The following is a 288,358-nucleotide window of genomic DNA, read 5'->3' as shown; positions in this document are numbered from 1 at the left end:
TTCAGTACCTACGCGAAGGGAGGATAAATAGTTTGTAACGCAGATTCCGTTCTCCCATTTCTATGCGTTTGTTGACAGGCTACGTAGCAAACGATGCGCGTTTTTCACGTTTGCTTCGCACACCTTTGCCAGTTGTCAATACTACGAGGTGCTTGATCCCCACGAGACGACATGGCCTTTTGGAGTCGCCACAACTTTCTTTGGAGGAGTAGCACAGAACAATCACGCGTACGGAGCAGTTTGAATAATTTCAGCTTCGGCAAGTGGCACGGCAGCAAAGTACCAGACGTTTCAACTTTGTGCTGAACGCGGGACCGTTTAGTTGGATTCTTTTCTTGTCTGTTTTCAAGCAGGGATTTCACGATGCATCTTCCTGCGATGCATCTTCCCTCACTTAATAAAGCTAACATGCTAAACGTGCAGATTATCGTAATGAATTTTCTATGGCAGGATTAACTCCTTGGCTTGGTTAAACAGCGTCGTCAATTTGGTGTTGAATATTTTACGCACGTTATGTTGCATATCTTCTCTGATGTTGAATCTTTCTTTCCCCTGAACAGTAACCAATAAACCTTGAATATGTTGCGCACTGTGTATCCTTACTGCACCCGTGTTAGCCCTTCTTTTCAACTCTAGTTAACTCTACAGAGAGCATATTATTGATTTGCTATAGTGGCAGTGACAACGCACACTCTTGCACCGTCATGTAAAACTCCTGCAACAATACAAAAAGCAGGCAAACAGCCTTATCTTATGTAGACGAAACAATAGATGACACGTTAAAAACAAGTAAATGAGAACGGTGCAGTGAAGTCAGCCAGGTGCATTCCTTCCTGTGAATCTTTGCATCTGTTAAGCATAACCGGTTATTGCACGTCCACAGCTAGTCAATTGTGCGGAAACAACTATGCCTTACATGTTTCTAATGAGTTTGTGATCACATTTATTAATGTGTACACCCATGTAACGATGTACTCTGTGATTGCTACCTTTATGAGCAATGAAAAATCATTCTATTTGCAAGAATATATCACTCTTGGATTGTAAAAGAAATTTCTGCCTATCAACTGTACACAATATGCAGTTTATTCATTAAATGAACACAAACTGGCTGCACAGGAGAAGAACTATGCCCCCGCTCAAGGTCCCGATTTCGCATCCAAATCTATGCATACACGCACAAATGTTGCAAAGGCCGCTAGCATGAAGCAGCATCAACAGGACAGCACAGGAGATGGACGATGGCTAGCTTACAACTAAGGTTTATGCCCAAACTGAGGAGATTGAGTTATGCAGTTTACCAGAAAGAGAAGACAGGAAGACGGCCAGGCAAGGAATTGCTCCTCGATGCAAACACATACAAATAAAAACGTCTCAAAAAGAAAATGCAAATAAAGATTCCAATTGATTGCAGGAAAAAGAATTGTTAGAATCGCCAACCGTGCATGCCAGCCGCACATTTCAATAAGCAAGTTTTTTTCCCCAAAAGACAGACTGACAACTTGCTTTTGTGAGCACACTCTTCAAGATCCACACCTCTGGCAAGAAAAGTTTCTTGGAAGGTAGTCGCATGGTGCAGTGGGTGATCACATTATTTTCGTTTTCCCGGGACTGGTATATTTCAATTTTCTCTCTTTCCTGTTTTTGATTATGTTTGGTTTCATCGGGCTTTCTTGCTGCGCTTTTTTCTGGTATCCTGTATAGATCACTGCATTTTCACAGTAACCCTTTAAATTAGAAATCAGCGTACCCTAATCTTACTGCTTCACACTATAGCTCTTGCAACATTGCCCAAATAAAAAAAAAAAAATCAAGGTACACAGAAGCATCATGATGGCTAATAAAGTGAGATATTGCAGTCTAAAAGAATAAAAAAATTGTCTGTCTGTAAACGGCGATACAGAAGACAAAGGACGAAAAAGAATATCCAGATGATCTAAAAACCAAAACTGGAATGTACCTGCCGACTAAATGCTAGCTGACAAGCAATAAACCTAATATTCAGAAAAAGGAGAAGCAAAATGTAACGTATGTTTCCTGACAGGAATTGCATCCATGTCTCACGGAGGATATTCTGACACGAGACAATGTGCAGTTTCTCCCTGAATTCATCAGGGTTGCGCATATCGCCCGCTCTATCTCGAAGACCGTTCAAACGAAACACAGCATGCGGTGAAGCCTCTAAATTAAATGCTTTTATTCGGCCGAACCGGCGTTGCAAGCTTTGGTGAACACGGACGATGAGAAGCACGATGGGCCTCAGCAAGAGGTAGCGTAGATGTGTGATGGCCGTCAATTATTCTATAGAGGGGGCAGATGAGTGAAATCTTCCGACGTGGCTCGAGAGACGGAAGTGACGGTTTCGGCTTCATTTCGCTCACGCTTTTGAATGTCGTTTGTAATCACCAACGATGAAACTCTGCACACGGTTTTGTATCGCTTCAACAGACAGGATTAGGTATGCTTTGTGAGGTGACTATATAGGTTATGCAAGGTCAAGTTGAAGACGAGCAAATACTAGGGAGGCTAACCTTCATGTAGTTGACTGTTCACCCCGAAGGTTTCGTGTTTAATAACCAAACCTACGTGATGATGTTGTGATCATTTTTTCGATATGGTTGGACCAAGATAAGTCTGGTGTCGGATGGATACCTCCACATTTATATAAAGATGTTTCATTTACAGAATTATTGTTAAGTATACAGTTAAACCTGGAGGTGGTGCGTTTCCTGCTAAAGGCTAGTTACATTTATCAGTGTCAAGAGTAATCTGCCAAGATAAGCACCAGTTAGTGATCCTATCACGGTCCCCTTCTAGGTTTATGTGGTCCTTATCCGAGCAAATTTTACGATGACCTGCACAGTCATCAGCGAATAACTTAATTTTTGATGAGATCCCTTCGGTAGGACCTCGATGAAGATTAAAAAAAACAAAGAGCCGAAGACATTTTGTTGCGGAACTCTAGATGTGACGCAATTGGGGGTTTTACGTGCCAAAAGCATGATTTGAGTATGAGGCATGCCATGGTGGGACGCTCCGGAGTAAATTTTACCCCCTGAGTTTCTTTAACGTGCACCGAAAGGTAAGTACACGGGTGTTTTCGCACTCAGCCCCCATTGAAATGCAAACGTCGTGACCGTGGTTTGATCCCGCGATCTTGTGCTTAGCACACCAAGACCATAATAACTATAGAACCACGGCGCGTCACCATATGCTTTCGATTACCGGTACAAGCAGAAGGCGCTGTTTTCTCATTCAACATGGGGAATGGCAGTTCATTTTCTTCCATGAAATTTAGAAGCACCTGCAAACAACGCTCGTTTAAGCTTAAGAGCGTTCGACCTGCGCACAGCGCCGCTAGTTGGCCTTTCCACATCGTGCACACAGTTAAATTACACTACAAATAGTTCAATTCGTTTCGAACTCTGTCAGTTTGACTAATAACGCTGACTATGCCAAAACAAACACTCGCTGCATTTGGAAACTTGCTGGATATATATATATATATATATATATATATATATATATATATATATATATATATATATATATATATATATATATATATATATATGTATGTATATCCAGGCGTACACCAACTCAGAAATGGAACTCCCATTTGTTTTTATACGGAGGTACGTTGACCAGATAACTTTACAGTTTTCGGCCTCGTTCTGTCAATGCAGAACACCCGTAAATAGCTTCTTAAAGCACGGCAGACGTTACTGGCTACATATTGTGAAATGCTAAATGTCGTATACTGCAACATCAGTCGCAGTGTTAGGATGTGTCGAAAACAGCCACATATCGTACCTGTAGCAGTGGATATACCCTTCAAACAAGTGCTTGCACCTTTCAGATAGCCGCAAGCCCGTCCTATTCTTAACCTCCGGCTTGCGTGAAAGGCTTTTCTTAAAAAAAGTCTGATCCGGCTCGCTGCGTACGCCGGACGTTTGCACGCACAGCGCAATTGTTAACGCAGTGCCTTCGCTCGAATCGTTGAGACCAAGCACAATATGGTGACCCGCAGCAGGGATCCTTTCGGCTTCCACGATACACCTCGATTAGACGCCACAAAACAGAAACCTGACCACAGCAGCGAGCGAAAGAGCCGCCCTGACCCTGAGTGTCGTAGCCATCTTCTTTGTTTGTTGGACAGTGTTGCCAGCTCAGGCAATATATGTTGGAGTTGCCAATAGCTTCGATACAATAGGGAACGAATTATAATTACTTTTTATATCGTGCACAGAGTATTCGTTAGAACCGATCTATCTCAATAAGGCCGCTCAAGGTCTTAGCACCAAGCACGCGACCATGCATGAGAGTGTAACAGTTGTGACGAAACGAAAAGAGGAAAACGATTTCCCATTTTATCACACCGCGATGCGGTCATAACGTCAAATCTTTGCTCGCAGATAGACGAAAGTTTTAATACTGCGAAGCCACCGGGTTGTGCTAGCGTCACTGTGCCAGAATTCAGATGCGGCACGCAGTCGGCGTTGCTATAGCAGCTCTATTCCCTTTAATCAAGAGGACCGTCCTAAAACAGCAACACACTCTCAGACAAAATGCTTACAGCTAACGTCTTACCACGCAGAAAAGGTTAGGAAAAGAGCTTAGAGCTGCTACCATCCTCCGCTAACCCGCGGATCGCAACAACTCATTGCTTCTGCCGCTCCGTGTTCGAAGACGCAAAATAAAACTTGGATTGGGCACTGCTTAAGCGGGAGCAGTTCAAAGCAAGGCACTATATTATATTGACAAGACGGCATGCAGTTGCAAAAGTCAAAAGCGAAACTCTGGCGCAATCTTGCAGACGATATGCTGGAAGCCGTAAGCATGACATGACCGCTGTCTTTAAGACACCACGTGTTCAAGACTTGGCGCATACCTGCCACAAACGTGGGCGTAAAAGTTGTCGCACGCCGACACGCTCAGATTCATCGAGTCGGTGAACAGTTGCGCGTAGTGGCGGCAAGTCTCGCTCGTGCACGAAGGGAACCGCATACGCCCCGGAGACGCCGGCTGCCGGAAGTCGAGCGAGAGATTGACCACGATCACGAACACGAGCGTGGCCACCGCCCCGACGAGCAGCATGTACTGCGGTGCTTTGGAGCTGGACGATGGGCCGCTGTTTGTCTCCGAAGTGGAATGATGAGCTTGGGATCTGTCGATGAGCCGCTGCTCCGAGCCAGCGTGTCGTCCATACTACGAAGAACGTGCTCAAAGTGAGGAATCGGATTTCACAAGCGGCCACTTGTCGCAAGGTAATTTCCCACTGTGGGGATTCCAGAAGGCAAAAGTCAGATCAAATTAAATTTACAGAAGCTGTCATCCTAAGGTCCATCAATCAAATGACCTATAATTACATAAAAATGAATAACTTATAAACGAATAGTTCAATGACGACGCGCGAGGTTAAAAAAGAATTAAAAGAATTTCTATGAGGCTTTCCGAATTCGACTGCCGAAACTGCCAAGCTCTCCCGGGTTCTCGAACGTTCCTTCACTGTAGGTGCACTCACTAGTCTTCAGAAGGAGAACAGAAATGGTTGTGGTTGCCATCCGTCCTAAATTCTGAGGGATGGTCGCGACTATTGAGTTAATGTCCAGCGACCAAACAAGGACGACCCATTCGGGTCGCCCATATGTCCCGACTTCTGCAGTTTTTGTGCATGATTACAAATGCTAAACCATGTTTCTTGTTTTATAATTCTGATAGCTCGGTTGCACATTCGTTTCGTTTGTCTCCTGTTGCATTGTGATTACCATAGAAGCGGTTTAGTTTTTCTCCAGAATTTAGTTACGCTGGGGGCTCTGACCGTTTACAGTGCTTTAATCTATAAACGTTGCTGTGTTTACCGTAGAAGCGGTTTAGTTTTTCTCCAGAATTTAGTTACGCTGGGGGCTCTCACCGTTTACAGTGCTTTAATCTATAAACGTTGCTGTGTTAGCCAGGGAACTCAGCTCCATTGTTGTTGTACATCGCGCTATGCTAGGATTAAAGCAATTGCAAAACGTTATTAGGTTTCAGGATTGCTTGGCGGCTACTGGCAATGACCAGGACATGGTTGTCGTTGCCAGTGGTTGTCGTCGCCGCCTTTCCGTTCCGCCTTCGTACACTCGAAAGTTCGCAACCGTAGGGCTGGTGTCATCTGAACTAGTCATTTTGTTCTAGTATCTCCTTCCATGCATGTTCGTTAGCAGGATTTTGAACAACGCCTATCAGCATTCGAGCAGCAAACCATGCCTCGCTACAGCCTATACGCACACAAGCACGCATGCACGGAAGTTTTGTGTACAACACTTCTTGGTAGGCTGCTCTGCACTCACCACATTAATACGGAGAAATGGCCGAGGTGCCCCATTGCAGGCAGTCGAAATGCCACATCGCCTCCCTTAATGGTTTGAGCTGAACCGCTTGAAATAAGGGGCTAAGCATATATGTAGGGCTGTGAAAGTTGAGGGCTTTTTCCGGAGCAAATTGCTGTTTTTGGCAGCGCCGAGTGCTCCTTGTGCAAGTGCACTGGGAAGATAAGTGCTAAAAAAACGAAGGTGGTTAAAGAAGGTAGCACACCGCAAAAACAAAATCATGCGCAGTTGCTCACACTTTCCGGCTCCGGTGACGCCGGCGATGACACGTTCGCGAGCGACTTGTATGCATTTGGCCCGGAGCTGAAAGAAAAGTTCAGATGCTTAGGATCAGAACGAACGAAAATAAGGTTTACCACACACATAAGCACGTATAAACATGTCTTTGGCAGGGGCTTTGTGGGCTTTGCTGATATGCCCTTTCGTAAAGCTGCAGCCGACCTCATAGCTCTATCAACGTCGATGGTGTTGTGCAAATTCCGTATAGGAATGGAGGCGCACAGACTTCGGACTTATAGGAGCACCACAGACTTCGCCGGCACACTTAAGTATAGAATACACTCGCTTACCAACACAGTACCGACCACGAGACTGATGTGAAGGAACTTGTCGACTTTACCTGCGTTATCGCTTCATAGGGGGTTCTGGCGCTTCCTATCGCTGTAGCTTGTGCTCGGCACAGTTGGCTACACGGTTAGCGCGCCGCGAATCGAACGGTCTAGAATGCAGCCAGACGCATTCCGGTAAACTAAAATATTTTCGTACTTAAAAAAAAACACCACGCCAATCGTACTGCTAAGTCATCTTATTCCTAATGGCTTGAAAACTCTCGAGAAACCGTTGGAAGCACCGGTAGTACATTTTCTCGCATGGGATATTTTTTCCTGCACACTCTACTGTTGAGACTTCACTTGCCTTCCCGCTACATCAATGGCTTCGGGTTGCGGCGTTGTCGCTGTGTCGTGGTGCATCCTTCCACGCTTTCTGTGGTGCCTGTGGTGCTTTGGCAACGGGACAGCGGCAGTTCCGACAGAGGCTGGTGAAGCAGCCGAACCAACCGACCTGACAGGCACGAACCCCCCAGTATCGGCAGCAGCGTGGTCAGCGTGCATAGCTACCATATTTACCCAGGCACAGCGTGGATGAACTGGGCTCTGATAATCTCAGTAGTTCAAAATATCAAACGTCGAAACAGTGGCAATCCCTGATTTCTAAATTAAGGGGCACATCAGTGGTGGCGTTCTCCCTCTTTTTCTTCTTCAGCTTGAACACGATTTTGTCAACCTGGAGGAGTGAGTACCTTCGCACCTATTACACTTCCAAAAACTGCAGATTATGTAATTATTCTGAGAAACGGTAAGTAAAAGATTACAAAAGTGTAAGTCATCGTTTTATTAAGTTTTTTTCCCACGTAAGTGCGCTAAGGCACGCGAGTTGGCTTGCCACCACTGGGACGCCGCCAATAATTCTCCGAAAAAGAAAAGAAATGAAAATAGAGAACGAAGCAAGAAAGAAGCGAAGAAAAAGGAAAGAAAAGAATGCTATTTGTAACGTACGTAATAATTGACAAAATTATTAAATATGTACTTCATGCAGTAAGAAAATTAGTGTATATTATCAAGCTTGAAAACCAGCACAACGACAAAGCAATACCTGACAAATTTGCACACCCAAATGAAAGACAAGAGTAATTCGGAAGGCGTACACTTTTCAACGAACTTATGGTAGTACAATGTCGCCACCCATTGCAATATGAATATCGAGAAAATCAGGAAAAAAAAGTTATAGAAATGCATATATACTGGCGACATTTGTGTAAAAAATGCTGATATACCCTTCTGGCGATCAATGCCGGGGTTAATACCATGAGCGCTGAAGAAATGTAACAACAGAGATATTTCGGCCGCCGGAAAGCGTCAAACACAACGCATCATGCAGCCGAGCTCCTCCCTCGGGCACCCATCTGGACACATTTCGGCATTTATTAACGTCACCGCGAAGTTCGCGCGTGCGTGAAGATACAGGAAGCTTTATTGCGGTGCCAGTTATTGGCGGCGAGGAGTTACGGAGTCGCCATCTATCGGAAGCGCCTCGCTGGCGTATTATGAGGGATCACGTGGCGCGCTCCTCATAGGTTTTGCTGTCAGCGCTCACTGAAAACACCATGCGCGAGCTCTTCCGGACATTTCTGTAAGTACTTTCGAAACGAGAGAAGTTCATTACTGTCTAAATAATAATCTTGGACAAACTGAAAGCACACAATCGTTTACAGACGCTATTTCTTTACCAAATACGTACAGTGAACGCCACTGCGCGCGGTCGCCGCGATGGAGTCTCCCGAACTGGCTTCTTGCGTGAAAGGTAGGTAAACGCTGAGAGCAAACTATGTGAAATATGTTCTTATAGTGTTTGTATAACTAAATGGAGTTTAATAGAATGAAGCCTCAATGCAGCGATCGCGCAGATTCGCAGCGACCGACTGCGCGTCTGCATGCTTGTCCGCGCACTGTTTCGTTTTCACCGCGCGCGTTTTCGCACCGTGCCATGAGATTTAGGCAGCAGAATATGAGCATTTGACAGTATACAAGCAACCATTGTTGCGTGGGCGCTATCACAGCTGTTCAAAAATAATTTCATTGTAGAGACTTCGACGCCTACGGGGACTGTGATGTGCCGTCGCGACGATTCAATCTTTTTTTTTCTTCTAAATTCTTTGACCTTTCAATAGTATTTCTCGAGTTGCGTAGCACTGTATGTTTATCGGTGTTCTCAGCGTGCAATTTCCCGCTGCTCCTTTTTTGTAATTTAGCGCATTAATTCATAACACAAACATGACCATATGCCATGCTTTCCTTAAATGTGCTTCTTACCGCTGCCTTTCCACTCCACTGAACTTGCCAGTATCTATAGCATCGACAAGTTCATAGACCAAACCGTCACGACATTAGTCGAGCAGCGGACTCGGGCGAGCGTGTCAGTGCACGTTTTCAGAACATCGCAGACCGGGCGCCGTAGCAGAAATCTTCCTCGCGTCTGTGCTTGCTGCATACCCGAGTTGTAGCCGATGACTGTTTGCCGGTTTTATGTTTCGCCAGCCAAGCTTCACGCAGCTTCTTGTCATGCGGCTACGTGTGAATAAGGCTGACATCAGGCTCCGTTGCGTACGTCCGGCCCTGCGGCACCGAGCAGTAGCCTACCATGTTGCGCGCCTTCAAAGGCAGCCACTACCCATTGTAGTGCTTTCAAGCGTTGTAAAGGAGACACTCGAAGCGGGAAAATTTCGCCAATAAATGAGGACCGCAGCGTACGAGGGAATTTAAACTCGTTTTCAGCTCGCTTCGGCGCGACCGAAGCAGCCGACGCGGCCGCTATGTCCACGTGATCCCTCCTAGCACGTCACGCCGACAGTGGCGCCAGCTTTTCCAGTGGTGGAGCTCGAGGCCAATATTGTCACGTGGTGGTGACGTAGAAGAACACAGTAGCAATACTGTGAACGAGAAAACTAACTTTTATTGGGCGAACTTGTGCCCACAAAACAGGCTACACTTATAGCACAACGAAAGCGGCGAACACAGTCGGCGATCGTCGGAAATCTGATCAGCGGGTCAAGCGCGTCGGCTTTTATACAGGATCGTCGAATGTTCCAGACTAATCGTTGGGACCCGCATGCCTTCCACAAAGTTCTACACCATTCGAGTCAGGCGAATAAATCAGATAACAGAAGGTTCGTCGACAACAGACTGTGGATAGAAGCATCGATAACTTTCCAGAAACTTCGGATACATGCAAGCGCGTCCCGCGCTGTGCGATAAGATTTGTTAGGCGGCGAAACGTGGTCGCCCGATAAACATAAGTACACGTGTCAATACCCCCCTCTTAAAAAGCATCGTCCCGATGCTACAAATATAAGAGAGCGACACACAAAAGGACACTTATTAAACATAAGTAACAAAACAACGAAAAGAAATCAAGTCTAAAAGTCAGTTACGCGAAGTCCCAAAGTTCGTCAACGCTGGTGGTACGGCTTGAGTCGCACAACGTGGACAATTTCAGGTCGTGAGCGACGCCGCTGTGACAGCGAAATGCCGTCTGGCACGACCTCATAGTCCAGTACGCCAATACGTCGGATGATCTTGTACGGTCCGAAATAGCGACGCAAGAGCTTCTCGCTCAGTCCTCGTCGGCGTATAGGGGTCCAAACCCAAACACGGTCACCAGGCTGGTACTCGATAAAGCGTCGTCGGAGGTTGTAGCGTCGGCTGTCGGTCCTCTGCTGGCTCTTGATCCGGAGGCGGGCGAGCTGTCGGGCTTCTTCGGCGCGCTGGAGATAGCTAGCGACGTCAAGATTTTCCTCGTCAGTGACGTGCGGCATCATGGCGCCGAGCGTCGTCGTCGGGTTCCTGCCGTAAACCAGCTTAAATGGCGTGATCTGTTTTGTTTCTTGCACAACCGTGTTGTAAGCGAATGTTACGTACGCCAGGACCGCATCCCACGTCTTGTGCTCGACGTCGACGTACATTACTAGCATGTCGGCGAGGGTCTTGTTCCGGCGTTCCGTGAGACCATTCGTCTGCGGATAGTAGGCAGTTTTCCGCCTGTGACCTGTCTGACTGTATTTCAGAATGACTTGGGTGAGCTCCGGTGTAAAGGCCGTTCCTCTATCGGTGATGAGGACTTCTGGGGCGCCATGTCGCAGCAGCATTCTTCGACAAAGAATTTCGCCACTTCGGCTGCGCTACCTTTCGGCAGTACTTTATTTTCAGCAAAGCGGGTGAGGTAGTCCGTCGCCACGACGATCCACTTATTTCCGGTTGTTGACGTCGGAAAGGGTCCCAGCAAGTCCATCCCGATCTGCTGGAATGGTCTGCAAGGAGGCTCGATTGGCTGTAATAATCCGGCTGGCCTTGTCGGCGGTGTCTTCCGTCGCTGACAGTTTCGGCATGTTCTGACATAACGGGCGACGCCGGCGGTCAGGCGCGGCCAATAATACTTTTCTTGTATCCTCGATTGTGACCGGGAAAGTCCGAGGTGCCCAGCGGTCGGATCGTCATGAAGGCGTGCAATACTTCTGGACGAAGTCCTGACGAGACCAAAAGAAGGTAGTTGGCACGGACTGGTGAGAAGTTCTTCTTCATGAGTAGATTGTTTTGAAGCGTGAAGGAAGATAATCCGCGCTTAAATGCCCTGGGGACAACGTCGGTGTGCCCTTCCAAATATTCGGCGAGGCCTTTTAGCTCCGGGTCTGCCCGCTGCTGTTCAGCGAAGTCTTCCGCGCTTATCATTCCAAGGAAGGCATCGCCATTCTCGTCGTCTTGCGGCGGCGGGTCAATTGGGGCGCGTGATAGGCAATCAGCATCGGAGTGTTTTCGTCCGGACTTGTAGGTTACAGTGATGTCGCATTCTTGTAGTCTGAGGCTCCACCGTGCCAGCCGTCCTGAAGGGTCCTTTAAGTTAGCTAACCAACACAACGCGTGATGGTCGCTGACCACTCTGAATGGCCTGCCATATAGGTAGGGGCGAAATTTCGCTGTAGCCCAAACGATGGCGAGGCATTCCTTTTCCGTTGTGGAATAATTGCCTTCCGCTTTTGACAACGACCGGCTAGCGTAAGCTATCACGTGTTCATGTCCATCTTTTCTCTGGACTAGGACGGCACCGAGGCCTAGGCTACTGGCGTCAGTGTGGATTTCGGTATCGGCGAGCTCGTCGAAGTGCGCAAGTACGGGCGGCGACTGCATGCGTCGTTTGAGTTCTTCAAATGCGTCGGCCTGCGGCGTGTCCCACTTGAACTCGATGTCACATTTAGTTAGCGGTGTCAGCGGCTCAGCGATGCGTGAAAAGTCCTTGACAAATCGCCTGTAGTAGGCACACATGCCAAGAAATCTACGCACTGCCTTCTTGTCGGTGGGCTGCGGGAACTTTGCGATGGCAGCTGTCTTCTGCGGGTCGGGGCGGACTCCAGACTTGCTGATGACGTGGCCTAGGAACAGAAGCTCATCGTAGGCGAAGCGGCACTTTTCTGGCTTCAGAGTGAGCCCTGATGACTTGATGGCCTCGAGTACTGTTGCGAGCCGCCTAAGGTGTTCGTCGAAATTTTCGGCGAAGACAACGACGTCATCCAAGTAAACGAGACAGGTCTGCCACTTCAATCCTGCTAAAACCGTGTCCATCACGCGCTAGAACGTTGCAGGCGCCGAGCACAGTCCAAATGGCATAACCTTGAACTCGTAGAGGCCGTCTGGGGTGATGAAGGCGGTCTTTTCGCGATCTCTTTCGTCGACTTCAATTTGCCAATAGCCAGACTTGAGGTCCATCGACGAGAAGTATTTAGCGTTGCAGAGCCGATCTAATGCGTCGTCTATCCGTGGGAGGGGGTATACATCCTTCTTCGTGATCTTGTTCAGTCGACGATAATCGACACAGAAACGTAGGGTTCCGTCCTTTTTCTTTACCAGGACAACAGGGGATGCCCACGGGCTTTTCGACGGCTGGATAATGTCGTCGCGCAGCATTTCGTCGACTTGTTCTCTTATAGCTTCACGTTCCCGCGTCTAAACTCGGTAAGGGCTCTGGCGTAGTGGTCGAGCGCATTCTTCGGTTATTATGCGATGTTTTGCGACTGGTGTTTGTCGAATCCTCGATGACGTCGCAAAGCAGCCTTTGTATCGTCGAAGCAGGCTTCTGAGCTGTTGCTGCTTAATCACGGGGAGACTTGGACTTATGTCGAAGTCTGGCTCGGGAACTACGGTTGTCGGGGTAGAGGCGATAGAATCCGAGAGGACAAAGGCATCGCTGGTTTCCACAATTTCCTCGATGTATGCGATCGTCGTGCCCTTGTTGATGTGCTTGAACTCCTTGCTGAAGTTTGTCAGCAACACTTTCGTGTTTCCTCCGTGCAGTCGAGCGATCCCTCTTGCGACGCAAATTTCACGGTCGAGCAGTAGACGTTGGTCGCCTTCGATGACGCCTTCTACGTCAGCGGGTGTTTCGGTGCCGACCAAAATAACAATGCTGGATCGAGGCGGGATGCTCACTTGATCTTCAAGCACACTCAAGGCGTGGTGACTACGAGGGCTCTCCGGCGGTATTGCATGATCTTCCGACAGCGTTATTGACTTCGACTTCAGGTCGATGACTGCGCCGTGTAGGTTGAGGAAGTCCATGCCGAGAATGACGTCTCGTGAACACTGTTGGAGGATAACGAAGGTGACAGGGTAAGTCCGGTCGTGAATGGTAATTCTTGCCGTGCACATTCCTGTCGGCGTAATCAGGTGTCCTCCAGCGGTCCGAATTTGAGGGCCTTCCCATGCAGTCTTAACCTTCTTCAACTGGACGGCGATGTGTCCACTCATTACGGAGTAATCGGCCCCTGTGTCGACTAAGGCAGTGACTGCGTGGCCGTCGAGAAGCACGTCGAGGTCGGTGGTTCTTTGTCTGGCGTTGCAGTTGGGTCTTGGCGTCGGATCACGGCTGCGTCGTGTTGATCTGAAGCTGGAACGTCGCGTCGTCAAGTCGTCTTTCGTCGGTGTAGTCTTGGCTTCCCGACTTCTTCGGGACGGCGGCGTGTCGTCATGAAGTCGTCGAGATGGTTTCTTCGTCGTCTTCGTCGGCGGCGGAGGATCTTCGTCAGTTCGACGAACAGCAACCGCACCTCCATCGGTTGCTGCTTTTAGTTTTCCGGATATGGGCTGACGGACCGGCCCCGGGCTGGGCCAGTGTATGGTCGGCGCTGCGGCGACAGGTAGCGGCCTGGTGACGGCGAACGGGAAGCTCGTCGAGGGCTCCACTGAGTGGCGGCGAGGTAGTCGGCGATATCGCGAGGTCGTTCGCCAATCTGTGGCCGCGGCGCGTTAACGGCGAAACCTCGCAGTCCCATCTCCCGGTATGGGCATCGGCGGTAGATGTGCCCCGCTTCTCCGCAGTGGTAGCAGAGCGGGCGGTGGTCAGGAGCGCGCCAAATGTCCGTCTTCCTCGCGTAGGTCCGCTGGGCGACGGGTGGTCGTGCTGGCGGTGGCGGCGGCGGACGACGGAACTGCGGCGTGACAGGGCCCTGGCGCGGTCGCGGAGGGGGACCTTGACGGCGTGCGACGGCGGCGTAGGTCATCGCTTGCGGCTCAGGCTGGGGCGATACAGGGGCTACTCCAAGTTGTTGTTGGAGCTCTTCACGCACGGCGTCGGCAATCGAAGCCACTTGAGGCTGTGATGGTGGGAACAGCTTTTGTAGCTCCTCCCGCACGACCGCTCGGATAGCCTCGCGCAGGTCGTCGGTGGCCAGTGATTGAACTCCGGCGTAGTTCGTCGAGTTTGTGCGGCGGTCGAATTGCCGGTTTCGGATCTCGAGTGTCTTCTCGATGCTGGTGGCCTCGCGAAGAAACTCGTCCACGGTCTTCGGTGGGCTTCGTACCATTCCGGCAAAAAGTTCCTCCTTCACACCACGCATCAGCAGGCGGACTTTCTTCTCCTCGAGCATTTCAGGGTCGGCGTGGCGGAAGAGACGGCTCATTTCTTCCGTGTAGATCGCGGTCGTCTCATTAGGTAGCTGCACCCGGGTTTCTAATAGCGCTTGCGCTCGTTCTCGGCGTACGACGCTTGCGAACGTCTGCAGGAAGCCGCTTCGGAAAAGTTCCCAGGTCGTTAAGGTGGCTTCTCGGTTCTCGAACCACGTCCTGGCCGCGTCTTCCAAAGCGAAGAAGACATATCGCAGTTTGTCGTCGCTGTTCCAGTTGTTAAAGGTAGCGACTCTCTCGTACGTCTCGAGCCAGCTTTCCGGGTCCTCGAAAGTTGAACCGCGGAACGTCGGAGGCTCCCTGGGCTGCTGCAGCACGATGGGTGACGCTGGGGCTGCCATTGGGGTTGACGTGGTGGCCATCTTCCTAGTCGTCTCAGGCAAAAGTCCGTGCTCCGGGGGCAGTCCTTGCAGCCTGCGGCTACCTCGCTGGTTCTTGGCGACGTTGGTGTCTTCCGAGTGAGGGCTTGGGTCACGGCTTTGTGGGGGCGTCCGGTACATGAACGCAAAGCACCTCCACCAGATGTCACGTGGTGGTGACGTAGAAGAACACAGTAGCAATACTGTGAACGAGAAAACTAACTTTTATTGGGCGAACTTGTGCCCACAAAACAGGCTACACTTATAGCACAACGAAAGCGGCGAACACAGTCGGCGATCGTCGGAAATCTGATCAGCGGGTCAAGCGCGTCGGCTTTTATACAGGATCGTCGAATGTTCCAGACTAATCGTTGGGACCCGCATGCCTTCCACAAAGTTCTACACCATTCGAGTCAGGCGAATAAATCAGATAACAGAAGGTTCGTCGACAACAGACTGTGGATAGAAGCATCGATAACTTTCCAGAAACTTCGGATACATGCAAGCGCGTCCCGCGCTGTGCGATAAGATTTGTTAGGCGGCGAAACGTGGTCGCCCGATAAACATAAGTACACGTGTCAATATAGACACTACAGGTGCATTTCTGCCGTCACCGTGAGGTTCTGTGGAAAGTCCAAGGGCGATAAAAATCTTCCTTGCACACCATACGCTGTTTGTGCAACTGAAATCGTTCGAACCTGAGCCAGCGATCACGGCTCAATGTCGCACGCACATGGAAGGAAAGCATGGCGGAAGCGGGTAACCTAGCGTCTCCTGCAAGGTGTTTGGGAGAGGGCAGGAAGGGGTGGGGCACGTTTTAGTGCGGGCGGCCCGGGCGGCACCGCACGCCCGCCGGGGCCGATGTATCTTGAAAGCCATCTGTGGCCGGTGCAGAGTCCATCGTGCGTTGTGTCCTCGCGGCTTAGTTTGCGTTCATCGGAGAGGTTGGCGCGCTTCTTCTCTCCAGCGATTCGACAGCAAGTTTACGCGGCCATTGAGTGATATGTGTTAACCTTTGCTTATGCACGCGTGGCACCATTGCTCGTTGGATTAGGTAGCATGGCTATGTTTGCAAGGTTATACGACCGATAAAACTACTTTTCTTACTCTCTACCGATTTAATATCCCAATCGATGCTTCGCCTTTCGGGCAAAACTGCGAGCCTTCTTAGATCATGCAAATTTTTAAAGTTAGGAAGGCATAAGGTCCCCAACATGTTGATTATAGAGAAGCGTGCCTAGGTAAGTCACGCATACTTTGCCGCAAATATCATGATTATGAGAAAACTAATAAAAGATCATTACATTTTAGTGCCTTGGGAGCATCGGCTTAATTGACAAATTAGAAAGCACGATAAGAGAGCGTGTTAACCCAGGAGCCCCATTTTTATTAGTCACATCATGCGTTGGTGCCAAGAAACAATGACACCAACGACAACATAGGGGAAAATACTTGTACTTAATGAATGAAATAAAGAAACAATAAATAATGGAAATGAAGGTGGATGAAAGAACCACTTGCCGCAGGTGGGGAACGATCCCATAACCTCCGCATTTCCCGTGAGATGCTCTACCAACTGAGCTACCGCGGCGCCGTTTGCCCATCCACTTTTTTGGAAATATATTTTTCCTAGTAGAACCCTGGGAGCGTTAGCCAGCGTCACCAGTCATAAACTTTGGCGGTCGACGTAGAACATCCTTTCTGCCGCAGGTGTCACGACAACGTGACGCTTGCGTTTCTAGAGCGTCACGTTCTCGTGGCGCCTGTGGCTCAAAGAAGGTTCTACGTCCGCCGCCAAGGTTTGGGGTTGGTGGCGCTGGCTAACACTCCCAAGGTTCTACTAGGAAAAATATATACCCCTGAAAGTGGATGGGCAAATGGCGCCGCGGTAGCTCAGTTGGTAGAGCATCGCACGCGAAATGCGGAGGTTGTGGGGTCGTTCGCCACCTGCGGCAAGTTTCATTTCATTTTTTTATTTATTATACCCCCCAGGGCCAAGGGCATTACAGAGGGGGAGTGGTAAATACAAAAAGAAGACAGACAGTTGGTTACATGAGTGTTTAAATGGCACCTGTATATACAATATTAGCTAAGGCTTCACGGAACTGTTCATAATTAATAAGGCCTATAACTTCGGCTGGAAGATGGTTCCAGTCACGTGAGGTTCGCGGCAGGAATGATTGTGAAAAACTTTTAGTGTTGCAAGACAAAATACCAACTTTGTACTGATGATCAATGCGACGGGATACATAAATTGGATGGGGGATGAGGTGATCTCGTAGAGTATGGGGATGGTACAACTTGTGGAAGAGGGCAATACGAGACACTTTTCTGCGAGATGCCAGCGATGGGAGGCAAAGATTAGATTTCATGTTAGTTATACTCGCTGTGCGGTTGTAGTTAGCAAGAATAAAGCGTACAGAGTTATTTTGAACCATCTCGAGGTCAGTGATTAGGTTTTCATGAGCAGGGTCCCATACCGGGGTCGCGTATTCGAGTTTGGGTCGTATTAATGTTTTATATAACAAAAGTTTCAAATTAGTAGGTACATTGAAAAAGTTGCGACGCAGGTATACAAGCATGCGATTAGCGTTTTTGATTATGTTCTCAGTATGAAGAGACCAGTTTAGGCTAGAAGTGATGTAAACACCGAGATATTTATATGAAGAAACTGATTCCAACGACATGTTCATGTAGTACGACGGTATCATAGATGTTTTCCTAGAAACACGCATGACTTTGCATTTGTTAATATTGAGCTCCATTAACCATTCATTGCACCAGTTCCCTGTCGTGGTAAGGTCTGACTGAAGTAATTCAATATCGTTAGCATTGGTAACTTCTCTGAAGATGACGCAATCATCAGCGAATAGATGGATATGGGAGTTGATAAGCGAGGGAAGATCATTAATGTAAATTAGGAACAGTAGGGATTTAAGGACGGAACCCTGTGGAACACCTGAACGGACTTCTGTAAAACCGGAGTTAATGCCGTTAGCACAAACAAATTGCGAGCGGTTGAGAAGAAAAAATTCAAGCGATTTCAAAAGGTTACCGTCTATGTTACGTTGTTTTAGTTTATGAAGTAATAGTTTGTGACATACCTTGTCGAATGCTTTTGAAAAATCTAAGAATATACAATCAGCTAGTGATGATTTGTCAAGAATATGGTGTAGTGCATGTGTAAATGATATTAATTGGGTTTCACAGGAGTAAGATTTCCGAAAACCGTGCTGTGCTTACGTAAAAAATGAGTTGAATTCAAGGAAATTAACCAGGTTAGTAAAAATAATATCTTCGAGCATTTTACAGCTTGTACTGGTGAGATAGATGGGACGATAATTATTAGGGGAAGCTTTGGTGCCAGATTTATAGACTGGAATCACTTTGCCTATTTTCCACTCATTAGGTAGCGTGCAATGGTCAAGGGATTGCTGGAAAAGTTTGGATAGTATAATGGAAGAATAATATGAAGTGTTTTTTAAGAATTTCGAGTTAATACAGTCGTATCCGGGAGAAGAATGAATGCTTAGTCCATCAATAAGCATAACGACACCGGATGGAGCAACAGTTATGGAGGGCATGGTAACATAATTACGGTGCTGTGTACTTGGCATATGTATGCTGGATGTGGCTGTGAAATTTTCTGAAAATGTATGGTTTAGTATGGTGGCAGAAAGGTCAGAAGGAATTGGAACACCGGAAGATCTGTTAAGGCAAGGCTGTTGTCAGTCGAAGGAATAATTGCACGCCAAAATTTTTTAACATTAGTGGTAAGCATTGAAGTGAGAACCTGTGATTCGAAGTGCTTTTTGGCGTCTTTGAGCGCTTGCACATATGTGTTTGACGCCGCAGTATACGATGCCCAGCGTTCAATTGGGGCTGAAAGCTTTGCAATGCGGTAGAGACGCTTCTTTTTATTTGATAAACGCTTAATGTAATTATTGTACCAGGGAGAGTTTGTGTGAGTTGTAATGGTGCGTTGAGGAATGTACTGTTCAGTTAGATGGTTCACTATAGCTGTGAGCATGTTCCAATTAGTTTGTACACTACGGTGTTCAAAGCCATTAAGGAAAACTTCAATAAACGAAGATAGTGCATTATTTATGGCCTGATAATTTGCTCTGTAGCAGTCTCGTATTATTTTTTTCTTCTTTTTAGTTTTCGGGTGGTCTAGTTTAATATCGAACTGTAGAAGTAAGTGGTCGCTAATTCCTGGCAGGTACGTTACAGGTGATACTATATCGGGTTGGTTAGTGAAGACTAAATCTAGTGTATTCGCCGTGGTAGCTGTTATTCTAGTTGCCTGAACGCAGATCTGCACGAGTGAGAATACTGAACACACATCTAAATAGTCACGAGCTTGAGGTGAGAGTGGGGATATTAAAGGGGGGTCGGTATTCCATGTGATATTTGGTAAATAAAAATCGCCAATTAGGAACAGCGGTGATGAAGGAAAGCGTGTTGCAACGGTCTTAATAGCGTCATAAAGTTCGTTACTAAAGTTTGGCGACGACGATGGTGGACGGTAGCATACCCCTATTACAGCTTTTTGATGATTAAGTGTTATTGCTCACCATACTAATTCTAGTTCAGTCGGCACGTGTATACATGATGATGGTATATCATTGGAAATTGCGAGCACACCGCCGCCTCTCTGCGTGCTACGATCACAGCGATAGAATGAGAAGCGGTGAGCATTGACGAAGATATCAGCGTCGCAGACATGCGCAGTGAGCCATGTTTCGGTTAGCGCCATTATTTTAGCAGAACATGTATCGATTACTGATGTGACTGAGTTGTACTTGTTAAGGACGCTTCTGATGTTAGTAAAAAGAAGCGATACAGCGATACTGAAGCCGAGGATGTCTGGCCCCTACCCCTCACTCGTCCCTAGGAAGTAGTAGTAGGGATAGTATCAGAGGGTGAACTGGCATGTGCGCTTTTCGTATCAGTGGAAATGACAGTGCCAGTGATAGGGTCGTACATGTAAGATTTCTTGTTGATAAGTAACTTGTTGTGGCGCAACTTATGGGTTGGGGATCCAGGTTGGATTTTCGCAAAGTCGAGCAACTTTTTTCGGGCTAGACGTGTTGCGACCGAGTAATCATCACTAATGGTGACCTTACTTTCCTTCAGGCTGTTGCGTTTGGCGAGTATTAAGTCTTTAATTTTGAAGTTCAAAAATTTTGCAATGATAGGGCGACATTTGTTAGGTGCGTATCTTCCTAAACGGTGTGCGCATTCAATTTCGTGGGGGAAAAGGGGGTCAGTTAGGCACTCTCTAAGGATAGAAGTCAGTTTTTCCTCAGTCGCCTGCCAGGTTTCATCGGAATCTGCGATGCCATAGAAAATTAAATTGTTACGCCGTGACCGGTCGTCAAGATCATTCTACCGTGATTGCAAAGTGGTGGCCAGTGCAGAAAGTTCGTCTGTTTGAGTGTGAATGGTGGCAATATCCTGGCTGAGTTCATCTAACCTTTTATAATTTTCCTCTAGCTCATCTAAAGGGTTTTGAATCGCTGTGATCTTGGTTTCAATTGATTTCTGTCCAGCTTTAATAGCTTTAACGTCAGCTGCCAATTCCGTTTGTGTTTTAGAACTATGCAGCGAACGGATGTGTACGTCCTATATGAAGTGAAAAATAACATTCATCTGTTCAGTGGGATCCGAAGGTAAAGATTCAATGTCTAAAAAAGCTTCCGAGCGGGTGGTTTTGGGCCCGGGGTTGCTCTCAACATCACCCGCGTGCAACAATAAAATGGTCATAGAGAAACATTCATAACAAATTTCGCTGAACACTTGTGGACACGGGAACAGCAATAAGCAGACGTTATTGCTCTTCTTAGCATACAAGGGAAGGCTTGTACGCACCTGCATAGCAAACGGAAAGCAGTTCAGCGCTCTGGCAAGGCTACTGTCCCCGTGTCCACTGAAGCAGCTGTTGAAGGGCCGGGTTCTTAAGTACTGGGCCGAGGATGGTGTTGCTGTCGATCCGAGGGATGTTTTAAGGTCGAGTTGTACCGGGCAGAATGAGTCGACGAAGGGTGCGAAAGCAAGATGCGATGAAGGCACCTCGTCAATCGCGCAGGCGTAGCGATGATCCATGGTTACGGGTGACGGAAGCTGGCATATCAGGTCACATGACGGGGCCGATAGCCAGGGCATGAAGAATGCAAGCAGGGCCTGCATAGCAAACGGAAAGCAGTTCAGCGCTCTGTCAAGGCTACTGTCCCCGTGTCCACACGGGGACAGGAAAGCAGAAGTTGTTCCTTCATCCACTTTCATTTCCATTAATTTATCGCTTCTTTATTTAATTTATTAAGCACAGGTAATTATTAAGCAGTCGCATTTCAGCGCGCACTCAATCTTTTAGGTTTTGCCAATCGCACATATTGCGAGATATTCAGCATTAAATTTCAACGATAAATCCAAACCATATATATTCTGAGCAGGCTGTAGGCCGCAGGAAATGTCTACGCTATCGCATTAAAAGGAAACATGCCGTGACGACAAGGGCGACCTAATTTGAAGCTGAATGCCTCAGCGAGTCGCGGAAAGTAGCGGTACGGCGCGCTTTGCTGAGCTGAGTATGCGCGGCTGAGTGAAACGTATGGATTTGCCGTCACGTGCCATCTTTCAAACACCCCACAGTCATACACGTCTTTACGTTTGCATATCAAGTAGCAGCAGGATGAGCTCGGTTTCGAAACTGCCTCGACTGAGTTTTGAAATTCAACTGCGAATATTTATTAGTAGGGGCGACTTCGAAGATTTTAGAAAAATGGGGCTGCGTAGAATCTGACTGCGTTATAGTGACAAATATGCCCTTTACGCAACTGCCCTAAGTGACTAGGAAAAAAAAAAACTGAATGAACTCTACGAGCCGCAATCACAGCTGAAATTTCGAATGAAACGCCGTGAGCCCTTCTGCTCGCTGGCGCACCACTCCCAGCCGGGAGCGGTAGTTTTGATTTCAATATACAAAATAAAGTCGCGAAATATAACGAGACATACAGACCGCATGTCTGCGTGTCTTTGTTTTAACTATACCGTAGCAAAAGAGATGCAGTTTGATTTAGTCAGCTTGTTCCCACATCGTGGAGTCGCTCGCGTAGATAACGAAACTATACCTCGTTTTCTGGCGATTTCAGCGCAGAATCATGCTCTTCAATCCGCTCGCGTCTAAATCAACGTTCATGGGACATATCATGGGACTTATCATACCACTAGTCTGGTGGCCACAAAGATGTCGCAGCATCCTCTGTGCTCTTATATTGTTTGCATGTCCAGAGGTGAGCGAGGGCGCATGCGGCATAGGCTGCCTGGAGTCGAAGCGCTGTGCCCTGCCTGGCAGCACTATTTAGGCAGCAGCACTCAAGCAAAATGAAACTAGTGCCGCGCACCATATTCAAACAATACCTATACAATTAACGAGAAGAAAGGGGGTTAACCGAGGGGCCCGATTTTTATTAGTCACATCATAAGAAGCCAACAAACATTGACACCAAGGACAACATAGGGGAAATTACTTGTGCTTACGAAGCGCTACGAAGCGCTACATTACGAAGCGCTACATTAAGTCTTGCACAAAAGAGAAAGAAAATCACCGTCCAAGCACTCAGTACAGGTGGTTAACCAACAAAGCATAAACGTACAACCTCGGTGTTCATCACGGGGGTAATCCCAATGGTTCATTGAACGACGGCTTGGTAGGTTGCCGTATCCTCGGTACGCAGTTGCTACTTTCTCTCGGCTGCACGAGCCTGTTCTTGTGCCGGGGCTGCAGATTTCGCACGGCGTAGACGAGCTCGTTCCCGGTTCCACTCGCGGCATTGGAGATCGAAAAGCTGCCTGTTCCTAAGCAGCATGCAGGCCGCGTGGCCTACCCATTTCGGAGACGAAGAGACACTGCTGCCTCCAGTCTATGGCGTCATATTACCTGGCCCGACTGCCATGGAATCTAATGAGGTGCTCCCGAGAAAAAAAGTTATTCTGACGTCACCGTAGTCATCACGTCAGCCTTGTCAGTAGAAATTTCGGGCCTGGTAACTTGACATCATGGATCGGAGTAAACAGGCCTTGTGTTATCTAGGTGGCGTTGGCTAATCACGCGCCTCTCTTTCTCAGTGTATCTTTTTTTTTTTCGCGCATGCGCATTGGGTTGCGCCGGAAGAGCTTTAGGCGTACAGCCGACCGACAAACGGATGGATGAATCGGCTGAATCTACCACATGAATCTACCACAGATCTTCGCTGTAAAAACTTTGAAAAGAAAATACGAAATAACCTAGCGCACGACAAGGACTCTACAGCCACTTTTTAGAGCGGGCTGGGGCGCTATAACGTAAAGCTATTCCCAACTTTTCTATTCCAATTCTGCAATCAGCCCTCCGCGATTCGTCAAAAACTTTTTTGAACCATCCCCACTTCGCCTGTCTATCACGCGGCGCCACGAAATTCGCGATAGCTCCCCATCTGATATAACAAGTACGCACTGATTATGCATCTTTGGACGAAAAAGAAAGCATTGGTATTTCTGATTTGACGCCTTTTAGCCATTAACCCTCGGCTCTTGGTCAAAAATTCTCGGGCTGCACCCACTTCACCTGCCTATCACGCGACGTCACAAAACAGCGACAACTCACTACATAAAAGTGACGTGTAGGCATTAAAGATGCATTAATATGCCGAACAAAAGAGAATTTCTTTTTCTGAATAGCTGCAGGGTGCCCCGTTCCGAAAGGAATAAAAGATGGCTGCCGCCAATCACTCAGGCACTGGCTACTTGCACCTGCCGGAGAGTATGGGTTTATTTGGGTACAATAAACCTTGTTGCGTGGTCGTGTAACGTTTTCAAACACTTTCGGCACATTTACGACCTCGCTCAGGCAACTTTTGTTTGCTGAGAATATTTTTTAGCGGCATTCTTAACGTTCCGTTGCATGCCGCCGCAATTTTCGACCAGCCACCTCAAACCATGTAAGGGAAAGCGGACCAATCGCAAACGCCGGCACGACCCTGTTCATCCGGTTATCGATTTCCGGTGCACTGGCTCTGCCCCATCGAATTTCTCCCCCCTTGAGCGTGCTCCTCGCCTCTTGTCAGCCAATTAATAACACAAGCTGGTCCCTGTAGGCAATGTTATTCGTTTTTGCTGAGTGCTGAGAGTGCTGAATATGTTTTTTTTTTATTCTGTCGCATGAGTGCGCTCTGGCGACCGAATGTTGGTGGTTCCTGCACATGGTACTCACTGCGCATGTTTTTCTAGATTCTGCTCCCTATAAAGGAGTGGCGCAATAAAATGATGTAGCGCCTTGTCCTGGTTGTCTCTCTTGTGATCGTTTTGCGCTAAACAAAGGAATTTTGGATTCGCACCAACTGCCCCGCAACGCATTGTGCAATGGGACGTATTTATCTATTTTCTTTATTAGTAATACTTCAAGAGCCTGGTGACAGACATTACATGAGGGTGGGTTTAATCACAGTGAATACAATAGAGAGTTTTAGAATAGGGCCCCCAAATGCATTGTGTCCCCAAAGAATTACCGTCGAAGCCACTGGGCCTGCGTGAGACGCCAGCGGCATTTGGGTTTTGCGTCGGGCACGCTATTTGACTGATTTTGGCGGAAGCCCCAAAAACTGCCCCAAAAGCTTTGCGCCAACAAACATGGCGGTACCCAACGAAGCGACGGCTCTAACGTAGCACAAAATTGGGCTGAATTCGTGGTAACGCGGGAAGTTCGTCACTCGGAGAAGAGCATGCGGTTATCGCTTTCAAATAACGCGTGTAATGAAGATTTAAAATAAAGTATGAGCTTTTACGTACCAAAACCATTTTCTGATTATGGAGGCACGCCGTAGTGGGGGACTCCGGAAATTTCTACCACCTCATTTTCTTTAACGTGCTCCTAAATCTAAGTACCACGGGCATTTTCGCATTTCGCCACCATCGAAATGCGGCCGGTGTGGCCAGGATTCGATCGCGGGACCGCGTGCTCAAAAGCCCAACACTATAGCCACTGAGCAACCAGGGCGGGTTGCAATGAAGATTTATTGATTAGACGCTCCTGATTCCATATTCGATTGTCTCTTTAAAGGCTCATAGGCCAAACACGGCTTAACTTGGCTGTGAAGGCACGTAAAATTGGTTAGTCTAAACTAAGGGCAACAATTAGCTTGCTGCTGATAGAATAACCTCGAAATTGTAATTAAATGCAAAATAAACCAGTCAAAATTACTCTTGTTATCATAAAATGGTATATTTTACTTGTTTATAATAGCTATCTTTTGACACCGTAATGGCCCTGCAAGTGCAAGAAGCTATCCGCTAACGCATAGCCCTGGTCTAAATCTCTTGATTCCTGCGTGCCCCAACGTAACACCCACTACGATCTTGGAGGACCCAAACATTTGTGGCTCCCATTATAAAGCTTTCTAATAACAATGATGACCACAGTAGTAAACAAAGCCATTACTGTCAGCTATCCCCGATACACAAAATAATTTCTATGGCAGAATTGAAGACAGCAAGGCCGGTAATTGTAGCAGCATGGCTGGCCATATAAATACACTCACGCGTTGTGTGCATAAAGAAAGGAGTGTTGGAATGTTGTGCTACGAGCCCGTGGACACACGACGAGATTGGGGTCGGTGGTGGAGGTGACACGATGGACGGTACAATTGCTTTGTTCTTAGGCGGTAACAAATAAAAAAAAAAGAACTTGCCACAAAAATTCAGTGGCGATATTCTGCGATGATCGGCCAGGGCGAGTAGATAAAACTGCGATTTTAGTGCTGTGATACTAGAGTTACAAGGCAGTTAAAATAATAGTCACCTAGGATGAGTGTAGCAGAAGGGTTCGAGAGTTATTTCAGGGTTTTCATTGCGTTAAATCGGTCAAGTTCGTATAGTGCACTTCCCGACTGCAATGTCGGGCGCGCAAGAGTTTTGCAGGCTAACAGCTTAACAGAGGAGGGCGCATGAGAAAGGTTGCATTGGATGTAGCCTAGGGCACACTTTTCACAATTCCTATTTTGATTAACAAGATTGGTACCGGCTAGTCCTCGGGAAATGTGAAAATCAAGATATTTCATCGAGTCAGCGAGTGTTATAGGATAATTGGTAATGGCGTAGGCGGAGTTTGGAAAGTTGCGACGACGTTGAAATGAAATTCTTAACGTATGTTAAAAAAGGTTGCACTGGGACAGCTCCTGACCATCGGAAATAAATAATAATAATAATAATAATAATAATAATAATAATAATAATAATAATAATAATAATAATATTATTATTTTATAAATTCCAACAATCTTCAAATAATGTAAGCAAAACTTGGTCTTTGGTAAATCATCTCAGAGGAGTGAGTTCCAATAACCGTTCTATTTTCGGTGTTTTTCAACAACCTCCCACGGAAGTGGCTGATGCTTTCAACAGGCACTTTGTTAAAGCGTCCCAAAGGGCCGTCTCTCCATATACAAGCACTACGCCATTAGGACTTTCCGTATCTGCGTCGGCTTTTCTTCCGAAAATTTTGAAGGGTGATCTGGAAGAAATTATTTTCAGTTCCCGTCCTAACAAGCCCACTGGATATGATGGAATTTCTTTACACACCATCAGAAGGAATTTCAATGCGCTGTCAGATATTATCCTGCATATACTGAATGGTTTTTCGGAAGGCGACAAAATTCCAGAATGCTTAAAAACTGCAGTTATTGTACCACTAAACAAGTCAGGGAACAAAGATAGTATTGAAAACTGTCGGCCAATTTCTATATTGCCGATTATTGCTCAGGTCTTAGAAAAATTTATTTTCCACACTATGTCTTCTGTTCTTAACAAATTTTCTATCCTGAACAATCGACAGTTTGGCTTTGTTTCAGGGCGTGGTACTGTGGCACTGCTTGAGGAATTTTCAGATGAACTGTTCTCATAATTTGATCAGAATCTTTTCACATGTGCGCTATTTTTAGATGTAACGAAAGCGTTTGACACACTGAATCATCAAATCTTGTTAAGTAAACTGCATTTTTGGGGATTTCATGGGCCTTTTTATAAAGTTCTCGAAAATTACTTGAGCAACAGATTTCAGGTAGTCTCTACCGATGATAAGGGCATATTTAGTTCCAAGCTGTCGGTAAAAGCTGGAGTTCCTCAGGGGTCCATTTTGTCGCCATTGTTATTTAATATCTTTGTTAACGACTTCCCTTTGGCAATTTCGAAATGTTCAGAATTCCAGTATGCTGACGACACCGTATTATTAGCGAAACACCTTTCTTATAAAACATCCACTGAAATGTTGCAAAATGACGTGTTCAAGGCAATGCTTTGGTTCTCTAATAATGGAATTGTTTTAAATGCCCAAAAAACAACACTGGTTTGTTTTCGCTCCCCACTTAAAACTACTGTTATTAACATGCCTCTCTACTTGCATGAGTCAGACTGTGTTCATTGTAAATGTGCACCTATTCCATACGTGGATTGTGTGAAATATCTCGGAATCCATTTCGATAGTAATTTATCGTGGCAACATCACTTATCACTTATTTGTTCTAAACTGAGGTCAGTAGCCTGGCTGTTATTTATTATCAAAAGTATTGCACCCTTGTCTGTAAAAAAGATTATAGCACAGGCACTAGGTTACAGTGTGTTGAGGTATGGCATTACAGTCTTTGGCTTTTGTTCAGATCGTTGGAGATGCAGGGTCGACAGGATTATAAAAAACATTCTTAAAAATGTTGCGTACAATTCCCTAATATTAACATCTGCAAACATCTTCCGTGAACTTGGGCTACCAAACTTCCATTCATTACTTATAGAAACAGTTGTTGTTAAACATTTCTGGAATTCCGCTTTCAAACAAAAACGTGCCGCCGCAAGGGAGCTTAGAAAACATGTCCGTTATGTAGTTCCGCGTTCAGCCACAAGGTATGGCGCGGCCAGACGCTGTGCTTATGTGCCTGACATATTTAACTATTTACCAGAAGAAATCTTTAACGCGACATCAAAAGGCACGCTCAAACACTTCTTAAAGCAGCAACAGTAAAATTACCCTCTTGTACATTTTTTTTTTTGCATCGCAATATATACTTCTTCAACTTTTGTTCTATGTAGATAACCAAATGTTATCTTGTTCTTTTCAATTTTCTGCCTTTTATTTCTTCTATTTTTTTAATCATCTCTCATCAATTTATGTGTGTTTTTTTTCTTTGTCATTACATTTGTAGGCACGGTCCTACAAGCCAACTGAGGCTTAGACCGGCCTGCTTGCGTTATTTTGTATATTTTGTGGCAATAAACATTATTATTATTATTATTACTATTATTATTATTATTATTATTATTATTATTATTATTATTATTATTATTATTATTATTATTATTACTACTACTACTACTACTGATGCGGTGCGGACGGCTCCGCCGAATACCGCTGACCATCTGCCGCACCCATCTGCACTGGACCGGCCCGCTTCGTCGAACGCTGCCTCTGCTGACCAGTTGCTGTGCCTACCTGCTTCAGTGGACCTGTCACCTGCCAGTCAGCCAACGATGAAGCGAAGATAAACACCCAGTGCTGGCCGCTCTGACACCGCTTGAATTGTTGCTGCTTCTCGCTCTGTGCGCCCTCTCGCTATCTTTGTGACAAAACTTGCGCCTAACCTTCATCCCTTACAGCTCGCCGCCCACCTATCAGCAGTTTTCACAAAGCTTCTGTCTTGCAATCGACTAAAAAACAAGTACAATTCCTTTGCGTCATTTCATGTATCTGTTAATCCGGACTGCTATCAGCGTCAAAGGGATCCTTTACTCTGGCAGCGCTCTTGCTTCTACGAGCCCTTCAGAGGTGTAATCCACTATACTATGATACTGGAAAATGTTCAGCAAAACGGAAATAAGCATCAGTGTGGTGATAGTTTTCTATCAGAATGTTCGCGCATTAGGCACAGAGGTGAGCGAATTATTCTCCAACGTCAATTCATCTTGTTTCCCCATCATTACCTTAACAAAGACCTCGTTGTGCCCTGAAATTTCATCTAGTTCATACTTACCGCCCACTTATCAAGTTTTCCGACGAGACCACGATTCTTCTTGAGCGAAATCAGGGGCGGTGGGGTAGTGATTGCGATTAATCAATCATTGAGATACGTTAGGCGCCCTGATTTAGAATTTGCAACGGGACGTGTGTGGGTGCAGATTTTCTGTGCTGGTAGTAATACTCTACAAGTAGGGAATTTCTGTGTTGCGCCTGATACGTACATGAGTATTGCTGCCATTACTGAGATGGTATATCGGCCCATGCAAACTATAAAATACTTATAATTGGTGATATTAATACGCCTGGCATATCCTGGCAGACTGGTGAAATTTCAACTCGTTATTTTTGCTTATCTGCCAAGTGCAACATCTTGCTTCGTCTTGTATCTTTTGCACCTCTGCGCCAATTTAACGTATTCTGAACTCTTGTGGCAACATACTAGACCTATGCCTTAGTAACGCAGAAGCTGTGAATGTGTCATGTGGTGACTTTCCCATTGCTAAACCCGATAAATATCATCCTCACTTCATATTTCATTACAAATCGCGATACCTAGTAGCAGGGGATTAAAGGAGACTGCAACACCTCGGTCTTTTAAATTTGTCAAGTGGAGATTGCGTTGGTCTTTGCCACCATCCTAATAATTTGGGCTGGCATTCAGTAGTAGAACTAATAGATGTTATTGACCAAGTCACGGCATTCACGAATATTATCCACGATGGAATGAAGAATTTTATACCACTAAAAGATGCTAAACGCTCCAAATTTCCTCTGGATTTTTGTTGAACTGAAAACAACCTTGAGGCTAAAATACCGTGCTCGCAGGAAGGCAAAATGTACAAATCAGGAACACTGGCATATAGGTTTTAGAATGTAGAGGACACCCTCTAAACATCTTTACAAGCGTGATCATTCCATCCATATGGCACATGTTGAAGCTAGCACTTCGAAAAATTCCATCTTTTTGGAGAGAAGGGACGCTATACCGTAAAACTATTCCAAACTTTTCTATTTCAGTTTTGCAGTCAGCCCTCCACGATTGGTCAAAAACTTTTTTGAACCACCCCCACTTCTCCTGTCTGTCACGTGACGTCACGAAAACCGCGATAGCTCCCCATCTGATATGACGTGTACACACTGATTATGCATAATTTGACCGAAAAAAGCAAAAATAGTTATTTCTGATTCGACGCCTTGTTGTCATTGGCCATCGGCTATTGGTCAAAACTTTTCGGGCAGCGCCCACTTCACCTGCCTCACACGCGAAGTCACAAAACCGCAAAAACTTACCGCGTCCAAGTGACCTGTGCGCATTAAAGATGCATTAATATGCCGAACAAAACTGAATTTTCTTCTGAATAGCCGCAGGCTGCCCCGTTCCGAAAGGAATGAAAAATGACTGCCGCCGATCGCTCTGGCACTGGCTACTCGCCCCTGCTGGAGAGCATGGGTTCATTTGCGTCTAATAAAACTTTTTGCTTGGCCGTGTGACGTTTTCGAGAACTTTCGGCACGTTTACGACGTCGTTCTGCCTACTCTTTTTTGCTGAGGATCCGTTTTAGCGTCATTCTTAAGGTTCCGTTGCATGCCGCCGCGATTGCCGACGAGCCACTGCAAGCTAATTAAGAGAAAGTGGACCAATCGCAGACGCGGGCACCACCCTCTTCATCCGGTTATCGATATTCGGAGCAGTGGCTCGGTCCCATCGAATCCCTCTCCACTTGAGCATGCTCCTCGCCTCGTGTGAGCCAATTAGATAAGACAAGCCGCTCAGTGTAGGTAATGTTATTCGTTTTTCAAGCAAACAAAAGTGACCTACTATGAACGGGTAGAGAATTTGATTGGTCTGTTCAGACAACCCTTCGGGGAACCGCCCGACGCAAATTTGACGTCAGGAGATTGGAATAAAAACATATTTCAATAGTCTTACGTTATACGGCCCAAGGTCGTGAACGGTCATCCAAAAATATGAAACTATAAATCTCTCTACTTAGTAGCCACAGCGCAGCTGTCGAGGATGTCGCGGGCGCCTTCGCCCAACACTTCGGGTCTCTGCATCGTGAAGAGTAGAGTGACGAAGTTAGTAAACTTTCCAATCAGCCTTCCCTCGATTCAGGTCTATCGGTCTCAGAGGAACTTGTCTTTAAGAGCACCTTTTTCGTGTGGTCCTGTTGACATTACGTCTACTTTTATTAAAACGTATGGGTCATGCAGTGTTCCAGTGCTTACTTGTACTTTTAATTCTGATTTAAAGACGAAAATATTCCCAAAGGCTTGGAATACAGTGCGGGTCGTTTCCGTTTTTAAGTAAATCTGCTGCAGAGAAATAACAGGCCTACTTCTCTCCTATGCGCAGCATCTAAATTATTCGAGTCAACTCTGCACTGAATAAGTTCATCCTCTATTGAAAATACTATCATTCCACAGCAGCATGGTTTTGATATCGGGACGCCCCACAACTACCAACCTCGTTAGCTTCGCGATGCGCGCCTTTCAAGGAGTGTATAAAAAAGAACAGCTGGGTGTCATTTATTTTGATCTCAGTAAGAAGTTTGATGTCGCCTGCCACAAAATAATCCTTCAAAAGTTGACACAACTTGACCTGCACCACTCTGTCACAGCGCCGACAAGAAGCTACCTACGCGAACGGTACGCCTACGTCAGCTTAAATGGTCAGTCGTCATCGTCCGAACGTTATGCAGCTACAAGCGGAGATCCTCAAAGGTGTGTCCATGGCCGCCTTCTTTTCTCGCTGTTCATTAACGACGTTTCGGGAGTCCCTCGAAACTCTTCAATTTCATTATATGCCAATTACGTGAAACCTTTTAAAGCGGTAAAAATGTTAGAAATTGCGACGCTCTTCCAAAGGACATTGCAAATATTGCGCCATGGTGCCCTGAAAATAAGCTGGTCATAAATGCAGCAAAAACAAAAATTCTAAGCTTCAAGCTGAAGAGTAACAGGACTATTTCCGTATAGCGTTAAAGGAGTTCGGCCAAGAGCTCAGGGAACAAAGGACCTTTCTCGCCTCACGCTTAACACAGGAGGCAGCGTGCACTTCAAACGCTCGGCACAGTATAACGGGTGACGAGAAATTTCAAACAACCTGAGCCATTTGTAACTTTATAGCAGAGCGTATGTTTTTAAGTTCTTAAGCACGTCTGTGTGGTCGGGGGCGTCACTTGTAGGTCAAATTGTGAACTTCTCGAAAATATGGATAAAAGCTCACATCCATATTTAAACATTGATATGTTAAAAGCCTTCTAGAGCTAAAGCAGACATTCACGTCACCTACCCTCACCTGTAGACTCAACAAAACGATGCTGTTTTTTTTTTCACAAATCAATATATGGAAACACCTGCTGCTTGCATTTGGTTTCTAATGTACACTTTTACATTCCCCAGAAAGGCACAGGACAACAGCGCGCCTTGAGTAGCGCTTTCGCGTGCTGTAGGGAAGCTCGCATGCGCAGTCTTCATCAATGACCGCTTCAGGTACGCAGTCCTGGCCCTCGTGTCGTGCACTATCGTCATACAAGAGAAGCTTTAAGACCAAACTGAACAAATAAGAAATCAGAAACGCGTGCGCGCGATCTTCGATCGGTACTCACCTTGCGCCATGACAAAAAAAAAAAAAAAAAGAACAAGAAGAAGAGGCGAATGCTTCGTGCATTGACCGCCTGCTGTAGGAGCCACACGCATCACAGGCTACAACAGCGACAACAACAACGACCGCCTGCTTCATTCCCACACAGAACGACTAAGAATAGTTGCAGAATACGTTACCTAGTTTGCAATGCTCGCGACACAGCGTCAGGCACCGTCACAGAGTATTTACCGAAACAGCGCGAGTGCTGGCAGAAAATTTAATAAACGGAGACACCTGCTTACTTAAATTTACATAGGAACCAGTGAAGGGCTTTCTTCGGCCAACCCTGCTGCTGTTGCTTCGTGGGACCGCAGCGTGATCTTTTGCGAAGGCATGGCGTGTCTCTTCAGCCGCTTTCGTAAGGGCTTCAACTCGTCTTTAAGGCAAAGTTTCACATTCAGCTTGCCACAAAAATCATATGAAATCATTGAGAGCAGCGCAACAGTCGATTACACTCACTAAGGTGGCCCCAAAAGAAGTCGTCTTTGTTGAAATGCTCCCTACCATACGATTTCTTCGCTCATTTTCTTCCCGATGCGGAGCTTGACCGCCCACAGCTTCCTCCGTTCTTTTTTACGCTTTTAGAAAGTGGTGCAGGCTTGCTTTTCCCAATATTGCATGAGTTGTGCATTGTGACACACTGCACATGCGGTTGCTCTTCGCTCGTCGACTGTTTTTTCCCATATCGAAGAGTACAAAACGCCAACACAGCTGCAGAAACACCATGAGCGGAAAATCCACCTCCCCCTTCCGGCTTCCGAAAAAATCCGCGCGGCGGCGCTAGCGTATCTGGAAAGCGCGAATGGGCGACACTGGCCTTGATATACAAGTGCTGGTCTGATGTATGCATTGCCTGGTGCGAAGCAATGAATAAAATTATTATAGAGACAAATGCGTAATTTTGTGACAAGAAGCAAGAAGAGGAAGGATAAGATAATATTTTAGAGTAGATATACTAACGCTACTATATAAATGAACAACTAATAAATTTATTCTAAATGAAGCACAGAGCTTCCGTCCGACAGATTGGCTGAGAGTGCGTTCACATCGTTGTGAAGGTATGGTATGGTATGGTACTCCTTATGCGATGGCGCACACCCACTGTGGGGGATTGGCCAAGATTTGGGTGAAATTAGGCTATCTTTATTAAAAGACTGAAATTGGTAAAGCTAACTGGAGAAAATGAACAAAAATAACATGTTTAAGAATTCAAGACAATCTCTGTAGAACTTATAAAATCCTCCACGGTTGAGCAAATATCCCTGTGGCACTTTCCAAGAGAGGAGGCTCCTAGGGAAAGGATATTTATAATTCAAAAGCTCAAACCAAGCTGTGTAAATCTTGATTCTAGATTTTTTCTTAAAGAAGTGAAACGGCGGCAGAATATGAAAAAATGATCTATTGTTTCATCTTCTCCACAGACTGGGCACAGAGGGGAGGGCACCAGACCAGCCCTGTGACGATATAAGTTTAATTTTGGTATTCGACAACGTAATCGGGTAAAGATGACTTCAGTTTTTCTGGTGTGAAAGGAATTTTTGGGCCAAGGGAATAGGAGGTGTCGATATTCTGAAAAATTAGCTACAGCTGGGTTCAAAAAGTCTTGAGTAATTGTGTATCTCCTGAATCTTGTAGTCGTCAGGTAAGCTATTGTAGGAAGTAATGGTAATACAGGGCCACTGAGGGCCTCTCTCGCGAGACTGTCAGCCATTTCGTTCATGACTAATCCTTTATGTCCAGGCACCCAAAGCAATCTAATTAAATTTATGTGGGCAGGCACTAGAAAATGAAAGGTACGTAAAAGGTTAGTGACACCATTTGTTGTGAGCGAGGAACATAAGGATAAAGACTCTGTTATAATTACTACCGCCGATGCTGAAAAATTTAGTTTGCGTAAGGCTAGGACTATAGCTAGAAATTCAGCCAAAAATACGGAATAGAAGTCCGGAATCCTGATTGCAAATGACCAGTCTAGAGCGGGAGAGAAAATGCCAATTCCAGATTTTTCTTCACACTGTGAGGCATCTGTCGCAATGACCGTACTTATAGATAAACTCAATAAATGGTCGTGTAATAAGCCGTTTAATATATTATAAGGGAGATGTTTTACATTATTTGGGTAGATATCATCATATATAGTCTGTAGGTTCTCTCGCACATCACAAATAGGCGGTACCTCCCAGAGACGTACATTTAAGGGATTTATCAATGTTTGTGCGAAGACCACCTGTGGTGTATGAAAACGATGCCAATGTACTCCGAAGAAAAGTGCAGGCTGGGAAATGAATATGCATTTCAATCTTGTAATAGGGGATTCATACAATTTTAATACTGTTTGCACTGTCAGTAACCGAAATCTACACAATATTGAGGGCAACCTGACTTCTTGGTGTAATACGTTATTGGCAACATATTTCGGTAACCCGCAACACAGTCGTAGGGCTTCCCGCTCAAGTAGAACAAGGGGACGTAATTTATAAGCTGGAGCACCAGAAAATAAAACACATCCAAATTCTAAAATGGGCCGTACATACATTTTGTATATTATTAAAAGTGGATCTCTCCGCATTTCGGACCGACTGTTGCACAGCTTACGTAGCATACCAACTGCTCGCACTCCTTCTTTAACTATATGGTCAATATGGCCGAGCCAGCTCAGGGAACCGTCATATACTACACCTAAGTATTTCACCGACTCCACTTGAGGTATAGTCTCGAGGCGATAGGATATCGATATATTAACGGGATTGTTAAGAGGGAAAACCAATATCGAGCATTTTCTAACGTTAAGTGAAAGGCGAATTTTGTTTAACCAGGTTTCTATGGCGTTGAGGTAGTTTTGTAGTCGATAATATAGAGAGTGAATATCACTGTCTGATGCAAAGAAAGCAATGTCATCCGCGTATACGTATGTTTGTACTTCTTGATGTAGAGGAATGGAACACATCAGAATATTAAATAGTAACGGTGAAGTGACAGCTCCTTGTGGAACACCTCGCGATTGATTATATATACTCGAGGAAACGCCTCTCAGACTGCAGTAAAATGTTCTTCCATTTAAAAATTCACCAATCCAGTTTGAAAAGTAATTTGGAATCTCTAGATTTCACAATATATCTAATAAAATTAAGTGTTCTACACTGTCGTAGGCTTTGGAAATGTCTAATGTCACAAGAGCACCTATTTGCCTCTGTCGCCGTGCTAATTTTATTCTGCTTTCTAGATCCACGTGAGCATGCCAAATTGAACATGATGGTCGGAATCCAATTTGGCAGGGGCTTCAGCTTCAGTAGAAACGGCAAACTCAGAAAAGAGCCTGCTGTTAGGTACTTGGCATTATCCCTCTTCCAGAAAGTGTCGTCTAGATCTTCAAATGCAAAATGGATAAAGCAGATATTATGCAGATCCCACGCACTGTGGGAATCGATGTAAGTGAAGCTTTCTCTGCTGATTGCTTTGATTGATCATAATAAGCGGTGATGTTGATAGCGAATGCATGCTTAATTTCTTTTGCGTTTAGTGTAACGCGGGAGTGCTGCGTTAATATTAAACGTTACCATGCCTGCACCACTGATGATTGTCTGCATAGTACACAGAACAATGAGGGATTGCTCGAGGCGTTGTTGCGCACCATATTTCATAACCTCTGAGAGGGTTGAGCATCGTCGTTGTCTCACATGGCAGATTGTATTGCGGCAGAAGTATTAAACTTGAATCGGATTATGGGGCTGTACGCGGCAAAACCACAATCGGATTATGAGGCACTCCGTAGTGGCGGACTTCAGATTAATTTTCACATCGTGATGTTATCTAGCATGTCCCAAAATCTGAGTGCACGTGCGTTTTCTATTTTGCCGCCATAGAAACGCGGTTGCCGTGGTCTGGATAAAATCGACAACACTCGCAGTGCCATAGCGGCAATGTTCACGTGGCGGCCACAGAAGTGTTGATTTGACTCTCGACCTCCTGCGTAGTGTCGTCTTGACCTTGAGGTGCGCTTTAATTATTGCGGCTCTTTTTGTGCACGCCCTGCGTAACTTTTCCACTGGACATATCTGCATGGTGTTTTTCTTTCAGAAATAGCAGGAACGTATTGTACCATACTTTGAACGTGAGCTCATCCAGTTTGCACGCAACTGCTGTCGTATAGTAGTAGGGTTTTCTGGCCTTCTCACCTCACCCCCCCCTCGCCTGTAAGGGAACAGTCTCTTATCCTCCCTACTCTCTACAGTTCTATCTAGATGTCCCCTCTGGACTCGCACGTTAATGGAACTGGAAGCGCTGCAGAATCTGCATTGCTTTTGGGGGCAGTCACGGAAAATTACAGCTGTCTAGAGGCTAATGTGGTGATGGCCAGGGGCCTCCACATGGCCTTCTGCACATTTGATGCGGTAGCATCCAAACGAGTTTCTCGCGTTGCCTTTTCTCCCTGACTCGCTCCTGTCATGTATACACACGCTCTCAATCACCCTTTGGCACGGTGTGGCCGACAGCAACAGTAGCAGCAGCAGCAACAGTAGCAGTGGGAAAGTCGAAGGGAGAGGCAAAGAAAGCTTCGATTTAAAAGAAGATAGAGAGCCCACACGCTGTAACACTCATAAAATTTGTGAAGAGGAAAGAGTCGCACAAGCGAGGATGAAGAGAGAGAGAGAGAGAAATAGAAGACAGGAAAGGCCGGGAGGTTAACCAGACGCGCGTCCGGTTTGCTACTGTACACTGGGGGAAGGGGGTATGGGGATGAAGAGAAAGAGAGGAGGGAGAGAGCACAGATTCGCACACAGTTGAAGGTTCGCACCGAGTATACACACGGTTCCCAAGAACTGTCGACTTGAGGTATTTCAAGAGCGCTTTCGCGGCCTTCTGGGCCATCGACGCGTAGCGAGGATGAAGGCGAGTGGAAATGAGAATGACCTCGTCAACTAGCGGTACGGTTTCAACCTGGAAACATGGACAATATCTGTCTGCTGAACACGACGGGATCTGCGAGTGGGGTCTTCCGAAAGGACTTCATAATTGACGCCACTGATGCGGCCCAGCATATAAATATGGCCTGAAGTAGTAGCGCAGTAATATTTCTTACCGGCCGCGTTGCCCAATGGGAGTCCATACCCAAAGTTGATCACTTGATAGGTAAGTGAGCTCAGCAGTGTGAGCGCCATACCTCAGGCAGTCTATGCATTGCTTGTACTAAATTTGCTTTTAGGCAATCCTGCGGACTTCGTCTGCGAGCCGGGTAAATTCATCCGCAATATTGGTAATGTGTCGGTCGGGTAGGAACATAGCGTAGGAACATAGGTAGGAACATGTCTCACGGCCCTTTACCGATTGGAAATAGTAAACATTAGTTTCTTGAACAGCATTATTATATGCAACTGTAACCTAAGCTCTAACCGGACAGGCCACCATGGGAATATGAAGCTGGCAATGTTTAACGTTAGAACGTTATCTAGTGAGGCGAGTCTAGCAGTGCTATTGGAAGAATTAGAGATGAGATATAATAGGGCTCAGTGAAGTTAGGAGGCCAAAAGAAGCATATACAGTGCTAAAAAGCGGGCGCGTCCTGTGCTACCGGGGCTTAGCGGAGAGACAAGAACTAGGAGTCGGATTCCTGATTAATAAGAATATAGCTGGTAACATACATGAATTCTATAGCATTAACGAGAGGGTGGCAGGTCTTGTGAAACTTAATGAGAGGTAAAAAATGAAGGTTGTACAGGTCTACGCCCCTACATCCAGTCATGATGACCAGGAAATCGAAAGCTTCTATGAAGACGTGGAATCGGCAATGGGTAGAGTGAAAACAAAATACACTATACTGATGGGCGACTTCAATGCCAAATTAGGCAAGAAGCAGGCTCGAGACAGGGCAGTGGGGGAGTATGGTATAGGCACTAGGAATAGCAGGGGAGAGTTATTAGTAGAGTTCGCGGACCAGAATAATATGCGGATAATGAATACCTTCTTCCGCAAGCAGGATAGCCGAAAGTGGACGTGGAGAAGCCCGAACGGCGAGACTAGAAATGAAATTGACTTCATACTCTGCGCTAACCCTGGCATCATGCAAGATGTGGACGTGTTCAGCAAGGTGCGCTGCATTGATCATACGATGGTAAGAACTCGAATTAGCCTAGACCTGAGGAGGGAACGCAAGAAACTGGTACATAAGAAGCCGATCGATGAGTTAGCGGTAAGAGGAAAAATAGAGGAATTCCAGATCAAGCTACAGAACACGTACTCGGCTTTAACTCAGGAAGAGGACCTTAGTTTTGAAGCAATGAGTGACACTCTTGTGGGCATCATTAAGGAGTGTGCAATAGAAGTCGATGGTAACTCCGTTAGACAGGATACCAGTAAGCGATCGCAGGAGACAAAAGATCTGATCAAGAAACGCCAATGTATGAAAGCCTATAACCATACAGCTCGAATAGAACTGGCAGAACTTTCGAAGTTAATCAACAAGCGTAGGACAGCCGACATAAGGAAGTATAATATGGATGGAATTGAACATGCTCTCAGGAACGGAGGAAGCCTAAAAGCAGTGAAGAAGAAAATAGGAATTGGCAAGAATCAGATGTATGCGTTAAGAGACAAAGCCGGCAATATCATTACTAATATGGATGAGATACTTCAAGTAGCTGCGGAGTTCTATAGAGATTTATGCAGTACCAGTGGCGCCCACGATGATAATCGAAGAGAGAATAGCCTAGAGGAATTCGAAATCCCACAGGTAACGCCGGAAGAAGTAAAGAAAGCCTTGGGAGCTATGCAAAGGGGCAAGGCTGCCGGGGAGGATTAAGTAACATCAGGCTTGTTGAAGGCTGGTGGGCACATTGTTTGAGAGAAACTGGCCACCCTGTATACGCAATGCTTCATGACCTCGAGCGTACCGGAACGTTGGAAGAACGCTAACATAATCCTAATCCATAAGAAAGGGGACGCCAAAGACTTGAAAAATTATAGACCGATCAGCTTACTGTCAGTAGCCTATAAGCTATTTACTAATGTAATCGCAAATAGAATCAGGAACACCTTAGACTTCTGTCAAGCGAAGGACCAGGCAGGCTTCCATAAAGGCTACTCAACAATAGACCATATTAACAATATCAATCAGGCGATAGAGAAATGTGCGGAATATAACCAACCCTTATATATAGCTTTCATTGATTACGAGAAAGCGTTTGATTCTTTCGAAAGCTCAGCAGTCATGGATGCATTACAGAATCAGGGTGTAGACGAGCCGTATGTAAAAATACAGAAACATATCTATAGCGGCACCACAGCCACCGTAGTCCTCCATAACGAAAGCAACAAAATCCCAATAATGAAAGGCGTCAGGCAGGCAGATACGATCTCTCCAATGCTATTCACAACGTGTTTACAGGAGGTATTCAGAGACCTGGATTGGAAAGGATTGGGGATAAAAGTTAATGGAGAATACCTTAGTAACTTGCGATTCGCTGATGATATTACCTTGCTTAGTAACTTAGGGGGCCAATTGCAATGCATGCTCACTGACCTGGATAGGCAAAGCAGAAGAGTGGGTCTAAAAATTATTCTGCAATAAACTAAAGTAATTTTTAACAGTCTTGGAAGAGAACAGCAGTTTACAATAGGTAGCGAGGCACCGGAAGTGGTAAGGGAATACATCTACTTAGGGCAGGTAGTGACGTCGGATCCGGATCATGAGACAGAAATAATAAGAAGAATAAGAATGGGCTGGGTTGCGTTTGGCAGGCATTCGCAGATCATGAACAGCAGGTTGTCATTATCCCTCAAGAGTAAAGTGTATAATAGCTATGTTTTACCCGTACTTACCTACGGAACAGAAACCTGGAGGCTTACGAAAACGGTTCTACTTAAATTGAGGACGACGCAACAAGCTATGCAAAGAAGAATGATGGCTGTAACGTTAAGGGATAAGAAACGAGCCGATTGGGTGAGGGAACAAACGCGATTTAATAACATCTTAGTGGAAATCAAGAGAAAGAAATCGGCATGGGCAGGACATGTAATGAGGAGGGAAGATAACCAACGGTCATGAAGGGTTCCGGACTGGATTCGCAGGGAAGGGAAGCGTAGCAGGGGGCGGCAGAAAGTTAGGTGGGCGGATGAGATTAAGAAGTTTGCAGGGAGTTCATGGCCGCAATTAGTACAAGACTGGGGTTGCTGGAGAAGTATGGGAGAGGCCTTTGCCCTGCAGTGGGTGTAACCAGGCTGATGATGATGATTATTATGAACCTAAGCAAAACGTCATCCCAGTACTTGTGGTCGCTGTCGAGATAATTTGAAACAATGCCAGCCATTGACTTGTTTAATCTATCCGTAATTTCGTTGGCCTGGGGATCGTATTAGCGGCTGGGCGAAGAGGTCTTCCACTTAGCGCCATGACGTCATACAGCATCTGTGCTGTAAAGCTGTACCGCAGTAGTTTAGGAATATTGCTGCGGCAGGATGTCGGAGCATGATGTTCTGGATGAAAAAAGTGCTTAACATCAGTGGGAGTGACTTTCACAATATCACACCAGATAACCAGTCGAAACCCGTATAGAGCGGTTGCTAGCAAATTGCTTAATTAAGGGCCCGAGCAAGCTCATGCCGATTTGTTGAAACGGTGTTGGAGGGGTAACACGCTTCAGGTAACCAGCTGGAGGTGGAGCCTTTTGACGCTGGGACTCGTGGTACCTTTTCCAATAATCCTTGACGGCCTAGGCTAGCTTAGGCGAAGAGTAGCGTTGACGAATTCAGGCCGAGGAAGGCGTGAAATCTTAATGGCCAGAGGATGGCTATTCAATATAGGCGGACATAATATCGGCAGGCAGCGTGGGCGAATGACAAGGAAGTGTCCAGGCACTGTGGTAAGAAGTTCGCTTTGTACAAGACATGGTTATAGAGACAAAACAAAGATGGGGAACGCGGGAGCCTGCGTAAACCATGCGAACTACGACCTTCGAGATAATCGACAGTTTTCTGAATTCTAAATCGTCCTGCTATTGCTAAGCCATATCACAGCCACATTGACATTGCAGAGGAAATGGCGGTCATCCCCAGTATGGCTGGACACCGTGCGAGTGGAGGGCGAGAAAGAGAGTCAGAATCAGTGTGCCTCCGGCCACTCTTGTAGACAATTGCTACGCTAGATTCTTGAAGACGAAGGCTCAACCTGGTGAAACGTCTTGAAAGGTCTTGGAGATCGACTCGCCAGTAAATCGCATGTTGGTCGATACCCACTCTGAACAAACGGTCATGTAATCAATTGCCGGGACTTAGCCATCGCCAAGTCGATACCTAGCCATTCCTTTTGGGTGATAAAGTAGTTTGTTTTTGCATGTGTTAAAGGGCGGCTAGCGTAATCAATAGCACGCTCAGCCAGATGTTGCCACTGCACGAGGACTGCACCAGGGCTGATATTGCTAGCATCAGTGCGGAGTTTATTGTCGGCATCTTCATTAACGTGTCCGCGTAAGGGCGGTCTCTGGAGGCGGCACTGAAGTTCGGAGAAAGTGTGTCTCTGCTTTGAATCCCAAAAAACGTGATCTCCTCCTTTGTTATATGGTTCAAGTGACCAGAGATCTTGGGGAAATTCTTCACAAAACGTCTGTAGTATGCGCAGTGGCGCAAGAAGCCGTGCAGGTCCCGCTTGTTCGCTGGTGGTGGAAATGCGGCAACAGGCATACTTTTTTCGGGGTCTGGCCCAACACCATCGTGACCAACAACGTGCTCGAGGGAATCGAGGTCTCGATCACCGAAATGACATCTCTTGGGTTTTAATGATAGATTTGCGCAGCATACGGCAAGAAAGCCGGACTGAAGTCACAGCAATTTTTGCTCAAATATGTGAACAAGCAACAACGACGTCGTCTAATTGTACGAGACATGGTTCCCACTTAAGACATTACAGCACAACGGTGTACATCATCCTTTGAAAGTTTGCGGGAGCTGAGCATCATCCAAAGGGCATCATCTTGAATTCGGACAGGCGGACAGGAGTCACGAACGCAGTATTTTTGCGATCATGTTCCATATCTTCAATTTACCAGTATCCGCTTCGTAAGTGCCTTGAGGGAGTATCGGGTATGTCGAAGGCGGGCTATAGAGTGATCTATGCGGGGAAGATGGTAGACATATTTATCGTCAGCTCGTTCGGCTTGCAGTAATACACGCAAAATGGAATAGTGCCGTCCGTTTTTCGTCGAGCGTTGAGCATTTGCTTTACTTGAAAAGGGATCGTGTCTTGGTCCTTTTGTGACACACAAAAGGCGTGCTGACGCACGGGTCGTTCCGTCAGGCCTGTCATACTACGCCGAATTCCGATGGGAGTCTACTTTACTTTTGACGTAGATGAAATGCATTCACTGATTATGTAGAAAATACTGGGTATACGCTGTTTTCGTGTGGCGGAAAGCTGAGGATTTACATTGACTTTACTGACAAACGCGGTATCGCATTTGACGCTAATAGAAAGGCAGCAAGCGTAAAACTTAATCTATTTCCTCCGTCTTCAAAGTCAGCAATGGTCATTTGCTTTACCAGGTGTCGGCACTCGATTTTGAAGTTCGTAGCTAAGAGCTCAGTCATCCTGCAGTTAATTTGAGAATTGTCACGTGTGACGCTGACAAGCAGAGCCATGTGCACCGACAGGTTTACTTCAGTGATAACGTTACTGGTATGATCACAGTCGCTTTCAACAGTTATGACCATACTAGTTCGCGGCGGTAGTGTCATAATCTCACGTGGTAGTGACGATGAAGAAAGCAGCAAAACTGTAAGTGACGAAACTAGCGACTTATTGGGCGAACCTGAGCCCTCAAAAGCAGGCTACACTTGAAGAAGAACGACAGCGGCGAAGACAGTCAGCGATCGTCGAAGTCTTATCTGTGGGGCCTGCGCGTCTGCTTTTATACATGAGTCATCGGACCTTCTAGAGTGATCGTTGGTGCCCGCGTGTCTTCTAGAAAGTTCTCCACAATTCTCGTCGCGCCCACAAACAATCAGATTACACAATGTTCACTGACAACAAACAGCGGACAGAACCCTCGATTACATTCGAGAAACTTTCGACGTATGCAGGCGTGTTCTGCGTTGACCGTTGTACATGAGCCATTGAACCTTCTAAACGGACCGTTGGTGCCCACGTGTCTTCAAGAAAATTCTCCACAATTCTCGTCGCGCATACGAACAATCAGATTACACAAGGTTCGGTGACAACAGACAGCGGACAGAACCCTAGATAACATTCGAGAAACTTTCGACGCATGCATGCGCATTTTGCGCTTACCGTTGTACATGAGTCATCGAACCATCTAGACTGATTATTGGTGTCCGCGTGTCCTTGAGAATGTTTTTCACAATTCTCGTCGCGCATACGAACAATCAGATTACACAAAGTTCGGTGACAACAGACAGAACTCTCGATAACATTCGAGAAACTTTCGATGTATGCAGGCGCATTCTGCACTGACCGTTGTACATAAGTCATTGAACCTTCTAGCCTGATTGTTGGTGCCTGCGTGTCGTCGAGAAAGCTCTCCACAATTCTCGTCGCGCATACGAACAATCAGATTACACAAGGTTCGGGACAACATACAGCGGACAGAGCCCTCGATTACATTCGAGAAACTTTCGGCGTATGCAGGCGCGTTCGGCGCTGACCATTAACATTCCTTAGAGGGTGAAACGCAGTCACCCAAGACGACAAACAAGTGCACGTGTCAACAGTGTCACCAGCAACATGCAGTGCTGTTTCGCGCGTATTATTATCGCGCAGTCGGGGGTGTAGATGTTATAAGACGTTATAATGAGCTCCTGAACATGGATAAAAGGCTCGGCGCTCGCGAATAAGATCTACCGTAAGGATAACTATCCTGGAGCATTCGTGCAACAGGATGAAGGAGAAAATGTGCGTCGACTGAGCAGTTCGAGCCCGGCGGTGCATCGTCTAATGAGCGTCAAGAGATGCCCTGCTGTTCGGAGGCGTGGTGCGCTATAAAGCAAAGCTGTTCCAAACTTTTTTATTCCAATTCTGCAATCAGCCCTCCGCAAATGGTAAACAACTTTTTTGGACCACCCCCAATTCTCCTGTCTGTCACGCGACGTCGCGAAAACAGTGATAGCTCCCAATCTGATATGACGTGTACGCACGCACTGATCATGCATAATTTGACCGAACAAAAGAAAAACATAGTTGGTTCTGATTGGATGCCTTTTCGCCGTTAGCCCTGCGCTATTGGTCAGGAGTTTTCGGGCTGCACCCACTTCACCTGCCTGTCACGCGACATCCCAAAACCGCGAAAACTCACCGCGTCAAAGTGACGCGTAAGCGTTAAAGATGCATTCATATGCCGAAAAAAACTCAATTTTCTTCTGAATAGCAGCAGGCTGCCCCGTTCTGAAAGGAATATAATATGGCAGCCGCGGATCACTCAGACACTGGGTACTCGCACCTGCCGGAGAGCATGGGTTTATTTGCGTATAATAAAGCTTTCTGCTTAGCCGTGTAATGTTTTCAGGATCTTTCGGTACGTTTACGACCTCGTTCTTTTAACTGTCCTCTGCTGAGGATCCGTTTTAGCCTCATTCTGAAGCTTCCGTTGCATGCTGCCCCGATTTTCGACCAGGTGGCGCAAGCGAAGTAAGGGAAAGTGGACCAATCGCCGACGCCGGCACCACCCTCTTCATCCGTTTATCGGATTTCAGTGCACTCGCGCAGCCCAATCGAACCCCTCTCCACTTGAGCGTGCTCTTCGCCTCTTGTCAGCCAATTGTCAGTGTAGGCAATGTTAGTCGTCTTTCAAGCAAACAAAAGTGACCTATGATCGAGGAGAGCGCTTGATTGGTCTGTTGAGACACCCTGCAGGTGATCGCCCGATGCTTGCGTCGGCGGTTACGCAAATTTGAAGTCAGGATATTGGAAGAAAAACATATTGGAATAGTTTTACGTTATATGGCCCATGATCTGTGTTATGGCGTCGTGGATTTATGGAGTTCAGCGGCGAATTCAGCAGACATAACGAGCTACTCGGCGGCAGTGTCAACGATGGAGTGACCGGCTAGTGGCTGACCTGAATGGGAATGTAAGCGTAAACAGCTTTGTCGTCGACGCCGTCCGGCTGTGAATGAGAATAATCGGTGGTCAGCGGGCGTATCAAAAGAAGATGATGTTTTGTAGATTGGTTAACGTCGGCATCACCCCCGCATACTCCTAGTTTCTCCGGCGTGGACTTGGGCACCCAGTTTACCTGTCCACCTTCAATGCCATAACAACAGACGCCACAAACAATTTATAGTTTGTGAATAACCGAGTTAGCTGTGTAGTCCATATAGATATTTCTGACACCGGTAAAAAATGCCGACAGCCAGTGGGGTTGTAGTAGTCCACGGGTAACCAAATGAAGAAGGGCCACTAAGCTTCAACAAACACACTTCCTCATAAGAAGAGGAATTGGCCTCCCTGGTGCAGTAATCAGCCACTTCCTTCCTCATGACTCGTGGAATTATCCCATAGCCATCAGTACACAGAGGCCGCGCAGCGCTTGACCAAGGTGGCTGTCAAATCTGCGATGCGACAGAGAGTGCTAAGAATCTCTGTAACCGAACAGACCGCCCGGGAAACATAACCTAGCAACATTTAACACGCCTAACCTCTCGAGTGGGGCTAGATTAGCATCGCTCTTCGAGGAATCATCAAGCATTGCCTTGGATATTATTCATCTTAGTGAGACTAGAAGAGCTTCGGAGGCTTCTACAGAACTCACTAACGGCCACATTTTCTGCTACAGTGGTAATCCAGATAAGCGAGAAAACGGAGTAGGACTTCTAACCTATAACAACGTAGCGGGCTGCATTGATGAAGTCTAAAGCATTAATGAGAGTGCAGCAGTCGTCGTAATAAAGGTAAATGGGAGATTTAAATTAAATGTAGCAGAAGCGTGTGCTCCAACCTCCAATCATGATGTTGAAGAAATTGAACCGGTTTATAAAGTTGTTGAATTAGCAAAGAGAACTGTGCAAACTCAGTATACTGTAATTATGAGCGACTTCAATGTAAATGTGGGCTAAAAGGATGGCGAAGAAGCAATTGGCAATTACGGCATCAATAACGGGAATACTATAAAGAGATTATCGCAGAATTCGCAGAAAGAATACAGTACGGATAAAATACCTTCTTAAGGAAGCGAAGTAACAGTAAGCAGACTTGGAAACGTTCTAATCGAGAAGGAAGACAAGAAATAGATTTCAAACTGTCTGCCGATCCTAGTAGTGTATAGGATCTAGAAGTGTTAGGAAGGGTAAAGGGCGCGGGTACAGTGTTCATTGGTTAGTGTGGTCTCGAATTGCTCTCAATTCGAAGAGAGAAAGAGCAAGATTACTAAGAAACCGGCCACCCCAGGCAAAGTAACGTTAAAAGCAGAGGAATTCACGCTGGTACTCGCAAACAAATATGCAGCTTTAGAACAGGAAGATCAAGACGACACAGTGGTAATGAATAAAACTGTTACTAGGCTGACTTCAGCAGCAGCACTTGAATAGGGAAATAAGGCGCCAAGGCAACCAGCGGGTAATCTCTCCTAAGTAAGAAAAGACTTAACAAAGCAAGGACAAAGCATAAAATGTAACTTAAGAGATCACATAGAACTCGTTGACGGAACATACACCCTGTATTACCGAGTGTTTAGCTCTAGACGCAGCAGACAAACAGCAGCATGAAACATGGAACAGCCGAGGCTAAGCAGCAACGAATTTCTTTTTATATCACAGTAAGTCCTTGAGCGATTTTGCTATTCCACATTTCACCCGTTTCAGGAACTTGTGTGTATCAACGTATTCGGACGCAATGCTCCTCTTGTGCTCCCTGTACTCGATATGTGGGGTAGCGGGGGAAACCGGAGGGACGCGGTCGATGAGTCCTCGCGCCGCCTCGTGTGCGATCTCGTTTAGATTCCGCAGGCCGCCCCCTAAGCTGCCAATATCTGCCGGGAACCTTACGTTGGAGGGATCGGTGATGTTACTTCCACCTTACTATTCACTTACAACGAGCTCACTAAGCACTCTTATCTGTGCGGAAGAGAGTTCCCCTTCGCGAATAAGAAATTAACGCGCAGCCAGTCGGCCACTTTACGCTTGCTCCAAACGAACTCATACTCCAAACCGTGCCGCATGAGGCACATCGGCTCAGACTACGACGGACAACATGTCTGTGTGAACATTGTAGTGAACGTGTAGACTTGAACTATATGCTGTGTGGTTGTGCCTAGAGTGATGCTTACGTCAAGAACAAGGAACATTGGGACAAAGTGCTAAAAAGTGCTTCATTACACGACCAACTTCGGTCTGTTCAGAAGCCCTGCGTAGCGGTGGAGAGCTTAGTGCTCTCGGTGCCCATGTGGGAGGTGCCCTCTACACCTCGCGTCTAGCCGAGTGTCCTTCAGGACCCCTACTTTGTGAAATATAGTTTTACCACCCCCACCACCTCTTGCGCTCCTCCACTACCAGAAAACTTCCAGTGGGAAGTTCGGAGGTCAACGAGAGAAAGTTTTTCACAAACAGCATCCTTCACAAATTTTGACGCAACATTCGTAAAATGTTCTCAGTTTCATTAAAGTTATGAAAATTTCGAAGCGCCACTTGAAATGGGCCGCTCTTGAATTAACCGCTTTGGCGCCAACTCGGACAGCTGAATAAGCGCCTTTGCGTAAGTGCCGCTCTTCATTGGCGAAATATTTTTTTTTTAATTTCATGGGTACTGGCCAGAATAAAACCCTCGAAATATATATCGAAACAATCTTGTCTGAATACGCTTTATTTTCAATCATGCCCAAATATTGCTGCGCCCTAATGGCGCAGCATGTGCTGTGGGAAACGCGAGAGATTAATGTGGCTGCAGACAGCCTCCGACAAAACGTGTTTTGGTGGTGGCATTATGATGTCCGCACATGGCCTAAATGATTATTGCATTACCATCGACATTACCCGTGCGATAGATTCTCCCGCAATTTTCTTTTGCGCATTGACTGCATTAATTTGTGAGATGCAGATCGTACATCCGTGCGCACGTATACCTGTAAAAATAAATTATTTTTCGCCCAAATACCTGTGTGAGTGAGGTTGGAAAACAATGTTTTCTAAGCAATTTATGTATATTTGATTCTGAAACGATATCAATCTGTATTAACCACTTCGAACCTGTATATGTCTGCTCCGGAGCTGAACTGGAAAAATATGCAGAAGCCTAAATCCGAACCCGAACGAAACCAAGAAATATTTCAAATTTTTCAAAGTGTCTCGCATTGAACTTAAGTCGTGACTGATAGATTTTACCGGTCGTTTTGTTATTTCAGTATCTTCATAAAATTATATGCACTAAATGTAGCAGTTACAAGTCACAGTTGTGCTTTACTTCGTCTACTGAATATAAAAGATTGTAGCATGAATGGTACTTTCGTTTTCATGGACGCAGCTAAGCCATTCAAGGCTGACCACAGGAGGCCCGGGACCCCATGGCATAATTTCCGTGCGGTCACTGCACAATCAACACCAGAAATCGGCAGACGATATTGTGGGATTGCTCTATACGGATTTCTGAGACTAATAAATGCGTGGCTCAAACTTCAATCTATCCAATATAGCCGAACGCCAAACAAACACTGCAACCCAAGACAGTAAAGAAACACGGCTGTTGACACATGGCAATGAATTTTGTTGATCGCTAAAACCTTCAGTGCGAAAATTTTGTGTGTTCTTGCCGTTGACTGTTCGTATCGGGTGCTAGCGCAAAGAGGTACAAGGAAGTAAAAGGAAGACGCTTTGCTGTTGTTCCTGGAATTCCTAAAATCTTTTTGTTGAGTAGTGGTAAGAGTAAAAAAAAAGTTTGCTTGGCCTTGGGCTTTCATTATCGTTTCCGACTTGAGGAATGCTCGAATGCTGTGTTCATGATGTAGAACAAATCAATGGAACGACAAAATGTCTGAAAATCGAGCGTTGTTGCTAGAAGGCAGAAGAAGAGGAAGAAGAAGTTCGGCTACATCTGGTCGGTCGCCATCAGGGGCTCAGTCTTCACCCGGAGGCAATTTCCAGTCACACATATTGACGTCGTGGTTCGTCTAATCTTTCTTTTCGTCGCTTAACGGCACACAGGTAAGTGCTTGATCAGTTCTAGAACATGTGCCGTGACTTCTATTGAATAAGAAGCCGACTCCCCCCCCCCCCCCCCCGTCCTCTCTTGCCGGTGTGACCGCGTTCCTGTTTTACGGCTCTTGCTCCCCAGCTGCTTTTGGTTGATGTAGCTCAATGTTTGCTCGTTGCTACAAATTTGCTAAATTTCGGCAGATGGCACGTCAAAAGCTAAAAAAGAAGGCTATTATGGATCAGTTCAAAAAGTAGAAGGCGTGGAGGGCTGCTGCAGTTAGAGCTTCCTGGCAAGCCGAATCCATGAACGAATGCATTCCAGCCGGATATCCATATTGCCTGTGAATAAAGCTGTGCAGGAAAACAGCGCCAGTAGCAAGTACCGTAGAGATTAGCGTAAGCGGCGCACTTTTTTCGCAATCTTGACAAAGTGCGGGCCCCGCCCGGGACCGCGCCATTTGGCCTAGTTTTTCTGACTACTAGTATGAAGTCCCCGGCAATGCCCCGTCATCGACTTGTCTTAGTGTCTAATAGCTGCGAATGAAAATTCACTCATACGCCCGTGTGGCATCGGCACACTGAATGCACATACGTCTCGGATGGAAATTTTTTTCTCCGTATTCTGGGCTGACGATTTCGAGGTATTGTCCTTGTACGGGTTTAAATGATATTTTGGCAGTGATGAGATTATTTTGCAAGTAGATGCACATAGCAAAGACTGGTGATGACATTTACTACTCTTTGCATTTCCTGCAGTGCTTGTGGCACGGCAAAGTTCACTCATTAATGTAATAGAGGATTTTCCTTGGCCTTCCGTAGAAGAACGGTCAAATGCTTGAGTTATGCGGTGTGCAGGTCACGGCGGTTTAGATAAATGGTGAACCTAGGTCAGTGTGGTGTTCGTATTATCATTACTATTGCAACCTTCGTTGTAGGCGTACACTTCAATTAATCGCCCATATCTTGTAACCATCGTGACTTAATTAAATAGTGGTAATAGGAAAATTCGCGTGCACGTAAATACTTGGTAAAGATGGTAGGGGCCCAGTGAAGATATTGTGTATATTATTCAGTATTTATGCTATATTAGGCAACAATACATTTTCGTAACGATAGATGCTGAATGCTGCTGGCTGTTCACTTGTGTGGACACTCTTTGTATGTCTTTCTATGCATCACCTTTGTATGCCACTTTGAGTGCCTTTGTCTACAACATACTTTCTTGATCTTGTATACTGAATAACTGCTGCTCCTTCTAAGTTTTCATCTGAAAGAACATTCTTACACCTAGAAAATCGACATTGATGTACGATGTTCCACTACCTGCCAAGGAATGTAACACTTTGTACGTTCTTTCTGTACTTGTTTCACTCCTGTAATGACCCATTGTGGGTTGACAGTATTAAAAAATAAGTAAACTTCAGTATGAGACACTAGCAAACCCTTGCTTATGTCACTATGATTATTGTGCTGAAACATTCAAGTGTCCATTGCCACAAAGCAAAAACAACTGTGCCATTCAACCATAGTTTAACTTGGATTTACCCTGCTTCGCGTACATGCAAGGAAAATTCCACGGTAACAAAGAGCGAAGTCTTTCTTTCTGCCGGCACTGCCGAAGAATATTACGATCCAGCGTTAAAGGTATGAAGTAAAGGGGCGCCAATTATGAGGACGCATCAGCATAAGCGAGTGATATTTTGCAGCCTTGTGCTTCGCATCTCGTGCTGGGCATCAGCTTTCAGCCTTTCTTGTAGCGCAAACCATGCCGGCAGTACTCATCTACGATGACTATTCAAGTATGCGAATAGCCGAAACACGTCATGTGAGAAGCGCGTATTGCAGCCGGGTTCCTCTCTCGGTCTTCTTTCTGTTCACGGTGGGCTGTATAGCGGCACGCCCGTGACATCTCGGCGTAGCCTCTGAAATGCGTGGCGCACAGCTGCGTCCAAAGACTCAGCATTAATCCTTCCCTCCAGTGCGTTAAAGTGTCGGGCGGCTCTGGATGTCGTAATTTTCCCTTTACCAAGGCTCTTAGGCGCATGTTTTATTTCTTTATGTTGGAGATATGTATGACTATTGTGATTTATTGCATTCATTCCTTTCTTGCTTTTTTGTTTTCGGTACAATGTATTCAATACATGGTCCGCTAGTTTTTCGAGCTTTCCTGTATGTAACTTCTCCTCCCCATTTTGATGCATGGGTAAGAGAGTAAACAAATACGTAAATACGAACAAAGAAGCTATGCAGATCCAACGCAAATGTTTAAACCTACGTGCAGCAAACATTTTGTGCAACACTTCAATTATTGATACGCAACTTAATGCGATGCTGCAGTTCTTCTTTACGTGAACTCAGAAACTTCGCGAAGAGTAGCGCGATTTACAGTGTTTAGAGAGGGAAGAGTGACAATGAACAGAAGTACAGTGCATGGACATACGTAAAACGTATTTGAAGGTTCTATACCGCTTCTGCTATAGTCACAGGTAATCACTCTGGAAGAATGGCCAAGAATAGACGCATGCCTCGTGATGCATATTCAACGACCCAATGCAGCAGGAATGAGTATAGTGAGAACATGCGAAATATGAGAAAATCAGATATGGTATTTCAAGGCATTGAGAGGTCAGTAAGATTTGGATGAACTTATTAGTCGACATACTTGCAGGCTCATATTGTTAATTGAGCGGGACGGCGCACGCAAAGGTCGGCGCCCTGGAAGACGATGAAGCACATGAGCTGCACGTTCTCCTCCTGGCCCGCCATTAAGCAGAATCGTCTCTTTTGTAAGATTCCGTCTTCAATCTACGTTACACCTTTCTGGTGGAGGTACGGGGTACATGCTACCACATGGTACAAGCCCATTAAGAAGTCTGGTCTAGCTGACTCCAGTTCACGTACGGACAAGCAGTCGACTTCAAGGACTGCTGCCTGAGCACGACCCTTTACCCGAGCGAGTCATAAGGATGAGTACCTCAGTTCCGTCTTCTTCCTCAACCGCACCGACCGAGGTCATCCTTAACCAGCCGCGAATCCCCACATCCTTCCATGGGGACACCTTCGAAGATGTTGAAGACTGGCTCGACCACTTTGAGCGCGTCGCAGAATTCAACGGCTGGACTCTAGAGCACAAGCTACGCAACGCCTATTTTGCCCTCGAGCACAATGCGCGGACATGGTTTGAGAACCGCGAGGCGGCCCTATCGACATGGGACGAATTCCGACGGCAGCTAATCAGCACATACGCCAGCCTCAATCGCAAGGAGCGAGCTGAATCTGCAATGCAGGGAGAGTGCAGCGGCCGAACGAAAGCGTCGCAATGTTTGTGGAAGATATGTGCCGACTTTTCCGACGTGCGGATCCATCAATGCCGGAAGAAAAGAAGCTCAGGAACTTGATGCGCGGCATCAAGCAAGAATTATTCAGTGGACTAAGACGCAACCCACCAAAGACTGTTACAGAGCTTCTCGCACAAGCCATATCAATGGAAAAGGCAGTGCAGCAGCGAACAAGGCAGTACAACCGCGATGTGTCGGCCCTAACGCGTGACCCTCTCGCTATATATACCACTGGACAATACCGATGCCTTGCGGGGGCTCATTAGGCTTGTTGTCCGGGAAGAGCTTCAAAAGCTTCATGTGGCTCCGGCATCGGTACCGCGAGTCGCTCTTGCTGAGGTCGTGCGGGAGAAAATCAGGCAGGCAGTACAAGTTCCGGAGCAAAGCGACACACCACAGTACGAGGTACGGCAGCCACAACCTCGCATGTCGTATGCGGAAGCTGCGAGAAGTTCGTTGTCTCCGACTTTTTACGATGTGCGCGACGTCCTGGACTTTCATGGTGTTCGCGCCGTTGAACAAGCAACTGGCGACTTCAGGACACGCCGCACGCCAATCTTGAATGACACGCGACCAGCCCGCAAGAGCGACGTATGGCGCACCGCAGAGCGGAGGCCCTTGTTTCATTGCGGTGAAGCCAATCACCTCTACAGGGCGTGTCCTTACCCCGAGCTGGCCTCCGTGGATTTTCACTGAATGCGCCGGGCCCGCGCAATGGTGAACGACCCCTGGAGATTGAAGCATACCTCGTGGACGCCAGGACCTCGTTTGCCCCACGATTCCGTGTTGCCCGGTCACCGTAATCCGCTCGATACAGGTCTTCCAGCCCCATCTTCACGCCGAGCGTAACAAGGCGTCGCTCACCCAGCCCTGCCTCCCGGGAAAACTGAGTCCAGCGACCTGCAGAGGTGAGGTCGGTGACGTTGCGAACGCTGAAGATCCTCCACTAAGACGATCGCGAGATGACGTAATTGAGACGCAAAGAAAGCAGTGTAGTTCGGTATCAGTATTTTGCGAAGTACCAGTTACCACAGATGACCACGAACTCACGGCGTTAATCGACACGGGTGCGGACACGTCTGTTATGAGCCAGAATCTCGCGCGTATCCTGAACAAAGTTTCGACGCAATGGACCGGAACTCAGATTCGTACCGCAGGAGGGCATCTCCAATGGGCCGGTGCATGGCGCGAGTCAACATTCGGGGCCTCACGTACATCGGCGACTTCGTCATTCTTCCTGAATGTTCGAAGGACCTCATACTCGGCATGGATTTCCTTCAGGCGAACGGTGCCATCATCGACTTGCAAGAGTCTAGAGTCAGCTTCGCTACTACGGAAACCATAGCGAACAGCAATAACAATGACCGTGACATCACGCTCCACGTAGCTGACGACCACGTCACGCTACCACCCAAGAGCAGCGTGCTTACCCTTGTCCGATGCCACATGGAGGACGACGCTGAAGGAATTGCGGAGGCAAACATCCCTCTGCTTTTTGAGCGCCACATTTGCATAGCCAGAGGGCTCTTTCAGGTGTACAACAAATATTCAGTCGTCTTGCTAAGAAACTTAAGCAACGAATATCGGCATGTACCGCGAGGCATGACAATTGCATTTCTTCGCGAAATCATTGATGTTACTGACATTGCCACATTCGAAATCGTATCGTCTCAGCAATCTGAATTACCCAGCCTAAAAGAACGGTTTCCCGTTAACACTGCTCGGCCAGACCATCAGAAAGACCGTCTACTGAGTCTCGTGAATGAATTTGCGGACTGTTTTTAATGCCGTCCAAAGTACGGCGCACGTCCATCACAAAACACTGCATTATAACGGACGAGTCCGCGCTTCCAGTTCGTCAGCATCCTTACAGAGTGTCTCAAGTCGAAAGGGAAGCGATCAAGCATCAGGTAAAAGATATCCTTCAAGACGACGTGATCCAGCCGTCCACAAGCTCGTGGGCCTCCCCTGGAGTGTTAGTCTGAAAGAAAGACAACACACTACGCTTCTGCGTAGATTATAGAAAGTTGAATCGTGTTACCAAGCGCGATCTTTATCCATTGCCACGCATCGATGACGCATTCGATCGTCTACAACATGGCAATTTTTTTTCTTCTTTGGATCTTAAATCAGGGTATTTGCAAATCGAAGTCGACGAAAAGGATCATGAAAAAACAGCGTTTGTGACACCTGACGGGCTTTATGAGTTCAAAGTTCTCCCCTTCGGCCTCTCTTCCGCACCTGCCACCTTTCAGCGGATGATGGATACCGTGCTTGCTGAACTCAAACGGCAAACCTGCCTCGTATACTTGGACGACGTCGTCGTGTTCTCGAGCACGTTTGAAGAACATCTCGCACGACTCGAGAGTGTCCTCGCGGCGATCCGTACTGCCAGCCTCACCATCAAGCCTGAAAAATGCTACTTTGGGTTCCAAAAGCTCAAATTACTTGGCCATGTCGTTTGTCCAAAAGGCGTCCGAGCAGACCCGGACAAGTTAGATACTGTAGCCGAGCTTTCGCCACCCACAGACAAGAAAGCTGTCCAGCGCTTCCTTCGTTTGTGCGCATATTAGAGGCGATTCGTCGAGAAATTCTCGAGAATTACTGAGCCTCTGACACGGCTCACACGCGAAGATGTGCCGTTTATTTGGTCGGACGAGCAGCAGCAGTCGTTCAATCAATTGCGCAATTAAGCGCTTGCAAGCGGCCCCAATACTTGCTCATTTCGACGAAGACGCTAATACTGAAATTCATACTGACACCAGCAATACCGGTCTTGGCGCAGTTCTTGTGCAGTGGCAAGCTGGTGCGGAACGCCCTATTGCTTATGCAAGCCGCAGTCTCACCAAGGCTGAGAAACACTACTCAACCACTGAAAAAGAATGCTTAGTGGTTGTGCGGGCAATCGGAAAATTCCGACCCTACTTGTACGGCAGACCCTTTAAGGCTGTCAGCGATCACCATGCCCTGAGCTGGCTTGCCAACCTCGAAGATCCTTGAGGCAGACTAGCCCTTTGGAGCCTGCGCTTACAAGAGTACGACACTACCGTTGTCTACCGATCTGGAAGGAAGCACAGCGACGCCGACTGTTTGTCACGCGCACCACTCCCTACGACATCCTCGGACCCTGACCATGACTTGCCATTTGTCGGCGTTATCGACGCCATAAAGATGGCTGAGCACCAGTGCGCTCACCCTGAGCTGCTGCCGCTGATCGAGCACCTTCAAGGAACTGAAGGTGTCTTACCTCGGTCGCTCGTGCGCGGCTTATCATCGTACTCTTTGCACAACAACGTCCATTGCAGGAAAAACTGCGGAAGTGGTCCAAATACGTAACTCCTTGTCGTGCCGTTGGCGCTGCGCCAAGACATTTTGCAAGCCTGCCATAATGAGCCATGTGCGGGACACCTGAGATTCGCTAAGACATTCGCAAGGATACGCCAGATGTATTACTGGCCCCGGCTTTTTTCTTCTGTGCAACGGTACGTCAAGACGTGCCGTGATTGTCAGCGCCGCAAGAAACCACCAGTTAAACCAGCTGGCTTTCTCCATCCTGCGGACCCTCCTCAAGCACCGTTCCAACAATTAGGAATGGATCTACTTGCGTCATTCCCAGTGACCTTCTCGTGCAACAAATGGATAGTTGTCGCTACGGACTACTTAACCCGGTACGCCGAAACCGAAGCAATTCCGCAAGCAAACTCGTACGAAGACGCCAAGTTCTTTGTACGCCACATCATCCTACGACATGGGGCACCGTCTGTTCTCATCATCAACCGCGGTGCAGCATTTACAGCCGAACTTATAGAGGACGTTCCCCAGCTGACGCATTGCTCTCACCGCAAAAGCACTGCGTATCACCCTCAAACCAATGGATTAACTGAACGTCTGAGCAGAACGCTGGCTGATATGCTCTCCATGTATATCGACGTAGAGCACAAGACGTGGGATGAGATTTTACCCTATGTAACCTTTGCGTATAACACTGTTGTATTGGCGACTACACAGTTTACGCCGTTGTAACTTGTATACGGGCGCCACGTCACGTCAACACTTCACGCCATGCTACCTCTGGTGGAAAATAGCCCGACCAGCGAACACGCGGAAGAATTTGTACAAAGAGCTGAAGAAGCATGCCAGCTTGCTCGGCATCGTATCCGGAGCCAACAGCATACCGACACCCTTTGATACAACCAAGGTCAACGCGACGTCCATTACAATACCAGTGCATTCGTGTGGGTCTGGACGCTCATCCGTCGCTGTGGACTCTCGGAAAAGTTGCTCCGTCGGGATTTTGGTCCTTAAAAGGTTACACGCCACCTCAGTGACGTGACCTACAAAGTCGTCCCTTGCAGTTCTGATCCCGGTTCGTTCCGTCGTCGTCCTCGCGCGGAAGTTGTTCATGTAGTGCGCATGAAACCCTACTATGCGCGTACGTGAACGCCGAGATGCACCTGGGGAGCTCCATTTCTTGTCGCCGCAAGAACGTTTTGACCCGACCGAGAAGTTTGCTTTTCGCATGAGGGCCATTAACACAAGGATGTGGGGCTCCCGCTGCGCGGGACGGCGCGTGCGAAGGTCGGCGTCCTGAATGACGATGAAGCGCGGGAGCTGCACGTTCTTACCCTGGCCCGCCATTAAACAGAAACGTCTATTTTGTAAGACTCCGTCTTCAATCTACGTTACAATATGAGCAAGGGCAGATTCTGTCACATACTCAGCTGTTCAAGAATGGCGTATGCAAAGTACCGAAAATTAATGCAAATAAGAGAAGCGGTTCAGTATGATTACTTCTTCCAAACTAACATTTTTGTGCTCTTGCAAATTATGTGGCCCTGAAAATCTTGTTACTACGGACTCCAGTACAAAGGGCCTGAACGCTGTCGTGTGCAGCCGTTCATGGCTTAGCCATATCTTTGGAAAACAGAACTCTGGAGGTTGAGTCGATGCTGAGCGTTTGGACCTTTAAGGTGGAAGCAACACACCTATCTGTTCTCGGCTTCATGTAGAAGATACGTCTGTTCTGACCCACCTGGGCACAATCGGGCAGTCACATTTTCCTATACTGCTCTCCTACCTTTTCTTTCTATTTCAGTGTTGCTTCTTTGTTGTTATTATTCACTTCTTTTCACTTCCGAGTTCCCCGGCGGCCAGGCTTAACCTTGCGTGACTAACCAGCCATGGTTACGCTGTATTTGGTCATAGCAGCGATGTACAGCTGGTGTGGGTATGGCTTGTTTAACACATGCTATGGCTATGGCACCTTCCCTCGCCTCAGATCGGCGCCTGAAGGGAGTCAGCACCCATTTAACGTGTCAAGTTTTCTGTAAGAGCCAGGGCAACCAGGTACCATGTAATGTACTGTCGAATACCTGATACTAAAGACATATCAATCACGTCATCTGTTGTTGAAAAATGCCTCAACAAGACCATTGGCGTAGTCTACAAAGCTGCTAACAATCCAGCGGAAATATTGTTCTAGAAGTACGCGACAAAACTCGGTAGAATAAAATAAAGATATTCTGAGCTGTAGTGAACACCTCCGAAGATGAGATCTGGAAGTATACCGAATGAATCCTGGTGATCCCTTACTATCCTTGGAATGGACAGATGAAACCTTCATCGGCTTCCAAAGGATTCACATCACATGAAATGAGCGTGAAATACGCACTGAACACGTGAGATTCACTTTAGGCTGCAGCACACTTCCAGAAACAGTTGCAACAGAATACGTAAATGTCACAGTAAGTTAGCATGTACCGAACCCGATACGCTGCTTTAATGCCAGAAGTATGGTTGCGTGTCCCTGAATTTCTGTCGACTTCTGCAAAGCGTGCTGTAAAAGACTATACTTCCAAGAATTGCAAAGAACTCCGCACTGTCCCAGCTGTGAAGGAAACCAGCTGGCATACGCTCGATCCTGTCCCGCTTAAAGAAAACGAAGAAGCAATCATAAGCGTGGAAGGTGAGAAGACATGCACAAATCTTTCGCTACATTGCCAAGATTGTAACTGCACGCCAGAGTTAGATGAATGCGCAATATTCTACAGGCATAAGAATGAAGATACGCGTCTTATGGTAGAGGCATGGCATATCTATAATGGTGGAAGTGCATGCGTGAGTCAGTCTTCGATTACTTTACATAAGGAAGAGATTAAGTGCCTGAACAGTAGACCGGTGACCGTAGACGTAGACCGGCACATGTACCCGACTGACACGTGGTGATACCGTTCCTGAGCTTGCGCAGATGAGTGTTGTGTCTTCCTTCTTTTTTCGCCTCAGTGCTCCCTTCAGTTGATAGTCGGCGTTCGTGTTGTCTACTTCTCTACTCTTGTGTCCTGTCTGCACGCCTCACCTCTTTTTTGCATAATGAATCCTTACCAACTAGCTCAGCTTTCTGTCGTTCTGAGAAAACATCACATTTCAACAAGTCCTCGAACGTGTGTCGTGCTTTTCGCTCACAAGTTACAGCGATGTTGCGTGTGAGGGGCCTGCGCCACAGATGCTTTTGGCGCCCGTATAGGCCACGCCTATCAGCCGACGGTCGCACCTCCCGCCACCTCGGTGGGTGTAGCGAAAGCTGTCCTGCCCTCCTTGAAGACAGCCCAGCAAGCCTCTGGCCTGCTAGGCCTTGAGGCGCTTGCCCTGGAAGCAAAATCCCACATCCTCACACGTCTGCAGAAACGGCGAACACCCAGCACCTCAAAAGAGGTGATGGACACTAGCTCAAGCACCTCAGTGTTGTAGTGCTGAGGGAAAGGCGTGGCTCTCCTCAACGCGCAGCTAGAATAAAAATCGCGTAACAGGACTGACAGTTGGTCCTGGGACCCTATAACGTAAACCTATTCCAAAATGTTCTTATTCTAATCTCCTGACGTCAAATTTTCCTAACGGCCGACGCAAGCATCGCGCCGTGACCCGCAGCGTTGTCTGAACAGACGAACGAGACGCTCTCCTCGATTATAGGCGGTCACTTTTGTTCGCTTTAAAAAAGAATAACATTGCCTACAGTGAGCCGATTGTCTTATCTAATTGGTTGACAAGAAGCGACGAGCACGCTGAAGTGGAGAGGGATTCGATAGGGCTGAGCCAGTGCACTGAAAATAGATAACCGGATGAAGAGGGTGGTACCGGCGTCTGCGATTGGTCCACATTCCCTTACATAGCTTGCGGGGGCTCGTCGACAATCGCGGCAGCATGCAACGGAAGCCTAAGAATGGCGCTAAAACGGATCCTCAGCAGAGAAGAGTTGCCAGAACACGGTCGTAAACATGCCGAAAGTGCTCGAAAATGTTACACGGCCACGCAAAAAGTTTCATTACACGCAAATAAACCCATGCTCTTCGGCAAGTGCCAGTAGCCAGTGCCTGAGCGATCGGTGGCAGCCATCTTTTACTCCTTTCAGAACGGGCAGCCTTGCGGCTATTCAGAAGAAAATCAAGTTTTCGGCACATTAATGTATCTTTAACGCGTACACGTCACTTTGACGCGGTGAGTTTTTGCGGTTTTGTGACGTCGCGTGACAAGCAGGTGAAGTTGGTGCAGACCAATAACTTTTGACCAATAGCCGAGGGCTAATGACGAAAAGGCGTCGAATCCGAAATAACTATTTTTCTTTGGCTCAATCAAGTCATGCATGATCAGTGTGTACGCGTCATATCAGATGGGGAGCTATCGCGGTTTTCGTGACGTCGCGTGACAGACAGGTGAAGTGGGGGTGGTCCCAAAAAGTTTTTGACCAATCGCGGAGGGCTTATTGGAGAGTCGGAATAGAACATTTTGGAATAGTTTTACGTTAGAGCGCCCATGATTGCAGAATTGGAATAGAAAAGTTTGGAATAGCTTTCTTTATAGCGCCCCTGCTACCTAAAAAGCACAACTCAGTACTTGGACACAGAACACGTTCTCTTTATTAAATGAAATTCTGACGCAGATAAGTAACTTCAATGCTCTTGAAGTATCACAAAATTTAGACATGAGCGACATATTACGAGAATGTAATCCGTGGCTGTTCTGTGTTCAAGAAATGTGAATGAAATCATCTAACGCAATGGTTTTTAACCCTATACGCCGTACACATTTAATTAAATCATGCACTTTAAAACATTGGCCAGGTACGATTGGTCCGCTTGTTTCTAAGACTCAACGCTCAAGCTCCATATAATCTGAATACGTAATTTACTCTTAAGGCCTGTAATCTATCCGCATGTTTTCAACTTCGTTTACACATTACGTATAACCTGCATGCAGTTCAAAAACATATAAACAACCACATTTTGTAGTTCGTCGAGGAACCGTAAAAACCTACCACGAAACTGCTGTACTGAATAAACAAGCGAGAAAATGGAACGTTCAGTAATTATTTCCAACACTTGTAATTCAGGTAAGGAAAGTCCCATTTCTCGAACAATACCACTGAACATGGCCCCCCTCTTTCCAGTAAGGAAAAACTTGGTTCAAAGCAGTCAACTCGGTTTATGAGAAGCAGAGATGAGAACGACAGTATGACACTTTTCAAACATTTGGCTAAATTTGTAAGAAAGACCGTATAACCACGTATTGGCCTATGCACAAATTTGTGCCATAGCCGTCCCCGCATTTTCGCCAAATTTGATCTCCGTGGCACATCTTCTCTCGCTAAACGCTAAACCATCTAATGCACTTGCATATTTAATTTACGGCAAAAGCTGCAATAACCCCCCCCCCCCACTTTGGACCTTTCCTACACATTACCATTACCTGGCTTTTACTTTCACCAAACAGAAATAAGGTGCCCGGTTAAATCCACCGAGGTCAGCAGGCAAACGTTGCATAAGCCATGGAAATGCATAGGAAAACGGGGTTCATGAATTTTTTCTAATCCTTCTAACTATGCACGTAGCAATAATTTTTGGAATACATTGCATGTGAAATCTCCCTAATTTATTTTAAATATGAAGACTATGCAAGGCAGAGTTTTTTCCCGGCACTAGAAACGTAGCTACTAGCGGCAGCGTGACGTTTCGAGTCACTTTTGTCCTAAAGTTTTCCCGAGAGCTTTGTTTGATCGACACGCATTGAACATCGTACACGTATTTTCCTTATTGGTTACCCTGTTGTTGTTCAGTTTGTTAATGATGGGATTTGTAATTAGGTAGTGGCTGCATCGAAATACTGTACCACCCTCTTAATAGTAAATTATATGTGCGTTACCCAATTTATTGCTGAGGACTTAATCAACCGAAACACTGGCAGGTTTTCTTAACGTGTCCGTTATTTTCTTTAAATGTATGTTTTGTGTAACTTAAGTTCCGTCAGGAGCAATGGTAAGCATTGCCTAAAACGCTCGCATAAAGCTTTCGTACACATGTTTAAGAGGTTTTATACATTATTCTATATTTTCCACAGCATTTCACTTCGCACACAAGTTTGTCAGAGTGTCCTCTACATTTTAGCGAAATGTGACTTTGGTGGCGTTTGTAGTGATGCCAGGGCAGTGAGCTTAATTCACGACCGCTTGTTAAATGACCTCATAGTGATGCAGAGCGCTTGAATAAGTAACCTACTTCAAAAGCCACTCTCAGCCCGCCCACTTTCATCTTTTCATACACATCGCTTGCTACGGCCTTATATTAATGAAGCCCTATCGAGGACACCGGGTATACATGGTCTAACGCATGGATATACCGAAAAAAAACAAGCCTTTCAGAATAATTTGTACAGCTCATAATTAAGCTAGTAACATTAAGATTACGGGATGCATATCACTAAAAGTGCGTTTATTTTTCTTCTGTATAAAAATTGTGTAATGCAGAGTTTCTTGCGGGCATTGGGAAACATGCCAGATACACGCAGCGTGAGATATGGAAACATTTTTTTAAGAATTTTTTTTTTTGCAAGAGCTGCATTTGGTGCAAACGCATTTATCTATGCTGAGAGATTTCTCATAGTGGCCCGCTTATTGCTGCCGAGTTCAATCTCGGTGGCATTAGTAGTTATACAATGGCTGTTTGCGAAGTCTTCAGTCGCAAGTAAAAGGCAATCACGTATGCTCCAGAACGCTTTATTACGCAGTTTATTGCAGAGAACGTAACCGAAGTAATATCAAGTTTGTGTACACGTGACCAAAACGTGCGTCTGGCTTTCCCTAAACCTAAACTTTCTCTAGCGTAGAATTCGCTCGAGGATCCGGGAAACGTCGTGAAAAAAGGTGTCGTAACACTTTCGATGACATTCTTAAAAAAAACTGTTAGATGCATATTTAATGCAGAGGCATATCACTCGGCACACTGATTTGGAATAGCTTTTACTACGTCACTGCTATATTGATCTTGGTGGCATGTGTAGCTATTTAAAGACAGGGAGCTAAATAAAGCGCCCGCTCTAAAAGGCACTCATAAGGACACAGGTTGCATTACTTATGAGAAATTACCTACCACTTTAGATACTCAAAAGCTTCAAGAAGACCTTAACAACGTCTTCATGGTGTAAAAAAGGGATCATGCAACTACTAAAAGCAAAATTCGTTGGGCTGCAACATACATATGGGGACGGATTGCCAGCGAAGCTGTTTAGGCTGCATGCATGGGCTGCATGCATTATGAAATCTTACATCTCTTTTCCTACGGAGCCACACTACGCCGACACGAGCGCCGTCGCGGTCACCGCAGCTTCCAAGCATCTGCTGCAACCGCTGCTGCGGCCGTGCCGGCACGCCCCCCCCCCCCCCCCATTGTGCGTGACGTCATAACCACAGAAGCATAGGCCACAGGCGCCGTCACCACGCTGTTTCCCCCTTTCCCCGCAGCTCACCTGAGCCCTGATCACGTCGTAAATGCTCTCGCATTTTGTTGTTCCACCTAGTCTATCCTGTCATAAAATATGTTCTTTTTCTTCTGCCGTGTATGTATCATCTCGCTCGGACAATAACTTCAAAGTTTGCGTACCGTCTCGCTGCACTAGTGCCTGTAGCAATTATTTCATCCATAAGACAACCACTGAATGGAACCGCGTTCCTGCTTCAATCGCCGCCATCAGAGACACTAGGAGCTTGAAGCTTGCCATGAGGCTTTCTACTAATACTGTTTGTTATTGTTGCTAATTGTATTTTTTTCCTATCTCTATACCTGCCTAATGTCTGTATTCTACCTCTCTTTCCTGTAACACCCCTGGGCTTTGGAAGTATGTTAAATAAATAAATAAATAAATAAATAAATAAATAAATAAATAAATAAATAAATAAACATGTACCTTGGCTACAAACTTTGTGAGGAGCTCGCCAGATAAAAAGGCACACAGGGAGCCACTCCTTTGTCTCGTGTTTGGCGCCATACACCATAGTTCTCACGCATGAATTGCCAAAAAGGCCATTATGCAGCCATATTGTGCGCTGGGTCGATGTAAATTACCGTCATGGATTAAGCGCATGTGAACGGACACGTATCGCATAGCAGTGGTCAGCTTGTGGACAATAATACATGATGAACCGTGACACTGTTAGATGGCTTCATAAATAATCAAGAGCTTTCGTCGTCGAAGTATTAGGAGGGTCCACGGGATAGACGAGCGGGAATGTCCGTTCGGGACGCAAACATGCTCACTTCCTATAGCCTACTCCGAAAAGCGCAAGACTGCAAGCTTCACCAGGCGTCCACACCAGTGTGGTCGCCCCCACAGGCTCTTTCGCACGGAGACGCGTACGACTGGCGAAGCTTCCTTACAAAAGCGTTGGCCATTTCGTACATTTCTTATTTATCTGAAATAGCATTAGCAACGCCCGTTCTAGTCCTGTTATTTAGTCAATAGGCCTTAGTGTAGTCTGCAACCAAGAAGCGCTTCGCTTGCGCGTGGACTCTGCTGATATGTTAAAGAAAGTGGCGAGGAAGGGAAAAAAGCGAGACTACAACGAGCTAAGCTGCTTACTTTGTGAGCGCCGTTCTGATTGTCTTCTTTATCCCACAGAGTCCTCAGCCACGTCGGTGTCCGTTAGGCATTCTAACCACGCATGCTTTTCGAAATGTACATAGATTTAAGACGTATAGCATGATTTTGAAGGCGAAAAACGATAACCTCAAAATTTATATGAATAAAAGAAAATATCGAGGAACACCACTAAAGCCTTGTTGAAATCTAGGAGGCCGCATAAACGTTTCTGTAGTTCACTGGTGTACTTGAAGTTGCTTAATAAATTGTCATTTCGAACGAAGCCGCATTTTTATCAAGCAGTGTTTCCTGCACTCAATACATGACTGTACTTTGCAGGGAAGCGGCAATGACTGAGACCGGTAAGCATTCAAAAACATTATTCATCGAGTGTGGTACATTGTAACACGAACTGAATACGTCCCTGTTGGTGCATATTTGCTACGCTTCATAAGTGTTCTAAATAACACTTTATAGCCTTGTTCTCATAATAAACATTGGCGTACTTGAAAAAATCGGGATTGTCCGGGTGAGCACAATCTTTCGCGCGTTTCTTCTGAATAAAGGCACTTACCAGACCTGTCATTAGCGTTTGATACATAAACGCCGCCTTTCGACGCAGCACACGTATTTTACAATGCCTTGATATAGCATCCCACGCTGATCATTAAAGAAACCCTCGCGAAATGTATTTGTGGTTTCGAAATAACCAGATGTTCTGAAGACAAATGAAATAGTCCCTACTGAACAGTTGGTATTGTCTAGAACAAGTAATTTAAAACTGCATATCAGGCTGTTTTAGAAATAACGCGCCCAAGCAAATTTGCCAAAGCAGCAACTCAAAACCTATTGAAGGGCCTTTGAGGGTCTTTTTTTTTTTGGCATTTGACTTGCGGTGTTTTGTAAGCCTTGCGGTTTGCGTCCCGCAACTTTGAGTGCACGGTATCTGTAGCTCCGGATTATCTTCGGCTACTCCTCAGCATCATATACGGTAAATAGCGACCAGACGCGGAAGCTTAGAGGCTGCGGCTTGATGCTGCTGAACCCGAGGGTGCAGATTCGATTACCTGCCCTGCATTTAAGTTTGAACGAACTGCTGAAACGCTCGTGTACTTCGATTTAGTTGCTTCTTAAAATGATTACTTCTTAAATACTTCTTAATATGAGTCACTGGTGTCACAAAAAGAAAACACTATTATCCCTGTTCGAAACATGTAAAGGCTGTCTTCCTTCATCTTTGACTCCCCCGAAGAACTCTACGGTGCTCTGTGTATTTGTCTTTGTCGCCGTGCTTCTAAAGTAGATTTCTTAGCTCGTTAATCAGTTTGTTTCCCTCAGGAGTAATGAGTGCGTGAAATACAGATCACGAAAAAACATCACGAGTATACATCAGGAGGTAGAGTGCTCGTTTGGCATGGGACAGGTACATGGGTTGATACCAAGCAACTCCACTGGAGCACTTCCTTTTTTGCAGCATGGGAAAATGGGATACATGTGGAATTTAATGCCCCCAAATTCGATAGTGGGTGCTGAGACACAGTAGACAGTTCCGGAATAATTTTTACCTGCTGGGGTTCTTGCACTCGACTTCGACTCCCACCAAATGGCGTGGGTTAGAGTGCCTTAGTTAACTCTACCTTTATTAATTAGGGCTGAATTAATTTTGCCTTATCGAACACTGACGGTAATGGGTTCGACTCGTATCACAGATCGTGGGTGCGAGTACATTAATTAACTCGACTTTAACGAACTCTGCTTTAATTAACACAAAACATCCTGAGTTCGAGTTTCACCAAAAGGTCGAAGGTTCGTAGAATTTTTGAACCATGGTGCAGTCACGCCAATGGCGGAATGTGCGCCTCATCAGCCACGTAATGATCTCACACTAAAGGATTCGGTACAAAGGCGATGGTAATGCGTTAATATTGAATCACTTTAGCGACAAAACGCATTGCCATCGTCGGAACAAGTTATGTATGAGGCGCGTAGCGCAGGCGGACTAACTCTCTCGCGTTTCCCTGCAACGGTCGTTGGCATCTAACACAAAGGCCGCCGCCGCAAAACCAGCACGTGGCCTCCGAAGTGCACAAAACAAATAAAGTAACAAGCGTGCACCTGTAATGTACATGAAGCACCCTCAGAATGCAAACGCATTAAAACGAATGGGCGCAGTTGTTAATTTGCCAAACCACCACAACAGACTGAATTTATAACATTTGCGTACAAACTTGGCCTGTGTGTCGCTGGCGGGGCTTGGCAGAACCAGCGAGCCAAATTATTTTGTTCTTGCGTGCTTTTTTTCTCAACAGAGACGTTTGTCTTTTGCGCGGCACTAAACCCTTAACACCTTTTCGCACCCCAAGTCTCTCCTGCCCATATTAATGCCACGCACGTTCTGTCGAGATTCGAGTCTGCAGCCGGAATCAAAGTTACACCAGCGACACACAGGCCAATTAGTGCTTAAACTTTCCGAACCCCGTTTGTTGTGGTGGTTCAGCAAATTGACAGGTGCGCCCATTTGTTTTAATGCGTTTGCATTCTGAGGGTGCTTCATGTACTTTACAGGTGCACGCTTGTTACTTTGTTTGTTGTGTGCACTTCAGAGGCCACGTGCTGGTTTTGCGGCGGCGGCCTTTGTTGCCAACAACCCTTGCAGGGAAACGCGAGAGTTAGTCCCACTGCACTACGCGCCTCATACATAACTTGTTCCGACGACGGCAATGCGTTTTGTCGCTAAAACATTTTAATGTTAACGCACTACCCTCGACGCTCACCGAAGGATGGGTTGCAGCGCATCTTTTAATGTGAGATCATTACGTGGCTCATGAGGTGGAGAATCCGGCCTTGGCGTGGACTACGCCATGATCCAAAAAAGCTACGACCCTTCGACCTTCTTTCTTTTTTTGGTGGAAGTTGAACGACGACTTTTGGTCTTTATTAAGGTACAGTTAAATAAAGTCGAGCTAAATTAAGCAGTCGCACTAACGATCTTTGGTGGGAGTCGAACCTACTACATTTGGTGTTCAATAAGGCGAAGTTAACTGAGGCCCAGTTAATAAAGGTAGTGCTAATAATGGTACTCTAACCCATGCCCTTTGGTGGGAGTCAAATTCGAAAAACCCCCGCAGGTCAAAATTATTCCGGAACTGTTCACTGTCCCTCAGAAACCACTATCAAATTCGGGGTCATTAAACTCCACAACGTACTTCTCCTTTTTTCCCATGCTGCAAAAAATAAATAAATACTGCATTGGAAGTGCTTGGTATTGCTCCCAGTACCTCTCGGATGCTTAGCGAGCGCTCTACCTTCTGTGCTACACTCCTGATTTTTTTCATTATTTTTATTTCAGGTACTCATGACAAACGCGAGCGCTGAATTCGAAGTGCGTTGAGTTCTTCGACTTCATGGTGTGGCGGAGGAGCATGAAAATCTCTGCTGAAAACAGAGAATCAAACAAAATAAATGTAGGCTCTGTGGGTAGGTAATGTGCTATAGGGCTCAATACTCAAATTAACAGCGCGGTACACACACAGTTGCACGCACCCATCGACCCAAAGTGACATCGAAGAGGCTCATGGAAATGGCACACGTGCCCAGTATCATGTGCCCAGCAATACAAGTTGTTATGAAAGAGGTTCATTGAACGGCGGCATGTGAGCTGTAGTACACACCCAGCAACATGAGTTGGCGGTAAAACGGCACATATGCAATATCAGACACCCCTGATCCAAGTTGGTGTGACGATTGCTTTAGAATCCAGTTCCCTCATATCACACAGAAGATGGATGCGGTGAACCACTAGACGATAGACTACCCAGTTAACAAATTCACAACAGGTTTCAGTCTCTCCCGGTATATCTCAGTCGCCGATAGTCCTGACCAGTCCGTCGTGACATTACAGAGTAATACCCAACACCACGACGTGCTCGTGCGGAATACGCGATGTCACAACATGCTCCCGCGGAATCATACTCGGCGTCTCGCGTACCTGCTCCATTTAGTTTCAACCAAGACCTACCCGTCTGGTAGACACCTGCGGTTCACGAGGACATACTGCGCGCTTTTGACGACGCCGCCCGCAGCGAGCGCCACATTTTTCGGCGTACACAGCTCGTGTGCACCAAGACGTGCCCGTGCCATTTGGAGTCGATCCTCTTAGGCAATAGTGTTCGCTCAAATCGCGCGATGAGTCGCCTGTCGCCGAGCGCAGCCTTACACCGCCGCCGACCCGACTGCGTCGTTCGCCATTCCCGCGCCGTCGTCGGTCGCCTTCCCCGCCGCAGCTGGCGAACTAGCTGGTGCGGCCGATGTAGGTGCGGTCACGGGACGGTCCGACTCGCCAATTCCTCCATCTGTTGTTATGCGACTACTGCTCTTGTCGATACGGGTGCCGCTATTTCTGTAATGAGCCTTCGCTTCAAAGGTCGCTGAGGACAGGAAGACATGTTCGCGTGGGATCGGAGATTAACTTTCCGTGGAGTTGGCGGTGAAATGTTGCGCCCTGTTGGTGTTGGTACGGTTTTGATTGCGATCGAAAGACAGATCTTTAGAGCCGAGTTCATTGTATTGGTCCACGCAATTTATGATGTAAATTTAGGCATACATTTACTACGTGGACGTAGCGCCACGCTTGACTATGGCACAGGAAATATTTTACTAAGGGGCACGTTGCCAATCGCCTTACTTGATGATTTGCAGGCCGACCAAGCCGACGTGTTTTCGCTTTCTCAAGATGTGTTACTGCCTGTTGAATGCCGTCACAAAGTAAGACGTGTATCCCTTACCACAGATTGACGACTCTGCTGACTGCCTTCACTCCGCGTCGTACTTTTCGTCGATTGACATCCGGTCCGGGTACTGCCAGATACCGATTCACCCGTCTGACAGAGAAAAGACCGCTTTTATTAGGCCTCACGGTCTCTTATGAGATTAAAGTTATGCCGTTTGGCTTATTTAATGCCCCAGCAACCTTCGAGCGATTTATGGACTCCGTCATCCGTGGTCTCAAATGAGAGTTTTGTATGTGTTATTTAGATGACATGATTATTCTCGGCCGAGCCTTCCACGAGCACAACAAGCAGCTCGGCGTTGTTTTGGGCTGCATCCGACAGGCTCGCTTTAAACTCTAAGAAGTGTCGTCTCGGTGAGCGTCAAGCCCTTGTGTTGGGATATCTGGTCGACAAGGACGGTATACGGCCAGATCCCCAACAATATTCTGCTGCTCGCAACTTTAAGCAGCCGAAGACAGTGAAGGACTTGAGAAGTGTCCTGGGCCTTTGTTCTTATTTTCGCCGGTTTATTAAAGACTTCGCCCAGCTTGCTTGTACGTTGACTGACCTGCTCCGCAAGGACACTCCATACATGCTCAGTGCGAGATTCCTTTCCAGCAGCTGAAGTTTTTGCTCACCTCTGGGCCACTTCTCTGCCATTTCGATCCGGAGGCATTCACCGAACTGCATACTGATGCAAGTGCGCGGGGGGGGGGGGGGGGGGGTGCACCGGTGCTGTGCCCGTCCAGTTTCATGACGGACGCCAACACGTCGTTGCGTGCGCATGTCCTTCTTTGACGAAAGCAAAGAGTAACTATACAGTCACGGAACTCTAGTGTCTTGCTGTTCTTTTCGCCATCCACAAGTTGAGATCTTATTTGTATGGCCGCCATTTCAAGATTGTCAACGACCATTATTCTGTCTGCTGGCTCGTTGGACTGCGTGACCCAGCTAGACAGTTCCGGACAGTTCCGGAATAACTTTGACCAGCTGGGGCAATCGTATTCGACTTCGACTTCCACCAAAGGGCATGGGTTATTAGAGTGCCTTGTTTCACTCTACCTTAATTAACATTGTCTTAATTAACTTCGCCTTATTGAACACCAAAGGTCGTGGGTACCTGGGCTTAAATTAAATCGACTTTAATTACCCATGCTTTAATTAACACCAAAGATCGTGGGTTCCACTTCCACCAAAAGGAAGGTTCGCAGCCTTTTTGGAGCAAAGCGTAGTCACTCCAACGCTGGATTATCCGCATCATGAGCCACATAATGATCTCGCCTTAAACAATGCGGTACAACCCATCCTGCAACGACGGTCGATGGTAATGAATAAACATTGAGATACTTCAAAGACAAAACACATTGCCATCATCGGAACCAGTTATGTATGAGGCGCGTAGTGCAGTGGGACTACTCTATCGCGTTTCCCTAAGAACACTTGGTAGCTTCTAGCACAAACGGTGCCGCCGTGCAACCGGCGCATGGCCTAACCCACAAAAACAGTATGTTCCCCTTCCTAACAGCTTGTATGCATCAATAAAGGAGGATTCTGGAGTACCCCACGGCTCGGTGTTAGGGCCAGTTTTGTTCTTCCTATATATCAAGGATATTGCACGAGATATTCCAGTTGACATTAAACATTTTTACGACAATTGAACTGTGTACTCAGAAATTAATACCCCATCCGAGCAAGTATTGCTGAACAATGCACCTTAGAAGATTACTTTTTGGTGTTTAGAATCGCAGATGGGGGTCAACGCTAAAAAACGGCTTTGATGAGAATAGCACATAAAATAAACATTTACACTTTGATTACAATATTATTAACACTTTCCTCTCCGAAGTTAGTAACTGTAAATATTTAGGACTGTGGATTTCGAACGATCTCGATTGGAATACTCGTAATTATTCTGTCACTGCAAATGCGAACCCTAAGCTCTTTTTCTCCAGGCGAGTGCTTAAGCATTCCTCCCCTTCTGTTCACTGCTTGGCCTACAAATCCTTTGTGCTGCCTATTTTAGATTACGCTGCAGTGATATGAGGCACTTTTACAAAAACTAACACTGCTAAACTAGGACAGGTACGAAGAAGAGCCGTGCGTTTTATTTATAACACATTTACGAGAACTTCAGTTACAGGGCTTTTAGACAGGGCTAAACTTTCTTCTCTGGCACAAAGAAATCGTTGTTCGGGATTGAAATTCTTATATCCACTAATAAACTTGCCCTGCAAAGTTGGCATAATGGAAGTCGTCCAACTCGTCCGGATACGCTACTCGGTAAAGACAGAATCTCACTATACCTCCCTTCTCCTCACGTAGCAACTCGTTCAGGTATTCATTCTTCCCGCGTACAATAGCAGACTGGAGCCAGCTAAAAAATAATGTCATCTCTGCGCAACATTACCTTCATTCTTATCGTGGGTATGGTGACGTTATTTTGTTTGTATCATTTTTCCAGTGACACTGTTTTACTTCTTTGGTGTAGCCTTGTATGTGCCCAACCTGTATGCCTTGTATTAATTCATATAATAGGTTATTAACCTGTGAATTTTCTGTACATACCATTGTATATAAAAAGCTTGTATCACCCTGCTAAAATCATCGCGTGGTGATTGCGGTATTTGTAAAATAAAAATGAAAAGCGATGAATATACCTCTCCAATTCCACGCGTTCTCTGTCGTACCATTTGATAGGTTTATGGTCATTGGAATGCATAGCCTCTGGAAAACAAACATGTTGTATCGAAATACCGAGCATATAATTTCATCAGCAACTCATTCTATTCAAACGATCGTCCAAATGAAACATCTACAAGAACAAATCGAATTCCGTCAAGATGGGTATTCTGTATTGGTAAGGTGCTTATCCTTAGTCTCATCTAAGTGCTGCTGGCGAAGATTTACCGCGACCTGTGCAGCGCATTTCAACAATGAAGCCTCATGAAGTTGGTCGGGATAGTTTTAATGAATTGAAGGTCGCGAGAAAAAAAGTGTTGTTTTTCAACGCATATAGTACAGCATCCATTTACGCAGTAGTACAGGGATTGCTTATGTGAAATGCGGTGTTTTACTGAAGATGTTATCGCCGATTAGACGCGGATATCTAGGAGCCGTACCTGTAGATTTCTTTAAACAAATCAAGAAAATCTATTTGCGAACTTTATGTGTTCTCCTGGTCTACTTTGGTGAAATTTCTTGGGGTTAATGTTTATTTTCAATGCTAGTGCCCGAGTTTTGTGGCTTTTGACGCGGACTTCACTAAAGACGTCTACAATCCCGCTATTGTTTACGTGCTGACAAAAAAAAACAGCAGCTCCATCGGCATAAGCCAGCAGCGGAGTTCCGGAAGGATAGGTGAAAAAATAGTATTCTGTAGGAACTTTGAGCAGGATGATTAGGCAGCGCATGAAAGGCAGCGCTGGCGCCGCCAATGTTTCATGCTCATTACATTCCTAGTCTCATGCGCTTGGTCTCATTTAAATCGATGACTTTATATTCACAAGTACTGTATGCGCACGGTATATTTTTATAATACTGTGAGATTAGCTTTATCGCTTTGTTGACGCGTTTAATTAAGAGCTTCCACTACGGGCTTGTTTAATTTGTTCAGTAATATCAACAGGAAATAGCGCATGCGTTTTGTATGGTCTCTGCGATGTAAGCCAGTTTGTCTGATCAACATTCGTGCAGGTTTCTGGAGCTTATGACACGCCTTTCTTTTTTTTTTTTTGTCATTGTTGTAACAGTGTCAGGTAAGCGCGGTGGCTGTATTTTGGTGAGGGTGATATGCAAAAACGCTCCAGTACCTAAATTTAGATGCATGTGGAAGAGTACCACGTGTTCGAAATTATTTCCCCGTCCCCCGCTACGGGAGGGGGGGGGGGGGCGGTGATAATAAGATTATTGGTATGGCCCGTAATCTTATGTATCTAAGTTCCAACATAATGAACACAACAACAGCCATTTCGAATTACAGCAGATATCTGTTACCGGCGTGGCACTCCCCGAGCATTATTCACAACAGATATAAACAACAAAGAAAATTCTGTAGCTTACGCTGCATTTGATACATCAATTTTATCACCATTTATACATGAAAGCAAGATCCATATTGAAAATGCCACGTTTTTCTTCCTTCCTGACATGCTTTCTTTTTTTTTTCTTCGTGAAATCACCAACTGCGAATTCTATCTCGTTTGGTGAAGTAGCGGTTTTTGAAAGAAAGTTCTAGAAGTGCTCAAAAGGGGCTGTGTGGCCGTTTTCCTCAGAAAATTGCCAGCGTCCCAAGAGAACTGCACGTGTCGCCGAGCTCGCATTAGTTGCACATGCAAGCAGTCCAAGGGATGATGCGTGGGGAAAGAAACATTGTCTAGCTTAATGAGGAACGCCATAAATACTAATAGAACGAAGTGTTTCAAGTGAACTTCTGATCACTAAACATATTTATTGATCAATGCTTCAGAATGTGCTGAAATCAATTTTTTGTTTTTCTTTTATTCGTTTAGGATCGTCGTTTTTCAGTAAGTAGAGCTAAAGTTATTTTTATCTGTCTTAATATCGTGAGACGCTGACGAAGAAGTTTTAATCATCGTGGGAAGAAGACGATGTTCGGGGCTTCGCGCGCTGTCTACCATCTTGTCAGCTGATATAGTTATTGGAAACATTCTGTATATACACGTCTGACTGTTTTTAACCCCGTAACATTTTTGGTGGAGGTTGCGGGATCATTATCGAGACGGATTTACGCAGCGGGTGCTCCTTGGCTGCATCTACAATGCCAGCTCAAGGCGAGGATGCTTCGGGCCCGTCGGCAACCACGCCCACCGTCATTCTAGCATAACCCCGCGACCCAGGAACCTTTTCTGGCACCGACGACACTGATGTTGAAGATTCTGTAGAAAAATATAAAATGTCTTCTTCTAATCTCGTGGCGCAACCACTGTAGCTCATTTATATTTTGTTCAGTAAAATAAAAAGTGAGCCCCATAAAAGACTCGTATCAGTGCTATGGCAGTTTATCTGCCTTTTGTCACCTGCGTTCTCACTACTAGGTGACATCTGTTAGAATCGAGGGCTATGCACGAGGTTATTTCATAAATAGCCGCAGGAAAAACCAGGGGCGCTATAACGTAAAACTATTCCCATAAGTTTTTTTTTCCAATCTCCTGACGTCAAATTTACGTAACTACCGACCGGGCGGTGACCCGCAGCGTTGTGTTAATAGCCCAATCAAGCGCTCTCTTCGTTTGTAGGAAGTCACTTTTCTTTTCTTTTAAAACGAGTAACGTTGCCTGAATTGAGCGGTATTTCTTTTATAATTGGCTATAAAGAGGCGAGGAGCACGCCCAAGTGGAGAGGGATTCGGTGGGGCCGAGCCAGCCCACTGAAAATCGATAACCGGATGAAGAGGATATTGCCGGCGTCTGTGATTGGTCCGCTTTCCCTTACTTAGCCTGTGGTGGTCGGTCGAAAATTGCGGTGGCATGCAATTGAATGTTAAGAATGCCGCTAAAACGGGCTCGATAAAAGAGCTCGATAACATTACACGGCCACGCAAAAAGGTTTATTATACGCAAATAAACCCATGCTCTCCGGCAGGTGCGAGCAGCCAGCGCCTGAGCGATTGAGGAGCTGCGATCTTCTATTCCTCTCGGAACAGGGCCGTGTCAGCTATTCAGAAGAAAAATCATGTTTGCTCGGCATATTAATGCATCTCTAATGCGTACACGCTACTTTGACGTGGTTAGATTTTGCCGTTTTTTGACGTTGTGCGGCAGACAGACGAAATGAGTGCAGCACAAAAACTTTTGACCGGTAGCAGATGGTTATTGGCAAAAAAGCGTCGAATGAGAAATAATATTGTTTCTTTTGTGCGGCCTAACCATGCATAATCAGTGTGCACATGTCATATCAGACGGAGCGTTTCCGCGGTTTCAGTGACATCGCGTGACAGAGAGGCGAAGTGGGGGTGGCCTGAACATTTTTTGACCACTCGTAAAGGGTTGATTGCAGAATTGGAATAGAAAAGTTTCGCATAGCTTTACGTTATAGCGCCTCTGATTACCCACCCCAGCGACGACACTCGAAGCAGCTGCCAGCTTCCAGAGCTGTCGCCTGAGGAAGGAATTTTGCAATAGCGTAATCGAGTGTGCAAAGAAGCTTGGACGTACATTACGACCCCGCCGGCGGTGGCCAAGCACCCCTGTCATGGTGCAGCTGCCTCGGGTACCTGCAACCTTTAACACCTGCCCTGGAGAAAACCCAGAAGAATGGCTGGACCAAGACGTGCCTGTGGATAGATCCAACATGTGGGAGAATGACATGAAGTTTCTTTATGTAATATTTACCCTCGACAGCCCTGCGAAAAGGTGGTATGAAAACCACGAGGCCTCGTTGACGGCGTGGAATCTTTTCAAATCTGAGTTCCCGAAGACATTTACCGATATTCTGGATAAAGAACAACCTGATATTCGCTGCACTCAAGGACCCACACAAGCCAAATAAAAGTGTGTGTAGAACAGATGCTCCTTTTCCGGTGAAGGGACACGAACATGGCAGAAGAAAATAAATACGGGTTTGTAAGGCCAAATATAAATGATTCCGTTTTCGCTGACCCCGTGCGCAGCCCGCGGAAAACAGGCACCTAATTTGAAGGGGGAGCGCCACCATTAAAAGCATGCTAGACGCCAGAATTCGCCCATAGAGCCGCATAGAGGATATGTTTGCTATCATCGTGCACACGAAGAAGGCAACCACCGACCGCTTGCAGGAGATTGTACGTCAGGTTCTCCGGGAAAAACTGCACCGACTGCTGCCATCGCCACTGCAGCCTGAAGAAGCGTCGCTCGCGGACGTCGTCCGTAAATGAGTTTGCACTGTACATCCCTTAGCCGGCGACTCCGGATCGAAACCCTAAAGCCACTACAGTATGCAACGAGAGGCGTCCTGCTAACCCTCGCCGGGAGTGGTATGTGCAGGCCATGCGACAGCAGTAGCTCCCCCAAACAAAACAAACCTCTGGAGGACCACCAACCAGCAGCGCCCACTCTGCTTCCCGTGCGGTCAGCCCGGTCACATTCTGCGACATTGCCCATAAACAAGCATGGCACTTCGGCGTTTCACCCAGGACGAACCCCGACCAAGTCTCGGACAGCGAGCCAGCGAAATAGAGGACTATTTGCGCACCGTCGATTGCTCGCTCTGTAGTTCATCGAGGTCACTGTCATCTTCACGCACACGCTTCGCGTCGCCAAGCCGCAGCTACGCAGCGACAATGCGAGACCGGTTCACCAGTCCTTGTAGGTGAAAGAAAATAAAGCAACCTCTAGAGGTGACAAATTGCTTACCGACAAAGTGACAAAGGTCCTCCTATGATCACGCAACGCGACAATTCTACGGATACTATGATGACGGCGCACGCATAACAGCTCCACTACGCACGCCGATTTCAATATGATGTGGCCACATAGCGCAGTGACAAGGACGTGCCCCGCCACTATCACATCACCAGCCAAAGCCATGATCCAAAACCAAGAATGACATGCAACTCTTCGCCAAGAATCTCTGTCCTGGACGTAGGTATTGACGACCGTAATGCCACATCACTAATCTATAAGGGAGCTTATTATTCCGTAGTAAGCGAAATCTTCACTGCGCGGCTGAAAAACCTGACGACCAAATTGCGCGATGCACAAGTCCGCACAGCCGGAGGCCATCTCGCGTCGCCGATGGGCCAAGGCACCACAAGAGTGACTGTTAACGGAGGTAGCTATCCTGCGAGATTCATGGTCCTGCAGCATTGCGCTCTCAATGTCATCTCTCGCATAGAGTTCCCTAATAAGCATCGAGCGATCATCTACCTTTGATCGAAGCTCAGCACGATTTCCGCAGGAGAGGCCGCACTTTCGAATACAACCCTAGGGAATCAAGCGGCCCTGAGTGTCTTCGATAAAGCAGTAAGCGTATCCTGGGAAATGCCGAGAACGTAGAGTGCGTCATCGAGGGAATCACGCAGTTGCTCATAGACAGAGATCTGGGGATAGGGAAATGCATCGCCGATTCCCGGAATCAAAACGCCGAGGCGTTCGTGATAAATTTCAGCAAAGAATTGCGACACCTTAACAGAGGTACCACAAGTGTTTTATTTGACGAAATAACAGACATTCGAGACGCCTTTTCGCTTTTCGGCCAATCCCCAGATGACTCCCGTAAGCAAAACCACCCACCTGCCTTGTATTCCAGCCCAACATGGCCCGCGGACACACGATACGAGAGCCGCAGTCTCCTATAGAATTGCAGGGACTGTTTTGCGTCCTTGTCAAAGGCCGGCCAATGGCCAATTGCTAAGAATGGCATTGTCACCGATGAACATGCACGAGCTCTCCGCTAGATCTCCTGCCGTGTGTCTCCCCGGGAATTCGAAACCACCCAGGATCAAGGGGACGGCTACTTCGCGGTTACGTCATTCAGTTTTCGAAGAGCCTTTGGGCATCACCAGTCATCCTCACCGAAAATAAAGATCAGAGCATAAAGCTTTACGCTAATTATCGCATAATAAACAGCATAACGACGAAAGATGTCCACCCGCTTCAAGAGACCCCGATACCCTCGACTTTTAGCACTTCGCCAAGTGCTTCGCGTCCACGGACCCCAAACGCGCTTGTATTGGCCGATCGAAATCGACGAGAGAGACAATGAAAAGTCTACTTTTGTCACCCCGACTGGTTATTTGTATTGTAGTTCATGTCGCTCGGGGTTTCTTCCGCACCAGCAACGTTTTAACGAGTAACGGACAAGGTGTCGGCTGACCTCAAGTGGCAAACATGTCTCGTATGTCTGGGCGACGTTGTCTTAGTGGCGAGCTTTGACGAACATCTTCAGCGGCTGAAGGCAGTACTGGGCGCAGTCATGTTTCAGGACTAACTATTCTACTACCGAAAAGTGGCTCGCAGTCATCTGGGCGATATCTACAGTCCATCCGAACCTCTACTGGCAAACATTCACGGTTTCCGGCGACCACCATACCTTGTACTGGCTTGCCAATTCGAAGGATCCATCCGGCCGCCTCGCTCGATGGAGCATGTGTTTCGAATAATTCTGCGTCCCCGTAGTGTACAAGTCTGCGCGGAAGTATTTAGGTGCCCACTGCGTGTCAAGACGATTCCGCCCCCTCCAAGGACGTTGATGATGAGGACGCTTTCCCATGGCCTATCAGTAGTAGCATTTCCGCGCATTAGCAGCGCGGGCGCCCTGATTTAGAATGCCTAATAGAGTGACTGGAAGGCAAGGCTTCTTCAACACTTTCAACGTTCAGACGTGGTTTGTCATCGATCAGTGTGCAAAATGGCATTGCCGCGAAGAAAATCTTTGCCCGCCGCAAAGACTGCATACGCTCTCGTAGTGCCCTCGTAGTGCCCGTAGTGCCCTCGTAGTGCCCTCGTAGTGCCCTCGTAGTGCCCTCGTAGCGCTCTCGTAGCCTTTGAGAAGAAATTACACAGGCTTACCAACGACGAGCCGACAGCTGGCTACCTCGGATATATCCGCACTCTTCGCCGGATCTAACGCATACAAACTGTAAAGGGAATTTTCTTTTAATTAGTCGATTCCGCATTTCAAGTTTTTATACCAGGCTGTATAGCTCCACCCCCTAATGCATGTGACATGGCTCTCCGCAAAAATGTGGGCTGATCCCGGAGTGAGTGCAATAGCGGGACGTGTCACGGCGGAGGACTAGCACGCTTCAACTACTCCGCCAATAACAACAACAACAACAACAACAACAATAATAATATTAATATTAATAGTAACAATAATAAATGAAAGACATCAATCAAATTGCATTGTTTCGACTCCATGGTTGTACTGGAATCGTTTGTGAACAGCACATGGACTCACGAGCAAGAGGTATTGCCATATATGCTAAGGACAAAATGTATGTGCAACCATACACCATTGACTCGCAAAGGGACAACGCCAGCCGCTGTGCCGTAACAACCAAAGAAGGAATTGTGATATCCACTGTTTATATATCGCCAGGCACATCCAAGTGTGATGTCGAGAAGTTCATGACAATGCACTTTGCATGGGTTAGCTGCGATGACACTACGCGTGTGATCACGGTTGGAGACGAACGTGGACGTTTCAAACCCTCACAAAATATGGTTCGCTCAGTTTGTACTAGAAGGCTTTGGTTTCAAGTGAAACACCAATACATATCGCTCAACTACACAACGGCGGTCTTGTATACACTTAACTTTCGCCAAGATTATGTCTAAAGCTGTAACTGGACCATCAAAGTATATCACAGCAATCACAAATCTATCGCCACTACCATTAAGAAATGATAAAAATCAATGCATGTACCCTTGTCTAACCCTTCTGATGTCCCACAGCTTCGGTGGCTATCCGCCCTCACAGAGTGGAATGGCTCCTACATTTCCTTTCATGCAAGTAATGTCCGCCTATTTGAGCAGACCAGCTCATGGACTAGAATTGCGCTGTCTCCAGTAGGCAATTTTTAAGAAGAATGTATGAAAGTGTTCCCTGAAACAACCAGTATATAAAACGGTTTATTTGGTGAACAAGTGTCTAGAATTATTCAACTTATAACGTGTCTTGTTTATATTCGGTTTTTGTCAGTGCTGTAATACAGACGTGGCAGCGCAGAGGCTGTATTTAGATGGGAAGGAAATGAAAAGCTTACCTGTAGTTGGAATTAGGTATACAGCAATGAATCCCAGGTGGCCAAGATTGTTTGAGAGCCTCCCTCTACAGCGTGCCTCATAAGGTTGTGGTTTTGGCACGAGAATTTACCTTTCAAATAACTGAGAGAACAGAAGCACACTCGCAATATTGCATGTACCAGTTTTCATATGCGCAGGCGCCTATGGAGACCAGGATTCAAGATAGAAAACCAAGACGTGCCACAAAGCTAACTAGTTCCTGTAAGCTTCTCTGGAACCTGTTTGTTCCCGAGGTCGGATCTTAACAAAATAATGGATGGATCATTACAAATTAACGAGCCACATGTATTAAACTCGGATTTGACTAGGTTTTCCTGGTATACATGAATCCACCTTGAATGCTTATTTGAGAAAAGGGTAATAGGGTGATCTATTCAGGTCAGCGTTTTCGTATATGTGGCGATCTCGCAGAAATACTGAGGAAAGTTGTCAATACCAAAGGAAGTTGTGTAGTTTATGCCGCATTTGATACCTCGATTTTATTAACTTTACCATGCCAAATAAAGAGCCATTTTGCGTAAGGCAAGTTTTTTTATCTGCATGGTATGATTATTTTTTTGCAGCGCAGGGAACAACATCTGAAAGCGGTAAGCAATCACAAAACCTTACCTGGTCGATCTTATTTACTCGCTCTTATTTTAATATTTTCCAGCGATACCGTACAAATGCTCTCACGGTCTCCTGGAATAGCGTGATCATTAACTGAGCTTATATTCAGAGAAAATACCATGGAAATTCCAGCTGTTCACTGACGCAGCTGGAAAAGAGTAAATGTATAACTGATATGACGCATAAACTTGGAAGAAGCCCACTATTGAGTAGCTATCTTTAGATGAATACTTTAACGTACATACTTGAAACGTTTCATATGCACCAAGAATGGAGCGTTGCTAAATTTGTGCAAACATGACGTTCCTTTCGTATTCGGTCCTTTCAGAGGATTGTGAAAACTTTGTAAGCTTTTCATGTAACGCCTTTAAACTGACCAAAAGCAAATATTCAGCCATTTTATTTAAAACTCAAATTTACACACACCTCATCATTTGCCTGCATATTGCCTGCAATACTGCCCACATTTACTCAAAATAGAAATTTCTATAGGGATGCTTTTCTTCATTACCACGTTTTTCAGCGCTGGTCGCTTGTGTAATGGCTTGTTTCGCCCACAGAAAGTGACATCATAGTTTGCATCTGCGCATGACCTCCTTACGTGGTATTCAATCAATATGCGGATGGCGCAACAGAGCGCACCAGCCAACTAGTGATGCTCAGCTGGGTCAGCGCAGCGACAGGTGCCAGGCTTGGGGCAGTCATGAAGACGGACGCCGCGGGCGAAATTAAAGGCTTTGCATGTGTTTGTGTACCTTACGGCAAACTGTCGGTGTTTTTCACCGCACAACGAAATGATCACGCGTATTGAGCCTTACATTTATTTTTCATACCGCCCCGGCCAATCTATACCAGAGGTGTGGTACGCACATCACTCCTCAGCACGAACGCTAATGCGTGTGCCCACAACAGTCGTGCCATCAGCGGAATCCAGAGTGCGGCCTTGGGGGCGCAAGTTATTCTTCAAGTGTCCACCTAGATGTTGATTTCGTCTGGTGCTAAAATGCTGATTGGCTGGGAGCGCCTGTCTCCTTCTGACGCGTACGCCGGCGCAGCCAGTCATAACTCCAGCGACAGACGACATGGACATGTCCACTAGATACAAGTGGTTCTTGTGGGGGAAGGAGAAAAGGCTAGCGCTATTTTCTGCAACCCGTGCGGGAGCACGGCTCAGCGCCAGCAGGGTGGAGAGGATGGGGTTAAAAGAGAGAGAGGGTAGGAGGGAGAAAGGTAGAGGGTCGTAGAGATGGAAGCGAAGTAGTGGCCGATCAGGAAGCCCGAGGTGGTGGGATGGCCGTTAGGCCATCCGTCTTTGTAGAAATGTCCTATAGTCTCGCCGAGAGCCCCGACGAGTCGAGGTACTCGACGACACTTAGGAAGGCTGGTAGCTGATTACGACAGCGGAAGAGCATATCTTCCTGTCATGAACATGGGAGCCCCAGGCGGTGGAACTCTTGCAGAAGTCGACCGCGGTGCTGCAGGTGAGCAGGGCAGGATAGGTGCAATCTTACAGAATAGTCCTCCCCCTCCCACCCTGGTCCGCCTATTGTCGGCAGAGCAGACAGTGACTGTGCGCCCGCGCGGCTTCGTCATTTTTGAAGCCAAACGCACTTCGCGTCTGTGGAGGCCGTACTCTGCACGCGCATGCTGCGCATGCGCACTAGAAGCCTGGAAAGCAGGATGGCGCAGTTTAGGGAGATTAAGTGCAAGTCCATTTTTTAGAGTGGTGACACTCTTTGCAGGCTTACCGCCGCCAGCTAAGTATAAGGGTGAAACTTTCCGATCAGTTATGCGACAGAGGCCACAAAATGGCAAAAGACTGGCTAGTCAGATCAGGTTGTTCGCAACTCTTGGTGATGTGAACGTAATCCATCTTTCTTTTCATTAAACTTTGGCCTCATGCAGCAAACACGCACGGGGTGTTCATAATGAAGCTTTCCAGATCATGAAACAATTGCCTGTGCCAGATAACATAATTCTGGTCCGTCAGCTAGATTATTCGAAGGGGCGGACATTACTCTCACGAGATTTTTAAACACTTCTTTAACTAATTACCAAAAGTCACCAATTAAATTAATTACTTACTTTACGGCACATATTTCAATCTATGAATTGTGGCCGCTAATTTGGCAAGGCGTATCTACCTGGAACGAACTCTCAGGGTGACACTACTTTCGTGGTACTAATTTTCGAAGTGCTGGATGAAATGCATGAGCGTTACAGATACGCTTGTATTTCAAGGTATAGAAGAAAGTTTTCTAAAACAAGTTGAACAACAGTCAATTTTTACGGCGAGTTTGGTGGCACACGTCTCCTAACAAGTGCATTTCTGGAAATTATTTTCAAGTGGATAGGCATTGCATAAATTGCATAAATTGCAATTTTTTACCGTAAAGTAAATAATAGACATAGACATTTTTTAATAGAAATTTTTAATAACCTAAATATGTGTTTTGATTGGTCGTGCACCTAATGTCGCCTGTATGTAGGATTCCGCCTAAAGACTATAATATTGTTACCTGCTACAGGCAAATAAAAAAGAATCACGAGGAAATTCCTATAGGAGTTGTCCAAGAATGCGTAGGCATTGTCCACCTGCTCATGTCCACGCAGGCTTGTGTCAGTATCAATCTTATGAACCTTGATCCAGCCTGTATAAGTGACAGCGCTGCGGCGACACAAACTGCTGCGGACGGCGCCGCAACGTGAATGGATGACGCGAGCAAAGCAATATAGGAGGTGGCGCCAGGAGCGTTGATTATGTACAGGTCACTTCAAGGCATCATCGCTCATTAGCCCATTATGCGTTCGCGTCGAACCATCATGAATCGTGATCAACCGTACTCCACCGGTGGCTGCGTATGGCATGACCGCGCGGGCCGTACCTTGAGAGCGATCTGCGATCGGTACAGTGAGCATTGACTGCTGATAGCTTGACGCGATGTGTTCCTTTCTTGTCGTAGAATAGAGACGCGCGGGACCCCATCTTGACAGCGGTGTGCGATGTTGGTAGACTGCGAAGAGAGCTGATAGCTTCGTGAGTGCTGTGTTCTCGCCATGCTAAGTTCGGCTTGAAAGGAGAGTCAGCACGAAGACGAATTCGCTTGCTGTTGCTGGAGTCATTTTGAAAGCGATCGCCTTAAGGGACGGAAGAGTGTACGGAAGCTTTTCCTCCTCGGGTAAGCATAGAAATGCTTGTGCATTTAAAAGACCGGAAACCTTTAATATGCTCAGCCCGTATAGCTTATGTGAGCTCAGTACTAGACACCATTGCCTGATATTTTAACAGGCCAGTACGCACCGTATTTATTAACGCACACTTCCAAAAATACGCTTGATGTTGCATACTTGTAAATTGCCAGGGCATTATACACTTTGCATTCATAGTCGTGATGCGAGATAACGCTTCTAAAAGCATGCCACACTGCTTTCTTATGTTTCGCGCGATATAGAACTGAAAAGAAATAAACTTGACGCGTTAACAGAAAAATGCAGCATACCTATTGAAGGTGTATGCAGGTTTCTTGCAAGCATTGTATAAAACTAGCATAAATGAATTTAATAAATCGTGTACGCACACCGGTACTCGTCAGAGGAGGGTGAAGAAAGGCAGGAATGCGTCGCGACTGCCAGAAGTATTGGAATGCAAAGTTGTTCGTGCCAAGCGTGCTGGCAAGCAGCGGTTTATGTTGATGTTCTCAACATCCGAAGATCCATGCAGGCGAGCGTAACTCGAGTTTCCGCAAAAGAAAAATCAGGAATTTCTCAAATTGTGATAACGCTACTGTCTGCTGTTTACCAGAGTCTCGAAAAAACTCAGCCTGACCGAATTGTCATTGGTGAAAGCGGGGGGCATGTTACGTGTATCTTATGTCAAAATTTTTACTTTTTTGAATTAACTAGACATGGAGATGATTACTAACCCTCGTATTCACCCCAGCGTTATGTGTGTTCAGAGTCACTTGTTGTGCGGCATTATTTATGTTAACGCTATAGCGTTAAAGGCCGCCTGTCGCATAAAACCCGGCGTCCAGCGTGCAGCGTCGACCATCGTATCGGCAAAAAAATATTCCGTGCAGTGCATAGCCAATTACACAGTTGCTCCGTGTAGCGCAAAGAATATATTGCACTATTCTAATTTCTCAACGTAAAATACGTAAAAAAAATCATAAAATGTGACTTACACACAGCCTACAGACATGATAGCGTTGGATTGCAATTTGAATACACAGTAAAACATAATTATGTTACGCGGAAACTAAAACACAAACCCCTTTTCCAGCGCGTCTAGCATTTATAGACCGGCCGTGGCTTCCTTGCAACACCGCCAGATAGCGCTCGCCTCCGCCACATGGCTGGCCGCACAAGAGGCTGCATTTTTTCCACAAAGCTCGCCTTCGTGCTGTGGGGATGCGCGACTCTCACGCGTCCCCTGATATGTTGTTTTCCCGCACGGCGTGTCTCCTGTAATCCGGCTTCGCCGCGTGGCCTGGCGCCTGCGGCGGTCGGAATGGTTGAGGCGCAGTACGAGAGAGGGCTCGAGTGTTGCGCTGCTAACGCCGCGATAGCCGGCTTGGGCGCCGGCAGACAAGGCACTTGCTCTTTGGTTCGAGTTCGTCAAGCGGCGCGGACACCCGCGCGGGTGCCGATCCATGCTTCTGCGAGACCGCCTCGCGTGGCCTGCCTTCGAACGCGCCACCGTTCGCGTGACCGTGCGCGCGAACGACCAGGCGTTGGGATCCAGCATGGGACGAACATACTCGCTCGCTATCCGGTCGCGGTGAGTCGGACTTCATGATTTGTCACGCGCCCATCGGCATGTTTTGTGGATAGCAACTCGGCTAGCAGGCATAGATCTATGAAAGGTGCAATAAATGCCATTGTTATTGTTTGCACTACAGTGTTTGTCGTTCCTTTGTCCCAAGAGCACGGGAGGAGAACCCCACATCTGGCGCCGAACGCGGGGCTCTTGGGACATCGGACGATAGATTTAAGTTTTGCTTCGTTCGAGACCTTTGTTTGAACCGAAGCGTAGGCCTAGCGTGGATTTTGATCGCTAGCGTTGGCGGCGTGCTTTCTTGGGCGAGGCGACGGTGGCTGAACTGTGTTTGAACAAGTCAACATGCTAAGCCTTTTCGCAACTTTTTTTAATGGCATTCGTCGGTACGAGAGCCTTAGCGCCCGCGGAGCATTCGCAAGCCTGAAGCGAGTGAGTACGGAAGCCTCGTAGCTGGTCCGAATTTCTTATGTAAATAGCTTCTTCTATCTCTTTGACTCTAATGAAGTCGTGGCTCTGGGAGCCGGGTGGCCTAGGGCCACGGGTGCCACTACGGGCTGACTGGTACTGCGGCCTGGAACCGGGCGCTCCGACACCGTCTGGGACGGTGGGCGCCGTCAACTCGGATGCTGTGTGCACCGAGCGGAGTAGGACCACCTCACAGAGCTGACGTCTTCTTGCGGCTGCCTGTTTTGCGCTCATTTTGGGTGTTGTTTTTGGATGCCGGTTGTTGTCAGGGTAGCGACGCTTTAGGCCTAAGGCTTTGCGAAGCTGCCTGCCGCACGTGGAGGGGCACAAACTGGTGGACTGTGGCGTTGAGGTGTTGCAATTTGCTTCCCTCATTCTCTTTAGCCTCGCACGAATTGAAATTACTCGTTCGACTCAAGGAAGCGAGCTTCGTTCACATGAACTTAGCATCTGAGTAGCTGCCCGATCTCTTGCTAGCCGAGTTGAACATTGTACCGCGTGGGCTATGCGCATGCAGAATTCCTCTCCCTTGCACTACTTTAGTGTTTGCCGAGTGTGTTGAGAGTACGCAGCGTGATTGGAGTCACCCCTGGCTTGCTGACACCTGCACATCGTCTGCGCTGCTGCCCCGGACTACGATCGAGCCACCCCGGGCGATGGTGATGCTGTGGCCAGTTCCGCGCAGCGACTTCGGTGGCCTCCTGTATCCAGCTCACAACCCTCGGCGGCGGACAAAAGAGCCGGCGGTCACTGACAGCTACGGCGGCTCTTGCCAGCAGGGTGCATCAGCCCGAGCGACGATTGCTTGTACCGACTACTGCGTCGTCGTTTCCGGTGTCCTGGCCTGGAATCGTGCCGTCGAGTCTGCAAAGCTGCTGCTGTGGCCGGCGAACGCGAGCGGTGTACCCAGGGACAATGCGGCTCGCATGTTATGGACAGCGTGTGGACATTCAGTCGGTGCGGCCAATGTTGCATGTACTACCTTGTTCGCGAAGCACGCGTTGGTGTTAGAGCGTGTGACATGTTTCGCCGGAATATGTAGTGATTTAAGGTTGGAGGGATGTGGGGATGCGCGACTCTCACGCGTCCCCTGATATGTTGTTTTACCGCACGGCGCGTCTCCTGTAACCGGCTTTGCCGCGTGGTCTGGCGCCCGCGGCGGTCGGAGTGGTTGAGGCGCAGTACGAGAGAGGGCCCGAGTGTTGCGCTGCTAACGCCGCCGACAGCCGTGGTTACTTGGGCGCAAAAAGACAAGGCGCTTCCTCTTTGGTTCGAAATCGTCAAGCGGCGCGGACGTCCCGCGCGGGCGCCGATCCATGCTTCTGCGAGACCGCCTCGCGTAGCCTGCCTTAGAACGTGCCACCGTTCGCGTGACCGTACGCGCGAACGACCACGCGTTGGGACCCAGCATAGTGCGAACATATTCGCTCGCTATCCGGTCGCGGGGAGTCGGACTTCTTGATTTGTCGCTCGCCCATCGGCACGTTTTGTGGATAGCAACTCGGCTAGCAGGCATTGATCTATGAAAGGTGCAATAAATGCCCTTGTGATTGTTTGCACTACAGTGTTTGTCGTGCCTTTGTCTCAAGAGTACGGGAGGAGAACCCCACAGTGCATAGCGTTCGCCATCAGCGTTTTCCGGTAAACATTACGGTTACATAAGCGGCTGTTGCAGGGAAGCGCGAAAAGCAGTCAGAGATCTTAGAATTCTATCGCGTTCGACTCTTAAAGGCGAAACTTAAGCGCACTACAAACTTTCATGGGAAATTAAGAGGCAGAATATTGTTAAATGATAGGCACAGTTTAAGATGTCTTTACTGATTGCAGTCATTGATATATATTGTGTATTGAAGTGCTCCGGAGCGCTACAAATGTATTTTGCGAACTGAGAGAAAATATTCGAGCTCTCCTGACAGAACTATTTTCTCACCAAGTTCAAAAATGCAGAGAACATTATGGCCAATGTGAGTGCGAAGCATATTGTGTATAGTGGATTTGTAGTTTCTGGCAAAAAAATTCTGTAACAAGTGCTTGAAAGGGTTGTGCGGCAATTTTCCACACTATTTACCAGTATTCCAATAGAACTGTATGTGACATTGATTCGCCTTCATTGCATATTGCAGCTATTATTGAGTCATGTGCGGGGAAGCACATCGTTTCTGGCTTAAAGGAAAGCTGAAACGGTTTTCAATTTCCATGAATTTCTGGCGTTCGGAAGAACAAACCTATTAATTTACGGTTCAGAAATTTTTTTCTTCGTTTTGTTAATATAAGGGGCAGAAATCGCTTTCGAAATCCCCCCGCGGACACGCCCCCGCCGCTTCCCGGAGCACCGGGTGAGGAGGCAGCCGGAGGAGAGAACCGGCGAGAGTGACGTCATTCCCGGGGACCACACTGCCGGACCGGCGTGCTGGCATGTGCTGCCCTGTTTCCTTCCGTTCTGCGCTTTACTAAACGACGCTACGAGAGATCTGCCGCCGCTCACGCTTGTTTTTTTTTGCGATTTTCGTGAACTGTGCTTCCTTTTTGTGCTGCGTGAGTGCCTACAGCCAAGGGCGCCCAACATGCCCTCGTTCTGCGCAGCATTCGGCTGTGCGAACAGAGGCGGGTGAGACGATGCGGTGTTTCACATGTTCCCGAAGTACAAGAAACTTGCAACGCAGTGGGTTCGTGCGGTGAGGAGAGATAATTTCTTGCCGACGAAATCAACCGTGCTGGGTTCGGACCATTTCTCTGACAGTGATTATCATCGGAGCTTGACAACGATGCGGGCAATCGGTATTGCAATTAAATCGGCACGACTGAAGCCGGCGTTGTTCCGTCTATATTCTCCCACAAGAGAAACACCTCGCCACTTCCAAGAGCGGCCTTCGCCAAGACGAGCAAGGGTAAGAACAGGGTTTTAATGTGCACACGGCAATTTTTTTTAAATAGATGATCACCTGAGTGTCGAATAAACGGCCTTACAGCGGCCTATGACGAAGCGAGGTGGAGCCACAGCCGCGAATATGCACATGCGTGAAAAGAGCTTGCCGTTTTCATCCTGTCTTTCCACTCCGCTTTTTCATGGAACACTTTACAACGGCTGTTTGTTCAGCGCTGTTTTTATACGGTGAAATAACTGCCGGGGGTACGCTTGCCCGTTCAGCGATATTTGTTATTCGTCCTACCCCGCGGTGCGGCCAGGTTTAGCTGTTAAGCAGTGGTGTTAAATCGCACCACATGAGGCGTTACGGTAATACTTTCATGCTCGCGTTACAATAGTTAAACTAGGCGTGTAAAAACTTCGTTCAGTAGATTTCGCACTTACAGCTTGCTACCAGCAGCGAAATGCCGCAACAACGAGCATCGGCACAGCCGCGCCCGTGGCAAGGCGAACGGGCTGAAATAAAGAAGTAACGTTGTGAGGTATTGAACTTGTCAGCGTTCGACGTGGTCTAGCCCAATACAGGCATCGCTGCTGGACAAAAAATGTTTTCTTGCCTTTAGCTAGCTATGCATCACACATGGCAAAATTACTATTTTAAAGTAAATATAATACATTACTCATGACTTTCTTATTACGCTAACTGATTTCAATTACATTGTCTATTACCGCTTTCAAAAAAGTAATGGTGTAATGGTATTACTTTACGATTGCTTCCAAAAAATTTTCATGCATACAAGAAGGAAAATGCAAAGTATAAAGGGACGCCAACCTTTCTTCAAGGTGACATAAACTTGCCAACATTTCACGCCCTCTCCCCCATGTTCCTCCACGACACCTCACGACACTACCAACGTTCTGGCACCGTACACAGCTTACTGGTGCATACTTAACGCAATTAATTAATTACTTTAGCCATGAAGTTACAGACGCCAAATAATTTGCATTACTAAATCACTAGACAACTAATCCATCACATAAATTAATGCAAAAGTATTTCAATAACTGTAAGTAATCCAACTGTTGTCATTTATGCTGATATGCATGATATGCTGAAATTCATGACATCCATACCTTGCACTCTTTCAGCTTCTAGCAGAGCAGCTTGAGAACCGAGCCCCTGAGGAACCTGTTCCACTACCATCACCAACCGAAGAGTTTGAAGCAGCCAGTGTGACACAGGCAGATAATGTTGAAGAGTTTGAAGTAGCCAAATGCGGCACTTATGTTTGCGATCGTGTATCAACACGCAAAAACCCCTGCTGCGGCAAGGTGCTTGACATCGCGGAATCGCACCCGTGTTTACAATCTAATTAGATGTTAGTGCTTCGGCATTCTTCCAGCAGCAAGTTCCCAGTGACACTTTAGCGCGTTTTTTCTCCCGTCATTGAAAGGTGCAGCTACATGAAAAGACATATGTACCAGCTAACATTTCCAACGCGCGAGAAGGTGCACACACATCGCTCTCGCTGTTGGCACACTCAACATCGTCGCTGTCCCCGTTGCCGCCATCATTTTCTGTGAAGCCAGAACAGAACAGCGTGCTACGCTCTGAAACGGCGGCGCCGACCGGCGGTCCCCGTGAATGACGTCACAGCGGTCCCGACCAATCCCGGGCAACAGCGGCGTTCTCGCGATGCCCTGAGGCGCTTGTGCGCGTTTTCTTGGAAAAAACAGCCGCTTGCGTTTGTTTCCGCCCTTTTTGAAGCAGATATTCGTGTTCAGTGGACTCAATACTGTAGAATGCCGCAGGGAACTCATTTTTTTTCGAAAAGTGTTTCAGCTTCCCTTTGATAACGAACGCTGCAATAATTAATTTAACTGTGTGGTCGAACTGGGCATAATCTCAACGAAACATGTTTGATGCTAAGGTGATTGGAATGTACAATTTTCCATTTCCTTCGTTTATAAATTCGTTTAGCGACGGCGCTGTTCGGTAAGTATACATATGGCTATATTTTTGAGTGTGGTAAGAAACAACGTAATCCAAAATATAATCTTGTTTCTGTCTTCTCGCTAAATTATCGTGTTTTCTTTATCACGTGATTTTATTTCTTAACTGAATATATTTCATGCTCTTTGTGGAATGAAACCCTTTATAAGCCCGCGGATGTAATCGCATGCATGTTTAGCCCTCTGTGCCATGTGATTTACCAAGTAGACTTCTACTCAGCTGGCTCACAAGATATATGCAGATTTTCCATGCTAGCATTGAATCAAATTAAAAGAAGAGCGGCTGTGGAATAAGAAGAAGGTACCAACGGTGTTTGTTGAGCGCGAGTTTACCGCTTCTTGCTACATTTGTTATACTTAAATACATAATAACCAAAAAATTACGCAATTCCATGCTTACGGGTTCAATGGCGAAATTGCGAATGCCAAATTTTGTTACATATTCGAAAACATCAAGTTCCAGTCGGATAGAATTTTCTTATTTAGTTTTTGCTCGTTTCAAAGGTGTAGACATAAATACGGAAGAAGTAAAGGACCGCTCATGCCTGTTGCGTGTGCGACAGCAAAATTCTGAAAGAAGGTTTCGTGTAACTAAGACAAATAATTACTGACTTGACGACGCTACTGAAAGTAAGGAATCAGCGTAACTGTTTAATGCCTCTCAACGAACGCTGCTTCGTCTGGCTCTCCTAAGTGGTAAGCCGACGAACACTCCTCGTGCTCACCGTTTCACTGAAGTACTTTGTCAGCGCACCAGCGGACCGTTAGTTCGATGTCTTGTCCCGTTTACGCGATCGCCAAGCCGGCCAATAAAAAATGCCAATTTTGAAAACATATGACACCCGTGAGAAACGCGGGCTCGGGCTTATTTGCAAACTGAAGAAAAATTCGCACCGACGCTGTAGCGCTGCATGAAATTGCCACAGGTTCTATTCGTTCGATACGATTAAACTTCTTGCAGCCTTTCTAGCGATGGCGGTGCAATTACTGATAGTAAACTCAATAAACGGGATGAGCAATGGTATACAAGCATTTACCACAGTTACGGCTGATGACAATTTCAGAATACACAACAGAGCACAATAAAGAAAACAGCACAGTAGATTACCAATACAAAACGTAGTAAAATAAATTATTACTGCACCAGAGAAACAGGAATAATAACAAACTTGCAACTACAATACGTTGCTAAACTGATGAAGCAGGGAACTAAGTAAGCAGCAGGCCCACTGATTATTTCCAGCATTTTTGGTGCCACCAAGTTTTGTATGTGAGGGACAACTTCGAATAATCATCACGTGAAATATTGATCTGGAGTTCGGACCATCTTCAGCGTACCTGATTTAGTGGCTTCTGGACATAGGAGTTGTAAGGGTTGGGGGTTATTTTATTGCGAAAGCATTATATGCCCCTGTACGCGAAAATCCGGCGTTGTAGTGGGCGGCGTGACCGAATGATGGTGCCGGAAATGGCCGGCGGCATAGAGTAGAACCACAAAAAAAATACCCGACTTGACGTGAAATTTCTCATGGAGATTGCTACAAAAAATGTAAAAAAATTATTTCAAAAAGAATATTAGGTACATTTCGGTCAAGGTGGGAATCAAACCCGGGGCTCCGGGGTGTGAGACGCGCACCCTTGCCTGGCGCCCTGGCGGCTCCACGGTTCTGGTTGACTACATGTGTGCCTAGTGCCTGCGTCAATGCGCACGTAACATCGCAGCCATCTGGATGACTAAAATGCGGCCTAAAGCCCGCATCGTCACGCACGTGACGGTGTAGCCAAAGGTTGGGGGGGGGGGGGGCGACGTCATGTGCATAAATTGAGTGCACAGAATAAAAAGCATTAATGCCCAATTGAAGGACGATGATTGGTGCTTCTCGCGGGCAAGCGAGCATGGTTAGACGCTTGGCGCGTTTTCATTTGTTCTTTCAGAGGAGCAGTTATAACGCTGGCGAGAGCTTTCGCGGACAAGAAACACGCAGAAAAACACATAATTAATAAAGGGAGGATCGGACATCCACCCGTTCATACCAATTGCTACAACACATATCACCAAAGCAACTACACTGCTTTCATATTCCTACAGGTAAGCAGTCTTATGTGCCGACCTTAGTTTTCTTTAAGAAAGGAATGTAGCCCAGAAATAACGAGCCTTTCTCAGGCACATTATCCACGTTTATAACTTTCATACCATACACGCAAAAAAAAATGTTTAGCGCCAACTCAGACGAAAAGTCGCCCAATTTCATTAATAGTAGCACGATCTGGTAACGCTGCTTCCAAGTATTGCAACGACAATTGAAGTTTTAGGCGAATATCCGACTTAACTTGCGTAAAAAATAACTGCTGTCATTTTTGCCATCGCATCCTACTAGCGGAAGTTTCTAGATAAATTCTAATCAACGGCAGCTTCCCTGACGCAGCTTCTCAGGTAAGGCGCAGTGTTTTCCTGTGGCAAGCGTAAGGAATGTGCGTGGATTTTAAGTAGTGACGCTGACTAACGGCCTGGTGTGAGTAACTTCAAAGAGGAATGGGCAACACATGTCCATATCGAGAGCAGACAGATATGCCCTGAGACCGCACCTTTGATGTGGAAGTGTCGCTGGTCATAATGCTACGTTTTCTAGGCCACCCGGAAGCCTCGCAGGCTGATCATTCTACCACTCTAACGAGCTCGAGTATTTCGTGGTTGCGGAGGATAATTAAGCGATTTGCTGGGTGTTTTTCATGGAACACAAGAACTGCCATTTCTTACTACCGATCGCTCATCTTCGAGTATCCTTGGCGTATTGCATACCACGGAAAGAAAGACAGCGTGATATCATTGAGATAGCAATTATATGGACAACCCAGGCGCATTTCTGCCGTTGCCGTGAGGTTCCTTATCAAGTCCAAGGGCGATAAAGTCGTCGCCGCGCGCCATATGCTGTATGTGGGAGTGAAAGTGTGTGAGGGTGAGCCAGTGAAAGCGGCTCATTTTCGCGTGTGCGAGTGAGCTAGGCGGGGCGGAAGCATGCCATCTCCTGTCGCGCGCGTGGTACGGATGACGCAAGGGAGTGGGGGGGAGGGGAGGACGTTTTTCTCCGGTGGCTGCTACTGATGACGCGCCTGCTCGGGCCTCATAACAAAGCGATCTGCAATGCTTGCAGAGTGTGCGTAGTGTCAGTAGCTTCGTATGCGCTGTACTTTCGACTTTTCGTTCGCGTTGAAGCGATAAGTGCACGAAGGTCATTTCGTTCGCTGCTGTTGCCACGAGTCCTCACTCCAGCGTTTTGACAGCGAGCTTCCGCGGTCGCCGAGCGAGACGTGTTCATGTTTACCTGTGCGCTTGACACCGTGCTTGCTAATTTATTGAGGGAGCGAACGTCTACATGTCTGTATGGCCAGTAAAACTACTATCCTGACTTCGTTTGCCATCTACTATTTTGCTATCGCAATCGATCCATCACCATCGGGACGAAATTGCGGCATCTTTTTCGCGATAAGATGGGGCTAGCCCAGAACAAGGAATACAAAAAAAAAATGGGCTGCAATCGTCATTTCTCCGACGCCAACATCGAATAATTTGATGAATATGATGTACAAAAACACATTGTTTCGTATTCACTAGAAGAAGATTCCGCAAGTCAAACAATCAGATCATTTCTTAATTTCGGCACATTCGGCCCTGAAGTATTACGCGTGATTGATGATACACTTGACAAAGGACACGGTGGCCGAGGGAACAGCCTCAGAAATGATTTCAAGCTTTGTTTCGCAAGGAGGGTTCAATAAGTGCTTTGCGCTTATTGAACCCTCCTTGTCAGTCCTTGTCAGTCAGTCGTTGAATAAGTGCTTTGCACTTATTGAACGACTGACTTGATGCAAACGTAGTCTCCCCATGCACATCCGATTTCCCACACCATCTTCGATTCCTTTGAAATTGATCACATTAGCCTACTCGCAAGGGCAACGGCTGGATAGTGATGCAACCCAGTCTGGCCATCTACTATTTGTCGAAGTTCCTAGACGTTGCGGCCGTGGCTTGTCTAGGCTGATTTAACTGGTAGCATGGTCGACCTCAGCAGCTGGTCTTCATTAGAGCGATGACTTTTCGAATCCATGGACTCCAGACCTATTTCTCTTCTGAAAGATTTGTGCTGCTTCTAGCAGCGGACTACGATCCAGAACCAGCCTAGGATGGATGGAAACAACTTTATTTTAAATCCGGCACAGTTTATTGATCCGGGCTCCGGTCTCTCATGAGGGGACTTCGAGGCCTTGCCTCGTCGCCGCCTATGCCCTACAAAAAGATGAAATCATTAGGCAAGAGCAGTTGCCCCTGCATAATTGACGTCGATCAGAATCTACAACACGCCGTACATACCATCAACATTGATTCATTTCATAGAATATTTGTGAACACTCGAATTGAGAGCAAACGTGACGAGTATACTGAACAATTATGAATGCTGTTGAAGGCGTTTTAAAGGACCTCAAAAACGTTTTCGTTTTCTCTCTCGTGCCTCTTTTATTTATTTCCTGGGGCTCACAGAAACCACCGGGACAGGTAAGACAACCGTACTGTTCGCACGATGCTTTCACATATTGGAAACGGCATTAGATTTTCTCTCTTGCTCAGTTTATTGCAACGAAAATCTGAAGCGCGCACCTATTCGAACATCTCAAATATCAGAAATAAAAAGCACAGGATCATGAGAAAGTTTATAACTTTACCTTGATTTCTGGTTGATGTGAGAGGTTTATCCCCTGCCTTGTTTTCTTGCAACATAGAGATTTTTTTCCGCACTAACATTGCTCGCCAGCTTCAGGACCCGACATTAGGTTGAAACCATTAATTGTTGTATTTTAGAAATTAAAGCCGCAATGTTATTAAAAGAAAAGGAGCTCACGCACTACTTGTTATTAGACCCCTGCTTTTCCGTTGGTTTATTGCAATAACTCTGGCATTCACGTGCATACAATGCAGCTCTGTATATCCATGATTATACAATGACAACATTTAAAACTCTTTTATAAAATCAAAGCAATTTTACCCCACGCAGGTGTTTGCACATTAGAGTGTTTCATTTTAAATATGTTTGTGTCACGTTCTTACCCACTATACATCAGACGCCTTCAGCGCACTTAACTGCATGCAAGCAGGATCTCACAGGCTCATTACTTGCTTATCTTTCTTACTAAATTGCCCGAAGCTAGTTTGAGAAACTTACTTTGTGCTACTTTACAGATTTTAGGCTGTCACGGCTGTCACGGCTGTCCTTTTAGTCATGGGCGGGAGCTCAAGACATGCAATATTTAAAAAAAAAGCTCTGCAGATCCAACGCAATTTGTAAACCTTAATGACGCTAAGCTTGTTTGATTCAACGAGGCTATAGCAGTAGTCGGTGACACTCACATGGCCTTGGCACCTGTTGCTCCTAGCTCTCTGTGTTACAGTGACAAAGTGTGTGTATAGTGTTTTCGAGGGCAAAATGTTGGTGAGCGGTGCATGGTCAGATAAGTTGGAATCACAGGGAAATGCACGTAACTCTTAAACAAGACTTCTGTCCGAAGGCCACAAACACATTCTGGAGAATTAACAAAGAATAAACACATACCGAGTGGCCGAAGCACTTTGCTTTTGGCAACACAGCAATCGTAAAATTGAATTCAGAGAGAAATAAATGAGACGCTTTCACAATCTAGGCCAGACTTGTGCGACCTGAAAGAATCGCAACGCGATCAATATATACAGTGAAACCTGCAGTGTCAAAGCACCTTCGTTGCCTCTAGTTTGCTCCCTTTCTTCTAACAGACAAACGTACGTTGATGCTAAATACTAAGTCACCATGAAGGATTAGCGTTCTGAATCGACATTACCTGCACTTTTGAAAGGAACAAAAACCAAAAAGATACATACCTTTGCTTTAGAAACGGTACATGGATCATCGCTTACGTGCCATGCTGCGTTCACATTTCCAGTTCACGTGGCTCATAATGACAAGGGAAATTGAAAGTTTCAGCTAATATGTTATTAAACATAATAAAAATTGGGGCATACACTTGGGGATGAGCAAAGAAGGTTGTTAAGAAGGTAAGGACTGCGCAACGAGCGTCGGAACGAAAAATGTTAGATGTAATGGTGACAGGAAGGCTGCGCTGTGGATTAGAGATCAAATATGGTATTCGACAAAACGAAAAAGAGAAGCTGCGCAAACACTGCAATGCACGGAGCAAATAGGCGGGGGCCTTCCAGAGTTACAGAATGGGTCCTAAGGGAGAGGAAGAGCAATCGAGGACGCAGAGAATGAGGTGGTGTGTTGAAATGAGGAAATTCGGAGGCATAACTTGGAATCGGCTAGCGCAGAATAGGGGAAGTTGGTGACCGCTCGAAGATGCATTCGCCCGGCAGTCTATATAAATATAGGACGACGATGATGATATATAGACGACGATATGAAATGCGCTTGCGCTGTAGAGCACAACATAGAAAGCAGGAAGGAATCATGTACTTCGGTACATGATTTCCGAAAGAAAAATTTATTGATGCCTGCTGCTGGCGTCGCTGGCAGCGTTAGAAGTGAACCGACTTGACAATATATGATGCCGTTTAGTAAATTTGCATTGCATTCCTGGAAGGTGGCACATGGTGACCAAACGAGACTTTGCGCTTTGTCAGCCATAGGCAGGTGACGGATATTGTGGGTTTTCAATAACTCATTTTCTAAAGATATTTTTTATCTCATTTGTGATTCCCTCCGCCTCTAAGCCTAAACTGCGCAGGGGAGAAATGGTGATAGTAACTTTTAAGACCAAATCCACCAGTTAGGCTCGGCAAACTTTTCGTCATTAGTGCACCATAACCTCTTGCACAACCAAACGAATTAGAAAATTCTGCGTCATATTTCATTTCTGAGTTCATAAAAAATTACCATCTTTGAAAATGACTAAAGTCAGTGCTGAAAACCAATAAAGGCACGGACAACCGCTGCACATAATGCATTCTCCGGTACGTTTTGTTACAAAGGTGCAAGTTTCTCTGACGCAAATAAAATGAAGTAGGTCAAATGACCGGCCCACAAAGTGCACTAGCGGTGCGGGTCGATTGAAGCCGTTAACAAGCGACAGCATTTTCAATCAAGTTTAGTGACCCTATACGTTCTCTCTACTCAATTTAATTACCTGTTGACTTTGGCTACCTGCGCTGTTTTACACAATAAACAAGGACCCAATGAAGTTTACAAAATAAAATACTCTTTTATCTGCGCATTCCAAATTTTAACATGCTGTTTGGCACACTAAATTCCAAAAGCTAGTTTTTACTCTCCGTAACGGAGCACGAGTCCAGATGTTTTGGCGTCAAGTTATTTAAATCATATTATTGCCTTCTATTCCCGTGGTCAGAGCAAACAGTAAGTATGCACAGTGCTGGTCATTCGTATGGTTCTGACGATTGATTCAGCACTGCTCATAGTGTACCTCTAAAGAGCGCCAGTAATTTTTGACGTAAAGAATAAACTCCGCACATCCCTTGCGCAAAATGAACGGCCAGGGAGGTGCGCCGTATACTTGTTAATCCAGTGCTCGCTCTTCTCAGCGGGACATTGCGGCGAATGCGAAAGTTATTGTACGCGTCAGCACTCTGCGTAACTGAAGAGATCGAGTTGCAAAACATTTTCTTTTGCACTATTGTGCAATGCCGGTTTAAGCTATACATGTTTCTGGGGCATATTTCACAGCGCTCGCTTGTTCTGCTGCAGGTCGTGGAAATTGTTGAATACTCTTCAACTACAGAGTCGTTCATTGTGCAGTTTTGGCACGTTACAGTTCTTTATTACGTTGGCTTTACAATCGATAGGACGCCTTTTATTGTGCAATAACCGAATAAAAATTTTTCGAGAGCGGCAAACGCTGCGTGCGGCCCCGCTTTAAAACTCATATTTAGAAACGGGCGATGGTATTACTCACAGGCACTTTTTACAGATCATGTCGGTTGCCAAATTTCTAGCAAATAAAAAGATTTGTCACGGACGCAAGAAATCGTGAGACATGTGCAAAAACGTGGGAAGGTCTTTTTCCCGGTGAACATCATGTGGTGATAGTTAAAATTCACAATGTCAAATGAAATATCAAAATATCAGTTGAAATGTTGCAGTGAACAATTCGTCATTACACCTATGGCACGGCAGTAGAAAGCTGCTCTATGGGTAGCATACCAAACAATATAACTACTACTGCAGTTCCCACTTTTGTTGAGGTTTTTCGAGTAAAATAGTGAACACTTTGTGAATAGCATTACTGAAGCTTTTTTAAAGACTGCATAAAAGAAAACAAGACAGACTTCACAGGTATGGTTCCAGAAAATTGCCCTCTCTTTAACACTGCAGTACCACAGACGCTCCAACACGGCAGCAGATGCGTACAGCTGCAGCGTTTCTGAAAGGCATTTATTGAATCAAATCCCACCAAAGGTTATTACACTTTATAGTGCACGCAGTTAACGCACATCTTCTCATCAGGGCACTGCGACAGGAGATAATCGCGGTCACTCGCAAAACCGTCCTGTTTTCGTCAGACAGCCCGTGGCTGAATCACATGTGGTTTCGTTATGTGTACACGTCTTTGGAATTTGGTTTGCGGTTCTCCGGCGCTCAGCTCTCCTGTTGACATTATGTGCTTGAGCTCAGCTTCTGGAACTCAAGGTTTGCACGGTAGCTTCCATTTTTTCACAGTGATTCATGCCTGAACTACTCAGCAGTGTAGTCCTAAATTCACATCAGCATGCGAACACTAAAGAAGTGCGAAAAAAAAGCAGTATATACGAACGCGATGGTAGTACGAGAGAGGGGCTTCCTCCCATATTCTTAACATACCAAAAAGGCTTTAGCTTCAATTGGTAGATTCGTGGCAGTAAGTTTGACGTCAGGAGATTAGAATAAAACATATTGGGAAAGTTTTACATAATAGGGCCTCTGGTCTGCTTTTTTTGACGACGTAGAGAAGCATTTTGCCTTGAACTATACGCCTTGCTCAGAAAAAGTATTAGAAACTGCAAGTGTCGAGCGCGCAATTCGTCAATATCGTGCCCCAACAATCTATTTAATTTTATTGTTGGATTGTGCTTCAAGCATATAAAGAAAGGCGTGGCAACCACAGTCGATGGGAAACAGAAAAGGCCGACGTACGTCGTTTATGTGTTTATACGTAGTGATATTGGTGGCATTAAAAATAATGCAATGCTGCGAGCTTGCTGCAATACATCTCATTATTTGCACTATTTCCATAGCTCCCTTGTAAAACACTGAATTCGATTCCCGGATGCGGCATTTTTCATTCATGATGAGTATTGTCATTCTTTCTTTTTTTAAACCCAGTGATACTGCAATTTATTGTGCAAAGTTCCTAATTTCTCACTGTAATGGCAATAATTGCGCCCGTACTGATAATTTCACAGTCTCAGTGACTGATACTGACCTCTTGTATCGTTGTGACCTACATTTTTATACTTCATAAATAGCTAAATCGCAGATACACTAATCTCGACTGAGCTGAGCAATAAAGACCTTATGTTCGAAAAACATTTGGCGCCATTTTATACAAATCAAGGGGTCGCTGCGAGGTTCGAATACAGCGTTTTAGCGACGGCTTGTCGCCGTAGTTTGGTCATTCCACAATCTACCAGGAAAGACGACCGAGGTGACGCGAACAAAATACAGCGGTAGGAAAAAGATTCCTCAGCCTTGACATGATGTCACAGGATACACTTGTTCTTGGGTGCAGGATTGCATGAGCGTCGCTTCGTGGCTACGCGTCCTTCCTTTACTGTTCTTGACGGGCACATTTATTTTATGGACAGTCCTACTATACACAAATAATTTTTTGAATCAGCAAAACTTTCCGTGCTTTAATGCTTTGAGTTTTTTCTACAAGATGTAAGAGGAATTTTAAAGTATTACAAGACGATCATGTGTGACATTGCAGACGCTAGAAGAAGGATGTCATAACAATGAAGAGCATTTTTTTTTTATAATGGGCGCTTCAACGTAGCGTTGTTAGCTTGAAGGAGGGTAGCTGCCAATGAAAGCGTATGTAAGGAAACCGACGTAATTTGCTTGGATGCTAGAAAAACAGATTTTTTTTTTTCGCATAACTTTTATGCGCGAAATCATGCAAGCAGTGCTTTCCGCTTCAGCTGCTACGACGTTAAAAAGAAATGCATGCGAAGCCAAATGGCAATCCTATTAGCATTCTTTCACTCAAATTGGCGCACTTCGTGCAGCACAACTTAGTACCCACATTTTATTTGCCAGGGAATTGGTAAAAAGTCACTTATATTTAAGAGTACAAGCGGTACCCACCCTACTGACCTAATTGCTATCGTGCTGCCCTGCTAAGTCCGATTTCGAGGCACCGAATTGCGGCAGTGGTCTCCACATTTCTATTGGGACGAAATGCAACAACACTCATCAATCATGCATTGGATATCCATCGGCTCCAGGCTTGCTGCAGGCTTTCAAAATTATCCCTAAGTCCGCCACTATGGCCTTCCTCATAATGGTATCGTAGTTCTTGCACGTAAATCCGAGTTTCTTGCCAGAGAACAAGCAGGGTAGTGTGGTACACAATAATTTACTACTGTAGCTTGCTTGTACATGAAGAATATTATTTTTATAACCAGAGAAAGAATAGCAGAAACTTGAGTTCCGCATTAGAGTGCCACAAAAAAACGCAGAACGCAAGTCGGGCACGCACACAAAGAGTGAACGAAATACCGGAACCAAAACAGTTTGCGTTTCTATCATATACAGTAAGAGAATTGTATGCATTTCGTAAAAAATGCAGCATCGAAACGCGAGATACTGTCAGTTCACAGCCGTCAAAGTGTTTCATTAGTACACAATCGGCACAGCTAGGTCAAAACGAAGCGCCGTTGTGTATGTTCCAGTGTGTACATTGATATCCACATTCACATAGCGAACTTGGTGCCACCTATAGCTTGAACTCGCAACCAAAGCATATAAATAGCCCCCGCAAAAATTTTTTTTCTTGTGAAGAGTGCTAATCAGCCATCTGCTATATGTCCAGTTTTTTAAACGCTGCTGCATCAACAATACGTTATTGTGGAGGAAAAAAAAAGTTTCCAATATCGTCGCTAACAACTAATTTCAATATAATGAACAAACAAGATATAAACCCGCAAACGGTTAAGTTACTGCAGATAAGTTAGATCAAAGACAAACATCTTCACTCTATAACTAGGAAATTGGGTGCCAGGAAGTATGCCATGCAACCTTTATCAGCCGCCTTTAGTACATGAGGCTTGTACAAGAGTTCCCCTGTTGTTTAAATAGAAACTTCCTACTGGGAGTGAAGCCGTAAGTTTTTCACATCATCGTTTTACAAATTTTGCTAACGTTTACGTGAAGTTTGCTACGCCCAAGCTTTTTTCAGAACTGAAAGCTATAGGTATATTGTAGTGAGAGACCGCGTAGATATTTTGATCACCGGCATACCATAGAGCGTTACAAATGAAGCATAGGCTGAAATATTCTAGCTATGGACAAAATTGTAGTAATCATCGTCATCATTCTGTATTTAGGGACATTTGTAAAACATGTTGCTGCCTCCGGTTTTTTTACATGATCTAGCGCAGTTACGGTTAACAGTCGAATAGGCATTCCTTTGCTGAAATCAGCCGGAAAATTGTATATACAGAGTAATGCTGCTTCCTCATATATTTGCTTCGGGTGAACAACATTCTAACTTTGCGATCATCTTTCCGAAAGTTGCTTTCTACAGCAAAAACACAACTGCTACCTCTGAGGCCTACCGTAATAATACCAGATGCCATACTAGACAAAAGGCATTGCTGTCGGTGCATTTATAGAAAGCCAACATTGTAGATGCCCTCCCAAACATAGTTAACATGGATCTCCAGAAACCTGTGTCGTTGCTGAGTGGCTGTGTCGCTGGGAAGGTGTTTAGCGTCCTTGAGTTGCCCGAAGAAAGGACAACTTGAGTGGGTTGGCGTCATACTTGTACGTACCGAACGACATGTGAATTTGTTGACGCTCCACCGGATGGTGACTAACGAGTTCAACCAGCGCTGCAAAGGTTCGATGGGGAGGGAGTCCATGGACTGTGATGTCAGAAATTTTCCTGTGGGCAATTTTTCCAGAATTTCATCGGCTATAACCTAAGCACCTTCTAGCAGCCCCAGCGACAATGAAGCACTGCATTTCCGAAGGGAACCTTAGGCGATCATCGCGGTAATCAATAACTGTAGTCTTGTGTACAAGATGTACTGGTGGAGAAGGTGTACCGGCTTTGCCCTGAGCTTGCACATCGAATTAACTTTCAGTGTCTCCATGTCTTCAAAAAGAGACGAGAGAATCTTACGATACAAAATTTTTAACAGTTTCTGATAGCGAATATATACAGCACTTTAAGGCGGGAAAGCATGAAATGAACAAGGAAAGCCAGCTTGTTTTGTTTTCTGTATTTGCATAACGTCAATAAACGTTGCAAGGAAAGTAACGTAAAAGTAATCATTAAGTTTCAATAATTGCACGACCACTTCTGTCGGGCACTGATCTGTAACAGTAATTATTTATATCTTAACACGGTAATTATAATGGTAATCGGTTACTTCTTTCTGTAACGTGTACAAATCTGGTTGCTTTCGGCAACACCACTTCTGTTCTGCGACTAAATTATCTTACAAGCTCTCATATACAAGCTCAAAAGACGCGCGATCCGGTGGTGAGTGCCACATGACAAGGTGTATGATGAGTTTAAGCTATTTTACCTGTTTTGGAAGAAATACTGATTCCATGAGTTGACAACTCAAAAGACAAGGTTCGCGAAAGTAATTTTATGTCATATGGCCCGCTGACCGAAGCTTCGAAATAGGATACAATATCTTTATGAATACTACAATATTATTTGCTCTTGCCTAACTAGAATTTTTCTGGCTAGAGTGTTGAACTTTTTTTCTGATAATGAAGGATCAGTATCAAAATTCTACTCACTTGATGAAAATATTTTACGGCAGGCTGCGTCAACCACTACAAGCGGCTTTACCGGGACTGCCGCGACGGGAACGGAGTCGTCGATGACGGTTTTCCAGCCGTCGGGCAGGCGTAGAGCGGAAGCCATCGCCGCTACCCGTGTTGTGGTGCCTGGCGCACGGGAAGAGGATCGCGAAGAAGGGTGAGACGCCGAAATGGCTGGGACGTTGCAGCTGCAGTAAGCAGGTCACAGGCGGTTGTCGCATAAAGCTCGAAGTAATGCTAAAGTTGACTGCCCTAACAAAATATTTGCATGGAAAATCAGAGGTGTTATGAAGCTCAAGGGATATTGTTGTACCGTATATTGAGTTCCAAAAAAAGGAAGTCATAGAAAAAAAGACAACCATTCCACTTTGTGCGGATGAAACGGCAGCTAAAGCGGACGACATTCAAAGATCTCAAAAGAAAAGCAAAGTCCTTTCTCTGCCATTCCATCTTCACAGAGTGGTATGGTTGTCATTTTTTGCATTGCGAGTCTGGCGTCGTTGTGCATTTGGAAGTTTCCGGGATCGCGATTGTCGTTTTCGTTCACAATCGCGGGAACGTTCTGGTTCGATGGTCGTTTCACGCCGGTGCCATTTACATTACTGTTGCTGTTCCCTCCGACGCTGCTAGTATACATGCTGATCTTCGGTTGTATAAAGTATACGTGTCCGCCCCATTGATAACGCAGCTGCTTTTAGCGCCAATACCTCTCCTGCTTATATACTGCGATAACCTTGACGTCACGCTAGTGTTCACAGCGAGCGTTCTAATTCGTTCCGCATTTTGACATCTGCGACGCCGCACTGCACTCGTTGGGTTACTAGAAATCGCTCAGTCAGTTTCTGTTGCCGAACGGCGCTAAATCTAGAGAACGTTAGTCATATAAAGCTTTGGCTATAAAATGCGTTTCATGACAATGCCCAGAAATCCTGTTGTCTTAGTAGTGGATTAGAACCTCGGCTTGGCTGCATGTTGAAAATGTATCAAGAATTCCGACAAACGAAGTGTACGCGACATTAGTGACAGAAACCACACACTTCTGCCTCATTGCAAATATTATCATTGAAAGACGCAGATTTTGAAGCCCTTGTGAAAGGAAGGTGCGAGTAGAATGCAGAACTGTGTATTGAGCAAGAACCCAGTAAGGGACACAGACCTAGTCAGGACGATTAAAAAAAAAAAAAACTTGCCGCAGGTGGGAACCGAACCCACAACCTTCGAATTTCGCGTGCGATGCTCTACCAATTGAGCTCCCGCGGCGCTGTTGCTCCATCCACTTTCTTGGATATTTATGTGTCCTAGCAGAACCCAGGGAGTGTTAGCCAGCGCCAAAACTCACAGACCTTGGCGGCGGACGGGGCACGTCCTTTTTGCCGCAGGCGTCACGAGAACTTGATCTTTTTGGGTGAAGGCAACTGGTCAATAAACCCACATATGCTACCTGATACCTGACACACACACACACACACACACACACACACACACACACACACACACACACACACACACACACACACACACACACACACACACACACACACACACACACACACACACACACACACACACACACACACACACACACACACACACACACACACACACACACACACACACACACACACACACACACACACACACACACACACACACACACACACACACACACACACACACACACACACACACACACACACACACACACACACACACACACACACACACACACACACACACACACACACACACACACACACACACACACACACACACACACACACACACACACACACACACACACACACACACACACACACACACACACACATATATATATATATTGTACTGAAGCCACTGCACAGTGGGCATGGTGCTGGTGAAAGAATAGAAGACGACGAGAAGGGCTTGCTTCCCCGTTTCGATTTAGCGCCGACCTGTTTAAGCCTACCGCTACAACTTAGACCTAGTGCTTCTAGGCGAACACCCCCGTTGTATTTGATGCAGCTGCTAGGTTTCTCTTCGACATCCTGGAACACTGCAGTCGGACGCTACCACCAGCTGTTGCAATGGATGAACCGGGACCGTCCCAGGCTGCTGCTCCCGTTCCCCCGGCCATCGTCTGATCTAGCGTCATCCGCCAGCGCGATCTGGCTATATTTAGCGGCACAGACGACCACGACGTGGAAGACTGGCTTGCCGAATATGACGCTGTAAGCGCCCATAATAAGTGGGACAACCGCGCCAAGCTCACAAATGTAATCTTTTACTTGACTGACGTGGCAAACCTATGGTTCCGCAATCATGAAGCTGATTATACCATCTGGTCGGCTTTCACAACTTTGGCTGAGGTCTTCGGTCGTCCCGCCAGTAGACGGCTTGGCGCTGAGCAGCGCTTGCGTGGTCGAGCTCAACGCCAGGACGAGACCTTCACCAGTTCTACTGAAAACGTGCTCTCGTTCTGCAAGCGCGTCAACTTATCTGTGGTCGAAGCTTGAGAAGATCAAGCACGTCATGAAAGGCATTGATGACCATGCCTTCCAGATTCTCGTCGCGAAGAGTCCCCGGACGATTAATTGCCGAGGTCAGTCAGCTTTGTTAGGAGTACGACGAGCTTCGCAAGCAGCGTGCATCAGCACGCGCTGCTCAGCGGGACACCGCGGATCTACCCCGTTGGATTTCGACCGCGGCGCTGCCGACATCTCTGTTTTAATGCCGGAGATAAAGCAGTTCATCCGTCAGGAAGTTGTACGCCAACTCTCTCTGGCGAATATCACACCCGAGTCGTCGACAACCTTGGCTCCATCGCTTCGTCACGTCATTCAGACGCAAGTTGCCGCGGCGCTGCCATCTGACCCTATTCCGCAGCCAGCAGCTGGACCGCTTACTTACGCTGACGCTTACGCCCGGCTCCTCCGGCTGCTGATGCCTACCGAGCCACCGCCACACCTTCCATGTGCCGCCGCCACCTTCGCGTCCCATTGTCGTCCTTTACTCTGTCGCTGGAGCCCCTGTCGTCAACCTGTGGCGTACATGTGATAACCGGTAGATATGCTATTCCTACCATTTTCCGGGCCACGTAGCACGATTCAGCCGCCGTCCCAGCTCCCGTTTACCTGACAGCGGAGGCGCCTCAACCTACAGGCCTACTCAACTTCCGCGTCAGGACCCATCTAACCTCCCTGCCGACTCGTCTTACAGTCGTCTCCCCTTCGATTCACGCCGGTCGCCTTCCCCACGTCACCGATCCATTTCTCCTATGGTTCGCCGACCCAGCCCAGCCCGAGAGGAAGACTAATAGTCGCAGTTACAGAGGCAAGAACTTCTATAAGGCCGAACATTTCAAGGCCACACTCTGCACCAGCGAACAACATTTAACTGTCCGTAGACGGCGTCACCGTACACGCACTTATCGACACCGGAGCCACCATTTCTATAACTATAGAGAAACACTGCCGCAATTTGAACAAAGTGAATATCCCCCTTTCCTCTCTTTCTCTGCGCACGGCAACCTCGCATCGCATTCAGCCTTAAGCGTCGTGCACAGCCCGGGTCGTCATTCAAATCGTAATGTATGTTAACAAATTTGTCGTCCTACCTCGCTCCTCCCACGACGTTATTCTTGGATGGAAAATTCCTACCTGTCAATCAAGCTGTTATCGACTGGGCTCGTGCCAAACTGACGTTATCAGTGCCGTGTTTTGAGCCTAACGACCATTATTCTCCTAAAGCTTTTGCTGCCTCTGACATCGATATCGCACCTTTCTCCGCCACTCTGGTTCCTGTGTCATGTAACTCTGCTTCAAACTCATATGTTCTGTTGACGCCGTGGGCCACTTGTGCGCGCCGCGGGAACTCTCTGCTTCCGTTTACTGTCGTCACTTTATGCCACGGTTCTGCTGCCCTTTACGTGAAAAATCCATCCGCCTGCCCATCATCCTTACTCCGCGGCGAGTGCCTGGGTAACTCTGAAGCGTGCGATTGCGTTCTCCCGGCCACCATGGGCGCTATAACGTAAAACTATTCCACATTTTTCTGTTCCATTTCTGCACTCAGCCCTCTGCGATTGGTCAAGAACTTTTTTGGGCCAGTCCCACTTCCCCTGTCTGTCACGCGATGTCACGAAAACCGCGATAGCTCCCCATCTGATACGACGGGTACACACTGATTATGCATGATTTCACCGAACAAAAAAAAGTTCTTTCTGATGCGACACCTTTTCGCGATTAGCCCTTGGCTATTCGTCAAAAGTTTTCGGGTTGCACCCACTTCACCTGCCTGTAACGATACGTCACAAAATCGCGAAAACTCACCGTGTCAGAGTGAGGTGTATTCGTTAAAGATGCATTAATATGCCGAACAAAACTGGACATTCTTCTGAATAGCCTCAGGCTGCCCCACTCCGAAAGGAATAAAAGATGGCTGCTGCCAATCGCTCAGGCACTGGCTACTCGCACTAGCCGGGAAGCATGGGTTTATTTGCGTAATATGAAACTTTTTGCGTGGCCATGTAACGTTTTCGAGCCCTTTCGGCACGTTTACGACCTTGTTTTTATAACTCTTCCTTGCAGAGGATCCGTTTTACCGTCATTTTAAGCTTCCGTTGCATGCCGCCGCGATTTTCGACCAGCCACCTCAAGCTAAGTAAAGGCAAGCAGACCAATCTCAGACGCCGGCACCACCCTTTTCATCCGGTTATCGATTTTCAGTGCACTGGCTCGGCCCCTATCAAATCCCTCTCCACTTGAGGGTGCACCTCGCCTATTTTCAGCCAATTAGATAAGACAAGCCGCTCATTGTAGGAAATGTTATTCATTTTTCAAGCAAACAAAAGCGAACTCCTATGATCAAGGAGAGCGTTTGATTGGTCCGTTCAGACAACCCTGTGGGAGACCGCCCGATGGTTACGTTAGCGGTTACGCAAATTCGATGTCAGAAGATTGGAATAAAAACATATTGGAATAGTTTTACGTTATAGAGCCCCATGTTTGGTGATACGACATCACTTCCGATTTGGGCCGTCACTCCTCCCGCTGCGGCCGATGCCACTGTAGACGTCTTCGCTCGTGACGTCGACGGAGAACTTACACTTGCGCAGCACACAGCAATCAAGCTCCTCCATCGTTTTCGTGCCTCATTTCACACTCGCCACCTATCCTTGGGCCGAGCGTCCGCAGTCGTTCACCGTATCGACACCGGTCAAGAAACACCACTGCACCAGCGTCCGTATCGTCTGTCGGCGGCTGAACGCCGTATCATCGACCAGCACGTTGACGACATGCTGGAGCATGGCATCATCCAGCCCTCTAACAGTCCCAGGGCATCTCCGGTTGTGCTCGCTAAAAAAAGTTGACTTCATTCGGTTCTGCGTCGACGATCGCCGCCTTAACCGAATAACGAGCAAAGATGTTTATTACCTGCCACGCTTCGACGATGCCTTCTACCATCTGCAGGGAGCTGAATTATTTTCCTCGCTGGATCTACGCTCCGGATACTGGCAAGTGCCAATGGCAGAGGCCGATCGCCAAAAGAGAGCCTTTGTAACTACTGATGGGCTATATGAATTTACCGTCACGCCGTTCGGCCTCTGCAACGCGCCTGCCGATTTCGAGCGAATGATGGACATCATTCGTCGAGGGCTGAAGTGGAAAACGGACCTCGGTTATTCAGATGACATTGTGCTTTTTCCACTGACTGTGGATCGCACCTCAGCCGCCTCGAACAAGTGCTTGCGTGTCTCTCCACTGCAGGGCTGCAATTAAACTTGAAGAAATGCCACTTTGGCGCTCGCACGCTTACTATTCTCGGCAATGTAGCTTCAAAAGACGGTATCCTCCCGGACCCCACGAAACTTAGCGCCGTATCCGAGTTTCCTAAACCAACCACCATGAAAGAGCTCCGCAGCTTTATTGGCCTGTGGTCATATTCCGACTATTCATTCGTAACTTTGCCTCTATCATCGCCCCCTTGACGCGGCTTCGCACCGGCAGTTCTGACCTCTCAGCCTGGTCCCCGGCGTGCGACGACGCACTCCAAGAACTGCGACGCGTTCTCACCTCTCCTCCAGCACTGCGACAGTTCGATCCCTCTGCTCCAACGGAGATCCATACGGACGCTTGTGGTGTCGGGCTCGGCGCGGTTCTTGCACAACGGAAGGATGGCTTCAAAGAGTACGTCGTCGCGTGTGCCAGCCGCACCCTTACCAAAGCCGAGGCGAACTATTCGGTTACTGAGAAGGAATGTCTGGCCATCATTTGGGCTAACGGAAAATTTCGTCCTTATGTGTACGGGCGTCTATTTGACATCGTGACCGACCATCATGCCCTTTGCTGGTTATCTTCACTAAAAGATTCAACTGGTCTGCTTGCCCGTTGTGTATTGCGCCTACAAGAGTACGACATCCGCGTTGTTTGTCGCTCAAGCCGAAAGCATTCAGACGCAGACCCTCTATCCCGGTTACCCTTCGCCTATGGTCCTGTCCCCTTGTATATTTCCACCTACGGAGCCTTCACTCTCAACATTTCCGACATGCCATCAGAGCAGCGCAACGACCCATTGATCTCTTCGCTTATTGACTTCCTGTCTAGCCAGTCGCCAGCGCCGATCTCTCGAACGCTACGTCGTCAAGCCACGCACTTCATCATTCGGGATAACCAACAGTACCGCCGCAACTACAATTCGAGCGGCCGCAAGTGGTTGCTTCTTATACCCCGACACCACCGCTCCGACATCTGCGCCACGATGCACGACGACCCACAATGCGGCCACGCTGGTCTATTAAAGACATACTCTCTCGCTTCCAGCTTCGGTACTACAGGCGCGGTATGTACCGTTTCGTTCGTCAGTATGTCCGGTCATCTCCCATATGCGAACGAAGCAAGACGCCACCTCAACATGCCACCGGCCCCTTGCAACCTTTACCATGCCCCGCGCGTGCGTTCGACCGCGTCGGCATTGATCTATACGGTCCCCTTCCCAACACCTCAAGTGACAACCGCTGGGTTGTTGTTGCTATCGACCACCTCACGCAGTACGCTGAAACTTCAGTCCTAGCATCTGCCGCAGCAAATAGACGTATCGACTTTTATCCTTCAAAACCTGATTTTACGCCATGGAGCACCTCGAGAATTACTGAGCGGCCGCGTTTTTCCTGTCAGGCGTCATTTCACAATTGCCAGAGAAGTGTGGCATCATTCACCGCACTACCACGGCATATTATCCTCAAACTAATGGGATGACAGAATGTTTCAACCGCACCATTGGCGACGTGTTGGCCATGTATATTTCATCTGACCGCTCCGACTGGGATCGAATTTGGCCTTTCGTCCCCTACGCCTAATATACCGCCACGCAAAGCACCATTGGGTTCTCCCCTTTCTTACTCATTTACGGAAACGAACCTTCATGCACTATGGACATGATTCTACCTTACCGGCCAGATGCTTCGGGGTGGACGACTGTTTCTAGAGTGGCTGCTTACGCCGAAGAATGTCGCCAGCTCACTCGTTCGTTCACATCCCAGCACCAGTGACACCAAAAGCATCACCACGGTTCATCTACTACGGCTACGTGATTTCCTCCTGGCTCGCTGGTCTGGCTGTGGGTGCCGTCTACTCCTCCAGGTCTTTCCTCTAAGCTGCTCTCCATATAGCGCGGTCCTTATCGGGTACTGAAACAAACATCCGCGGTCAACTACCTCATCAAACCAATGAAAGCGCCTTCCGACCAGCGTCGTAGCGGCCAGGAAATTGTCCACGTCTGCCGGCTCAAGCAGGGCCATGAACCCCCTGTGGTTTCCTGTCCTTAGGTCGCCAGGATAGCTATTCTTTCGGTGGCGAGTGATTGTACTGAAGGCACTGGGCTTTGGGCATGGTGCTGGTGAAAGAGAAGACGACGACGAGAAGTGCTTGCTTCCCCGTTTCGATATAGTGCCGACCTGTTTAAGGCTATCGCTACAACTTAAAGCCAGTGCGGCTAGGCGAGCGCCCCCCGTGCATTATAAATATATATATATATATATATATATATATATTGACACGTGTGCTTATTTTTATCCGGCGACCATGGTCGCCGCCTAACAAATGTTATCGAACAGCGCGGGACGCGCCTGCATGCATCCGAAGTTTCTCTGGAAACTTATCGATGCTTCTACCCGGCTGTCTGTTGTCGCCGAACCTTGTGTTATCAGATTTCATCGCGTGACGCGAATGGTGTAGAACTTCGTGGCAGGCACGCGGGTCCCAACGGTTAGTCTGGAACATTTGATGACTGCTGTTTAAAAGCCGACGCGCTTGGCCCGCTGATCAGATTTTCGACGATCGCCGACCATGTTCGCCGCCATCCTTGTGCTATAAGTGTAGCCTGTCTTTGTGGGCACAGGTTCGCCCAATAAATGTTAGTTTTGTCTTTCACAGTATTGCTACTGTGTTCTTCAACTTCAGCACCACGTGACATCTGGTGGAGGTGCTAGTGCGTTCATGTACCGAATGCCCCAGCAAAGCCGCGGTCCAAGCCCGAAGCCCGAGGAAAAAACCACCATCGCCCAAGAGTAGCCTGCTAGCCGCAGACGGCAAGGACAGCCCCCAAAGCACGGACTTCAACCCGAGTCGACAAAGAAGATCGTGGTCAAAACAACAATGGCTGCCCCAGCGTCCCCCGTTATCCTACAACAACCTCGGGACCCACCGACCTTCCATGGAGCAGCGACTGAAGACCCAGAATCCTGGCTGAAGACGTACGAGCGAATCGCGACATTTAACAACTGGGACTCCGACGAAAAGCTGCGGCATGTATACTTTGCCTTAGAAGATGCCGCCAGAACGTGGTTTGAGAACCGGGAGTCGACCTTGACGACATGGGACCTCTTCCGTAGCGGCTTCCTGCGCACCTTTACGAGCGTCGTGCACTAGGAAAGGGCCGAAGCCATGCTGGACGCCCGAGTGCAGCTACCTAACGAGAAAGTTGCCATCTTCACGGAAGAAATGAACCATCTGTTCCGCCACGCCGACCCGGATATGCCCGAGGAGAAGAAAGTCCACCTTCTCATGCGTGGTGTGAAGGAAGAACTTTTCGGCGCAATGATACGAAGCCCACCGAAGACCGTAGAAGAGTTCCTTCGCGAAGCCACCAGCATCGAGAAGACACTCGAAATGCGGAACCGCCAATTCAACCGCCGTACAAGCTCTACCTACTACGGAGGAATTCAATCACTGGCCACGCACGATCTGCTCGAGACCACCAGGGCCATTGTGCGCGAAGAACTGCGCAAGGTCTTGCCTTCGTCGCAGCCTCAAGTGGCATCGATCACCGACATCGTGAAAGAAGAGGTGCACCGATCGCTTGGAGTTCCTGAGGTGTAATCAGAATCACCACAGCCCAAGCCGGAAGCAATGACCTACGCCGCCGTCGCACGCCGTCAAGGCACCCCTCCGCGACCGCGCCAGGGCCCTGTAACTTCGCAATCCCGTCGTCCGCCGCCGCCGCCACCAGCACGCCCACCCGTCGCCCACCGCACCTACGCGAGGAAGACGGACATTTGACGAGCCCCCAACCGCCGCCCGCTCTGCTATCACTGCGGAGAAGCCGGCCATGTGTACCGCCGATGCCCATACCACGACTTGGGACTGAGAGGGTTCGCCGTCAACGCGCCGCGTCCACAGCTTAGTGAGCGCCCACATGACATCGCCGATTACCTCACCGCTACTCAGTGGAGCCCTCGACGGCCGTCTCGTTCGCCGTCACCAGGCCGCTACCTGTCGCCGCAGCGCCGACCATAAACCGGCACAGCGCGGGGCCTCTCTACGAGCCCATATCCGGAAAACTAAAAGCACCAACCGATGGAGGTGCGGTTGCTGTTCGTCGAACTGACGAAGATCCTCCGCCGCTGACGAAGACGACGAAGAGACCACCTCGACGACATAATAACGACCAGCCGCCATCCCGACGAAGTCAGGAAGCCAAGACTATACCGACGAAAGACGACTTGACGACGCGATGTTCCAGCTTATGTTCAACACGACGCAGCCGTGTTGCGATGCCGAGACCTAACTGCAACGCCAGACAAAGAACCACCGACCTCGACGTGCTTCTCGACGGCCACGCAGTTACCGCCTTAGTGGACACAGGTGCTGATTACTCCGTCATGAGTGGACACATCGCCGCCCAGTGGAAGAAGGTTAAGACTGCATGGGAAGGCCCTCAAATTCGCACGGCTGGAGGACACCTGATCACGCCGACTGGAATGTGCACGGCAAGAATCACCATTCATGACCGGACTTACCCTGCCACCTTCGTTATCCTCCAACAGTGTTCACGGGACGTCATTCTCGGTATGGATTTCCCGAACCAACACGGCGCAATCATCGACCTGAAGTCAAACTCAATAACGCTGTCGGAAGATAAAGCGATACTGCCGGAGAGCCCTTGTAGTCACCACGCCTTGAGTGTGCTCGAAGATCAAGTAAGCATCCCGCCTCGCTCCAGCATTGTTATTTCTGTCGGCACCGAAATACCCGCTGACGTAGTAGGTGTCATCGAAGGCGACCAATGTCTACTGCTAGACCGTGAAACTTGCGTCGCTCGACTGCATCGAGGGAAAACTGAACTGTTGCTGACAAACTTCAGCCAGGAGTTCAAGCACTTCAACAAGGGCACGACGATCGCGTACATCGAGGAAATTCAGGAAACCAGTAATGCGTTTGTCCTCTCGGATTCCGCCGCATCTACACCCCGACGACCATAATTGCCGAAGAAGACTACGACATTATTCCAAGTCTCCCCGTGATTAAGCAACAGCAGCTCAGAAGTCTGCTCCGACGATACAAAGGCTGCTTTTCGACGTCATCGAGGATTCGACAAACACCAGTCCCCAAGCATCGCGTAATCACCGCGGAGTACGCTCGACGACTCCGCCAGAGCCCTTACGGAGTTTCGCCGCGAGAACGCGAAGCTATAAGAGAACAAGTCGACGAAATGCTGCGCGACACCATCCAGCCATCGAAAAGCCCGTGGGCATCCCCTGTTGTCCTGGTGAAGAAAAATGACATAACCCTACGTTTCTGCGTCGATTATCGTCGTCTGAACAAGATCACGAAGAAGGACGTATACCCCCTCCCACGGAAGACGACGCATTAGATCGGCTCTGCAACGCTAAATACTTCTCCTCAATGGACCTCAAGTCTGGCTGTTGGCAAATAGAAGTCGACGAAAGAGATCGCGAAAAGACCGCCTTCATCACCCCAGACGGCCTCTACGAGTTCAAAGTTATGCCATTTGGACTGTGCTCGGCGCCTGCAACGTTCCAGCGCGTGATGGACACGGTTTTAGCAGGATTGAAGTGGCAGACCTGTCTCGTTTACTTGGATGACGTTGTTGTATTCGCCGGAAATTTCGACGATCACCTTAGGCGGCTTGCCACAGTACTAGAGGCCATCAAGTCATCAGGGCTCACTCTGAAACCATAAAAGTGCCGCTTCGCTTACGATGAATTTCTGTTTCTAGGCCACGTCATCAGCAAGTCTGGAGTCCGCCCTGACCCGCAGAAGACAGCGGCCATCGCGAAGTTCCCGCAGCCCACCGACAAGAAGGCAGTGCGTAGATTTCTTGGCATGTGTGCCTACTACAGGCGATTTGTTATGGACTTTTCACCCATCGCTGAGCCATTGACACAGCTAACTAAATGTGACGTTGAGTTCAAATGGGAAACGCCGCAGGCCGACGCATTTCAAGAACTAAAACGATGCATGCAGTCGCCGCCCGTACTTGCGCACTTCGACGAGCACGCCGATACCGAAATACACACTGACGCCAGTAGCCTAGGCCTCGGTGCCGTCCTTGTCCAGAGAAAAGATGGACATGAACACGTGATAGCTTACGCTGGCCGGTCGTTGTCAAAAGCGGAAGGCAATTATTCTACAACCGAAAAGGAATGCCCCGCCATCGTTTGGGCTACAGCGATATTTCGCCCTTACCTATATGGCAGGCCATTCAAAGTGGTCACCGACCATCACGCGTTGTGTTGGCTAGCTAACTTAAAGGACCCTTCAGGACGGCTGGCGCGGTGGAGCCTCAGACTAAAAGAATATGACGTCACGGTAATATACAAGTCCGGAAGAAAACACTCCGACGCCGACTGCTTATCACGCGCCCCCATCGATCCCCCGCCGCAAGACGACGAGCACGACGACGCCTTCCTTGGGATAATAAGCGCGGAAGACTTCACTAAACAGCAACGAGCAGACCCGGAGCTAAAAGGCCTCGTCGAGTATTTGGAAGGGAACACCGACGTTGTCCATAGGGTATTTAAGCGTGGGTTGTCTTCGTTCACGCTACAAATCAACCTGCTCGTGAAGAAGAACTTCTCACCAGTCCGCGCCACCTATCTTCTTGTTGTACCCTCAGCGATGCGTCCAGAAATACTGCACGCCCTACACGACGATCCAACCGCTGCGCACCTAGGGTTCTCCCGGACGCTGTCGAGAATACAGGAAAGGTATTACTGGCCGCGTCTGACCGCCGACGTCGCCCGTTACGTCAAGACATGCCAAGAGTGTCAGCGACGCAAGACACCGCCGACAAGGCCAGCAGGATTACTACAGCCGATCGAACCTCCTCGCCGACCATTCCAGCAGATTGGGATAGATTTTTTGGGGCCGTTTCCGATGTCAACATCCGGGAATAAGTCGATCGTCGTGGCGATGGACTATCTCACCCGCTTTGCTGAAACTAAAGCTCTACCAAAAGGCGGCGCAGCCGAAGTGGCGAAATTTTTCGTCGAGAACATCCTGCTCCGACATGGTGCCCCAGAAGTCCTCATCACCGACAGAAGAACGGCTTTCACAACAGAGCTCGTCCAAGACATTCTGCAGTACAGCCAGACAAGCCACAGCAGGACAACTGCCTACCATCCGCCGACCAATGGTCTCACGGAACGCCTGAACAAGACCCTCGCCGACATGCTAGCAATGTACGTCGACGTCGAGCACAAGGCGTGGGACGCCGTCCTGCCGTATGTAATCTCGCTTACAACACGGCAGTGCAAGAAACAACAGAGATCACGCCGTTTAAGCTGGTTTACAGCAGGAACCCGACGACGACGCTCGACGCCATGCTGCCCCACGTCACTGACGAAGAGAATGTTGACGTCACTAGCTATCTCCAGCGCGCCGATGAAGCCCGACAGCTCGCCCGCCTACGGATCAAGAACCAACAGAGGACCGACAGTCGACACTACAACCTGCTACGACGCTTCGTCGAGTACCAGCCCGGCGACCGGGTTTGGACCCCGATACGCCGACGAGGACTGAGTGAGAAACTATTGCGCCGCTATTTCGGACCCTACAAGGTCATTCGACGTATTGGCACACTGGACTAGGAGGTCGTGCGAGACGGAATTTCGCATTCACAGCGGCGCCGCGCACGGTCTGAAGTGGTCCACGTGGTGCGTCTGAAACCCTTTTACGCACGCTGACGAACTTCCTTATTTTGCTTTCTTTGCTACGGGTGTTTTCTTTATTACTTTCGTACCCGCCGTGGTTGCTCAGTGGCTATGGTAATAGGCTGCTGAGCACGAGGTCGCGGGATCGAATCTCGGCCACGGCGGCCGCATTTCGATGGGGGCGAAATGCAAAAACACCCGTGTATTTAGACTTAGGTGCACGTTAAGAACCCCAGGTGGTCAAAATTTCCGTAGTCCTCCACTACGGCGTGCCTCATAATCAGAAAGTGGTTTTGGCACGTAAAGCCCCATAATTTAATTTTTAATCTTTAATTACTTTCGTTTGTATGCAGCATCGGGTCGATGCTTTTTAAAAGGGGGGTATTGACACGTGTAGTTATCTTTATCGGGCGACCACGTTTCGCCGCTTAACAAATGTTATCGCACAGAGCTGGACGCGCCTATATGCACCGGAAGTTTCTGGAAAGTTATCGATGCTTCTACCCGGCTGTCTGTTGTCGCCGAACCTTGTGTTCTCAGATTTCATCGCGTGACGCGAATGGTGTAGAACTTCGTGGCAGGCACGCGGGTCCCAACGATTAGTCTGGAACATTCGATGACTGCTGTATAAAAGCCGACGCGCTTGGCCCGCTGATCAGATTTTCGACGATCGCCGACCATGTTCGCCGCCATCGTTGTGCTATAAGTGTAGCCTGTTTTTGTGGGCACAGGTTCGCCCAATAAAAGTTAGTGTTGTCTTTCACAGTATTGCTACTGTGTTCTTCAACGTCACCACCACGTGACAATATATATATATATATATATATATATATATATATATATTATGACCGCATCAAAGGTCGCTTCTACTGGCCTGGCTTGTCCGCCATTGTAGCGAGGTATGTGGCTTCATGCGCCCTAGGGCAGCGTCGAAAGCTCCCTACATCAGCTCCAAGCGGACAACTGCAACCGGTCCCGTGTCCGTCGCAACCATTTGAAGTCGTTGGCATTGATCTGTATGGTTCTCTTCCTGTGACTCTCACCGGTAAACGATGGATTGTGACAGCCGTTGACCATTTGACACGCTACGCCGAAACAGCTTGTGTGAGTTCTGCCTCAGCGTCTGAAGTTCCTGCATTCGTACTTCAAGCCTCAATACTGCGTCACGGTGCTCCTCGCGTCCTCCTGAGCGACCGTGGAAAAGCATTCCTCTCGCAACTAGTAGACGAAGTACTCAGAGCCTCCGGAACCACCCACAAGACTACCTCCAGTTACCATCCGGAAACCAACGGCCTAACAGAGCGATTTCATCGCACGCTGTCAGACATGCTAGCCGTGTACAGTACGGTCCACTGTTAAAGGGAACCTCGCGCAGCGTGGCCGCCGCGCTCCGCTAAGCGCCGCTGTTGAGAAGCGGCGATAATCGGCGACACCAGGCGCATGCGCAGTAACCGCGGAAGGTGGAGCCAGCCCCGCGTCGTATGCTACGGCGCTCTTCTGGCGCTTGGTTTGCTCAGGCAGAAACTCTGGAACGTGACTGGAGAACTAAACATAAAAACCAGATTTTCCTCGGAGCTACATAATAAGCATGCGTTTCTGCTATATATATATATTTTTTTAATTTACGATTCTTCTGAGCCACTTTTTCCGCGATGCAATAGTTCTGCAGGAGAGACATTCCTAGTTCTCGTCCACTTTCTGTTCTGAACCCACGCAAGCCACCTCCTCTAGCTGCGGCGGGGCTATTACTGCATTTGGTCTGTCGCCCAACATCAATGGCCGACATGGTTACGGTATTCATACTCCAGAACGACAAACGGTGCAGCTGCAGGCAACGAGACAGGTTAATGATGCAGAAATACACGAAAACCTTGATAATTCGACCGCCGTTTATTCGGATAATTCCGACTGCCTTCGAGGACCCGCCAAACACCTATGCAAGTGTACGGCCTCAAAAACTCGTTTATTCGGACGCGCTGCGGCTGGATTCTCTTTATTAGACGGACTCGCGATGTGGTACGTGCCGAGGTATTAACCTGGTGGGCTCAAATATTGGTTCTCTGCCCTGAACTGCCCTATCACTTCGCGCAGTTGCAGGTGTGTTGGCAAATTTTGAGACCACCGTTGATAGGCCGAGAAAGAATTCGGCCGCACAATTTCGTTTTCGGAGCATCGCTGTCATGCAGCACGCGGCGGCGGCGACTACCGCCCGCGCATATCAGACACCAAGCGAAGCGTGTAGCTGCAAGCCGTTTAGAACAATTATTGCCTGGTCACTGATCCTTCTTCATCAAGTTTTTAGAAGGCGTCTTGTCCCTTCACAGCCAATGCGCGCTTCCCTTCCTTCGGTCAGCGCTGCATTTCAGTTCCGACGAGTCGAAACTCCAGGATTTCTACGTGCTCTTCGCCGTTTAAGCGGTAAAGCTGCCTCCAGTGCGAAACCAATTGCAAAAAAGCTCCTCCTGGAGCACCTACCATATAGTGAAAGTAGCCGCAGAAGCCTTTACCACGATGGATCAATTCTGCTTCCGACACTGTGGATAGTGTGCACAAATTGAAGAATTCGAAGAAATTGCAAAAAATTGTCATTGTCGCGCAGTTTTTGACCTCAGAGGAAATGGCCATTGCGCAGTTTTTTACGAAAAAATCGCGGCACTGAATTCGCCCCCTCTCAACTTTCTGATCCATACTGCAACCGCATTATCCATCGCCTGTGTGGAATTTCTCCTGCACCAAATGCCAGATTACGTCGACAACTACGACTATTTAGACTCGAAAACAATGTGCTGCAATGCTACATTTACGACACCGACGGACACCGCTGGTTACCTGTTTTACGTGCTCTGTGCACACAAGTTCTTGAAACCTTTCATGACGACCCATCGGCTCGCCACTTAGGTTTTCACAAAACATACAACCGCGTTAGGAGTAATTTTTTTCTTTACCAGGCATAATTACATTTGTTGCCAAGCACGTCAGCTCGAGTCCAGTGTCAACGACGGAAACGAGCCACTTTGCCTTCTACTGGCCATACACAGTCCATCCCATGTCCCAAGGCACCTTTTGCCATCGTTGGAATACACCTGCTCGGACATCTGCCCATAGCAGGTCATCGATGGATCGTGACTCCTGTCTACCACCTCACACGGTAGACAAAGACCGCTCTCCTGCGTTCTAGTTGGGCCTAAAACGTGGTCATGTTCTTTCTGGACGCCATTGTGCTGCGTCGTGGTGCACTTACTGTACTGTTGAGTGATCGTGGCAAGACTTTCATGTCAACCATGATTGAGGAAGTACTGAGAGCTCGTGGCGCAGTTGATAAGTGTGATGAACATAAGTATTATGAGTTAAATGAGAAGTCTGAGGGCCTAAACTTGGTCGCACGATATATATATATATATATATATATATATATTGTCACATAGTAGTGACGGTGGACGGTGAAGAAGGCAGCAAAGCTGTGATTGACGAAACTGGCGTTTTATTCGGTGCTTCATTATTGCGTGACATACTACGCACAGTCTTTATTACATACGCTAGTTACACAGACGAAGCCGGTACAAAGAATATGCACCGAGAGAGGCGCACACGCATATACAGGTGAAACGACAACAAAATATTATGCATTGCACACACAACGCTAAACATTCCGCAAAAGGGACAATTTGGCAACATTGAACAGCCTACACACTGTTACAAATGAGCATCAGCATTAGCACTTCACCTTTATGTTAGTGGCATTATATAAATCAGAAGAAAAGCGCTATATGTGACAGCTATGTCTATTTTTTTCTGCCAGCTGTATCTTTGATGGGGGTTAGAAAAATACAAAATCATTTTGAAGCCGTGACGATTCGCCATGTTTCTTCATAAACGTCGAAATAATTTCCTCTACGTTAACTGGCGTCCAATAAATTGACATGAGTGCTAACGCATTAGGGCCATCCTGAGCGGTTTGGTTTTCTTGGTACGTGCTAACCGTCTTTAATCTGGAGAAACTGCGTTCTGCGGTGGCGGTTGTCACTGGTAGCGTTGCCAAAAGCTTAAGGAATGTGCGAACGCTCGGAAATAGGCTCAGGTCACATTTTAGTATAGCGTCAGTGGCATAGCGCGGCGCCTCTTCTACTTGTGTTGCTTCCCCACTTCTGTTTCCACTATTTATCACTGTCCCCTTAGTGAAGGGATGTGCCTTGTCTTTGAAAAAAGCATGGGGTTTTACACACCAAAACCGCGAGCTGATAATAATCGTGGGGAACTCTGGAAATTAGAATCACCTGGGGCTCTTTAACGTGCACCTAAATCTAACTTCACGGGAGTTTTTTTTCACCCCCATTAATATACGGCCGACGTTTCCGTGACTCGATCCCTCTACTTCGTGCTTAGCAGCCGAACACCCTAGCCACTAAGCAGCCATGGCGGGTAAGTGTGCGTTGTGTATGTAGAATTGGAATGCCGGCTGCACGGAGTTTCATTTAGAGGCGTGTTTTGGTAGAAAAAACGGCAAACTACCCGATGTTGCTCTGCGGCTCGCAAATCAGCGCTGCAGAGAAGCTCTAAGATTGTCCATGTAGGGAATAAACGTCACTTGCTTATAGTATCCTTCAGTTGAAAAGGAGTTAGCCCGATGTTGCTGCGTGCGAAGTTCTCACGGCATTTTACAGTTTACGCCGAAATCATCCGCTGCCTTTTGACATTGTGAAAATATGCAAAACTATGCCTCTAAATTAGGAGCCATTTCTTCTAGCTTATGCAACACAAGCTCTACGTAGTCTAAAGCGACGTTCATGTCAGCAGACGTGTTCTGTAAGTACTGACACAAATGGCATGTTAAGCTTAAGAAAGTGTCACAAAAAGTAAGACCTGAGGAAGATAAAGGAGCATACTTGATGGTGGAGGGCAGACGCGGTGGAAGAACTTGTTTCGTAGTGGGAGGCATCCTTGAGCTCTTCTAGTGGGGCGAATACTTGGGGAATGCCTTACTAAATATCGAGACCGTATCTTGTAGTTCCACCCACCTAGTTGCACAACACCGTCGTAAGCGGCAGGATTTCGAGGCAATGGGAAGGTGCCTTTTCAGGACCGCAGTTCTTTGAGGTGATCCCCTGAAGAAAGTGCAAACGTTTTTAATTGTGCCGAAGGCGCGTTCAATGTCTTCGGCATTCAAGGCGGCGCTCAAGTAGAGACCGAAGGAGTGCGATGAGCAATTCGTGTGCAACGCAGTTGGACACTCTGCGAATGATTCCCTGTACGCCACACAACGCGCCACTTATCGCTGCGGCGCCATCGAAGCCTTGGCCTCTCATATGTTCCATGTTCACCTAGTTTAAAAAGCTCACTTTTGAGCGTGTGAGCCAAGCTAGAAACACTGGTGTCTTCCACAGGTGCAAAGAAGAAGAAATCCTCTCGAATGTACGAAGTGCTGGGGTCATCATATCGCATGAACAATGAAATTGTTCTGTTTGCGATGAGTCCAGTGTTTCGTATGCCAGCACGGTAACAAACCCACTCTGGTTTGTTAACTTCTATGACTACGTTGTCTTGGAATAAGTTTCCCGATAATAGAATAACTTCCCCATTTCGGAGGGCGGTGTGTACGTACGTGCCCCTGGGTGGGCACCTGCCATGCGGTCAATGATGAAATTGTAGGAAATTGGAAGAAACCTAAAGCTCACATGTTTTTATCCAGGTACGTTGTGCCCGTTTATTTTTTTCGGAATATAAAGAAATTGCGCGAAGCTTGAAGAACATCACGTGACTAATCGCCTGCTCGCATCAAACAGTCAGCCTCCTCAAACAAGTTCTATAACTTTTAATTGCACGGCTCGCGCATTATCTAGCCTATCCGGCCGTCACCGCCTTAGTGTTGATAAGGAAATAGTGCGCACAACTGGTGGTTGATGTGTCATGGCGAGAATGCACTCACTGAGTCTAGTGTAGCCTGTTCGAGCGCGTCATCTGCTTTATGATGCGAGCGTGCGGTTATTCGCGTGATATTTTTTTTTTTTCATTTTCGGTGGGCTTTCTTTATCACCCGCAAAGAATAAACGGGCAGAAAGTACCTGGCTTAGAACATGGAAGCTTTATTTAGGTTCCTTAAATTTTCGACAAATTCTTCCTTGACAGTACAGCATTCAGAGCCGTAATTACAAATTAACTAATTGCTAATAATTAATAACTATAATGGCCGCAAAAAGATTGTGGTGGCTGCTCTACTCAACTGTGAAAAATATGCACTTGTCATCCTTGCGTAGAATGGCCCCCTTTTTGGTGAAATTCTATGCATGGCAAACGAAACACCCTCAGTATATTTTCTTTGCCAAGGCGACCAAGATGAATAAAACTCCATCCGTACATTTTTGATGGTAGGATGCTTCTATATTGAGAATATGAATAATTGTCGATTGACTTAGCTTTCCGCCGCTCTCTTTAATTAAGCACCAGTCGTGATTTTAAAAATGTTATAACTATAGCTTTTAAAGACAACAAATGACGCAGTATACTTAAATCGTGCCACTCACTTGCAGAGCCCGATGTCCTACCTGCCTGTGCTGCTGCGTGACTATTGTGCTTGTGCTAACACAGCTGGTCTTGGCTTTAGCTTTGTTCTACCTGACCACCACAGGTGAGCCTCTGAACAACTTGTGTCTATATTATAAGCAAATTAAGATTATATACTGATACTTACTGGACGATTTGGAGGAGTACTCTCTATGGAAGAAACATACAATTGTTACAAAAAAAAATATTGGTAAACCAACGCTATTTATGTGCTATTATTGCTACAGTGAACGCTAGAACATATCGAGAGCCTAACTGAACGCTGCAATAGTTCCTTTAGGCATTGGGAAGAGTAGAGGCTTGGGCTGGTTGGTAATACATTACAACTTTAGGCATGTTTGTACGCCAAATATGTAAGCGTTATCTGACTGCATTCTCTTAATTTCATAAAATGCATCCTACGTTTCCTCTACATCAGCGCAGCGCAGTATAGGAGAACATGATGTCTTGTTGATCTCCTTGCCTTTCCGTTACCACCAATCTCTTATCTGATTATATTTGTCCTGAGGCAGGTGGCATGTGCCAAATATACAAAAATAACTTGACAGGAAACATTATAGCTTATAGGCAAGTTCATTATGTCTTATCACAGTCGTTAATTTAAAGGTCTGTATATATTTGACGTCAGGAGGCTTCTGGCGCGGAATTCACTAAGCAAACTTGCGAAGAAATCTTGGCGTAAGAAAAGTCCGAAGAAACAAATCGTGTTCACGGCACTAAAACTGTTCGTAAGATAAACAAGCTTTTGACGCCCAGCGCTGCAAAGACGAGCGCTGCAGTAAAAAAAAAAAAAAAAAAGGCGTGTACGCAAAGGTAGCACATGTGTAAACCTTAGTACTTGCGTGAGAACTAATTTTAAGTCATTCACGAAACCTAAATAGCCCTCGCAACTGCTGACGTAAGAAGAAATTGCCACGATATTGGGGCAGCAGTTAAACGAACATAATTATGCCTACTTGTGCCGCTCGATCTGACGCGGTAAGCGCAGCAACGCGCTGTTGCAGCCGATTGGCCAGAACCGACAGCCGAGCACGGCGCATGGTTATATCTTTCTGGCGTGCACTGATTTGTTATGTCAAAGCGCATTGAGCAGTTTCAGCGCATAATTTTATAGGGAATGCGTTGCTGCAGAAGGCAGTATTGTTAATTCTGTGCTGCCAAGTTGTAATCATTTTCTGATAGCCTCTATTATTTTATGCGCACAATGGCCTGAATGTTCGTACTCATTGTGATACTGTTTTGGGTGTCACGTCAAGATTGTCGTTGGTGTCTTTTAGAACATCATTGTTTTTTTTTTCTAGTTTGATCTATAGCTCACTCATCGTGCTGCGGATGATGATCTTTTCCAGCGCTTTTGAGGCTATAATTCCCCATTGGCGACGTATCAGCGAAAAAAGCACCCAGACGTTTCTATGAAAACTTGTTGCTGTTGCGCAATTTGCTCTCGTTTGCTCTGTTGTTACCCTCAGTCGACTGTTATATAGCTCAGAGATTCAACTCAGCATTAAGTCGAAGCGATGTAGCGCCTGTGCCCACGGTTTTGCTCATCCTGTGGCCTACGGTGTGAGTGAACGTATGTGCGCTATAGGCAGCAATGCTATATATTGACACGTGTACTTATATTTATCGGGCGACCACGTTTCGCCGCCTAACAAATCTTATCGCACAGCGCGGGACGCGCTTGCATGTATCCGAAGTTTCTGGAAAGTTATCGATGCTTCTATCCACAGTCTGTTGTCGACGAACCTTCTGTTATCTGATTTATTCGCCTGACTCGAATGGTGTAGAACTTTGTGGAAGGCACGCGGGTCCCAACGATTAGTGTGGAACATTCGACGATCCTGTATAAAAGCCGACGCGCTTGACCCGCTGATCAGATTTCCGACGATCGCCGACTGTGTTCGCCGCTTTCGTTGTGCTATAAGTGTAGCCTGTTTTGTGGGCACAAGTTCGCCCAATAAAAGTTAGTTTTCTCGTTCACAGTATTGCTACTGTGTTCTTCTACGTCACCACCACGTGACATCTGGTGGAGGTGCGGGGTAGAACACAGTAGCAATACTGTGAACGAGAAAACTGGCAGCTGTCTTCTGCGGGTCGGGTCGGACTTGTTGGGACCGTTTCCGACATCAGCTTCCGGAAATAGGTGGATTGTCGTGGCGACGGACTATCTCACCCGCTTCGCTGAAACTAAAGCTCTACCGAAAGGCAGCGCAGCCGAAGTGGCTAAATTTTTCGTCGAGAACATCCTGTTGCGACATGGTGCTCCAGAAGTCCTCATCATCGACAGAGGAACGGCCTTTACAGCGGAGCTCACTCAAGCCATTCTGAACTACAGTCAGACAAGGCACAGGAGGACAACGGCCTACCATCCGCAGACGAATGGTCTTACGGAACGGCTGAATAAGACCCTCGCCGACATGCTAGCGATGTACGTCGACGTCGAGCACAAGACGTGGGACACGGTCCTGCCGTATGTAACCTTCGCTTACAACACGGCGGTGCAAGAAACAACACAGATCACGCCGTTTAAGCTGGTTTACGGCAGGAACCCGACGACGACGCTCGACGCCATGCTGCCCCACGTCATTGACGAAGAGAATGTTGACGTCGCTAGCTATCTCCAGCGCGCCGAAGAAGCCCGACAGCTCGCCCGCCTCCGGATCAAGAGCCAGCAGAGGACCAACAGCCGACGCTACAATCTCCGACGACGCTTTATCGAGTACCAGCCCGGTGACCGTGTTTGGGTTTGGACCCCTATACGCCGACGAGGACTGAGCGAGAAGCTCTTGCGTCGCTATTTCGGACCGTACAAGATCATCCGACGTATTGGCGTACTGGACTATGAGGTCGTGCCAGACGGCATTTCGCTGTCACAGCGGCGTCGCTCACGACCTGAAATTGTCCACGTTGTGCGACTCAAGCCGTACCACCAGCGTTGACGAACTTTGGCACTTCGCGTAACTGACTTTTAGACTTGATTTCTTTTCGTTGTTTTGTTACTTATGTTTAATAGGTGTCCTTTTGTGTGTCGCTCTCTTATATTTGTAGCATCGGGACGATGCTTTTTAAGAGGGGGGTATTGACACGTGTACTTATATTTATCGGGCGACCACGTTTCGCCGCCTAACAAATCTTATCGCACAGCGCGGGACGCGCTTGCATGTATCCGAAGTTTCTGGAAAGTTATCGATGCTTCTATCCACAGTCTGTTGTCGACGAACCTTCTGTTATCTGATTTATTCGCCTGACTCGAATGGTGTAGAACTTTGTGGAAGGCACGCGGGTCCCAACGATTAGTCTGGAACATTCGACGATCCTGTATAAAAGCCGACGCGCTTAACCCGCTGATCAGATTTCCGACGATCGCCGACTGTGTTCGCCGCTTTCGTTGTGCTATAAGTGTAGCCTGTTTTGTGGGCACAAGTTCGCCCAATAAAAGTTAGTTTTCTCGTTCACAGTATTGCTACTGTGTTCTTCTACGTCACCACCACGTGACAATATAATATGAAACGGGACATGATTACGACGACATATAAAAAAATACGCGGCGCATAACAGCACGTACCAGCAATTGTGGGAAAATTATAAGGACTGCTCGAACAAAAGTGATGCTATGAAATAAGATATCCCTCCTCAGCGAAGCGAATAATTGTCGGCTGGTCCCCCATCCCCCCCCCCTACCTCCACACTCATGCACACTTACGCTTATCACTGGAGACACTTCGTTTTCAGTTTGTTTCGCATGCGCAATGCCAGTAATAGGCAACAGGCCGTGCGAAGACCATGCGACAAAAAAAAAAAAAAAAAACCGACAGCGCACAACACCCATCGTCGTAATATGCTTGGGCGGATATGCTTATTCGAAACTCCGGACTGACTTCAGTCCTGGCCAAAAGGACGCGAGTCACATCTTCAAGCCACTTCATGCGATGTTCTTTCTACATTGTCCTCCTCCACTAAAAAACTCTTGATGTGCGTTTGGGAATTCCAGCGCTACAAATTTCTTCCAGCCGGTGACAGTCTTACGGTGCTCGATATTGGAATGCATCACGTAACCGCGCAAACGACAAGGGACAAAGAAGGAAACGCACAGGACAGGCGCGGTACTTGAACGTTGAAGTTCCCCGCTGTCCTGTGTGTTTCCTTCTTTCTCCCTTGTTGTTTTCACAGTTACATGATGCATTCCTATATCGACCAACAGCTAGCCTGCCTATCCCGGTTAATTGCAGTGCTGCACGCCTGCTGCGCATTAGTCAGGTCAATATGACGGCAAGAAAATCAGGCAAACAACGCAAGTGAACTAAAACGCGTCGCGTCAGCAGGAACAGCATTTATGTCACTCGAATTATACCGACTTATGTGATGTACTGGCGGCGCACAGTTTGATCCCTTAATTCAGCGCGTTTCGACGAAGCTACGACGTTTGTGTGTAATGAGCAGTGTAAGTGCATGTCGCACGGGTTGTACAGAAGGGCAGAACGAACTTCACATCAAGACCATTGTGCTTGCAGTATTCGGCTGACAGCTCAAGAATGCTTTCATTCATGTGCAATTTCGATATTTACGTTCAAGCCACAGCGCACCTATCCACAAATCCTCAGGCTTCGACTCTGCCTCGGAGATTCTTCTGGCTTCACATGTTTTAATGATCGGCAAGGTAATCGAAAAAATACTTATCGAGAATGCGGTCAGGCATGGAGGCACTATCTGCCAAATGATATTCACTGCATGCTTATCACATATATTCAAGCTAATAGACTGGGAAGGATTAGGAGCGACAATCAGCGGCTAATACGTGACCAGCCTTCAGCTTGGCGATCGCAACACCCTGTTCAGCAACGCTGGTGACACACTGCCACAGTCACTAGAGAACCTAAAGCGACTAAGTGTGCGAGTAGGTTGAAGAATAATATGCAGAGGACAAATGCCATGTTCAAGAACCTGCCAAGCGAACAAGAACTCATGAGGGGTAAGTTAATATAAGTGAATTACTCACATGGAAATATGATCATCAGAACGGAATTCACAGAAGAATGAAAGTGGGTGAGATCACCTACGGCCGGCATTTCAATATGATGAGCAGGAGCTCAACGCTGTGAATTAAGTGTGTAATCCTTCATGCTTGAAGTGCTATTATAGGAGCAGAAACATGCAGATTAATACCAAGTTAACGACTGCATCAACAACCGACGGAATGAAGACTGTGAGGCCTAACGCAAAGAGAAGGCTAGAGCGGTGGGGATCACAGAGGGAACGGGGTAGAGGTAGTTCAAACTAACAGGACAAATTGGAGGTCGACAGGATGCGTAGTTGGTAGCGCAAATAATTGGTGGGGCATTAGAAAGCCACATTTGATGCTAGAGCAAAGAAAATATCCACGACGGCAGAAAATTATGTGGCGTAACGAATCAGGAAAATCCGCAGGCATTACTTGGAATCAGCTAATACATGTCAGGGCTAATTAGCGATTGGTGGGAAAGGCCTTAGTCTTGCAGTGAACAAAGATAGGCTGATGATGTTTTCCAACGTCCAAAATCCGCTCACAATTCTAACGGACTCGCGCTCTTGAGCAGCAGTTTGCTTCGTACGCCGAGGCCGTATTCCAATGTATACAGAACGGCGTCGGTGCCGCTTGGATACCACCACTCCAGCTTTGGGCTCTTTCCAGATGTGCATCTAGCGTCAATGTCGCAAGATTGACTACTAGAACCAAATTTACCTGAAGCCACGTAGATTGTTGAAACCGTATGTGCTTCGTTTACGGCGGTGTGTAGTATTGTGACGGGCCCTTTAACGTGTGTTATTATGAGGCTGGCAAATTTATGCAAACGTTGGCGCTGATCACTCTGGTGATGTTGACTGATTAGCTTTGACTTCTGTCGCACTACTTGGGCTTATGACAGCCAGCGTATTAGGAGCTTCAGGCTGCGAGGTCGCCAACCTATGATTTATTGCCTGTCTCCAAAACTAATGTATACGCGCCATTGTGCATTTTCCCACTGGAAGAATCCCGCCAACTGAACCTGCAAAACAAACTCTTGACCTGGTGCAAAACATCATCGCGTTTTATCAGCTGAGGAAAAGCCAAGAAAAAGCGATGAACGTTGTTACAACGGCAGAACGTGTTGTGTAACTAACTTTGCTCGTGTGGTTGTTACGAAGTCATTTGTGCCACAATTTGGCAGTGTCGGTAGCCACGGCCTTATTCTGCATTTATTTTTAAGGCTGCATTTGTAGCTCTCTGTGCCCTCTACAGGGATCCTGTCCGAAGGGATCCTATTGTTGGTAGGCGCCCGAGGACGTCCTCGACCATACCCTTAGACGGAACCAGCTACCGAGGCAGCTGATGAGCCTATCGAACGTGCTACCGCGTGCTGCGCATTCACATGCCATAGCAGTGAACGTATGAATGCTGGGTCCCTTGTCTTGAAACCGCATGAGCAATGTATTATGCAGCTTTTACAGTGAAGCTGTATACCTCTACCCTCCAACCGCCCCCCCCCCCTCCAATACATTTGGAATTTGTCGTGTCCGCGGGTAAAAACTCAACCAATCAGCGAGAAGCCAGCGCCGCGTACGCAGTTGGATTCCTTCAGCACCACAAGATGGCACCTGTCTTCGCGTATCGGCGGCGGCAGCGGCCGTGCGGGGGAGAGTACACGTATTGACGAGCCATTTCACCCTGAATGTGGACGACCAGCGAAGCTGTAGCACATCGCACAAGGTTAGACAAGAGTACATCTATTTATTTTTATCATTTAGTAATAGCAGTGACGATAGCTTTACGATTGTTGTGATAGACGCTGATTGGTGCGGTTACAACCTTAGCCAGAATCTTCACCAAAAGTAAATATATACACCACAGGTGTTGAGTAGTTTAGCGATTTCAACTATTTTGACACATCAAACCAAACTCTTCTGTCACAAAATGAGTAAACCATTCCTTGTCTGGTTTTCAAATATCCAGATTGAATATGCAGCGTTGATCACAGTGGTAGTGTCGTCGCAGCTAATCCATGCAAAGTGCGTGGTTGTAAAGGTGCGTGTGCCTGAAGTCATAGACACAGTGAATATCACTATTCCGTACTTCGTTTGTACCTCACAGCCAATCACCACAGTCGGGGGCATTGTCCTTTTGCGAGTCAGGGGTGTACGGATGTACATACACTTGTTCCTTTACGCAATGCCTGCTGCTCGTGAGTCCACCTGCTGTTCACAAAAGATTCTGATATACTCACTAATTTGAAACAAAGAATCCTGAACAATTTCATTTATTACTATCGTTCACATTATTGTTAAGAGCGGAGTGTTTCAAATCTGCCGCGGGTCGTCCCAGTATTCCACTACCTCCGTGACCGGCCTACATTTTTGCCTGCGAAAACGACAAATGCATGGGGGGGGGGGCTGAGTGTACGGTTATACAGCTTCGCCAAGAAAAAACGAGGAACTAGGAATCTCGCCTTCCCCCGTAGCGTTTCCCGCAAGGGTTTCCCGGCAATGTTTATGGTTGCATAAGCTGCAGTTGCCGTAAAGCGGCAACAGTAGCATACAAAGAGTGTGTCGCAGCTGCACTTTCGTATGTTAAATAAGAACCCGCCTAGCAATTTATTTGTATTGTGACAGTGTTATGGGAAGATCACATATAGTGAGCACTTGTCTAGAGCAGCGTGGATACGAGGCGCGGCAAAACTGTGGTTAAGCGTAATTCTCTTGTGTCTGGTACAATCTTTGTAGGTGCACGAAGTCGCGGCACAAGCCAAGTAGCAGACCGTTGAGACATCTTAGCCTAATAATTACCTAAAGTGCATCTGAATGTCGCAATGTATATGATTTGAAGCTACGCCACAATGGGTAATTGTTGTAGTTGTCGTGTATGGCTTCGTTTTCACCGCGTGGATCGGAGACAAAGTTTTTTTAACTTTCCGTAACTTTCCGAACACAATTGACAGCGCTTTCTTTTTAATTTTTGAGAAGTGTCCCTCAGCTTCTGATAGTACTCTGGAGGCGTAATCTACCGGGCGCCAGCCGTCATTATGCTCTTGCAGTGAAATTAACCCCCTACCGTGCGATGATGCATCAGCTGACAACATTGTATCTTTTGATCCGTCAAAAGTGGTCAGGAGTGGTGCTTTATTCAGAAGTTCCTTGAGTTTTCGCCGTTCTTGCTCGAGCGGATTAGACCACTCAAAGATACTGTGACCCTTATTCAGTGAAAGCAGTAATGTATTCCTAGGTGAAAATTTCGGGATGTACATCCCAAAGTAACTTATCAAGCCTAGAAACCTTAAGACAGCTGTTTTGTCTTCTGGTAGGGGAAAAGGTCTCTCCACCGTCACGAGCACGTCACATTGCCTTATGCCACTTTTACTGATAACGACACACAGGAATGCAGTTTCTGAGAGCTCAGACTGACACTTTTCGAGATTGAGTGTGACATTGTCGCGCTTCAGGCGAGCTAAGACAATAGGCAGTTGCTATATCACGCTTTTGTATGGCACGTTGACAGAATAGGCTGTAATTCATATTTACTATATTTCCCTGTAGGGTTTTCGAACTTTACATTCATCGTTTTCTGAAACACCTCAGACTAGGAACCAATTCCGAAGGATAACCGCAAGTACAGGTACCGACCGGATGGCGTTGGAACTGTGCATATCTTTGGTGTGGTGGTTATCCAGCGGAATTTGACGCAACCAAGAGTTTCCGTCGAGTTTCGAAAAGTATCATGCGCCAGCCAGTTGCGCCTGGCTTTCCTCTCGTTTGAGCAGTTGGAAATGCTCACATTTGAATTGAGCGTTGATGTGTCACTGATCGTTTCTGAACGCATCGCATAATCCCTGCCGCAAGTAAGCAGTCCAGTTCCTTCCCTAATCGATGTCTCTGTACAAGAGGTGCGTGTCTGGCTGGCTGCACTACGGGTTGCACTCCCTCAGCTAGCACAATCTTGTACGGTCGTTTCACACATCCAACACCATGAAACACGTCGAGAAATCCTCCTAAGACAGCTGCCTTTAGAGATAACTCTGTCGAAACCTGCCATACCCTGTTGATGATACCGAGTTGTTCACAGGTGTGAAGGCCAAGTATTGCACCGTTGCATTTCTTGACGACGAAGAATTTGAGCAGTGCGTTTGCATCCTTCTAAATAATGCTCACTGCTACGGTACCCCCGTGTCCAATGACGCTACCACTATAAGCCCGCAGGATTACGTTGCTTGAGTTAATCTTCGCAACTTGGAGTAGATTCGCTTAAGCTCATGTAGCGACATTGACATGCGCCAATTCGCCTTCGAGCTGCACAGGTTAAGTCCAGCGCCGACAATCCTCTGTTCGTGTTTTGACAAGCAGTATTTCAAGCCGCTCGACGACGGCTAAGATGCGCGTTCTCTTTTTTGGAAAATTCTCGCACTCGCCGACAACAGGTCGCGCAATGATTTTTCTTGTCACAGCTCCAACATGTATTTCCATATGCTGGACATGCGTTGTTGCGGAGCTTGAAACTCTTGCATGACGAGCTGGCGCTCTTGCCTAGAGGCGAACTCTACAGTCCCTTGCAAATCCCACTCGACGCGCTGAACTTACCTTGAGGCGCATTTCGGCGGCTCTGCTGAATCCTCGCGACTGTCTTGCGCGTTTCCACGAGCGTCTCTTGCTTCATTTTGGCCACACTTTTCTGCATTTCCTCGAGCATGTCATTCTCTTTCTGGACCACCTTTTCCGCTCGACACATGCCAACCGCTTGTGCCAGCGAATGATAGATCGTGCTCCCGGAGCATTCATTCGCTCACGCCGTTCGTGGTCGGCGATGCCCTAGATAATCTCGTCCCGCAGGAGTGAGTAGTTCACGAGGGAGAACTGGCACGTTTCGATGTTTAGCTGCAAGTCTCCCAAGAACTGCTCGAACGGTTCGCCTTCCTCTTGAACGGGTATGCGGAAAACGTGGCGTTCGTAGGTTTCATTCTTTTTCGACATACAGTAATCATCAAACGTTTTACCGATTGCGTCATAAGTAGCTTTCAACGTGTCTTCAAATGTGTTATACACGTCCTGCGCCTCCTTGCCAGCAACATCGAGAAGCAGAGCTATTTTCTCAGCGTCTGTGCTTCCATCCGCATTTTCTGTCGCTTTGTGCACCAACTCGAATCATTGGCGAAAGCTCTTCCAGTTATCCGCGACTTTACTCGACAGTATGAGCTCCGTGGGCGCCTTAAGAAACTCCATTGCGCGGACTTGTTTGCCGACTGCCGAAAATAATCACCGAACCACTTCTGACAACTTTCAACTCACGCAAGATGACGAATGATATTATTGCATAGGTCTTCATACAGTAATTGCCAGAGGTGAACTGTGGCGCTAATTTTTACGGGCGCTACAATGTCAGCGATTGTACCAGCCTGGGGATTAGGGGAAGTACACGGATTTGCCTAAACTTCGTTCTCCTGGTTTCAAACGGCTTTGTGACCTTGTAAACTCGTCATTTTCAAGAATGTATTCCCTGATAAATGATTAAATAAACATTCAAATTGTCCGACCGCACGATTCGAGCACAGGGCCTCTAGCACAGGAGCATCATATTGACAACATTAGGCAGCGCATGCGTCGACAAGTGATGCGGAAAGCCCTTATGATTTTATCGCCTGCATGCCAGTGCATTGACGCACGGCGCGTTTCGATTTCACCATCTCGGCAAGCTCAGTTGTTGCGATTAGTAGCAATTGTGCGTGCTCGTAGCGTCTTCTGCACTTCGAATAATATAGATTGCTCTAAAATTTACAACAATTAAGGCATAACAAGCGTCATAAACAAAGCCACAAGAACGCCTGAATCGACAAGCACAAAGGTCAGACCAATCCGTGTATTTCTTCTGATTCTCATGGGGGTCACCGACTGCTCCGCCAGAGTTCCCTCTAGTACATTGTAAGGAAATCTTATATTATATTGCCTTCAACACACGGGCTCGCTGCAAACCAGGTTTGCCAGCAGGGAGCCTTGGATGCGGCTATGTCCAACTATATGCACACGATGCCGTATGCGTCTAGCTGTTTGGTACAGTTGAAGTAGTGAGGCATTGCATATAAAGGGCGGCAAGCTTTTACGGAACGGTATCTCCTCCAGCTGTCTCCAACTGTTAGTATATCTTCAGCCACTTCTCCCCGGGCCGTGTCTTGCAAGGTCCTTCTAACTTCATCGCTAGTTATTGAAACAGCCACTGTGTCCTGTTCATCTCTACTTCGAGTGAAAGTACCTTGGCTTTTCTGGGTATTGCATAGGTCACTATAAGCGTCTTTTTGCGCTGTTAGTACATCACCCGATTTCTGCTGTGATTGCGCTGCTTATCTTTCAGTGAATACATCTTGGCTAATCCTATGCCATGTTTACTTCTGACTGATTTTATGCTGCACTCATCTTTTACTGCTTTATCAATCTGTGCCACGTTATAATTGCGAATATCGCTTTCTTTCTCTTGCTGATCAGTATTTACATTTCGGCGACTTTCCTCGAATATCTTGAGTTAGACTGTCTCAGGCTTTGTCGATTCTTTATTAGGTTCTTCCTTACTTAGTAGGGCTTACCTTCTTCTTGCCTGGGTACATTACCTCCCACTTCAATTGCTCCTTCAGAAACCAGCCTAGTTATTTTTCCATTCATTATCTCTATTTGACCTTCATCTTCCTCTTCTAAAGCTGCATATTTGTTTGGGAGCACCAACCTTAATTAGTTTGCTTTTACCCTTACTGTTACTTTTTGTCTCTTCAAATTGACAGAAATCCTATGCCTCACAATCCTATGGTCAATTCCGTTTACCCTATCTCACAATTCTTCAGCCGGCATTATGCTTGGATCGGCAGATGGCATGAAATCTATTTAATTTTTAATTTCTCCGTTACGCGTTTTCCAGGTCCACTTTCTGTTGTACGCATTATTTGTAGTACCTTTCCTTCCGCAAATTCTACCAATATATCTTCTCTAGTATTGTTAGAATCGATGCCGTAATAGCCAAATGTGTGTTACCCAGTATGCAGAGAGTATGAAATATTGTTACACTAAAGCTACAGGAAGAACAGAGGAAGAGAACGAAATGCGCTTGCCTTTGCAGCGGCTTGGTGTCGGCGCGGCCTTCTTTTATCAATTCATATTGAAATAAACGCACCCCATCGTAACAGGTTGGTGGAGGGGCCGGGTAAAACAGCGCCCCCGAACAATGTTGACGAACCGCCCGCAGAAGCGCAATTCTTGGAGCTTCGCCGAAGTCGCCAAATAGCCGGTCTGCCACCACAGATGGCTTCCGACGGCGACATCCCGCCACCTTGCTCCAGCTACCCATGGCAGCCATACATCGAACCACGTACCTAAGCCGGAAAAGCCGGGAAAGATGTGGAAGGATGGCTCAGCTTTTACCAACGCGCAAGTGGGATCAATGGGTGGAATGCCATTGCCCTGCTTAACAACGTTACCTTCCTCCTCAAGGGTAAATTGTCTGCTTGGCTTGAAAGCCAAGAAGAAAGCATGACGACGTGGGAAAAGTTCGCAGACAAAATCAGGAAGTGCTTCGGAGATCACGCAGCTAAAAAGAAGCGTGCAGAGCAAACCCTAATGCATGCAGCCCGATTTCCCAGAGAAACCTGCACAACATAGATCGAGGAAGTGCTGAAGTTTTGCAAGGCCCTGCACTCTCCGATGAGTCATGTATTAAAAGGGATCGCCTAGGACGTGCACTAGTTTCTCATCGGAAAAGACAGTCTGAACTCCGTAAGTGACGTCATTCGGCGGTGCCGTGCATTTGAAACCTTTAAAGCTCGGCGTATCACGCCGAAGTTCGGCCGCCTGGCCAACGTAACTAACGTAGCCAGTGTTGACGTGGTGGCAGCTCCATCTGACCTTACGTCAGTTATTCGGCAAGTGGTGCGCAAAAAGCTTGACCGGCGTGAGGCGGCTTCCCTCTCGACTCCGCGAGCTCGAGAGACCTTTTCTCACTGCGACTTCCGTGATACGGCCATCAACGCCGCCTCCGTAGACGCCTACAACATCGCTCCTCGTTCAAGAGCACTAAACCGTACTATGAACGCACATCCCAGTTATCAGTTCCACGACGGTGACTCAGCCAGTCCCGCTGCAGTTTCTCAAGAGTGAGACGGCCGGGTCAGTTATCGTGCTACTGACAATTTCGGTGCGTCCTGTGTGCGCCTCGTCTGCTACCAATGCAGTATTCGTGGTCGTGTCGCCAGATTTTGGCCTCATCGCCGTTGGACGTCACCACCGTTCCATTAGCGACCGCGCTCTGTTTATCGGCGTAGCAATCGGCACGGCAACGGGACACGCTGGGCTTCTCACTCCAATAGCAGGACCATCCACCAGGCGAGTTACCGTAGCGACTCACCAGCTTCTTTGCAGAGCTTGACACCGCGGCCTTCACGCCAGCGCAGGTCTCCATCTCCACGACGACATCTCACGTCGTGCCGTCTGGAAACTAGGCGGCACGACTAATGGGGGTGAAGTCACCCGTCATTATTGACTACGCGCCCTATGCCTCCAGCAGTCACCATGTGTCATAACAAGATTCGTGTTTTAGTGGACAATGTTGCTACGTTGGCCTTAGTGCACACAGGAACGAGTGCCTCCGTTATTAGCCTGGATTTCAAAATCCGACTAGGCCGTAAAGTGATGTTTCGCAGGGATAACGCTAATGCATTTCGTGCTTTGAGTGTAGAGTTGCTCCGACCTATTGGAGTGTGCACCGTGAACGTTTGTTTCTCCGATAACGTGTATCAAGCCGAATTTGGAGTGCTTGCTCAATCCACTCCCAACGTAATTTTTGGCCTCGATTTCATACAACAGTGCGGTGCCACTGTGGACTGCGATAGTGGCGAGCTTTTCTTCTCTCTTCTTTCCGACCAACCTGCTACCTGTTCACGCGATCTCGACGTCATTCAACATGCTGTTTTAGCGGCACGTCCCTAATGGAAAGTTCGGGTTGCTGCTGGCAGTGTCGACGCCGATACATTTGATGCAATTGTTGAGCCTGTGCCTTCGATGGCTGTGAAAAAATGTGTGCTCGTACTTCGATGCGTCCTCTCTGTGGCATGCGGAGCAAGTGCACTGTGGGCGACAAATTTAGCCTCTCAGTCTGTTGTGCTACCCAGTGGTATGCGACTTGTCTCTTTATAAGTGGGTACCAGTCTCAGCATACGCGCTTCAACTCATGACACGTCACACGAATCCCGAGAGCACGGGGCTGACCACTGTGGCTCTGAAGAGTCGTCGCCTTCTTTAAAAATGATCAGCAAGTCCATGTCTTCAGAGAAGCGTCAAGTCTAGGTCAGCCTCTTTAGCAAGCCTGCGACATTCTTTGATTTCGCGCGGAATGCTAACAAAGTTCACGTTCCAACTACGCGGGCTCACCACAGGATCGACACGGGGTCCGCGCATCCCATCAGGCAGAAGCTTCACCGCCTGTCTGCGTCAGAGCGCAAGGTCATCGCTCAACATGACGACGACATGGTAGCCAAGGGCATCATCCAAGATTCCTCTAGGCCTTGGGCTGTGCCACTCACACTCCTGGAGAAGAAAGATGGGCACTAGATGTTTTGTGTCGACTACCGGCGTCTCAATGCTGTGATGAAAAATGACGTATATCGACTTCCCCGGATCGATTACTTTATCGACTGCCTTCGTTCCGCATCCTGCTTTTCATCTGTAGAGCTCCGATCGGGCTACTGGCAGATACCCATCCACTCCGCTGACAAGGAGAAAACCGCTTTTGCGACCCTGGACGGCTTGTTTGAATTCAACTTCATGCCGTTTGCTTTATGCAACGCGCCTGCAACATTTGAAAGGTTTATAGACTCGGTACTGCGCGGCCTGAAATGAGAGGTTTATTTGTGTTATCTAGATGACGTCGTCATTTTTGGTCGCACTTTTACAGAGCACAACCATCGACTGGACGTTGTTCTAACGTGCCTTGAACAAGCTTCCCTTATGCTCAACTATAAGAAATGTCACTTTGGCCAGCGAGATGCGCTAGTACGTGGACATCTAGAGGGCAACCAGGGGATGCGACCTGGCCCACAGAAAGTCGCTGCAGTCAGCTGCTTTAACTGCTTACTGCATGAGTATTATTTCTCACGTGAAAGAACTACAGCAGCCTTGATTTGTAATGCAAGCACCCAAACTAAACTTAGTTTTTAACAATGATGCGCGGTTTAGATTTATTAGATCTTTTTCTTCGCGTATCACATATAATACCCCATGCAGTTAGGGGTAATTTTTTTGGTCGTCTAGAAAAACATGGGATATGAAGAGAAAAGAAAGCGGAATTGAAAAACGAATAGAAAGTTGGTGAAATAACATTTATTGCACAAAGGTATTGCAGCTTCCCTGAAATTTTATCATGAAAGCAAGGGTAATGATATCCCTTGCTTGCGTGATTAGTACATCTTGCCCTCTTAGTGAAACGATACGAAGCAGTTTCGCTCCCTCTTGAAACAAAGGGCTGATCGCATGATACATTTGTGAGGTGGTTGCAAGAGGGCAGCCTGCAGCGCACACCCTTGTGAAGCCCATTAGGCATGTGATCCATTTTGTCGAGGCGAACATCAGCAGTTGGCAGAGGCGCCAACGTGGTCATCTTCTTTGCTTAGATAAGTGACTCGATTTCAGTACTCTGTCTCCCTGCGCGCTTTCTTTCGTGTAACTTTCCTGCCCTGCAGAGTCCTTCTGCGACAAAAAACTTGAACTCAAGCGGGGGAGTGTTCGTACCTTTTTGCCTTCGCCAGAGAAGCCAGGCATTCACACAGTGAGATCCTTGAGGTGAAAAAATATGCGGTGGTACCATTTCTTTGATCGAATCTTGATTCGGTAATAGCCCCGCATCAGTTCGAGGAGGTCTACACCGCCCATATGTGTGGGCAGGTAACCATGTTGTGCGCTTTTTCTTTTGAAAAGTACCGTTTTACTTCGCCCGCTGTTTCACTACCGGCGAACGCGGAGAACAACGTGACTGTTTTATTGTTGCGCCACGCTACTGCAGACAGCTTGGTCCCCGACACTTCGCATACCCTTTCTTCATATGTTCCTCTCTCGTTATTTTCCCTTTCTCTCGGGAGCGTTCAGCCAGGTAGACGGTATCATCGCACAGTGCCAAGGCAGTCAATCTCTGCGTTCTCTAAAAATACTTGCAGAAGACTAGTAGTAAACCAGTTGTCAAAAAACAACTGGTGACTGTTTTGCCTGGTAGTGGTGCGAGACAACCTCACGACAAGATTGCTGCTTGCGCCTAGGTCAGGCTCACCTGGTAGCTTCTTGTTTTCCGCGGCCCCACTGAAGACCTCGAAATCGTAGCAGAAACCAGACACCCCACACAGAGCAAAAACTTTGTAGCCCCAGCGATGTGATTCCTTGGGACGGTATTGCGTCAGTGAGCTTCCTCCCTGGAATGGAACAATTTGCTCGTCGATGCACTGTTTCTTTTCTCGCGGAATTGTCCTCAGCTGCTCAAGCAATTTGTTCAAGAAGGCTTCACCTTGTGCAGCTTGTCATGGCCAATTTCTGCACGGGCAATAAAAGTCTCATTATCATTGAAGTGGAGAAATCGATTTAGTTCGTCCCAGCGGTTCAGGCACATCACGTCTGCAACTTTGTGGTGTCCGATGCTGGGGCTCAAGTAGTTTCGGGTGCTTCGCAGCTGAGTGATCGGCATGCAAAGAGCCATTCCGACGAACCTTTCGAGTTGCTCAACACTCACCGTGAGAGGCTTCTCAGCACGATACTGAATTGAGTAGCGCAACGATTCCTCGCGAATCATCTTGAAGACCTCAACGGGACATAGGAATTTGAAAAACTGGAAGTGAGTGTCAAGGTATTTCGTAGTCCATGGCCTCACGGGGCTCCCAGTGAACTCAATGTCTCTTGGGTCCCTTTCAAGGCATAAGTTTGTAACTTTGGTGCACATTTTGCAGGTCCTTTCTTGCCTCTAGAAGTCGATGCTGGAGGAGGAGCTTTATCTTCACTATCATCCTCACTTTCACGTGACCCCTATGCTAGTGTAGATGGAGCCGGGCAGGGTGGCAGTTTCTGCGCATCGTCGTTCGAGAGCTCGCTATCGCTGCTTCTGTCACTATGACCAGGAATGGGCCGAACTCCCCGTCTTGTTCCGCCATAAAAAGTGCCGACATCCATTGCCTAGGACAAAAAAAGGATACTTCACTTTCCCTCAACAAGAAAGCATGCAAATTTGCTCCATTACATTGCAAATGTAATGTTTCTGTGAAGACGCCACCGACGCGCTTCAGAACACAAAAATTACCCCGAACTGCATAGTGTATCACATGGGATACGGGTCTAAATGTAGTCCTCGCGGCGTATCGCAAAGGTGTTGGGCGCCCAAATTGTCACAAGATGAATACAATGAGCTATATAACACGCTAATAATTTTCTTGAAACGATAGTACACATCAAAGGTACAAAAGCAATTGCATTCGCTTACCAGTTCGATGCTTTGAGAACGCGACGCTGCGTCCACTTGTTGTGGCATAAAAATGGGGTTCAAAAAAGCTTTAGAAGATGGAGCCACGGCGGGTGTAGCTGTCAGATAGGATATAAATTCAAGCTTAATGTGGCAGAATATTTTTCATTTCAATTGCACTCCGCGAGAAGAAGTTTGATGCGCATCATATACTAGAGATTTCTTCGGTCTTTGCTCGTACTTCCGATGTTTGGTGCCAAACTTTTCCGATACTACCCTCCCTCTGACTTCATTACTGCGCAAAGATAACCCTTTCACCTGGACAGCAGATTGCGATTCCTCGTTTTGCCAACTGAAGTTCCTGTTCTCTTCCGGAACCATACTTCGCCATTTTGACCCCACTGCCGCAACAGAATTGCACACCGATGAAAGTGGAATCGGCCTCGGCGCCGTCCTCGTTCAGCGTTTTGGTGACGCCGAGCATGCCATTTCCTATGCCAGCTTTTCGTTGAGAAAGGCCGAACACAATGACACTGAGCGAGAGTGTCTCGCTGTCGTCCTTGCAGTCCGTTGCAAGAGAGGCCGACATCATGCAGACGACCACTGTTTTTCGAGGACCCCTCTACCAACTAGTGCATGTGACGCCGACAATTTCGATGAGTTTCTGGCCGCCATCGACTACATCCTTTTCCCCGACCTGACCACTTTCCGGGGAGAGCAGCGTGACGACCGCAGTCTGGATGCCCTCTTGGCCTCAGCTGCTCAACCAACAGGTAAAATTGCCTTTGTCATCCAAGATGACCTGCTCTACAAGAAAAATTATGCGGCTGATGGGGCACCCGCCTCCTGTTAGTGTTCCCTAAGAATTTGAGAACCCAAGTGCTTCATGCTATGCACCACGACTCGACCGCTGGGCACCTAGGTTTCACAAGAACATACCACCGCATTCAGGGCCGATTCTACTGGAAGAGTATGTGAAGGAATATAGAAAAGTATGTGGCCAGTTGTAAGAAGTGCCAGCAATTTAGGCGCCCTAATACTGCCCAAGTCGGACTCCTTCACCCTGTGGCGCCACCATCATCTCCTTTCTAAATGGTTGCAGAGGACCTTATCGGCGCAATTTCGCGCTCAACATATGACAACCGCTGGATTACAGTCTGTGTCTACCATCTGACGCGTTATGCGCAAACCACAGCGATGCCAACGGCCACGGCTCTTGATGTTTCGAGCTTCCTCCAGTCCTCCGTTATACTGTGGCATAGACCCCATCCTGTTATTGTGAGCGATCGTCGTCACCAGTTCGTGGCTGAAGTAGTCGAAGAGCTGTTGCATCCCTGTGCTTGCTAGTTTCGCAATATGAACCTGTATCACCCGCAGACAAATGGTCTCGTCGAGCGCACCAACAGACCTTTGACCAACTGCTTTCGATCTACGTTGATTCCAGGCACAAAAATTGTGATGATATTGTTACGATATCATCGAGCGATGCTCAAGAAACGAGCCGCCGCGAGAACGACAAAGTTGGTTGGGGCGCTTGGCGCGAGCGAGTGTCGGCTAGGCTGCCTGACTCCAGTGTATGTAGCCCGTAAATAGCCTCTTCTATCTGTGTCTTTCCACACGCAACATTCTGGTGAAGGTCAGCGATCCCCGTCCTCACCACGGAACTCAGAAGTGGTCGGCACATTGAGCTTGCCATTATGCCTCTCGGTGACGTGCCCACCTCTGCAACGGCTTCGGCTTGTCCCATTGCTCCAATCGTCACGGTCGCCTGACATCGCGACCCAGGTGTGTTCTCTGGCCTGGAGGGCCAGGATGTTGACGACTGGATCAAACTCTATGAACACGCCAGCGCTAATAACAGGTGGGACCCAACGATTATGCTCGCCAATGTCATAATTTATCACGGTAGCACCCCACGCATGTGGCACCAAACGCATGACGACGAGATAACCAGTTGGCACAATTTCAAAGAGAAGGTACGGGAATTGTTCGACGACCCCAAGAGGCGCAAGGCTGCCGCGAGAAGGGCTCTTGCTTCTTGTGTTCAGTCATCTACGGAGCCGTACGTTTCTTACATTCTCGACGTCTTAGCTCTGTGGCGCAAAGCTGACGATGCTATGTCGGAAGTCGATAAAGTGTCACATAATCTAAAAGGCATTGCCGACGACGCTTTCAATTTGCTTGTTTTCGGCAACGTCTCGACTATCAACGCCATCATCAAAGAAAGCCGTCGCCTTGCACTAGCTAAGAGCGGCCATATGACACACCACATCACGCGGCTACCCAACAGTGCTGCTACGCCGACATGTGAGGGTCGACCACGTCACACCACCACCTGTGACCACGTCACCCGTATTGTTCGCCGCGAACTCGAGGCCACCTATTCGCCACCATTCTCCACGACGCCTCCCGATCCGCCAGCAACCACCATTGCGAGATCATGGGTCTGAACTCCGTGTGTTCCACGGCTCAACCCAGCGTTCCCCAGTTCTCTAGTGGCCCTTCTTGTCCTCGGCAGTCCTTTTCCGCCACATCTCACCGCAGCCCGTCCGATTGGCGTACCCCTGATGACCGGCCGATCTGCTTCCATTGCTGTCGCATCGGCCACGTCGCTCATCCCTACCGCAACCGATGGCCATCACCTCCTCGGACATACAGCGCCGCTTGTTGCCGCACCTTTGGGCATTCCGTTCCTTATACCACCCGCCAGAAATCCACTGCCGCTAATGCTCCTGCTCCGAACCTTCGGTACAGCCGCTCGCTCTCACCTCGACGCCGTGAGTCTCGTTCGCCCCAACCCCGCAGCTTCTCTTCACCGTCTATCGCCTCCCGGATCCAGCCGGAAAAGAAGGCACTGCAGCTTCTGGAGGTGAAGCTGCGTTGTCAACCTTGCCCTGAAATACTCTGCTCACGTTTCCCACGAACCGAAACCTTCTTGACGTTGACGCTGACGGCTATCCTGTCACGGCACTCATCGATACAGGAGCACATCTTTCAATTATGAGTGCTGCCTTCCGACGATCACTGAACGAGCTCCTCACCCCAGCGTCGGCACGCGTCGCCCGCGTTGCGGATGGCGGTACTGTGCATATCATCCGCATTTGTACGGCACGCGTCAGCATCTCGGGCCGCCACACTCCTGTCCTCTTCACGGTAATTGCTCAATGCCCCCACGGCCTCATTCTCGGCCTCGATTTTCTCTCCGCACATTCTGCTCTTATTTACTGCTCTTCCAGTACCCTTCGCCTTGAATTGCCGATGGTCGCAGAACCTTCTGACGCACCCCACTGCCGCTTACGTCCCACCGGCTTTCTTCGCCTGCAGTCAAAGTCAATAGCCTACATTGAACTGGTGTCTTTCCCACCAGTTCCTGATGGCGAATACTTTGTCACTCCTCTGCCCGACATTCCAATAAGGTATGACGTTACAGTGCCTCACAGTATACTTAATATTACTGGGAACCACACTCGCATGCCTGTCTGTAACTTTGGATTGGCAAAGCAAATTCTACAGCAAGGTATTTGCCTTGCCACCGTTGATTGTCTCGGCGACCAATACGTGGCAGCGTTATGGACCAATGGTTCTCGCGAGCTTAGCAGGCCCCTCGCGCCAGCCTCGGGTGCCGATGGTTGCGACGGACCTGTTCTCGGGGCAGGCTGCAGAGCTTTGCAAGGTATTATTGTCCTACCGAGATATTTTCGACATCGACGAACTCCCTTTAGGCCAGACGCTCGCAGTCAAGCATCGGATTCTTAGTGGCGATGCTATGCCTGTTCACCGGCGACCGTATCGAGCTTCTGCGTCAGAACGCCGAGTAATTCAAAACGAAGTCAACAAAATGCTCGACAAAAACATCATTGAGCCTTGTTCGAGTCCCTGGGTGTCACCTGTGGTGTTGGTTAAGAAGAAAGACGGCACGGGGAGGTTTTGTGTAGACTACCGTCATCTGAACAACATTAGTAGGAAGGACGTCTACCCGCTTCCACGTATACACGACACCCTTGACTGCCTGCATGGTTCCAGCTATTTCTCGTCTATTGATCTTCGTTCGGGATACTGGCAGATTGCTGTTGACGATATGGACAGAGAAAAAAAACTGCGTTCCTCACACCTGATGGCCTATACCAATTTAAAGTAATGCCGTTAAGATTATGCAATGCCCCTGCCACCTTCAAGCGTGTGATGGACTGCTTGCTCCAAGGTTTCAAATGGTCCACATGCCTCTACTACCTCGACGACGTCATCGTCTTCTCGCCAACGTTGGACACTCACCTTGAACGTCTCACAACTATACTTGATGTATTTCGAAAGGCGAAGTTGCAACTGAATTCGTCCAAATGTAGTTTTGGCCACCGGCAAATTACTCTTCTGGGCCACCTCGTCGGCGCTTCCGGAGTACAGCCTGATCCCGACAAAACTCGCGCTATCAGAGAGTTTCCGGTTTTTGTAGGGCTATGCTCGTACTTTCGACGTTTTGTTCCAGATTTTGCGACAATTGCTAGACCGCTAACTAATCTTTTGAAGAAAGGCGTACCATTTTCGTGGGGCACTGTAGAGGCCGCCGTCTTCTCTCGTCACTCTTCTCACCTCCCCACCCATTCTCGCCCACTTCGACCCTGATGCCCCTACAGAATTGCGTACAGACGCCAGCCGATATGGAGTAGGTGCCATCTTATTCCAGCGTCAGCGTGGCCAGGATCGCGTTATTGCTTATGCGAGCCGCCTCCTCAACCCATCGGAACGCAACTATTTCATTACGGAACGCGAATGCCTTGCTGTTGTCTGGGCGGTTGCGAAGTGCCGTCCTTACCTTTAAGGTCGCCCCTTTTTCAGTAGTTAGTGACCATCATGCTCTCTGCTGGCTCTCATCGCTAAAATATCCTATAGGCCGGCTTGGTCGATGGGCTTTGAGGCTACAAAAATTTTCATATTCCGTAGTGTACAAGTCTGGGCGCCTGCACCAATACGTTGACAGCTTGTCGCGTTACCCTGTCGACGACTCTGACTCCCCTAATATTGCCAGTGCTTCTTGCCTATTCTCTGTATCACAGCTGCTTCATTTCGCCGACGAGCAACGCCGTGACGCCTACATCAGAGCACTCATCGGCCGTTTTGAGCACCCTCCGGCCGATGCTACTCTACGGCTCTTGGTCCTTCGCAACAGTACTCTGTAGCGTCATAACCTTCATCCGGACGGCTCTGAGTTCCTACTTGTAATACCTAAACACCTTCGCTCCACCGTTATAGAAGGCCTCCACGACGCACCAACGGCGGGACATCTCGGTGTATCATGAACCTATGACCATGTACGTCGCCGTTTCTTCTGGCCGGGTCTTGCCCGTTCCGTACGACGTTACGTCGCCGCTAGTGAAGTTTGTCAACGACGCAAGAAGCCTTCCCAGCTCCTCGCTGGTTACCTGCAGCCGCTCGACATTCTTGCCCAGCCCTTTCCTCGAGTCGGCTTAGACCTTCTACGCCATTTCCGGAATCTACATCAGGAAACAAGTTGGTTGCAGTCGCGGTGGACTACGCTACCCGCTACGCCGTAACCCGTGCTCTTCCGACCAGTTGCGCAACTGATGTTGCGGACTTTCTCCTACATGATATTATTTTGATGCATGGTGTTCCGCGTCAATTGCTAACAGACCGTGGCCGTACGTTTTTGGCCAAAGTCATCGACGACATCTGCGTGCCTGCTCAATACGGCATAAATTTATCACCTCCTACCATCCCCAAACGAACGGCCTCACTGAGCGCTTGAACCGCATCCCCACAGACATGCTATCGAAATACGTTTCCGACAACCACCGTGACTTGGACCTGGCTCTACCTTACATTACTTTTGCATACAACTCTTCCCGTCTCGAAACTGCTGGCTTTTCCACGTTTTACCTCTTGTATGCCCACGAACCAACACTAGTTCTCATGGTTAAACAAAACATGTTTTTGTGTAATAATAAAGCTAAAACAGCTTTTTTGCGCGCAGTTTAAGTAGAAAATGAGTCATTGTTCCACCGGAACAGGGCTTTGCTCGATGTCCGAGAACAATTCCGATCCGAAGTCACAATATACCACCATTCCTATACATACCACCGCGCAGCAGCGCCAGATTTCTCTCTAGGTAATATAGTGAGAAACTCTATGCCTCGTCTAGCCTTCACAGGCGAAAAACCAAAAAAGGAAATGGTAGAAGTGCTTAAAAATCACTATTGACAAGCTTGCCAGTTGTTAGGAATGGCTGCCACACACCCGTTTGCTGCGGCGACCCAACACACTGCCATGACAAGTATGAAAATTCAGGCCGCGCACAAACACAGCCTATCATGTAGTAGACAGAAGGCGGCAGCACAACTAGCGATATTGCGCGGGATGCAATCGCCAATGCTGACAACGCTCGCCAACTTGCGCGCGCTCGTCTACACGTATCTCAAGACGAGCAGCAGCAACGCTACGACCTCATTCACCGTGATGTCCATTTTGTGCCCGGCAGGCTCGCGTTGCTTTGGTCACATTCGCGTAAAGTTGGCCTATATGAAAAACTCCTTTCTTGTTACACAGGTCCATATCGCGTGCTCCGTAAAGTGACCGATGTCACCTATGAAATGGTTCTAGCCACGCCCACTACGTCCTCCGCTGTGACAAGCGGTGACATTGTCCACGTCGCCCGACTCAAGCCCTACAACTCTCCATGCGCCTTGGATATTTAACAGCACCGTGACGGTGCTATTTCTGCAGGGGGGGGGGGGGGGGGGGTAGTATTACCATGTCAGCGAGCGATGCTCAGGAAACGAGCCGTCGCGAGAACGACGATGAAGTTGGTTCGGTGCGCTTGGCGCGAGCGAGTGTAGGCCTGGCTGCCTGACTCCAGTGTAAATAGTCTGTAAATAGCCGCCTCTGTCTGTGTCTTTCCACACGCAACAATATCTAGCCTTTTATCACATACGCCTACTACACTGCAAAGCATGAGACTACCGGCTACAGTCCTTTTAATCTTCTTTATTTCAGGCCACCCCGCAGCTTGCTTGACACCATTCTACCTTTTAATCCTAATGCGGACTCTTCTATTGCCCAGACTCTCTGCCGCGCTGAGGAAGGACGTCACATAGCTCTGATCCGTACGTTGGCATCCCAGGACCGCTACAAGATCGGCTACGATTCACGGTATAAGAATGTGTCGTACGACAAAGGGGACACGATATGGCTTTGGATACCACTTCGCAAGCGCGATCTCTGCCAGAAGTTTCTGGGTCGTTACACCGGGCCTTTCGTCATCACCAATCGCCTAACTGAAGTGACCTATTCGCCTGCTCGTCTCGTTTCTAATGGATACCGGTGTAAGAATACGCAGCTTGTTCACGTCGCCCGCCTGAAATGCTGTCATCCACTTGACTCCGAGTGGACGTTACAGTTACTTGCCCAGCGGGCTTCGTCTGTGAAGGGAGGAGTGTTAGGCTAAAGGTACAGAAAGAACGGGGGAAGAGGAGAACGAAGTTCGCTTGTCTTTGCAGAGGCTCGGTGTCAGCTCGTAAGAATATATTTCACTTATCGTTTCTTCATTAGGGTTTTTCCAGATCCACTTTCTCTTTCCGCGCTTGCTGAAGAAGGTATTCATTATTTGGAGTGTATTTCTTTCCGCAGATTCTATCATAAGTTTTTGTAGAACCGATGCCATAGCTGCTATTAGCTTGTTCCCCAGCTTGCTTCTGCCCCACTTGAAGTCGCCCATGACTACAGTATGCTATGTTTGCACCTTCCTCATTGCTAAATCAACATCTTCATAAAACTTTCTTTTCTTCATTAACATGACACGAGATTCGCGCATAGGCTTTGATTACCCTTAATCTATATTTATTATTTATCTTTATTGCGACGACTGCTACCCTTTATCTAATCCCGCAGAATTCCCGCAAATCCCGCAATCTTACCCGCTATGTCCTTGTGGGTTTGAAATGGTGCAGCGTATGGCACCTTTTCTGGAAGGAATCTGTAGCAGAGGACGTGGCCGTTAGTCAGTCCAGATAAATCATAACCAGTTCTTGTAAGCTCACCAGGGCCAGTAATATCCGAAAGAATGCATGATAATACCTCAAGAAAGTCCGCGTAACATAGCTTCGCTCGAGAGGGTTCGTGAATTAAGCGTTGCCAGGTTCAGTTTCCAGTGGCGGCCTGTCCAGATCTAGGAATTCTTGGCACCCTCTGCAACGTCGCATGCCTGAATTCCGGCTTCGCCAGGCCAAGGCGACATTCATTCGAGACATTAGAGCCCGCAGAGACTGAATCGTGGCGTCGAGGAGAGGTAGAATAGCGAGTTTGTAATCTGAAACTCAGAAGTTTGAAGCGTCGTCCAGTCCAATTCATTTTTAGAAATACACCGGCACCTGACACTGGCAAAAAATTTGCCGAGTGCCAGTAGGGCTATACTAGTTCTGGTGCAACAAAATTAGGAATGCCCACTAAACTCCAATAAGCCGCGCACTCTCTCTAGAACAGGAATTAGCTTCCCTAGTGCAGTATTTCGTCACTACAGCTCTCATGACACTGGCAATTAACAATATCTTACGTTCACTAAAAATCTGATATCTGAAAATTCTAGCTGTAATTTTACGCTTTCAGTCACAGCAAAATTTAGACACGTCGTGCATTTACGCGTATCGTGAGGCAGAAAACATCGATAAATTGCTAAACATTCCGCACACTTCTTTTTAACATAGCAGTTGCGTTCTGAACGTCTTCGTTTGTTGCTCTGGAGGCAATGAGAAGTAGTTAATCATTTTGCATGTAACTCGCACTCAGCTAGTTAAGGACGCCTGTTTCGTTAACTGCCTTCAGATTCTGGCCCATTATCCAAAACTCTTTCGTTGCTTGCAACTTGCAAGTCAGATGTGGTTCGGCATGGTGTTTGCCTTCTCGGTACAAATGAGTCATTTGGTTATCTTAAGTTAATATCTCTACTAGTAATGAACTGTAGACAATATCAGTTGACTCTTAGCCTATTTGGACTGACTCTCTTTCAGTTGAGGAGGATTAAGTGAAATTTATGAGCTTCCACTGAACATTTGGCCGAGTAAAAATTATGCGTTGCTTAGCATTTGCACAATAGCAAGCTTAACTCGATGAACTATGGAATCGCTACATGTACATTTCTGTTTTCCGTCGAGAAAAAATTCAGCATGGCCAAGCTCGATACCAGTTTTCATGTGTGTAGCCTGGGAGACACAAAAAAGGCAACGCTGCTGCAAACGAGGATGATTTCTTATGCATCACATATGTAATGTTCTTCTCGACTGTGTCTCTTGTAAGATGTTCTTCCTTTCCCAGTAAATAGTTAGTGCCAGAGAAGCCACCCAAACCTGCTGATTTATTTTCTGGCTGCAGTAGCAAACGTTTTAATAAGCCAATTTCTCTGTGTCATCAGAAAGAAACGCCTTCAGTTGTCAAATTATAGCCTTTAACGCAGGAGGGAACTCATACCGATATGCAGTTATAGGCAGAGCCCCCGATTGCGAGATCGCTCGATTTAAGCGCCATCTCAATAAAGGAGCAACCTCTTTGAATTTACAACAGTGCCCGTCTCACCGCCTGTTTCATTCACTTTCAGTTTGAGGATATTCCAAAGCCTGACATATTTCATTTAGGAGCTAGGTTTATTAGTTGTTATTCAGTGCTAAACCTATATTAATACGCACAATGAGCCATGATATTAAGGCAGAGCTAAACGAGGATTTTTTGAAATACAGTTGCGAAATTTTTGTTAGATCTAGCTTGAAAATAGAAGTGAATTACCGTTATGAGGACCTGTGCCTACGGAGATGGCTACTTATTTTCTTTATGCATTTCACTTATTTTATTCAGACACTTTATCTTACATACCGGTACCATTCTAGAGGTGCGTTAGACACAGATGATAGTTGCTAGAGAAGGTGGGTCCATTCTATGTGGCCTACTTTCGCAACTTTCTTCTAAGATATAGTGGGATCTTTGAGCTCTCAGTAACCATACGTTAGTCATTTCAACAAGGACACGAGACCTCGTGTGGACCTATTGTTAATTGTATCGCAGTGTGCGGTTAGCGTTCTGAATTTATTCTCCATATCCAGTGATCAAGGACGAGGGGAAGTTATGTTGAAATCAACGTAACAAATATTCAGAAATGACTAAAGAGTAGAATTGTGTCACTAGTAAAAATCAGTAGAAGTTTTTCTTATAACAGATGGATGTAAGACTTTGCTGCCGTGTCGTTCAACTCAATCAATAAGAATGTACGGAATAGCCGTGGAAAACGAAGTGAAGAATTATATGCATAGGATGAGAAAATTAGGCAACGTCACCAAGACTCGCGAACAGAATATATTTTTCCTCAAGGCACTTCCGGACTCAAACTCACCAAAATTCTTCTGAGGCGGGCGACCTGATACTCACGACGACCAAACTAGGCGGGGCTCGCTTGCAATCAAACGCACAAGAATCACGGTAACATACAAAGCTCGGTGCTCACCCGTGCTTTCAGAAATGAATCTTAACTTGAAGTGCATGCTTCACGTAATCTAGACGCCGCCTAACGCGAACGCGCACAACAAAGCGCAATGAGCGTCTTGAGCACGCTCACGCCAGGCGTCATCAAGATCAAATCAAGCATGGGTTTTAACTTAAAGGGCCCCTCACCAGGCCCCATAGCAAATTATGGTTATACACTGAAAGTTGTTACGTGCCCTCTAGGGAGCGTGCTGCCGCAATGATTTTTCAAATCCGCTCAGCAATAACCGAGATATAAATATTTAGGTGCCGCAAATCATGATTTCAGCAGGCGGGCTCCTCTGCCAAGCCAGACGCTCTCTCCACTCGCCCCGTGTCATAGAGTTTCTCACTATAACAAGTAGTGGGAAATTTGGCGCTACCTTCGTTGGAGTTTCCTAAGGGGCGCTGTGCCGTATGGGAATGGCGGTATATGTGTCTGCGAGGCTTGTCTTGGCTGTTGTTGTAAGAGGCTTCGTCTAAAAGGGGGATCATCATCAGCCTAGTTACGCCCACTGCAGGGCAAAGGCCTCTCCCTTACTTCTCCAACTACCCCGGTCATGTACTAATTGTGGCAGTGTTGTCCCTGCAAACGTCTTAATGTCATGCGCCCCCCTAACTTTCTGCCGCCCCCTACTACGCTTCCCTTCCCTTGGAATTGAGTCCGTAACCCTTAATGACCATCGGTTATCTTCCCTCCTCCTTACATGTCCGGCCCATGCCCATTTCTTTTTCTTGATTTCAACTAAGATGTCATTTACCCGCGTTTGTTCCCTCACCCAATCTGCTCTTTTCTTATCCCTTAACGTTACACCTATCATTCTTCTTTCCATAGCTCGTTGCGTTGTCCTCAATTTCAGCAGAACCCTTTTCGTAAGCCTCCAGGTTTCTGCCCCGTAGGTGAGCACTGGTAAGACACAGCTGTTGTACACTTTCCTCTTGAGGGATAGTGGCAACCTGCTGTCCATGATTTGAGAATGCCCGCCAAACGCACCACATCCCATTCTTATTCTGGTTATTTCAGTCTCATGATGGGGATCTGTGGTCACTACCTGCCCTAAGTAGATGTAGTCCCTTACCACTTCCAGTGCCTCGCTACCTATCGTAAACTGATGTTCTCTTCCGAGACTGTTAAACATTACTTTAGTTTTCTGTAGATTAATTTTCAGACCCACCCTTCTGCTTTGCCTCTACAGGTCAGTGAGCATGCATTGCAATTGGTCTCCTGAGTTACTAAGCAAGGCAATATCATCAGCGAATCGCAAGTGGCTAAGGTATTCTCCATCGACTTTTATCCCCAATTCTTTCCACTCCAGGTCTCTGAATACTTCCTGCAAACATGCTGTGAATAGCATTGGAGATATCGTATCTCCCTGTCTGGCGCCTTTCTTTATTGGGATTTTGTTGCTTTCTTTGTGGGGGATTACGGTGGCTGTGGCACCGCTATAGATATCTTCCAGTATCTTTACATATGGCTCATCTACACCCTGATTCCGTAGTGCCTTCATGACTGCTGAGGTTTCGACTGAATCAAATGCTTTTTCGGAATCAATGAAGGCTATATATAAGGGTTGGTTATATTCCGCACATTTCTCTATCACCTGATTGATAGTGTGAATATGATCTATTGTTAAGTAGCCTTTACGGAATCCTGCCTGGTCCTTTGGTTGACAGAAGTCTAAGGTATTCCTAATTTTATTTGCGATTACCTTAGTAAATACTTTGTAGGCAACGGACAGCAAGCTCATCGGTCTATAATTTTTCAAGTCTTTGGAGTCTCCTTTCTTATGGATTAGGATTATGTTAGCGTTCTTCCAAGATTCCGGTACGTTCGAGGTCATGAGGCATTGTGTATACAGGGCGGCCAATCTTTCTAGGACAGTGTTCCCACCATCCTTCAACAAATCTGCTGTTACCTGATCCTCCCCAGCTGTCTTCCCCCTTTGCATAGCTCCCAAGGCGTTCTTTACCTCTTCCGGTGTTACTTGTGGGATTTCAAGTTCCTCTAGACTATTCTCTCTCACCTTATCGTCGTGGGTGTTACTGGTACTGTATGAATCTGTATAAAACTCTTCAGCCACTTGAACTATCTCGTCCATATTAGTAACGATATTGCCTGCTTTGTCTCTTAACGCACACATCTGATTCTTGCCTATTCCTAGTTTCTTCTTCACTGCTTTTAGGCTTCCTCCGTTCCTGAGAGCCTATTCAATTCTATCCATATTATAGTTCCTTATGTCCGCTGTCTTACGCTTGTTGATTAACTTAGAAAGTTCTGCCAGTTCTATTCTAGCTGTAGGGTTAGAGGCTTTCATACATTGGCGTTTCTTGATCAGATCTTTCGTCTCCGGCGTTAGCTTATTGGATTCCTGTTTAAGGGCGCTACCACCGACTTCTATTGCGCACTCCTTAATGATGCCCATAAGATTGTCGTTCATTGCTTCAACACTATGGTCCTCATCCTGGGTTAAAGCCGAATACCTGTTCTGTAGGTTGATCCTGAATTCCTCTAGTTTCCCTCTTACCGCTAACTCATTGATTGGCTTCTTATGTACCAGTTTCTTCCGTTCCCTTCTCAAGTCAAGGCTTATTCGAGTTCTTACCATCCTATGGTCACTGCAGCGCACCTTGCCGAGCACGTCTACATCTTGTATGACGCCAGGGTTCGCGCAGAGTATGAAGTCGATTTCATTTCTAGTCTCACCATTCGGGCTCCTCCACGTCCACTTTCGGCTAACCCGCTTGCGGAAAAAGGTATTCATTATCCGCGTATTATTCTGTTCTGCAAACTCTACTAATAACTCTCCTCTGCTATTCCTAGAGCCTATGCCATATTCCCCCACTGACTTGTCTCCGGCCTGCTTCTTGCCTACCCTGGCATTGAAATCGCCCATCAGTATACTGTATTTTGTTTTCACTTTACCCATCGCCGATTCCACGTCTTCATAGAAGCTTTCGACTTCCTGGTCATCATGACTAGATGTAGAGGCGTAGACCTGTACAACCTTCATTTTGTACCTCTTATTATGTTTCTCAACAAGACATGACACCCTCTCGTTAATGCTATAGAATTCCTGTATGTTACCAGCTCTGTTCTTATTAATCAGGAATCCGACTCCTAGTTCTCGTCTCTCTGCTAAGCCCCAGTAGCACAGGACGTGCCCACTTTTTAGCAGTGAATATGATTCTTTTGGCCTCGTAACTTCACTGAGCCCTATTATATCCATTTACTGCCCTCTAATTCATCCCATAGCACTGCTAGAGTCGCCTCACTAGATAACGTTCTAGCGTTAGACGTTGCCAGGTTCATATTCCAATGGCGGCCTGTCCGTCATATGGCTACACAAATAACGGGTTCCTAAAGTAAAACCTTCATAAAAGGTTTCCATTGACGCAAATTGCATCTTTACACACCTGCAGTGAGTGACGAAGGGAAGAAAAGAAAGGACAGACGACAAATGTTTCAAAGGGAGTGTGGTTCTTGTCGTCTGTCCTCCAAACTTAGCGGCCCGCTGATACTTTTTTACGTATCACATAATTGTACATGCAACAACAAGTTCTCATGGTTAAACAAAACATGTTTTTGTGTAATAATAAAGCTAAAACAGCTTTTTCGCGCGCAGTTTAAGTAGAAAATGAGTCATTGTTCCACCGGAACAGGGCTTTGCTCGATGTCCGAGAACAATTCCGATCCGAAGTCACAATATACCAGCATTCCTATACATACCACCACGCAGCAGCGCCAGATTTCCCTCTAGGTAATATAGTGAGAAACACTATGCCTCGTCTAGCCTTCACAAGCGAAAAACCAAAAAAGGAAATGGTAGAAGTGCCTAAAAATCACTATTGACAAGCTTGCCAGTTGTTAGGAATGGCTGCCACACACCCGTTTGCTGTGGCGACCCAACACACTGCCATGACAAGTATGAAAATTCAGGCCGCGCACAAACACGGCCTATCATGTAGTAGACAGAAGGCGGCAGCACAGCGATGTTATAACTGCTTCCCACAACAACGCACCCCGAGTACAATTACGAACCAATGGACTTTGTCCAATGCAATGAATTATGTCCAATGCACTTTGACATGACAGTTCAGAGCACCCCGCGAAGATGACTGCATGCGCCATCCTGGGCTATCAGTTGTGGCTTCTGGCCAATCAGCCGCAACAGCAAATTACAACGTTCAGCCGGGTCAGGTCGTGTGGCGCAGATATACATTTTACGGAGAGATAAACGTATCTGCTATAGACAAGCCACATCTCTACAAAGAAAACTTAGGACGTCATTATGTTCGCAATGCTTCTCATTGGAGAAATTCCTTTTTACGTCGGCAGTTGTGAAAGCAGTGTAAGTTTTGTAAATCGACATACCCCTACTACTGGCTGTCATCTGTGCTGTCATTACAGACACGTCGTTTGTCGACTACAGGGCGAGTGTTTGCAGCGGCGGGCATGCAAGCTTCGTTATCCTATCAATCGTTTAAGCTTGGTGATTACACTATGCGTAATAATTTTTTTGCGGCAAAATTTGTTCAAAGGTTTGCATTGTGCATCACGCCCCTACGCGACACAGGCTCATCTGTCACATTCCTCACATGTATCGTTGTCTCTCCCTTGTGACCCCAGTGAGTGGTTTTATCCCTTACATAACATAAAGGAACAAATATCCAACATCAAATAGTGATCGCTCGATTCGAAAGCGAACCAAATAGCAGTTACTACTCCAGTCGTATTCTGAATGCCTAATATTCCTAAACTCAGTGAGCTAAGGAAGTTTTGATAAGGGTTCGATTATGAGAGCCCGCGTTTACGTGAACGTCTTATTCATCGGAATAGGGAAAGTGCCCTGCAGATTAAACAATAAATAGAAAACGTATATGTAAAAGTTATTGTCAGAATTATTTTTGACAGAATCGCCTGCCTCACTATTTTCCTTAAGAGTAATTTTTTATTTCCAGGCACAGCGACCATGACTACGACCGCAACTACTGTGAAGAGTACCATGACGAGGACCACTACTACGACGACGACCGCTACTACGATGAGGAACATTGCCAAGCCGACGACGCCGACACCGACGATTACGACGACCGCTACCACGACGACAACTACTACGACGACTACTACGACGACCACTACCACGACAACTACTACTGCGACAACTACGACCACAACCACGACGACTACTACGACGACCACTACCACGACAACTACTACAACGACAACTACGACCACCACCACGACGACTACTACGACGACCACTACGACGACGACTACTACGACGACCACTACGACGACAACTACTACTACGACAACTACGACCACCACCACGTCGACTACTACGACGACCACTACGACGACAACTACTACTACGACAACTACAACCACCACCACGACGACTACTACGACGACCACTACCACGACAACTACTACTACGACAACTACGACCACCACCACGACGACTACTACAACAACGACAACCACTACCACGACGACGACCCCGTCTACTAACAGGCCAAGAAAGGCCTATCGAACACCAGTCATCTGCGTTTCAAAACCACCCATTCCATGTAAGTCACGCTGCCTACGGATGCGTATACGGTAGTAAGCAACGCTATGGTTGCTTACTACCGTTTTTAGCCATCGTCGCGGCAGTTAACAATTTGAAACACCTTTTGGGTAGATAGCAGTTGTAATGTTTAAATGTATCCGCAACAGCATACGTTGCAGCCGCAGCACCACTTAACTAGGGGCGAACACATAGAAGTGCTGCTTTATATGAGCTTAGTGAACACTGTCTTGTTTCCTGTTTCTATAGATCTTGACAATTATATATGGCCCCAACTTCAGAAGGCAAGAGACAAACATTTTCCAGTGACGTTGACTAAGACACGCTCTCTATTAAACTTGCCGAATGCCGGCGAAGAAACAATTTATAATGAATGAGCACGCAAGTGTGCCTGATGAGAAAAGAGGCCTAATGGCGCAGCAGAAGCAGCGCATATTTGCAGCAGAACTCAAGGCAATTTTCTTTCGTTCGCATCCTCTCAATTAAATGAACAATCGTAGGATGGTAATTTCTCCACCTTCTAATTGTAACAAAAGAGCACCTTGTCCTAGTTTGAAAATACTGCCGCAGACAGCTAAATTTCTGTCCGGAACTTCGTGTCGTTAACTTTCATATTGGCTAGAAAATTGCTAAAATATTTTTGATTAGCCTATACTCATTGTACTATTCTACGAAAATACTCAATAGGTTGTACAACTGACAGGTTCTTACGCACATTTAGAACGTTGGTAGCATTCTTAAGATTTGAACACGCTTTTTTTTTACATTCAGACCACTAGAATGTTACTAATCATTCAACATACAAAATTGCGATTAATACATAGGTGCAACACCATTAATAGGTGGACTCCAATTTCTAGTTTTAACAAGTGGAGCATGTGTGTAGTTCATTAAAATGAAACCGAAAATTTCATACCATGGTAAATCGTTGCCAAATCAAGGCTTGGAAGTCTGAGAAAAGCGTCAGTTTCCTGACGGCCGTCTTGTAAACAGAAACCTAGGCACTTCCGTGGCAGAGAAGGCGTCTTACGCCATTGTTGCCACACAACGTCAATACACATACACACACCATACATACATACACACATACATACATACGTACATACATACATACATACATACATACATACATACATACATACATACATACATACATACATACATACATACATACATACATACATACATACATACATACATACATACATACATACATACATTGACGTCAATACACATATCTTACAAGATAAGTAAAAAAACACGCCCAATGGTTCCTGTATTTACAGTGAGTTAGGAATTATAGGTGATGCTACGTGGTGGTGTTAAGGCGCTCATGTCTCAAAGATGAAGTATAGGCGGCGTGACACACTAAGTATACAAACAGTTTTCCTGCTCTCCCTATGCACGGTTTTTATTAATCGTGCATGAAGCGCTCAAACGCAGGGGTAATTACCTATTAATCATTCCTCATGAATGTAAGATTGTTGACACCGTCATCAAGGATGGGAGGCCATGATGTCGCACACCGTTTTGCCAGGCCTAACTGCCTACTGCGAACGACCCACAATGACAAGCTCCTCTTACGCAGTCTATGACGTGTGCATAGACGGTGCCAAGAATTCCCCAATTGAAGAACAGCCCCCTCGTCAAAAGCTCATAAATGTGAGCGTAGTGACGGCGTTGGATACTAAAAAAAGAACGCTCCTTGTACGGAGTGCTTAATTGCCGGTGCGCGTAACACCAATGTTATTCTATGAGGCTGGGCCTACGGACAAATTCTGCAGAAACGTGTTGACAGAATTCGGAGGCGCCCATGTAGCTACGCATGGCTAAGAGTGTGCGAACAGGAGAGACAGCGAGCCATGATGGGGAGACTGCCAAACGCCTGTCTAAAACCTAACAACTGTGCCAACGAGACTAGACACAACCCAGTAGCTGGTTTACCCTCAATTCTAAATGCATTGGTTAAAAAAATGTTGAAGCGGGTGAGCAGTGCTCACCTCCACTACTTAGTGTTGCCTCCAACACTGTCTGTGATCCATTCCTTTCAGTCGAGGCTATAATGACTAAACTGATACTTGAGTAAGACGCCGTACGATGGAAACCTAGTCTGGGACATAAACTCTTGAAGGAACAGGGGGATCGGTTGGCTGTGTGTAGAGACAGTTGTCCTAGTTGTCCTAGTAAGGCGCTGTTTACTTTTGTGTTTATTATCAGTGCTCTGCAAACTTTGCACTTGAGTGTGTAAATATTCTCGCTATGCAGCTCAAGACGTGCAGAGAAAAGACGATGACGAAATGTTGTTGTCGTTGGGGCGCGTCGGCTGCCATGTTATAGTGTCAGCTGGGGCCTTCTGCATTCGCCTTGCGTATACAACATTCGGGCTTGTCTCTGCCTCGCAACATTTTGGCGGAGGTGTGGGGTAACAATACGGAGCGCCGCAGCAGTGGCTGCGTGAGCCCTCACGCGACGATCGGCAGCCAAAGCGCCACAATGACTGATCGCCTACATCCTGCGCCGCAGACTCTGACCTCAGTCGTGTTGTCCCAGCCACCAGATCCAGAGACCTTCAATATAGAATCGATGGTACGGACGTTGAAGACGGGATGGTCTGGCATGAGCGTGTGAGCGAAAGTAATCAGTGCGACCCAACGGTAGTGCTAGCGAACGTAATATTCTACCTCCGAGAAACGGCGCTAGCATTGTATGAGACCCACGAACATGACTTAACGAGTTGGAACGTCTCTAAGTAGGTGCTTCTATATCTCTTCAGAAAGCCATTTGGCCTTCAGCTGGCAGCCAAAAAGGAGCTACCAACCCGTGCTCAGACGTTGAGTCTTACGTGGAATATATTCAAAATGTCCTCGAGCTCTGTCGTAAAACTGACAAAGACATGAACGAGACCGACAAGATTGGCCACCTACTGAAGGGCATTGCAGATGACGCATTCAACCTGCTTATTTGCAAGAACTATGACTCAATGGACGCGATCATCAAAGTGTGCCGCAATTTCGAACTGATGAAAAGTTGCCGCATTACGCAGCAGTTCAGCACGCTACCAAATAATGTTTCGACATGTTCGTGGGAAGAACAGCTACCTGGAACTCCTGTGTCTGGACAAGAAAATTTCATGCGGTTAATTTGTCGTGAGCTCGAAGTAATGTTTCCCGTCGTTCCTCATCAGCATTGCCCAGCCAACTAATTTTGTGTATCGGTTATACAGGCCGTTGTCAGGCAAGATATAGCAAATTTTTGCATCCTGTCTCTCTGCCCATTCGTAATGCCGCTGTCAGCCAGGACCGGCCCCGACCAACCAACGCTTCCCCGTTTTCAGCGGTTCGAACTCGCCGTCGTAACCCGCCCGGCTGGAGAACACCGGACGATAAGCCGATTTGTTTCAATTGGGCGCGTGTGGGACATATGTGCGTTTGGGAATTCAGCGCAACAAATTTCTTCCAGCCAGCGACAGTCTTACGGTGCTCGATATTGGAATGCATCACGTAACCACGCAAACAACAAGGGACAAAGAAGGAAACACACAGGACAGGCGCGGAACTTGAACGTTTAAGTTCCCCGCTGTCCTGTGTGTTTCCTTCTTTCTCCCTTGTTGTTTTCGCAGTTACATGATGCATTGCTATATCGACCAACAACTAGCCCGTTTATCCCGGTTAATTGCGGTGCTGCACGCTTCCTGCGCATTATTCAGGTAAATATGATGGCAAGAAAATCAGGCAAACAACGCAAGTGAACTAAAACGCGTCGTGTCAGCAGGAACAGCATTTATGTCACTCGAATTGTACCGACTTATGTGATGTCCTGGCGGCGCATAGTTTGATCCCTTAATTCAGCGCGTTTGGAGGAAGCTACGACGTTTGTGTGTAATGAGCAGTGTAAGTGCATGTCGTACGGGTTGTACTGAAGGGCAGAACGAACTTCACATCAAGACCCTTGTGCTTGCAGTATTCGGCTGACAGCTCAAGGATGCTTTCATTCATGTGCAATTTTCATATTTACGTTCAAGCCACAGCGCACCTATCCACAAATCCTCAGGCTTCGACTCTGCCTCGGAGATTCTTCTGGCTTCACATGTTTTAATGATCGGCAAGGTAATCGAAAAAATACTTATCGAGAATGCGGTCAGGCATGGAGACACTATCTGCCAAAATATATTCACTGCATGCTTATCACTTATATTCAAGCTAATAGACTGGGAAGGATTAGGAGTGACAACCATCGGCTAATACATGACCAGCCTTCAGCTCGCCGATCGCAACACCCTGTTCAACGACGCTGGTGATACACTGGCACAGTCACTTCAGATCCTAAACTAATTAAGTGTGCGAGTAGGTTGAATAATAATATGAAGAGCACAAATGCAATGTTCAAGAGCCTGCCAAGCGAACAAGAATTCATGAGGGGGAAGTTAATGAAAGTGAATAACTCACATGGAAACCTGATCATGAGAACGGAATTCAAAAGTGTAAAAAAGCCAGAAAGCCATGGATAAATGCCGACCTTCTAAAAAGAATTAGGGAACGTGACAGACTATTTGCCTCTTTCATCAGAACGAAAAATATGGACTGTTTGACTGAATACAAACAAATTCGTAATAAATTAAGCTCGGATATTAAAAAAGCCAGGACTAGTTATTACGAACATAAGTTTGCTGATATCTGCAACAACCCTAAACAAGTATGGAATACAGTAAACCAGCTAATGTCCAACAACAAAAGAGACGGCATCTCTGAACTCGTTATAAATGGAGTGCCTTACACAGGGGCGTCGCTTGCTGACAAACTTAATGAGCACTTTCTTATATCAGGGGCTTCAAGTAAACCTCAGGCAAGTAATTGTGATTTTACAACGTATATCACGTCCAACATCCAAAACTCAATCTTCATGTTTCCCACTACAGAATTAGAAATCTGCACAGTAATCAAAAACCTAAAAAATAACAGTGCATGTGGTGCTGATGATATTAAAGTTCAACCTATAAAATCCATCAGTCACATGATTAATCAGCCACTTATGCATATATGCAACCTGATTTTGAGTACCGGAATATTTCCAGATAAATTAAAAATTGCAAAAATCTCTGTCATACACAAGGGAGGTGATAGAAATGACATAAATAATTATAGGCCAATTTCAGTCCTACCAATCCTCTCGAAAGTAGTTGAACAAGTTATAAACATCAGGCTACTAAACTTCTGCAAGCGAAACGATATCATCGCCGAGCAGCAATACGGATTCCAGAAAGAGAAATCTACTGAAATGGCGCTAATAAAAATTAAGGATAAGATAATAGACAACTTTGAGCAGAAAATATATACAATAGGTGTTTTCCTAGACTTTAAAAAGGCATTCGACTCCATTAAGCACCCTGTTTTACTGTACAAGTTATATAAATATGGCATTAGAGGAACGGCTCTCACATTAATAAAGAATTACCTCTTAAATCGTCACCAGTACACGAATATTACGAATGCAAAATCCAGCTTAGGTCAGATACATTATGGAGTTCCACAAGGATCAATCCTTGGGCCGCTGTTATTTCTGCTCTATATAAATGATATAATTAACGTGCCCTCTACACCAGAAATAATAATGTACGCTGATGATACCAATGTATTCTTCTGCGGACAAGACCTAAAAGTCCTCAAAGTAGAAACCAATGTATGGCTGGAAAATTTGTCCACGTGGCTCTACGGTAATGAATTAGAGTTAAACACTAAAAAAACTAAGTACATTATATTCCGCGCTCGTAACAAGTGTATAAAACAAGAAATAGTTATCCAATTTCGTGATGAATTTATCGAACGTGTACCAACACATAAATTTCTTGGTGTCATATTTCACAAGCATCTTGACTGGTCACCTCACATTGAAAAAGTTCGCACTGGTATATCTAGGTCCATTGGTATCATGTATAAAATAAAGAGCCTTTTGCCCATCTGGCTAAAGAAACAACTATACTACACATTGGTACATTCGCGTTTCCACTATTGTCTTCTTGTCTGGGGCACAGCACCTAAAACAAGCATAGAAAACATATATTTATTACAAAAGAAATTTTTGCGCCTAATAGATAATGCACCATACCTTAGCCACACTGCCCCACTGTTTAGAAAACATCAACTGCTTACACTGTGGAATGTTATAAACAAAAAGATAGCGTTAGCTAGTTACCTACAAATGCATTCCGATCCTACGGCTTTTTTTCAACAATATCTAACGAAAACACACACCTACAACACCCGGCACATATGTTACAATAAGGAAAAAATACGTACAAACTACGGCACCCAGAAACTTAGCTACAGAATTTCCAGTTTTTTAAACGATCACCATCCTGCTGTAAACATTATCCAAGAAAGTAAATCATTCAAAGCTTTAAAAAATAACATCACTATGTATCTATTGTCACTGCAGGCATAACCCCTCCTTTTGTTTTGTTTTTTTCTGTTATCTCTTACATCAATTTTCCCAATTGTACATAAATATTCAATATGAAATAACTCTCGTCTCAATGTTACCAACCACTCTGTATTTCCATCTTGTTTAGTGTTGATTTTATGCGCTGAATGTCTTGTGCTCTCGAATGGGAGCAAGGGCACAGACTCCTTGTCAGGCAACCACTTGCCTTTTGGTCTGCGCCCTAGGCAACTGTACCACGTTGTCTGAATAAACTCTTTGACTTTGACAGAAGACTGAAAGTGGGTGAGATCACCCACGGCCTGCATTTCGATATGATGAGCAGGAGCTCAACGCTGTGATTTAAGTGTGTAATCCTTCCATGTTTCAAGTGCTATTATAGGGGCAGAAATATGGAGATTAATAGCAAGTTAAGGACAGCTCCAACAACCGATGGAATGAGAACTGTGAGGCCTAACGCTAAGAGAGGACCAGAGTGGTGGGGATCACAGAGGGAACGGGGTAGTGGTAGTTCAAACTAACAGGACGAATTGGAGATCAACAGGATGCGTAATTTGTAGCGCAAATAATTGGTGGTGCATTAGAAAGACAGATTCGATGCTTGAGCAAAGAAAATGTTCACGACGGCAGAAAATTGTGGCGTAACGAATCAGGAAAATCCGCAGGCATTACTTGGAATCAGCTAATGCATGTGAGGGCTAATTAGCGATTGGTGGGAAAGGCCTTAGTCTTACAGTGAACAAAGATAGGCTGATGATGTTTTACAACGTCCAAAATCCGCTCACAATTCTAACGGACTCGCGCTCTTGAGCAGCAGTTCGCTTCATACGCCGAGGCCGTATTCCAATGTATACAGAACGGCGTCGGTGCCGCTTGGATACCACCACTCCAGCTTTGGGCTCTTTCCAGATGTGCACCTAGCGTCAATGTCGCAAGATTGACTACTAGAACCAAATTTATCTGAGGCCACGTAGATTGTTGAAACCATATGTGCTTCGTTTACGGCGGTGTGTAGTATTGTGACGGGCCCTTTAACGTGTGTTATTATGAGGCTGGCGAATTTATGCAGGAGTTGGCGCTGATCACTCTGGTGATGTTGACTGATTAGCTTTGACTTCTGTCGCACTACTTGGGCTTATGACAGCCAGCGTATTAGGAGCTTCAGGCTCCGATGTCGCCAACCTATTATTTATTGCCTGTCTCTAAAGCTAATGTATACGCGCCATTGCGCATTTTCCCTCTGGCAGAATCCAGCGACCTGAACCTTCAAAACAAACTCTTGACCTGTTGCAAAACCTCATCGTGTTTTATCAGCTGAGGACAAGCCAAGAAAAAGCGATGAACGTTGTTACAACGGCAAAACGTGTTGTGTAGCTAAATTTGCACGTGTGGTTGTTACGTAGTCATTTGTGCCATAATTTGGCAGTGTCGGTAGCCACGGCCTTATTCTGCATTTATTTTTCTCTGTGCCCTCAGCTCTCTCTGCTCTCTACAGGGATCCTGTCCGAAGGGATACTATTGTTGGTACGCGCCCGACGACGTCCTCGACCATACCCTTAGGCGGAACCAGCTACCGAGGCAGCTGATGAGCCTATCGAACGTGCTACCGCGTGCTACGCATTCACATACCATAGCAGTGAACGTGTGAATGCTGGGTCCCTTATCTTGAAACCGCATGAGCAACATATTATGTAGCTTTTACAGTGAAGCTGTATACCTCTACCTTTCCCCCCCCCCCCTCCAATGCATTTGGAATTTGTCGTGTCCGCGGGCAAAAACTCAACCAATCAGCGAGAAGCCAGCGCCGCGTACGCAGTTGGATTCCTTCAGCACCACAAGATGACACATGTCTTCGCGTATCGGCGGCGGCAGCGGCCGTGCGGGGGAGAGTACACGTATTGACGAGCCATTTCACCCTGAATGTGGACGACCAGCGAAGCTGTAGCACATCGCACAAGGTTAGACAAGAGTACATGTATTTATTTTTATCATTTAGTAATAGCAGTGGCGATAGCTTTATGATTGTTGTGATAGACACTGATTGGTTCGGTTACAACCTTAGCCAGAAGTGTCAAGCAATGACCACAGAGGTAGTGTCATCACAGCTAATCCATGCAAAGTGCGTGGTTGTAAACGTGCGTGTGCGTGAAGTCATAGACACAGTGAATATCACGATTCCGTACTTCGTTTGTACCTCACAGCCAATCACCACTGTCGGGGGCATTGTCCTTTCGCGAGTCAGGGGTGTATGGATGTACATACACTCGGTCCTTTGCGCAATGCCTGCTGCTCGTGATTCCACCTGCTGTTCACAAAAGATTGTGATATACTCACTAATTGGAAACAAAGAATCCTGACCAATTTCATTTATTACTAACGTTCATAGTATTGTTAAGAGCGGAGTGTTTCACCTCTTCCGCGGGTCCTCCCGGTACTCCACTACCTCCGTGATTGGCCCACATTTTTGCCTGTGAACACGACAAATGCATAGGGGGGGGGGGGGGGGGGGGGTGAGTGCACAGTTATACAGCTTCGCCAAGAAAAAACGAGGAACTAGGACTCTCGCCTGCCCCCATAGCGTTTGCCGCATGAGTTTCCCGGCAATCATTATGGTTGCATAAGCTGCAGCTGCCATAAAGCGGCAACAGTAGCATACAAAGGGTGTGACGAAGCTAAATTTTCGTATGTTAAATAAGAACCCGCTGAGCAATTTATTTGTGTTGTGACAGTGTTATGGGAAGATCACATATAGTCAGCACATCTCTAGAGCAGCGTGGATACGAGGCGGGGCGAAACTGTGGTTAAGTGTATTTCTCTTGTGCCTGGTACAATCTTTGTAGGTGCACGAAGTCGCGGCACAAGCCAAGTAGCAGACCTTTGAGACATCTTAGCCTAATAATTACCTAAAGTGCATCTGAATGTCGCAATGTAAATAATTTGAAGCTACGTCACAATGGGTAATTGTTGTAGTTGTCGTATATGACTTCGCTTTCACAGCGTGGATCGGAGGCAAAATTTTTTTAACTTTCCGTATCTTTACGAACACAATTGACAGCGCTTTCTTTTTCATTTTTGAGAAGTGTCCCTCACTTTCTGATAGTACTCTGGAGGCGTAATCTACCGCGCGCAAGCCGTCATTATGCTCTTGCAGTAAAATTAACCCCCTACCGTGCGATGATGCATCATCACCATCATCATCATCATCATTATTATTATCATCATCATAAGCCTGGTTACGCCCACTGCAGGGCAAAGGCCTCTCCCATACTTCTCCAACTGCCCGTGCCCATTTCTTTTTCTTGATTTTAACTAAGATGTCATTAACTCGCGTTTGTCGCCTCACCCAATCTGCTCTTTTCTTATCCTTTAACGTTACACCTATCATTCTTCTTTCCATAGCTCGTTGCGTCGTCCTCAATTTAAGTAGAATACTTTTCGTAAGCCTCCAGGTTTCTGCCCCGTACGTGAGTACTGGTAAGACACAGTTGTTATAAACTTTTCTCTTGAGGGATAATGGCAACCTTCTGTTCATGATCTGCGAAAGCCTGCCAAACGCAGCGCAGCCCATTCTTATTCTTCTGATTTCAGTCTCATGATCCGGATCCGCAGTCACTACCTGTCCTAAGTAGATGTATTCCCTTACCACTTCCAGGGCCTCACTACCTATCGTAAACTGCTGTTCTCTTCCGAGAGTGCTAAACATTACTTTAATTTTTAGACCCACCCTCCGGCTTTACCTCTCCAGGTCAGTGAGCATGCATTGCAGTTGGTCCCCTGAGTTACTAAGCAAGGCAATTTCATCAGCGAATCGCAAGTTACTAAGGTATTCTCCATTAACTCTTATCCCCAATTCTTCCCAATCCAGGTCTCTGAATACCTCCTGTAAACACGCTGTGAATAGCATTAGAGATATCGTATCTCCCTCCCTGACGCCTTTCTTTATTGGGATTTTGTTGCTTTCATTATGGAGGACTACGGTGGCTGTGGAGCCGCTATAGATATCTTTCAGCATTTTTACATACGGTTCGTCTACACCATGATTCCGCAATCCTTCCATGGCTGCTGAGGTTTCGACTGAATCAAACGCTTTCTCGTAATCAATGAAAGCTATATATAAATGTTGGCTATATTCCGCACATTTTTCTATCACCTGATTGATAGTGTGAATATGGTCTATTGTTGAGTAGCCTTTACGGAATCCTGCCTGGTCCTTTGGTTGACGGAAGTCTAAGGTGTTCCTGATTCTATTTGCAATTGCCTTAGTAGATACTTTGTAGGCAACGGACATTAAGCTGATCGGTCTATAACTTTTCAAGTCTTTGGTGTCCCCTTTCTTATGGATTAGGGCTATGTTTGCGTTTTTTCAAGATTCCGGAACGCTCAAAGTCATGAGGCATTGCGTATACAGGGTGGCCAGTTTCTCTTGAACAATCAGCCCACCATCCTTCAACAAATCTGCTGTTACCTGATCCTCCCCAGCTGCCTTCCCCCTTTGCATAGCTCCCAAGGCTTTCTTTACTTCTTCCAGCGTTACCTGAGGGATTTCGAGTTCCTCTAGGTTATTCGCTCTTCCATTATCGTCGTGGGTGCCACCAGTACTGTATAAACCTCTATAGAACACCTCAGCCACTTGAACTATCTCATCCATGTTAGTAATGATATTGCCGGCTTTGTCTCTTAACGCATACATCTGATTCTTGCCTATTGTCAGCGATGATGCATCAGCTGACAACTTTGTATTTTTTGATCCATCAAAAGTGGTCAGGAGTGGTGCTTTATTCAAAAGATCCTTGAGTTTTCGACATTCTTGCTCGAGCGGATTTGACCACTCAAAGATACTGTCACTCTTAACCAGTGAACGCAGTAATGTATTTCTACGTGACAAGTTCGGGATGTACATCCCAAAGTAATTTATCAAGCCTAGCAACCTTAGGACAGCTGTTTTGTCTTTTGGTTGGGGAAAATGTCTTGCCACCATCACGAGCTCGTCACATTGCCTTATTCCACCTTTACTGATAACGACACACAGGGATACAGTTTCTGAGAGCTCAGACTGACACTTTTCGAGATTGAGTGTGACATTCTCGCGCTTCAGGCGAGCTAAGACAGTAGGCAGTTGCTATATCACGCTCTTGTATGGTACGTTCACAGAATAGGGTGTAATTCATATGTACTGTTGTTCTCTGTAGGGGTTTCGAACTTCTCACTCATCGTTTTCTGAAACACCTCAGACGAGGAACCAATTCCGAAGGATAACCGCAAGTGCAGGTACCGACCGGATGACGTTGAGACTGTACAGATGTTTGGTGTGGTGCTTATACAGCGGAAATTGATGCAACCCGGAATTTCCGTCGAGTTTCGGAAAGTAACATGCGCCAGCCAGTTGCGCCTGGCTTTCCTCTCGTTTGAGCAGCGTTCATGTGTCACTGATCATTTTCGAACGCATCGCATAATCCCTGACGCAAGTAAGCAGTCCAGTTCCTTCCCTAATCGATGTCTCTGTACAAGAGGTGCGTGTCTGGCTGGCTGCACAACGGTTTGCACTCCCTCAGCTAGCACAAACTTGTACGGTCGTTTCACACATCCAACACCATGAAACACGTCGAGAAATCCTGCTAAGACTGCTGCCTTTAGAGATAACTCTGTCGAAACCTGCCATACCCTGTTGATGATACCGAGTTGTTCACAGGTGTGAAGGCCAAGTATTGCGCCGTTGCATTTCTTGACGACGAAGAATTTGAGCAGTGCGTTGCGTTCCTTCTAAATATTGCTCACTGCTACGGTACCCACGTGTTCAATGACGCTACCACTATAACCCCGCAGGATTACGTTGCTTGAGTTAATCTTCGCAACTTGGAGTAGATTCGCTTAAGCTCCTGTAGAGAATTTGACATGGGCCACTTCGCCTTGGAGCTGCACAGGTTGAGTACAGGGCCGACAATCCCTGTTCGTGTTTTGACAAGCAGAATTTCAAGCCGCTCGACGACGGGTAAGATGCGCGTTCTCTTTTTTGGAAAATTCTCGCACTCGCCGACAACAGGTCACGCATTATTTTTCTTGTCACAGCTCCAACATGTATTTCCATATGCTGCACATGCGTTGTTGCGGAGCTTGAAACTCTTGCATGACGAGCTGACGCTCTTGCCTAGAGGCGAACTCTACAGTCACTGGCTAATCCCACTCGACGCGCTGAAGTTACCTCGAGGCGCACTTCGGCGGTTCTGCTGAATCCTCGCGACTGTCTTGCGTGTTTCCACGCGCGTCTCTTGCTTCACTTTGGCCACACTTTTCTGCATTTCCTCGAACATTTCATTCTCTTTCTGGACCACTTTTTCCGCTCGACACATGCCAACCGCTTGTGCCTGCCAATGATAGATCTTGCTCCCGGAGCATTCGCTCACGCCGTTCGTGGTCGGCGATGCCCTAGATAATCTCGTCCCGCAGGAGTGAATAGTTCACGAGGGAGAACTGGCACGCTTCGATGTTTGGCTTCAAGTCTCCCAAGAACTGCTCGAACGGTTCGCCTTCCTCTTGAACGGGTATGCGGAAAACGTGGCGTTCCTAGGTTTTGTTCTTTTTCGACATACAGTAATCATCAAACGTTTTACCGATTGCGTCATAAGTAGCTTTCAACGTGTATTCAAATGTGTTGTACAGGTCCTGCGCCTCCTTGCCACCAACATCGAGAAGCAGAGCTATTTTCTCAGCGTCTGTGCTTCCATCCGCATTTTCTGTCGCTTTGTGGACCAACTCGAATCATTGGCGAAAGCTCTTCCAGTTATCCGCGACTTTGCTCGACAGTATGAGCTCCGTGGGCGGCTTAAGAAACTTCATTGCGCGGACTTGTTTGCCGACTGCCGAAAATAATCACCGAACTACTTCTGACAACTTTCAACTCACGCAAGATGACGAATGATATTGTTGCATAGGTCTTCATACAGTAATTGCCAGAGGTGAACTGTGGCGCTAATGTTTACGGGCGCTGCAATGTCAGCGATTGTACCAGCCTGGGGATTAGGGGAAGTACACGGATTTGCCTAAACTTCGTTCTCCTTGTTTCAAACGGCTTTGTGACCTTGTAAACTCGTCATTTTCAAGAACGTACTCCCTGATAAATGATTAAATAAACATTCACATTGTCCGACCGCACGATTCGAGCACAGGGCCTCTAGCACAGGAGCATCTTATTGACAACATTAGGCAGCGCATGCGTCGACAAGTGATGCGGAAAGCCCTTATGATTTTATCGCCTGCATGCCAGTGCCTTGACGCACGGCGCGTTTCGGTTTCACCATCTCGGCAAGCTCAGTTGTTGCGATTAGTAGCAATTGTGCGTGCTCGTAGCGTCTTCTGCACTTCGAAGAATATAGATTGCTCTAAAATTTACAACAATTAAGGCATAACAAGCGTCATAAACAAAGCCACAAGAACGCCTGAATCGACAAGCACAAAGATCAGACCAATCCATGTATTTCTTCTGATTCTCATGGGGGGTCACCGACTGCTCCGCCAGAGTTCCCTCTAGTACATTGTAAGAAAATCTTATATTTTATTGCCTTCAACACACGGGCTCGCTGCAAACCAGGGTTGCCAGCAGGGAGCCTTGGATGCGGCTATGTCCAACTATATGCACACGATGCCGTATGCTTGTAGCTGTTTGGTACAGTTGAGGTAGTGAGGCATTGCATATAAAGGGCGGCAAGCTTTTACGGAATGGTATCTCCTCCAGCTGTCTCCAACTGTTAGTATATCTTCAGCCACTTCTCCCCGGGCCGTGTCTTGCAAGGTCCTTCTAACTTCATCGCTAGTTATTGAAACAGCCACTGTGTCCTGTTCATCTCTACTTCGAGTGAAAGTACCTTGGCTTTTCTGGGTATTGCATAGGTCACTATAAGCGTCTTTTTGCGCTGTTAGTATATCACCCGATTTCTGCTGTGATTGCGCTGCTTATCTTTCAGTGAATACATCTTGGCTAATCCTATGCCATGTTTACTTCTCACTGATCTTATGCTGCAGGCATCTTTTACTGCTATCTCAATCTGTGCCACGTTATAATTTCGAATATAGCTTTCTTTCTCTTGCTGATCAGTATTTACATTTCGGCGACTTTCCTCGAATATCTTGAGTTAGACTGTCTCAGGCTTTGTCGATTCTTTATTAGGTTCTTCCTTACTTAGTAGGGCTTACCTTCTTCTTGCGTGGGTACATTACCTCCCACTTCAATTGCTCCTTCAGAAACCAGCCTAGTTATTTTTCCATTCATTATCTCTATTTGACCTTCATCTCCCTCTTCTAAAGCTGCATATTGCCCGTCTGCCACCACAGATGGCTTCCGACGGCGACATCCCGCCACCTTGCTCCAGCTACCCATGGCAGCCATACATCGAACCGAGTACCTAAGCCGGAAAAGCCGGGAAAGATGTGGAAAGATGGCTCAGCTTTTACCAACGCGCAAGTGGGAACAATGGGTGGAATGCCATCGCCGAGCTTAACAACGTTACCTTCCTCCTCAAAGGTAAATTGTCTGCTTGGCTTGAAAGCCAAGAAGAAAGCATGACGACGTGGGAAAAGTTCGCAGACAAAATCAGGAAGCGCTTCGGAGATCGCGCAGCTAAAAAGAAGCGTGCAGAGGAAACCCTAATGCATGCAGCCCAATTTCCCAGAGAAACCTGCACAACATAGATCGAGGAAGTGCTGAAGTTGAGCAAGGCCCTGCACTCTCCGATGAGTCATGTATTAAAAGGGATCGCCTAGGACGTGCACTAGTTTCTCATCGGTAAAGACAGTCTGAACTCCGTAAGTGACGTCATTCGGCGGTGCCGTGCATTTGAAACCTTAAAAGCTCGGCGTATCACGCCGAAGTTCGGCCGCCTGGCCACCGTAACTAATGTAGCCAGTGTTGACGTGGTGGCAGCTCCATCTGACCTTACGTCAGTTATTCGCCAAGTGGAGCGCGAAAAGCTTGACCGGCGTGAGGCGGCTTCCCTCTCGACTCCGCGGGCTCGAGAGAGTTTTCTCACTGCGACTTCCGTGAGACGTCCATCAACGCCGCCTCCGTAGGCGCCTACAACATCGCTCCTCGTTCAAGAGCACTAAACCGTACTATGAACGCACATCCTAGTTACCAGTTCCACGACGGTGACTTAGCCAGTCCCGCTGCACTTTCTCAAGAGTGAGACGGCCGGGCCAGTTATCGTGCTACTGACAATTTCGGTGCGTCCTGTGTGCGCCTCGTCTGCTACCAATGCGGTATTCGTGGTCGTGTCGCCAGATTTTGGCCTCATCGCCGTTGGACGTCACCACCGTTCCATTAGCGACCGCGCTCTGTTTACCGGCGTAGCAATCGGCACCGCAACGGGACACGCTGGGCTTCTCACTCCAATAGCAGGACCAACCACCAGGCGAGTTACCGTATCGACTCACCAGCTTCTGTGCAGGGCTTGACACCGCGGCCTTCACGCCAGCGCTGGTCTCCATCTCCACGATGACATCTCACGTCGTGCCGTCTGGAAACTAGGCGGCACGACTAATGGGGGTGAAGTCACCCGTCATTATTGACTACGCGCCCTATGCCTCCACCAGTCACCATGTGTCATAACAAGATTCGTGTTTTAGTGGACAATGTTGCTACGTTGGCCTTAGTGCACACAGGAACGAGTGTCTCCTTTATTAGCCTGGATTTCAAAATCCGACTAGGCCGTAAAGTGATGTTTCACAGGGATAACGCTAATGCATTTCGTGCTTTGAGTGTAGAGTTGCTCCGACCTATTGGAGTTTGCACCGCGAACGTTTATTTCTCCGATAACGTGTATCAAGCCGAATTTGGAGTGCTCGCTCAATCCACTCTCAACGTAATTTTTGGCCTCGATTTCATACAACAGTGCGGTGCCACTATGGACTGCGATAGTGGCGAGCTTTTCTTCTCTCTTCTTTCCGACCAACCTGCTACCTGTTCACGCGATCTCGACGTCATTCAACATGCTGCTTTAGCGGCACGTCCCTAATGGAAAGTTCGGGTTGCTGCTGGCGGTGTCGACGCCGATACATTTGATGCAATTGTTGAGCCTGTGCCTTCGATGGCTGTGAAAAAATGTGTGCTCGTACTTCGATGCGTCCTCTCTGCGGCATGCGGAGCAAGTGCACTGTGGGCGACAAATTTAGCCTCCCAGTCTGTTGTGCTACCCAGTGGTATGCGACTTGTCTCTCTATAAGTGGGTACCAGTCTCAGCATACGCGCTTTAACTCATGACACGTCACACGAATCCCGAGAGCACGGGGCTGACCACAGTGTCTCTGAAGACTCGTCGCCTTTTTTTAAGAATGATCAGCAAGTCACTCTCTTCAGAGAAGCGTCAAGTCTAGGTCAGCGTCTTTAGCAAGCCTGCGATACTATTTAATTTCGCGCGGTATGCTAACAAAGTTCGCGTTCCAACTACGCGGTCTCACCACACGATCGACACGGCGTCCGCGCATCCCATCAGGCAGAAGCCTCACCGCGTGTCTGCGTCAGAGCGCAAGGTCATCGCTCAACATGACGATGACATGGTAGCCAAGGGCGTCATCCAAGATTCCTCTAGCCCTTGGGCTGTGCCAGTCACCCACCTGAAAAAGAAAGATGGGCACTGGAGGTTTTGTGTCGACTACCGGCGTCTCAATGCTGTGATGAAGAACGACGTATATCGACTTCCCCGGATCGATGACTTTATCGACTGCCTTCGTTCCGCATCCTACTTTTCATCTGTAGAGCTCCGATCGGCCTACTGGCAGATACCCATCCATTCAGCTGACAAGGAGAAAACCGCTTTTGCGACCCTGGACGGCTTGTTTGAATTCAACGTAATGCCGTTTGGTTTGGGCAACGCGCCTGCAACATTTGAAAGGTTTATAGACTCGGTACTGCGCAGTCTGAAATGATAGGGTTGTTTGTGTTATATAGATGACGTCGTCATTTTTGGTCGCACTTTTATAGAACACAACCATCGACAGGACGATCTTCTAACGTGCCTTGAACAAGCTACCCTTATCCTAAACTCTAAGAAATGTCACTTTGGCCAGCGAGATGCGCTAGAGCTTGGACATCTAGGGGACAACCAGGGGATGCGACCTGACCCACAGAAAGTAGCTGCAGTCAGCTGCTTTAACTCCTTACTGCATGAGTATTATTTTTCACGTGAAAGAACTACAGCAGCATTGATTTGTAATGCAAACACCGAAACTAAACTTAGTTTTTAAAAATATAGCGCGGTTTAGATTTATTAGAGCTTTTTCTTCGCGCATCACATATGATACACCATGCCGTTAGGGGTAATATTTTTGGTCGTCTAGAATAACATGGGATATGAAGAGAAAAGAAAACGGGATTGAAAAACGAATAGAAAGTTGGTGAAATAACATTTATTCCACAAAGATATTGCAGCTTCCCTGAAATTTCCTCATGAAAGCAAGGGTGATGATATCCCTTGCTTGCGCGATTAGTACATCTTGCCCTCTTAGTGAAACGAGGCGAAGCAGTTTCGCTCCCTGTTGAAACAAAGGGCTGATCGCATGATACATTTATGAGGTGGTTGCAAGAGGGCAGCCTGCAGCGCACTCCCTTGTCAAGCCAATTGGGCATGTGGTCCATTTTGTCGAAGCGAACATCAGCAGTTGCAGAGGCGCCAACGTGGTCATCTTCTTTGCTTAGATAAGTGACTCGATTTCAGTGCTCGGTCTCCCTGCGGGCTTCCTTTCGTGTAACTTTCCTGCCCTGCAGAGTCCTTCTGCGACAGAAGACTTGAACTCAAGCGGGGGAGTCTTCGTACTTTTTTGCCTTCGCCAGAGAAGCCAGGCATTCACATGGTGAGATCCATCAGGTGAAAAAATATGTGGTGGTACCATTTCTTTGATGGAATCTTGATTCGGTAATAGCCCAGCATCAGGTCGAGGAGGTCTACACCGCCCATATTTGTTTAATAGATCAACACAACCATTGGGCAGGTAGCCACTTTGCGCGCTTTTTCTTTTGAAAAGTACCGTTTTACTACGTCCGCTGTTTCACTACCGGCGAACGCGGAGAACAACGTGACTGTTTTATTGTTGCGCCACGCTACTGCAGACAGCTTGGTCCCCGACACTTCGCATGCCCTTTCTTCATATGTTCCTCTCTCGTTATTTTCCCTTTCTCTCGGGAGCGTTCAGCCAGATAGACGGTATCATCGCACAGTGCCAAGGCAGTCAATCTCTGCGTTCTCTAAAAATACTTCCAGAAGACTAGTAGTAAACCAGTTGTCAAAAAACAACTGGTGACTGTTTTGCCTGGTAGTGGTGCGAGACAACCTCACGACAAGATTGCTGCTTGCGCCTAGGTCAGGCTCACCTGATAGCTTCTTGTTTTCCGCGGCCCCACTGAAGACCTCGAAATCGTAGCAGAAACCAGACACCCGACTCAGAGCAAAACTTTGTATCCCCAGCGATGTGGTTCCTTTGGATGGTATTGCTTCAGTGAGCTTCGTCCCTTGAATGGAACAATTTGCTCGTCGATGCACAGTTTCTCTTCTCGCGGAATTGTCCTCAGCTGCTCAAGCAATTTGTTCAAGAGGGTCTCACCTTGTGCAGCTTGTCATGATCAATAAAAGTCTCATAATCATTGAAGTGGAGAAATCGTTTTAGTTCGTCCCAGCGGTTCAGGCACATCACGTCTGACCTTGTGGTGTCCGATGCTGGAGCTCAAGTAGTTTCGGGTGCTTGGCAGCTGAATGATCGACATGCAAAGAGCCATTCCGACGAAGCTTTCGAGTTCCTCTACACTCACGGTGAGAGGCTTTTCTGGACGATACTGAATTGAGTAGCGCAACGATTCCTCGCGAATCATCTTTAAGACCTCAACGGGACATAGGAATTTGAAGAAGTGGAAGGGAGTGTCAAGGTATTTCGTAGTCCATGGCATCACGGTGTTCCCAGTGAACTCAATTTCTCTTGGGTCCCTTTCAAGGCATAAGTTTGTCCACTTTGGTGCACATTTTGCAAGTCCTTTCTTGACTCTAGAAGTCGATGCTAGAGGAGGAGCTTTATCTTCACTATCATACTCATACCTTCTCTGCTAGCGTAGATGGAGCCGGGCAGGGTGGCAGTTTCTGCGCATCGTCGTGCGAGAGCTCGCTATCGCTGCTTCTGTCACCATCACCAGGAATGGGCCGAACTCCCCGTCTTGTTCCGCCATAAAAAGTGCCGACATCCATTGCCTAGGACACAAAAAAAGGATGCTTCACTTTCCCTCAACAAGAAAGCATGCAAATATGCTCCATTACATTGCAAATGTAATGTTTCTGCGAAGACGCCACCGATGCGCTTCAGAATACAAAAATTACACCGAACTACATAGTGTATCATATGGGATACGGGTCTAAATGTAGTCTTCTCGGCGTATGGCAAAGGTGTTGGGCGCCCCTATTGTCACAAGAGGGCTGCAATGAGCTATATAACACGCTAATAATTTTCTTGAAACGATAGTACACATCAAAGGTACAAAAACAATTGCATTCGCTTACCAGCTCGAAGCTTAGAGAACGCGACGCTGCGTCCACTTATTGTGGCATAAAATGGGGTTCAAGATAGCTTTAGAAGATGGAGCCACGGCGGGTGTAGTTGGCAGATAGGATATAGATTCAAGCTAAATGTGGCAGAATATTTTTCATATCAATCGCGCTCCGCGAGAAGAAGAAGTTTGATGCGTATCAAATACTAGAGATTTCTTGGGTCGTTGCTCGTACTTCCGACGTTTGGTGCCAAACTTTTCTGATACTACCCACCCTCTGACTTCATTACTGCGCATAGATAACCCTTTCACCTGGACAGCAGATTGCGATCCCTCGTTTTGTCAAATGAAGTTCCTGCTCTCTTCCGGAACCATACTTCAACATTTTGACCCCACTGCCGCAACAGGATTGCACCCCGATGAAAGTGGAATCGGCCTCGGCGCCGTCCTCGTCCAGCGTTTTGGTGGCGCCGAGCATGCCATTTCCTATGCGAGCTTTCCGTTGAGAAAGGCCGAACACAATGACACTGAGCGAGAGTGTCTCGCTGTCGTCTATGCAGTCCGTTACAAGAGTGGCCGACATCATGCAACGCCCACTGTTTTTCGAGGATCCCCCTACCAACTAGTGCATGTGACGCCGACGATTTCGATGAGTTTCTGGCCGCCTCCGACGACATCTTTTTCCGCGACCTGACCACTTTCCGGGGAGAGCAGCGTGACGACCGCAGTCTGGATGCCCTCTTCGCCTCAGCTGCTCAACCAACAGGTAAAATTGGCTTTGTCATCCAAGATGACCTGCTCTACAAGAAGAATTATGCGGCTGATGGGGCGCCCGCCTCCTCTTAGTGTTCCCTAAGAATTTGAGAACCCATGTGCTTCATGCTATGCACGACGACTCGACCGCTCGGCACCTAGGTTCCACACGAACACACCACCGCATTCAGGGCCGATTCTACTGGAATAGTATGTGAAGGGATATAGAAAAGTATGTGGCCAGTTGTAAGAAGTGCCAGCAATTTAAGCGCCCTAATACTGCTCCAGTCTGACTCCTTCACCCTGTGGCGCCACGATCATCTCCTTTCTAAACGGTTGGAGTGGACCTTCTCGGCCCATTCCCGCGCTCAACAAATGACAACCGCTGGATTACAGTCCGCGTCTACCATCTGTCGCGTTATGCCCTAACCGCAGCGATGCCAATGGCCACGGCTCTTGATGTTTCGAGCTTCCTCCAGTCCTCCCTTATACTGTGGCATGGACCCCCTCCTGTTACTGTGAGCGATCGTTGTCACCATTTCGTGGCCGAGGTAGTCGAAGAGCTGTTGCATCCCTGTGCTTGCTAGTTTCGCCGCACGACCCTGTGTCACCCGCAGGCAAATGGTCTCGTCGAGCGCACTAACAGATCTTTGACCAACAGGCTTTCGATCTACGTTGATTCCAGGAACAAAAATTGCGATGATATTGTTACGATATCATCGAGCGATGCTCAGGAAACGAGCCGCCGCGAGAACGACGCTGAAGTTAGTCGGTGCGCTTGGCGCGAGCGAGTGTCAGCCAGGTTACCTCGCTCTGGTGTAAATAGCCTGTAAATAGCCTCTTCTGTCTGTGTCTTTCCACGCGCAACATTCTGGTGAAGGTCAGCGATCCCCGTCCTCACCACGGAACTCAGAAGTGGTCGGCACATCGAGCTTGCCACCATGCCTCCCGGTGACGCGCCCACCTCTGCAACGGCTTCGGCTTGTCCCACTGCTCCAATCGTCACGGTCGCCTCACATCGCAACCCAGGTGTGTTCTCTGGCCTGGAGGGACAGGATTTCCATGACTGGATCAAACTCTATGAACACGCCAGCGCTAATAACAGGTGGGACCCAACGATTATGCTTGCCAACGTCATCTTTTATCTCGGCGGCATCCCTCGCATGTGGCGCCAAACACATGACGACGAGATAATCAGTTGGGACAACTTCAAAGAGAAGCTACGGGAACTGTTCGACGACCCCATTGGGCGCAAGGCTGCCGCGAGAAAGGCTCTTGCGTATTGTGTTCAGTCATCTACGGAGCCGTACGTTTCCTACATCCTCGACGTCTTAGATCTATGCCGCAAAGCTGACGATGCTATGTCGGAAGCCGATAAAGTGTCACATATTCTAAAAGGCATCACCGACGACGTTTTCAATTTGCTTGTTTTCGGCAACGTCTCGACTATCAACCCCATCATCAAAAAATGCCGTCGCCTTGAACAAGCTAAGAGCGGCCGTATCACACACCACATCACGCGGCTACCCAACGCTGCTGCTACGCCGACATGTGAGAGTCGACTACGTCAGACCACCACCTGTGACGAGGTCACCCGAATTGTTCGCCGCGAACTCGAGGCCACTTATTCGCCAGCTTTCTCCACGACGCCTCCCGATCCGCCAGCAACCACCATTGCGATGATCCAGGACATCGTCCTACAGGAATTTGAGATCATGTGTCTGAACTCCGTGTGTTCCACGTCTCAACCCAGCGTTCCCCAGTTCTCTAGTGGCCCTCCTTGTCCTCGGCAGTTCTTTTCCCCCACATCTCACCGCAACCCGTCCGATTGGCATACCCCTGATGACCGGCCGATCTGCTTCCATTGCTGTCGCATCGGCCACGCCACTCGTCCCTACCGCAACCGATGGCCATCACCTCCTCGGACATACAGCGCCGCTTATTGCCGCACCTTTGGGCCTTCCGTTCCCTATACCACCCGCCAGGAATCCACTGCCGCTAATGCTCCTGTTCCGAACCTTCGGTACAGCCGCTCGCTCTCACCTCGACGCCATGAGTCTCGTTCGCCTCAACCCCGTCGCTTCTCTTCACCGCCTATCGCCTCCCGGATCCAGCCGGAAAACTAGGCAGTGCAGCTTCTGGAGGTGAAGCTGCGTTGTCGACCCTGCCCTCAAATACTCTGCTCACCTTACCCACGAACCGAAACTTTCTTGACGTTGACGTTGACGGCTATCCTGTCACCGCGCTCATCGATACAGGAGCACATCTTTCAATTATGAGTGCTGCCTTCCGACGATGACTGAACGAGCTCCTCACCCCAGCGTCGGCACGCGTCGTCCGCGTTGCGGATGGTGGTACAGTGCCTATCATCGGCATGTGTACGGCACGCGTCAGCATCTCCTGCCGCCACACTCCTGTCCTCTTCACCGTAATTGCTCATTCCCCCCCCGACCTCATTCTCGGCCTCGATTTTCCCTCCGCACATTCTGCTCTTATTTACTGCCCTTCCAGTGCCCTTCGCCTTGAATTGCCGATGCTCGCAGAAACTTCTGACGCACCCCACTGCCGCTCACGTCCCACCGGCTTTCTTCGCCTGCAGTTAAAGTCAATAGCCTACATTGAATTGTTGTCTTTCCCACCAGTTCCTGATGGCGAGTACCTCGTCACTCCTCTGCCCGACATTCCAATAAGGTATGACGTTACAGTGCCTCACAGTATACCTAATATTACTGGGAACCGCACTCGCATGCCTGTCTGTAACTTTGGATTGGCAAAGCAAATTCTACCGCAAGGTATTTGCCTTGCCACCGTTGATTGCCTCGGCGACCAATACGTGGCAGCGTTATCGACCAATGATTCTCGCGAGCTTAGCAGGCCCCTCGCGCCAGCCTCGGGTGCCGATGGTAGCGACGGACCTGTCCTCGGGGCAGGCTGAAGAGCTTTGCCAAGTATTATCGTCCTACCGAGATATTTTCGACATAGACGATCGCCCTTTAGGCCAGACGCTCGCCGTCAAGCATCGGATTCTTAGTGGCGATGCTATGCCTACTCACCGACGACCGTATCAAGTTTCTGCGTCGGAACGCCGAGCAATTCAAAACGAAGTCAACAAAATGCTCGACAAAAACATCACTGAGCCTTGTCGAGTCCCTGGGCGTCACCTGTGGTGTTGGTTAAGAAGTAGGACGGCACGTGGGGGTTCTGTGTAGACTACCCTCATCTCAACAACACTAGTAAGAAAGACGTCTACCCGCTTCCACGTATAGACCCTTGACTGCCTGCACGGTTCCAGCTATTTCTCGTCTATTGATCTTCGTTCCGGATACTAGCAGATTGCTGTTGGCGATATGGACAGAGAAAAAACTGCGTTCCTCAAACATGATGGCCTATACCAATATAAGGTAATGCCGTTTGGATTATGCAATGCCCCTGCCACCTTCAAGCGTATGATGGACTCCTTGCTCCAAGGTTTCAAATGATCCACATGCCTCTGCTTCCTCGACGACGTCATCGTCTTCTCGCCAACGTTCGACACTCACCTTGAACGTCTCACAACTATACTTGATGTATTTCGAAAGGCGAAGTTGCAACTTCATTCGTCCAAATGTCGTTTAGGCCACTGGCAAATTACTCTTCTGGGCCACCTCGTCGACGCTTCCGGAGTACAGCCCGATCCCGGCAAAACTCGCGCTGTCAGAGAGTTTCCCGTTCCGAAGACAGCCGCCGACGTTCAAAGTTTTGTAGGGCTATGCTCGTACTTCCGTCGTTTTGTTCCAGATTTTGCGACAATTGCTAGAGCGCTAACAAATCTTTTGAAGAAGGGCGTACAATTTTCGTGGGGCTCTGTAGAGGCCGCCGTCTTCTCTCGTCTAGTCACTCTTCTCACCTCCCCATCCATTCTCGCCCACTTCGACCCTGATGCCCCCACAGAATTGCGTACAGATGCCAGCCGATATGGAGTAGGTGCCGTCTTAGCCCAGTGTCAGCGTGGCCAGGATCGCTTTATTGCATATGCGAGCCGCCTCCTCACACCATCGGAACGCAACTATTCCATTACGGAACGCGAATGCCTTGGTGTTGTCTGGGCGGTTGCGAAGTTGCGTCCTTGCCTTTAAGGTCACCCTTCATCCGTAGTCACTGAACATCAAGCTCTCTGCTGGCTCTCATCGATAAAATATCCTACAGGCCGGCTTGGTCGATGGACTTTGAGGCTACAAGAATTTTAATATTCCGTGGTGTACAAGTCTGGCCGCCTGCACCAATACGCTGACAGCTTGTCGCGTTACCCTGTCGACGACTCTGACTCCTCCAATATTGCCAGTGCTTCTTGCGTATTGTCTGTATCACAGCTGCTTCATTTCGCTGACGAGCAACGCCGTGACGCCTACATCAGAGCACTCATAGGCGGTTTTGAGCACTCTCCGGCCAACGCTACTCTACGCCTCTTGGTCATCCGCGACAGTACTCTGTAGAGTCGTAGCCTTCATCCGGACGGCTCTGAGTTCCTACTTGTAATAACTAAACACCTCCGCTCCACCATTATAGAAGACCTCCACGACGCACCAACGGCGGGACATCTTGGCGTATCTTGAACCTATGACCGTGTACGTCGCCGTTTTTTTCTGGCCGGGTCTTGCCCGTTCCGTACGACGTTACATCGCCGCTTGTGAAGTTTGCCAACGACGCAAGAAGCCTTCGCAGCTCCCCGCTGGTTACCTGCAGCCACTCGACATTCCTGCCGAGCCCCTTCGTCGTGTCGGCTTAGACCTTCTAGGCCATTTCCGGAATCTACATCAGGAAACAAGTTGGCTGCAGTCACGGTGGACTACGCGACCCGCTACGTCGTAACCCGTGCTCTTCCGACCAGTTGCGCAACTGATGTTGCGGACATTCTCCTACATGATATTATTATTATGCATGGTGCTCCGCGTCAATTACTAACAGACCGTGGCCGTACGTTCTTGGCCAAAGTGATCGACGACATCTGCGTGCCTGCTCAATACGGCATAAATTTATCACCTAATACCATCCCCAAACGAACGGCCTCACTGAGCGCTTGAACCGCATCCTTACAGACATGCTATCGAAATATGTTTACGACAACCACCGTGACTGGGACCTGGCACTACCTTACATTACCTTTGCGTACAACTCTTCCCGTCTCGAAACTGCTGGCTTTTCCCCGTTTTACCTCTTGTATGGTCACGAACCAACACTACCACTGGACACTGTGCTTCCGTCCGCCACAGCTCAACTAGCGATTATGCCCGTGATGCAATCGCCGATGCTGACCACGCTCGCCAACTTGCGCGCGCTGGTCTACACTTGTCTCAAGACAAGCAGAAGCAACGCTACGACCTCCGCCACCGTGATGCCCATTTTGTGCCCGGCAGGCTCGCCTTGCAATGGTCACCTTCGCGTAAAGTTGGCCTATGTGAAAAACTCCTGTCTTGTTACACAGGTCCATATCGCGTGCTCTGTAAAGTGACCGATGTCACCTATGAAATGGTTCTAGGCACGCCCGCTACGTCCTCCGCTGTGAGAAGCAGTGACGTTGTCCACGTCGCCCGACTCAAGCCCTACAACTCTCCATGCGCCTTGGATATTTAACAGCACCGTGACGGTGCTTTGGCCGCAGGAGGGGGGGGGGGGTAGTATTACGATAGCATCGAGCGATGCTCAAGAAACGAGCCGTCGCGAGAACGACGATGAAGTTGGTCGGTACGCTTGGCGCGAGCGAGTGTCGCCCTAGCTGCCTGATTCCAGTTCAAATAGCCTGTAAATACCCGCTTCTGTCTGTGTCTTTCCACACGCAACAATATCTAGCCTTTTATCACATACGCCTACTACACTACAAAGCATGAGACTACCGGCTACAGTCCTTTTAATCTTCTTTATTTCAGGCCACCCCGCAGCTTCCTTGACACCATTCTACCTTTTAATCCTAATGCGGACTCTTCTATTGCCCAGACTCTCTGCCGCGCTGAGGAAGGATGTCACATAGCTCAGATCCGTACGTTGGCATCCCCGGACCGCTGCAAGATCAGCTACGATTCACGGTATAAGAATGTGTCGTACGACAGAGGAGACACAATATGGCTTTGGACACCACTTCGCAAGTGCGATCTGTGCCAGAAGTTTCTGGCTTGTTAGACCGGGCCTTTCGTCATGACCAATCGCCTAACTGAAGTGACCTATTCGCCTGCTCGTCTCGTTTCTAATGAATACCGGTGTAAGAATACGCAGCTTGTTCACGTCGCCCACCTGAAACGCTGTCATCCACGTGACTCCAAGTGGACGTTACAGTTACTTGCCCAGCGGGCTTCGTCTGTGAAGGGAGGAGTGTTAGGCTAAAGCTACAGAAAGAACGGGGGAAGAGGAGAACGAAGTTCGCTTGTCTTTGCAGAGGCTCGGTGTCAGCTCGTAAGAATATATTTCACTTATCGTTTCTTCATTAGGATTTTTCCAGATCCACTTTCTCTTTCCGCGCTTGCTGAAGAAGGTATTCATTATTTGGAGTGTATTTCTTTCCGCAGATTCTATCATAAGTTTTTGTAGAACCGATGCCATAGCTGCTATTAGCTTGTTCCCCAGCTTGCTTCTGCCCCACTTTTGCATTGAAGTCGCCCATGACTACAGTACGCTATGTTTGCACCTTTCTCATTGCTAAATCAACATCTTCATAAAACTTTCTTTTCTTCATTAGCATGACACGAGATTGGCGCATAGGCTTTGATTACCCTGAATCTATATTTATTATGTAGCTTTATTGCGACGACTGCTACCCTTTACCTAATCCCGCAGAATTCCCGCAAATCCCGCAATCAAACCCGCTATGTCCTTGTGGGTTTGAAATCGTGCCCCGTATGGCCCCTTTTCTGGAAGGCATCTGTAGCAGAGGACGTGGCCGTTAGTCAGTCCAGTTAAATCGTAACCAGTACTTGTAAGCTCACTACGGCCAGTAATATCCCAAACAATGCATGATAATACCTCAAGAAAGTCCGCGTAACATAGCTTCGCTCGAGAGGGTTTGTAAATTAAGCGTTGCCAGGTCCAGTTTCCAGTAGCTGCCTGTCCAGATCTGGGGATTCTCGGCACCCTCTGCCACGTCGCAGGCCTGAATGCCGGCTTGGCCAGGCCAAGGCGACATCCATTAGAGACATTAGAGCCCTCAGAGACTGAATGGTGGCGTCGAGGCGAGGTAGAATAGCAAGTTTGTAATCTGAAACTCAGAAGTTTGAAGCGTCGTCCAGTCCAATTCATTTTTAGGAATACACCGGCACCTGACACTGGCAAAAAATTTGCCGAGTGCCAGTAGGGCTATACTAGTTCTGTTGCAACAAAATTAGGAATGCCCACTAAGCTTGAATAAGCCGCGCACTCTCTCTAGAACAGGAATTAGCCTCCCTAGTGCAGTATTTCGTCACTACAGCTCTTATGACTCTTGCAATTAACAATATCTTATGCTCACTAAAAATCTTATATCTGAAACTTTTAGCTGTAATTTTACGCTTTCAGTCACAGCAAAATTTAGACACGTCGTGCATTTACGGTGTCTGTGCGCATTCAGCGTTTCGTGAGGCAGAAAACATCGATAAATCGCTAAACATTCCGCACACTTCTTTTTAAGATAGCAGTTGCGTTCTATTCGTCTTCGTTTGTTGCTCTGGAGGCAATGCGAAGTAGTTGATCATTTTACATGTACCTCGCACTCAGCTAGTTAAGGATACCTGTTTTGTTAACTGCCTTCAGATTCTGGCTCATTATCCAAAACTCTTTGGTTGCTTGCAACTTCCGATCATGGTTACGGGATTAAAGATAGATGTGGTTCGGCACGGTGTTTGCCTTCTCGGTACAAATAAGTCATTTGGTTATCTCAAGTTAATATCTCTACTAGTAATGAACTGTAGGCAATATCAGTGAACTCTTAGCCTATTTGGACTGACTCTCTTTCAGTTGAGGAGGATTAAGTGAAATTTATGAGCTTCCACTGAACATTTGACCGAGTAAGAATTATGCGTTGCTTAGCAGTTGCACAATAGCAAGCTTAACTCGATGAACTATGGAATAGCTACCTGTACATTTCCGTTTTCCGTCGAGAAAAAATTCAGCATGGCCAAGCTCGATACCAGTTTTCGTGTGTGTAGCCTGGGAGACACAAAAAAGGCAACGCTGCTGCAAACGAGGATGATTTCTTATGCATCACATATGTAATGTTCTTCTCGACTGTGTCTCTTGTAAGATGTTCTTCCTTTCACAGTAAATAGTTAGTGTCAGAGAAGCCACCCAAACCTGCTGATTTATTTTCTGGCTGCAGTAGCAAACGTTTTAATAAGCCAATTTCTCTGTGTCATCAGAAAGAAACGCCTTCAGTTGTCAAATTATAGCCTTTAACGCAGGAGGCAACTCATACCGATATGTAGTTATAGGCAGAGCCCCCGATTGCGAGATCGCTCGATTTAAGCGCCATCTCAATAAAGGAGCAACCTCTTTGAATTTGCAACAGTGCCCGTCTCACCGCCTGTTTCATTCACTTTCAGTTTGAGGATATTGCAAAGCCTGACATATTTCATTTAGGAGCTAGGTTTATTAGTTGTTATTCAGTGCTAAACCTATATTAATATGCACTATGAGCCATGATATTAAGGCAGAGCTAAACGAGAATTTTTTTAAATACAGTTGCGAAATTTTTGTTAGATCTAGCTTGAAAATAGAAGTGAATTACCGTTATAAGGACCTGTGCCTACGGAGATGGCTACTTATTTTCTTTATGCATTTTACTTATTTTATTCAAACACCTAATCTTACATACCGCTAACATTCTAGAGGTGCGTTAGACACAGATGATAGTTGCTAGAGAAGGTGGGTCCATTCTATGTGGCCTACTTTCGCAACTTTCTTCTAAGATATAGTGGGATCTTTGAGCTCTCAGTAACCATACGTTAGTCATTTCAACAAGGACACGAGACCTCGTGTGGACCTATTGTTAATTGTATCGCAGTGTGCGGTTAGCGTTCTGAATTTATTCTCCATACCCAGTGATCAAGGACGAGGGGAAGTTATGTTGAAATCAACGTAACAAAAATTCAGAAATGACTAAAGAGTAGAATTGTGTCACTAGTAAAAATCAGTAGAATTTTTTTTTATAACAGATGGATGTAAAACTTTGCTGCCGTGTCGTTCAACTCAATCAATAAGAATGTACGGAATAGCCGTGGAAAACGAAGAGAAGAATTATATGCATAGGATTAGAAAATTAGACAACGTCACCAAGACTCGCGAACAGAATATATTTTTCCTTAAGGCACTTTCGGACTCAAACTCACCAAAATTATTCTGAGGCGGGCAACCTGATATTCACGACGACCAAACTAGGCGGGGCTCGCTTGTAATCAAACGCACAAGAATCACGGTAACATACAAAGCTCGGTGCTCACCCGTGCTTTCAGAAATGAATCTTAACTTGAAGTGCATGATTCACGTAATCTAGACGCCACCTAACGCGAACGCGCACAACAAAGCGCAATGAGCGTCTTGAGCACGCTCACGCCAGGCGTCATCAAGATCAAATCAAGCATGGGTTTTAACTTAAAGGGCCCCTCACCAGGCGCCATAGCAAATTATGGTTATACACTGAAAGTTGTTACGTGCCCTCTAGGGAGCGTGCTGCCGCAATGATTTTTCAAATCGGCTCAGCAATAACCGAGATAGAAATATTTCAGTGCCGCAAATCATGATTTCAGCAGGCGGGCTCCTCTGCCAAGCCAGACGCTCTCTCCACTCGCCCCGTGTCATAGAGTTTCTCACTATAACAAGTAGTGCGAAATTTGGCGCTACCGTCTTTGGAGTTTCTTAAGGGGCGCTGTGCCATATGGGAATGGCGGTATATGTGTCTGCGAGGCTTGTCTTGGCTGTTGTTGTAAGAGGCTTCGTCTAAAAGGTGGATCATCATCAGCCTAATTACGCCCACTGCAGGGCAAAGGCCTCTCCCATACTTCTCCAACTACCCCGGTAATGTACTAATTGTGGCAGTGTTGTCCTTGCAAACGTCTTAATGTCATGCGCCCCCCTAACTTTCTGCCGCCCCCTACTACGCTTCCCTTCCCTTGGAATGGAGTCCGTAACCCTTAATGACCATCGGTTATCTTCCCTCCTCATTACATGTCCGGCCCATGCCCATTTCTTTTTCTTGATTTCAACTAAGATGTCATTTACCCGCGTTTGTTCCCTCACCCAATCTGCTCTTTTCTTATCCCTTAACGTTACACCTATCATTCTTCTTTCCATAGCACGTTGCGTTGTCCTCAATTTCAGCAGAACCCTTTTCGTAAGCCTCCAGGTTTCTGCCCCGTAGGTGAGTACTGGTAAGACACAGCTGTTGTACACTTTCCTCTCGAGGGATAGTGGCAACCTGCTGTCCATGATTTGAGAATGCCCGCCAAACGCACCCCATCCCATTCTTATTCTTCTGGTTATTTCAGTCGCATGATGCGGATCTGTGGTCACTACCTGCCCTAAGTAGATGTATTCCCTTACCACTTCCAGTGCCTCGCTACCTATCGTAAACTGCTGTTCTCTTCCGAGACTGTTAAACATTACTTTAGTTTTCTGTAGAATAATTCTCAGACCCACCCTCCTGCTTTGCCTCTACTAGTCAGTGAGCATGCATATTGCAATTGGTCTCTTGAGTTACTAAGCAAGGCAATATCATCAGCGAATCGCAAGTTGCTAAGGTATTCTCCATCGAATTTTATCCCCAATTCTTTCCACTAGAGGTCTCTGAATACTTCCTGCAAACATGCTGTGAATAGCATTGGAGATATCGCATCTCCCTGTCTGGCGCCTTTCTTTATTGGGATTTTGTTGCTTTCTTTGTGGAGGATTACGGTGGCTGTGGCACCGCTATAGATATCTTGCAGTGTCTTTACATATGGCTCATCTACACCTTGATTCCGTAGTGCCTTCATGACTGCTGAGGTTTCGACTGAATCAAATGCTTTTTCGTAATAAATGAAGGCTATATATAAGGGTTGGTTATATTCCGCACATTTCTCTATCACCTGATTGATAGTGTGAATATGATCTATTGTTAAGTAGCCTTTACGGAATCCTGCCTGGTCCTTTGGTTGACAGAAGTCTAAGGTATTCCTAATTTTATTTGCGATTACCTTAGTAAATACTTTGTAGGCAACGGACAGTAAACTGATCGGTCTATAATTTTTCAAGTCTTTGGAGTCTCCTTTGTTATGGATTAGGATTATGTTAGCGTTCTTCCAAGATTCCGGTACGTTCGAGGTCATGAGGCATTGTGTATACAGGGCGGCCAATCTTTCTAGGACAGTGTTCCCACCATCCTTCAACAAATCTGCTGTTACCTGATCGTCCCCAGCTGCCTTCCCCCTTTGCATAGCTCCGAAGGCGTTCTTTACCTCTTCCGGTGTTACTTGTGGGATTTCAAGTTCCTCTAGACTATTCTCTCTCACCTTATCGTCGTGGGTGTTACTGGTACTGTATGAATCTGTATAAACCTCTTCAGCCACTTGAACTATCTCGTGCATATTAGTAACGATATTGCCGGCTTTGTCTCTTAACGCGCACATCTGATTCTTGCCTATTCCTAGTTTCTTCTTCACTGCTTTTAGGCTTCCTCCGTTCCTGAGAGCCTATTCAATTCTATCCATATTATAGTTCCTTATGTCCGCTGTCTTACGCTTGTTGATTAAGTTAGAAAGTTCTGCCAGTTCTATTCTAGCTGTAGGGTTAGAGGCTTTCATACATTGGCGTTTCTTGATCAGATCTTTCGTCTCCTGCGATAGCTTATTGGTTTCCTGTTTAAGGGCGCTACCACCGACTTCTATTGCGCACTCCTTAATGATGGCCATAAGATTGTCGTTCATTGCTTCAACACTATGGTACTCATCCTGGGTTAAAGCCGAATACCTGTTCTGTAGGTTGATCCTGAATTCCTCTAGTTTCCCTCTTACCGCTAACTCATTGATTGGCTTCTTATGTACCAGTTTCTTCCGTTCCCTTCTCAAGTCAAGGCTTATTCGAGTTCTTACCATCCTATGGTCACTGCAGCGCACCTTGCCGAGCACGTCTACATCTTGAATGACGCCAGGGTTCGCGCAGAGTATGAAGTCGATTTCATTTCTAGTCTCACCATTCGGGCTCCTCCACGTCCACTTTCGGCTAACCCGCTTGCGGAAAAAGGTATTCATTATCCGCATATTATTCTGTTCTGCAAACTCTACTAATAACTCTCCTCTGCTATTCCTAGAGCCTATGCCATATTCCCCCACTGACTTGTCTCCGGCCTGCTTCTTGCCTGCCCTGGCATTGAAATCGCCCATCAGTATACTGTATTTTGTTTTCACTTTACCCATCGCCGATTCCACGTCTTCATAGAAGCTTTCGACTTCCTGGTCATCATGACTAGATGTAGAGGCGTAGACCTGTACAACCTTCATTTTGTACCTCTTATTAAGTTTCACAACAAGACATGCCACCCTCTCGTTAATGCTATAGAATTCCTGTATGTTACCAGCTCTGTTATTATTAATCAGGAATCCGACTCCTAGTTCTCGTCGCTCTGCTAAGCCCCGGTAGCACAGGACGTGCCCACTTTTTAGCAGTGTATATGCTTCTTTTGGCCTCGTAACTTCACTGAGCCCTATTATATCCCATTTACTGCCCTCTAATTCCTCCAATAGCACTGCTAGACTCGCCTCACTAGATTACGTTCTAGCCTTAAACGTTGCCAGGTTCATATTCCAATGGCGGCCTGTCCGTCATATGGCTACACAAATAACGGGTTCCTAAAGTACAATCTTCATAAAAGGTTTGCATTGACGCAAATTGCATCTTTACACACCTACAATGCGTGACGAAGGGAAGAAAAGAAAGGACAGACGACAAATGTTTCAAAGGGAGTGTGGTTCTTGTCGTCTGTCCTCAAAACTTAGCGGCCCGCTGATACTTTTTTACGTATCACATAATTGTACATGCAACAACAAGTTCTCATGGTTAAACAAAACACGTTTTTGTGTAATAATAAAGCTAAAACAGCTTTTTTGAGCGCAGTTTAAGTAGAAAATGAGTCATTGTTCCACCGGAACAGGACTTTGCTCGATGTCCGAGAACAATTCCGATCCGAAGTCACAATATACCAGCATTCCTATACATACCACAGCGCAGCAGCGCCAGATTTCCCTCTAGGTAATATAGTGAGAAACACTATGCCTCGTCTAGCCTTCACAAGCGAAAACCCAAAAAAGGAAATGCTAGAAGTGCTTAAAAATCACTATTAACAAGCTTGCCAGTTGTTAGGAATGGCTGCCACACACCCGTTTGCTGTGGCGACCCAACACACTGCCATGACAAGTATGAAAATTCAGGCCACGCACAAACACGGCCTATCATGTAGTAGACAGAAGGCGGCAGCACAGCGATGTTATAACTGCTTCCCACAACAACGCACCCCGAGTACAATTATGAACCAATGCACTTTGTCCAATGCAATGAATTATGTGCAATGCACTTTGACATGACAGTTCAGAGCGCCCCGCGAAGATGATTGCATGCGCCATCCTGGGCTATCAGTTGTGGCTTCTGGCCAATCAGCCGCCACAGCAAATTACAACGTTCAGCCGGGTCAGGTCGTGTGGCGCAGATATACATTTTTACGGAGAGATAAACCTATCTGCTATAGACAAGCCACATCTCTACAAAGAAACCTTAGGACGTCATTATGTTCGCAATGCTTCTCATTGGAGAAATTCCTTTTTACGTCGGCAGTTGTGACAGCAGTGTAAGTTTTGTAAATCGACATACCCCTACTACTGGCTGTCATCTGTGCTGTCATTACAGACACGTCGTTTGTCGACTACAGCGCGAGTGTTTGCAGCGGCGGGCATGCAAGCTTCCTTATCCTATCAATCGTTTAAGCTTGGTGATTACACTATGCGTAATAATTTTTTTGCGGCAAAATTTGTTCAAAGGTTTGCATTGTGCATCACGCTCCTACGCGACACAGGCTCATCTGTCACATTCCTCACATGTATCGTTGTCTCTCCCTTGTTACCCCATTGAGTGGTTCTATCCCTTACATAACATAAAGGAACAAATATCCAACATCAAATAGTGCTCGCTCGATTCGAAAGCGAACCAAATAGCAGTTACTACTCCAGTCGTATTCTGAATGCCTAATATTCCTAAACTCAGTGAGCATAGGAAGTTTTGATAAGGGTTCGATTATGAAAGCCCGCGTTTACGTGAACGTCTTATTCATCGGAATAGGGAAAGTGCCCTGCAGATTAAACAATAAATAGAAAACGTATATGTAAAAGTTATTGTCAGAATTATTTTTAACAGAATCGCCTGCCTCACTATTTTCCTTAAGAGTAATTTTTTATTTCCAGGCGCAGCGACCATGAATACGACCGCAACTACTGTGAAGAGTACCACGACGAGGACCACTACTACGACGACGACCACTACCACGACAACTACTACTACGACAACTACGACCACCACCACGACGACTACTACGACGACCACTACCACGACAACTACTACTACGACAACTACGACCACCACCACGACGACTACTACGACGACCACTACGACGACGACTACTACGACGACCACTACAACCACCACCACGACGACTACTACGACGACCACTACCACGACAACTACTACTACGACAACTACGACTACCACCACGACGACGACTACCACAACGACAACCACTACCACGACGACGACCCCGTCTACTAACAAGCCAAGAAAGGCCTATCGAACACCAGTCATCTGCGTTTCAAAACCACCCATTCCATGTAAGTCACGCTGTCTACGGATGCGTATACGGTAGTAAGCAACGCTATGGTTGCTTACTACCGTTTTTAGCTATCGTCGCGGCAGTTAACAATTTGAAACACCTTTTGGGTAGATAGCAGTTGTAATGTTAAAATGTATCCGCAACAGCATACGTTGCAGCCGCAGCACCACTCAACTAGGAGCGAACACATAGAAGTGCTGCTTAATATGAGCTTAGTGAACACTGTCTTGTTTCTTGTTTCTATAGAACTTGACAATTATATATGGCCCCAACTTCAGAAGGCAAGAGACAAACATTTTCCAGTGACGTTGACTAAGACACGCTCTCTATTAAACTTGCCGAATGCCGGCGAAGTAACAATTTATAATGAATGAGCACGCAAGTGTGCCTGCTGAGAGAAGAGGCCTAATGGCGCAGCAGAAGCAGCGCATATTTGCAGCAGAACTCAAGGCAATTTTCTTTCGTTCGCACTCTCTCAATTAAATGAACAATCGCAGGATGGTAATTTCTCCACCTTCTAATTGTAACAAAAGAGCACCTTGTCCTAGTTTGAAAATACTGGCGCAGACAGCTAAATTTCTGTCCGGAACTTCGTGTCGTTAACTTTCATATTGGCTAGAAAATTGCTAAAATATCTTTGATTAGCCTATGCTCATTGTACTATTCTATGAAAATACTCAATAGGTTGTACAACTGACAGGTTCTTACGCACATTTGGAACGTTGGTAGCATTCTTAAGATTTGAACACGCTTTTTTTTTTACATTCAGACCACTAGAATGTTACTAATCATTCAACATACAAAATTGCGACTAACACATAGGTCATCATCATCATCATCATCAGCCTAGTTACGCCCACTGCAGGGCAAAGGCCTCTCCCATACTTCTCCAACTGCCCCGGTCATGTACTAATTGTGGCCATGTTGTCCCTGCAAACGTCTTAATGTCATCTGCCCACCTAACTTTCTGCCGCCCCCTGCTACGCTTCCCTTCTCTTGGAATCCAGTCCGTAGCTCTTAGTGACCATCGGTTATCTTCCCTCCTCATTACATGTCCGGCCCATGCCCATTTCTTTTTCTTGATTTCAACTAAGATGTCGTTTACCCGCGTTTGTTGCCTCACCCAATCTGCTCTTTTCTTATCCCTTAACGTTACACCCATCATTCTTCTTTCCATAGCTCGTTGCGTCGTTCTCAATTTCAGCAGAACCCTTTTCGTAAGCCTCCAGGTTTCTGCCCCATATGTGAGTACTGGTAACACACAGCTGTTGTACACTTTCCTTTTGAGGGATAGTGGCAACCTACTGTTCATGATTTGAGAATGCCTGCCAAACGCACCCCAACCCATTCTTATTCTTCTGGTTATTTCAGTCTCATGATCCGGATCCGTGGTCACTACCTGCCCTAAGTAGATGTATTCCCTTACCACTTCCAGTGTTTCGCTACCTATCGTAAACTGTTGTTCTCTTCCGAGACTGTTAAACAGTACTTTAGTTTTCTGCAGATTAATTTTCAGACCCACCCTTCTGCTTTGCCTCTCCAGGTCAGTGAGCATGCATTGCAATTGGTCTCCTGAGTTACTAAGCAAGGCAATATCATCAGCGAATCGCAAGTTGCTAAGGTATTCTCCATCAACTTTTATCCCCAATTCTTCCCACTCCAGGCCTCTGAATACCTCTTGTAAACATGCTGTGAATAGCATTGGAGATATCGTATCTCCCTGTCTGACGCCTTTCTTTATAGGGATTTTGTTGCTTTCTTTGTGGAGGACTACGGTGGCTGTGTAGCCGCTATAGATATCTTCCAGTATTTTTACATATGGCTCATCTACACCCTGATTCCGTAATGCCTCCATGACTGCTGAGGTTTCGACTGAATCAAACGCTTTCTCGTAATCAATGAAAGCTATATATAAGGGTTGGTTATATTCTGCACATTTCTCTATCACTTGATTGATAGTGTGAATATGGTCTATTGTTGAGTAGCCTTTACGGATTCCTGCCTGGTCCTTTGGTTGACAGAAGTCTAAGGTGTTCCTGATTCTATTTGCGATTACCTTAGTAAATACTTTGTAGGCAACGGACAGTAAGCTGATCGGTCTATAATTTTTCAAGTCTTTGGCGTCCCCTTTCTTATGGATTAGGATTATGTTAGCGTTCTTCCAAGATTCCGGTACGCTCGAGGTTATGAGGCATTGCGTATACAGGGTGGCCAGTTTCTCTAGAACAATCTGACCACCATCCTTCAACAAATCTGCTGTTACCTGATCCTCCCCAGCTGCCTTCCCCCTTTGCATAGCTCCTAAGGCTTTCTTCACTTCTTCTGGCGTTACCTGTGGGATTTCGAATTCCTCTAGGCTATTCTCTCTTCCACTATCGTCGTGGGTGCCACTGGTACTGTATAAATCTCTATAGAACTCCTCAGCCACTTGAACTATCTCGTCCATATTAGTAACGATATTGCCGGCTTTGTCTCTTAACGCACACATCTGATTCTTGCCTATTCCTAGTTTCTTCTTCACTGTTTTTAGGCTTCCTCCTTTCCTGAGAGCCTGTTCAATTCTATCCATATTATAGTTCCTGATGTCCGCTGTCTTACGCTTGTTGATTAACTTAGAAAGTTCTGCCAGTTCTATTCTAGCTGTAGGATTAGAGGCTTTCATACATTGGCGTTTCTTGATCAGATCTTTCGTCTCCTGCGATAGCTTACTGGTTTCCTGTCTAACGGCGTTACCACCGACTTCTATTGCGCACTCCTTGATGATGCCCATGAGATTGTCGTTCATTGCTTCAACACTAAGGTCCTCTTCCTGAGTTAAAGCCGAATACCTGTTCTGTAGTTTGATCCGGAATTCCTCTAGTTTCCCTCTTACCGCTAACTCATTGATTGGCTTCTTGTGTACCAGTTTCTTTCGTTCCCTCCTCAAGTCTAGGCTAATTCGAGTTCTTACCATCCTGTGGTCACTGCAGCGTACCTTGCCGAGCACGTCTACATCTTGAATGATGCCAGGGTTCGCGCAGAGTATGAAGTCGATTTCATTTCTAGTCTCACCATTCGGGCTCCTCCACGTCCACTTTCGGCTAACCCGCTTGCGGAAAAAGGTATTCATTATACGCATATTATTCTGTTCTGCAAACTCTACTAATAATTCTCCTCTGCTATTCCTAGAGCCTATGCCATATTCCCCCACTGACTTGTCTCCAGCCTGCTTCTTGCCTACCCTGGCATTGAAGTCGCCCATCAGTATAGTGTATTTTGTTTTGACTTTACCCATCGCCGATTCTACGTCTTCATAAAAGCTTTCGACTTCCTGGTCATCATGACTAGATGTAGGAGCGTAGACCTGTACAACCTTCATTTTGCACCTCTTATTAAGTTTCACAACAAGACATGCCACCCTCTCGTTAATGCTATAGAATTCCTGTATGTTACCAGCTATTTCCTTATTAATCAGGAATCCGACTCCTAGTTCTCGTCTCTCCGCTAAGCCCCGGTAACACAGTACATGCCTGCTTTTTAGCACTGTATATGCTTCTTTTGTCCTCCTAACCTCACTGAGTCCTATTATATCCCATTTACTACCCTCTAATTCCTCCAATAACACTGCTAGACTCGCCTCACTAGATAGCGTTCTAACGTTAAACGTTGCCAGGTTCAGATTCCAATGGCGGCCTGTATCCGTAGAGTATCCGTCTCCAGTGCAAGAGGACCGTGATTCAAATCCCGGTGCCGCGCTATTCTCCACCGGAAAATACAAAAAAAAAAAAAAACCGTGTGTTGAGAAAATTGCACAAACAGGCCTGGAGTGCGGCCTGATCCCGGTGACCAGAACCGGTAACGCACTCTCTCACCAGAGCAGGATTGGCCACCCTGGTGCAGTACTTGGCCACAACCTCCTATATGAATACAACAATCGAACCCCGGCCCTCAGTCCCCAGCAGCCGCGAAGCAACTGACCACGGCGGCGGTCAGATCTGTGACGCTGCAGAGGGTGCTAAGAATACCTGGCTCCGGACAGGCCGCCATCGGACACATAGGTGCAACACCATTAATAGGTGGACTCCAATTTCTAGTTTTAACAAGTGGAGCATGTGTGTAGTTCATTAAAATGAAACCGAAAATTTCATACCATGGTAAATCGTTGCCAAATCGAGGCTTGGAAGTCTGAGAAAAGCGTCAGTTTCCTGACGGCCGTCTTGTAAACAGAAACCTAGGCACTTCCGTGGCAGAGATGGAGTCTTACGCCATTGTTGCCACACAACGTCAATAAACATACACACACCACACATACATACATACATACATACATACATACATACATACATACATACATACATACATACATACATACATACATACATACATACATACATACATACATACATACATACATACATACATACATACATACGTACATTGACGTCAATACACATATCTTACAAGATAAGTAAAAAAACACGCCCAATGGTTCCTGTATTTACAGTGAGTTAGGAATTATAGGTGATGCTACGTGGTGGTGTTAAGGCGCTCATGTCTCAAACATGAAGAATAGGCGGCGTGACACACTAAGTATACAAACAGTTTTCCTGCTCTCCCTATGCACGGTTTTTATTAATCGTGCATGAAGCGCTCAAACGCAGGGGTAATTACCTATTAATCATTCCTCATGAATGTAAGATTGTTGACACCGTCATCAAGGATGGGAGGCCATGATGTCGCACACCGTTTTGCCAGGCCTAACTGCCTACTGCAAACGACCCACAATGACAAGCTCCTCTTACGCAGTCTATGAATTGTGCATAGACGGTGCCGAGAATTCCCCAATTGAAGAACAGCCCACTCGTCAAAAGCTCATAAATGTGAGCGTAGTGACGGCGTGGGATACTAAAAAAAGAACGCTCCTTGTACGGAGTGCTTAATTGCCGGTGCGCGTAACACCACTGTTATTCTATGAGGCTGGGCCTACGGACAAATTCTGCAGAAACGTGTTGACAGAATTCGGAGGCGCCCATGTAGCTACGCATGGCTAAGAGTGTGCGAACAGGAGAGACAGCGAGCCATGATGGGGAGACTGCCAAACGCCTGTCTAAAACCTAACAACTGTGCCAACGAGACTAGACACAACCCAGTAGCTGGTTTACCTTCAATTCTAAATGCATTGGTTAAAAAAATGTTGAAGCGGGTGAGCAGTGGTCAGCTCCACTACTTAGAGTTGCCTCCAACACTGTCTGTGATCCATTCCTTTCAGTCGAGGCTATAATCACTACACTGATACTTGAGTAGGACGCCGTACGATGGAACCCTAGTCTGGGACATAAACTCTTGAAGGAACTGGGGGATCGGTTGGCTGTGTGTAGAGACAGTTGTCCTAGTTGTCCTAGTAAGGCGCTGTTTACTTTTGTGTTTATTATCAGTGCTCTGGAAACTTTGCACTTGAGTGTGTAAATATTCTCGCTATGCAGCTCAAGACGTGCAGAGAAAAGACGATGACGAAATGTTGTTGTCGTTGGGGCGCGTCGGCTGCCATGGTATAGTGTCAGCTGGGGCCTTCTGCATTCGCCTTGCGTATACAACATTCGGGCTTGTCTCTGCCTCGCAACATTTTGGCGGAGGTGTGGGGTAACAACACGGAGCGCCACAGCAGTGGCTGCGTGAGCACTCACGCGACGATCGGCAGCCCAAGCGCCACAATGACCGATCGCCTACATCCTGCGCCGCAGACTCTGACCTCACTCGTGTTGTCCCAGCCACCAGATCCAGAGACCTTCAATATAGAATCGATGGTACGGACGTTGAAGACGGGATGGTCTGGCATGTGCGTGTGAGCGAAAGTAATCAGTGCGACCCAACGGTAATGCTAGCGAACGTAATATTCTACCTCCGAGAAACGGCGCTAGCATTGTATGAGACCCAGGAACACGACTTAACGAGTTGCAACGTCTCTAAGCAGGTGCTTCTGTATCTCTTCAGAAAGCCGTTTGGCCGTCACCTGGCAGCCAAAAAGGAGCTACCAACCCGTGCTCAGACGTTGAGTCTTACGTGGAATATATTCAAAATGTCCTCGAGCTCTGTCGTAAAACTGACAAAGACATGAACGAGACCGACAAGATTGGCCGCCTACTGAAGGGCATTGCAGATGACGCATTCAACCTGCTTATTTGCAAGAACTATGACTCAATGGACGCGATCATCAAAGTGTGCCGCAATTTCGAACTGATGAAAAGTTGCCGTATTACGCAGCAGTTCAGCAGGCTACCAAATACAGTTTCGACATGTTCGTGGGAAGAACAGCTACCTGGAACTCCTGTGTCTGCACAAGAAAATTTCATGCGGTTAAATTGTCGTGAGCTCGAAGTAATGTTTCCCGTCGTTTCTCATCAGCATTGCCCAGCCAACTAATGTTGTGTATCGGTTATACAGGCCGTTGTCAGGCAAGATATAGCAAATTTTTGCATCCTGTCTCTCTGCCCATTCGTAATGCCGCTGTCAGCCAGGACCGGCCCCGCCCAACCAACGCTTCCCCGTTTTCAGCGGTTCGAACTCGCCGTCGTAACCCGGCCGACTGGAGAACACCGGACGATAAGCCGATTTGTTTCAATTGGGCGCGTGTGGGACATATGTGCGTTTGGGAATTCAGCGCAACAAATTTCTTCCAGCCAGCGACAGTCTTACGGTGCTCGATATTGGAATGCATCACGTAACCACGCAAACAACAAGGGACAAAGAAGGAAACACACAGGACAGGCGCTGAACTTGAACGTTTAAGTTCCCCGCTGTCCTGTGTGTTTCCTTCTTTCTCCCTTGTTGTTTTCGCAGTTACATGATGCATTCCTATATCGACCAACAACTAGCCCGTTTATCCCGGTTAATTGCGGTGCTGCACGCTTCCTGCGCATTATTCAGGTAAATATGATGGCAAGAAAATCAGGCAAACAACGCAAGTGCACTAAAACGCGTCGTGTCAGCAGGAACAGCATTTATGTCACTCGAATTGTACCGACTTATGTGATGTCTTGGCGGCGCATAGTTTGATCCCTTAATTCAGCGCGTTTGGAGGAAGCTACGACGTTTTTGTGTAATGAGCAGTGTAAGTGCATGTCGTACGGGTTGTACTGAAAGGCAGAACGAACTTCACATCAAGACCCTTGTGCTTGCAGTATTCGGCTGACAGCTCAAGAATGCTTTCATTCATGTGCAATTTTCATATTTACGTTCAAGCCACAGCGCACCTATCCACAAATCCTCAGGCTTCGACTCTGCCTCGGAGATTCTTCGGGCTTCACATGTTTTAATGATCGGCAAGGTAATCGAAAAAATACTTATCGAGAATGCGGTCAGGCATGGAGACACTATCTGCCAAAATATATTCACTGCATGCTTATCACTTATATTCAAGCTAATAGACTGGGAAGGATTAGGAGTGACAACCAACGGCTAATACATGACCAGCCTTCAGCTCGCCGATCGCAACACCCTGTTCAACGACGCTGGTGATACACTGGCACAGTCACTTCAGATCCTAAACTAATTAAGTGTGCGAGTAGGTTGAATAATAATATGAAGAGCACAAATGCAATGTTCAAGAGCCTGCCAAGCGAACAAGAATTCATGAAATGAAAGTGAATTACTCACATGGAAACCTGATCATGAGAACGGAATTCACAGAAGAATGAAAGTGGGTGAGATCACCCACGGCCTGCATTTCGATATGATGAGCAGGAGCTCAACGCTGTGATTTAGGTGTGTAATCCTTCCATGTTTCAAGCGCTATTATAGGGGCAGAAACATGGAGATTAATAGCAAGTTAAGGACAGCTCCAACAACCGATGGAATGAGAACTGTGAGGCCTAACGCTAAGACAGGACCAGAGTGGTGGGGATCAGAGAGGGAACGGGGTAGTGGTAGTTCAAACTAAGAGGACGAATTGGAGATCAACAGGAGGCGTAATTTGTAGCGCAAATAATTGGTGGTGCATTAGAAAGACAGATTCGATGCTTGAGCAAAGAAAATGTCCACGACGGCAGAAAATTATGTGGCGTAACGAATCAGGAAAATCCGCAGGCATTACTTGGAATCAGCTAATACATGTGAGGGCTAATTAGCGATTGGTGGGAAAGGCCTTAGTCTTGCAGTGAACAAAGATAGGCTGATGATGTTTTACAACGTCCAAAATCCGCTCACAATTCTAACGGACTCGTGCTCTTGAGCAGCAGTTTGCTTCGTACGCCGAGGCCGTATTCCAATGTATACAGAACGGCGTCGGTGCCGCTTGGATACCACCACTCCAGCTTTGGGCTCTTTCCAGATGTGCATCCAGCGTCAATGTCGCAAGATTGACTACTAGAACCAAATTTACCTGAGGCCACGTAGATTGTTGAAACCATATGTGCTTCGTTTACGGCGGTGTGTAGTATTGTGACGGGCCCTTTAACGTGTGTTATTATGAGGCTGGCAAATTTATGCAAACGTTGGCGCTGATCACTCTGGTGATGTTGACTGATTAGCTTCGACTTCTGTCGCACTACTTGGGCTTATGACAGCCAGCGTATTAGGAGCTTCAGGCTCCGATGTCGACAACCTATTATTTATTGCCTGTCTCTAAAGCTAATGTATACGCGCCATTGTGCAGTTTCCCTCTGGCAGAATCCAGCGACCTGATCCTTCAAAACAAACTCTTGACCTGTTGCAAAACCTCATCGTGTTTTATCAGCTGAGGACAAGCCAAGAAAAAGCGATGAACGTTGTTACAACGGCAAAACGTGTTGTGTAGCTAAATTTGCACGTGTGGTTGTTACGTAGTCATTTGTGCCATAATTTGGCAGTGTCGGTAGCCACGGCCTTATTCTGCATTTATTTTTCTCTGTGCCCTCAGCTCTCTGTGCCCTCTACAGAGATCCTGTCCGAAGGGATACTATTTTGGTACACGCCCGACGACGTCCTCGACCATACCCTTAGACGGAACCAGCTACCGAGGCAGCTGATGAGCCTATCGAACGTGCTACCGCGTGCTACGCATTCACATACCATAGCAGTGAACGTATGAATGCTGGGTCCCTTGTCTTGAAACCGCATGAGCAATATATTATGCAGCTTTTACAGTGAAGCTGTATACCTCTACCTTCCCCCCCCCCCCCCCCCGCCTCCAATGCATTTGGAATTTGTCGTGTCCGCGGGCAAAAACTCAACCAATCAGCGAGAAGCCAGCGCCGCGGACGCAGTTGGATTCCTTCAGCACCACAAGATGGCACATGCCTTCGCGTATCGGCGGCGGCACCGGCCGTGCGGGGGAGAGTACACGTATTGACGAGCCATTTCACCCTGAATGTGGACGACCAGCAAAGGTGTAGCACATCGCACAAGGTTAGACAAGAGTACATGTATTTATTTTTATCATTTAGTAATAGCAGTGACGATAGCTTTACGATTGTTGTGATAGACGCTGATTGGTGCGGTTACAACCTTAGCCAGAAGTATCAAGCGATGATCACAGAGGTAGTGTCATCACAGCTAATCCATGCAAAGTGCGTGGTTGTAAACGTGCGTGTGCGTGAAGTCATAGACACAGTGAATATCACAATTCCGTACTTCGTTTGTACCTCACAGCCAATCACCACTGTCGGGGGCATTCTCCTTTTGCGAGTCAGGGGTGTATGGATGTACATACACTCGGTCCTTTGCGCAATGCCTGCTGCTCGTGATTCCAACTGCTGTTCACAAAAGATTGTGATATACTCACTAATTTGAAACAAAGAATCCTGAACAATTTCATTTTTTACTAACGTTCATATTATTGTTAAGAGCGGAGTGTTTCACCTCTTCCGCGGGTCCTCCCGGTATTCCACTACCTCCGTGATTGGCCCACATTTTTGCCTGTGAACACGACAAATGCATAGGGGGGGGGGGGGGGGGGGGTGAGTGTACAGTTATGCAGCTTCGCCAAGAAAAAACGAGGAACTAGGACTCTCGCCGTCCCCCATAGCATTTGCCGCATGAGTTTCCCGGCAATGATTATGGTTGCATAAGCTGCAGCTGCCGTAAAGCGGCAACAGTAGCATACAAAGGGTGTGACGAAGCTAAATTTTCGTATGTTAAATAAGAACCCGCCTTGCAATTTATTTGTGTTGGAACAGTGTTACGGGAAGATCACATATAGTCAGCACTTCTCTAGAGCAGCGTGGATACGAGGCGGGGCGAAACTGTGGTTAAGTGTATTTCTCTTGTGCCTGGCACAATATTTGTAGGTGCACGAAGTCGCGGCGCAAACCAAGTAGCAGACCGTTGAGACATCTTAGCCTAATAATTACCTAAAGTGCATCTGAATGTCGCAATGTAAATAACTTGAAGCTACGTCACAATGGGTAATTGTTGTAGTTGTCGTATATGACTTCGCTTTCACAGCGTGGATCGGAGACAACATTTTTTTAACTTTCCGTAACTTTACGAACGCAATTGACAGCGCTTTCTTTTTCATTTTTGAGAAGTGTCCCTCACCTTCTTATAGTACTCTGGAGGCGTAATCTACCGGGCGCAAGCCGTCATTATGCTCTTGCAGTAAAATTAACCCCCTACCGTGCGATGATGCATCATCATCATCATCATCATTATTATCATCATCATAAGCCTGGTTACGCCCACTGCAGGGCAAAGGCCTCTCCCATACTTCTCCAACTACCCCGGTCATGTACTAATTGTGGCCATGTTGTCCCTGCAAACCTCTTAATCTCATCCGCCCACCTAACATTCTGCCGCCTCTGCTACGCTTGCCTTCCCTTGGAGTCCATTTCGTAACTCTTAACGACCATCGGTTATCTTCTCTCCTCATTACATGTCCTTCCCGTGCCCATTTCTTTTTCTTGACTTTAACTAAGATTTCATTAACTCGCGTTTGTCACCTCACCCAATCTGCTCTTTTCTTATCCTTTAACGTTACACCTATCATTCTTCTTTCCATAGCTCGTTGAGTCGTCCTCAATTTAAGTAGAATCCTTTTAATAAGCCTCCAGGTTTCTGCCCCGTACGTGAGCACTGGTAAGACACAGTTGTTATAAACTTTTCTCTTGAGGGATAATGGCAACCTTGTGTTCATGATCTGCGAAAGCCTGCCAAAGGCAGCGCAGCCCATTCTTATTCTTCTGATTTCAGTCTCATAATCCGGATCCGCAGTCACTACCTGTCCTAAGTAGATGTATTTCCTTATCACTTCCAGTGCCTCACTACCTATCGTAAACTGCTGTTCTCTTCCGAGTGCTAAACATTACTTTAATTTTTAGACCCACCCTCCGGCTTTACCTCTCCAGGTCAGTGAGCATGCATTGCAGTTGGTCACCTGAGTTACTAAGCAAGGCAATTTCATCAACGAATCGCAAGTTACTAAGGTATTCTCCATTAACTCTTATCCCAAATTCTTCCCAATCCAGGTCTCTGAATACCTCCTGTAAACACAGTATTTTTACATAAGGTTCGTCTACACCATGATTCCGCAATCCGTCCATGGCTGCTGAGGTTTCGACTGAATCAAACGCTTTCTCGTAATCAATGAAAGCTATATATAAAGGTTGGGTATATTCCGCACATTTTTCTATCACCTGACTGATAGTGTGAATATGGCCTATTGTTGAGTAGCCTTTACGGAATCCTGCCTGGTCCTTTGGTTGACGGAAGTCTAAGGTGTTCCTGATTCTATTTGCAATTCCCTTAGTAGATACTTTGTAGGCAACGGACATTAAGCTGATCGGTCTATAACTTTTCAAGTCTTTGGTGTCCCCTTTCTTATGGATTAGGACTATGTTTGCGTTTTTTCAAGATTCCGGTACGCTCAAAGTCATGAGGCATTGCGTATACAGGGTGGCCAGTTTCTCTTGAACAATCAGCCCACCATCCTTCAACAAATCTGCTGTTACTTGATCCTCCCCAGCTGCCTTCCCCCTTTGCATAGCTCCCAAGGCTTTCTTTACTTCTTCCAGCGTTACCTGAGGGATTTCGAATTCCTCAAGGTTATTCGCTCTTCCGTTATCGTCGTGGGTGCCACCGGTACTGTATAAACCTCTACAGAACACCTCAGCCACTTGAACTATCTCATCCATGTTAGTAATGATATTGCCGGCTTTGTCTCTTAACGCATACATCTGATTCTTGCCTATTGTCAGCGATGATGCATCAGCTGGCAACTTTGTATTTTTTGATCCATCAAAAGTGGTCAGGAGTGGTGCTTTATTCAGAAGATCCTTGAGTTTTCGCCATTCTTGCTCGAGCGGATTTGACCACTCAAAGATACTGTCACTCTTAACCAGTGAACGCAGTAATGTATTCGTAGGTGTCAAATTCGGGATGTACATCCCAAAGTAATTTATCAAGCCTAGCAACCTTAGGACAGCTGTTTTGTCTTTTGGTTGGGGAAAATGTCTCGCCACCGTCACGAGCTCGTCACATTGCCTTATGCCACCTTTACTCATAAAGACACACAGGGATACAGTTTCTGAGAGCTCAGACTGACACTTTTCGAGATTGAGTGTGACATTCTCGCGCTTCAGGCGAGCTAAGACAGTAGGCAGTTGCTATATCACGCTCTTGTATGGTACGTTCACAGAATAGGGTGTAAGTCATATGTACTATTGTTTCCTGTAGGGTTTTCAAACTTCTCACTCATCGTTTTCTGAAACACCTCAGACGAGGAACCAATTCCGAAGGATAACCGCAAGTGCAGGTACCGACCGGATGGCGTTGAGACTGTACAGATGTTTGGTGTGGGGCTTATCCAGCGGAATTCGATGCAACCCGGGATTTCCGTCGAGTTTCGGAAAGTAACATGCGCCAGCCAGTTGCGCCTGGCTTTCCTCTCGTTTGAGCAGCGTTGATGTGTCACTGATCATTTTCGAACGCATCGCATAATCCCTGCCGCAAGTAAGCAGTCCAGTTCCTTCCCTAATCGATGTCTCTGTACAAGAGGAGGGCGTCTGGCTGGCTGCACTACGGTTTGCACTCCCTCAGCTAGCACAAACTTGTACGGTCGTTTCACACATCCAACACCATGAAACACGTCGAGAAATCCTGTTAAGACTGCTGCCTTTAGAGATAACTCTGTCGAAACCTGCCATAGCCTGTTGATGATACCGAGTTGTTCACAGATGTGAAGGCCAAGTATTGCACCGTTGCATTCCTTGACGAAGAATTTGAGCAGTGCGTTGCGTTCCTTCTAAATAGTGCTCACTGCTACGGTACCCTCGTGTTCAGTGACGCTACCACTATAAGCCCGCAGGATTACGTTGCTTGAGTTAATCCTCGCAACTTGGAGTAGATTCGCTTAAGCTCCTGTAGCGAATTTGACATGGGCCACTTCGCCTTGGAGCTGCACAGGTTCAGTACAGGGCCGACAATCCCTGTTCGTGTTTTGACAAGCGGTATTTCAAGCCGCTCCACGACGGCTAAGATGCGCGTTCTCTTTTTTGGAAACTTCTCGCACTCGCCGACAACAGGTCGCGCAATAATTTTTCTTGTCACAGCTCCAACATATATTTCCATATGCTGGACATGCGTTGTTGCGGAGCTTGAAACTCTTGCATGACGAGCTGACGCTCTTGCCTAGAGGCGAACTCTACAGTCCCTTGCTAATCCCCCTCGACGCGCAGAAGTTACCTTGAGGCGCATTTCGGCGGCTCTGCTGAATCCTCGCGACTGTCTTGCGCGTTTCCACGAGCGTCTCTTGCTTCACTTTGGCCACACTTTTCTGCATTTCCTCGAACATTTCATTCGCTTTCTGGACCACCTTTTCCGCTCGACATATGCCAATGGCTTGTGCCAGCGAATGATAGATCTTGCTCCCGGAGCATTCACTCACGCAGTTCGTGGTCGGCGATGCCCTAGATAATCTCGTCCCGCAGGAGTGAATAGTTCACCAGCGAGAACTGGCACTTTTGGATGTTTAGTTGCAAGTCTCTCAAGAACTGCTCGAACGGTTCGCCTTCCTCTTGAACGGGTATGCGGAAAACGTGACGTTCGTAGGTTTTGTTCTTTTTCGACATACAGTAATCATCAAACGTTTTACCGATTGCGTTATAAGTAGCTTTCAACGTGTCTTCAAGTGTATTATACACGTCCTGCGCCTCCTTGCCAGCAACATGGAGAAGCAGAGCTATTTTCTCAGCGTCTGTGCTTCCATCCGCATTTTCTGTCGCTTTGTGGACCAACTGGAATAATTGGCGAAAGTTCTTCCAGTTATCCGCGACTTTGTTCGACAGTGTGAGCTCCGTGGGCGGCTTAAGAAACTCCATTGCGCGGACTTGTTTGCCGACTGCCGAAAATAATCACCGAACTACTTCTGACAACTTTCTACTCACGCAAGATGACGAATGATATTATTGCATAGGTCTTCATACAGTAATTGCCAGAGGTGAACTGTGGCGCTAATGTTTACGGGCGCTGCAATGCCAGCGATTGTACCAGCCTGGGGATTACGGGAAGTACACGGATTTGCCTAAACTTCGTTCTCCTGGCTTCAAACGGCTTTGTGACCTTGTAAACTCGTCATTTTCAAGAATGTACTCCCTGATAAATGATTAAATAAACATTCAAATTATCCAACCGCACGATTCGAGCACAGGACCTCTAGAACAGGAGCGTCATATTGAGAGCATTAGGCCGCGCATGCGTCGACGAGTAATGCGGAAAGCCCTTATGATTTTATCGCCTGCATGCCAGTGCCTTGACGCACGGCGCGTTTCGATTTGGCCATCTGGACAAGCTCAGTTGTTGCAATTAGTAGCAATTGTGCGTGCTCGTAGCGTCTTCTGCACTTCGAAGAATACAGATTGCTCTAAAATTTACAACAATTAAAGCATAACAAGCGTCATAAACAAAGCCACAAGAACGCCTGAATCGACAAGCACAAAGATCAGACCAATCCATGTACTTCTTCTGATTCTTATGGGTGCTCACCGACTGCTCTGCCAGAGTTCCCTCTAGTACATTGTAAGAAAATCTTATATTTTATTGCCTTCAACACACGGGCTCGCTGCAAACCAGGGTTGCCAGCCGGGAGTGTTGGATGCAGCTATGTCCAACTATATGCAGACGATGCCGTATGCTTGTAGCTGTATGGTACAGTTGAAGTAGTGAGGCATTGCATATAAAGGGCGGCAAGCTTTTACGGAACGGTATCTCCTCCAGCTGTCTCCAACTGTTAGTATATCTTCAGCCACTTCTCCCCGGGCCGTGTCTTGCAAGGTCCTTCTAACTTCATCGCTAGTTATTGAAACAGCCACTGTGTCCTGTTCATCTCTACTTCGAGTGAAAGTACCTTGGCTTTTCTGGGTATTGCATAGGTCACTATAAGCGTCTTTTTGCGCTGTTAGTACATCACCCGATTTCTGCTGTGATTGCGCTGCTTATCTTTCAGTGAATACATCTTGGCTAATCCTATGCCATGTTTACTTCTGACTGATTTTATGCTGCACTCATCTTTTACTGCTTTATCAATCTGTGCCACGTTATAATTGCGAATATCGCTTTCTTTCTCTTGCTGATCAGTATTTACATTTCGGCGACTTTCCTCGAATATCTTGAGTTAGACTGTCTCAGGCTTTGTCGATTCTTTATTAGGTTCTTCCTTACTTAGTAGGGCTTACCTTATTCTTGCCTGGGTACATTACCTCCCACTTCAATTGCTCATTCAGAAATCAGCCTAATTACTTTTCGATTCATTATCTCTCTTTGACCTTCACCTTCCTCTTATAAATCTGCATATTTGTTTGGGAGCACCAACCTGAATTAGTTTGCTTTTACCCTTACTGTTACTTTTTGTCTCTTCAAATCGACAGAAATCCTAGGCCTCACTATCCTATGGTCAATTCCGTTTACCCTATCTCACAATTCTTCAGCCGGCATAATGCTTGGACCGGCAGATGGCATGAAATCTATTTAATTTTTAATTACTCCGTTACGCGTTTTCCAGGTCCACTTTCTGTTGTACGCATTATTTGTAGTACCTTTCCTTCCGCAATTTCTACCAATATATCTCCTCTAGTATTGTTAGAATCGACGCCATAATAGCCAATTGCTTGTTACCCAGTATGGGGAGAGTATGAAATATCGTTGCGCTAAAACTACAGGAAGAACAGACGAAGAGAACGAAATGCGCTTGCCTTTGTAGCGGCTTGGTGTCGGCGCGGCCTTTTTTTATCAATTCATATTGAAATAAACGCACCCCATCGTAACAGTTTTGGTGGAGGGGCCGGGTAAAACAGCGCCCCCGAACAATGATGACGAACCGCCCGGTGAAGCGCAATTCTTGGAGCTTCGCCGAAGTCGCCAAATTGCCGGTCTGCCACCACAGATGGCTTCCGACGGCGACATCCCGCCACCTTGCTCCAGCTACCCATGGCAGCCATACATCGAACCACGAACCTAAGCCGAAAAAAGCCGCGATAGACGTGGAAGGATGGCTCAGCTTTTACCAACGCGAAAGTGGGATCAATGGGTGGAATGCCATCGCCCAGCTTAACAACGTTGCCTTCTTCCTCAAGGGTAACTTGTCTGCTTGCCTTGAAGGCCAAGAAGAAAGCATGACGACGTGGTAAAAGTTCGCAGACAAAATCAGGAAGTACTTCGGAGATCACGCAGGTAAAAAGAAGCGTGCAGAGCAAACCCGAATGCATGCAGCCCAATTTCCCAGAGAAACCTGCAACACATACATCGAGCAAGTGCTGAAGCTGTGCGAGGCCCTGCACTCTACGATGGGTCATCTATGAAAAGGGATCGCCGAGGACGTGCACTAGTTTCTCATTGGAAAAGACAGTCTGAGCTCCGTAAGTGACGTCATTCGGCGGTGCCGTGCATTTGAAACCTTAAACGCTTGGCTTATCACACTGAAGTTCGGCCGCCTGGCCAACGTAACTAACGTAGTCATTGTTGACGTGGTGGCAGGTCCATCTGACCTTACGTCAGTTATTCGGCAAGTGGTGCGCGAAAGGCTTCACCGGCGTGAGGCGGCTTCCCTCTCGACTCCGCGAGCTCGAGAGACCTTTTCGCACTGCGATTTCCGTGAGACGTCCATCAACGCCGCCTCCGTAGACGCCTACAACATCGCTCCTCGTTAAAGAGCACTAAACCGTACTATGAACGCACATCCCAGTTATCAGTTCCACGACGGTGACTCAGCCAGTCCCGCTGCAGTTTCTCAAGAGTGAGACGGCCGGGCCAGTTCTCGTGCTACTGACAATTTCGGTGCGTCCTGTATGCGCCTCGTCTGCTACCAATGCGGTATTCGTGGTCGTGTCGCCAGATTTTGGCCTCATCGCCGCTGGACGTCACCACCGTTCCATTAGCGACCGCGCTCTGTTTATCGGCGTAGCAATCGGCACGGCAACGGGACACGCTGGGCTTCTCACTCCAATAGCAGGACCAACCACCAGGCGAGTTACCGTAGCGACTCACCAGCTTCTGTGCAGAGCTTGACACCGCGGCCTTCACGCCAGCGCAGGTCTCCATCTCCACGACGACATCTCACGTCCTGCCGTCTGGAAACTAGGCGGCACGACTAATGGGGGTGAAATCACCCGTCATTATTGACTACGCGCCCTATGCCTCCACCAGTCACCATGTGTCATAACAAGATTCGTGTTTTAGGGGACAATGTTACTACGTTGGCCTTAGTGGACAAAGGAACGAGTGTCTCCGTTATTAGCCTGGATTTATTAATCCGACTAGGCCGTGAAGTGATGTTTCGCTGGGATAACGCTAATGCACTTCGTGCTGTGAGTGGAGAGTTGCTCCGACCTATTGGATTGTGCACCGTGAACGTTTATTTCTCCGATAACGTGTATCAAGCCGAATTTGGAGTGCTTGCTCAATCCACTCCCAACGTAATTTTTGGCCTCGATTTCATACAACAGTGTGGTGCTACTGTTGACTGCGATAGTGCCGAGCTTTTCTCTCCTCTTGCCGACCAACCTGCTACCTGTTCACGCGATCTCGCCGTCATTAAACATGCTGTGTTACCGGCACGTCCCTAATGGAGAGTTAGGGTTGCTGCTGGCGGTGTCTACGCCGATACATTTGATGCAATTGTTGAGCCTGTGCCTTCGATGGCTGTGAAAAAATGTGTGCTCGTACTTCGATGCGTCCTCTCTGTGGCATGCGGAGCAAGTGCACTGTGGGCGACAAATTTAGCCTCCCAGTCTGTTGTGCTACCCAGTGGTATGCGACTTGTCTCTTTATAAGTGGGTACCAGTCTCAGCATACGCGCTTTAACTCATGACACGTCACACGAATCCCGAGAGCACGGGGCTGACCACAGTGTCTCTGAAGACTCGTCGCCTTTTTTTTAAAAATGATCAGCAAGTCGCTGTCTTCAGAGAAGCGTCAAGTCTAGGTCAGCCTCTTTAGCAAGCCTGCGACATTCTTTGATTTGGCGCCGAATGCTAACAAAGTTCGCGTTCCAACTACGCGGGCTCACCACAGGATCGACACGGGGTCCGCGCATCCCGTCAGGCAGAAGCCTCACCGCCTGTCTGCGTCAGAGCGCAAGGTCATCGCTCAACATGACGACGACATGGTAGCCAAGGGCATCATGCAAGATTCCTCTAGGCCTTGGGCTGTGCCACTCACACTCCTGGCGAAGAAACATGGGCACTAGATGTTTTGTGTCGACTACCGGCGTCTCAATGCTGTGATGAAAAACGACGTATATCGACTTCCCCGGATCGATTACTTTATCGACTGCCTTCGTTCCGCATCCTGCTTTTCATCTGTAGAGCTCCGATCGGGCTACTGGCAGATACCCATCCACTCCGCTGACAAGGAGAAAACCGCTTTTGCGACCCTGGACGGCTTGTTTGAAGTCAACGTCATGCCGTTTGGTTTGTGCAACGCGCCAGCAACATTTTAAAGGTTTATAGACTCGGTACTGCGCGGCCTTAAATGAGAGGGTTATTTGTGTTATCTAGATGACGTCGTCATTTTTGGTCGCACTTTTACAGAACACAACCATCGACTGGACGTTGTTCTAACGTGCCTTGAACAAGCTTCCCTTATCCTCAACTTTAAGAAATGTCACTTTGGCCAGCGAGATGCGCTAGTACTTGGACATCTAGGGGACAACCAGGGGATGCGACCTGACCCACAGAAAGTCGCTGCAGTCAGCTGCTTTAACTTCTTACTGCATGAGTATCATTTTTCACGTGAAAGAACTACAGCAGCCTTGATTTGTAATGCAAACACCCAAACTAAACTTAGTTTTTGAAAAAATAGGGCGTGGTTTAGATTTATTAGAGCTTTTTCTTCGCGTATCACATATGATACACCATGCAGTAAGGGGTAATTTTTTTGGCCGTCTAGAATAACATGGGATATGAAAAGAAAAGAAAGCGTGATTGAAAAACGAATAGAAAGCTGGTGAAATAACATTTATTGCACAAAGGTATTGCAGCTTCCCTGAAATTTCATCATGAAAGCAAGGGTGATGATATCCCTTGCTTGCGTGACTAATACATCTTGCCCTCCTAGTGAAACGATGCGAAGCAGTCTCGCTCCCAGTTGAAACAAAGGGCTGCATTGCACTTTTCGCATGATACATTTGTGAGGTGGTTGCAAGAGGGCAGCCTGCAGCGCACTCGCTGGTCAAGCCAATCGGGCATGTGGTCCATTTTGTCGAGGCGAACATCAGCAGTTGCCAGAGGCGCCAGCGTGGTCATCTTCTTTGCTTAGATAAGTGACTCGACTTCAGTACTCGGTCACCCTGCGCGCTTCCTTTCCTGCCCTGCAGAGTCCTTCTGCGACAGAAGCCTTGAACTCAAGCGGGGGAGTCTTCGTACTTTTTTGCCTTCGCCAGAGTAGACAAGCATTCACCACAGTGAGATCCATGAGGTGAAAAAATTTGCGGTGGTACCATTTTTTTGATCGAATCTTGATTCGGTAATAGCCCCGCATCAGTTCGAGGAGGTCTACACCGCCCATATGTGTGGGCAGGTAACCATGTTGTGCGCTTTTTCTTTTGAAAAGTACCGTTTTACTTCGCCCGCTGTTTCACTACCGGCGAACGCGGAGAACAACGTGACTGTTTTATTGTTGCGCCACGCTACTGCAGACAGCTTGGTCCCCGACACTTCGCATACCCTTTCTTCATATGTTCCTCTCTTTATTTTCCCTTTCTCTCAGGAGCGTTCAGCCAGGTAGACGGTATCACCGCACAGTGCCAAGGCAGTGAATCCCTTCGTTCTCTAAAAATACTTGCAAAAGAGTAGAAGTAAACCAGTTGTCAAAAAACAACTGGTGACTGTTTTGCCTGGTAGTGGTGCGAGACAACCTCACGACAAGATTGCTGCTTGCGCCTAGGTCAGGCTCACCTGGAAGCTTCTTGTTTTCCGCGGCACCACTGAAGACCTCGAAATCGTAGCAGAAAGCAGACACCGTAATGCCGGTTGGATTATGCAATGTCCATGCCACCTTCAAGCGTATGATGGACTCCTTGCTCCAAGGTTTCAAATGGTCCACATGCCTCTGCTACTTCGACGACGTCATCGTCTTCTCGCCAACGTTTGAAACTGACCTTGAAAGTCTCACAAGTATGCTTGACGTATAAAGTTTGTAAACAGGGATAAGGTTCCCCAGAAAGACTTGATGTATTGCGAAAGGCGAAGTTGCAAGTTAATTCCGCCAAATGTCGTTTTGGCCACCGGCCAATTACTCTTCTGGGCCATCTCGTCGACGCTTCCGGAGTACAGCCTGATCCCGACAAAACTCGCGCTGTCAGAGTTTCCGGTTCCGAAGACTGCCGCAGACGTTCGAAGTTTTGTAGGGCTATGCTCGTCCTTTCGTAGTTTTGTTCCAGATTTCGCGACAATTGCTAGACCGCTAACTAATCTTTTGAAGAAAGGCGTACAATTTTCGTGGGGCACTGCAGAGGTCGCCGCCATCTCTCGTCTCGTCACTCTTCTCACCTCCCCACCCATTGTCGCACACTTCAACCCTGATGCCCCTACAGAATTGCGTGCAGATGCCAGCGGTCATGGCGTAGGTGCCGTCTTAGCCCAGCGTCAGCTTGGCCAGGATCGCGTTATTGCTTATGCAAGCCGCCTCCTAGCACCATCCGAGTGCAACTATTCCATTACGGAACGAGAATGCCTTGCTGTTGTGTGTGCGGTTGCGAAGTGCCGTCCTTACCTTTACGGTCCCCCCTTTTTCCGTAGTTAGTGACCATCATGCTCTCTACTGGCTCTCTTCGCTAAAGGATCCTACAGGCCGGCTTAGTCGATGGGCTTTGAGGCTACAGGAGTTTTCATATTCCGTTGTGTACAAGTCTGGCCGCCTGCACCAATACGCTAACAGCTTGTCGCGTTACCCTGTCGACGACTCTGACTCCTCCAATATTGCCAGTGCTTCTTGCGTATTCTCTGTATCAGAGCTGCTTCATTTCGCCGACAAGCAACGCCGTGACGCCTACATCAGAGCACTCATCGGCCGTTTTGAGCCCTCTCCGGCCGATGCTACTCTACGCCTCTTGGTCCTCCGCGACAGTACTCTGTAGTGTCGTAACCTTCATCCGGACTGCTCTGAGTTCCTACTTGTAATAAGTAAACACCTCCGCTCCACCGTTATAGAAGACCTCCACGACGCACCAACGGCGGGACATCTCGGCGTATCTTGAACCGTGTACGTCGCCGTTTTTTCTGGCCGGGTCTTGCCCGTTCCGTACGACGTTACGTCGCCGCTTGTGAAGTTTGCCAACGACGCAATAAGCCTTCCCAGCTCCCCGCTGGTTACCTGCAGCCCCTCGACATTCCTGCCGAGCCCTTTCATCGTGTCGGCTTAGACCTTCTAGGCCATTTCCGGAATCTACATGAGGAAACAAGTTGGTTGCAGCCGCGGTGGACTACGCGACCCGCTACGCCGTAACCCATGCTCTTCCGACCAGTTGCAAAACTGGTGTTGCGGACTTTCACCTACTTGATATTATTTTGATGCATGGTGCTCCGCGTCAATTGCTAACAGACCGTGGCCGTACGTTTTTGGCCAAAGTGATCGACGGATTCTGCGTGCCTTCTTAATACGGCATAAATTTATCACATCCTACCATCCCCAAACGAACGGCCTCACTGAGCGCTTGAACCGCATCCTTACAGAGATGCTATCGAAATACCTTTCCGACAACCACCGTGACTGGGACCTGGCTCTACCTTACATTACCTTCGCATACAAGTCTTCCCGTCTCGAGACTGCTGGCTTTTCCCCGTCTTACCTCTTGTATGGCCACGAACCAACACTACCACTGGACACTGTGCTTCCGTCCGCCACAGCTTCAACTAGCGATTATGCGCGTGATGCAATCGCCGATGCTGACCACGCTCGCCAACTTGCGCGCGCTCGTCTACAAGTGTCTCAAGACAAGCAGAAGCAACGCTACGACCTCCGTCACCGTGATGTCCATTCTGTGCCCGGCAGGCTCGCGTTGCTTTGGTCACCTTCGCGTAAAGTTGGCCTATGTGAAAAACTCATTTCTTGTTACACAGGTTCATATCGCGTGCTCCGTAAAGTGGCCGATATCACCTATGAAATGGTTCTAGCCACGCCCACTACATCCTCCGCTGTGACAAGCAGTGACATTGTCCACGTCGCACGACTCAAGCCCTACAACTCTCCATGCGCCTTGGATAGTTAACAGCACCGTGACGGTGCTTCTGTCGCAGGGGGGGGGGTTGTATTACGATATCATCGAGCGATGCTCAAGAAACAAGCCGTCGCGACAACGACAATGAAGTGGGTCGGTCTGGCTGCCTGACTCCAGTGTAAATAGCCTGTAAATAGCCGCTTCTGTCTGTGTCTTTCCACACGCAACAATATCTAGCCTTTTATCACATACGCCTACTACACTGCAAAGCATGAGACTACCGGCTACAGTCCTTTTATTCTTCTTTATTTCAAGCCACCCCGCAGCTTCCTTGACACCATTCTGCCTTTTAATCCTCATGCGGACTCTTCTATTGCCTAGACTCTCTGCCGCGCTGAGGAAGGACCTCCCATAGCTCAGCTTTTTACGCGCAGTTTTAGTAAAAAATGAATCATTGTTACACCGGAATAGTGCTTTGCTCGCTGTCCGAGAACAATTCCAGTCCGAAGTCACAATATACCAGCATTCCTATACATACCATAGCGCGCCAGCGCCAGATTTCCCTATAGGTAATATAGTGATAAACACTGTGCCTCGTCTAGCCTACACAAGCGAAATTCCTTCCCTGCGTTCTCCCACACCGTACCTCGAGCATCACGTGACGCATACGTTACAGGCCCGCTTTTATTTTATTTTTTTGCTCCTGGCTTTTTTTTTTCGAGGCTACGCACTTCCGCCCACGGCGTCGCGCGCGAGCTGTTGTCTCGTTAGCGTAGCGCGCGATTTTGCTTGGTGTGCTGACGGAAACGTAACTAGCGGTATAATTCAGTGCTACACGAATAGCGAGGCAGAACAAGCGGATCGCAGAGCGTGATCATGCGCTGGAACCCGGTAGAAAATAACGTAGTTTCGGTACTTGCGCAGGTGGCCGCACGACTGTGAGAAGACGCAGACGAAGCAGAACTACATCTATCTTGCTTCAGTGCGAAGTAAAACACAAAACATGCAGATATTCCGTTTGTGTGTTTAATTATTTTTCTAAACTTGAATTCGTCAATTCAGGCAACAGGTCGCACAGATAACAGATGTCTTGAATAATTCTCCAAGTCTTGAGTCACCACGAGCAACGTCACACTGGGGACACGATTACGTTACCGTCCGGCTTGGAGAGCGGCGGTCGCGAGTGAAAAGAGAAAAGGCGTTCGGATTGAAATTTTAGATCCTTCCGCGGCGCGTAGCGATGTAACACTTTGCAGACACGATTGTTACCGCCGAATGTATGCTCTGCTTTTGCCAGCTCAAAATGGCCAGACCAGGTGAGGGGCCCTTTATAAGGCGCATTTCCGTAAACGGGGTTAGCCTAAGCTTAAAGGGGTGCCCGACACGAATGTTGTTATTTCACCAGAACGAAACTTAGGCAGTATTAGACTCGCAGCATTATACCCACTGGGCTCACTTATATTCAGGGAACGATGTACACGCTGAGATTTAAGCAATGTTTGCCTCGGATTGTATTCCAACATATATATGTCCACATTGGCGCGCTATGTTTCTGTCCCTCCGTGCTCACGTATAGAAAGGAAAAGCTAGGACTACAGCTCACACGGACGGCGTGGGCTGCAGGGCACTTCTGAGTGCGCGTGCGCACGCACGCACGCACGCACACACACACACACACACAGCATAAGCTTAAAGCGGTGGCCGACACGAATGTTGTTACTTCTCCCGAACGAAAATTAGGCAGTATTAGACTCGCAGCGGCCACCTGCACACACACACACACACACACACACACAACACACACACACACACACACACGCACACGCACACGCACACGCATACGCACACGCACACGCACACACACACGAAAAGCTCTGTAGCTGTCAAGCATGCAGAGCTAGGAGGAAGATGGCTGATGAAGGTCACCAGAGGCTATGATTCACTGCCCCACCTTACGACCATGGTGCAGGTGGCCGACGTGGTCACCTGGACGTGTCCTAGAGCCTGCATGGCCAGTAAGCGCTCGCAAAGGGATCCTGATATCAGTATAAATTTCAGATCAGATTCAGAAAGTACTTCGATGCGTTATTCCACTTCCAGGTTCTTGGGCACTTCTGACAGTTGCTGTAATTCCAAAAGGGGGACCTTAGACACGAGGCACGTTCATGTGCTGGAGCGTAACAAACATCCTGAACAGTTACTTTCTGTTTTCGTTTGAATATATTATGATGGAACGTACACACTCACAGGACAGCAACCTGTTCAATATTTCGAGAGTAGAGCGGTTTCTGCCTATCAGCAATTTTCGTGCAAGCAGTTAGGGATGGTGGGGGCAACGTAGCAACCATCCATGATAAATACGTGTACAACGGTCACCAAACAAATATTAATATAGAAACTAGATATGAACTAAAGTAACCGATCGGGCTATAAGTACTTATTCTATTAGAAATATGTTAGTCGGTGGATGTTAAAGTTGGAATTCACATCAAACTATTTTCGAGTAGCAGATACCCTAAGCATCTGTGGCCTGTAGGCTTGGACTTTCGCGATGTAACTTTTGGCAGGTGCCGGTAGTTTCGAGCGAATAGAAAGAGAGGAATGTCATCTTTTTTGGATAATTGAAACTTTCAACGTGAATTCTTATGAAACTGTGATGAAAACATAAGATGCATCTTTTACCAGATCAAAGGTATTGCTTCCAGTGTGCCTAAAAACAGAGGAGTGCAGGGGCGCCATAAAGTAAAACTGGGGCGCTATAACGTAAAACTATTCCAAACTTTTCAAATCCAATTCTGCAATCAACCCTCCGCGATCGGTGAAACACTTTTTTGGACCACCTCCACTTCACCTGTCTGTCACGCGAAGTCACGAAAACCGCGATAGCTACCCATCTGATATGACCTGTACACACTGATTATGTATGATTTCACTGATAAAAGAAAAATATAGGTATGATAGTTATTTCCGATTCGACGCCTTTTCGCCATTACACCCCCGGCTATTGGTGAAAAGCTTTCGGGCTGCACCCACTTCACCTGCCTGTCACGTAACGTAACAAAACCGCGAGAGCTCACCGCGTCAAAGTGACGCGTAAGCATTTACGATGCAATAAAATGCCGAACAAAACTCAATTTTCTTCAGAATAGCCTCAGGCTGCGCCCTTCCGAAAGGAATAAAAGATGGCTGTCGCCGATCGCTAAGGCGCGGGCTACTCGCCCCTGCCGGACAGCAGGGGTTCATTTGCGTATAATAAAACTTCTGGCGTGGCTGTGTAACCTTTTCGAGCACTTTCGGCACGTTTACGACCTCATTCTGCCAACTCTTCATTGCTGAGGATCTGCTCTAGCGTCATTCTTAAGCTTCCGTTGCATGCAGCCGCGATCGCCTCCTGTCAGCCAATTAGATCAGACAGGCCGCTCAGTGTAGGCAACGTTACTCGTTTTTCAAGCAAAGAATAGTGACCTCCTATGAACGAGGAGAGCGTTTGATTGGTCTGTTCAGACAACTCTGCGGGTCACCGCCCGGTGCTTTCGTCGCCGGTTACGCAAATTTGCCGTCATGAGATTAGAATAAAGACATAATGAAATAGTCTAACGTTATAGCCACAGGACTTCGTTTTATGCTAAATAGTGCAGCGACGTTGTTCATTTAAGTGGTATGCACAGAAGTATGCCGCGATTGTATGTGCCAGGGGAAATATACGAAAAGAGAATTTGTAGTTTAAAACCATCGGGCGCTCTTTTTTTGCGTGGGAGAGAAAATAAAGCGACATTTACTTGCGCACATCTGTGGTCCCCCTTTACTCTTTGTTTTATTTACTTATTTATTTAGCGTACCCTCAGGGAAATCACGACGTCATACAGGGGAGTGGTTGTAAGCAAAATCTGTAAATTCATCAAGCTAGAGCTAATAAAGCAAAACAATATATTGACCTTTCGCACGGAGCAGTTTGTTCCGTGAAATGGCGCGTTCGGTGGCATGCCGCCCGTTCCCTCAACGACAACGCACGAACACGAAACCATTAGCACTCCCACGTTGATTCTGTGCGACCAGCTGTCGGAAATTCAGCCGAGTGTTCGCTAATGCACTTTACTCCAATCATGCCGGACTGAATTGTGAGCATTGAAGACGGGTGCAGGAGTTCGTCGCAGAAATCGTAACTGATTTATTAAGGAATTGAATGATTCTGTGTAGCGAAATTGGTGCAACTGTCCGTACGTGTGACCGGCACTTCGAAATGTAAGGCCTTCTTCGATGATGCTTGATGTAAGGCCTTCTTCGAAAGTGCTTCAGCCGCGAACGACGGCAAGAGTGGGTACCGCTCGTTAGAGGGAGTAGTACCGCTTCCTCTCATATTATGTTTTGAGCACAGTATCTACGCACATCTATCCCAGTTGGCACGCAATTTTACGCCCACTCTATCGCGAACGTGTCAATAAGTGAATGGGCGCACACTTGAAACCTCGTGATACCCAGCGTACAATATACTGCACACTCGGTCTCAGCGTCAAGGCCCTGCCAGAACTGCAGTTGCTGCCAACTCCTCCGGCTCAAGGGAATGCACAGACATGTGCTGCCATCTGGCCAAGAATGAGAGAAGTCAATTGCGCGGAGGGCTTGGTGGGCGCGTTTGAATATGGCGTCCAACCCGACCAAGTCGTGTATTCCCCGCGGCCAAGTAAGCTGCCCCTATTTACTTACCACTTTGCTAAATGTTATAAATCTTGCAATGAATGGAATCAGGAAAGTACATGGATAATTTTGAGCATGGTTTCTCTTGAGGCAAGAGCGTATTTAGTCCGTGGCAGTGGTGAAGTCCGTGGCAGTGGTGAATATTTGCTTCTGTATGCATATATTTTGATTTGTATTTGACAATTTTCGACTCGATTTGCAATAGCCTTTATCATTTTTCTTTTTCGAAGATATTTTTTTGCTGGGCATCTTATTATCCCCTCCCTTCAGTTTTCTATTTTGTCTAAAATAAACACTACTGCTTACTATTCACACTAAATTAAGATTTTTTTTCTTAATGCTTACTTGAGAGTGACAGCATCGGGCAATTTGGTGTCCCAGCCCTGTGTTCACATAAAATAAAGTTCTGTGTCACTCAGGGAAAACCTGGAAAACTAAGGGAATTCGAAAATATCAACTTGTTAGACACCCTGACACGGGCGCGTATGTTTCGCGGTGTCAGGTGGTTTACTATAGGCTGCAGTTCTTTTTTAAAGAAAGAACGTTAACAATTTGGAGCAATAAAAGGTGGGCTTCGTGTCACGTTCTGTAAGGCTGTCCCTTTGTCTGTGTCGTTATAAAACCTTATAAAACATCGTAACTGCTCTGACGAGCGAACGCGCCGCCTTCTTTAATCTCTTTTTTCGTCGAACAGCTGGGCTAAAGCTACCTGGGACACCTTACATATCAAATCGCAGGCCGCTTTATGCCGGCGCTCTGATGCCTCATAAAACGGTGCGGCTTGCTGGCATGGATATTTGTAGTCGATAATAATTTATAGGTATGGACCAACCCGACAGGTGTTGTCCGCTCAAAAGTTGTTACGCACATAGAATATTCATGCGGTTTCCTGTAACACTAATGGCTACGAGAGCACTCAAGCAAAGAATATTCGCTCCGTCCATGCGGTGTATATTATTTCACAGCCTCACGCTTGTGCGAACAGTCTACATGATTTTCGTATCAACCATGATACGTGAGGTTATTCGCATTTTCTTTTTTTTATATTTCATGGCATTGACGTCCCGCTTCGCTTCATAGACAGGATTGCTGTCCGTCGTTCTCGTACGTTCGCTCACACAGTAAGCCGCAAGTGGGCGGGGACAATAAGCCGCTTCGACTTAGGGCTGAATTGAGTCTGTGAGCAATATTGTAAGATACTGATAATAACAGCAGGGAAGACGACAACGAATTGCCCACCAGCAATCAGTTTTGAAAATTAGAAACTCTTAGGCTTGTTCGTTTCTGTTGTTTCAATTCGCACAGAGAATTATAGCCTCAAAAGCGCTGGGAAAAAAATAAACCCGCAGCTCTATGAGCAAGGGAAATCTTAACCAAGAAAGGAAATGGTAGAAGTGCTTATAAATTATGGGGTTTTACGTGCCAAAACCACTTTCCGATTATGGGGCACGCCATAGTGGAGGATCCCGAAATTTCGACCACCTGGGGTTCTTTAACGTGCACTTAAATCTAAGTACACGGGTGTTTTCGCATTTCGCCCCCATCGAAATGCGGCCGCCGTGGCCGGGATTCGATCTCGCGACCTCGTGCTCAGCAGCCTAACACCATAGCCACTGAGCAACCACGGCGGGTAGAAGTGCTTGAAGATCACCATTGACAAGCTTGCCAGTTGTTAGGAATGGCTGCCACACACCCGTTTGCTGCGACCCAACACATTGCCATGACGAGTATGAAAAGTCAGGCCGCGCACAAACACAGCCTATCATATTGACACGTGTATTTATCTTTATCGGGCAACCACCTTTCGCCGCCTAAGAAATGTAATCGCACAGCGTGGGGCGCGCCTGCATATATCCGAAGTTTCCGGAAAGTTATCGATGCTTCTATCTGCTGTCTGTTGTCGCTGTGTGCTATCTGATTTCATCACCTGACGCGAATGGTGTAGAACTTTGTGGAAGGCACGCGGGTCCGAACGATTAGTCTGGAACATTCGACGACTGTTCTTTAAAAGGCGGTGCGCTTGACCCGCTGATCATATTTCCGACGATCGCCGACCGTGTTCGCCGCTATCGTTGTGCTATAAGTGGAGCCCGTTTTTGTGGACACAGGTTCGCCCAATAAAAGCTAGTGTTGTATTCCACCGTATTGCTGCTTTCTTCACCGTCACTGCCACGTGACAATATAGTTGACAGAAGGCGGCAGCACAGCGATGTTATTACTGCTTCCCACAACAACGCACCCCGAATACAATTATGAACCAATGCACTTTGTCCAATGCAATGAATTATGTTCAATGCACTTTGACATGACAGTTCAGAGCGCCCCGCGAAGATGACTGCAAGCGCTATCCTGGGCTATCAGTGTTGGCTTCTGGCCAATGAGCCGCAACAGCAAATTACAACTTTCAGCCGTGTCAGGTCATGTGGCGCAGATATACGTATCTACGGAGAGATAAACCTATCTGCTATAGACAAGCCACATCTCTACAAAGAAACCTTAGGACATCATTATGTTCGCAATGCTTCTCATCGTAGAAATTCCTTCTTACGTCGACTGTTGTGACAGCTGTATTAGTTTTGTAAATCGACATGCCCTTACTACTGGCTCTCATCTGTGCTGTCATTACAGACACGTCGTTTGTCGACTACAGCGCGAGTGTTTGCAGCGGCGGGCATGCAAGCTTCCTTATCCTATCAGTCGTTTAAGCTTCGTGATTACACTATGCGTAATAATTTTATTTCGGCAATATTTGTTCAAAGGTTTGCATTGTGCATCACGCACCTACGCGGCACAGGCTCATCTGTCATATTCCTCACATGTATCGTTATTTCTCCCTTGTGACCCCAGTAAGTGGTTTTAACCTTTACATAACATAAAGGAACAAATATCCAACATCAAATAGTGCTCGCTCGAATCGAAAACGAACCAAATAGGAGTGACTACTCGAGTCGTATTCTAAATGCCTAATATTCCTAAACTCTAAATATCGGCCTTTCGCCTCAGTGAGCTAAGGAAGTTTTGATAAGGGTTCGATTATGAAAGCCCGCGTTTACGTGAGCGTCTTATTCATCGGAATAGGGAAAGTGCCCTGCAGATTAAATAATAAATAGAAAACGTTTATGTAAAAGTTATTGTCATAATTATTTTTGACAGAATCGCCTGCCTCACTATTTTCCTTAATAGGATTTCTTTATTTCTAGGCGCAGCGACCATGACTACGAGCACGACAACTACTGTGAAGAGTACCACGACGAGGACCACTACTGCGACGACGACCGCTACTACGATGAGGAACATTGCCAAGCCGGCGACAACGACACCGACGATTACGACGACCACTAGCACGACGATAACTACTACGACGACTACTACGACGACTACTACGACGACCACTACCAGGACAACTACTACTACGACAACTACGACCACCACCACGACGACTACTACGACGACCACTACCACGACAACTACTACTACGACAACTACGACCACCACCACGACGACTACTACGACAACGACAACCACTACCACGACGACGACCCCGTCTCCTAACAGGCCACCGAAGGCCTATCGAACACCGGCCCTCTGCATTCCAAAACCACCCATTCCATGTAAGTCACGCTGCCTACGGATGCGTATACGGTAGTAAGCAACGCTATGGTTGCTTACTTCCGTTTTTAGCTATCGTCGGGGCAGTTAACAATTTGAAACATCTTTTGGGTAGATAGCAGTTGTAATGTTTAAATGGATCCGCTACAGCATACGTTGCAACCGCAGCACCACTGAACCAGGAGCGAACACGTAGAAGTGCTGCTTTATATCAGCTTAGTGAACACTGTCTTGTTTCCTGTTTCTATAGAACTTGACAATTATATATGCCCCAACTTCAGAAGGCAAGAGAGAAGCATACGGTACGACAAAGTTTATCTCCCTTAAAAACAAATACACACAGAGACAAACATTTTCCAGTGATGCTGACTAAGACGCGCTCTCCATTAAACTTGCCGAATGCCGGAGAAGAAACAATTTATAATGAATGAGCACGCAAGTGTGCTTGCTGAGAGAAGAGGCCTAATGGCGCTGCAGAAGCAGCGCATATTTGCAGCAGAACTCAAGGCAGTTATCTTTTGTTCGCAGCCTCTCAATTGAATGAACAATCGCAGGATGGTAATTTCTCCACCTTCTAATTGTAACTAAAGGGCACCTTGTTCTAGTTTGGAAATACTGGCACAGACAGCTAAATTTCTGTCCGAAACTTCGTGTCGTTAACTTTCATATTGGCTAGAAAATTGCTAAAATATTTTTTATTAGCCTATACGCATTGTACTATACCATGAAGATACTCAATAGGTTGTACAACTGACAGGTTCTTACGCACATTTGGAACGTTGGTAGCATTCTTAAGATTTGAACACGCTTTTTTTTTACATTCAGGCCACTAGAATGTTACTAATCATTCAACATGCAAAATCGCGATTAATACATACGTGCAACGCCATTAATAGGTGGACTCCAATTTCTAGTTTTAACAAGTGGAGCATGTGTGTAGTTCATTAAAATGCAACCGAAAATCGCATACCATGGTAAGTCGTTGCAAACTCAAGGCTTGGAAGTCTGAGAAAAGCGTCAATTTCCTGACGGCCGTCTTGTAAACAGAAACCTAGGCACTTCCGTGGCAGAGATGGCGTCTCACGCCATCGTTGCCACAGAACGTTAATGCACATACACACGCAATACATACATATATACATACATACATACATACATACATACATACATACATACATACATACATACATACATACATACATACATACATACATACATACATACATTGACGTCAATACACATATCTTACAAAATAAGTAAAAAACACGCCCAATGGTTCCTGTATTTACAGACAGTTAGGAATTATAGTTGATGCTACGTGGTGGTGTTAAGGCGCTCATGTCTCAAACATGAAGAATAGGCGGCGCTACGCACTAAGTATACAAACAGTTTTCCTGCTCTCCCTATGCACGGTTTTTATTAATCGTGCATGAAGGGCTCAAACGCAGGGGTAATTACCTATTAATCCTTCCTCATGAATGTAAGCTTGTGGACACCGTCATCAAGGATGGGAGGCCATGATGTCGCACACCATTTAGCCAGGCCTAACTGCCTACTGCAAACGACCCACAATGACAAGCTCCTTTTACGCAGTCTATGAAGTGTGCATAGACGGTGCCAAGAATTCCCCAATTGAAGAACAGCCCACTCGTCAAAAGCTCATAAATGTGAGCGTAGTGACGGCGTGGGATACTAAAAAAAAGAACGCTCCTTGTACGGAGTGCTTAATTGCCGGTGCGCGTAACACTACTGTTAGTCTATGTGGCTGGGCCTACGGACAAATTCTGCAGAAACGTGTTGACAGAATTCGGAGGCACCCATGTAGCTATGAATAGCTAAGAGTGTGCGAACAGGAGAGACAGCGAGCCATGATGGGGAGACTGCGAAACGCCTGTCTATAGTCTAACAACTGTGCCAACGAGACTAGACACAACCCTGTAGCTGGTTTACCCTCAATTCTAGATGCATTGGTTAAAAAAATGTTGAGGCGGGCGAGCAGTGGTCACCTCCACTTTTTAGTGTAGCCTCCAACACTGTCTGTAACCCATTCCTTTCAGTCGAGGCTATAAACACTAAAGTGATACTTGAGTAAGACGCCGTACGATGGAACGCTGGTCTGGGATATAAACACTTGGTGAAGGAACTGGGAGGATCGGTTGGCTGTGTGTAGAGATAGTTGTCCTGGTTGTCCTAGTAAGGCGCTGTTTACTTTTGTGTTTATTATCAGTGTTCTGCAAACTTTGCACTTGAGTGTGTCAATATTCTCGCTATGCAGCTAAAGACGTGCAGAGAAAGGACGATGACGAAATGTTGTTGTCGTTGTGCCGCGTCGGCTGCCTTGTTATAGTGTCAGCTGGGGCCTTCTGCATTCGCTTTGCGTATACAACATTCGGGCTTGTCTCCGCTACGCAACATTTTGGCGGAGGTGTAGGGTAACAACACGGAGCGCCGCAGCGGTGACCGCGTGAGCCTTCACGCGACGATCGGCAGCCAAAGCACCACAATGACCGATCGCCTACACCCTGTGCCGCAGACTCTGACCTCAGTCGTGTTGTCCCAGCCACCAGATCCAGAGACCTCCAATATAGAATCGATGATACGGACGTTGAAGACGGGATTGTCTGGCGTGATCGTGTGGGCGAAAATAATAGGTGGGACCCAACGGTAATGCTAGCGAACGTGATATTCTACCTCCGAGAAACGGCGCTAGCATTGTATGAGACCCACGAACACGACTTAACGAGTTGGAACGTCTCTAAGCAGATGCTTCTATATCTCTTCGGAAAGCCATTTGGCCGTCAGCTGGCAGTCAAAAAGGAGCTATCAACCCGTGCTCAGACGTTGAGTCTTACGTGGCATATATTCAACATGTCCTCGAGCTCTGTCGTAAAATTGACAAAGACCTGAACGAGACCGATAAGATTGGCCACCTGGCATTGCAGACGACGCATTCAACCTGCTTATTTGCAAGAACTATGACTTAATGGACGCCATCATCAAAGTGTGCCGCAATTTCGAACTGATGAGGAGTTGCCGCATTACGCAGCAGTTCAGCAGGCTACCAAATACAGTTTCGACATGTTCGTGGGAAGAACAGCTACCTGGAACTCCTGTGTCTGGACAAGAAAATTTCTGGCGGTCAATTCGTCGCGAGCTCGAAGTAATGTTTCCCGTCGTTCCTCATCAGCATTGCCCAGCCAACTCATGTTCTGTATCGGTTATACAGGCCATTGTCAGGCAAGATATTGACACGTGTACTTATCTTTATAGGGCAACCACGTTTCGCCGCCTAATAAATGTAATCGCACAGCGTGGGACGCGCCTGCATGTATCCGAAGTTTCTGGAAAGTTATCGATGCTTCTATCCACTGTCTGTTGTCGCTGAACCTTATGTTATCTGATTTCATCACCTGACGCGAATGGCGTAGAAGTTTGTCGAAGGCACGCGGGTCCGAACGATTAGTCTGGTACATTCGACGACTGCTCTTCAAAAGTCGACGCTCTTGACCCGCTGATCAGATTTTCGACCATCGCCGACCGTGTTCTACGCTATCGTTGTGCTATAAGTGTAGCCTCTTTTGTGGGCACAGGTTCGCCCAATAAAAGTTACTTTTGTGTTTCACGGTATTGCTACTGTGTTCTTCTACGTCACCAACACGTGACATCTGGTGGAGGTGCTTTGCCTTCATGTACCGGACGCCCCCACAAAGCTGTGACCCAAGCCCTCACGCGGAAGACACCAACGTCGCCAAGAACCAGCGAGGTAGCCGCAGGCTGCAAGGACTGCCCCCGGAGCACGGACTTTTGCCTGAGACGACTAGGAAGATCGCCACCAAGCCCACCCCAATGGCAGCCCCAGCGTCCCCCGTCGTGCTGCAACAGCCCAGGGAGCCTCCGACGTTCCGCGGTTCAACTTTCGAGGACGCGGAAAGCTGGCTTGTGACGTATGAGAGAGTCGCTGCGTTTAACAACTGGACCAGCGATGACAAACTGCGACATGTCTTCTTCGCTTTGGAAGACGCGGCCAGGACATGGTTCGAGAACCGAGAAGCCACCTTAACGACCTGGGAACTTTTCCGTAGCGGCTTCCTGCAGACATTCGCAAGCGTCGTGCGCCGAGAACGAGCCCAAGCGCTATTAAAAACCCGGGTGCAGCTACCTAATGAGACAACTTCGACCTTCACGGAGCAAATGAGCCGTCTCTTCCGCCACGCCGACCCTGAAATGCCCGAGGAGAAGAAAGTGCGCCTACTCATGCGTGGTGTGAAGGAGGAACTTTTTGCCGGAATGGTACGAAGCCCACTGAAGACCGTCGACGAGTTTCTTCGCGAGGCCACCAGCATTGAGAAGACACTGGAGATGCGAAACCGGCAATTCGACCGCCGCACGAACTCGACAAACTACGCCGGAGTTCAGTCACTGGCCACCGACGACCTACGCGAGACTATCCGAGCTGTCGTGCGGGAGGAGCTACAGAAGCTGTTCCCACCATCACAGCCTCAAGTGGCTTCGATTGCCGACGGCGTACGTGAGCAGCTCCAACAACAACTCGGAGTAGCCCCTGAATCGCCGCAGCCTCAGCCGCAAGCGATGACCTACGCCGCCGTCGCCCGCCGTCAGGGTCCCCCTCCACGACCGCACCAGGGCCCCGTAACGCCGCGATTCCGTCGACCACCACCGCCGCCGCCAGCCCGCACACCCGTCGCCCAGCGCAGCTACCCGAGGAAGACAGACGTTTGGCGCGCTCCTGACCACCGCCCGCTCTGCTACCACTGCGGAGAAGCGGGTCATGTCTACCGACGATGCCCATACCAGGAGATGGGACTGCGAGGTTTCGCCGTGAACGCTCCGCGCCCGCAGCAAGGTGAACGCCCTCGCGATATCGCCGACTACCTTGCCGCTACTCAGTGGAGCTCTCGACGACCGTCGCGTTCACCATCACCAGGCCGCTACCTGTCGCCGCAGCGCCGACCATACACTGGCCCAGCCCGGGGCCGGTCAGTGAGCCCGTATCCCGAAAACTAAAAGCAGCAACCGATGGAGGTGCGGTTGCTGTTCGTCGAACTGACGAAGATCCCCCGCCGCCGACGAAGACACCGAAGAAACTACTTCGACGACATAATGACAAGCCGCCGTCCCGGCGAAGTCTGGAAGCAAAGGCTACGACGACGAAAGACGACCTGACGACGCGACGTTCCAGCTTCAGTTCAACACGACGCAGCCGTGATCCGACGCCGAGACCTAACTGCAACGCCAGACAAAGAACCACCTACCTCGACGTGCTTCTCGACGGCCACGCAGTTACCGCCTTAGTGGACACAGGAGCCGATTACTCCGTCATCGCCGCCCAGTTGAAGAAAGTTAAAACTGCATGGGAAGGCCCTCAAATTCGAACCGCTGGAGGACACCTCATCACGCCGACTGTATTCTGCACGTCAAGAATAACCATTCATGACAGGACCTACCCTGCCACCTTGGTTATCCTCCAACAGTGTTCACGAGACGTCATTCTCGGTATGGACTTCCTGAACCAACACTGCGCAATCATCGACCTGAAGTCGAAGTCAATAACGCTGTCGGAAGATATGGCGATACCGCCGGAGAGCCCTCGTAGTCACCACGCCTTGAGTGTGCTCGAAGATCAAATAAGCATCCCGCCTCGCTCCAGCACTGTTATTTCGGTCGGCACCGAAGTACCCGCTGACGTAGAAGGTGTCATCGAAGGCGACCAACGTCTACTGCTAGACCGTGAAATTTTCGTCGCAAGAGGGATCGCTCGACTGCATGAAGGGAAAACTGAAGTGTTGCTGACAAGCTTCAGCCCCGAGTTCAAGCACATCAACAAGGGCACGACGATCGCGTACATAGAGGAAATTCTGGAAACCAGTAATGCGTTTGTCCTCTCGGATTCCGCCGCATCTACCCCGACGACGATGGTTCCCGAACCAGACTACGACATTAATCCAAGTCTCCCCGTCATTAAACAACAGCAGCTCAGAAGTCTGCTCCGACGATACAAAGGCTGCTTTTCGACGTCATCGAGGATTCGACAAACACCAGTCGCCAAGCATCGCATAATCACCGAGGAGTGCGCTCGACCACTCCGCCAGAGCCCTTACCGAATTTCGCCGCGAGAACGTGCAGCTATAATTGAACAAGTCGACGAAATGCTGTGCAACGACATCGTCCAGCCGTCGAAAAGCCCGTGGGCATCCCCTGTTGTCCTGGTAAAGAAAAAGGACGGAACCTTACGTTTCTGCGTCGATTATCGTCGTCTGAACAAGATCACGAAGAAGGACGTATACCCCCTCCCACGAATAGACGACGCATTGGATGGGCTCTGCAACGCTAAATATTTCTCGTCGATGGACCTCAAGTCAGGCTATTGGCAAATAGAAGTCGACGAAAGAGATCGCGAAAAGACGGCCTTCAGCACCCCAGACGCCCTTTACGAGATAAAGGTTATGCCATTCGGACTGTGCTCGGCGCCTGCAATGTTCCAGCGCGTGATGGACACGGTTTTAGCAGGATTGAAGTGGCAGACCTGTCTCGTTTACTTGGATGACGTCGTCATCTTCGCCGGAAATTTCGACGATCACCTCAAGCCTCTTGCGACAGTACTAGAGGCCATCAAGTCATCAGGGCTTACTCTGAAGCCAGGAAAATGCCGCTTCGCTTACAATGAGCTTCTGTTCCTAGGCCACGTAATCAGCAAATCTGGTATCCGTCCAGACCCGCAAAAGACAGCTGCAATCACACAGTTCCCGCCACCCAACAACAAGAAGGCAGTGCGTATATTCCTTGGCGTGTGTGCCTACTACAGGAGCTTTGTCAAGGACTTTTCACTCATCGCCGAGCCGTTGACACGTCTAACTAAATGTGATGTTGAGTTCAAGTGGGAAACGCCGCAGGCCGACGCATTTGAAGAACTCAAACGACGCATGCAGTCGCCGCCGGTACTTGCGCACTTCGACGAGTACGCCGATACAGAAATCCATACTCACGCCAGTAGCCTAGGCCTAGGTGCCGTTCTAGTCCCGACGAGAAACGGAGTCGAACAGGTGATAGCTTACGCTAGCCGGTCGCTGTCAAAAACGGAAGGCAACTATTCTACGACCGAAAAGGAATGCCTCGCCATCGTTTGGGCTACAGCTAAATTTCGCCCTTATCTTTATGGAAGGCCATTCAAAGTCGTCAGTGACCATCACACGTTGTGTTGGCTAGCGAATATAAGGGATCCTTCAGGGCGACTGGCGCGGTGGAGCCTCAGACTACAAGAATACGATATCACTGTAACCTACAAGTCCGGACGAAAACACTCCGATGCCGATTGCCTATCACGCGCCCCAATTGACCCGCCGCCGCAAGACGACGAGAATGGCGATGCCTTCCTTGGAATGATAAGCGCGGAAGACTTCGCTGAACAGCAGCGGGCAGACCCGGAGCTAAAAGGCCTCGCCGAATATTTGGAAGGGCACACCGACGTTGTCCCCAGGGCATTTAAGCGCGGATTATCTTCCTTCACGCTTCAAAACAATCTACTCGTGAAGAAGAACTTCTTACCAGTCCGTGCCAACTACCTTCCTTTGGTCTCGTCAGGAATTCGTCCAGAAGTATTGCACGCCTTCATGACGCTCCGACCGCTGGACACCTCGGATTTTCCCGGTCACAATCGAGGATACAAGAAAAGTATTATTGGCCGCGCCTGACCGACGACGTCGCCCGTTATGTCAGAACATGCCGAAACTGTCAGCGACGGAAGACACCGCCGACGAGGCCAGCCGGATTATTACAGCCAATCGAGCCTCCTTGCAGACCATTCCAGCAGATCGGGATGGACTTGCTGGGACCCTTTCCGACGTCAACACCCGGAAATAAGTGGATCGTCGTGGCGACGGACTACCTCACCCGCTTTGCTGAAACTAAAGTACTGCCGAAAGGTAGCGCAGCCGAAGTGGCGAAATTCTTTGTCGAAGAATGCTGCTGCGACATGGCGCCCCAGAAGTCCTCATCACCGATAGAGGAACGGCCTTTACACCGGAGCTCACCCAAATCATTCTGAAATACAGTCAGACAAGTCACAGGTGGAAAACTGCCTACCATCCGCAGACGAATGGTCTCACGGAACGTTTGAACAAGACCCTCGCCGACATGCTAGTAATGTACGTCGACGTCGAGCACAAGACGTGGGATGCGGTCCTGCCGTACGTAACATTCGCTTACAACACGGCGGTGCAAGAAACAAAACAGATCACGCCATTTAAGCTGGTTTACGGCAGGAACCCGACGACGACGCTCGACGCCATGATGCCGCACGTCACTGACGAGGAAAATCTTGACGTCGCTACCTATCTCCAGCGCGCCGAAGAAGTCCGACAGCTCGCCCGCCTGCGAATCAAGAGCCAGCAGAGGACCGACAGCCGACACTACAACCTCCGAAGACGCTTCGTCGAGTACCAGCCCGGTGACCGTGTTTGGGTTTGGACTCCTATACGCCGACGACGACTGAGCGAGGCGCTTTTGCGTCGCTATTTCGGACCGTACAAGATCATACGACGTATTGGCGCACTGCACTATGAGGTCGTGCCAGACGGCATTTCGCTATCACAGCGGCGCCGCTCACGACCTGAAATAGTCCATGTTGTGCGACTCAAGCCGTCCTACCAGCGTTCGGCTTCGCGTAACTGACCTTGGACTTTGTTTGTTTTCGTTGTTGTGTTACTTATGTTTAATAAGTGTCCTTTTGTGTTTCACTCTCCTATATTTGTAGCATCGGGACGATGCTTTTTAGAGGGGGGTAGTGACACGTGTACTTATCTTTATCGGGCAACCACGTTTCGCCGCCTAACAAATGTAATCGCACAGCGTGGAACGCGCCTGCATGTATCCGAAGTTTCTGGAAAGTTATCGATGCTTCTATCCACTGTCTGTTGTCGCCGAATCTTATGTTATCTGATTTCATCACCTGACGCGAATGGTGCAGAACTTTGTGGAAGGCACGCGGGTCCGAACGATTAGTCTGGAACATTGGACAACTGTTCTTTAAGAGCCGACGCGCTTCACCCGCTGATCAGATTTTCGACGATCGCCGACCGTGTTCGCCGCTATCGTTGTGCTATAAGTGTAGCCTCTTTTGAGGGCACAGGTTCGCCCAATAAAAGTTAGTCTTGTGTTTCACAGCATTGCTACTGTGTTCTTCTACGTCACCACCACGTGACAATGTAGCAAATTTAGGCATCCTGTCTCTCTTCCCATTCGTAATGCCGCTGTCAGCCAGGACCGGCCCCGCCCAACCACCGCTTCCCCGTTTTCAGAGGTTCGAACTCGCCGTCGTAACCCGGCCGACTGGAGAACACCGGACGATAAGCCGATTTGTTTCAATTGGTCGCGTGTGGGACATATCGCTCGTTATAGCCGCAGTCGTGGATCATCGTGCCCTAGGTGGAGCTCCCCGCCCAACCGCCCAGATCAAGGTTACCCCAGTTTACCCTTTCATCTACAAATACCGACAAAGTGCATACAACCTTCCGAACCAGCCGGTCATCATCGCCTCTCAGTCGTTCGACTCGTTCTTCGCAGTCCCGCCGCTCTTCCTCCCCTGCGCTCGTGCCACAAGAAGATTAGTCGGTGCAGCTCCCCTAGGTGACGCTACATCAACGACCGGGCCTGCAAATCCGTCGATCACATTGCCTAAGCTTGGAAATATATTAGACGTTGAGGTGGATGGAGTCCCATTCAAGTCCGTCGTCGACACCGCTGTTCCGATGCCTGTAATGAGTGCCGCCCTTCGCTAAACACTCAAAAACGTCCTCAAGCATGTCGTACTGTGCACAGTACGCGTTGTCGACGGCAGTACGCCACTGGTTGCCGGCATGTGTGCAGCACGAGTAACGATTCCCCGCCATCAAACCACCACCTTATTTATTGTGTTAGAGCACTGTCCACATAAACTGATTTTGGGGCTGGGCTTTCGACTCATTCTGCCCTAACATACTGCGCTACAAGTGTCGTGCAGCTGGGTCTTTCTTCTGTCAGCTGCTTTGTTTCTTATGCTCATCATCCTCCTCCGTCTGGTCTACAGAATTTGCCCCTTTGCCGCCTCAAGGCGCTAGTACTGTGCATGTTAACGCTTGACGACATGTTCCTGATGGCAACAACATCGTCATCGTCTCTCCGCTTGTTGACGTTATTCTCCACCATGGCGTCGCGCTCCCAAGTGCTGCTATCACCATTGTTCCGTTCTCTACTTTGGGTCTGTTGCACATGTTCTTCCCGGTAACATGACAGTGGCCCGTCTGACACCTTTGCACGAGTACGAGATATTTGCGGTCGCGTCCACTATTTCTGCCTCTGTCAGCCCTATCGCCGCGTGTTCTCGTTCGGCTTCGTCGCCCTACCCCGACGTCTTTAAAATGATCCCTTACCGACCCCTCTCCAGCTGTAACTGAAATCCTTAGGCGCATTCTGTTTAGCTACCGGGATATTTCCATTTCGATGACCGCCCGCTCGGCCAGACAGCCGTATTCACTCATCAGATTCACAGCGGCGACGCAAGTGACATTCATCGCCACCTCTACCGTGTGTCTGCAGTAGACCGCACCATCAATCAAAGCGAAGTCGCGAAGATGCTCAAAAAGAACATCGTCGAGCCTCCCGCTAGCCCGCGGGCCTCACCGGTAGTCCTGGTCAAGAAAAAAGACAACACCTGGAGATTTTCTATTAATTATCGCCATCTGAACAGGATCACCAAGAAGGACGTGTATCCATTGCCTCGCATAGATGGTGCACTGGACTGTGCATCGGGCGAAATATTTTCCATCGATTGATCTCCGATCGGGCTACCGACAGGTCACTGTTGATAACAAGGATCGCGAGAAGACAGCCTATATTACGCCTGCGGACAGTTTGAATTCAGAGTCATGACTTTCGGGCTTTGCAATGGCCCAGCGACCTTCGAGAGAATGATGGACACCCTTCTGCGAGGCTTGAAGTGGACCGTCTGTTTGAGTTATCTCCACGACCTAATCGTTTTTGCTCCAACCTTTGAAACCCGCACTGAGCGTCTCGCGACTGTCCTTGCTGTGTTTCGCGTTGCGTTTCGCTGGCTATTTCGGGTGTCCAGGCTTCATTTTGAGTTGTTTTCGTGCTATGCGGCCAGAAATGTATCCGCATTCGCTAGGGGTAGCCTGAGTCTTGGTAGGTTGAGGAGGCGCACGTCGTCTTTTGAAATGAACGAAAAATAAATTCTGGTGTTTTATTTGAAATGTTACTGTACTGTTCGGAGGTACGCCAGGAGTTCGGAGGTCAGGACTTATTTTGGCAACAAACTAATCGTTCTTGAACGCGTACGTGTATATAGGTACACGAGCGTTTTGGCGGTTTGCCATAACGAAAAACGACCACTGCGGCCAGTATCGGATGAGCGATATATGTCTCAGCAGCGCAAAAGCCTCAGCCACTAAGCGCCCGTACCGAGTGCGTGGTACCGAGTGCGTGGTGCGTGGTGCGTGGTAACCGTTCCACGGATAAATTTGTACAGAAAATACCAAGGGGCATCAAGAGATGCTTCAACTGTAGCCTAAATGGCAATGTACAACAGGCGTAATCCAGGAGTCGTGGCCTAATGAAGCGGCTTACAGGCCGCTTCATCATCATTGGATTTTGCATTTTGCATATTGCATCATTCATATATTAGCGCAGTGCAGACACGCACCTTAGAGACCCAGAAGAGCCGCCAGTGATTGAGAATTATGTTTGGGAAGGGTGCAACAGAGCTTAGTCGGAAAGAAAGGGAGGCCGAATCGGAATGCTGAGCCATCAGGAAGCCAAGTGGAAAAGAGTAAATTCAATATGTCAAGAGCATCTTTGGTTATCAGGTACAATGAGTGGAAAGAAAACTTGGCTGGGTGTAACGTATTTGTAAACCGGAAATATATGCACAGAGAAGAATCAAGAGTTCGTGGAATACCTAAGTGCTCATATTAAGGGTTTCGGGATTGATGCCGTTATGATTCTATTAGGTGACATGAATGTCCATATTCAGGATCTAGATGGCTATATGAACAACAACGATAAGGCAATGCTAGATCGTTGTGAGCAACATAACCTCAATATCGTGAATACAGGGCCTAAGTGTGAAGGGCGGATTACGTGGGAAGTGGGAAACCGACAATCGACCGTTGATTACTGTCGGACGACAGAAGGAATACATGATAATTTGAGAGATATGGTCATTGGCGAAGAAGGGTTTAGCAGCCTAAAGGGCGACCATAAACGACAAATGCTGCGCCTGCAAAGCACTCTGGCCGAGTTATTCCACGGAAAGTGATTTTGCTGCAGAGCTACAGAGAAGGGCGTGAAAACATTATGCGTGGCTCTAAAAAGATAATTGTCAAAATTACGGCGATCGAAGAATTGCGCCATGGCCTTTCACGCTATTTAAGCAATCTCACTGGGCGTGGACAGAGAAACTTAGGCGCGCCATGTACAGATCGCAACTGTCGGAAATTAGGCGTTTGTCGAAGGAGCATCATCGCTCACTTATTAATGGCAGCCAGTTTGTACACGTAGCAGTGCCTGCCAGACAATCGACAACGATGCTAAATACCTTGCAGTTGATTCAGCTATCTTATAAGACATCTTTATAATAGTGTTTGTGTCCTTTTGTACGCTAAACGAAGTCACCTTTGTCAGACTTTCAGACGTGGGTCCCCGAAGAACTTGTATTTAAGGGTGCGAGTACGTCAACGTTAACGTGATGATGAAAAAGATGATGATTCCCTGGCATCCTCTTTGAAACAAGGCGGTGACATAAAGTCACCTAGCCAACTTGAGATAATCAGGGAATCTAACAGATTTATGAGTCTAGCATTTTGCCTACATTTTCTTACTCTTGCGACGAGGTGTATTGTCGTTCACAACGTTGTGGAACGCTAGGTAAAGGCACTGCAAGCACTGCCCGTAGCACGGGGCTCGCTGGCGATCACGGCACGGTCCTTTTTCTTCCTCGTCAGTCGGCATATACACAGGGGCGCGTCTGCTTCATTACAATGCCCCGGGATCGAAGCGTAGCCATCCTGGCGACTCAGGGCGCGGAGAAGTTGAGTGGGTCGTAATACGGTTTCAGGCGGCTGACATATACTGTCTCTCGTCCACGACGATGCAGGTCTGGTGACACTGTGAGCGGCTGGACGACATAGTTGACCGGTGAAGTGTCCTCGATGATACGGTACGGACCGTCAAACGCACCATGAGTTTAGAAGAAATGCCAGGAACGTGGGCTGGTGTCCAAAGCCACACAAGCGAACCAGGAGCAAAGTTGTCCGGTAGTGGATGAGCACGGTCATGTCTTCTCTTTTGACATTCTTTTGTTTACCTAATTAGGGCACGTGCCAGGTAACGGCAATCTTCAGCATATTTGGCGACTTCGAAAGCGGAGTATACTCTTCAGCGTCAGGTTGGTACGGCAGTATGGTGTCCTATGGGCATGAATGTTCACGGCCATACACAAGGAAAAAGGGGAAAAGCCGGTGGTCGCTTGCGTCGTGGTGTTGTATGTGAACGTTACAAAAGAGAGTACGGTATCCCAGTTGGAGTGATCGGATGACATGAACATCCGCAACATGTCACCAAATGTGTGATTGAACCGCTCGGTCAGACCATTGGTTTGGGGATGGTACGCGGTCGATTTGCGGTGAATTACCCTGCACTCAGCGAGGAGGGCTTGGACGCCCTCCGAAGGAAGATACAGCCTCTTATCATTCAGTAGTTCTCGGGGAGCGCCGTGGCGAAGAACGAAATTGCGAAGGATGAAGAAACCAACGTCACGGGCGGTCGCTGCTGGCAGAGCTGCAGTCTCAGCGTAGCGAGTATGTTGGTCAAGGCCGATAATGATCCACCGATTTCCACACCCGCTACATGGAAGCGGGCCGTAGAGGTCGATGCCGACGGGGTGGGCACGGTAGGCGGGCACGGTAGCTGCTGCAAAGGACCTCTTAAACGCTGGGTAGGTGTCTTGCCGTGTTGGCATGTAGTACAAGACTGAATGTACATTTACACAAAGTTGTACACGCCTCGCCAATAATAGCGCTGACGCAACCTTGTGTAAGTTTTGATGACGCCGGCATGAGCGCTTAGGGGTTGAGCGTGAAAAGACGCGCAGATATGAGAGAGCATATGACGAGGTATAACAGGGAGCAATTTCCGATCGTTGGGCATGTAGTTGCGGCGCTATAGAATGTGTCCCGCACGGAAACGTAGGTTGCTTGGCGACGCAGTGCTCGTGTCGGAGGGACATCAGACGGAGCGGCAAGGTAGTCAAGTAACATTACAAGTGTTGGGACCTTGCGCTGCTCTGTCAGCATGTAAGTGATGGTCAACGGTGAGATTGGACGAGGAAGGTGACAAAGACGCGAAATCAGGCGTCAGTGGGGAGCGAGAGAGCGCGTCAGCGTCAGAGTGCTTGCGACTGGTGCGGTACATGACGCGGATGTCGCACTCTTGCAAGCGAAGCGCCCAACGTCCCAAGCGTCCCGATGGGTCTTTCAAGGAAGAAAGCCAACAAAAGGCATGGTGGTCAGTAAATATGGCGAAAGAACGGCCGTAAAGGTATGGATGAAAGTTGCTTAGCGCCCATATGATCGCTACACACTCCTTTTCTGTGACGGAGTAATTTATTTCTGCTTTCTTTAGGGTACGGCTCGCATAAGCGACGACGTATTCATCATAGCCAGCTTTCCGTTGCGCTAAGAAGGCGCCAAGGCCAACTCCGCTGGCGTCAGTATTAACTTCCGTGGGAGCATCAGGATCGTAGAGGCGAAGAATCGGTGGTGAAGTCAAGAAGTGGCACAACTGCTGAAATGCGGCATCACCTTCAGGTGACCACGCTGCTATGTCGTTACTGGCGGAAAGTAAACTTGTCAAGGGCGCCATGATGGATGAGAAATTGCGTACGAAGCGACGAAAGTAGGAACATAAGCCAAGAAAAATTCGCAGGGTTTTGATAGAGGTGGACTTTGGGAAGTCTGCAACGGCGCCGAGCTTGTCTGAATCCGGGAGGACGCCGTCTTTTGAGATAACGTGACTCAAGATGGTTAGCTTGCTCGAGCAAAACAGCACTTTTTGAGGTTAAGCTGTAGGCCAGCATATGCGAGACAGGTCAGAATCTCATGCAGGCGAGCGAGGTGTGTCGTAAAATCGGTTGAGAAGACGATGATGTCGTCGAAGTAACATAAACAGGTCTTCCATTTGTGGTCGCGAAGGATGGTGTCGATCACACGCTGAAGAGTAGCAGGCGCGTTGCACAGCCCGAAGGGCATGACGTTAAGCTCGTAGAGGCCATCGGGCGTAACGAATGCGGTTTTCGGATGGTCAGGTTCGGCCATTATTACTTGCGAGTACCTGGTGCGCAGATCCAACGAACTCAAATATTCTGCGCCTTGTAAACACTCGAGAGCGTGATCGATCGGAGGCAGTGGATAAACATCTTTTCTCTTTATCTTGTTTAGGCGTCTCTAGTCGACACAAAAGCGAATGGAGCCATCTTTTTTTTCTTACCAATACGACAGGTGAAGAGCAAGGACTTTGACCAGGGACGGATGATTCTAAGTTTGAGCATGTCGTCCACTTGCTCTGAGATGATTCGGCCTTCCTCAGCGGAGACACGATACGGGCGCTGTCGCAAGGGGGAGTGGGAACCGGTGTCGAAGGTGTGAGAAACACCAGTGGCACGGCCCAATGACGTCTGATGACAGCCGAAAAAGAGAGTAACTTGTGGAGGGGAGCGAGAAGTTGGCGGTGATGAGATGGGGAAGAGCAGGGTCGATGGCGTAGTCAAAACCCACTGAAGGTGATGAGTCTGAGACTGAAGCGGTGGCGTCAACTTGACAGAGGGAGTCGGTAGGAACATCGAGATCGTCAACGCAGTCGACCGTCTGGAAGTATACTACGGTGTCTCCATGCAGTAGGCTGATCGGGTACTGGTAGTACTTGGTCACCAGAATCACAGTTCACCCAGATGTTATAGTAAACACTGCAAACGGAAGAACAATGCCTTTGCGCTGAGCAAACAAATCGGACGGCGTGAACACTACAGTAGCGTCAGATGCGGCCTCAGACGACAGGACAACAGCCATGGACGACTCACGGGGTATGGTTCTGTCGGCATCAACAGTGAGTTTGTCGGCGAAGTGATGAGAGCTGGTCAGCAGTGATAACCATCGTGGTAAAAGCGACACTTCTGCACGCGAACAGTCGATGACAGCATGATGACGTGACAGGAAATCCCAGCCAAAGATGAGGTCGTGAGAGCATGATGGTAGCACAAAACAGTCGATTATGTCGAGAACGTCCTAGATGGCGACACGGGCCGTGCATACAGCTGAAGAGTCAATTCGCTGCGCGCTGGGAGTAGCGAGCACCAGGCCAGAGGGAGCTGTAGTTACTTTTCGTAATTTGCGACAAAGGTTCTCGTGAAGGGCGGAAACGGCTGCTCCGGTGTGGACTAGTGCCACTGCGGGTACTCCCTCTACAAAAACGGTAATAACAATTTTGCGGCGAAGAATGAAGTCTTCAAAACGTCGATGTACTTGCAGTTCTTGCCTCGGGAACTGGACTAGTCAGTTTCCGTTTTCAGTGTTTGCTCGACGACGCAGGGGCGAAATCGAACGCCGACGAGGGCAATTTTTTTTTTTCGTAAAGCCTTGGTGTCTACCTAATACCAATAACGATGCCTGTAATAGATGCGCACATATTAATCACCGTCCTGCTTTTCTTTCGCTACCACTGCTAAAACGTCTGCTAATCTAGAGTGCTGATCGGTTGCTGCTATCCTTCGCTTTCCATCTCAGCGCTGCACAAAAGTGGACGCACAAACGAGACTCGCTCAGTGAATTCGTTCGCAGTCCATAAGTATGTGCAGAGTAGTTTCAGAATTTTTGGTGCAGTAGACACATGCCTCATCCTATATTTGCCGTTGTACATTTTTTACCCTAGGCTGAAAGCTCGGGCCTCAAAATAGCAATGCACTGCACAGTGCGGTTTCGTACCGATTTTGCTATCTAATTTCTTTATTAACATACTTGCACATTTGTATTATGCTTCTTTCCCATCCTTTGCATCCAATTCACTGTCTCTGCTTCTATTAGTTTATTACTGATGATTGGTTCTAGTATATTTACATTTACTAATACATTTACGGCTACTTGGTTTCCAACTTCTTGACGCCTTCCTTCATTCTGTGCCCACGCGTTTCAGGTACAAGTATTTGTGCCCTTTTACTTTCGTCCGTGCCTCCGAGTCAATATTCATAGATAGAATAAACTTTAATATCCAACGGAAAAGGTGATCTACTCACCCCCCGACCCGCAGGTCAGGGGGCGAGTGCCGCCGCCTCAGATGCAGGCTGGGAGGTCTTGGGTCCCAGCAGCCTCTTCAGCCAGGTGGACGAGCCGGAGCTGGAGCTCAGAGTCCGAGCTGCGCAGCAGGGTCTCCCAGGTGTCTCTACTACCTATTTTATACGTTCCCCCGGGAGAGTACGGACATTCCCATATTATGTGGTCGAGGGTCCCTCTCGCCCCACAAAGATTACATTTATCGCTCCTGGCCTCGGGGAACATGTGGTTCGCCATAAGCGGGTGCGGATATGTATAAGTTTGCAGTCGTCTCCACGCGACTGCTTGTCTGTTGTTTAATTTTGGGTCTGGCGGGGATACCAGTCTACGAGCCAATCTATAATGCTCCGTGATCTCCCCATATTTTAGCATGCTCCCTCCGCTCCCTCGGTCATCGAGGGGCCCCGTAGCGGCTCGGTGGTAGAGATCCCGAGCCAGCTCGTGGGCCGCCTCGTTGCCGGGGACGGCTTCGTGCGCCGGAGTCCAAGTTATTTGAATTTTTCTATCTAGCTTTCTCTGGCCTAGGATTCTGGCCGCTAAGGGCGAGATCCTTCCCTTGCTAAAATTATATATATGCTATATATTCTACATTCTATATATTCTAAATTTCATATATTCTAAGTCTATATTCAAAACTAAGTCTGGTGAGTGCTTCTCTGACTTCTCTGACTCTTATTCTATATATTCGAAATTCATTATATTCTAAGTCTATATTCAAAACTAAGTCTGGTGAGTGGTTCTCTGACTTCAAAACAAGCCCGTCCCTTGTCACGCGGCACTGCCTGATTTGTGGTTTTACTTTGGGCTCTCAAAGCCAACAGGCCTACCGATGTTTGGTTATTGTCAAAACCCGAAAAAATTGCTTCTTCTAAGCAACGAGTAGCATTTTCAAGTGCTAGCGCTTGGACTTTACTGCTTCCCGAATTCCTCGCACCACCTCATATTTATTGGTGTGCTAAAGTTCTCTATATTTAATTACTGTTCATTCCGCTTCCCCTTCGTTTTTAGATTCTCGTGGTACATGCTTGATTACGTTGGTCTTTGGTTTAGGTAGACACCAAGTATTTATTTTGCTTGAGTATGACTACAACTTGCCAATGATTTGATACCAAGCTGTTACTCGCCTCTTGAATAAGTGCCAAAATTCTCTATTTTCAGACTTTAAGCTTGAGGCCTAGCTTTGTCCCTGCATTTCCACAAGTTCGCCAGTCTCCACAAATGCCTTGTATTGCTAGCGCTAGTGCAACTATGCCGCCCGCATATATCAGCCTGAGGACCTCCTGTTGCGCCCATTAGGGGTGTGAGGCAATCCGAACCTACTTTACTGATTTCGAAACGTCTTTCTCTGCCTTCAGCATCAAACGCTTTCTCGTAATCAATGAAAGGTATATATAAGGGTTGGTTATATTCAGCACATTTCTCTATCACCTGATTGATAGTGTGAATATGGTAAATTGTTGAGTAGCGTCTACGGAATCCTGCCTGGTCCTTAGGTTGACAGAAGTCTAAGGTGTTCCTGATTCTATTTGCGATTACCTTTGTAAATACTTTGTAGGCAACGGATAGTAAGCTGATCGGTCTATAATATTTCAAGCCTTTGTAGTCCCCTTTCTTATGGATTAGGATTATGTTAGTGTCCTTCGAAGATTCCGGTACACTCGATGGCATGAGGCATTGCGTACACAGGGTGGCCAGTTTCCCTAGAACAACCTGCCCACCATGCTTCAACAAATCTGTTACCTGAACCTCCCCAGCTGCCTTCCCCCTTTGCATTGCTCCCAAGGCTTTCTTTACTTCTTCCGGCGTTACTTGTGGGATTTGAAATTCCTCTAGACTATTCTCTCTTCCATTATCGTCGTGAGTGCCGCTGGTACTGTATAAATCTCTATAGAACTCCTCAGACACTTGAACTATCTCATTCATATTAGTAATGATATTGCTGGCTTTGTCTCCTAACTCATACATCTGATTCTTGCCTATTCCTATCCCTAGGCTTCCTCCGTTCCTGAGAGCGTGTTCAATTCTATCCATATTATACTTCCTTATGTCAGCTGTCTTACGCTTGTTGATTAACTTGGAAAGTTCTGTCAGTTCTATTCTAGCTGTAGGGTTAGAGACTTTAATACATTGGCGTTTCGTGATCAGATCTTTCGTCTCCTGCGATAGCTTACTGGTATGCTGTCTTACGAAGTTACCACCGACTACTACTGCACAATCCTTAATGATGCCCATCAGGTTGTCGTTCAGTGCTTCAACACTAAGGTCCTCTTCCTGAGTTGAAGCCGAATACCTGTTTTGTAGCTGGATCCGGAAGTCCTCCATTTTCCCTCTTACCGCTAGCTCATTGATCGGCTTGTTATGCACCAGTTTCTTTCGTTCCCTCCACAAGTCTAGGCTAATTCTAGTTCTTACCCTCCTATGGCCAGTGTAGTGCACCTTGCCGAGCACGCCCACATCTCGTATGATGTCAGGGTTAGCGCAGAGTGCAAAATCTATTTCATTTCTAGTCTCGCCATTCGGGCTCCTCCACGTCCACTTTCGGCTATCCCACTTGTGGAAGAAGGTATTCATAATCCGCATATTATTCTGTTCTGCAAACTCTACTAATAACTCTCCCCTGCTATTTCTAGAGCCTATGCCTTATTTCCCCTCTGACTTGTCTTCAGCCTACTTCTTGCCTAACCCGCCGTGGTTGCTCAGTGGCTATGGTGTTAGGCTGCTGAGCACGAGGTCGCGGGATCGAATCCCGGCCACGGCGGCCGCATTTCGATGGGGGCGAAATGCGAAAACACCCGTGTACTTAGATTTAGGTGCACGTTAAAGAACCCCAGGTGGTCGAAATTCCCGGAGTCCTCCACTACGGCGTGCCTCATAATCAGAAAGTGGTTTTGGCACGTAAAACCCCATAATTTAATTTTTACTTCTTTCCTACCCTGGCATTGAAGTCGCCCATTAGTATAGTGTATTTTGTTTTGACTGTACCTATCGCCGCTTCCACGCCTTCATAGAAGCTTTCGACTTCCTTGTCATCATGACTTGATGTAGGGGCATAGACCTGTACGACCTTCAATTTGTACCTCTTATTATATTTCGCAAGACCTGCCACCTTCTCTTTAATGCTGTAGAATTCCTGTATGTTACCAGCTATATCCTTATTAATCAGGAATCCGATTCCTAGTTCTCATCTCTCAGCTAAGCCCCGGTAGCACAGGACGTGCCCGCTTTTTAGCACTGTATATGCTTTTTGTGTGCTCCTAACTTCACTGAGCCCGATTATATCCAGTTTACTGCCCTCTACTTCCTCCAATAGCACTCCTAGACTCTGCTCACTAGATAACGTTCTAGTGTTAAACGTTGCCAGGTTCAGATTCCAATGGTGGCCTCTGAACCATACTGAGAACCATTGTATCGTAAACAATTTCTTTATAATATAATAAATTAAGAATATAACAAACTGAACAATTTACCAAGAATCCTGTCTGTTCTACCTTATCAGGATTCTAAGAAGCGTCTTAGTAAAAGGAACACTGCTGAAGTCGCGGCGATGGTGGAAACGCAAGAAGTTAAGTGCAGAAAGTAGCGTACCTTAAAAAAAAAGCAAAGGACCTTGCACGCGATCGCGTGGCCCCTGTTGACGTTGTCCCTATCACAACGCTCTGCTTCAGGCTGTGCTTTCATGGTCACTGCATTTTTATTATATTAACATCGATTTAGTATAATATTGATAGGCAGCCTTGTTTATGCTTGTGGTCCCTTGCCAACAAATATTACATTTTATCGCCAGGGCATGCCCGCATGTATGAGAGCATTCTCGATTGCTGTAGCCGATTATTTCTGTTGTCTATGTTGTCGGCTTGCCTTGCATAATCAGACCGCATGCGTGAGGCGAAAGGTTTTCTACATTCGGGAAAGCAAGCGAGCACCAGCGATCGCATTGGAATCTTCCACGAGTAATGTATGAATGCCTGACGCTCTGGACCCACAGGTGATATTTTCGGCGACCGCGGGCTGTGCCCGCCGCGATCGTTGGGTTTTGGGTGTAACTTGTTTTTCTGGGCACAGGCTCACCCAGTGAACAGGTAGTTTCGTAACTAACAATGTTTCTTCGTGTCTGGTTATTCACTGTCTCCACAACGTGACAGTATCTCTTCCATCTTTGAATAAATCTGCTCACCCGTCTTTACTCGCTACTTTTTCCCAGGACATGTGGTCCAGAACACTTTGAACCTGATCGCTAGGTACACAAGAAACCTCGGTATTCTGTTCGTCACTACTTGAAGCTACTACTACTAAATGAAGCTTCCGTGGTCGTTCTGATTACCGCACATATTTGTGGAGATCTCTGCTGCATTTACTATTTCATCGAAATTACCGATGAGCTTACCTTGCTTATCTCTCATGGCTTACGTCTTCTTTTTGCTACGCAGTTTCTTTCTCGCTGAGTAATTGCTGCTCCCTTTTGTTACGGCTTCAATACAATTCTGGATGTTCTAATTTAGAACATATCACACGCTTTTTCTCTATCAACTTTGATGTTCCAGCGAAATCCATCTGATCTGTCGAGTTAGACACTGGAATTATTTGTAATTTCTTTATTAAGTCGTTTGTTACTTGGGATAGCTTTATATACTTAGTGTCCTCCCTGTGAAATTAACTACAGCTTGTGAAATTAGTTTGCTTATGCTTTCATACGTTACCTCCTTTCTTATCTTAATCTTGCTTTCCTAAAGCCCCGTTTTCGAGCAGTAGGATGAATTCATCTGCTTTTACCCTAGCAGCGTCTAGGCTGGCCTGTGTTCTCGAATAATTCGATTGTAATTTTATTTTCCCTTCACGCTGACAGCAATCCTACACGTCACTAACCTATGATCACTTACCACTAGCCTGCTTAACAATTTTACAGCCTACAGTACGCTGGAGTTGGCAAAAAGCATGAAAGCTTTTTAATTTCTTCTTTGATTATTGCGGCGTTTCCAGGATTGCAGTTTAGAAAGAATGCATTAGTTATCCGGAATTGATTTGTTTCCGCGAGCAGTAAACTTAATAGACAGTGTTTAATTGCGGGTTTGAACGAAGAACAATTTTTTTGCCGAGTTCCACCAATGATTATCGAGCACCAATTTATCGGGAAACGACCAACCGAGAATACATCCGAAATTCCAAAGAAAGCTGTTCTCGTCTAAAGAGGCATAATGCTTGTGTAACGTTGCGGAACTGCAAGCTAATTTCCAGGGAAGCTGTTTATATTCAGGAGCACAGTAGAGTGTGAATGTAGGCCAGCTAGTGAATTATGATTTTGGGAAGTTAACGCAAGCAAAACACGACACTGGAAGAAAGGGACAGCACCGCTTCGTGTTGTCCCTTCCTGCAAGTCTCGTGTTTTGCTTGCGGGAACTTCCCAAAATCATACTCATTAGAAATTTCGAGTGCCGGTAAATGTTTCACATTCTTTAAAACGTTACCCCTGGATTAGTGTACCGCTTGAAACCTTGTCGGCAGATAAGGCCTTTGAGGGCTTGTCATTTTTTTCTTTACAAAGTCAGCAATTACTCCTCAGATATTTTCCTTCACCCAAACATTGATCATAGTGTCAACGCCCAATTCTGATGACCTTGATATCAGTTGCGTTCATAGCTCTCCCAGCAGGGCACTGGCACAGATTCTGCGTTGGTCATAGACACACATACACTGCACTGAACCGCTTGTATCTGCGATTTACTGCAAAGACCGTAATTAGCGCACAAAAGTTAATCTTTGACCACATGTTACCTCTAACTTTGCCCAATAAATTATGTAGTCAAAATGCCCTTTTCAGCTTACGAAGGGCACTGGGTAGACTTAACAGAAACTTTGCATAAAGCCTAAAAAGACATCGACAAAAGGGACATTTTGGCGGGTTGGTTTAGCGTCACCTTGTCTAAGCAGCGCAACAAAGACACGCACAAACGGTAAACAATTGGCGGAAACATCTCAGCGCCCATTACATCACTTCTTTAGCGCTTGTATCGCGTAGCGCTGTTTACCCAAGTTGGAACAAAAAAAAAAGGATTTAGCAATTACTTGGAACACCTCCAATCAAGCCAGGATAGTGACAGTTTTGCTAGAGGTTGTATTTAGCACACTTATTATTTCCAAAGCACATATCAAGTAGGTGTCAGGCGGAGATATTTCGGGAAATTGGAAAGCCAATAGCAGTACTATGACATTTTCGAAAACCTAATGAGTAGGAAATTGTTTGAAAAGACACCATGTACATTTACCAGCGCACAGAAGCTTGCCGCAGAAATTTCTTAATTTTTATCTACATTCGATCTTGATGGCCTTCGTACGTCTTCCGCACCAGCGGTCTAAATCTTTCGACGCTCATAAAGCTCACTCTTAACGTTTCGGGTTGCTTATACACCTAATTAACTGTAACTGACGGAATTAAGCCCCTACCTTGAACATTGCGTGCGCAGCACCGATTACGTGGCACTCATTTTTAATAGACACAAACAAGGTGCCTCATTTAGTTCACAAATACACCAAGCTTACCTCATAATGAAGGAGCATTAAAGCGAGTGCTTAATATTTATATTTATTGCTCCGAAACAGGCCAGAAACGTAAAAAATGTAATGAAAGATTTCACTTAAGAATAATGTACACTCTGAAAACAAAGAGAGTTCCGGGCCCTCTCTTTGAGGGAGTAGCTGCTTGTCCCATATTTCACTCTCTCTTTTCGAGAGTAGATCGACCCTCTTTGAGAGAGAGTAGGTCAACTCCTCCTGACAGAGTTTTGTTACTCCACCGCAAGGGATTGCTAGTAATCTTCCGCAGAGTGATAATACTCTTCCCACAGGGAGTGCTAGTACTCTTCCGCAGAGTGCTAATACTCTCCCCGCAGGTGTAATAGCACTCCGCCAGACCGAGTACTTCTACTCCCCCAAACAGAGTGCTTGTACTCCTTCAAAACAGAGTGCTTGTACTCTTCCCAATACCCTCTTAGCCAAGTCCTGGTCACGCATGCAGGCAGGAAATCAGATCAAATTAGGGCCGCTGATATACTGTTCCCTAGGCGGCTCCTCAGAGACACTGGCCCGATTCCAAGCGGCCTTCAGAATAGGCGTGAGCAAAGTTATGCAGGATTTTAAACTCATTTTTTCCTGGCTATTTGCTGCCTACCGTGAGGCGTAACTGCTCTGAAGCGGCCTATGCGTATGCGTCACGAACGCCACTGAGGAGAAAAAAAAAGCGAATTAACACTTATGCTGCAAATATCTTCGCAAATTTCACAATCAGGAGTCACATATTCTAATTAGAATACAATTGTCAAGGGAATCACATACTTATGGAGAATCACAATGCTCTACACATCACGTGGATTCGAACCCGCCTACATTCGCATTTACACAATTCAAAGCACACATCCTAACCATTACACCACATCGCCGCCACGCCCTGTCGTGTTTGTTTAGAGGTTATATATATACCAAATGTATTTGAGGAATTGGCGGCTGCGGTAGGGGGGGGGGGGGTTTCTCTGCAGTGTGCTGTGCTGTTGTGTACTGAAATACGTTTGCGTTTGCATCGTTTCCATTCCTTGCTACGACTAACGAAGGAAGACAACGTAGACGACAACGTGAGAACTATTCCCGGCTTGTCGTCACCGCAGGAAAATAACAAATGTGCCGTTCAGCTCATGATCGAGTGCTTCTCCAGTCCATGTTCTCCGAAAATACGCGGATACAAAGTATTGCCCCAACCATCCACGTATGTGAATTTAATTCGCGCGTATAGTGGTGAGCATTTCTGTATATTCCATTCGTATATGATCAACTGCGACGCCAGTACTAGGCATTTTGACGTGCCTCACACTGCGGTGTAGGCGTTCTTTTCAAGTGCATTAGTTTAGAGTTTGGTTCAGTCGGCTGTGAGCTGTTGTCCTGCATTAGCAGCGGATCGTTAGCGTTTTGAAGCGCATACATTCCAGCATTTGCAGACTGCTTATGCCGATAGCCGCGTCAAATGCATTGGCACGCATGTTTAAATGACTAATGTGTCCACTTGTTACGCGTGCATTGCTCGTATCCGGCGGCAGTGCTCGTTTCAAAAGCTTCGAAGACCATCTACACTCATGCCTGTGTTCAATATATATTTGCACAGGATGGACTTGCCGGCTAGTTGGTTGAGCATTTTAGAAGAAACAGCGCAACACAAGGACGACGCAAAAACATGGACCAGACTACGAAGCGCTGGTGTGGTTGATGCTTTTTTTCGTCCTTGTGTTTGCGCTGTTTCTTGTTCCACGATACACGCACACCACAGGTACGCGAAAATTTAGGAGCATAAGTGGTTAACTCCGTTTTCCCCGTTTCCTCTCAGTGTCAATGGCACAGTGCCTTGCCCGGAATTGTGCACGCTTACCCCCATATGCAGAAATGCATCATAACTTGAAGCCCATGCTTGACTTGATCTAAACGACGCAAGTCGTGAACGCACCAAAAGAAAGGCAGTGAGCTTCTTGGGGGACGTTCGCACCAGGCGTCGTTTATATGAAGTTAAGCATGAGCTTTGTATTCAGATACATTTCTGAATACGGGGGTTAGTCGTCTGCTTCTCACAGAAAATTTCGAAGAAACGCCCACCAAAACCAGGCACATTCGTAAACTTAACTAGGCAATACGAAGCTCCATAGAAAAAAAGAAGAGCGGTATTAAAAGCTTTCAGTATTTTTCTTTACTCCAAAATGGTTGCGCTCTCGTGGCTTCAATGTACAGGGATAGTGCAGAGTTAGCTAAAAAGCATGAATTTCCGAACTCCATGACAAAATAAGCTTGTAAAATTATTTATTAAGCGATCCTTGAAAATCCTTTATTTCTAAAATGCCATTTTCAAGGCATTGAAAACCCTTCAATTTTTAGAAGTACTGGAAAGTTCTTAAACTTGTACACTTGGCTAGACTTAGCAGACATTGCCAAGCGCTTTTTTTCCCTTCTGTGACACTCTCTCGCATGTCACAGAAAATTGTCTCTGGAGGTAATAGAAGGAAAGCGACATCCTCAAAGTTGAAATTAAAAAGGAGCTGCAGATACCAGTTTTATACACATGGAACCGGCGACAAATGTGCTTGGAGGAGCAGAAGCAGGAAGCTGAAACAGTTGAGGCAAGAAACAGTTGAGGAATTCGAAGAGAAGCCGTGAAGAGTAAATCGAGAGCTACAGACACAATAAAAAGAAATTAGAAATGACTATTGCTTATTTGATGGTGAAAAGCTGAGGCAACAGATGACATCAAATACACTGTCAAACCAAACAGTATTCAAAAACTGCAAATGTTGCAGGTCCAAGTAGTTAATTGTGCGCTTACAGAAAAACTTTGTGCGCTTTCTTGAAATGCTTCCTTGTGTTCGTTTAGTGGTGGGCGGTGAAAGGCAAATTAGCAGTCTTTCAAATGTTTGAAATCAGTGAAATGCGATTTGTTTTGTTTTCTTTTGCTTGCATTAAAGTTAACGATGTTGTTGAACAAGTTATTGCCTGTCCTAACTACTACACACATAGCACGAGGTCCTTGAAGTTACTGTGTCGGGGCCTCGAAAGTCCTTGAAAACTATTGAACTTCTTTCTTCAATGTTGCTACGAACCCAGTAGAACAACTGTCATGGAGTAAAAACCTTGGCTGAACAGGGCCTTATACGCAGAGCCCAGGAAGACTAGAAATGCAGCAGTAGGCATGGAGGGCCCTGAAAGAAATGTGCGACATCTGCTCGTCTGCCTTATGTTTCTGCACCGACTGTCGCATTTTTATTAGAAGTGCACTTTCTGTTCTACTCCAATAAACCCAACATTACCAACTCCAGTGTGGGGCAGTCCTTCAGCCAGTGCAGAACTCTTTCTGTACATCCCAGTCAGCTCTGTCCTTTTTCCAGCATTGTAGTACAAGATTTGTTAAACTGGTTTAGCAGAATATGAGCAGTATACTCTTAAATTAGGTGTTTATATGTATGCACAAGTTCAGGTCCTCAGTTTGGTTGCATGACAAATTGCCATACCTCAATAGATACAAGAAACAATTTTATTACAGTTTAATAAAATCCAAACAGTAATTATCACAACAATATAATGACATACATTTCTTTTGGTACGTATACAGCCCATGTCTTGGCACTGTATAAATTCAACTATACATCGCAAGTACTGTGTCCTGACCACTATTATTCACATGTGTAAAACCATCACAGCAATTCTTCAACAAATATCACAGTGATTAGTGACATACACTTTGTAACTGCTTTACATGAGCATAATGTATACAAATGGTCCCTGTGTACCTACACATGACTAGTGCCACCCCAGTTCTATTACTCACAGGTGTAAAACCAACAAAGCAGTACTTTAAAAAAATATCACAGCGCTTAGTGACGTACATGCTGTACCTCCCTTGTAGAAACTTAATAGAAACACGCGAGGACACAGAAAGCTAGCAGAGGGCCTACATGGGAATACAACCGCCTCAATACTAATTCACAAGTGTAAAACTAACCAAGCAGTTCTTTAAAGAATATCACAATGCTGAGTGACATACATTTTCTAACTAGCTAATCGAAGCTTTATACAAACATGAGAACATACACAAAGCTAGCGGTGCACCTACATTGAAGTGCGGCCATCTGAACACGATTATTTGCAGGTGTAAGCTCAACAGAACAGTTCGTTATAGAGACCCACATTTTGTAACTACCTTATACAAGCTTAGTGCAAGCACAAGAATGCAGAAAAATATAAATTAAAAACTTGCTCTGTGCATACACAAACAGATCAAAACAAATGGTAAACACCATTTTGAACACACATGTGACTGTGGCAAAGCGCAGTGCTGTGCCGGTTGAAACTGCCATCCACAAAAGCATTGAGCAATGCTTAAACCACAGGCAATAAAGTGCTGAAAGACTGCGTCTCTAACGTAACTATTTTCATTCAAATTTCTTGAATATAGGGCTCTCTTGCAAATAAGGCATCTGATCCAACTGACCTGATTTTACACCTGCTACTTGCGTAAAATGCACTCAGATATAACTGGTAATAATAATTATAAAAGGCATTTAAAAACGTGATAGTATGATGAAGATGCATGACTAGAAAGGTTCTGTCCCCCTCGTACTTGTTAAAAAGGTGTAAGTACGACACATGTTCTTTTTTTCCTCAATTTTTGCATTAATGGACACCCGGGAACCTCGAACCGACAAAAAAAAAAGAAGATACTGCTATGTTAATACTGTTATGAATAATGTTTTGTGAAAGCTTTTTTACAGACAAGTTGCAGTCTCGTTTCTGGAGGTTGAGCTGTATCTTGCAAAATAACTTGAAAAGTGATCACATGGGAGCATGACACTATGTCATAATGTTAGGTCCAGTTTACTCTCTTGCCCTACAAGTCGCTGCTCACTGTGGCCAGTGATGCAACAGCAGTGTCTGTGTGATTTTCATCACACTTCTGTCCTATGCCATCCTTACAAGAGTTGACGGCACATAGATACCCAAATTTCGATAGTGTTGCTTTCTCAGGTGGTTGCTTTTGATTTGCTCCATATCAGTTGGCACTTCAGCTGCATCAAACTTTTTTTACCTCTTCAACAACAACATCAACAACAATCTTATGACACCTGTGTTGTCCTTCTAGTTGCCTACAAAGACCAGTCAATCTAGCAATAACACTGACAGTCTCTACTATGTTCTAATGGGGGAGAGGTGTGTCCCACCATGTGTTCCACATTGTTGTCACTATGTGGGCTGGCTGGGGAGGCAACAACTGTAATATGTTTGCAGTTGCATATCCTAAAGTGATGCTTGTATTGTGTTACAACACCTAACTTAGTCTTCCACTTGATGCACAAGAATACTGGCTCACAGATGTGGTGAAAAGCTTTTGTATGTTGAGCAAATGAGTTGTATGCACTACAAAAAACGTCACAGTGATAGCGCACATGTTGCTCTACCAGGCTTGGTGTGGTTCCTTCTGACACTGCTGCTGATGCTGACGCGCTGCTGCTTGCCTCGTACACTATTGCAGCTGCAGTAGACAGGCAGTCTCTGTATCTATTGCTGCCGTGTCATCTGTCATGGTAACTTCAAGTGGTATCGGGCTCAGTTCTGCAACAGAGATGTCGTTTGCCCCTTGAGGGCTCTCGTCATCAGGGCCAATGATTTCGTAGGCATTGTCTCCTGCATCGAAGAACCAAAAAGAACAGCCTGAATTAATAAACATAGCTCTAAAAAGTACGGACATCAAAACTTAACCACAAGTTTTGCACATCAGTGACCGGGCTTAATGAATAATACTTGCAGGAGGAGTTACACAATTGTGTGTGTATATTACAGTAAAGTCTCATTAGAAGAGATACTCAAGAGGCACGGGAAACATGTCTCTCGAAACCAAAAATTTTAAAACACTGAGGAGCCAGACTAGATCACTTTATTATGCATCATCACTAAAGTATGTTTAGATATATCTGAAGGAATAATTGGTCAGGGTGGCTTAAAGGGCCCCTCAACCACTTCTCGACATTTTTTGAACATTTCAAGTAAATACGCGTATCGAAATCAGAATGCCGTCACAATCGACGAAGCCAAACGACCCCGTGCGCCTCTCTGGACCTATCCTGCACCCCCCAGTTTGTCCTGACGTCACCAGGTTGTCTCTGATGATGTCACCAGTTTCCGGTGCTGTCGATTGGTCGAACGAAAGTGCACGACTGCCGGCAAGGCCTGCAAGCAAATAAACACACTCCTTCTTCCTCGTCGCGTTGCTCGCGATGCCATTGTGGGCAGCCAATGGGGGCAAAGAACAGAAACGCCAACAGAAGGGTCTCCCTATGAGGCTCTTCAACACGAGTCACCATACAGTTCCATTGTATTGGCGAGGTCATTAGCGCCACCCCTCGCAAGACGACGGGCCAGCGTGGCAGCAACAGAGCTCGTTGGTGATGGCCTGTCCCGTAACATTGGGAGGTGTACTAGGCGACGAAAGAACGATACTGTCCAGATGGCGTGTACCAGACGAAACAGTAAAATGAGTGGGGACTGCTTTTCGATAATCGAACACACGTAGCTACACTATTACTGCACCGTGTCGAAAAATTCTCATGGCTACCTGTTCGTTGCCTTATCGTGTACAACTGCAACACTGCAACTAAATTTCAACCTCTGTGGTTTACGGGCCCTTTAAAGGGAAGCTGAAACGGTTTTAGATTTCCATGAATTGCTGGGATTGGGAAGAACGGACGTAATTATTTACGGCTCCGTAATTTTTTTCTTCGTTTTATTATTATAAGGGGCGGAAATCGCTTTCTAAATCACCCCCGCGGACACGCCCCCATCGCTTCCCGGAGCGCCGGGCGAGGTGGTTGCCAGAGGAGAGAACCGGCGAGAGTGGCGTCACTGGCGGGGACCGAGCTGCCGGACCGGCGTGCTGGCATGTGCTGGCATGCCTCTTTCCGTCCCGCGCTTCACTGAACGACGCTATGAGAAATCTGCCGCCGCCGCCGCCGCTCACGTTTGTTTTCTTTTGCGATTTTCGTAAACTGTTCTTTCCTTCTGTGCTGCGTGAGTGCCTACAGCCAAGGGCGCCCAACATGCCCTCGTTCTGTGCAGCATTCGGCTTCGCGAACGCAGGCGGGCGAGACGATGTGTTTCACAGGTTCCCGAAGGAGAAGAAGCTTGCAACGCAGTGGGTCCGTGCGGTGAGGAGAGATAAGTTCGTGCCGATGAAATCAACTGTGCTGTGCTCTTCATCTTCCATCAATACGCAGCAAGTGCAGGTGCACCTTGTTTAATGAAAGCCTGATTAGGCCCACATTGATGCACTCGAGAAACGCGAACATTCGCAGCCATTAACGTCTGGTAACAGAGCTTTAGCGTAGCCGGATAGCCTTACGACAAATGCGGAAACGCGTTGTTGCTAGCGTTGCTATACTCCGTTTCATACATCAGGTGCAACGCTGTGGAGGCTTGAGATACTTCTTGCAGTGACTGCGTTCGCACTTAGAAAGGTGTTGCTTGACCCGATTTTTGAGAAAATTTTCCATATATAAGCTCAGTTCTGAATGTAAAAAAGAATTTACCCATACAAACAATCCGTGTACTTATACGGCTGCTAACACGTTCTTTTAAAGCAATTTTCTTTTCGGTATTATTTAAGTGCAGCCCGTCGCGGCAGCTGCACGTGCATGCTCGCGCGAGCAAACGCCCCTCTCACGCTGCGAAGCATAGACGGAAACGCGCGCAGTAATAAATTTTGGTGACCGGACTTCGTGCGTAGCTTCCACAGCGTTGCACCTGAGGTATGAAATGGAGTATAGGCTTGCCTAGTGACATTCAACGTACGGTTGCAGTTATCGTGCTTACCACACGGCGGTGCTAAAACTGCCTAATATCTTTATGTCAACACTAGCATGGAGTACTCATACCGATTCTTGACCTAGCCACAAACGCAAAGTCGTCGACCCATAGTGTGAATATTGCACATATAATACCTCTGGCCATCTCTGGATTTGTATGATAAGCAACTTCCATGACTGTACCCCGCAGCACTGCATGTGCGCGCTTTGAAACGCGGCACTTATGTTCGCGATCGTGCATCAACACTCAAAAAACCACGGGACTACTTTAGACAAGCAGCGGCGAGGTGCTTGTCATCGCGGAATTGCACCCGTGTTAACAATCTAATGAGAAGTTAGTGCTTCGGCATTCTTCCAGCAGCAAGTTCCCAGTGACACTTTAGCGCATTTTTTCTCCCGGCATTGGAACCTGCAGCTACATGAAAAAAAAAAAAAAACATAAGTACCAGCTAAGATTTCCAACGCGCGAGAAGGTGCTCACATCGCTCTCGCTGTTGGCACACTCTACATCGTCGTTGCCGCCGCTGCCGCCGTTGCCGCCATCGTTTTCCGTATCGGCTGTCGGTTCGAACATGTACGGCGAAAATACAAGCTGTCCGAGACAGCGAGAACGTTCCATAATGCTTGCAACTCAGCTATGAAGCCAGAACAGAACAGCGTGCTACGCTCTGAAACGGCGGCGCCGACCGGAGACTGCCGCGAAAGACGTCACAGCGGCCCCGACCAATCACGGGCAACAGCGGCGTTCGCGCGATGCCCTGAGGCGCTGGTGCGCGTTTTCTTGGAAAAACAGCCGCTTGCGTTTGTTTCCGCCCTTTTTGAACCAGAAATTCGTGTTCAGTGAACTCAAAACTGTAGAATGCCGCAGAGAACTCATATTTTTGGAAAAGTGTTTCAGCTTCCCTTTAAAGAACATTCACAGCTTTTTAGTGACTGTAAATTGTGTTAGCTTCCTTCCCAACTTCTGGAATTTAAACACTTCACTTTGCAAGCCTTGTTCCTCGAAGTACCTTTGAGGTGCTCTTAGACGCTCGTCAGCTTCAACTGCCGACACTTTCTGCCCTGCACTGTCCTCATTGCCCTCCTTTCCTAGTTCATGCTAAAAGAGACATGCGCAATTGACTTGTGTGAGGATTGCGTGATCTTTACGCCCTTCGGAGCACACAAGGTGCACGAAGTAAATGTGTCTGGGTTGTGTCCCTTCGAAGTATTGAATACTTAAAAATCATCCTTAGTAACAAAGGTGTCTCTTGTATACAGTATTGTTAACGTGGCAAACATAGGAAAACCAACCAAACCATTTTCACATGTCTCTTACGACCATGTGTATCTTGTAATGAGATTCTACTGTACTGAATATTTTTCATCTATGTATCATCTGCATCTACATATAGTCACAGAGACATGTTGTGTGGAATGGCGAATCAGGAAAAAGCTCGTACTCTTACTTTTTGTCCCGAACATAAGCAGCTGATAATAATATGATAAAAAAGCAGGCAATGAGGCTAGCATAGAACATAATCCTTCAGCTCTAAACAGTTTTTTGCGCCCACATCGTTCCCTCATATGACATAAGGAAACAACTTGATTGCAGTAATGGCTGCATGTGATCTGAGTTGATTGAAACAAACTTTACGTAAGGTTGTCCTGTATGTAGTTTTATCAGAGTGCGTTTTAGATGTTCTGCTGGCGATCCTGGCTGCACGATGCTTCTCATGCTTTTTGGCATGATTCCTTTCTTTTCCACTCAACTCTTTTTTCTGGTTTTCTCCCCTTTGCCTTTTGTAAAATAGCACACCTGAAGCATCAAATCTGTTGAACTAACGAGTGTATCAAGCCTGTTAACATGTGTGCCTCTCTGTGGTCTGTGTTGTATTTTTCCGCTGCACAAGTCATTTCAAGATGAAAGATGGAGCGTCCCTGCCTTTAGTTTAATTGTGTGTGTTTGTGTGTGTGTGCGTGCGTGTGCGTGTGCGTGCGTGTGCGTGTGTGTGTGTGTGTGTGTGTGTGTGTGTGTGTGTGTGTGTGTGTGTGTGTTTGTGTGTGTGTGTGTCATGTTTTGAAATATATGTACATTCAGGAGTGCCTGCATGCTCTTCTCCCCTGCTCTAGTGACGAAAAGGAGAGCCTGTTTATATACCATAGTAAAACATTCAAAGGTTTTCGCTGTGCCCGTTACATCCCTGATCATATGGATCTGTCACAATACAGTGTAGCAGTGGTCCATAATACTAGCCCATCCCAACATAACTACAAATTAGCACATACCGATATGCTGCGAAACAGCTGTTACAAACCCGCTGGTGCTGGCAATTTCCGCAGCACTGCAGTGGTACAGCCGAGTTCCACCTGTATAGTGACAAATGCATATTCATGTTAGCAACTCAGTAGTTGCTGATGGTTTCATAAGCTTTACACTACACAATAAAGTAATCTATACAACTTTTTTGGAACAAATGCACATAATTAGGACACCATTTAAACACTAACACGATTAACTGCCCCCAATGTCTCACTCACTAAGGGATAATACTACTGATACATTGGTGGAGAGCTCAGATTAACACAGCCCATAAAGGACAAGCTTTCTTTGAGGAAAACAGCTAAAACAGCGGTTAGTTTTCTTGAGCAGTTTATGTGGTAGCTTTGATTTAAATGTCATGCAGTACTATAAAATATGAAGTGCCGCATTTCTAGCAGCAGAAGGCGTCGTCAGCCTCATGGTACAGCTGATTTTTGCACTGTTTGTGTCAGTGAGCCGACACATACAAAGAAAACCGAATTCACACATACATATACGGTGCCAAGTGCACTGCTTCTGAAAACGCAGCCACCAGTTCCAATGCTGCTGAAAGGAAAGGTTATACAGAGTGCGAGACAGCATGGGACTACCACTTATGACTGTAAGTGTATGATCTGCTGATTGGAGAGGTAGTCACGTGCTATTTCTAGTCTCTTTCAGAAGCATTACTAAAGGATAAATTAAAATCGATTCATAAGTGACGAATTTCACGCATCCACAGTTTGGCTCAATAACTTGTGAGAAAAAGTCATGTTTACCTGGAATAGCAACCTTTTTTCCTGCTGCAAAACTTTCCTTCGAATTAATGAAATAACTTTACAGCGTCATAATATACTGCGTTTCTCGCAACTACTTCCCGACAGTGGCGAGTTACGCTGTTTATATCCGACTCACCGGGCGACAATACTGCCAAACACAAATGCTTCACGAAAACGAGAACACGTCCCTCGCAGAGAATAGCAACCATATATGCCTCTGTGAGACATGATTGCATCTTTGTGGTCAAAATGTACATTAGAACGACATCGCCATACCCATTAAAAAAAGAAGCCTCACTACAAGGCAGCAGCCAACCGTACAATGTGAAATTGCAACTGATGTCCACTTACTGGTGACCTGTGTTTGAGTCACTCCCGGCAGTTGACTGGTGCTGAGAAATGCACGTCCTGGGTTGTCCCTCCAAAACCTACAGGGTTGTGTCAAATGTTGAAAATATATATATATACCGGCATTCCATAAGTCGCAAAAGAAACGAGTAAACTAATAAACAACTGTAATGTAAACAGAGTACACATCATAATATAGGCTGTCAACTGGTAATGCATTATGCGAAAAACCTAATGCATAGGAAAGACTGTATGTATACGCACGAAGCTGACACATAATTTAATTCGCTCTAGGTTTTTCCGTGCAATATAATATATTCAAATTATTAGGTCTCGTGGTTAGAGCGAAATTAGTGTAAATTACGCACTAAATTATGTACCCTGGAAAACTTTTCTTCAAGATGCACCTGTGCGCGCTTCGAATGAGTAACGTTGTAAAATTTACGTACATGGCATTTAACATAGTTGCTGAACACGGATTTCCTTTGCCCTGTGTCGGGTACAGTGAGCTACATATATCTGCCCCCCCCCCCTTTTTTTTTTGTACTAGCCATACTGCGTGCCGCTGCACCTATACGCACGTCAGTAAACCTCACGACACAGAAATAAAAAAAAAAGGAAGCGCCAATTACCCATGCCTGCATGTTGTACTGGGCCTAACCTAACCAAGCATGGGCTGTTGCTTTTTATAGTAAACACAAGTACCGTGCTCATTGCAAGTATGTATCATGTCACTAAGCAAATATGCAATTCCATTGTACCACTATTTTTTTATCACACGGATGTACCTGTTGAGAGGTAAGACAAAAAGCCGTCACTTCACAGAACTAATCAGCTTTTTTTTAAACACATTTCTAATTTTTCAATGACACTTTCTGCTATGTGTTTGTCTCCAGAGAGCATACTTGATTTGACTTTCCAATCAGACATTACATAAATATACCATGTTAAGATGACTGCCTAGAGCACGTGAGAATATTCATCTTGCTGTAACATGCTGTATCATGATTTTGTTGACATTTGGTCAAATGGTACACCCAATATACTCACATACTAGTTTTTGTGCCCAAATTGCATGCCAATGTATTTTGATTTCTTGGCATTCGCACCTCTGCACTACGTGAACTCGCGCTGCACTGGCTCTTTCACATCCTCGTGTTCTTGCAGCCGCCTTCTTGCGTTATATAAAGCAGGTGCCTGAAAAATATCGTGTGCAAAAGTCAACACAAGGGCATGGTGCAAAACAACATCAAGACAGTCAAGGCCATGGCAATAAAAGAAAGTCTTAGCTCTTAGTCTTCCTAGTGAAATGCATGCAAAGCATCCAAATGACAGCAACGTACAGTCAACTGCTAAACTAACTTCAATTTTTAGATTTAAACAAAAAACAAATAACCAACAGTTCATCCTTGTTTGTCACCAATGTTAGAATACTCCTGCTAATAAATAGAATATTGGTCATTTTCAGACGTCATAGGTTTGTCATAAGTCTGGTGTATCGCAAACACCACTTGTGACACATCCTAAGCACGTGCCCAGTGTGCCGCCCGCGTGATGCTCAGTAGGCATGAAAGTGTTGTCCTTCAGTTGAATGGATATATGGATGTGCCTATAAAAAAGGGCAACAAGGCTTGTTATGGCAAGCTTATCCACATTTCAATACTAAAAAGTAAGTTTACTGCGGCCTGCATCTAAGCTTACTAAAAGGCGTGAACTTATTTTCATTTATGAGGTGCGCAATGGAGTTCTTTTTTGACAGACTCGACTACTACTGCAGTTCGAAATCTAGCATTTTAGATTCTTGAAGGCATGTAAAAGTTGCAGTTAAACCGCAGTTATTAGTTTATTAGACCAACTTATTTTTCTGTGTACGACAGACGACTGGTAACACGGAATTAAAGCAACATTTTATTTTGATACTTTATTTCTCTACTGAATATATTCAAGCGATAAACACATTTTGATCTGCCATGCAGTAGCAAAATGCACACATGACGCTTGTAACCCCAAGAGGAAGGCTGATTTAGCTGTTCATATGACATAACTCTGACACGCCAACTCATATTAGCAAATGCACAGGCATGTCCAAAAGAATAAGCGTATGCAAAGCGCCCCTGCAATTGTAATTCCACACAGCAGCCGTTGTATTCGATGCCGATGCATAACTAGCTGCTCGACAATTCACCGAGTTCGTAGACATAAGCGTCCTTTCAGTTTCGCACCGTGCTCGAAAACCGCAACAGGAGACAAAAGCAGACCTATAATCACACCATTTCAATACATGAGCAAAAACAGTTCAGTCTTAGGGATAAACACTGTGAGAGCGATTTAGTGCGCGACGGCGACGAGCGACGGCTTCAAGCGACAAAACGGGCCGTCGCTTGAACAGATAACTAGGTTCTCGAAATCTAGAAATCGTCGCTCGTGGCCCGGAAGTGCTATGAGCGACTAGCCAATAGCGCGAAGCCGGAACTGAATGTACATCGCTCAAATACTACCGATTGTCGCGCGGAACGAGCAAATGATTCAGTTTTAAACGTGCAAGGATAAGAACCTATTCCAATACCTCCAGAAATATTTTATGCTACTTTTTATAGTAAAATACATCAACGTAAATTACTAAAGCACGCGTCACGCGTGATTGCAGCCCTCATACCGGCAGCACCGGGAAGGCGCCGCTCAAAATCGTCGCTCGCACGGAGTACGACTTGTAGGCGACGAGCGAACGCGACAGCCATCTCTATCGTGTCGCTTGTAGCTGCCGCGCGCAAGATCGCTTATATGGGGTTTATACTTTTTTCAGCATAAAACATGGATTCCTCATGCGTTTTCTGTAAGTTCAAAATAGCGCGCCCAATTGACCTCTTGCAGCATGCAGCTGAATGCCTGCGGCAAAATTTCTAACTAGCACTGGTACTGCACGTAACTTCAGTGGTCGCAGATTCGCCCTGGGCGAGACACCGGTAAGCGCGCGGCTTATTTATAACAAAAGTATGCTGCCAGCAAAATGACGCCTTTTGTTATGTGATTCCTTAGTTCAACAGCTTTCCGTACACAGCAGACTGCCAAACTGAATAAATTCAAACACACAAAACGCACGCTAATCACGCTCCGCATAGGCTCGGAATCACAGGCTGGTGAACAAACCATTTTAAGCGTCCTCTCGCCTGGCGTCTTATTGAACCTACCATAGTTCTGGCAGCGTTTGCGATCTTTAAAGCTCTTACGGACAACGGCAAAGTGATAAAATCACATGCAGTTATCGCGACGACTGGCTTTTTCGATTCACATCGAGGGACACAGCGCGTATGCCTAGTCCGTTGTCAATCGCGTCGGCTAAGCGCAGCGACGACTTCCTGGCGATAGCATGTCACATACGGAGAATGTACACCTAAGTTAGAATTCACTTACCGTGGAGGACTTCTTGTTATATCCAAGGCATGACGAACGACTGTCGTGTTTTCGCGGAGACGCGAGATGGCTGACACACGATCTCCCTTGGATGGCTTTGTTGCTGCTCGCTGGAGGGATCACCTTTCTCCGGTGCTGTGTTGCTCCGCGATCTTGAGCGCGCGCGCGCGCGGTGGAGCAACTCCGAGTGAAAAAGTAGAGCAATCGCTATGCGTTCCTTTGAACTGCGGCAGCCTGTTCTCTTAGAAGCAAAATGATGTGTTCTTTGCTCAGCGTGCATTGATACATTGCCATGTTCGGGGCCAGCCACCTACAGTTGAAGCAGAAGATTGCGCTAAGTTTTGTTCTCTATTGACGCAAGAGTAGAACGGGCATTCTACTCTTTTTCTGAAGGGGAGAGTGAAAAGCACATTTCACTCTCTCCTTGGTGACAGAGTGAACAATGCATTTCACTCTCCTAGACATTTTGCGAGTAAAACAGCTCTTTCAAGAGTAAATCAGCAGCTTCACTCCTGCATTACCCTTCCTAGTTTTTAGAGTCTACTTATAGTAAATATAACATTCTGTATCGCAGAGTTCTCTCTAGGAATTTGGCATACGTAGTTGAAAACGACCACGTGAGGTTTTAGAAAATTTGAGAGTCAATTTTTTTCTTAATGCTGTATTGTGTTCTCTGGTATTTTACTTCGCTCACCGATTTTACTTAGCAGTCCGAAAAATTATGCTCACTTTGAACTTATTCACATTGGCAGTGGCGATCAATCTGCATACTAATGTTCGCGGCCTTCGTAAAACTCGGATGTGATCTGGAGCGCTTGAAAATAAACTTTATTGCTCGGACAGTAAATAACTCACCTACTTTGACTTTTACCTTAACCATTAGCCAATAACCTACATCTTAGTTTCATCAACTATAAATATCGCCTGAGCTAGAGTCCCCTCGGGACGTTGGCTAGAATAGCGGGTATCCACCATAGAGCGCCTTTTGAGCATTTTCTTTTGCTATCCGCATGCATTTAGCCTCATGCAAGAATTACCGATAGCCGTCCAGTCATGTTCGATAGACATGATGTCGGTCCCATCTGTAGTTACGATAGTGCAACGGGCCACATCTTTCCACCACCAATGAAGCACATTCACAATGCTCTTGAACCGTTGAAGGCATAATTTATTGCACGGGCCGCAGTTCAGTGCCATAACTACGACCTTGCTTAAACATTACCCGTATGGTGGCCGTTAGCCTCTTCAGATTTAAACAAGGTGGCCTTTCTATTTCACCAAGGCCGCCGAACCGGAAAAACCAACTAAACACATCTTTCGACGCGTGAAAATAGGTTACAATTCAGGGTTTAGAGATTATCTGAAACGCTCCTAATAAGGACAGGAACTTGAATCATTTGCCAGACATTGTATTTAACATCTCTTCTATTCTTATCCAATTTAGGATGGTGTTTGAACGAGATATCTTACAAACAGGGTTGTCTATAAACAGAATAATTTTAACGGCTCCTTGTTTACATTTATTGAGAGTGAAAATAAACTGAAGGCTCGCCTACTTAGTGCTACATTTGTACTTTGGCTGTGGTTCTATAATTATAAGAATTTTACGCCTTGGCCACCAAACTTAAAATTTTTTAGTGATTTGGCCCTAAAGTGGTCCTCATAGAGCCATACAGTGACAGCACGATATATCATATCTGTAAAGCGTAAAACAATTTTTTTTTGTTTTTCGGGACTTGTTTGCAGTGCTCGGCCGCGACACCCGCTTTCCCTTCATTTGCACGTTCAACATCATCCGCTACAAGAAAGGCGTGCCTGTCCCGGACGATGGCATCTGCGACCTCATACTTCTGGACTCTTTGTACCGAAATAATAAGTATACGTTTTTCAGACAAAGTTACTACTATAACTGGAGCCAAGATGTAAAAGACTTCATTGGACTGAAATCTTTTTACAATATAACCAAGATCGGCTTGGGTTTCGACGCCTAGTAAGTGCAGATACCTTATATATTTTACATTATTCGATATTTATCTCTAAATGATTTAATGTAAGGATTGCGGTGGTCTGAATAAAAGCCAGAGAGAAATGTACAGAGACTGAATATAACTTTGTAATTGATTTAGAAAGTTTGCCGAATGATACATATATATATATATATATATATATATTGTAGTGGGTAACATGCATGTGGCGCTGTGCGGACTGCCACCGCTGCGGCGCGAGACCCGAGCTCGGGCTGCTGATGCGAACGGCTAGGACTCGTGATCAAGAGCTACTTGCGATCCCTCGTACGAGCTGCAATAAACCCCCTTTCATTTGGTGGAGGTGCGGGGTAGACCTCGGAAACTGGAACTCCGAAGCCGGACGCTACCGACTGCTGCGACCATGCCTGACGAAACCACCCAGGAACATGCACCACAGCCTCCGGCGGTCATCGTTTCCGGTGTGTTGCGCCAGCGTGATCCTGCCATCTTTAGCGGCACCGATGATCATGACGTGGAGGATTGGTTGTCATCTTACGAACGGGTGAGCCAACATAACAAGTGGGACGACGTCACCAAGTTGCACAACGTGTTGTTTTACTTAACCGGCGTCGCGAACCTCTGGTTCCGAAACCACGAACACGATTTCGCAACATGGAGCACATTCAAAACAAGTTTCGCTGAAGTGTTCGGGCGCCCCGCTGTGCGCAAGCTTCGCGCAGAACAACGCTTACGGGGGCGTGCGCAACATCACGGTGAAACTTTCACAAGTTACATCGAAGATGTCATTGACCTGTGTAAGCGCGTGAATCCGTCAATGTCAGAACAGGACAAGATAAAACACATTATGAAAGGCATTGATGAGGACGCCTTTCAGATGTTGTTAGCGAAGGATCCGCGTACCGTGGCCGAAGTTATCAATTTGTGCCAAAGTTTTGACGAGCTAGGGAAACAACGCATCTTAGCTCGGCGCCCACCGCCTACGGAAGATTCGCTAGCAGCATTAATTATTGGCGACAACCACACAACTTTGCTGACGCAAATAAAAGAATTTGTGCGCGAGGAGATCGCACGACAGCTCTCGATTTTGCCGACCACGGAGAAGCCTTCTCAATGTTTGGCTCCAGCGCTCCGACAGATAATTCAAGAGCAAGTGACCGAAGCTCTTCCACCTCCGTGTCAGCCGGCTCCCGTGGCCGCGCCTCTGACGTATGCTGAAGCCGTTGCGCGGGCGCCTCGTCTACAGGGGTTCTCTCCTCCGCCTTCAGCGCCTCGCCCGCCGGTGTTCTCTCCTCCGCCTTCGCCTCGCCAGCCGGCGGATCCCTTTTTCAGTGCACAGCAGCAGGGTCCAAATCCTTGGCGCACTGCTGACAACCGCCCAATATGCTATGCCTGCGGTACCCCGGGTCATGTAGTGCGCTTCTGCCGCCGGCGCTTGCCGGCCTTCGTGGGCACCCCGCGACGACCCAGCTCCGACTTCCGACCTTTCCGTATGCCTTCACGACCACCACCAGAAGTCTACGCTGCTGATGACATACCGGCACCGCAGTCACAGCTCTACGGCACTCGTCGCTCGCCTTCCCCTCGTCGGCGCTCACTCTCACCCATGCGTCGTAGACCCAGTGCCAGTACTGCTGAGGCGGAAAACTGATTTCCGCAGTTCCTGAGGCACGAACTGCGTCATCGTCGGAACATCAAAGTCCTCGTTTTTCCCCCGCTAACGTTATTGAAGTGTGCGTTGATGGCATCAAATCCCTTGCGCTCGTCGATACAGGTGCTGCTGTATCCGTGATTAGCGAGAAGTTTTGTCGTGCATTGCGGAAAGTGACCATGAAGCCTTCGATTCCATTGCTTAGAACAGCCAGTGCGCAACAAGTACAGCCAGTCGCTATGTGCACTGCCAGAGTGCTGATTCGAGACATTTTGTATTCCATTGATTTCTTTGTGTTAACTTGTTGCTCCCACGATGTCATTCTCGGTTGGGATTTTCTGTCGCGCCATCATGCCGTCATCGACTGTGATCGTGCTGAGGTTCAGTTCTCCGTTCTGTGCGATTTGCCATCTCGCGACTTTCTAGTTCACGATCTTAGCAGGATCTGTGTAGCTTCAGATACTGACCTTCCTCCTCACAGTGCTGTATTTGTCCCTCTTTCATGTGCATCGCTTGCCGAAGCGACGGTCATGTTTACACCCGCTGCCGTCTTCATTCGCCGCCAGCCTATATCGTTGCCTTTCGCCCTCCTCACGGTTCACCATGGTGCTGCAGAAATCCTGATTTCTAACCCAAATTCGTACACTTTGGCTTTGCACTGTGGCGAGACTATTGGTACCATCGAGTCTGTGGACGCTGACGCTATTGTACATTTCCCCATGGCCGACGACGTCGATACTGCCAACGTAACAGCACTGACGCCCCATGTGCCATCTAACCGAGTCCCACCGGATGTTTTTTGTCGCTCCATTGCCGATGACCTCGAGCCGACACAACGAGAGCGGCTAATTACTCTTTTAAATGAGTTTCACGCGTCTTTTGACTGGAACCAAGCATCGTTAGGCCGCACAAGTACCGTCTCTCACCACATTGATACGGGACATCACGCACCATTACGCCAGCGTCCGTACCGCGTGTCATCCACCGAGCGTCGTGTCATCACCGAGCAAGTTGAAGACATGCTTGACCGTGGTGTTATCAAGCCATCGTGCAGCCCTTGGTCATCGCCCGTAGTACTCGTTAAGAAAAAAAATGGCTCGATTCGTTTCTGTGTGGACTATCGTCGCCTCAACAAGATTACACGAAAAGATGTCTATCCTCTACCGCGCATAGATGACGCCCTGGATTGTCTACATGGTGCTGAATTCTTTTCTTCTTTGGACTTGCGATCGGGCTATTGGCAAGTGCCAGTGGATGAATCCGACCGCCCGAAAACAGCTTTCATTACGCCTGATGGCCTGTATGAGTTTACAGTAATGCCATTCGGCCTCTGCAATGCGCCCGCGACATTCGAAAGAATGATGGACAATATTCTGCGAGGCCTCAAATGGAAGACGTGCCTGTGTTATTTAGACGACGTGGTAGTTTTCTCCCCTGATTTCACCACTCACCTCTCTCGTCTACGCGAAGTCCTTACTTGTCTTGCCACCGCCGGCCTTCAACTTAACTTGAAAAAGTGCCGCTTCGGCGCCCGACAGCTGACCATACTTGGCCATGTCGTTTCCAAAGACGGCGTCCTTCCCGACCCTGACAAACTTCGTGCTGTCGCAGAATTTCCGCGGCCGACTACACTGAAAGAGCTCCGAAGTTTTATCGGCCTTTGCTCGTATTTTCGACGCTTTGTACGCAATTTTGCATGCATCATCGCTCCTCTGACGAAGCTCCTGGCTGGCCCAGGTGACCTTCGCGATTGGACTCCGACATGTGACCAAGCCTTCACCACTTTGCGTCGTCTGCTTACCTCACCACCTGTTCTACGCCACTATGACCCGACTGCACCGACCGAAGTTCATACAGACGCCAGTGGCGTTGGTCTTGGAGCCGTCCTTGCGCAACGCAAGCCTGGCTTTCCGGAATATGTGGTTGCATATGCGAGTCGTGCCCTCACGAAGGCAGAAACCAATTATTCTGTCACAGAAAAAGAATGTTTGGCTATAGTTTGGGCGTTAAACAAATTTCGCCCTTACTTGTATGGCCATCCGTTCGATGTTGTGACAGACCACCACGCGCTCTGCTGGCTTGCGTCACTGAAAGACCCGTCAGGCCGTCTTGGACGTTGGGCTCTTCGGCTCCAAGAATTTGACATTCGCGTCATCTATCGATCCGGGAGCCAACATTCTGATGCCGATGCACTCTCCCGATCACCCATGAGATCCGACGAAACGCCACCCTCACCCGTAGAGTGCCCGGTTGCTACACTTGCTGTTACTGACATGCCGTCTGAACAAAGGAAAGACCCGTGGATTGTGTCTCTCATTGACATTCTTCACAGTTCTTCAAAGGCTACATGCCCTCGAGCCCTTCGTCGCCAAGCCACCCATTTCGTGCTACGGGACGCCATCTTGTACCGCCGAAACTATCAGCCGGACGGTCGCAAATGGCTGCTAGTCATCCCTCGCCATTTGCGCTCCGACATATGCACGTATTTCCACGCCGACCCCCAACAAGCTCATGCTGGCGTCCTGAAAACCTACGAGCGGCTCCGTCAGCGCTACTACTGGCGCGGCATGTATTCTTATGTCCGCAAACACATTCGGTCATGTGTAGCCTGTCAGCGACGCAAGACATCTCCTCATACGACTGGCCCTCTGCAACCTTTGCCGTGTCCTGCACGTCCTTTTGATCGGATAGGCATTGACCTCTATGGGCCTCTTCCATCCACTGCTAAAGGAAATCGTTGGATAATTGTTGCAGTAGACCACCTCACAAGATATGCCGAAACCGCTGCACTTGCTTCGGCTGCTGCTCGCGACGTCGCCGCATTCATGTTACGGCATTTCATCTTACGGCATGGCGCACCGCGAGAACTGCTCAGCGACCGAGGCCGTGTCTTCTTGTCCGAAGTTATTAATGAGCTACTCGCCGCTTGCCGCACTATTCACCGCACCACTACGGCGTATCACCCACAGACTAACGGTCTCACGGAACGGTTCAACCGCACTCTGGGTGACATGCTCACCATGTATGTTGCGTCTGATCATTCCAATTGGGACAATGTCCTCCCTTTTGTGACGTACGCGTATAACACCGCCGTTCAGGCTACCACAGGCTTCTCCCCATTTTTCCTTCTTTATGGACGTGAACCATCCACTACCCTCGACACTATGCTACCATATCATCCGGATGCCTCTGAATTCACCCCTCTTTCCGAAGTTGCTCGCCATGCTGAAGAGTGCCGCCAACTGGCTCGCTTGTTCACGTCGGATACCCAAGGTATCCACAAAGATCGCCGCGACAACGGGCAGCCCACACAGTCCTTCGCCGTGGACTCTCACGTCTGGCTTCACCTGCCCTTCCAATCTCCAGGCCTTAGCCCAAAGCTTGCTCCAAAATATCAGGGTCCGTACCGGATCGTCGCGTGTACATCGCCGGTGAATTATGTGGTGGAACCGGTGACGCCATCTTCGGACAAACGCCGCCGTGGCCGCGAGACGGTTCACGTCAGTCGTCTGAAGCCGTACCACGACCCCCTTATCGTGTCATCACCTTAGGTCGCCAGGATGGCTCCTCTTCGCGGCGGGGGCAATTGTAGTGGGTAACATGCATGTGGCGCTGTGCGGACTGCCACCGCTGCGGCGCGAGACCCGAGCTCGGGCTGCTGATGCGAACGGCTAGGACTCGTGATCAAGAGCTACTTGCGATCCCTCGTACGAGCTGCAATAAACCCCCTTTCAATATATATATATATATATATATATATGTTGTGAGCATTATTTATACGCTTCATATTCTCACCTGTACATACTCATCATCGCCGTTTCGGGGCCTGGTGGAAGGGCTCTCACTCCAGAGAATAAAGAGGAGGCTGGCGGCCTAAACCTCGTCTCACAAGTGGTGCAGTGTGCTGTCTGGTTTCTTCGTCCTCTCGCTCCCGGCCTCTCTCCAGATTCACCTACGCGACATCCCTGGAGCTCCGCCCGGGTCGCCGCCTCTACCAACTGCACTGAACTATGTCGCAGAACCAATACCACTACATCCACCTTGCCTGCTCCTGCGGGAAGCCCTTCTTCGACAGTCACCACCCCTCAGAAGGACCAGCAGGTGTTTGCTGGGCTTGCAGGTGACGCCGTTGAAGACTGGTTGGAGCTATACGAGCGCGTGAGTTACTTTAACCACTGGAACGAACGAATCAGCAAAACTTGCTCACGTCGCCTTCTACCTAACCGGAGTTGCGAAAACATGGTTTTACAATCATGAGCTCGATTTCGTCAACTGGAACACCTTTAAACACCACCTATGCCAGATTTTCGCGAACTCGTCTGTCCGCTTCGATATCGCCCAGAAGAAGCTTGCTGAGCGTCTCCAGCACTCGGGCGAGTCGTACACTTCGTGCATACAAGACGTCCTCGCCTTCTGCCCTCGCGTGAACACCTCGATGGCAGAGAGTGACCGTGTACGCCACCTTCTCAAGGGTATTGGGACTGTGGCATTCAATGCTCTTGTAGTGCTGAATCCCACTACCGTCGCAGACATAATCAGTACGCGGCAGCGTCTCGATGAGCTTCATATGCTCTGCCTACACCTTGACACATCTGATTGCAAGGCGTCCAACGACAGCGAGCTACGTGCCTCGATTCGCTCCATCGTCCGTGAGGAACTGTACGCCCAAGCTTCGTCAAACCCTCCTGAGGTCCATGTGATGCTTTTTGGTGGCGGCGTACACCATATTTTGAGGGAAGAGATAGCTGCCGTGACCTGCCCGCAAGACCCGATCCCGCACCCTATCCCTACACCAACATATGCTCAGGTTGCCTCTATTGTGCCACCCTCCCAGCAGCCAGCATAACAGGCACCTGCACCGCACGTGTCCCTGAATACTATCACTACAAGATCTACACCTGTTTCATCTTACAACGCATGGAGCACACCTCGACCGGTTTGCTACTACTGCGGCATCCGTGGACACATTTCAAGGTTTTGCCAACGCTGTCAGCAAAATGAAAGACATGGCGATGACGGGTTTGAAAGGGATGAGTTTGCTGGCCCTGTACCACAACGTCAGCGTCCTTACTACGACTACTCTCAACGACGTTCCCCATCTCCACAGGACTTCAACACTGCCGGTTCATTGCGTTTCCCGCGTCGTCGTTCTCCATCACCGATGCGGCGCTCCTCTTCTCCTCTGCCACCGGCTACTTTGTCCTCCGATCACCGCCCGGAAAACTAAATGGTGCAGCTTCAGGTGGGAAAGCTGCGTCCTTTGGACAACGTGAAACTCCTCCGGAGCGCCCGTCAAATGTACTTTTGCTGTCTGTTGAAGGTGTCCGAATCGAAGCCTTGGTTGACACAGGTGCATCGCTTTGCGTTATTAGTACTGACTTGTGTTCTCGATTGCGAAAAGTGAAGACACCCTATAATGGCCCTCCCCTTCGTTATGCTAATGCAGTTCTTGTTCAGCCCTCCGGTATTTGCAATGCGCGTGTTTTCCTTGATGGCATCCTTCACCACATTCAGTTGGTCGTGCTGTATTCGTGCACCTACGCGATGATTCTGGGATGGGACTTCTTGTCCTCCGCCTCAGCTTTCACCTCTTGCCGTCAGCGAACTATTCATCTGACGCACACTGAATCTTCATCCGCTATCGATGCTCATAGCCTACGTTTCGTCACGTCTACCGACTCCTTCATTCCCGCGGGCAATGAGCATATTCTCACACTGACTTCCGACACCATTCTTAATGGTGATGTGTTTCTTGCGCGGAGTGGTCACTGATTATGTGGTGGGCTTAGCGTTACTCCTAGCCTTGTGCGGTTTAAGGACGGTAGAGCGTTCGTCGGTCTTCTTAACCCTACTTCTTCGCCAGTTGTGCTCTCCCAGGGCACTACTGTGACTTGCTTTACTGATACCGAACCTCTTTCGCTGGTACTGCTTCACACCGAATCACCACCTTTGTCTACCACAACTGATTATCATACTCCTGCCGCTGCTTTAACGGCCGCGATAAATCCCGATCTGACCGCTGCGCAGAAAGAAGACCTTTTGGCACTCTTGCAAAAACACAGCGCCTCATTTGAGGTTCACTCCAAGCTTCTGGGGCGCACTTCCGTCGCAGTGCATCGCATCGAAACCGAAGGGAGTTCGATTGTACGCCGCCGCCCGTATCACGTGTCTTCTGCTGAACGGAAAGCCATTGCGGATAACGTTGATGACATGCTCAAACGAGACATCATTCGGCCATCGTCCAGTTCTTGGTCATTTCCTGTTGTCTTGGTTCGCAAGAAAGACGGCTCTGTACAATCTTGCGTCGATTATCGAGCCCTTAATCAGATCACGAGCAAAGATGTATATCCGGTGCCAAGAATCAACGATGCCATTGACTCCCTCAACGGTGCAGAATATTTCACGAGTCTAGACCTCCGATCCGAGTACTGGAAATCCCCATGCACGAAGCTGATTAGGACAAGATAGCCTTTGCAACACCAGGTGGACTTTACGAGTTCAACGTCATGCCCTTCGGCTTATGCAATGCTCCTGCAACATTTGAACGCATGATCGATACAATTTTACGTGGCCTTATGTGGAAGACCTGTCTGTGGTATTTAGATGACACCGGTATTTTTTCTACAACTTTTCGTCAGCACCTTGAGCGTTTGGACGAATTTTTTACATGCATTTCCAACGCTGGACTCCAACTCAACACAATGAAAATCCATTTTGCGAAAACAACAGGAAAGTGTTGGGCCACCTCATCAGCAAAGATGGCGTTCGACCAGCTCCCGACAAGGTTGCTGCCGTGCTTCGCTTGCCTCGCCCTGAAAATCACAAACAATTGAGAAGTTCCTTGGGCTTGGCATCCTACTTCCGCCGCTTCATCACTCATTTTGCTGCCGTGACGTCGCCGCTGCACAAGTTTCTCACGTCGGGTACTGCTTTCCCTTGAACAGACGACTGCGAAGTTTCTTTTCAAGCCCTCAAGCAAGCATTAACCATCGACCCCGTCCTCTGTCACTTCAATGAGAACGCACCAACTTGTTTGCACACCGACGCTAGTGGCCATGGGATCGGTGCTGTCCTTCTACAGCGTGATATCACCTCACGAGAGGGAGTTGCTGCCTGTGCCAGTCGCGGATTAACGGCTGCCGAAAAGAACTACTCGATCACAGAGCAGGAATGTCTCGCTGTAGTTTGGGTGATACAAAAACTTTGACCATACCTCCACGGACGCCACTTCACGGTCTTATGCCACCACGCCACCACGCCTTATGCTGGTTGTCGTCAATCAAAAATTTATCTGGACGCTTTGGTCGCTGGATGGTCCGATTACAAGAATACGATTTTAACGTTGTCTACAAGTCTGGCAAAAAGCATCAAGATGCCGACGCTCTCTCTCGCTACCCCCTGCCACTATTACTTTCGAGTACATCTCTCCATTGCTCGCCACTTCACGATGAGACGAAGTCTCCGCTCTCGCGATTACCTCTAGCGTTTACTGGCACGTTATGTTCCAAACGCTTCACTGAGCTCGCCTCGTGTCAACGTTCTGATCCCTGCATCAACGGCATTATCCAACGCCTGTGCGGAACTATTTCTGCACAAAATGCCGGATTACGTCGACAACTGCGACTATTTAAGCTCGACGACGATGTGCTGCACCGCTACGTTTACAACTCCGACGGACACCGCTGCTTGCCTGTTCTTCCATGTTCGCTGCGTACACAAGTCGCTAAAGCCTTTCACGATGACCCTTCTGCTGGCTTTTTGAGCTTCCACAAGACACACCACCACGTTAGGAGTCGTTTCTTTTGACCAGGCATGTCTACCTTTGTGGCCAAGTACGTCGTTTCTTGCGTCCAATGTCAACGGAGGAAACGGCCGACTTTGCCTCCCGCTGGGCTTTTACAGCCTATCCCATGTCCCGAGACACCCTTGGCCATCGTTGGGATAGACCTAGTCGGCCCTCTGACCATAACACCGGCAGGTCATCGATGCATCGTGACAGCTGTTGACTAGCCCACACGTTACTCAGAGACCTCTCCTCTACGCTCTAGTTCGGGCTCCGACGTTGCCATCCTCTTTCCGGATGCCATTTTCTGCGTCATGGTGCACCTCGTGTAATGTTAAGCGACCGCGGCAATACTTTCGTATCAACAATGATAAAAGAAGTACTCGGAGCTTGTGGCATAGTTCACAAGACGACATATGCATGTCACCCTCAAACAAATGGCTTAACCGAGCGATTTCATCGCACACTAATAGATATGATATCAATGTATATCGGGCCAAACCACGACAACTGGGACACTTTTACCTTTCGTGCCGTTTGCTCACAACAGCGCTATCCAACGAACTGCGGGGTACTCACCTTTCTACCTAGTTTACGGCCGTTCACCAACATTCAGCATCGACGCCGCTTTCTTCAATGCCCCAACTAACACCTGGGCCAGTACACCCGAACAGTTCGTCTTGAGACTTGAGGAATGCCGTCAACGTGCTCGCTTCAACACCGAAGTCAGTCAGCTAGGTCGCAAGCAACGTTAGGACATCTCTCGCCGCGACGTCTCCTTTCGTCCTGGAGAGGAAGTGCTCCTTTGGACGCCCATTCGTACACCCGGTTTGTCTGAAAAATTTGAATCGCGCTTCCTTGGACCCTACATTATTGATGAACAAACATCCCCCGTGAACTATAGCGTTACTCCCGTAGATGTTTCTTCGGACCATCATTATCGTGATCCGGAGATCGTTCACCTTTCGCGCCTCAAACGCTTCGTTCGGCGGTACCCTCCTCGCTACGTCGCGGCCGGCTGGCCGCTTGTGCGCGTGGGGAAATTAGTGCGAGCATATTCTCACCTGTGCATACTCATCATCACCGTTTTGGGGCCTGGTGGTGGGGCTCTCACTCGAGAGAAGAAAGAGGCGGCTGCCTGCCTAAACCTCGTCTCACCATATATACACACACACACACACACACACACACACACACATATATATATATGCTTCTTTCGCCAATCTGCATCAAGAGTGCTCCATGATTGTTCCCATGGAGCTAATGAGTCAGTCTGGTGGTTTCGTAGGATGAAGGCCCACCGTTTGCGTGTATACTTAAGCTCGAACAGTGCCACATCAGTGATATCTACAATCCTCAATATGAATAGTACGCTGTATACAGTGCTTTTAACTTTGCCTGTGTCAGATCTCATTGAATTATCCCTGTTATCACGGTTTTAGGTTTTGATGCGCTCACCGTATTAGGTTATGTTACCGGTCTCACGTGACTAACTAAAGCGAAGAACACTTCTATTCGGAATGTAGGTGCGGCACAAATGCTGCTGAACCGGTCAACTCGCGTGCTCAGAAACTTGTACGACCACGGATGCATAAATATTGGACAGGCTGTAGCAGTGCCACTGGATCGTAACACTGCTGACAGCGGTGATGGTGCAACCGCTATCCTATGGAAGTTTCGATTTCGGGCGTTAGGTTGGCAGAATAAACATAGGACATTTATTAGGGTGGCTGCACGTATTCGTGCTGTAAAACTTGATTGTGCAGAATTATATGTAAGAATGTTTTCCACTTCGCTCAACGAAAGCGTGTATCCGAGGCCGGTTTTAGAGCAGCCGCTCTGGCGTGCCGCTCGCCGGCGACTCTACGTGGGGCCATCGCCTTTTCACGAGGAGGCGTGACCGGGGCGCGCGATGAAAGGCACCCTGTCCGGCTGGGCAGTCAGCTCCCTTTCCGCTGCTGTGCGTGGTGCGTCTTTCGGGCAGCGTATGCCTCCTTCCAGGCATGCAGTGTTGCTTGTGGCGCTGCAGAAAAGGGCAATTTGTAATTTCGGAGAACTTAGTTCTTCCCCGAAAGACGCTAGGGTCTCCACTTGACCGCATTGGATGCGCGAAAATTAAAGAATGTCACGACGTTCAGTTGTAGCATCTCAATCTTCCCTCGAAGAGTTGGCTGAGTTGGCTGATAATTTTTGCAGACGCAGGTTTATAGCAGGGCATATCTGTTCTGCTGATAAGTAGGAATCTTAGATCAGCGAAGACGCGTTGTTAGCGAATGATGCTGCGTTCGTTTCATTTGCGCTACATGTTCCATTACGTTTCGACAACTTCGGAACACCTGACTGGTCCCTCTCGAGTTCTCCAGAGAGGCGTGGCTCAGTGCGTTGCAATATGCTAATTGAAATTGAGCGTATGCGAAATATTACATTCGTTCATTGAGAGCGGTGGGTCGTAAATAAAAACGCTCGGTGGTGCTATCAGCTTCGAGCTCGGAACGTGATCAGATTCCGACAAAATTCTGTTCATTACGCTTACAGCAGCTGGACTTTCAATTTTGCTAGAATTTTTCAAGCTAGAATGCCGAGAGCGCTCCGTTTTTTGCAAAAGCAGTCGACATGTGGTAATAACCAATCGAATGTTCCATTACGTAGATTATGCATCAAGCACGCTAGACATTCGAAAATTATTTATAGAAAGAACGCTAGATAACTATATTCGATAAGAAGAGCAGGTCGTGCAATAAGTGCCCTTCGCTAAATAGATGTCGCACAATTTGTCGGTCTCCAAGCCGATTGAGTTATTGTTACGCACCGTGCCAGCTGTCACACCACCTATAGCTGTGCAGCGCACTTGGATAAGATGGCTGTCTTGCAATATGTATCGCTACGTGAGGAGCAGAATGAGGGTGGTAAACTGAAATCTTTGCACAGACAGCTTTCAAAACGCTCGCGTGAGCGGCGGGAATCGGTTGCCTAAGTTATACGGGGTATCCCACCTACCTAACGCGGGTCAATATATTTATGAAGGATCCTTTGTTTTAGGATGACACTAATAATGTTTCATTATTTGGTGCCATGTGGAAACAGTAAAGTTGTTCCTGCTACCTTTGGTGATGTAAACAGTAAAAATTAGCGAACGAATGCGGCATAATTGCATGTTTGGGTCATCTCAAATGTCAAATTTTCTGTCGAGTGCACAAACATTGTAATATTTACTTCGCAGCTTTCTATATTTTTCGCAGATAATGTAATGGACTCGTATCAAGCCTATCAAGAGTGAGCATTGAGCGTGCCCATGCGATTCGAGTGTGCAACGGTAGCGTTCCCTAAAGTTTCAAGCAACGCTACACAATGACCAAGTTGGCGACCGCCAAACTGTGACAAGACAGTGGTGTACCTCTTGGCTGCATTATATAGCAAAGGTTTCAGGAAACAGTTTCAAACTTTTAAAAAGCTACTTGCACAAAAAATTGAAATGTATATTCACATAACTCAAAAATTCACAAATTAAGCTTTTCATGCACTGATTACCTGGTGACACATATTAAAATTTACAGATTCCAGCCAGGGAATTCGCAAGGCAGATATGCTTACAGAAAATTCTGACGATGGCACTATTTTTGATATGATAATTCCCGATCTTGGCGGAGAAAGGCATAGCTCTTCCAGTGATTTTCCTACTTCGATGCATAAAACAACTTTTCGTTAAAAAAGTCAGTGAAACGACAGTGCATTTTTACTGCTAGTTTGACTGCACATATTTCGTAAATGGTGTCGTCCACACAGGTCTTTTAACATGGAGATGCCTCACATTCTCATCCGCTGGAACTTGTAAACTGCAGTATGTGTCATAAGGAAATTAGTAAAACATTTATTTGGTAAATTTTTGATAATTGGTTCATTGTGTATTTCTATTTTTGTGCAAGCAATGTCAGTCTCGTCGAGTAGACTAGTACATGGACTATAATTTCGCTGTCGGCTATCTGTTATATATTAAAAATTTGAAAATGTTCCTTGAAGCACCCTACATAAGCAGGTGAACGAAGCTCTGCAAAGAAACAGTGCACACCGAAATAAAGCGGCCACAAGAACAATGACTGAAGTGAAACAAGAACACTGTTTTCTTGCTGCAGTTAAATCGGCACTTTGTCACTTTAACGCAGCCACTATACCATCGATTAAGTAGTGTTACAATTTGTAAACCCCTTCCAGACTTGTGCTTTTCCGCACCCACGCGCGCACTTCGCGTTCTCAGTTGCATTTGACGCCGAAACCATCAAACGCGGTGACAAAAGCTAGGGAAAATGTAGCGAGCTGGCACCTTTTGAAAATGATGTTTTCGAAGGCAATGTACAATTTTCGATTCATTTTTTTTTGCAAGTATGCCAGCGTCACTATCTATGCAAGTAATTGTTTTGACTAAAGAACGCAGCAATAATTACAAACAATATTCCCCATTTTGAGCCGAGAGAGCGCTAACAGAACAGTGCTGTTTTCAAAATCGTTTCTCGTACCTCGCTCCCTCTACTTTTAAGATTTGTACACGCTAGCTCGTACAAGCTGTATTTTGCATTAAGGCTATTTGCACCTATTCTACCACAAAAAGGTGCCTTTTGAATTGGCAGTGTATGTCTGGCAGTTTGCCACACGGAGGAGAACTAATTGTAGGTGATAGAGAGCAGTGAACTGATAAAGTAACTGGTGATACATGGCTGTGATAGATATAACAAGGCGCAGCAGACAAGACTAGCGCCATGCGTGAATATTGATTTGCACTCCTCTTAATAATTTCTCACCTGTGCGAAGCTGCAAAGTGACAATTTTATACTTGTTTCAGCAACGGCCTGTTTCAGACTCAGTTTGCCACCAGTGAATCAGACGCTTCCACCAAAAGATTCTATACTAACACAAAGATATCATATTTTGGCTTAGTGGACATCGACACTGATTCCTATGATGTAAACAATACATTCCTACGTGCTATTTATCCCGTGAAGGTAAGTATGCTCCCGCTCTACATTATACCTGTAGGCATTTTTCTCCAAATGCAGGTTGGTCCTGGCTTAGAGTAAAGCGTTGGTTCGGGCTAGTTGGTAATCTATACTACGTACAGTTTAAGCGCATACTTTACAACAATGAAAAAGGCACATTAACGGCATAGGTTCTCTGCACAAAATGCACTACACAGTCGCACACCCATGCCGCGATGCTATCGCAATGTCTTTAGATTATAGCATCTCCCGGACAAGAATGCGGAAAGTGTTGTGGAAAAATGACATTTCATTCCAGAATATGTAACCTTAATGACAAGAAAACATTACTATGTAAACGACTTGCATAGACGCAAGCTGCGGTCATATAATCGGGGAAGGGTAAGAGCGCAAATACCTTCTGTTTATACCCTGAGCACTTACAAGTGCATTGAGGGTGTGTCCTTCGAATTTCTCATGAAATTGGTAGGACCCTATATAGCGCCCAGCACCGATGATAATTACAGTTATAACACAGGTAGCCGCACTCTTGTGCGTTGTGAACAATACTGATGACGATATGTCAATAAGCCATTAAAAGCGCAAAAAAAAATGGTTAGCGCATTGACACTTCGCTTTAAGTATAAACCAAATATTTTACAAAAGAGCATTGATTACTACAACAGTAAAAAAATTTGAGCCAATGCTAATACACAAGACATATGTTTGGAAAAATCACAGTATAGCAAGGTTATTGTGGAAACAGCAGACATATAGAATAGGGCATACTTGTCTGAATGCTCGCACCCTGTTTTAAGACCTAACGCAGGTGTAGGTTACAGTACAAAAATAAGCATCAGCGAATAAAATTAAAAATGAGTCATAATAACAACAAAAGCTTAAACATCGCCCGAAAGGCGAAGCATTGATATATATAGCAAAGCATGAGGCAACCACGCTGAGGTTTGCATTGATCGGCCGTGTAAGTTTCAGTAAAGATCAACTTACTAAATAATATGACAAGTATGGTGTCAAGCACGCACAGGCGCATATGAAGAGATTTCGCTCGATGACTGCAAACACTCGCTGTCACAAGGCTAGCGGGAAGAAAAGCTCCGCAAGAGCTGGCAGAACGTCTCCTGCTTCCTCTCGCTTCAACGCCTTTACAAAACACGAAACAATATGACCCCCAACACTAGGTACGCGGGTTTACAGCGCTCATGAAGCCGCCAACCATCTCGGCTCGTCCACTTTTGCACCTGCCGTAGTTCGCCTCCAAGATGGAGCGCGGGTGCCGCGTATGCGCTTCTCCACCTCACCCCCCCCCCCCCCCCCCCCCACCCAGTCCATCCCGCATCATTTGTTGCGCGCGCTTCATCACGCAACCCCTTACACTTTAACGCGCAGGAAAACGTCACCCATCAAACTAGCATCCTTCTCCGCTCTCCAAACAAAGCGTTCTTTTCCCCCATTATACGCATCGCGACAATTCTCCGCAGTTAGTGCTCATATGCCGTTCGAAAACCATACGTATTTATTAGTGCCTACAATTGCTTTTAATTTCAGCAGTAATTTAGGATGTGATACACGATAGAATACTTATTTAAGTTCTAGTAATATAAAGTCAACTTTGTTGTACTGACTCTCAGCAGCTTCAATTATTTGTGTCGCGAACCGAGAGGTCACAGCCGAGCGCCAGAACCAGTGGACCAGCGTAGCAGGATATTAGAAGGGACTAGCACGTCGCGGGCTAGCGCCGCGAGCACGCGCCGCGCAACTTTTTTTGTCATCGATTTGCATTGCCGTTCGAGAGCGCCGACATTTAGCGTCCGTGGGCGCTGCAGTCGCTTAGAGGTTTAGTACCGCGCCAGAAGAGTGTTGGCACTGCTTAATTGTGTTGTCCAGTGAAAAAGAAAAACGTGCTTGTAGGTTGTGTTCATGTACGTCAGAGAAAGTCAATAGCAAGAAAAATGTTGAATATGAAAAAGAAACTGCGCAGCGTTGTTTGCAATGGGATTAGGAGTAATTTAGCATGCTTCTAGTCGTTAGATATCTTTGCGAATTGTAAAACGCAGTGTGTTGCAAGCTCCGTAACGTCGAGTTATTTGCGAAAGTATTTTCGATGAAGCAACGCCGTGGTTAATCTTTCCCTAACACAACGTTATTTGACCATTCTTCAGAGGTCTTGTTTTTAAACGTGTCGTTACTTATAGGGTCTTCAGAGTAACTCAGTATCGGTTGCCACTGCACGCAAGAGTAAAATGTCAAGGACTCGGTTTGAATACATTCCTGGGGAATTATTTACATTTGTTGAAGTCAAACATAACAAATATTTATCGGAAATCCTCTATTTCCGGAGCTGCTTTATTAAATAACGGGCATGCAAGACCCCCAAGCAAAATGCTACGAGCCAGGATGCCGTACCGTCGCTGTAGTAAACCGTGGGCCAAATACTTGGAGTAGGGCGGGGCAGTGTCGCGATTCTCTGCAACCTATCCTATGAGCGAATAGTGCTATTGTGCTCCAAGGAAGGTAAACAATGTGAATAGCTTCGGCTCAGCCCTGCAAGGACCGCTCTTCCGCGCTGCTACTCGTGCATAAATAGGCCTTATTTTTGGCCTAATAAGCACTGCGAAATTTGTAGAGCGGCAGCCGAAGATAATGTGGCGGCTTAGTTTGTTGTCATCACTCCCGCTCTGAATATTCTTCAAAACTTGAGTGGACAGTAATATTGATTGTGACTGTAGGCTAATGCCTCAGGAGCGAAGGAGAAAGGTAGCTGGCCCTAATCCACGCCGGAAAAGAAGCGCGAGCGATGGCTTCGCGTGCCGCGAACAGACGCCGTCTTTAACTTCTTCCCAAGCGCATGCTCGCTATCCGTGTTCTAGGCGCCGCCCAAGGGAGGGCGCTACACGGCTATGGTTATCAGTGTCCTACTCAGACCCGAAGGCTGCTAAGGGGCATATTAACAATTGCGTCGGTTCTTATTGCCTAGTGGTAGATTTTGAGTGTGAGAAGACCAACATTTCGTTTCAATACTCCGGTTAGATACTCTACGCAGCATCTCTATCTAAATGGTGGAAGTCACCATCTCCTTTTGATTCTTGTCATAAAAACCGTTTTCGTTGGCCGCAATACATAGACGAAGATGTAACATCGCGTGCTACGTTGGTCTGTTGATGCTGCATCCTCTATATTTCTGTGAGCTCGCAGTATTCTAGAGGTACTTTATGGTTGTCTTCTCTCACGACACAGCGGCCTCGAACGAATGGGCGAAATTTTCTCAAAAGCTTACAACAGTAATGTGGCTAAACCACCTGTTCCGCGTGCTTTAGAATTGAAAAGCCGGTTGTATATCTGCATTAATTGTAGCTGAGCTAATCCTAAAGAAATGAATAAAAATAATGTGCACAATTTAATACAATTGGACGGAAGACGGTATAGCACTGCACAGCCTATTCTATTGCGCCAAATGACAATAATTTGTTTTCTGCCACTTCACAGGTAATAATGACAGCGTACGACGAAATAATTAAATTAAAGGATGATTATGGCGTGATACTTGCTATCACACCTCCTAGGCGGTTCCGAAGATTACTGAAACTTGAAGAAGACTTCGGGTAAGACACTTTATTCTTTATTTGACGAAAACACTTGTGGCCCTTATGTTCTATGGCAGAGTATCATATCAGCCTCATTAAGAAGCGTCTGAATACTGAGAACATTTGCACAGCTTTTAAGTGCCTAAGCATCGCCATGCCTACCCAACGAGGAAGCCCGTCCCTCTGTGACGTCAGATGAATCACTAATTTAATCTACGCAAAAGCACAATAAATTCGCAAAAGAAGAAAAAAAAAACATTGGCAGTGGCAAGATTTGAATACACGACCCCACGTGCTTAAGTCGTGTTGTCATCCACTGCTTGCAGAAGGGGAATAGAGCCGAACTATATGAATGTGTTTTGTTGTGCAGGCGGTACAACAGCAACATCAAATAAGACAAATTTAATGTAGGCAGACGTGGAGCATTGTGCACATTATTAACATTCAGATTTTGCGAATATATAATGCCAAACACGCCACATCACCGATGCGTTCCGGTGGTCGTGGAATAGGCTTTCCCTTTGGGAAGTACTGCCACCGACTGAAATGCCACCGATCTCCTAGGGCTCAAGCGCTTGGCGTCGCGGAACACAGGCAGTTAAGCAGTCAACGATTAATGGATGATAATGAGCAATGATGGGTTATATGGGTCTCATCTTGGTTGACGAAGGTTCGACGCTGTTTGGCATAAATGTTTCTCAAATGTTTTGGCGAGGGGTCACAGATAATATCAGCTGTGAAGAGGCTAATGTACCGACGCCCAGGCTGCTCCATAGAGCTTTGTGCGCTTGCCAGGCAATGGAACAGTCCAAACAAGTTAGTCTCGTCGCCTTTCCTCTGTGTTACGACTCTTCCATGTGTACGCGTCCTCTGGCCCACTCCTTTATGCCGCGTACAAAGCAGTAGCAGCAGCAAGCAAGCAAGGAAGCGAGTGAGCGAGCGAGGCGAGGCGAGGCGGGACGGGGCGGGGCGGGGTGCGTGTGAGCGGCAGCACTGAAAAAGTTGAAGGAACAGACACTATCACCAAGGCGAACCCTTGTGCGTTCGTCCTCAACATATTTCTCAAAATCTAACTCAAAAGTGAAATTTACGATAAGGACAGATCAGCAACACAGCACAGTCTGCTTCCACATTCTCTGCAGGCCCAGCCACAGCTTTAGCAGCCTTAAAACAAGGGAGCTTAGTGTCAGAAGAGTATAAAATAAAATTTGTCACCGTGACGAAAGCAATACTGTTTGGTTTAAATGGGAATAAAATGCAGAGTCTGCCGATAGCAAGTTTCGCGCTGAGCAACAAAGTCTGCAAAATAAGAAAAATGCAGTGTATGAGCCATGTATGCAAAAACACTGTTCGAAGGTCCCTTTTCTTCAGTTTCCCGCCTCTTCGTACATAGATGGCAGCCATATTAGGTAAAGTGGGTCAGAAAGCCACATCGTGTAAGTAAAGGTGGCCGCGCTTGATGGGCCCATTCTGACACCATAGCACCACAAGCATCCATACAGTGTGGTCATTGCACGCGAGATCAATGAACGTTTTTTTCACCGTGAGAGATGTAGTTAAAGAACTCATTCTCCCTTTTCTAGGATTTTGGTGAAAATTAATTGGACTCGCCCAGCTGAGCTACAAGGCACCGATCAACATTTTTTTTTCGAAGGTACATTGTATGATCCAGTCGTTTGAATAGTGTGTGTCTAGACAGTGAAGTGATATGACTGCCAAAGTAACAAATATTTGAAATATCTAAAAACATTTGGTACTTTTGGCGCCAGCAAAAGTTGGAAACGTTGCAAAGTTAGAATTTGTTTCTCGGACCGCGGGAAAATCTAGATGCCGCAAGGTAAATATAAACTGCAGCCCGGCTGACATAGTATATATAGCCGCAATATATCTGAAGGTTCAGCCAATCGCGTGAAATATATGTAAGGTACAGCTTCTTGCAAAACGCTTCGTGTTCAAGGCGAAGAAAGTAGAATTGGTGGTCGTCTTCAATATGCGTCCGATATATCATTAGATAGCCCTGTATGTCTGCTATTCATGGGAAAAGTGACAAAATGTATTATTTTTGAGTGCAATGAATTCGTTAGTGAATTTTTATGTCAGCACCGGCTTCTCTCTGACGTGCGCCCTGGCTTGCTAGCCTGCGTTGCAGACGACAAAGCTGGCTTCGTCTGCAACAGAGATCACAGATAAGCGGTGTCAAGGTCTGCGTTTTATTGCCAACGGACTAACGCTCTAGCGCAATGCGGCTTGTCCGTCGTTGTTGTCAGGTGAACTGAACAGTCAATACACATGGAATATCACGACGCATTAGTTTTGCCTTGGAGTCCTGCTGAGTTAGAATGTAGGTTTCCTGCAGTTCACAAAAAGAATTATTTGCACTTAAGTAGCCAGTAAATTGAGAAATAACGCTGATACCGTTCACGCGAAGCACTGCAATACAGTGCGACATATCAGCATTCATTACGACATATAGGAAGCAGCACACTTTGTGCCTTGCTCCCTGGAACCCAAAGACTGTCATAGGAAAGCAGTTCATATTAATAAATGAAACCCTACACGTTCGTGAACAAAGCCTTCTGGTGTTGCGCATTACCGCAGTTCGAAAGCCCGAACATGCTCGGTTATAATAGTCGCATGTGCCCTGTTCAGCATGATGCGCTCAGACGCGGTTGATAATACACTTTTCGCATTCATGTGAAAAATACAAGTCGACGCTGACGCGCTTAACATCGCCTGCTTTTATATTAATAAAAAAAATCCAGTCACACTTTGTTTATCAGTATATAAGGCTCATTTTATTAACAATACCTCCTTGCTAGACTGCAATGCCATATAGACCCTTTTCGTCCGCGCACTGGCAGCAGTGCATTCATGACCGACGGAAACTTCCGGCCATGCATTTTGATAGTCAAGTTCGACAAGAAAAAGCAAGCATGTTGTCGCATATTATACTGTAGGAACGTAATCTCGAAGTGTTCATATAAAGATCGTGCGCCATGCGTCCTGCTCACGTACGGACATTGTGTGGTGCACTTGACAGTAACATTCACTTGTCGCACACTTCCACTGTACAAAAAAATCGTGCCAGCTGCAGGGCTCTGTAAATTTATAGGTTATTGTGAGTTGTGTTTTTCCAGAGGGCTTAACCGGAAGTCTTCTGGGAAGTCTGCTGTAAGGAGAAAAATGGTCTATGTTTATGCTGGCGGCGTGATCACAGGTGCGAACATTTAAATTTTTTTTTGCGTTTATAAAAGAAGACCTGCTTGTAGCTTCTTACTTGCATAGCATACATGCACAGCTATCTAATGATAAATCGCATAGCTATAAGCCAACGCCAAACAGTACAGCTATATATATATATATATATATATATATATATATATATATATATATAATTAGCGTTCGTACTTAGCTTAAAACACTGCCATATTCATTAGATAGCTGTGCATGTCTGCTATTCAAGTAAGGTCATGCAAAACCTAATATATATATATATATATATATATATATATATATATATATATATATATATATATATATATATATATATATGTATATATTGCAAGCTCAATAACGTACTTCGTCGTTTTCATTTGTACATGGCCATCATCATCTTCCCTGTTCTACTTCGCGCGTGAGCTGGGGGCGTTGCCTTTTTTTGGAATAAACGGCGCTGGACAACGTGATCGGTCTCGGTATTATAAAGTGGTGGAGGTACGTCAAGACCCCGACGTCCTCTCGTGTTCCCGTCCTCCGTGGAGCTCCGTTCCGGTCACCGCCTGCACCCAGCTACCCCTACAACAATGGACACTTCCAACCCCGGCCCTTCCGGCGCCTCTAACCCTACCACACAGACGAACCCGCCTGCGGCGCCCTCTTGGACTGTGACGAGCCCTCAGCGCGATCCCCCTGTCTTTGCGGGACTACGCGGTGATGACGTCGACGATTGGATCGACCACTACGACCGCGTGAGTTCTTGCAACAAGTGGAACGACACCGAGAAATTCAGGCACGTCGCCTTCTACTTGACCGGTGTTGCAAAGACGTAGTATTTCAACCACGAATCCGACATCGCGCATTGGTCCACGTTTACCTCCAAGCTGCGGCAAATCTTCGCTTCCTCGTCTGGCCCTGCAGAAGTCGCGAAACAGAAGCTGGGAACGCGCCGCCAACTTCCCCAAGAGTCTCACACCTCATACATAGAGGATGTCTTGGCTCTGTGCCGCCGTGCGAATATAGCATGACGGAAGCCCAACGGGTTCGCCACATCTTAAAAGGCATTGGGCCTGTCGCGTTCAACGCCTTAATCGTGCAAAATCCGGCTTCTGTCCAAGACATCACTTCAACGTGTCAACGCCTCCATGAGCTGCAGTCTATTCGTCTTCCACATGACAGCAGCGATCCTCAGGTTCCCCATTCTCCAGATCTACGTGCTCTTATCCGCACCATCATCCGCGAAGAACTTCAGCTACAAGACCTATGGCGTCCACCTGCTGCCTGCGCCCCAACCCCCACCTTCGACTTGCGCGAGGTCGTAAAGCAGAAGTTGACAGCGATGACTACACCCATGACGCGTCTTGCTCCGGTAGCGCGCTCCACACCTACCTACGCGGATGTTGTTTCGCTACCCACCCCTACCGTGATTTCCATGCCTACTGGCGTTTCCTATGGCCATTTGGCTTCGATGGGAACCAGAGCACCTGCTGCGCCATCGTACCCTCAGTGGCATCCACCTCGTCCGGTTTGTTCTTACTGTGGTATACGCGGCCATATATCTCGCTTCTGCCGCTGTCGCCAGCAGGATGAAAGACGAGGCTATGCTGAGCACGAAAGAGACCGCACTCGCCGATCAGACGACTACTATCCCGGATCGTACTCGTTTCCTCAACAGCGTTCTCCGTCACCTCCAGCTGCTCGCAATCTGCCTCATAGTTCCCGTTCGGCCAGATGTCGTTGTCCATCACCTTACCGGCGCTCTACACCAACGCCTCGCCCCACTTCCCATTTTGTCGACCAGCACTTGGAAAACTGAAATTTTTGGAGGGGAAACTGCTTCTTATCGGTCTTCAAAAAGTGCTCCTGTTCACCCCGCCAACATGCTGTCTTTGACTTCGAAGGTGTTCCCGCGTCAGCTATCATCGATACCGGTGCTGCCGTTTCTGTTCTTCGGAGTGATCTGTGTTCCCGGCTCCGTAAAGTAAAAACGCCTTATCTTGGACCTATTTTGCGTGGTGCTAA

General features: G+C 47.2%; 1 protein-coding gene and 2 long non-coding RNA genes across 3 annotated transcripts; 1 reads left to right on the top strand and 2 right to left on the bottom strand.

Annotated features, from left to right (window-relative positions):
* Positions 1-95,717: 95,717 nt before the first annotated feature.
* On the bottom strand, positions 95,718-139,062 carry LOC140217177 (uncharacterized). Its single transcript, XR_011893695.1, has 3 exons — positions 138,965-139,062; positions 104,551-104,700; positions 95,718-95,819 (listed from the first exon to the last, which is right to left on the bottom strand). It is a non-coding gene; the product is annotated as an uncharacterized lncRNA (long non-coding RNA).
* On the top strand, positions 104,640-193,310 carry LOC129384968 (uncharacterized). The gene is made up of 4 exons (XM_072287573.1): positions 104,640-104,731; positions 124,531-124,628; positions 157,497-158,108; positions 193,229-193,310. The coding sequence occupies exons 2-3, from the start codon at positions 124,537-124,539 to the stop codon at positions 158,047-158,049; spliced, it is 645 nt and encodes a 214-aa protein (XP_072143674.1). The 5' UTR covers positions 104,640-104,731; positions 124,531-124,536; the 3' UTR covers positions 158,050-158,108; positions 193,229-193,310.
* On the bottom strand, positions 185,641-221,432 carry LOC140217176 (uncharacterized). The gene is made up of 3 exons (XR_011893694.1): positions 221,288-221,432; positions 186,884-186,956; positions 185,641-185,697 (listed from the first exon to the last, which is right to left on the bottom strand). It is a non-coding gene; the product is annotated as an uncharacterized lncRNA (long non-coding RNA).
* Positions 221,433-288,358: the final 66,926 nt, after the last annotated feature.

Source organism: Dermacentor andersoni, chromosome 4, assembly GCF_023375885.2.
Source record: "Dermacentor andersoni chromosome 4, qqDerAnde1_hic_scaffold, whole genome shotgun sequence".
Lineage (NCBI taxonomy): Eukaryota > Metazoa > Arthropoda > Arachnida > Ixodida > Ixodidae > Dermacentor > Dermacentor andersoni.
The sequence above is the reverse complement of the archived record's forward strand: the minus strand, read 5'-3'. Positions and strand labels throughout refer to the sequence as shown.

Bases quoted from the DNA above. Each gene is read 5' to 3' on its own strand.
- LOC129384968 (XM_072287573.1), top strand. From the start codon at position 124,537: ATGTCCTACCTGCCTGTGCTGCTGCGTGACTATTGTGCTTGTGCTAAC. The intron at 124,629-157,496 runs GTGAGCCTCTGA...TTTTATTTCCAG, and splicing joins GTTCTACCTGACCACCACAG to GCACAGCGACCATGACTACG.